Source organism: Myxocyprinus asiaticus, chromosome 21 (assembly GCF_019703515.2).
Source record: "Myxocyprinus asiaticus isolate MX2 ecotype Aquarium Trade chromosome 21, UBuf_Myxa_2, whole genome shotgun sequence".
NCBI classification, from domain to species: Eukaryota; Metazoa; Chordata; class Actinopteri; order Cypriniformes; family Catostomidae; genus Myxocyprinus; species Myxocyprinus asiaticus.
The window spans coordinates 44,779,337-45,067,694 of record NC_059364.1 but is presented as its reverse complement, the minus strand read 5'-3'; the positions used below and the strand labels follow the sequence as shown (position 1 = coordinate 45,067,694).

The window sequence follows — 288,358 nt, the reverse complement described above, 5'->3', positions numbered from 1 at the left end:
GAGCGGGGTATAAATGAAGTCCTTGATTAGTCACTGATGATGTGCAGGTGCATGTGATCAACTCAGGGGAGAGTGAGCGGAGTGTGAAGTGTGTCCGGTGGATCCGAAGGCAAGTGGAGCCAAGAGAGGTTCGATGAAGGCAGGTGGAGCCAGGAGAGGCTCTACAGGCAGAACCATGGAAGGCGGAGCCACGGGAGGTTTGAGGAGTGGAGCCAGGGAAGGCGGAGTCATGGAAGGCTCGAGGTACGAGGTTGTGGAAGGCTTGGAGCAAGGAGCCGTGGAAGGCTTGGAGCAAGGAGCCATGGAAGGCTTAGACAAAGGGACCGTGGAAGGCTTGGACAAAGGGGCCGTGGAAGGCTTGGACAAAGGGGCCGTGGAAGGCTTGAATGAAGGGGCTGTGGAAGGCTTGGACAGGGAGCTGCCTCCATGGATGTAAGTGCTAGCATCAACTGGGGAATGGGAGTCCTTTTCCTTCTCCTCTTCCTCCGGACAGCTGGGAGCACTGTTGCGGGAACAGTCGAGGCTACAGGCGTTGGCTCTGGGATGGTTGAGGCTACAGGCATGGGCTCTGGCTCATTTACCATGGCAGGTATGGGCTCTGGCTCGTTTACCATGGCAGGCATGGGCTCTGGCTCTTTTACCGTGGCAGGTGTGGGTGCTGGCTCGTTTACCGTGGCAGGCGTGGGCGCTGGCTTGTTTACCATGGCAGACATGGGCGCTGGCTTGTTTACTGTGGCAGGCATGGGTGCTGGCAGTGGCCCAGGGTTCCCACCATAACCCACAGTATAAGGGGAGAATGTGACCTCCGTGGTCATTGCTGCTGACTGCGGTGGGGAATCGACCACCGGAGCTTGGAGAGGGTTAGCCCCTCCCCAAAATGTATTTAGGGGGAATGTTGGGAGAGGAGTTACCTTGGGGGTCGTGGTGATCAGAGTGACCTCCTCTGTCCAGCGTGTCAATAATGGCGAGGGGTAATGGATGGCCAGCGTGGCTCAGATATATTCCACAAAGGAAAGATTTTCCACCTCCGGAAGAGCTGTACGTCAGTGAAAGTTCAGTCCCATTCCATAAATGGATCTGAGGTAGGAGTCCGATATTGTGGTTGGGGTGACGAGTTGACAGAACTTAGTTGTATATCCCAGGAGAGGAAGATCTTGTTTGAACAGCTCCATAAACGCACCTGTCAGCTCTATGCTCTTGGTGATTGTGCTCGTCGGTGTTGGTGGAATATTGGAAGCCCTGCTATTCCTATTATGTGGTCTGTTCTTCTGTCATGGAGAAACTCACAGATGCAGGGATATGGACTCAATCATGGGGTTTCTTGCACAGGTGAATGAAGCAGAGAAGAAAATAGCAGGTGAGTTATTCCAAATACAGTAGTGATGCAAACAGCAGGTGGGTAATATCCAGGCAGGGAAATAGTGTGATGAACAGATGAATGGTTAACTCACAATAGTCTTATGATCTTTACAGGAAATGTGAATAGCACAGAAGAGTCCAAGTGCTGGGGAATTAACGGAGGATGAACCAACACAAAACTCTGACAAGGGGAACAATAACAAGGTAAGTATAAACACAGGAAGGTCTAGACAAACTAGGGAGTCCGTAGTCTCCGAGAAACACTGGCAAGAACAGACAATGAACGTGTGTGAGAGTGGGGTATAAATAAAGTCCTTAATTAGTCACTGATGATGTGCAGGTGCGTGTGATCAACTCAGGGGAGAGTGAGCGGAATGTGGAGTGAGAGAAGGGTGTCCGGTGGATCCGTGGCAGTTATGTGACCTGCAAGAGCCAATACTAGAAAAGGTAGTGTCCTCCCAACTATGTTCATTTCAACAGAGAAATGGTAAATATAACCAATTTCAGTCAGGATTTAGGCCCCATCATAGTACTGAGATTGCACTTATCATCTGATCATGGCAGCATTTCTCTTCTAGTGCTTTTAGATCTTAGTGCTGCCTTCAACACCATAGATCATGACGGTCTCATGAATAGGCTGGAGAATTATGTTGGCATTAGTGGACTTGCATTAGCATGGTTTAGGTCCTATTTAGCAGACTGCTACCACTTTGTCTGTGTAAACGAGGAATTGTCTAATCAAACAAAAGTTAAGTATGGAGTGCCTTAAGTTAAAAGTTGTAGGGGCTCTGGGAGATATTATCAGGAACCGTGGAATAAGTTTCCACTGTTATGCCGATGACACACAACTTTATTTTTCTTCGAAACCCAACGAATTTCACAAATCTCCAAATTAGCAGAGTGTATCAATAAAATATTGGAAATTAGAAAGATTGAATTGCCAGACATTTCCTTCTACTCAATTCCGACAAAACAAAGGTACTAATTATTGGACCAAAAACCTCAAAAAATAAGCCGCTAAAATATAATTTGACACTCGAAGGATGTACCTGTTACGTTGTCTTCTACAGCGAAGAACTTGGGTGTTATATTTTATACCAAATTTCCAATGTTTGTAGAACAGCATTCTTCCACTCAACAATGCCCTGTGGGACCTACTTAATGGCAATTGCCTAATTAGAACCAGGTGAAGTAGTGTATATAGGGAATTTTTCCGGCGTCTTTTGGAAGCATGTTGACTGGTGGCTGTTTGATGCCAATTTGGATGCTGGCGGATTTCCCCTGCAGTAAAGAGAATTAGAACTGAGCCATCCGGGGCTTGTGTTTGGCTGTTGTTGCATCTGGGTATGTTACCATGGAGGAGTAATCACGCTTCGTTGAGGGTGAGCTGTTGGCTGTACGCTTTTTTTTTTCTGTCATTGTTTATTTTAGTGTGCATCCAGCGCTGTGCTTATCAGCGGAGTAGTTGATGAAGAAATGGCCAATGTGCTAACGATCAGGTGGGTAAGTTATTGATTTTTAATGCACAAACATCGGTAAAGAAGCTGCTGTTTATATCGAGTTTCCCTCTTTATTCTAGCTGAAGCGGCACTGTTTGTATGACGTCCGTGTGTGCTCATGGATAGATGATTGGGAACGTGGCTTCCCCTTCTTCCTTTATTTTCCTTTTATATATTTTTTTGTTTGTTGCCGTGGAGCTTCTGTTTCACCCTGTTGCTCTCGTCCGCCGGACTGATCACACACCAAGTGAGCTCGGCATTAGGAGACTGTGGAACCGGATTATCAACAGTGCGTCTTTGCAACCATATAATCTTGTTTCAACGGAGTTGTGACTGTTTATACGCCTTGTAAGGCTGCAGTCGGAACGTCTGGACTAAGGGACGACTACTCCCTGGGAGAACAAATGACTTTCCTGAGAATTAACATTTGAACATTCTCTTGCAAAAGTGGCAAAACCATCCGAGACGCACCACACCGAGCAGTTTACACCTCACACTTGCACTCTCCCTATCACTCTCTGTTCCCCCTCTTCTCTCCCTCACCTAAAACTCACTCAAGATCTATGCAATGTTAAGTGTGTGCAATAAGTCACTATACATATTTAGTATCATTTCAAATGTCTCAGTGCATCTGGTAAAATTGTCTCATTCTCCCAGCCATAGTACAAACCTCCAAGAAGTTCAAGAAGATGAGAAATATTGTGTGCCACTTAAGGTGTGCCCTCCCCCAGATCCTTCATTCAAACTACCTCCTGTATGTAAATAAGTGCTCTCTTCTACAGGTATCAAGAAGCCATTCAATCACAAATTCTGATTGCCCATTTGTGACCCCCTGAATAGGGGACCAAAACCTAATTATAATTGCAGACACCACCATTTGGTAAGCCTATTGAATTATCTGGGTATTTAAGGAGAGATGGCAAAAGGTTCAGGGAATCTGTAGACAGATCTCCCGCATGATCGCTGTGTGTCGTTTTCATTGCCAGGTAAATATTCTTAAATTTCTTGATCTCTGAATTGTTGATATTGTATGAGATTGGCTAATGATTTTATTCTTTGAATTGGATTTTGAATTATTGTTTTGTTACCTGGTTAATAAATTGTTATGTTTAAAATTATTCTAATTGACCTTGTGTTATTAACTCTAGTAGATTATGTTAAGTCCATAACACCACAAATCTACACTCAGGTTAGTAACAGACTAAAATACAGCTTCAGTGGAGCAGAGGGGCACACCGACTGATGTTTTAGAGCTCTGACTAACACACTGGCATTAGTCATGTATACTTAGACTGTAGAGACTAATAATGAGTTTTTCCGTTTAGAACAACAAGGTGTTGTCAGACCAATCTAAATAGGGGTGAGCCTCAACCTCTGATTATTGTAATATTATTGTGATAATAAGTGTATGTGGGAAACCATGGCAAGATTATACAAAGTTACCATTAGAAGAAGTTAAGTTGGTCAGCTTAGTTCTATGGTAATGGTCATGATATAGACATGATATAGACCACTCTGGTTAGATATAGTCTTACCTTAATTAAGTGTGTTCAGATCTATGGGGACTAGATAATATATTCTAGAATGAGCAAAGTGGAGTACGGCCGTCTAGGATATTAGTCACTTGCCTCTGTCTAATGACCAAGACTGACGAATTTGTGATTATGAGATCGTATACCCGGCCGGTGCAAGACTCAAAGTGTTGTAGGAATCCGGATGAACGAGTGTAGAATGTAAAGCAAAGTGTTAAATAGAATAATCAAACATTCACCTAAATTTAGTGATTAACAAACATCATTTAAACCTTTTTTCATTATTGGAGTCAGATGAAATAAAGAGGTAATACATATAAGGAAATATATTTAATTTAATCTTGTTGTGTTGCGTAAAAGGAAAAACAGTAACACGCAGATACCCTTCTACTGCGCCATTGGCTGCCGTCCTTGGACCAGTGGGCGGACCTTACAGCCTCCTTGTGAATTGAGGCACCGTTTTTTTTATTCTGTTTGGAGCCGGGGACCCGGCTAGGAGGGAGTGCTAACCGCTCTAGGGTAACGGGTACTCTTGTTCACTGAGTGTCATGATTATTCTATTTTTCTGTCACATGAATGCATGTGTGTGGTGAAGTGAGTGCACTAGTGCATGTGTGAAGTGTATAGTGAAGTGGAAATTGAGTGGGTTGTTATTCCTCCCTGCCTTTGTATGTGCACTCCTGATGTGAATTATATTTGTTAATTTGTGTTTTCTTTTTCTTGCCTTTAATTGGTAACCAGACCCATTTTTATGTTGATGATCTGTGTTGGGTTGGAATGATTTAGATTATTTAAAAATTTAACAATAAGTATTTTTTTGTTTTTTTTTGTTGTTGTTTTATATTCAAGTCTCTGCTCTATCATTGTGGGAACAGACCGGTGTGCCCTTATTGGGCTGTTATTTCCTTGGGTGAAATTCCCAAGGTGGCATAGTCGGTGTTGCGAGGGTTTCAGGTGTCCATTGATTGCTGGGAAATTTTTGTTGGGCCTGCTTTCATTGGACCTGATGATAATGATGATAATAATAATAATATGTTTAATTTATATAGTGCCTTTCCAGAGCTCAAAGACGCTTCACAATAAAGAACAGTAACAAAAAAATCATATAGACAATCATATGGACAGTGGACAGTTGCCCAGTCTGGAACAAAAACAAATGCAGTTGCATATAGCAGATCAGATCGTGCAGTCAATTAGACATATCAATCCAGTACAAAAGAACACATAACATCGTGTAGACAGTAGTGAAAGTGTAAGCAGTGTAGGCAGTGGCCCAATCAGAATACAGATAATCATACAAATACAGTGAGCAGTACATTAAGCATATACACATTATGACTGATAATATTGGGAGAACAAATAGGTTTTGAGCTGAGATTTGAATTCAGAGATAGAGGTAGTAGTTTGGAGAGCCAGGGGGACTGAGTTCCATAGCTTAGGTGCCACAACAGAAAAAGACCTGCCACCCATTGACGAAAGGCGGAATCTAGGAACAAGAAGAAGTTCACACCCAGAAGATCGGAGTGAGCGAATAGGAATATAGGGAGAAAGTAAATCAGAAATGTAAGGAGGAGCTAGACCGTGGAGTGACTTAAATGTAAGCAGGATAATTTTGTATGCAATACGGGATGTAACAGGTAGCCAGTGAAGGTTAAATAGGATGGGAGTAATATGTGCAGATCGTTTGGTGTAAGTAAGTACTCTTGCAGCAGAATTCTGAATATATTGCAAGCGGGAGATAGAGTGTGCCGGTAGTCCAGAAAAAAGGGCCTTACAGTAGTCAAGGCGAGATGTAATAAATGCATGGACTAATGATTCAGCATCTTTCGGGCTAATATAGAGACGAAGTTGGGCGATACGACGAAGTTGGAAAAATGCTGTTAATATAGGCATATAGGGTCAATGAAGGGTCTAGAATGATACCCAAGTTTATGACTGTGACAGATGGGAAAATTAGAGTAGCATCAAGTTCACAGCTAGGGACATTAGTTAGATCTTTTGTTAGAGTTGATTGACCAGTAATTATGATCTCTGTTTATGATCACGATGCTTGGAGACTTTTGTCCTCCATCTTTGTAGTTTTTAACCCTCTTCTTCATCATTTAATAATAACCGGGTTCTTCACATCATCATCGTCTTCGTCTGCCTGTCATTGCCTGCCAGTCAACATTACAGAATACTTGACCTAACTATGAACCCAGCAGTCCAGCTCCTGTGCCTACATCAGGGGAATCGTCCCCTTGAGGATTATGTTGAGGAGTTTTGTGGAGTTTGCTGTCAGGAGGACTTTAATGATATTGCCCTCAAGGACTTTTTCCATTTTGGGCTGAATGACCTGATCTCCTCCCTGATGCCTGATGGTCGAATTACCCTCAATCTGGCTCAGTTCATTGATTTAGCCCTACAATTGAGTGGTTCATCTTTAACTGCAGGAGTGGCTGAGGAGGAACTATACACTCCTACAGTGACTGCCATGTCAGAGCCATCCACCGTCAAGGCCGCCGAGCCAGAGTCCCCCGTCATGGTCGCCGAGCAAGAGTTCCCCATCATGGCCGCCGAGCCAGGGTCCCACATCATGGTCGCAGAGCTTGCGCCACTTTCTGCCCCGGATCCTGAGTCTATTTCATGCCATGTCACAGCCATGCCTGAGTCTGCTCCATGCCATATCACAGCCACGCCTCAGCCTGCTCCATGCCATGTCACAGCCACAACTCAGCCTGTTCCATGCCATGTCATAGCTACGCCTGAGTCTGCTCCATGCCATGTCACAGCCACGCCTCAGCCTGCTCCATGCCATGTCACAGCCACACCTCAGCCTACTCCATGCCATGTCACAGCCAAGCTTCAGTCTGCTCCATGCCATGGTCCAGGCCTGCCTCTGCTCCACGGTCCAGGTCCGCCTCTGCTCCACAAGCCAGGCCCACCTCTGCTGCACGAGCCAGGCCCATGCCTGCCTTTGCTGCACAAGCCAGCACCCACGTCTGTCTCTGCTGCATGAGCCAGTTCCCACGCCTGCCTCTGCTGCATGAGCCAGCACCAACACCTGCCACGGCCAACGAGCCAGCGGCCACGCCTGCCACGGTCTACAAGCCAATGCCCACGCCTGCCACGGCCAATGAGCCAGCGCCCACGCCTGCCACAGCCAACAAGCCAGTGTTGCAAGCCTCGTCCATTCCAGAGCCAGCATTGCAAGCCTCGTCAGTTCCAGAGCCAGTGTTGTTGCAAGCCTCGTCTGTCCCAGAGCCAGCGTTGCAAGCCTCAATGGCCACGTTATGCCATGCTGCCATTCCTACCTCATCATGCCATGTTACCACATCTGCCACGTCAAGTCTATTGAACTCCATGTGTTTTTGTGTGGGCGTTGGGAGCCGCCCCTTGTGGGGGGGGGGAATGTCACGTTTATGTGTTTTGTTCATGTTTTGTGTTCATGACATTTATTTTGAAAGTTTAATTCCTGTTTCATTGCCATGTCATGTGATCTGTTCCCACATGTGATCCTCTCTTGTTCCATATGTTTTGTTCTCATTGGTTTGTGTTCATGAGTCTTGTTAGTTTGTTATCAGTTCTGTTATGTCATTGGTTCATAGTTCATTGTCTTATTATTAGTTCAGTCTTGTGATTGGTTGTCTTGTTTACATGTTACCCATGTCTGTGTATTTAGCCCTGATGTTTGCCATTGTTCTGTGTCAGGTATTGTTTTGTGTAAAGTAGTTAGTCAAGTCAAGTCAAGTCTAGTCACGTTCATGTTCATGTTTATGTTTTGTTTGTTATGTTTTGCATTCACGTTTTTTGGATAGCATTTTGTAAATAAACTGCACTTGGGTTCTTCACATCATCATCGTCTTCGTCTGCCTGTCATTACAGAGTTATAGTGTAACATTGGCTGGCAGGCAAAAAATGGAATGATATCTACACTAATATTATTCTATTTGTTTCCCTGTCTCAACCTCGAGATTCATATCCAGCTCTGTTCCTGATTGGACTCCACTGCTACATGTCTCTGAGTGATGATGACTAAATGCAGCCGGTGCCAGTGTAGGTGCTACTGGTTGTTTAAATCAGTTTTACTATCAGAAATAATCAATAATTAATTGTTATTAATTATGGAATAATTAAATAACAATTAAATAATAATTAAATAGAATTTAACTCATTAAATTCTATTCTTGGGGCACCACTCTTTGAAAAGAGAAAAATGATAGCAAGTTACTGATTGAGTCTCACAAAAACAAAATCTACCCTGTAGGTTGAGTATCTTAATTGTTAATCAAAATAATCAAAAAGGGGAAAAACTAGTTAAATTAATGCTATACAAATCTAACAGTAATCTAGTTACAGTTAGTTTCTAACACCAATAAAATAACAGTACTCTGAGGTAACTTGGGAGTTCTTGATGTGGCAGAGGTTGGCTTCAACACAATATTCAAACAAAAACAAACAGGAGTACTTATTATAATATAACAAGATTTATTATAATCAAGCAGTAGTGAACACAGCCAATACTATCCGAATATAATCCAAAAATAAATCAATGAAATCCTAAACTAACAGTGGAGCTATATGCTAGTGTGTGTGTGTGTGTGTATATGAGTGTGTGTGTGTGTGTGTGTGTGTGTGTGTGTGTGTGTGTCCAGATGCGGTAACAAAGGAATCAAAATGGAGGATCAGGTTCAAAATGGAGGGTTAGATCGAAAATGGAGCTGATACCACGTGAGGGTGGAAATGAGTGGACACACAAAGGAACTGACAAAACAGACGGGAGAATTTGGTTCACCAGCCTGAGTCGAACATAAACCGCGGTGCCGCTCACTCAATGAATATCAGTGAGAGAGAGAGAGAGAATGAGAGTAAGAGAGAGAGGAAAAGTGCATGCAATTTAATTGAGGGTAACCGCTCGTAACAGCGGGACTGAATTACTAGTTCAGATCACTCAACATAACAAATGTAACCCCAAAAGAAAACGAAATACAAATCTCTCAACTTGAAACAGCAAACAGCGAGCAGAGTTTAACATACAAATATACTCAAAACATCAGCATTTAGAATCAAAAATACGATTTAGTTTCAAAAGAAAAATCACAGTTTCTAAACTAAATCTGCCCAGATATCAAGCCTTACTTGGGAAATCCTGTGTGATTTCAGTAGGGTTGTCCGTTGGAATTCCTGTTGCATTGAGCGGTCAGGAGAAATGTTCTGGATGGTCCCTTGTCTTATGCTCATCAGCGAAAAGACGCGTCTCTGCTTTATTCTTCGGATCCAGCGATGGAGAAGAATGCAGAAGGTAGTCAACGTTGAATGAAAAAGAGGGAGAAGGGAAACTGGTCGCCTTTCCGTTTTTCAAAATAAACTCACTGTTGCTTTACAATGAAACTGAACCGGTTTTTATAAGTATACTATAAGACTTGAACAAAGCTAAGTTAATCTTACACTACCGTGGCCAAATGGTGAGGTTAGAAAAACGTTGTCTCTTTGTTCTCAGTCCAAAACGGAGGGAAAACTCCTTCAGTACGTGCACAGTACAGATGTCAAATCAAATCAAATCAAAATCAAATCACTTTATTGTCACACAGCCATATACACAAGTGCAATGGTGTGTGAAATTCTTGGGTGCAGTTCCGATCAACATAGCAGTCGTGACAGTGATGAGACAAATACCAATTTACAATAACATCAAATTAACACAACGCAATTTAAACATCTGTTATACATAATTAAACTCAACTTAAAACATCAAATTAACACAACACAATTTAAGCATCTGTTATACACATAATTACACTCAACTTAAAACATCAAATTAACACAACACAATTTAAACATCTGTTATACATAATTACACAACTTAAAAACATCAAATTAACACAACACAATTTAAACATCTGTTATACACATAATTACACTCAACAATATACAAATAATAACATACACTGTACAGTATACAATATGCTGTTTTTGTTTTTTTGTTTTTTACTATATAGATACTATATAAATACACATTATTCAATAAAAATTAAAAATTAAAATATATATAAAAAAAGTGTATATATATATATATATATATATATATATATATATATAATGTACAGTATTGTACTGTATTGACATTCAGGCTGTCGGTTGATAGTCAGTTGTTAAGAGAGACATAATATAATAACAGTAATATAATTTATGACAGTCCGGTGTGAGATAAAAGAGTAATAAAGTGCAGGGCTGATGTATTTTGATCATGGGAGATCAAGAGTTCAGAAGTCTGATTGCTTGGGGGAAGAAGCTATCATGGAGTCGGCTGGTGCGGGTCCTGATGCTGCGATACCGCCTACCTGATGGTAGCAGTGAGAACAGCCCATGGCTCGGGTGGCTGGAGTCTCTGATGATCCTCCGAGCTTTTTTCACACACCGCCTTGTATATATTTCCTGGAGGGAGGGAAGCTCACCTCCGATGATGTGTTTGGCAGTTCGCACCACCCTTTGCAGTGCTTTGCGGTTGTGGGCGGTGCTATTGCCATACCAGGCGGAGATACAGCCAGTCAGGATGCTCTCCACAGTGCAGGTGTAGAACCGTGTGAGGATGTGGCGGTTCATTCCAAACTTCCTCAGCCGTCTCAGGAAGAAGAGGCGCTGATGAGCCTTCTTCACAACGACTTCAGTGTGGACGGACCATGTGAGTTCCTCAGTGATGTGGACACCCAGGAACTTGAAGCTGCTGACTCTCTCCACTGGTGCTCCATTGATGGTGATTGGACTGTGTTCTCTGTCTTTTCTTCTGAAGTCCACCACAAGCTCCTTTGTCTTACTGACGTTGAGGGAGAGGTTGTGCTCCTGACACCAGTGTGTCAGAGTGTGCACCTCCTCTCTGTAGGCTGTTTCATCATTGTCAGTGATCAGACCTACCACCGTCGTGTCATCAGCAAACTTAATGATGGCATTGGAGCTATGTGTTGCCACACAGTCATGTGTGTACAGGGAATACAGTAGTGGGCTGAGAACACAGCCCTGCGGGGCTCCAGTGTTGAGGGTCAGTGATGAGGAGATGTTGCTGCCTATTCTAACCACCTGGCGTCTGCTTGACAGGAAGTCCAGGATCCAGCTGCACAGCGAGCTGTTTAAGCCCAGAGCCCGGAGTTTCTCATCTAGCTTGGAGGGCACTATGGTGTTGAATGCTGAACTGTAGTCTACAAACAACATTCTCACATAAGTGTTCTTTTTTTCCAGGTGGGAGAGAGCAGTATGTATTGTAGATGCAATGGCATCATCAGTGGAGCGGTTGTTGCGGTATGCAAACTGCAGCGGGTCAAGATTGAGTGGTAATACAGAGCAGATATAATCTCTGATTAGTCTCTCAAAACATTTGCTGATGATGGGGGTCAGAGCAACAGGACGCCAGTCATTTAAACAAGTTATTTTTGATTGTTTTGGGACAGGCACAATGGTGGATGTTTTAAAGCATGTGGGGACTACAGACAAAGAGAGGGAAAGGTTGAAAATGTCCGTAAAAACACCAGCCAGCTGGTTCGCGCACGCTCTGATGACGCGGCCCGGAATGCCGTCTGGACCCGCGGCTTTGCGGATATTCACCCGTCGGAAGGATCGGGTTACATCCGCTACAGAGACGGAGAGTGAACTAACCTCTGTAGCTTCGGCCGTGAGAGCGCTCTCCGCGAGGGCGGTGTTATTTCCCTCGAAACGAGCATAAAAAGTATTTAGCTCATCCGGTAGAGAGGCAGCGGTGTTCATGGCGGAGTTTTTATTCCCTTTAAAGTCCGTGATGATGTTAATTCCCTGCCACATGCTTCTAGAGTTGGTGGTGTTAAACTGTCCTTCAATCTTGCTCCTGTACTGGCGTTTTGCTGTTTTGATAGTTTTTCGGAGGGCATAACTGGCTTGTTTATGCTCCTCCGCGTTCCCGGAATTAAAAGCGGAGGTCCGCACATTAAGTGCCGCGCGAATATCGCTATTGATCCACGGCTTCTGATTCGGATAGATTCGCACAGTTCTGGTCAGAATCACTTCCTCTACGCACGTTCTGATGAAACACATTACGCTATCAGCGTAAAGCTCGATGTCGTCATCAGACGCGGACCGGAACATCTCCCAGTCCGTGCGATCAAAACAGTCTTGTAGCGTAGAGTCTGATTGGTCCGACCAGCACTGGATCGTTCTGAGGGTGGGTGCTTCCTGTTTCAATTTCTGCCTGTAAGCGGGCAGAAGCAGAATGGAAGAGTGGTCCGATTTGCCAAATGGTGGGCGGGGGAGGGATTTGTAGCCATCCCGGAACGGAGAGTAGCAATGGTCCAAAACCCGGTCCCCTCGTGTGTTGAAACTAATGTGCTGGTGATATTTTGGTGCGACTGATTTTAAACTGGCTTTATTAAAGTCCCCGGTCACAATGAACGCGGCCTCAGGGTGCGCGGTTTCCTGCTCACTTATAATCCCATACAGTTCCTTGAGTGCCCGGTCTGTGTCGGCTTGTGGGGGGATGTACACAGCAGTGATAATGACCGCTGTGAATTCCCTCGGTAGCCAGAATGGTCGACACAGAAGCATAAGAAATTCCAGATCAGGAGAACAGAAAGACTTGATGGAATGTACGTTCCTCTGATCACACCAGGATTTGTTGATCATAAAACATACACCACCTCCTCTAGTTTTACCTGAGAGGTCTTTCGCTCTGTCCGCTCGGAGCATGGAGAACCCCGCGGGTTCAATGGCTGAGTCTGGAATCTCCGCAGACATCCAAGTTTCCGTAAGGCAGATAATGCAGCAGTCCCTCGTCTCTCGTTGGAAAGAGATCCGCGCTTTCAGCTCACAGAGCTTGTTATCCAGAGACTGAACATTTGCCAGTAGAATAGTGGGTAGCGGGGGTCGATTTGCGCGGCGTCTTACTCTGATGAGAACGCCGGCTCTGTTTCCCCTTTTCCTCCTGCGTTTCCGCGGCCGTGCTGCCCAGACAAAGGGCTCCGCTTGCGTGTTTGTAAACAGCGGGTCGGCATTGAGGAATGTGAAGTCCGGTTTTCGGTGTGAGATCGCTGAACCATTGTCCAAAAGTGTTTGTCTGTCATAGACAATAAGGCAGACAACATCCAAGACAAAAAACATAAGAATTGTAAACAAAACAAACAAACCATTGCTATGTTGTGTCGGAGCTCGCAACGCAGCAGCCATACTCGGCGCCATCTTGAGTCCGTGATGACTCTTAACAGCCAGCCAGAGCTTAGCACAGAGAGGCCGAACTACATCTGTCCGCTGGTTTTATTGACAAGATGACATCATCGGTCATAGGCCGCTTTCGACCAATGGCATTTGAGACTGGGTCCATGGGCGGGACTTCGCATCCAGTTGTGATTTTGTGAAGGATCCTGGGAAACTGAGTTCAATGTCTCTCCTTTGATAATAGAACAAAGGGCCATGCGGTCTCTGCTGCCATTTTGAGTGGGCCAAGGCCCTACACCAGCCAGACATCACTTCAGTCTATTACGATGGACTTCAGGGGATGAACTGGTATCAACTCCAACTGTAAGGCATCGGATACTTCATATGCCACTGCCCGAACCTTGGACTTAGGATAGATCTCACCGAAATGACCTGCCGGTTGAACTGCAATGCACCTCACTGATCTCTGCCTGCACCACCTAATGATGGACTACACTCTTAAAATGGAATACATATACTATCAATTCATTGCCAACGAAAGCCTTCATCAGCCAACTATCAAAGGACAATGCATCTATGTGAACTTCTGCAGTTAATCCAGGATGAACTTCAAAGACATTAGTCATTAATCTTACAGTTCATACAAATTCTTTGTTTAAACACTGGCCCTAAACACTTACTTAGTTTACTAATTTTAAAGCATGACTTGCAATGCACATAAATAACTAATATTGGCAATATATTCATGCTGTTTAGCCAGAAGGGAACTGGCCCCCACAGTGAGCCTGGTTTCCCGCAAGGTTATATTTCTCCATTCACCAACATCTTATGGAGATCTGTGTTCCTTGCCACAGTCTCCTTCGGCTTGCTCACTGGGGTTCTAAATACAATTATTATTTAATTATTTATTTTTATACACAATATACAATCATTTTTAATCAAACTACACAATGACCAATCTAAGACTTTATAGATATTAGTTTCATTTTCTGTTAATGCATGGTTTTCTGTAAAGCTGCTTTGAAACTATGTGTGTTGTGAAAAGTGCTATGCAAATAAAAATGACTTGACTTGACCTTTCTTGTCATGTGACCGATTGTAACAGTTTAATGTATCTTCACCGATATATTCTTTAATTCATCAGGCACTTATATACAAACTCACTGACCCACATTAATAAGGTGTGTGTTTGTACTCTCAACATTTTCCCATGTTTGAGGAATTGTTCATATGCATTGCAACCCCACCTTCTCGCTTCTCAGCCCCACCCATTTCCTCTCACGATACTGTGAACATTACCTTCAGTTACCTCACCAAAACATGTCTGGGTCACATTTCACCCCAAAATCAAAAGAGTAAAAAGTACTAGAACTAAATAAACTGTTTAAAATAATAATAAAAAAAACTGTTTATTTGTAGGACTTTTTGTATTGCAATATTATTTTCATGACAATTGACCCTTCACTATACTCTGCCCCCATTGGTTACCGTTGCTCGCTCTGACAAGCTTTGCAATATTCCCATAGAGATGAATTTGAGGTTGCCTTGAATGGCACACTTTTTTGGCAAAATATTCGTATAAACTGAATGGATATCATCAGTAATGTGATTAAAAACAACAGAGACTGTGAATCAGAATAGATGCAAATGATGATAGTGATTACACACCTAATAACATTGGTGTAAGTGAACAGAGCTGCTCACAACGTTTCATAACACAATCAGTATGGTGTTGCAAACTCTTTTATTTTATTTATACTATAACCTGAAGAAATACAAAAATAGATTAACATTAAGTTATAAGCTTAATTTACCTTCGAGAGAATGTAGGTGCCCTAACTGTCTGATGTTATAAATGTTCATTTGGGATTGAGGGTTGACAGTTTATGAATGAATGAATGAACATTACATTTATATAGGCTTTTCTGACACTACACTCAAAGCACTTTACACAGTGAACAGGGGACTCTCCTCAACAACCACCAGTGTGCAGCATCCACCTGGATGATGCGACGGCAGCCAGTGCACCAGTACACTCACCACACACCAGCTATTGGTGAAGAGGAGAGAGTGGAGTGATAGAGCCAATTAATGGATGGGATTATTAGGAATCCATGATTGATAAGGGCCAATGTGGGGACTTTGGCCAGATTTTTAATGACCACAGAGAGTCAGGACCTCAGTTTAACATCTCAACCCGAAGGATGGTGCCTTTTTACAGTATAGTGGCCCCATTACTATACTGGGGCATTAGGACCTACACAGTCCTCAGGGTGAGCAACCCCTGCTGGACTCCCTAATACCTCTTCGCTACCTACCTAAGAGTATGTTAGTCCATAACATACTCTTCTCAAGATTAATTGAAAGATTAAAAATAATAATAAAAAAAAAATAAAAAAAAAAAAATACTGCACGTACAGTATACTCTCTGGGTACACTGTCAATTTTTTTTTTTCTCCAATTTTTGGTATCATTTCTTAAAATTCCCCTTAAAACCACTTAAACACACATGCTCTCATAGACTCTCATTAGAGAAAAGCAAACACTTGTCAGATAAAACAACAAGTCATGAACAAGGTTATCCTGGAAGAAAACTTGCTTCCTTCTGCTCTGACAATGTTCCCCAACTCTGAATATTGTTTTTTTTCCCCAGCAGGACAATGCTCTATGCCACACAGCCAGGTCAATCAAGGTGTGGATGGAGGGCCACCGGATCAAGACCCTGTAATGGCCAGCCCAATCTCCAGACCTGAACCCCATTGAAAACCTCTGGAATGTGATCAAGAGGAAGATGGATGGCCACAAGCCATCAAACAAAGCCGAGCTGCTTGAATTTTTGCACCAGGAGTGGCATAAAGTCACCCAACAGCAGTGTGAATGACTGGTAGAGAGCATGCCAAGATGAAATCTGTAATTGAAAATCAAGGTTATTCCAGAAATATTGATTTCTGAACTCTTCCTAAGTTAAAACATTAGTAATATGTTGTTTAAAAATGAATATGAACGTGTTTTCATTGCATTATTCGAGGTCTGAAAACACTGCATCTTTTTAGTTATTTTGACCAGTTGTCATTTTCTGCAAATAAATGCTCTAAATGACAATATTTTTATTTGGAATTTAGGAGAAATTTTGTCAGTACTTTATAGAATAAAACAAACATTTTCATTTTACTCAAACACATACCTATACATATTAAATCCAAAGAAACTGATAATTTTGCAGTGGTCTCATATTTTATATATATATATAGATATACACACACAGTGGTGTGAAAAAGTGTTTGCCCCCTTCCTGATTTCTTATTTTTTTGCATGTTTGTCACACTTAAATGTTTCAGATCATCAAACAAGTTTAAATATTAGTCAAAAGGTAACACAAGTAAACACAAAATGCAGTTTTTAAATGAAGGTTGTTATTATTAAGGGAAAACAAAATCCAAACCTACATGGCCCTGTGTGAAAAAGTGATTGCCCCCTAAACCTAATAACTGGTTGGGCCACCCTTAGCAGCAACAACTGCAATCAAGCATTTGCGATAACTTGCAATGAGTCTTTTACAGCGCTGTGGAGGAAGTTTGGCCCACTCATCTTTGCAGAATTGTTGTAATTCAGCCACATTGGAGGGTTTTCGAGCATGAACTGCCTTTTTAAGGTCATGCCACAGCATCTCAATAGGATTCAGGTCAGGACTTTGACTAGGCCACTCCAAAGTCTTCATTTTGTTTTTCTTCAGCCATTCAGAGGTGGACTTGCTGGTGTGTTTTGGATCATTGTCCTGCTGCAGAACCCAAGTTCGCTTCAGCTTGAGGTCACGAACAGATGGCCGGACATTCTCCTTCAGGATTTTTTGGTAGACAGCAGAATTCATGGTTCCATTTATCACAGCAAGTCTTCCAGGTCCTGAAGCAGCAAAACAGCCCCAGACCATCACACTACCACCACCATATTTTACTGTTGGTATGATGTTCTTTTTCTGAAATGCGGTGTTACTTTTATGCCAGATGCAATGGGACACACACCTTCCAAAAAGTTCAACTTTTGTCTCGTCAGTCCACAGAGTATTTTCCCAGAAGTCTTGGGGATCATCAAGATGTTTTCTGGCAAAAATGAGACAAGCCTTAATGTTCTTTTTGCTCAGCAGTGGTTTTCGTCTTGGAACTCTGCCATGCAGGCCATTTTTGCCCAGTCTCTTTCTTATGGTGGAGTCATGAACACTGACCTTAACTGAGGCAAGTGAGGCCTGCAATTCTTTGGATGTTGTTGTGGGGTCTTTTGTGCCCTCTAAGATGAGTCGTCGCTGCGTTCTTGGGGTAATTTTGGTCGGCCGGCCACTCCTGTGAAGGTTCACCATTGTTCTATGTTTTCGCCATTTGTGGATAATGGCTCTCACTGTGGTTCTCTGGAGTCCCAAAGCTTTAGAAATGGCTTTATAACCTTTTCCAGACTGATAGATCTCAATTACTTTCTTTCTCATTTGTTCCTGAATTTCTTTGGATCTTGGCATGATGTCTAGCTTTTGAAGATCTTTTGGTCTACTTCACTTTGTCAGGCAGGTCCTATTTGAGTGATTTCTTGATTGAGAACAGGTGTGGCAGTAATCAGGCCTGGGTGTGGCTAGAGAAATTGAACTCAGGTGTGATAAACCACAGTTAAGTTATGTTTTAACAGGTGGGGCAAACACTTTTTCACACAGGGCCATGTAGGTTTGGATTTTGTTTTCCCTTAATAATAACAACCTTCATTTAAAAACTGCATTTTGTGTTTACTTGTGTTATCTTTGACTAATATTTAAACTTGTTTGATGATCTGAAACATTTAAGTGTGACAAACATGCAAAAAAATAAGAAATGAGGACACTTTTTCACACCACTATATATATATATATAAAACATTGGGTTAGGAAGAGGGGAGATGCAGGAGTAAATACTTTAAATCCTTTAATAACAATCGCTGGAGTAGAACAAACACTGGAGTGGAACAAACAATTAAGCTCAACATGCAAACTTAACACAACGTAACACTTCAAGGACTGACAATGGATGAACAAAACTAGAAGGTATTTATACACAAGGAGCTAACTGAGGGAATGGAATACAGGTGAGGATGATGAGGAACAGATGAAAGTGATGAGGGAAGTGAACTATGGGAGATGTAGTCCAAGGAAAACTTCAAAATAAGAGTCCTTGAAGAACATGAGGGAGACAGACTGTGACAATATCTATCTATCTATCTATCTATATATATATATATATATATATTAAAAATAGCATAGATATAATAATTTCCCACCCTGTCTCTGGCCCTCTGTCTGAAACGCTTGGTTTTAAGCTGCCTGGCCCTTTAAGATTTCAATGTAAACGCCCACTGTTGTGATTGGCTAACATCATGCAGCCCTTCCAATACAGGCATATCTGAAAAGCAATCAGAAGAAAATGAACAAACTCCACACAACATTAAAACTATATTTCAGGGTTAACACATAATGTACACCCAACACATTTCATCTGAATGCATCAAACTGTTCACTCAAGCAGCACCATAAACTATCAAACAGTCATGACATATGAAATATTAAGGAATGAAATTTGTTACTTACAGTTTTTTGTCCAATAGTCCAATTTTAACTGCCCCATCTATCAATAACAGTTCCTTTGCAAAGCTTGAATCATATTGTGACTGTTTCACAAGCAATTCACACTGAAATCTTCTGAATTTTTCTGAATTTGTATTCCCTTTAAAGGGAATAAAAACTCTGCCGTGAACACCGCTGCCTCTCTCCCGGATGAGCTGAATACTTTTTATGCACGGTTCGAGGGAAATAACACAGCCCTCACAGAGAGAGCTCTTGCGGCCGAACCTAGTTAGTTCACTCTCCGTCTCTGTAGCGGATGTAACCCGATCCTTCCAACGGGTGAATATCCGTAAAGCCGCGGGTCCAGACGGCATTCCGGGCAGCGTCATCAGAGTGTGCGTGAACCAACTGGCTGGTGTTTTTACGGACATTTTCAACCTTTCCCTCTCTTTGTCTGTAGTCCCCACATGCTTCCACCATTGTGCCTGTACCAAAGCAATCCAAAATCACTTGCTTAAATGACTGGCGTCCTGTTGCTCTGACCCCCATCATCAGCAAATGCTTTGAGAGACTAATCAGAGATTACATCTGCTCTGTGCTGCCTCCATCACTGGACCCATTGCAGTTTGCTTACCGCAACAACCGCTCCACTGATGATGCCATTGCATCTACAATACACACTGCTCACTCCCACCTGGAAAAAAGGAACACTTTTGTGAGAATGTTGTTTGTAGACTACAGCTCAGCATTCAACACCATAGTGCCCTCCAAGCTTGATGAGAAACTCCGGGCTCTGGGCTTAAACAGCTCGCTGTGCAGCTGGATCCTGGACTTCCTGTCAAACAGATGCCAGGTGGTTAGAATGGGCAGCAACATCTCCTCATCACTGACCCTCAACACTGGAGCCCCACAGGGCTGTGTTCTTAGCCCACTCCTGTATTCCCTGTACACACATGACTGTGTGGCAACACATAGCTCCAATGCCATCCTTAAGTTTGCTGATGATACAACGGTGGTAGGTCTGATCACTGACAATGATGAAACAGCCTACATAGAGGAGGTGCACACTCTGACACGCTGGTGTCAGGAGCACAACCTCTCCCTCAACGTCAGTAAGACAAAGGAGCTTTTGGTGGACTTCAGGAGAAGAGAAAGAAAACACAGCCCCATCACCATCAATGGAGCACCAGTGGAAATAGTCAGTAGCTTTAAGTTCCTGGGTGTTCACATCACTGAGGAACTCACATGGTCCATCCACACTGAGGCCGTTGTGAAGAAGGCTCATCAGCGCCTCTTCTTCCTGAGATGGCTGAGGAAGTTTGGAATGAACCGCCACATCCTCACATGGTTCTACACCAGCACTGTAGAGAGCATCCTGACTGGCTGCATCTCTGCCTGGTACAGCAATAGCACTGCCCACAACCGCAAAGCCCTGCAAAGGGTGGTGCGAACTGCCAGACACATCATCGGAGGTGAGCTTCCCTGCCTCCAGGACATATACACCAGGCGGTGTGTGAAAAAAGCTCGGAGGATCATCAGAGACTCCAGCCACCTGAGCCATGTGCTGCTCTCATTGCTACCATCAGGCTGGCGGTATCGCAGCATCAAGACCCGCACCAACCGACTTCATGACAGCTTCTTCCCCCAAGCAATCAGACTTTTGAGCTCTTGATCTCTCACGATCAATGTACATCAGCACTGCACCTTATTAATCTTATTATCTCACACTGGACTGTCATAAATTATATTCTCTTAACAACACACTGGCAACTGACTATCAACCGACAGCCTGAATGTCAATACAGTACAATACAACCTACTGTACATTTTATATATACTATATATACTATTTTTTTTTTTTATTGTATAATGTGTATTCTATATTGTGTGTATTGTATAATGTACATTGTATGTTATTATTTGTATATTGTGTTGTGTGTAATTATGTGTATATTAGATTTTAAATTTTGTTGTGTAAATTTTATGTTTATTGTAGATTGGCATATGTCTCATCACTGTCACGACCGCTATGTTGCTCGGAACTGCACCCAAGAATTTCACACACTATTGCACTTGTGTATATGGTTGTGTGACAATAAAAGTGATTTGATTCAATTTGATTTTAATACACAAATATAACACAACCCACGGTGATGTTGGGTGCTTTAGCCGGCTACAACAGGCAAAAGCAGAGATGCTGGTCTTCACATCTCACATTTTCCTTGTTTGTTTTACACAAAACTGCATGTGTTTCTCCAGTGGCAGCAGCAGAATGAGATGCATTTTTTGCCGCTTTTAAAATGTGTCGCACATCACCAGAAATGTGTCAAACCGTTCAAAGACTTCCATCAAGTTCATGTTTACAAAAGGCCAACTATTAAAAATAGCACAGATGGGTGAAAACGGTTCAGGACGCATTCAAAATAGCACAACAACAAGACAGCGCAGCTGAATGAAACACAATGGGGGATACTTTTCAGAGTTATAACTTGATATTGCGTCTTTTAAAAGTGGCACGAGATGTATGATAAAGGTCAAAGCCATTCATCTAGTGCATGTTTATGTAGAAAAACATTTAATTCCAGACAGGCACATGAAAGTTTCCTGTGTAAGTCGACTTTGGATGAATCTCCCATGACAGGCCCATCTCTCTTTCCTCTTCACTTGTGTGACTGACTGAGCACCAGTGGGCGGGGCCAAGGGTGCAATGATGGAAAAATAGGTGTTGCATATGCAAATGTATTTGGTCCTTGTGACGTCACAAGTTCCAAGAATTCCAAACGAGATGTTTTTTTCAGCTTGGTTTAAATAAGTGCTCTTTTTCTATTAAGGAGGAAGTTTTCAGTTCTGTACATACAGTATATTTTCATAGTACAATGACCTCTTATATGATCAAGGAAAAATTTGATTCCTCATCTCATTACCAATTTAATGGTGATTTTAATTGTAATTTTGGAGCTTGACAGCCCTGGTCCCCATTCATGTTCACTATGTGGAAAAGAGTAGCCAGGATATTCTTTGAAAATACTCGTTTTATGTTACATAAATATAAAAAATAAAGTAATAGAAATAATGGTATGGATTGACACGATGCTGAGTAATGATGGCAAAATGTACATTTTTGGGTCAGCAATTCCTTTTATTATTGAAATTCTAGATTATCCTTTAGGACCATGGGAACCTAGTGTAAACACCCCACAAACAGTGAAATAATCACATGTAGGCAGATGCCTAAGATTTTTCCATGTCATCTACACTATTGAAGAGATATGTGCTGTAACAAGCCCATATGAAACACGATACACTATAGGTGACGTATATTACGATGTAAGCTGCTTGCATTAAGATGTTCTCTTGCAGATAGCATTACTCACATGTAAGACAACTACCTTTAGGGACAGAAACCTGTGTGAATGTGCTAATGTAGCCCTGAAAGACTCAACAATGCACCCAAATTCTTTACCCTCTCAAATGATATGCTTTTGTCCTTACCACTTAAAACACCTCTGGCATGTTTGTGACACAGAACAGACTTTCCTGTACGAATTGAGAATGCATGTGTTTAGGAGCAGTGGGTAATAATAGGGTGTTTTTAGGGGCATGTCAAAGAAAAACAGCTGGTGTTTGCTGCCAAATTCTTGTTTTTGCAGTGCAGTCAGTAAAGCATACACTCACCAAACAGTTGCGGCACTCTAGCGAACAGTATTTCAGCACAAAAACATGCATCCTAGTCACAAACCACCCCGAATCCAATTTAACCAGGTGCTAAATGTGCTTAACTGTGCTGTATTTACTTACAGTACTTACTGTATTTTAGACTTATTATAGATTTTGTTGTTACAGAGTTATTTACAAAACTTTGCACTTTTTGCCTGGCTCGATTAACATTGCTCTTTTAAAAAAAAAAATTATATACAGTATATATATATATATACACACACACACAGTGTCGTAAGTAATCACAGCAGTGCTGATTTAGGGCCATATAGCAAGATTGTGAGTATGATATTGCTTATATACAACAGTTCAATAAACAAGTAAATTTAAACAAATTTGGAAAAACTGAGTATGGTCATAAAAACGCATTTGTGCATGGAACTACTTTCTTACACGACAGATCAGAATTTGCCATTGCTAGTTCAAACCAAATGATGCATACTAGCCTCCATTAGTGTAATGATGAGTCAACAGAGTTGAGATCCAAGTGCAGCTTTTAATAACAATAAACATAGTAATTCAGACAGGCAGGGGTAAATCACCAACAGCAGTAATATCAAAGGCAGTCCAGAGGGGTATTCAATAAACAAGCGAGAGATCGGGGCAGGCGGCAGACAATCACGGGTTATGTCCATGTAAAACAAGGCAGTAATAGTAGGCAGGCAGCAACAGATCAAAGACAGGGTAAACAGTCCAGGATAATACACAGGTAATTCAACAAACTAAGAAAACGCTCAGAAATGCCAGCCTGGGCAAAACAAGACTTCACAATGATAGAGAGTGAGACTGAGACTTAAATAGCTGTGAATTGGAAACAGGTGAACAGGTAATCATTGACTGGTACGGGGATTATGGGAAATGGATTCTAGAGAATTAAAGTCAAACCCCAGGTAATGGAGCCCTCTGGTGGTGAGCGGGAGCAACAACAAAGGTTGGATTCCTGACAGAGCCCCCCCTCCACGAACGGTTCCTGAAGCGAGGAGGCAGGCGATGCCAGGATCCAAAGAAACCAGAGCAGATCAGGTAGACGACCAGGGAACCAAGGGAGCAAAAGCAGACTAGGCAGATGGCCATGAGACCAGGGATACCAGAGCAAGTCAAGTGGACGACCAGGAGACCAAGAGAGCCAGAGCAGATCCGGAAGATGGCCAGGAGATCCAGAAGACCAGAGCAGACGGACGGCCAGGAGACCCAGAAGACCAGAGCAGATCAGGTGGATGACCAGGAGACCCAGAAGACCAGAGCGGATCAGGCAGACGGCCATGAGACCAAGGGGATCAGAGCAGATCCGGCAGAAGGCCAGGAGATCCAGATGACTAGAGCAGATCAGATGGACAACCAGGAGATCAAAAAGACCAGAGAATTGGAAACGACCTCCGTGGTCGTGTACATGGACAGAGACTCGGAGGTGACCTCTGTGGTCGTGAACATGGGCAGAGACTTTGAAAACGACCTCTGTGGTCGTGAACATAGGCTGAGACTCGGAGACTACCTCTGTGGTCGTAAACATGGGCAGAGACTTGGAAAAGACCTCTGTGGTCGTGAAAATAAGCTGAGACTCGGAAACGACCTCTGTGGTCGTGAACATGGGCAGAGACTTGGAAATGACGACTGTAGTCATGAACATAGGCTGAGACTCGGAGACGACCTCTGTGGTTGTGAACATAGGCAGTGACTTTGAAACAAAAGCCTTTCTCCTCCTCCTCCTCTGGGAGGCCGAAGTTTGCGGTGCAGGCTCTGGGACACACGAGGCTGGCAATGTAGGCTCTGGGATGGATGAAGTTTCCAGCTCATTGGCCGTGGCAGGTGTGGCCGTTGGCTCATTGGCCATGGCAGGTGTGGGTGTTGGCTCGTTGGCCGTGGCAGGCAAGGGCACTGACAATTTGTGGGAAAGAGTCTTCGTGGCCCTACGCATATAATTCATATCTGACAATTCATATCAGTGGTGGATAATTCAACTTGGAGACAAGGGCCATGAAGGCCTTCGAGCAATGAGTTGTGGAAGGCTGGACTGTGGCATGGCATTGAGCAGACTCAGACATGGCTGTGACATGACATGGAGCAGGCTGAGGATTGACTGTGACATGGCATGGAGCAGGCTGAGGTTTGAGTGTGACATGGCATGGAGCAGGCTGAGGTTTGACTGTGACATGGCATGTAGCGGGCTGAGGTGTGGCTGTGACATGGCATGGAGCAGACTCAGACGTGGCTGTGACATGGCATGGTGCAGGCTGAGGATTTACTGTCACATGGTATGGAGCAAGCTGAGGTTTGGCTGTGACATGGCATGGAGCAGGCTGAGGCGTGGCTGTGACAATGCATGGAGCAGACTCAGACGTGGCTGTGACATAGCATGGTGCAGGCTGAGGCATGGCTGTGACATGGAATGGAGCAGGCTGAAGGGTGGCTGTGATATGGCATGAAGCAGACTCAGGCTTGGCTGTGACATGGCGTGGAGCAAACTCAGATCTGACTGTGACATGGCATGGAGCAGACTCAGACGTGGCTGTGACACAGCATGGTGCAGGCTGAGGCGTGGCTGTGACATGGAATGGAGCGGCATCATCAAAACCAGTGTGGACAGCAACGGTGGAAAAGAAATGAGAGTACTCCCTTATTGATAAGTCTGCCTGGCTTAATTGAATGAAGAATGCTTCTATATCCATGGTGTGGTGAATTGTTTTAGCTGAGGCTGGGTGTGCCGCTGGGTTTGATGAAGGAGCTTAGACCTCAGTGGTTAGCTGAAAAAAGCCGCTGGATTGGTTTTTGGTGAAGTCTTCTGTAATGATGAATCAACAGAGTTGAGATTCAAGTGCAGCTTTTAATAACAATAAACGTAGTAATTCAGACAGGCAGGGGTAAATCACCAGCAGCAGTAGTATCAAAGGCAGTCCAGAGGGGTATTCAATAAACAGGCAAGAGATCGGAGTAGGCGGCAGACAATCACAGGTTATGTCCAGGTAAAACAAGGCAGTAATAGTAGGCAGGCAGCAACAGATCAAAGACAGGGTAAACAGTCCAGGATAATACACAGATAATTCAACAAACTAAGAAAACGCTCAGAAATGTCAACCTGGGCAAAACAAGACTTCACAATGATAGAGAGTGAGACTGAGACTTAAATAGCTGTGAATTGGAAACAGGTGAACAGGTAATCATTGACAGGTACGGGGATTATGGGAAATGGAGTCCAGAGAGTTAAAGCCAAACCCCAGGTGATGGAGCCCTCTGGTGGTGAGCTGGAGGGACAACAAATGCAGGATTCATGACAGTTAGTAATCAAAAATGTCGTTGTCAATGCCAACTTTATTTATATAGCACTAATAAAACAACATTTGTTGACCAAATTGCTTTACAGTCCAATACAAAAATTAAAATTAAAAGACATAGGGCAAATCAACCCCTCTTTTTTTCTTCTTCAAATAATACAAAGTAAAAAAAAAAAAAACACAACACATGTTTTATCAAATAGATGATTTAGGCATTATTTTAAGGCTGAAGAGAGATAGTGGGTTTTGAACATGAATTCAAGAACATATGTTTTAAACAAGAAGAGAGTTTAGATACCAGTGTAAACCTGAGTGGGTTAAAAGCATATGTTTTAAGCAGAAAAAGAATTCAGACGACATACAGAAGCAACCGCTCCACTGATGATGCAATTGCAGTCACAATACTCACTGCTCTTTCCAACTTGTTAAAAAAGTAACACATATGTGAGAATGCTGTTTGTAGACTACAGCTCAGCATTCAACACCATAGTGCCCTCCAAACTTGACATGAAACTCCAGGCTCTGGGCTTAAACAGCTTGCTGTGCAGCTGGATCCTGGACTTCCTGTCAGGCAGATGCCAGGTGGTTAGAATGGGTAGCAATATCTCCTCATCACTGACCCTCTACACTGGAGCCCCGCAGGGCTGTGTTCTCAGCCCACTTCTGTATTCCCTGTACACACATGACTGTGTGGCAACACATAGCTCCAATGCCATCATCAAGTTCACTGATGATACGATGGTGGTAGGTCTGATCACTGACAATGGTGAAACAGCCTACAGAGAGGAGGTGCATACTCTGACACGCTGGTGCCAGGAGCACAACCTCTCCCTCAACATCAGTAAGACCAAGGAGCTTGTGGTGGACAGAACACAGCCCCATCACCATCAATGGAGCACCGGTGGAGAGAGTCAGCAGCTTCAAGTTCCTCGGTGTCCACATCACTCATCGAGACTGAGTCTAACTCCATGCTGAGAAAAGAGATGCTCTGAACCGGGGAGAGGCCCGGGCAAGCATGGCGGTCAGCTCTGCGTCGGACTCAGGTGGCAGCCCAGTCGAGTCCTCTGCGTCCGACATCGCCAGCATGCTCTCTGATGCCCCGAAATAGACGTTAAGCTGGCCGTGAGGCGAGCTTGTCTCATCTCGGAACTCAACGGGGGCAAATGAGCATGCTGAGGAACGGGAGGTCCGCGGGGATTTACCCGGCGAGACCGTGCCCATTGGAATCACCAAATCGCCTCCAGCGCCAGCCGGGCTGGCCTCGTACCCATAGGTAGAAGGCCCAGCGCAGGGGGTGGCTGGAGTGGCTTTCCCCCGGAGGAAGGAAGGCCGTGAATGCAAGGTTGCTATGGTCATGTTCTCGCAATGACAACATGAACCATCCACGAACGCTGCCTCAGTGTGATCGCGGCCCAGACACATGAGGCAGTGCCCATGGCCATCAGAGGCAGAGAGATAAAGACCGCATCCAGGAATCACACAAAGGCGGAAAGGCATCTTTAAAAAGACGTTCACGTCAATGCTGCCGTGCAAAGGCAAAAGGCTGTAACTTCGGTATTTTTGAGACATTCAAGACCTCCTTTATCATGTGGATAAGTATCTTGAGTCAATTTCGTTGTTTTTTCGAGAAAATAATGGGTTGTCTTAACAGTAACTTCCAAAAGCTCAGGAGAAACCAAGGCAGAACTCCGTAACTCCAATTACCGCTCTTTGACTTTGTTTTGGAACGCTTAAATTGAGTTAGGGTACTCTTTGTACCAAAGGGTAGCCTTTGTTTAGCCATGCGTCAAAATGAAGTTACTGTGCCGGCATGGAGTTATTGTACTCTGCCTTTGTTTTTACATTAAAGTTTGCCATGTTTAAGTTACGGTGTAGCCTGTGTACTCTCATACATGGGACATTTTTATACCTGAATAAAAGTGTAGTAACAAATATTGTTGAGTATTTTTACTATAGCGTTTAAGGATGGCCTCTCGAGGGAAAATTATGGTTGAGATGGCTTTGAAACGCAGACATCAAAGTCAAGGTAAGAAATTGTGTAACACAAAAGATGCATTAGACAAACGAATTAGATAGATAGATCGCAATCTACTTCATTTAGCTAGCTAGCAGCTAATAGCATAAATAGGCTACTTGGCTATCCAATGAATAGGCTACCAAACTGCTCCATATAACAAAGCACTGTAAACAAGCAAAGACTAGATAAATTGGCAGCAATAAGTAATCGTAAATATTCTCAAAGTTTTGTTTTTTTCCATAATGCAGCTTATTCAGTCAGTGTCAGCTTGTCAGTGACAGCTGTCAACATCAGTGTCAGTGACAGTCTGGGGCTGCCCACTAGTTGCACGAGTGTGGACTCGAATGCCATGACAGCGTAGCATGTAGCATGATCACACATAAAATCAGTAGTAACAGTTCGCAATTATTTCTATACTACATTTTCTAGTAACCCGATAAAATCCATGGCAATGAATGTCATTGCAGATGTTTAATCCACAACAATCCACAAGCTTTCTGATTTCTGAGCATTATTCCTACTTGCTGGCGTTCACATCAATCCACAAGTCGATCTTTTAGGCTAGGCTACTTTCATTCAATTCGATGTAATAAGCACTTGGGCTAACTTATGTCTTGTATCCTTTTACGTTAGTGAACACTAACGTAACCAATAAATAAATTGGTTTCAAAATGGTATCCAACATGTATAACTTTTTGTCTGGATGTCAGTCAGTCAGATTCAGAAAAAAAAAAAAAAATTAATATAGTCACATTACTCTATATTATAGCCTTTGAGATTGGCCAATCCAATCCACCAGTCAAAGAGCTGTGCATTGGAGCATGGTAGCTAAACTTAACCCTTGATTAACCAGCTGTGGCACTACCTTGTAGGCCTGTGGCTGTCCCCAATTTGTTAAAATAGACATTGATTAATCAAATAGCCTATTGGTAAAAATTTTTTTTGATGGACCTTACAATATTATTTCCTATTCCTATTTCCTTCTGTGCCTTATTATTAATCTCCTACCTTTAACCAAGTTTCCAACATGAGCAAAAGGTTCAAGTCATTCGTTGTAATAAAGTCATTCAAAATGAAGGTTTTGTTGACTAGCAAATGGGCATTTATCAACGACATCTTAGCCGGTGTTGTGTCACCAATAGACTCCGGCTCTTGGTGCAGGTAGCGAAGGTTTCAGGAATCCATGCCACCCCATCGGACTCATGGGGAAATGGGCTTTGATGGGACACAGAAGGACTATGGAACAATCGGACGAACCCAGCCATTGGATTCTTCCAGAATGCACTAGGAAACAAACCTGTTGTAATCCTGGGAGACAGCATGGGCTTGCCGACAGTTTGGATCTGCTCTTTGGGCCGCCAGGTAAAGTTTTATCCTAAGCACAACACCTCCGCATTTCCCCTGTCTTTTTCGCCACTTTTTCCTTAGGACATCGCAGAAGGGACGATGTAGATCGGAGGGTATATTTGCAAGAGGTGGAGGAGGATAAAAGCCAGAGTGTCCAAGATTTCTGTGCTGTGTAAGTTTTCCAGGGTTGTTTGAATATTTAAAAGCTGCGTGCGGTCATAAATCAGCAGCTTAGAAATGTGGCGAACTAAGCAGGCTATCGGGAACAAAGAAAATAAATTGGCAAATGGAGCCAAACGGCTTGCCTCACACACCAGCACCATCTTGACTCCGGTGTGTGAGGCAAGTTCACTTTTAGTAGTAACTGAGGGATGTTACCACATACAATGTCTTGAAACAGACCTACATAATTCTCAGCAGTTCCAATTATTTTTCGCTTTAATTGAGTTTCAATTTATATCTCTCGCCTCCCTTGACAGGCATCCACAGGTTGAAAACTCATGTACTAATGCACAGCTGATTCATTAACAGAAAGCCTGCAAAAACTTCCCACAAATTCAGCTCATTGCATAGCAAAGTTATCTCCCTGGTTAGTGATGTTGTATGTAAAGATCCAGATGCTCCATTTTGCTGTTGTCCACCACATGACTTTGATGTTACTTTCCTTTCTATTTAATCTCAAAATATTACAACTTTAATCTCACAGTGCTTTAATTAAAACTTTAATCTCATAATTTTTACTTTATTCTCAAGATATTATGATAAATGACAATTGCAAATGTAAGTTGTTAAAAGACTTTGATTTTATTGTTCCCTATCTGTCACTCACTTGATGTTGTGTCGATGTAGTGACACTAGGGGTCACTCTTGGGAGCCCGAGACACCTCTGGTCTTTGATAAAAGGCCAATGAACATTGGCGAGTGGTATTTGCATGCCACTCCCCTGGACATACGGGTATAAAAGGAGCTGGTATGCAACCACTCATTCAGATTTTCTCTTCGGAGCCGAACGGTCATGCTCACTGAGCTGAATTCTACTGTTCATTCACCTCTGCTGGATCTGACGGCGCATTTCAGCGGCTTCTCCCCCCTCTGCACTGGTGCACTGCAGAGAATGCCCCTGGGTGCTTCAGCAGAAATAAAAGAGTATATTTCTCTAAAAGAGTATATTTCTCTAAAAGAGCGGCACACACGGAACATCTTTTTAAAGACGCGTCTTTCTAAAGATGCTTTTCCTATTGTGTGTTAATCCTGGTTGCGCTCATTATCTCTCGCCTTCTGACGGTCACGATCACTGTCTTTCGTGTCTGGGCACTGCTCACGCGGTGACAGCGTTCGTGGATGGTCATGTTCTCATTGCGAGAATACGTCCATGGCAACGTTGCGGTCGCGGCTCGCCTTCGTAAGAAAGTAAGCCACCCCAGAGGCTCCCCACCTCGGTCCTTTTACCCACGGGTATGAGGCCAGCGCGGCTAGCACTGGGGGCGATTTGGGGACCCCAATGGGACCGCCTCCGCCGGATATCCCCCGCGGACCTCCCATTCCCCAGCATGCTCGTCTGCCCCGATCGGGCTTCCGGATGAGTCCGCCGGCTCATCTCACGGCGAGTTCGACCTCTTATTCGGAGCCTGCGAAAGTGATGAGCTCTTGAGCGCAGCATCGGAGAGCGGGCTCGTCCAGTTGGAAGCCTCAGCTGGGCGCCTCCCTTCGGGAATGATTGCCCAGTCACAGGCTGATGCGGAGATGACGACATGCTTTCCCGGGCAGCCGCTCAAAGCCACGCCCCGACCCCGTTCCTTTCTTCCCGGAAGTGCATGAAGAGCTGATAAGGTCGCGGGAGGCACTTTTTACTGCCTGGTCCCTATCTTTTCAGCTTCCCCGCCCTCACTACCCTCGATGGTGGGGCGGCCAAGGGCTATTCGGCAATCCTCCAGTGGATAAAGGCCCTCGCGGTGCAACTATGCCCACAGAGCGCCGCCACCTGGCGCGGGTGCCCAAAGCCCCCATCCAAGGCCTGTAGGTTTACGTCGTCTCTGACGGCCAAGACCTACAGTGCCGCTGGACAAGCCGCCTCAGCCCTGCACGCCATGGCTCTCCTGCAAGTCCGCCAAGGCGCTAAAGGAACTGCACAAGGGTAGTTCCGCCCCGGGATTGATGCAGGAACTGTGCTCGGTGACCGACCTCGCTCTCTGAGCGACGGAGGTCATGGCGCGGTCTCTCGGGCGGACGATGGCCACACTAGTGGTCCAGGAGCGCCACCTTTGGCTCAACCTGGTCGAGATGGGCAAGGCTGACAAGACACAATTCCCAGGCGGGCCTATTCGGCGACACCGTCGAGGACTTCGCCCAGCAGTTTTCGATGGTGGAGCAGTAGATGGATGCCAGCTGGCATATCCTGCCCCGGTGCGGCTCAAGATCCCGCACCTATTCTACTCATTGCCAAGGGCGTCCCCCTGCGGTGACTGCACCGGCTCCGTTACCTTTTGCATTTAATTGCGCTGCATGCCCAAGTGGCTGCAGTACTCAAGAGCTTAGCAAGAGCGGTTTCCTTGTTCCCTGGGTCACGTATCCAGTGTGCACAGCTATCATCACGACCACCGTCCACCACTCTATTTGGCAGATTTGGCGCTCCAGCGGCGGTCTCCTGCCCCGTGCGCCCAGCTGTGGAACAAATCCGCCCCCGATGTGACAGTCTCCACGGGTCATGAGGACAGGCCTCTTCCTCCCCCGTCCCAGGCTGTTCTGGGGGTGGTCACAAGGAGCCAGGTAAGTGCTTCGATGTCCTTAGACTCACCACGGCCATGACGTGGTGTGGCACCTCGAGCTCCGCCCCGCCGCGAGGCCCCACCACATCCGATGACATGGTCCCTTTGGTCCCCCTTGTGTGGAACTTGGACACATGGCTTGCACTTTCCAATCCGTCGCGAGAGCTGGTCTGGACCGTCCGACTCGGCTGCGTGGTTCACTTCGCCGGGCGTCCGCCCAGGTTCAGCGGTGTCCACTTCACCTTGGTGGAGGACGAAAACGCTGCTACCTTGCGCGGAGATTGCTACCCTCCTACGGAAGGGCGCGATAGAACCTGTCCCTCCAGCTGAGATGAAGAAGGGGTTTTTCAGCCCCTACTGCATCTTACCGAAAAAAGGCGGTGGATTGCGGCCAATCTTGGACCTGTGAGTTCTGAACTAGGCTTTACACAGACTCCCGTTCAAGATGCTGATGCAAAAACGCATTCTGGCGAGCGTCCGGCATCAAGATTGGTTCGCGGCGGTAGACCTGAATGATGCGTACTGTGATCTCGCCTGATGTTTGCTCATATAAAGTTCTGAACCGGTGTCAGTGTTGCGCTTAATATTATTATTATTTGACAGTTAGGGTGGTAATTTTTTAAATTCATGAATGCAAGGATTCTTCTTATTTTTATATTATAATATGGCCTGTGGGCTAAGCCCCAGATGACACTGAAGTCTAGCAATGCCCCTGCTCTAAACTACATTGAAGCTATTTAAAGAAGAAAATATTTTTAGATATGTAACTATCTGCTGATATAATTTAACTGTTCAATCAGTTCTAATTGTATAATTCAATAATATCACCTGATAGTTTTATATTTAATTAGTGTGATATTCCTTTATGAAGATTAACCATGGTTTTACTACTGTAACCACAGTTTAACCTCAGTATTACTAACCACAACATTAACCGTGATTACTACAGTCATGATTGCTACAATAGTACTTAAGTAAAACAATGGTTATTTTTTTGTAAAGGTTAAACAAATAAATAGTAAATGGTTTCAGAATTTTCAATTTTGGGGAACTTTGCTTTTAAGTTAATTGAGTGCTAAAACAATGCAGACAGTGTGTGCAACTAAACAATGCTGTCAGCGGCACTAAGGATTCTTGTTGAATACCCCCACAATCTCATTCATTCAAATACACAGTCAAGCTCTGTCCGAAATCGATCCCTGTTCCCTATAAAGTGCATTATATTGGGCTTTGGCCACTTTGTAGTGTTGTCTGAATTCTTGGTGGACAATTTAATTCACTATATAATTCACTCGCCAATGCTATAATGCAAAGCAGAGAGGACTGCTGAGCTTAAAGGGATAGTTCACCCAAAAATGAAAATTAATTCATTGTTTATTCACTCCTGTGTTGTTATAACCCTATATGACTTTCTTTCTTTTTCTTAACACTAAGGGAGACATTGTGAAAAAAATTTGTGCTCAGTGATGTCATCAGCCACTGTGGCTAGTGGTGTTTCAAAGTCACTAGCCACTCAGTATTTTCACTGGCCAAAATCCCCTGTCCCACAAAAAGTGATGAAAATAACTGGTGACTGTAACTGCATGCATTTGTTTTGGACATTTTATTTGAACAAGAATGATATGTGTTCAGCAGGACACAAGCTAATGATTTAAGTCATCTCTTAAAATATCTAAAGGCAAACATGACCAGTTTATTGGAGTAGGACAGAACAAGAGGAAAACTTGGTCAATAATTTGTCCATTGGTCTATGGAAGTCCAGATTTTAACCCCTTCATTCTACAATGTACATTTACGAAAGTTTACCATTGTTCTTCCATTTATTAACAGTGGCATTTGTATTGATAAAGCCATTGCCACAGGCAAGACCATGGATGGCTCCGCATTACTGTGGTTAGGCGAATACAGATAGTTTTCCTAAAAAATCAACAATAGTATTTGTTATGAAAAATTAAGAGCCTAAACATGTTTAGAAACCTTTAACTATAACTTTCCATGAATGGAAAAACAGCCTTCCATTCATGGAGGAAAGTCCTAAGGGTTTGGATCAAGATAAAGGTGACCGAATGATGACAGAATAATTACTACTAATAAAAATGAAGTCTAATAGATTTGCTCTAATCGTTTTAATATGCATCTATACCAATTATCAGTTAGTGTTACTGCAGTAAAAACATTTTAGTTTGGCTGATGAGGTGTATTTTAAAAAAACTTGTAATCGATGGTGATGCAGTGCACATTGCTATATCTTTACATGGTCAGTGCTGTTTATAATGTCAGGGCAATCTAACAGTTTGAGAGGTTCGACTTCCTCCATATAGAGCTTTTTACAAGAAATTCTTTGTAAAATTTTAAATGGGTCACATAAGTTTTGTGGTCTCCTCCGGCTGCCGCGACATCGAAGCCTGACTGAATCACACAAGTTTCGGTATGTGCTGTCCCAGAGCTCTAGTTCTATCTGGAGCAAGCTGATGTGCACTGCGGAGGTTTGCGCGAAACCACGCCTCATTCTCCCTGCTAAGATGTGCGTGTCAGATATGAGAAGCATATTTACTGCTTATAAAACATTGGACGCTAGATGAATACAATTAACTTTGCTTCGGCTGTGGACACCCGCCACAAGTAGCTAATAAGTGTGACAGAGTTACCTGCCACTGCCGATTTCTACCCGCATTTGGCAGGTTGGTGGGTGTTAATGTCAAGCCCTGGATGTCATACAATGGCAGTTTAAGGTGACTACTTCTTCAAGTTAAAAAATAAATTCAGAAGTCTAATAAATTATTGTATGAGTCTCATGATTGTTATGAAAGCATGCGATAAGGTTTGGTGAAAAACAAACTGAAATCTAATGTATAATTTAATGAAAATTTTCTCTGACCGTTGATCTCCTGTGCATGTGTATGACAGGGCACGAGAGCAACAGTTCACACAGAACCCCTCACGACATTAGGCATTCAAGCGAAAACTTGTTTTGTTTATCTAAAAACAGGTCCTCCACAGTGATAGTGACAACAGAACATAACACAGCTGCGCACAAAACAGAGAACAGAACTTACTAAACATGTCTGAAGAGTTTGCAGTTGAAGAATTTATGCATTTCTATGCCCAGCCTTATTTTTTGGAAACATAGGGGAGGCTACAGGCAGCCACAGTCACACCGTGTCCTAAACTGACGGCAAACGACACAAGATAAAAGGCATATTTTCTATGGTAATCAGAGTTTTTGTCCTAACCAGCAGTGACAGGTGAAGGTACATTCTATCAATCGCTTGTTTTCTATTTTCAGCATCGCGCAGGTAACTCCTTCCGCTGTGAACTGGCACCAGTCCAAAAACAAAACAAAAAATAAGGCTCTTAACATGAATGCGCACAGGAGATCAACGGTCAGTGAACATTTTCACTAAATAATACATTAGATTTCGGTTTGTTTCTCACCAAACCTTATCGTATGCTTTTATAACAATCATGAGTCTCATGGAATAATTTATTAGACTTCTGAATTAAACTTCTGCATTATTTTGAAGCTTGAAGGGGTGGTCACTATAAATTGCCATTGTATATGACATCACTGAGCACACAATGTTTTTTACAATTTCTCCCTTTGTGTTAAGAAAAACAAAGAAAGTCATACAGGGTTATAACAACACATGGGTAAGAAAACAATGACAGAATCTTCATTTTTGGGTGAACTAATCCTTTAACAAAAGAGCTTTGTTAATTCTAGTAATTTTTTTCAGGCCATTTTCCCTCAAAATGTTTGTTTTGAATATAGACAGCCAAAATTAAAAAGATAAGAAATTGAATAATAATAAAAAAAGTATTATTTATATGGTAATTAGTCGTTTAATTTTAGCCATTAACTTAATGCAAACTGTTCTATTTTTCTTGACTAACTAATTTACTGAGGGAACATTATTGCTAACTCAGATGATACTACACAGAGGAAATTATAATTCGGTGGATGATTCAAATAAACATTAGGGATGCATGAAAAGGCTATGAATAGTGCATGTAGCATTCACTATACTGTAGGGAATAATGAATGAGTGAACAAGTGAGTGATTTTGGATATAGCATCAGACACTAATTAATTCCCTCACTCACATCTAGTCACTCATTTATACCCTACACTCCAACGCTCACACAATCACATGCTATCTTGCGCCCCACCCACTCACTGCCCTGTTCACCCTTAATTTACTGCAGTAAATCTATTCAGGTCAAATGCCAATGAATTACATATCACCATAATCAACAGGACCAGCACATTTTCAGTTTCAACAAGCAGTATGGGGGAACAATGACAAAAAAGCCCCATGAACCCTGAATATGTTCATATTCCTTGTACACAAAGAACGGTAAGTTAATGTAGTACATATGCAAAACATCTCTGTTTAATAGTCTTCTTTATCTTAAGAGGCCTTTGTATAAACATTGTTAATCCAAAGACAGACAGCACACGTACATCTCCGAGATGTCTGTTGAAGAGTGTTTCATCTGGAAAGCATCGTATTCTAATTAACATCTGCTAAACATCATAAAAAGATCAGATTTACATACTTTCTAAATCATAAACATCTCAAAGACATCTGCTGAATGTCTTGTTGACATCCAAGAGGAAATGTCAGGTGAGCAAACAACCTAAAAAATATGTCTTCTAGAAGTAAACATTAGAGATGATATGGCTGGTGGACTTCAGGGCACCCACGTTTTTGTGTGCCCCCCGGCAAGATGCTGCCACAGGTGGCTGTCCATGTCGCCCATGCCTAAATCCGCCCCTGGTCTCAGATGTCAAGACATTCAGCATATGTCTTTGAGACATTTATGATTTAGAATATTTGAAAATCTGATCTTTTTAAGATGTTTAGCTGATGTTAATTCAATTGTGATGCTTTTTAGATGAAAAGATCTAAAACAGACATCTCGGTGATGTGAGTGTGCTATCCGGGAAATAAAACATATTAATTCATGATAGAAGACACTGATAATAGAATGACTTCCTACACATTTTGAAGGACTTGTTGTACAAGTACTAAGAAAGCCTTGTCAGGATGTCACTGAAACATTGTATAGTACGTGTCACAATTACAAAATGTTCTCTTTAACAGAAAGGAGCAGATACTGTAGAATCTGTTAGAAACAGAAACTGTCACCTTTATCTGAGTGAAGTATGAACTTTCTCAAAGGATAGAGTGAGAGAGACATAGGGGAAGAGGTGTGTCCTTACGATGTCAGACAGGTTTAGTACCTGTAGCCAGTGAGACGCAGTTATTATTTGCATGTGAGAACTCAAATCTCCGCCCTCCATCAGCTTCTCAACACTTCTTGTGTTCAGAAACATTCAGGTCTGTTCAGTGAATAACAAATTCCCCTTGGCTCATGACAAACTTTAGCTGTACTTATTAAACAAGGGATAACAATGCTAAGAGACGCGACATGATGATTTCAACCTAAGTAAGTCCTGAAACTATTGACATACACAAATGGCCTATACTTTAATGTTATACTTTACATTTAAAAAGTAGTGATTTTGTTTTTGTTTTTTGTTTTTTTGAAGTAGCAAAATGATATTGTAGATTGAGACAGGTTACTTATTTTGCCATACTTCAACAGTATCTGTCTTTATTTAGTTCATATACTGAAAGGTAAGTTTCAGTATGTGCAGTGTCAGAGCTATAACACATTTTACACCTTTTCCTTCAACTATTTTAAAAGACTAAGTCTGAGAAGGTATACAATGATGTACAAGTACTTCAAGGTATACAATGAACTAACACTTAACATAAAAAAGTACTGAATTGTTTGGACATAGTCAAAGGAAATGGTACAAATAGTTCAATAAAGATGTGTTATTTGCCATATGCTTACTTGTCTGCATTGTTTTGTATACTGAAAGACAAGTTTCAGTTCTTAAGCTCCATGTCAGAATGTATGGCACTACATCGCATGTACAGACACATTCTTAGAAGGGATACATTGATCTCGCAGTCTCTTTATCTTGTTCTACACATGGATTTTAGTTGTAGTTTTATCTTTGGAATGTGCTGATGTTGTATGGTGTCTTAGAAAAGTTAAGCTTACAGACGAAACAAGCCTTATGTTTATGTACACCTGACTGACTATAAACAGAAAAAAGGTTTGTGTTTTCTGCTAAACACATTGAAATAATCATTACAGAATGGGTGTAAATATTATTATTTTTATCTCACTCTTTCTGAATGAAGTGTCTTTTGAAAAATGTAAATCAGAATTGCTGATGTAAATTCACAAACTATTCCAAAATGGATATTTCAAATACATCTTTACAAAACCTAAACAAACTAAAAGGTGTAAGGTGGGCTATTGAAAATAATGTCAAGGTACATTGTAAGAAATATTAGTAATTTAAAAAGTAATGTAAAACTTTGTATGTTAGTAATGTAATGTTAATGGATAAAAAATGATGTTATTTAAAAATAATATATTTAAAAAGACAATGTGAGTTAAGTTTTAAATAAGTAAAATTTATTACAAATATAAAATCACCAAAGTGCCATCACAAATTGACTGAAGCATTGTTAATATTTTTACCGACGCTGCTTCTTCTTCTTCTTCTTCTTCTTCTTCTTCTTCTTATTATTATTATTATTATTATTTACAGGATAGTAACACCTCAAATTATACTTATTTTTTCTGTAGTTCACAATTTTTTAATGATGGAAACATTGCTAATTTAATATATTTACTGTAGCTGCTGTTTGTTTTTTTTACAGCCTAGTGGTAGCACCTCAAATTATACTTCCTTATATTTCTGTAGTTGTCAATTGCTCACACAAAGCCACAAAACTAGCTTTTTAAAACTCTTGTTAAGTTTTGGATAACTGCCATTGTTTTGCAGTCACCCAGTGAGCATGTCAGAGCAGGCGGGGCTCAATGCTTTAAGCCTGTGGAGATCTCAACACCTGCTGATCAAGTCAAGTCAAGTTTAATGAATCAAGTGACGAGAATTAATTATGCCGGATGGGTTACACAGATGAATTCCTGGAAATAAGCTTTTGATTGGAATTAACCATTTTAATGTCATTCATTGGGGGTTTTAGTGTATGATTCCATCTGAATGTGCATGTTGCAGATATATTTACCAATGGATATTTCAAACATAAAATATTTTTTAAAGGATATGTCATAATTTACTCACCTGGATGTCATTCCAATCCCACAGAACACAAAAGATGTTTTAATGAAGATACCCCTGCATCTTTGTAAAACAATGGAAGTGGATAGTGTCTCACTTAAAGACCTAGAAGTATTATAAAAGTAGTTTCAAGTTTTCTGAAAGCACATGAAAGGTTTGGTTAATAAACTACTCAGAATATAAGTCATTATTCAGTAAAAAATCTTGATGTCTGTTTCAAGTTTATGAGTGCTCTAAGAGAAGTTTTGTTCACAGTAGCATGTGTGTTCATGCGATAACTTGTGTTCCATGTCTGTCACTCACTCGATGTTGTGTCGATGTAGTGACACTAGGGGTTCGATCTTGAGAGCCCCAATCACCTTTGATTAAAATAGAAAAGGCCAATGAGAACTGGCGAGTGGAATTTGCATGTCACTCTCTGTCCCTTGACATACGGGTATAAAAGGAGTTGGCGTGCACCACTCATTCAGATTTTTTCTTCGGAGCCGAATGCATGCTTGTGTTCATCCTCTCACCTTTTGCTTACGCTGCTGGATTTTAATGCCGCATATCAGTGGTCACCCTTGCACAGTCGAGTGTTGTGCTTCCCCTGGGCGCTTTGGCGGCTGAGTCCGCGGGTGTTAAAAGAGTATATTCAAAAGAGTATATTTCCTACTAAAAGAGCTCGCGCAAACGCTTGGCATCTTTTTAAATATATCCTTCCGCGTTTGCGCTACTGGATGTGGCCGTATCTCTCCCCTCCAGACAGCCATGAAATCTGTCTCGAGTAATTGGGGTGCCAACACGCCGAGGCAGCTTTCGTGGAAGGGTTATGTTTTCATTGCGAGAACATGCCCATCAGAACGTTGTGGTCATGGCTCACTTCCTTCTTCATGAAGCAAGGATCCACTGCGGCTTCTCCCCAACCCGCTCCATCCTTGGCTGATGCTCAGCCGGCCAGGTCGACAAGCACCGCAGGCGATCTGGATGTGGATATGGGAGAGTTTTCGCCAGCTCAACCCCCGTGGACCTCCCATCCCCCAGCATGCTCATTCTATCCAGAAGAGCTGTCGAGCGATACAGACGGTCCACCTCAGGGCGGATTTAATGTGTCGTTTGTGGCTTGCGACGAGGATGAGCTTTTGGTAGCAACATTGGAGGGTGGGCTTCTGCTATTGAAAGCGGACGAATCTTCTGAGCTCCTGCCCACAGGCGGTAGAGCACAGGATGAGGCGGACGCTGAGATGGCAGCCGTGCTTGCCCGGGCGGCTGTGTACATCGGGCTGAAGTGGAATCCTTCACCCTGCCCTGAGCGTTCACGGCTGGATGATTGGTTTCTGGGATTGGAGCGCGACTCACGGCCGCACCCTGCCCTGGTGCCTTTCTTCCCGGAAGTGCACGAGGAGCTAAGTCGTGGAAGGCATCTTTTTCTGCCCGTACATGCTTCGCGGGCTCATCCATCCTAACTACCCTTGACGGCGGAGCGGCTAAATGATATGTCAAGCTCCCCCAGGTAGAGAGCTCCGTAGCGGTGCATTTATGCCCGCAGGGCACAGCCACCTGGTGTGACCGACCAAGGCTCCCTTCCAAGACCTGTAAGTTCTCTTCCTTATTAATGACGAAGGCTTACAAGGCTGCGGGTCAAGCCACTTCCACCCTGCACTGAAAGATCTGCACAGGGGTAGAACCGACCCAGGACTGATGCAGGAACTGCGTAATGCGACCGGCCTTGCCTTACGGGTGACAAACGTCATGGCGCGCGCCTTGGGCTGGACGATGTCCACTCTTGTGGTCCAAGAGTGGCACCTGTGGCTCAACCTTGTGGAAATGCGTGACGCCGAGAAAGTCAGTATTCTCGATGCGCCCATCTCTCAAGGGGGGCTTTTTGGTGACACCTTCGAGGATTTTGCCCATCAGTTCTTGACGGTGAGGAAGCAGACCAAGGTGATTAAGCACATCTTGCTGTGGCGCGACCTCAGGCCTCCGAAGTCCCGCACCCCGTCTGCTTCTCGCCAGAGCTGTTCCCCTGTGGTGCCAGCCCTGGCGCCCGTACCATCGGAGCCCATATGCCGCCTCAGAGATCCTCCCATGGGAATTCGGCTCCACCGCCCGTCAGCTGGCCCCCAATTACCCCGGATGGGCTTCGAGGCGGCCCTGGCATGGGCAACCCAGGGATGAGTCGACTGACTCTGACCACTCTGGCCCGGGTGAACCCCTGGACCAGCGCATGGTAAGTATCATATCGCTCGGTGCCCTCTGGGCCTCGGAGCCCACATGGTCGGTAAAACAGCAGTTTCCTCATTCCCTGGGTCAGCGCACTTGCGACGGCCAGGTGCTGGAAGTTTTCCAGTCAATCAGGCGAAAGCGAGTACCTTCCATTCCCTCGTTCTCCATCGAGATACAGCTGGCGAACAGGTAAGTGTGCTGGTCTCTGAGGTTGCTCGCCCGCCCCAGTCACCGTTCACCGTTGCAGGCTTGCGGAGCAGCACATACCCCCTGGACTGTCTTCCAGGTGGGGTGCCTGCTCTGCCTTGCTGCGAACCAATTTGCCCGGGCACGGTAAGTCCAGTCGTCCCCCAGGTGCCACTGGCACGGAGTGTGGAGGCCTGGTTTGTGCTCTCCAGCCCCTCACTGTGGCTCATCAGGACAATTCGCCTCAGCTACACGATCCAGTTTGCCAGACACCCGCCCAGGTTCAGTGGCATTCGCATTCTCAATTATCTCAATGACTGGCTAATCCTAGCTCACTCGCGAGATCTATTGTGTGTGCACAGGGACCTTGTGCTTCAGCACTTCGACCGACTCGGGCTTCAGGTCAACTGGGAGAAGAGCATGCTCTCCTCTGTGCAGAGCATCTCTTTTCTCTATATGGAGTTGGACTCGGTCACTCTCAAGGCACGTCTTATGACCGAACGTGCTCAGTTAGTGCTGACCTTCCAGAAGACCTTCAGGCAGAAGCTAGCGGTCCCAGTGAAGCAATTTTAGAGGCTCTCATGGCAGCTAACGCTCCATGGGGAGTGGGGACTCCACCCCCACATAGTCCAGCTAATTTGGGAGAGATTTGGGGAGGCACAGGTAGACCTGTTTGCCTCCCAAAAGTTCTCTCACTGCCCCCTTTGGTACTCCCTGTACGGGATGCGGAAGATCTAGCGGGTCGTCAGTGGTGGTAAGCACGATCACCTCTGTAAGGCTGCTGTATGCCTTGAAGTGGCGTCTCTTCGCGAACTGGTGTTCTTCCCATGGAGAAGACCCACAGAGATGCGCCGTCGGGTCTGTGCTGTCTGTCCTTCAGGAAGGGCTGGAGAGACGGCTGTCTCCCTCTACCCTGAAAGTGTACGTGGCTGCCATAACAGCTTACCATGACACACTGAACGGGAGGCCCTCTCGACAGCGCGACCTGATCAACAGGTTAACGGGTTCCTCAAGGGTGTGAGGAGGTTGAATCCTCCTAGACCGTGCCTGATTCCCTCTTGGGATCTCTCTGTGGTCCTACCTGCACTACAGAGAGCCCCCTTTGAGCCCCTGGAGCAGGCTGAGCTCAGCACTTTGTCTCTGAAGATGTCCCTCCTGGTGGCGCTCACTTCCATCAAGAGGGTAGGGGACCTGGAGGTGCTCTCTGTTACCAGCGAATGCCTGGAGTTTGGGCCGGTACACTCTCATGTGATTTTGAGACCCCAGCCCGGTTACGTGTCCAAAGTTCCCACCACTCTTTTTCGGGACCAGGTGGTGAACCTGCAAGCGCTCCCTTCAGAGGAGGAAGACCCGGCCTTGTTGTTGCTGTGTCCAGTTCGTGCCCTGCGCATCTATCTGGACCGCACACAGAGCTTTAGATGCTCGGAGCAGCTCTTTGTCTGTTTTGGAGGACAGCAGAAGGGGAAACCTGTCTCCAAGCAGAAGCTAGCCCATTGGATTGGATAGCCCATTTCTCTTGCATACCAATCTCAGGACTTGCCATGCCCCTTGGGAGTCCGGGCACACTCCACTAGAGGTGTTGCGTCCTCCTGGACACTGGCAAGGGGGGCCTCTCTAGCAGACATATGCAGAGCTGCGGGTTGGGCTACACCCAATACCTTTGTGAGGTTTTATAACCTATGCAGAGACCTGGTTTGGACCTGAGTGTTACACAGTAACCGGCCACTCGGTCTACCGAGTGGCCGGTTGGGTGTTCTGCTTGCATTACGCCTTTCCCCTTTTTTCAAAGGTGATAATATGTGCCTTTTTGTCCACAACAGTTCCCCGTATCCGGTGAACCCCGGACACCTCTTTAATTCTTAAGCACTGTTCTGTGATGAACTCGGCGGAGGAGTAACGACACCAGGCCCAGTACTCGTGGTATGCCCCTTTTCAGGTGAGCCCATGTGCTCAGGCTCAGTGCTCCATGCATGGTGACTCCCCCTTGGTAATCCCGTCTGATGAGTTTCCACTGTTCGGTTTCCCTTTAGGTGAACCCTGTGTTTCCCCTCGCCAGAGCTTTCTATGCCTCAGCCATTTTGGCTGTGTACCCTGTCTGTAGATAGGGTCCTCCGGTGGTATCATTCCATATGTGAACTTCCCCGTTGGTAAGTCCATGTGAGATATTCTCCACATGTTAACCTCCCTCCGGTAGGATGTGGTCTCTGTAGTGCTCTCCTTCCTGGAGAGGGAAGAGCACTTCCCAGTGCTATTCTAGATAGTGCTCAGCGGGAAATTGCTTAACAGCAAATCAGAAAAGGCACTGCCGGTAGCCTACTTGGGTAAGTGTATACCCCCCTGGGACTAGGGAGACACCTTATCTAACTCGCTGGAAGGTCACGACGTGGTTGAGCGCTCGCTGCGAGGTACACAGCAGCTTGCCCGTGTCCACTCCTCCGTACCTCGTGACACAATTCAGCACCTGCGGCATTTCCTATAGGAACCCCTAGTGTCAATACATCGACACAACTTCGAGTGAGTGACAGACAGGGAACGTCTTGGTTACTGATGTAACCTCTGTTCCCTGATGGAGGGAACGAGACGTTGTGTCCCTCCTGCCGCGGCGTTGAACCGGCTGCTGACATGGCTGAGACTCTCTATCGGCTCTTCAGCATAAATCTGAATGAGTGGTGTATGCCATCTCCTTTTATACTCGTATGTCTGGGGGGAAGAGAGTGGCATGCAAATTCCACTCACCAATTCTCAATGGCCTTTTCTATTTTAAGCAAAGGTGATTGGGACTCTCAAGATCGAACCCCTAGTGTCACTACATCGACACAACGTCTCGTTCCCTCCATCAGGGAACAGAGGTTACATCAGTAACCAAGACGTTATTTTTTTGTGTTAAGTTCTTGCATGATAATACAGTACAAAGCACTGTGAACAAGTCTCTCTCATAGTGCTTATGAATGCGCAGCGGACATCAAGATCTTAATACTAGAATAATGATGTTAAAAATGCTTTACAAAATATAAACATAAAAGTACAGCTTAAGAAAACAAGTAAAGCAAGAAATATAACAATAAACACATTATACATATTAAAGACACATAGCATCATCTGAGTTAACAGTATTTTCCAGAGATGTTGTGGTTCAGCATGTGTGCGATTTACCAGTCCAAGGAGAATGGTAAGTTAATGTAAAAAAAAATATAGCAGCAAGCCTCAATTATCAGGGTCAAAGCAATTTGGAAAAGGAAAGAAAATTACCAAGATTGCCAAATTTGAAATAACAGATCTGTCAGGAACAAAGTAACTCCATTACAAAGTACTCTAGTTACTTTGTATGTATTCTGTCCGACATTTTGACATTTCAGAAAAACAGCTTGTTTTAAACTTACGATTCACACGAAATTTAACATTTGTCATCTAGATACCCTCATGACAAAAAGCTATCAAAAGAATTTTGATGAATAAAAGTGTTTAGAAAATATTCACGTCAACTTATCTGAATCAAAATCTTATCTGAATTTGACGAATCAAAATTATTTTGATTTTATAGATGGAAATGAAATCAGAGAGATATTTTTTCTCCGCTTTACTCAATGGATCAGATGAAAAAAATATTTTCTATCCCATTCTAGCCATATACCCATATACAGTTGGGAAGATATTAGCGAAGACGTAAAAGTGCATTTAATAGCACCACCTTAAACAGCAAAAAAGAGTTGGGGGATCTGCCCATACTTGTTTATCTTATCAGAAAACACGCCAATCAGAAAATCTCTCTGTCAGTCAATCATTTCGCGTGTTTGCTGACATCAGGTTTTGTGCAGTCTTTGGAGGTCGGGGTCTTGGATAGAGGGTTGTGTGGGAGTAAAATGTTTTAAATTAGAATTTAAAAAAATGTCAAAACAAAAAGGAAAATAAAAACTGTATGCTTACAAAAGTAAAGCCTAGAAAGAATGCTACTATAAATTTACCTAGATTAAAGCAAAAAAAAAAAAAAAGCAACTCTAGGCTGTGTTAAAATTTTTATACCACAGGTCTTTAGAACCCCCTCAAAACTCCTTACACATGGTAAAATCACTCTAAAGCACAGCTTTAATTGGCTTATAGCTTTCATAAAAACGCAAAAAACGAAATATGATAAAAGATAGCAATGTTCACTAAATACTTGTCATTACTGAAAAAAATCAAGTTGTCTTAATTAAACATTACTTGAAATATCAAGTCTGGTCACACAACTCAAATATACACTCACCGACCACTTTATTAGATACACCTGTATACCTACATATTCATGCGATTATCTAATCAGCCAATTGTGTGGCAGCAGTGTAATGCATAAAATTATGCAGATATGGGTCAGGAACTTTAGTTAATGTTCACATCAACCATTAGAATGGGGAAAAGTGATTTGGACAGTGGCATGATTGATGGTGCCAGATGGGCTGGTTTGAGTATTTCTGTAACTGCTGATCTCCTGGAATTTTCACATACAACAGTCTCTAGAATTTACTCCGAATGGTGCCAAAAACAAAAAACATCCAGTGAGCGGCGGTTCTGCAGATGGAAATGCCTTGTTGATGAGATCGGTCAATGGAGAATGGTCAGACTGATTCGAGCTGACAGAAAGGCTACTCAGATAACCACTCTGTACAATTGTAGTGAGCAGAATAACATCTCAGAATGCACGTCGAACCTTGAGGCAGATGGGCTACAACAGCGGAAGACTGCATTGGGCTCCACTTTTAGCTTTTTTTGAAAGCTAAAATGTAATATTAGTTACATAACTGTCCTTGTTAAAGGAGTAGTTCACCCAAATATTACAATTCTGTCATCATTAACTCACCCTAATGTTGTTCCAAACCTTCATGTCTTTTTTACTTATACAAAACACAAAAAGATGAATTCTAATGAATAACCTTGTTGGTCTTCTCAATATAATGACAGGTGAAAGTGACATACTTTAAAGCTTACAAAGGACACAAAAGTACCATAAAAGTAGTCCATGCAGCTTGTGCGTCATATTCCAAGTCTTCTGAGGACATACGAAAGGTTTTAGCGAGAAACAACCCAGAATTTCTTAATTCCTTAAGTCTTAATTCAGTGAAAATTTGGGTTAGTTTTAGCACCTTCAAGAGACTTCGAATGTGCCACACAAGTCACACAGACTACTTTTATGATACTTGAAATTGATCAGTCACTATGAACTGCCATTGTTTTGACAAGACGGACCAGGATATTCATTAACATTTCTCCTTTTCTTTTCTGCATAAGAATAAAAGTCAAATATGTTTGGAATGAAATGAGGGTGACTAAATAATTTCAGAACTGCATAAACTACCCCTCTAAACACTGTGTGTTGTTATTTAGGTGGCTGAGGCTGTACAGTGTTTTGCTGAATAGGGATGGACATCACAATGGAATCAGACTTGTCCTTGCGATCTTCTTCCAGGGAAGAATTCAAGGTGGAGAATTATGTACAACCACATTACAAGGAGGCATATCGGTTAGCCATCGACTGTCTTGTAAGTGGGGGAGAAGATTCTTATCAGAATTTCATCAAAAAGGAGGGCATATGGGGATTCCTATCAGAGGAAGAAATCCACCACATTACAGAGAGTGCTGTACAGCCACTCACCAGCAACCACTCTGAGGAAGTGGACTGTCCTCAGGATGACACCTCCTCCACGGGTACATACTGGCCTACTAACTCTGACACAGACCCTCCAAACCTGGACTTAGGCTGGCCAGAACCCTCGCACAGCAGACTCCAGACCAGCATAGAACTGCTCTTCCATCCACCACGGCAAAATAGCCCCACCATCAAGGAAGTGATCCGGAAAAACATGCAGGATGCCAGGCAGGTAATGTTGATAAAACAGAAGGGTGAAAATAAACACCTCTTTGAAACCAGCCTTTCTGTAGATCATGTGTATGAGAGTTTAGAAACACATAGCTGCATAACTAGCAGGTGCAACCTTGTCTTTAAAAGGCACATATCAACAGGCATTGTTCAAAGGAACAGTTCACCCAAATTATGCCATTATTTACTTACCTTCATGTTGAATTTTTAAACAAATGTAGCTTTTTTCCTGGTCACTATGTTGATAATCTTGTTCTCTGCCAAAAGTCTGAAAAAAGTTTTTAAAAATTAAAAAAAAAAAAAAAAAAAAAAAAATATATATATATATATATATATATATATATATACATACTGTGTATATATATATATATGTATGTATGTATATATATATATATATATATATATATATATATATATATATATATATATATATATTAATATAGTGGCTCATCAAAAAAACCACATGAATTTGCCTCAGCGATCCATGTGAATACAGTAATGTTGGGTTCGAGTCCACCTTAGTCAAGTCAAAGTAGAGTCCGAATCCAAAAGGGACCAAGCTGGACTCGAGACTGAGTCCATAACAGGCCGAGTCCGAGTCCGAATGAATCTGTTCAAGAATTTGAATTAAAATTGTAACTGTAAACTCGATATCAATATTTTAAGCTTATTTTAACCTTCACAACTAAGAAAACATAATTGTCAATATAAATGCAAAAACAAATGATGAGTATCCTGCTGAACAAATTTCAAAGTGGTTTCAGAATGAAAGCATATGCTTTAGGTGTATGAAGACAAAACTTTCCTTCAACACACTTCTTATTGCATTCTGTTGACATTTCAGTTATTTGTTGCTTTTCCCCTCCACTCAAACATACACCAAAGAAAGTGAAAAGCTGCGCTAGTCATTAAAACCAGAGTTATTATTATTTCAAAATTTGTATTTGAAATTTCTACTTCATTTTCAATTTGTCCATTCAATTTAGTTTCGTTTTTATTTAAAATTAAGGGTGAAATACATTTATTGTAATTAATTAAATACATTTAATATGTTTAATACATTTAATAAATGGTAATATTAAAACCCATAAAATACAACAACATAATATAAAAACAGAAAAGATCAGATTCCATTAAAAAATATTTATATACTACAGTTCTACACTTCACACTTTTCAGTCCTCCTGCGTTGTCCAGGTGTAGCCTAGTTCCCTAAAGTCAAGATCAAACTCACCTTGGGCTGACGTTTTGTTCTTTTCACATTAGATTTAATATGGCTAATAGGTGAATAGAGACTTCTCTCCTCACTTGTGTTCTTCATTGTATTTTCTGACTTTTTTTGCCATTGAAACGCAAGTGCCATCTTAACAGCTAACACATAGATGTTGCGCTACAAATATGTGATGGACTGAGTTGTACAATTTCCATCATGGTCTTTTTCATCCGTCATATTAGTTTAAATGTCCCTGATACGTAGTATATTTTATTTTGTCTCGATACGGTCAACATTTTCAGTTAGAAATTACTTTGCGTAGTAAGCGTGAGTCTGATAAAACATATGTTCTATTTAATAATTTGCAGTTTGTGTTTGGTAACGTACTTTTTAAAGTGTACTTACGTTATTGAAATTTCTATATGAGAGTGGCAGAGCATGTCTTCCGAATGGCGATCTCTTTCACGCGCAGTCCAAAAGGCTAGAGTCCGAGTCAAGTCCAAGTCCATTACAATTGGTCTCTGACTCGAGTCCGAACTCGAGTACTCCAACTATAAAATACAGGGTATCCGCGGGTCATTAAAAAATATTAACAGGTAATAAATCAATTTGGTGAAAATTAAGGCCAAAAGTATTAAAAAGTCTTAAATTACATTTCCCGAGATATTAAGTTTTTTTGTTTGAACATTTCCCTCCTTGGGTCGTAAGGTTGAATAAAAACCTTATGAATAAACACCTTCCACGCCTCGCAGATATCAGAGAATAGAGTTGGCGTGCCGTTTTCACTTGGTGTTTGTTTATGCGTTCAGTGTACATAGAAACCTGGGCTCAAGATTTTCCACATTCATTTTCTCCATTGACATTTCAACATTAACAGACTGGGCGATTTCATGAGAGAAGACACATTTCAGTAAGTTGTAGCGTATCATTCAACATATCCTTATAGATGTCCATTCATGTTTATTTTGTGCTATAAGTTGGAGAGCGAGAGTGTAGTGCCCTGCTCTGCTTGAATGGCCAGCTACCGTAGTCTGTCATACGCACCATTAAAGAGTATAAATACAACATTTACTGTTTGAATTTCAAGATAAAGTGATATCATTTGAAAGCTTAAATTAAAATTGTGTTTCTCCAAAAAACTACATCTGACTCAAATGATGGTGCATATCACAATTTGTGCATATGTAGCTGTAACTGTTGCTGACCTGTGCTTTCACTCTGCATTGTGTAGATTAGGGATGGGCGGATTGATACTAAAGTATCCATACTTCCGATACTTCTGATACTATTTTTTCTTCTGCTCATCTTGACACTCCAGAAATGCTAAAATACACTAGCAGTCACAGACAGTGTTCACCCTTTCAGTCACAGCGCTCGTTCAAATAGGGAGCAGTGCTTTCCTGAGGTAATGACATAAAAACAGCATCTGGAGTTATTCACACTAAGTAATGACAAACCTAGACGTGACGTATTATAATGGGCTTGTTTGACCATTTTTACAGGTTTATTTAAAATCAGAGTTGTTAAAACATTGATAATGATCTTTAATCCTCGTTAATAAATGATACCCTTATGAAAACTTACCATGGATTTACTGTAGTAATATTGTACTAACCATGACTGTAGTAACCATGTTTTTTTTCTCTCTCTCTCTTTTTGGCAGAAAGCAAGGTTTTGATACAATTGACCATGGTTTTACTACATCATTACTGTAGTATCCATATGGTAACTTGGTTTTAGTAATAGTAAAAATATAATAATATCTATGGTTAATTTTGAGGTTTTATATGTGGCTTATACTTACTAATTTTTAAAGGGTAAACAAAGCAGCCTAATAATTTTCTGTTTAGGCTTATAAATATATTTTAAAAAACAATTCAGTAATAATTTAAGTTATTAATTTTATCTAAAGAATTAGTAAAAATTCAGTTTAATAGAGATATTGGTATTGGTATCAATATCGGCGATATTGGCCTAAAAGTACATGGTGTCGGATCAAAAAGAAAATAAGTGGTATCACCCATCCCTAGTGTAGATAATGAGATGAGATACCTGTGACAATTTTTCAAAATAAAAGTCCCACTTTGAATTAAATAATTTTGAATTGAATACAAACATTAATTACAGTGTAAAAATAAAATATTTTACAACACAGATTGTTATAGAATATCCCACAATATGGTTCAATTAACCATAAGTTTTTTTTTTTTTTTTATGTTTTTTTTAAATTTTTTTTTTTACCAAAAAATTATTTTAAAATCTGCTATTTTTTTAATGGTAAAACTATACATATTAAACACAGTATATATGCAATTTAGAACAAAAGGCAACTATATTTGTGATATCTGGAGAATATACGGTATATCTGATATCTGTTGGATATTCCACCACTAAGGAACAGAGAATATGAATGATCTGGAGTGCGACTTTGTGCCTTATTGCAATGGAAACACCAGGCATTGTTCATTCTTAGATCACAGGGGGCGAGAGTGGACATGGACCTGGAGGAGTGAGTTGAAGTAAGAGGGTGCTGTTCCATCAGCTGTCTTGAAGGCCAGAGTCAAAGCCAAGTTATTATACAAATCTAAAAATGAGACACAGTATAACAGAAAAGGAGATGACAGTGTTTAACCAGATTTAAAATGAGGAACAATGTAAACAATTAAATAAACACTACATTTTCCACCAAAATAATGGCTCCAGGTCTGCCAAAATAAAAGCTCCAAGTGAAGGTGAAGTAAATACTACTACAGACATATATTACTTTTATTTAAACCAAATCTTATCCTCAAAATTATAATAATTCAATTTTATATTATAATTATAAACTCAACTGGGACCCACAATGATAATATTATTAATAGGTTTAAAAAAAAAAAAAAAAATTTCGAGGTACCTTGGGCATAGTATGAATATAAGAATAAATAATGAACTAATGAACTTCTTTAGATGTCAGCATAAAAATACACACAGTAGGCATACAGCACCAAACCAGCCCTTTACTCTCTAGTTATGTGTCATTTTAATATGTGACCATGTTTCATCTAGTGGTGGGTAAGTATATGCATTAAACTCGATAGTGATTGAAGTGACGTGCAGGTCTGAAATATGATAAATATTGAAAAGGTCTTGAAAATGGTTTTAAAAAGTATTAAATTGGATGTGCTGATACCTGCAGATACCCTGGAATACACAATTTGCTCACATCGCTTACATAATTATTGTGAGTCCCACAGACACCCTAAACCTAACTCTAACCTTCCCTTTCAAAAATTACCCATGGTTTTACTAGCCTAGCTTAACCATAGTATCACAATGGTATTTTGTAGTAAAACCATAGTAACCACAAAATTAAACATGGTTACTATTAATACCATATTGCTGTAGAAAAAAACTATGGTTAATTTTACCCGATCAAATGTTTCTCTCAACACTCTGATCTTCACCGTGACCAAATCACTGCAAGGAAATCAACCTTTATATTCATTAGTATTTATAATTATAAGCAGTAATAAAGGAAATATTAAGAGTGGAGACAGGAAACAGGATGGGAAAAAGTGGGACGGAAAAACACATCCACTCCGTCGTTGCATCCCATGCCACTGCAGCTACATTAGTGGCAAAGTTTGTCTTCAATTTCTCTGTTTCCACCAGACTGTTGGGCCCCGATTTACTAAGATCTCAAATAACTGGTGCTAATTTGCTAGTGCAATCTTTGAAATTGCATGTGCATGTCATTGGTGTTTTGCGGGTGATTTACTAAGAAAAATTGTGCAAATAACTACATGTGAAAATTTGTTTCACACACCCTCCAAAAGCAGGCTTTTGCATGTGATACTTGCACCAAATGCCATTACTGTACAGCTCTCGCTAAATACCATTTTATTTTTATTCGATATGGCATTTATATGTTTATTATCATAAAATCATCATAAAATCCCTGCTATTTAACAAGTGAAAGAGTAGTTGATGAGAATGCACATGACACTCTTCACTTGAAATGTTCATAATTCACAAAGAAAGTACAATATTATGGACATGTTAAGCCATCGCACCACTGATGTATACTTAAATGAAATCTGAATTTCAAACCACTATTATCTTTACCATGGCAAAGTTAGCCTCACACGAGAGAGACACGGGAAGCTGCATGGTACAGAACTTGCGCTCCCTGTTCATTTCACGGAATCAAGATGAAACCTGTTCGGCATACAGGTGCATATCGGCCTGCCAGCATGAAAGAACCGCTACTTAAAATATTTAGCAATATTTCGGCAGTTAAAAACAATGTTTAAAACATTAAATTACTACATAATTTGGGCTTAAATTGTTAGTAGGTTTATAATGTTATCTGTTATGATATCACATTTGAAAATAATAGAATAAAACAGTTTTTTCATCAGAATCAGAATGAGCTTTATTGCCAAGTATGCTTACTCATACAAGAAATTTGTCTTGGTGACAGAAGCTTCCAGGGCACAAACAATACAACAAAACAACTACAAGACAGAGATAATAAAAAATAAATAAAAAGTGAATAGAAAATATAAGTATATATTGAAATACACAATAAGACAAAATAATATATATATATATATATATATATATATATATATATATATATATGTACAAATACAAATCTGTTATATACAGATATAATTATTATATATTATTATGCATATAATTATTGCTCAATTGGGCAGTTTTAACTGTTCATGAGATAGATAGCCTGAAGAAAAAAACTGTTCTTCTGCTTGACGGTTCTGGTGCTCAGTGCTCTGTAGCACCGGCCAGAAGGCAAGTGGAAGTGTACAGTTCTTGAAGGGAGGGCAGGAGGCAACAATAAACTGCTCAGCAGTCCGAACTGTCCTTTGTAGTCTTCTGATATTCATAGCTGAATCAAACCAGACAGTTACTGAAGTGCAGAGGACAGACTCAATGACTGCTGAGTAGAACTGTATCAGCAGTGCCTGTGGCAGGTTGAACTTCCTCAGCTGGCGAAGGAAGTACAACCTCTGCTGGGCCTTTTTCACAATGGAGTCAATGTGGGTCTCCCACTTCAGGTCCTGTGAGATTGTAGAGCCCAGGAATCTGATTGACTCCACTGCTGCCACAGTGCTGTTCAGAATGGTGAGGGGGGTCAATGTTGGGGTGTTCCTCCGAAAGTTCACTATCATCTCCACTGTTTTGAGCATGTTCAGCTCCAGGTTGTTTTTACTGCACCAGACAGCCAGCTGTTCAACCTCTCTTCTGTATGCAGACTCATCCTGGATGACGATGACAATAGTGTTGTCTGCAAACTTCAGGAGCTTGACAGTGGGGTGCTTCGCAGTGCAGTTGTTGGTATACAGGGAGAAGAGTAGTGGGGAGAGCACACATCCCTTTGGGGAACCAGTGCTGATTGTACAGGTGCTGGAAGTGAATTTCCCCAGTCTCACTAATTGCTACCTATCTGTCAGAAAGCTAGTGATCCACTGACAGATTGAGGTGGGAAAAGAGTGTTGGTTTAATTTAGTCTGGAGAATAGCTGGGATGTTGGTGTTGAAGTCCACAAAAAGGGAACCTTGCATATGTCCCTGGTCTGTGCAGATATTGCAGGATATGATGCAATCCCATGTTGACTGCATCATCTACAGACATCTTTGCTTGATAAGCAAATTGAAGGGGATCCAGAAAGGGTCCAGTGATGTCCTTCAGGTGGGCCAACACCAGTCTCTCAAATGACTTCATGACCACAGACATCAGAGCGACAGGTCTGTAGTCATTAAGTCCTGTGATTTTGGGTTGCTTTGGAATAGGGATGATGGTGGAGCATTTAAAGTACCAGGGAACTTCACACTGCTCCAGTGATCTGTTGAAGATCTGTGTGAAGATGAGGACCTGCTGGTCAGCACAGGATTTTAGACAAGTGAGTGAAACACCATCTGGGCCCTGTGCTTTCCTTGTCTTTTGTTTCTGGAAGACCAGGCACACATCCTCTTCAGAGATCTTAAGTGCAGGTTGAGTAGCAGGAGGGGGGTTGCAGGAGGTGTTGATGTTTGTGTGAGGTGAAGGTCAGAGTGGGTGTGGGGTGTGAGACTGTGCTTTTCAAATCTACAGTAAAGCACATTCAGGTCTCAGCCAGTTGTTTATTCCCTACAGAGTTGGAGGGTTGTGTCCTGTAGTTAGTAATGCCTTTCAGGCCTCTCCACACTGATGCAGGGTTGTTACCTGAAAACTTGTTTTTCAGCTTCTAAGAGTAGCTTCTTTTAGCCACTCTAATCTCTTTTGTCATTGTATTTCTGGCCCGATTATACAAGTTTTATCCCCACTTCTGTAAGCATCCTCTTTGGCCTGATGAAGCTGCCTGAGTTTTGCTGTAAACCATGGTTTGTCATTGTGGAATGTTAAATAAGTCCTAGTAGGAATGCACATATCCTCACAGAAACTGATATATGATGTCACAGTATCTGTGAGCTTATCCAGATTGATGTCTGCAGCTTCAAAAACACTCCAATCAGTGCAGTCAAAGAAGGCTTGTAGTTCCAGCCCTGCTTCATTGGTCCATCTCTTTACAGTCCTTACAACAGGTTTAGCTGATTTTAGTTTCTGCCTGCAGGTCAGAAGAAGATGAACCAGACAGTGATCAGAGAGTCCCAAAGCTGCTCTAGGCACAGCGATATGCATCCTTTAATGTTGTGTAGAAGTGATCCAGTATATTTCTGTCTCTGGTGTGGCATGTAATGTGCTGTCTGTATTTTGGCAGTTCATGGGTGAGGCTGGCTTTGTTGAAATCGGCGAGAATAATAATAAGTGAGTCCGGGTATTGTTGTTCCGTGTCTGTGATCTGATCAGCCAGCTGTTGCAGCTCTGTGCTCACACACGCTTGTGGAGGAATATAAAAACTCACAAGAATAAATGAGGAAGTGAGTATTAATTCAATTTCACATTAATGTGTCACTAAAGGGTGTTCTGTGTATTATCTATTCTCAAAGTCGCCTTTTTGTCACAATGACAGCATGATACACAGTGCAAATCAGATTAATACCTACCTTTCATTCATATTAATATTAAGTTTCCGATTCTGAAATGACTTTCAGGCTTGATAAATCACTTTGTGGGTGCAATTTGATTCATTTGCATCTAAACCGCCCTTTGTTATGCACATTTGGAGGCCTGCCTCTAAATTACATATTCATTTTGGGGAAACGCAAAAATTGCCAAGACATGCTATTTTGCACATCTGAAAGATGCAATCTTTAAAAGACTACATTAGTAGATCAGCTCGGACCTTTTGTTAGTGTGCTATCAAGTGTGCACATGTTTTTATACACGCAAAGCTTTAGTAAATCGAGGCCTTGGAGTGCAAATACCCACGCTGTGTGGGCATTTTCTATTTACACCTAGTGCAAATATTAATTCTGTACATTGTATAATTATATTTTTTACGCACAAATGAGATTTGCAATTTGAATGTAAACCTGGCTAATGATGCCAAACTGCAATGCATTTATGTCCGTCTCATAACCGAACACAGTGTGCTAGTTTGCAAATGCAGGATGGAGAATGAGATTTAAGAGCTACGGTGGAGGGGAAGATGTTCAGTGAATAACTACCAACATTTCTGCCTGTTCCTCACACAAAGCTATGCATGATTTTAGAAGATAGTCAGTATGAACTTCTGTTGTATGGAAAAAGAGCTGCGTGAAAATCTCGTAATTACGAGATTCCAAATGCTAAAAAGCATTCATAGAACTCAAAATTACAAGTAAACACAGAATTTTACGAAAGCTCCAACTTGACAGTCATGCTTCCAGGGGTGGAAAGAGTTCTGAAAAAGTGTGTGAGTAGAGTAAAAGTACCTGTCCTAAAAACTACTCAAGTAAGAGTAAAAGAGTAGCTCATTTAAAAGTACTCATGAGTAGTGAGTATTGGGTTGTGAAAGATAAATGCCCCCTTATAATGAACACTGTATGCTGCAATTGAAAAATTTAGCATACAACCTGTAATTCACATTCTTTTTTATTGTTGTTTGTCAGAAAGAATGAAAAATATAGGTATCCTCCAACAATTTTATTTTTGACTGCCAACTTTTAAAATACATCAATTATCGCTATGATAAACACTACATGTATCTGATTCCAAAAGATATTAGGGAAACATGATTACAAATATGAAAATATGAAAAAGTTATTTTCAGTACAGTAATCACCATTTTAAATTGTAATGTATGAAACAATTACAGTAAAATCAGTTTATGTGTAAGGTCTAAATTGCCCTTAATGGCGACAGAGAGAGTTATTGTTGCACGTAAAACATTAAGCTAAAAACAATGCAAAGAATGCAAAAAAAAAAAAAAAAAACTATGATAAGAAAAAACTATTGTGTCCCGCACAATAGAGGGGGTATAGAGCAGGGCTGTGCAAAGTTTTTTGGTACAGGGCAGGAGCCACATGGGGCTTCAAGTAGTACATGGGGGGGGCGCTGTTTGTTTAAGTTGATTTATATCATTAAAGTTATGTTGACTGTTCTGCGGGTTCCCGCCTCCTCCTTGCCCATCTTGTGAATCCCGCTACACTGGTGCCGAAACCTGGGAAGGAGAAGAGATGCGTTGTCATGGAGTCCTCGCCGCTGCTGTCCGCCATGAAGCGGAGGAACCGTTAACGTCTGCCAGGGGTCGGAGGACTTGCTGCTGTCCACCAGGGGAGGAGTGGCTGTAGTCCATCAGGGGGCGGAGGAGTGGCTGAGGACCAGCTGGCTTCCGGATGGTTAGGACATCTCAACGATGCATCTCACACCTTCAAATACTTTTTTGATTCTAATCAAAATGTGTATGTTGTGATCAATCTCAGAGCTGGTTGGTTTGGTTCATGGTTAAGATCTTTTTACTGAAGAATTCTATTCATGTGGATATATATACTATGCATGAGTTGTTTCTCTCAAATAGAAGTACAACCAGTATTTTTGCCTCTATTTTCGGAGAGTATTTCCAAGCTAGCTTTCAGAGTGAGTTGTATTGTAACTTGCAGTTTTTTCCCTGAGGCCAAAACAGTAATGGATCAAGGCTATGTGAGTGAAGATCTTTTAAATTCTGAGATACAAAGTATGACTTTGATCTAAGTTAACACCACCTATCATATAAAATTAGGTGAGCTGCTCACCAGGGTTCAGCCTAGCAGACAACTTCTACCTTGACAAAAGAGTGGGGTCTCCAAATTTTCCCCTAAAGATCTGTCTTTCTAAATAAATTATTTTGGCAAAGTATGTGAAAACATTATCCAGTGCCTTAGAGTACTCCGAGACTGAAATAAAATCTGTTTTTTAGTTGTGTTGGGTTTTTTTTAGCTTTCCAAAGGGACTTTTCTAGCTGACATTTGACATGCTTGACACTGAAGAATTATATAAAATGTTTTCTTGCAAACTATAACCTTTAAGATAGTCTTCTCTTAAGGCACAGCACTGCTATGTAATTGTTTTTTAGTGAATCTCTGAATTTCTGGGTAAAAATGACATAGCACATTTGTTTTACTATGTAAATCAGCATAATTTAAAGTAAGCACAGGAAGTACTGACCTTATGGATGTACGTTAGAACATTAGGGCTGTTCATCTTTGCCAACAAGTGGGCTGACTGGAACTTAATGGTATTTGGGGCATGCGGGCCGTGCCAGACTATTTGGTCAATGAAAAGCTACTATCTTCAGTTAACAGTTCTACAGTATATTATCTCTAATATTTCTTAACTGCATCATTGCTTATAGTTTTTATTTATAAATTTTTTCATGAGAAACTTTCCACCAAGCAGGAAATTCAGACATACAGTTAAACTTGAGGCAAAAACATGACACAACATTTAAATAATTATCCAAAATGTTCTTTTTTTTTCAAAATTGGTCCATGCCAGAAAAAGTAATTCAGACTAATGGCACAACACAATCACACCTAAATTTGTTATTCCACCAGCTTTGTGTGAGTAAATTTGTACCCAATGTGCCTAATTGCTCATGCATCAAATATAGCCTGTGTTGTACCCAATGTTGGGTAAATTGCTTAAAAATAATAATCCACTACAAATTACAAATTATTTATTTAAAATTGTTATCAGAATACTTTACTAATTACTTAAAGGTGCTATATGTAAGATTGACAACAAGCGTTTGAAATGGTACTGTGGTACAAATTCAAAATATTGGAGAGTTGTCTGCCCCACCCCAGACTCGAAGCTCATGCGGGTTGCCAGAATTTTGACAAGCAAATTAGCCAATTCAGCCTCCGTTTTAAAGAATTTCTGGGTTTAACCATCTTCCAAAGGCATCTCCAATATTTATCCTTGTTTTACTACGCCTCTGGTCATGGTGGTTCCCTGTCTGTCACTCACTCGACATTGTGTCGATGTAGTGACACTAGGGGTTCGATCTTGAGAGTCCCAATCACCTTTGCTTAAAATAGAAAAAGCCAATGAGAATTGGCAAGTGGAATTTGCATGCCACTCTCCGCACCGGACATAGGGGTATAAAAGGAGATGGCGTGCACCACTCATTCAGATTTTTTCTTCGGAGCCGAATGCATGTTGTGTTACGCTGCTGGATTCTTACGGTGCATATTAGTGGTCACCCTCGCACAGTCGAGTGTTGTGCTTCCCCTGGGTGCTTCAGCAGCTGAGTCTGCGGGTGCTAAAACAGTATATTCATAAGAGTATATTTTCATCTAAAACAGCTCGCGCAAACGCTTGGCATCTTTTTTAAGATGTCCTTGCGCTGCTGGACGTGGCCGTTATCTCTCCCCTCCAGATACCCATGAAATCTGTCTCAAGTGCTTGGGGCGCCAGCACACCGAGGCGGCTTTCGTGGAAGGGTCGTGTTCTCATTGCGAGAACATGCCCACGAGAACGTTGCTCGCTTCCTTTTTCATGAAGCAGGGAGCCACCGCAGCTTTGGAGGGTGGGCTTCTGCTATCGGATGCAGACGAATCTTCTGGGCTCCTGCCCACGGGCGGTAGAGCACAGAATGAGGCGGACGCTGAGATGGCAGCTGTGCTTGCGAAGTGAAAATCGGGCTGAAGTGAAAACCTCCACCCTGCCCTGAGCGTTCGTGGCTGGATGATTGGTTTCTGGGCTCGGAGCGCGACTCACGGCCGTGCCCCGCCCCAGTGCCTTTCTTCCCGGAAGTGCATGAGGAGCTAACGAAGTCGTGGAAGCCACCTTTTTCTGCCCATACACGCTTCACAGGCTCATCCACTAAGGGATATGTCGAGCTCCCCCAGGTAGAGCGCGCCGTAGCGGTGCATTTATGCCCGCAGGGTGCAGCCACCTGGTGCGACTGACCAAGGCTCCCTTCCAGTTTGCTTTCGAGGGACGAGCATACCAGTACAAGGTTCTCCCCTTCGGTTTGTCCCTGCCTCCTCGTGTCTTTACCAAGGTCGCAGAGGCTGCCCTGGCCCCGCTGATGGAGAAAGGCATATGCATTCTCAGTTATCTCGATGACTGGCTAATCCTAGCTTACTCGCAACATTTATTGTGTGCACACAGGGACCTTGTGCTTCAGCACCTCGACCGACTCGGGCTTCAGGTCAACTGGAAGAAGAGCATGCTCTCCCCTGTGCAGAGCATCTCTTTTCTCGGTATGGAGTTGGACTCGGTCACTCTCAAGGCACGTTTTACAACCAAACGTGCTCAGTCAGTGCTGACCTGCCTGAAGACCTTCAGACAGAAGGTAGCGGTCCCAGTGAAACAACTTCAGAGGCTCCTGGGGCATATGGCATCCTCGGCGGCGGTTCGCCCCCTCGGGTTGATGCATATGAGACCGCTTCAGCACTGGCTACAGACTCGAGTCCCGAGGTGGGCATGGCATTACGGCACCTGGCATGTGACCATCACGCCACAGTGCCTTCAGACTTTCAGCCCTTGGTCGGACCTGGCATTTCTATGGGCAGGTGTTCCCCTAGAGCAGGTCTCAAGGGGCGTTGTGGTTATGACAGATGCCTCGAACTCGGGCTCTGGCGCCATGTGCAAAGGGCAGACAGTGTCTGGATGGGGCCCCGACTCCAATGGCACATCAACTGCTTAGAGTTGCTGGCAGTATTGCTGGCCCTGAGGAGGCTGCGACCGTTGATTCAGGGCAAGCATGTGTTGGTCCGGACCGACAACACAGCGACCATAGCATACATAAACCGCCATGGTGGCCTACGCTCACGTCGCATGTCGCAACTCACCCACCACCGCCTCCTTTGGAGTCAGCAGACGTTGAAGTCTCTGCGAGCCACTCACCTTCCGGGTGTCCTCAACTGTGTAGTGGATGCGATCTCATGGCAGGCAACGCTCTGCGGGGAGTGGAGACTCCACCCCCACACTGTCCAGCTGATTTGGGAGAGATTCGGGGAGGTGCAGGTAGACCTGTTCACCTCCCAAGGGTCCTCTCACTGCCCCCTTTGGTACTCCCTGTCTGAGGCCCCCCTCGGCATGGATGCCTAGGTGCACAGCTGGCCTCGGGGGCTATGCAAGTATGCGTTTCCTCCTGTGAGCCTCATTGCACAGACTCTGTGCAAAGTCAGGGATGACGAGCAGCAAGTCCTTTTCATTGCACCGTACTGGCCCAACCGGACTTGGTTCTCAGATTTGATGCTCCTGGCAGTAGCACCTCCCTGGCGCATTCCCCTGAGGCAGGGCCTTCTCACTCAGGGGCAGGGCACGCTCTAGCACCCGCGGCCGGACCTCTGGAATCTCCACATCTGGCTCCTGGACGGGACGCGGAAGACCTAGCAGGTCTTCCACCAGCGGTGGTAAACACAATCACTCAGGCCAGGGTCCCCTCTACGAGGCATCTCTATGCCTTGAAGTGGCGTCTCTTCACGAACTGGTGTTCTTCCTGTGGGGAAGACCCACAGAGATGCGCCGTCGGGTCTGTGCTGTCTTTCCTTCAGGAAGGGCTGGAGAGACAGCTGTCTCCCTCTACCCTGAAAGTGTACGTGGCTGCCATAGCAGCTTACCATGATACACTGGACGGGAGACCCTCACGACAGCGCAACCTGATTAACAGGTTCCTCAAGGGTGCGAGGAGGTTGAATCCTCCTAGACTGCACCTGATTCCCTCCTGGGATCTCTCTGTGGTCCTACCTGCCCTACAGAGAGCCCCCTTTGAGCCCTTGGAGCAGGCTGAGCTCAGCACTTTGTCTCTGAAGATGGCCCTCGTGGTGGCGCTCACTTCCATCAAGAGAGTAGGGTACCTGAAGGCGCTCTCTGTTACCACTGAATGCCTGGAGTTCGGGCCGGCACACTCTCACATGATCTTGAGACCCCGGCCCGGTTACGTGCCCAAAGTTCCCACCACTCCTTTTCGGGACCAGGTGGTGAAACTGCAAGTGCTCCCTTCAGAGAAGGAAGACCCGGCCTTGTTGTTGCTGTGTCCAGTTCACACCCTGCAAATCTATCTGGACCGCATGCAGAGCTTTAGATGCTCTTTATCTGTTTTGGAGGACAGCAGAAGGGGAAACCTGTCTCCAAGCAAAGGCTAGCCCATTGGATTGTGGATGCCATTTCTCTCGCATACCAATCTCAGGACTTGCCGTGCCCCTTGGGAGTCCGGGTTCACTCCACTAGAGGTGTTGCATCCTCCTGGGCACTGGCAAGGGGGGCCTCTCTAACAGACATATGCAGAGCTGCAGGTTGGGTTACACCCAATACCTTTTCAAGGTTTTATAACCTACGCATAGACCTGGTTTCGACCCGAGTGTTACGCGGTAACAGTAAGTAGACCAGGCTGCCGTTTGGGTGTACCACTTGCAATGCGCCCTTCCCATTTTCAAAGGTAATTATGTGCACCTTTTTGTCCACAACAGTTCCCCATATCCGGTGAACCCCGGACGCCTCTCTATTTCTTAAGCACTGTTTGGTGACGAACTCGGCAGAGGAGTAACAGCACCAGGCCTGGTACTTGTGGTATGCCCCTTTTCAGGTGAGCCCGTATGCTCGGGCTCAGTGCTCCATGCATGGTGATTCCCCATTCGTAATCCTGTATGATGAGTTTCCACTGTTCGGTTTCCCCTTAGGTAAACCCTGTGTTTCCCCTCGCCAGAGCTTTCTCTGCCTCGGCCACTGTGGCTGCGTACCCTCTCTGTGGATATGGTCCTCCGGTGGTTTCATTCCATATGTGAACTTCCTCGTTGGTAAGTCCATGTGAGGTATTCTCCACATGTTAACCTCCCTCCGGCAGGATATGGTCTCCGTAGTGCCCTCCCTCCTGGAGAGGGAAGAGCACTTCCCAGCACTATTCTAGAAAGTGTTAGCCTCCTTTGGTAAGTGCCTCCTCCCCCCCTTAACGGGACTAGGGAGACGCCTTACCTCTGGAAAGTCACTACGTTGTTGAGCGCTCGCTGTGAGGCATGCAGCAGCTTGGTTCAGCGCCTGCGGCATTTCCTATAGGAACCCCTAGTGCCACTACATCGACACAACGTCATGTGAGTGACAGACAGGGAATGTCTTTGTTACTGATGTAACCTCTGTTCCCTCTTGCCGTGGTGCTGAACCGGCCGCTGACATGGCCGGGACTCTCTATCGGCTCCTCAGCATAAATCTGAATGAGTGGTGCACGCCATCTCCTTTTATACCTGTATGTCCAGGGTGGAGAGTGGCATGCAAATACCACTCACCAATTCTCATTGGCCTTTTTGATTTTAAGCAAAGGTGATTGGGGCTCTCAAGATTGAACCCCTAGTCAACACAACATCTCATTCCCTCCATCCGGGAGCAGAGGTTACATCAGTAACCAAGACGTTTTTAGATGGATGGCGCGGCTTTTTAGGTCAGGTGGAATCTGTTATCTCTGATCCAGTTCGTTTGCTGGCTTCCATGGCTGCAGCACGCAGTGTTGTTTGCCTGCAAACCTGTTCAAATCTGGCAACCCGGCAGTGTCGGGTTGGTGAGTGGGCAGTGGCGGGATCACACAGGCCAAAACATAAACAGAAATTCCGGCCCGGAATGAAAACTTCAAAGTAGAATATACTGGCTGTAGCATTGTTATCGGAGAAGCCAGTATTTCAACTTGGCATGTTTCCTAATTCTCTAATGACATGTTATGATCATTTTATGATTTAGTACAGTAAAAATATTACATATAGCACCTTCAATTGAAAAAGTAATCACATTACTAATTACTTTACTTTTAAGTTACTTTCTAAAACACTTTTCCGCTCAACAAATTAAAAATAATGTCTCTATTTCTTTCTTGTTCATTGTTACACATAAGTCATTCACTCAGCATCTCACATTTTTTGTTCACAGTAGTCGCTTTTCTCGGACTTGTGCGAGCCAGGGCTATAAGGGCCCAAGGGTAATTGGCAGGCCAAAGGCCATTGGCCGTTGTCCCCGAGGCGGCATGATGAAGACCTGAATGTGAAAGTGGAAATGCAACTGACCCTGCCACGCACTAGCACGCTCTTATTTGGCCTGATAGTGGAAACGCGGCTAATGACTCGTTACAGGGCCATAATTCATGTATTCTACATAAACAATATATTAGAAATAAGCATAACCCTATAATGTACTTAAAAGTAATTAAATTAATTGAAAGTCAGTAACTGTATTCTGATAACAAGACTTATCAGATACTTTCTAACTGGATTACACCCAGCACTGGCTGTACCTTTGACATCACATCCCTTTTGATCTCCGGCTTGCGAGATTAAGTGAAAGAATGCTGTTCTGTTAGATTAGAGTAAGGGTGAAGTTTACAGTAGGTCATTGTTAATTTTTTATTTTACACAGTTTTTTGTTTTAGTCAGTTTTAGTCTGACAAAAATGACATAATTTTAGTCAACGAAAATAAAATCTTTTAGTTGACGACGGTGTGTAAAATGGACAAAAAACTGTGTCAAACTGTAACAGACCAAATTTTAATCAAATATTTAAACATTTAGGGAAAAAATGTACAAACATTTTCTAATTAAAAAATGTATCAAACATATAACTATACATAGCCAACTGCTCCTAAAATAATAACGAATAAACTGAAGTATCAGCTACTTTTTTAGAAGTTAGCCTACTGTACTTCATGCTTTCTTCATGCTTTAGAGATGTATTAATTTTACGTGAAAGGATATTACATTGAATGTAGCGTGTTTCTTACGGAAACAGTGTATTCACAACGCAAGTTATGCAACGCAGTTTACGCATGTTTTGACTAGTGCTTAATTTAGTTTAAGTTCACCTGTTCATTCGCTTCACTGTGCAGATGTAAGTTGTTATATTACATATATGTTGTGGATATAGACTACTATAGTGATTAAAATCATGTAGAAATAGGATGCGTTTGAATGAGGTATTTACCCTATTTTGAAGAGTTTCATTTTGCTGGTGTTCAACTCCCCAATTATTAATGGCTTAGATGAATCTATACAGTGCATCCGGAAAATATTCACAGCGCTTCACTTTTTCCACATTTTGTTGTTACAGCCTTATTCCAAAATGGATTAAATTCATTATTTTCCTCAAAATTCTACAAACAATACCCCATAATGACAACGTGAAAGAAGTTTGTTTGAAATCTTTGCAAATTTATTAAAAATAAAAAACAAAATAATCACATGTACATAAGTATTCACAGCCTTTGCCATGACACTCAAAATTGAGCTCAGGTGCATCCTGTTTCCACTGATCATCCCTGAGATGTTTCTATAACTTGGAGTCCACCTGTGGTAAATTCAGTTGATTGGACATGATTTGGGAAGGCCCACACCTGTCTATATAAGGTCCCACAGTTAACAGTGCATGTCAGAGCACAAACCAAGCCATGAAGTCCAAGGAATTGTCTGTAGACCTCCGAGACAGGATTGTATTGAGGCACAGATCTGGGGAAGGGTACAGAAAAATTTCTGCAGCATTGAAAGTCCCAATGACCACAGTGGCCTCTATTATCCATAAATGGAAGATGTTTGGAACCACCAGGACTCTTCCTAGATCCATCCATACTGGAATAAGGCTGTAACATAACAAAATGTGGAAAAAGTGAAGCGCTGTGAATACTTTCCAGATGTACTGTATCTAATATATTCTTCTGTGTATAGATTCTATAGATGTTTCTTCTCCTTTTCTTGTCTTGTATTGTTTATATCCTGCAGTATAATTTTTATCTCATCATATTTTCATCGTCTTCATTATCGCTGACGAAATAAAAAAAAAAAAAAAACTTCATCAACGAACGTTTTCGTCAGTGATTTCGTTGAACAAGATTAACACTGCAGTAGGTTTGGGTTAAAAGTATATTAATTACATTTCTGCTGAAATGGTTCCGAAAGTGTAATCCATTGTGCCTTTTACATCACGTAATGTTACACAATGTTTGGTCATATCTTGCGCAGTGCGTCACGTGAAGGTGCATATGCGCACGACTGTAGTTTCAGCTTCGGCCACTGGGGGCAGTTCAGAAATTCGGAAAGCATAGACCGATTTTAGTAGACAAAAAAGTTGACCTTCTGTCACAGATTTTCACATGACATCGGTTTAGATGACAAGTGTGCTATTGGATACAAAACACAGTTGCAAGTAGGTTTTAAAACTGATTATTCTGTAAAACTATTGACAGTTGATACCTCACATGGGCCATTGAAAATGTCACACATTTCCGGATTGAGCCTGCAGGCTGCCAGTTTAATAGGGCTGCTTTACAATTGAGTTAGTATACAAATTATTTGTTTGTTTGTTTGTTTTTTTTTTTGTTTTTTTATTGCATTACAGTAATGATAATGAGATTTATCTCCATTAGGTTAATGCAAAGGGGGGTGTAATTGTTATGAAAATAATGTCACAATACAAAAATAGGTATCCATTTCTTTAAGCAAAATATAACTTTGATTTGATTTAGAGGTGAGATATGATTTGGACATGTTCATGACAGGTTTGGTGAGATTAACTAGCTTTGGAATATCATTTGCCGATTCTGTATACCATTTTTAATGGGCTTCACAGACCACTGATGAGGCCAACGTCACTGTATGTCACCACTCAACCTATGCAGTGTCAGATGTGCAGACTAAAAGTGGCAGCTATTTCCACTGCCCTGCCTGGCCACCATGTAAATCCCTCATAATCTCACTGGAGGCTCCACATTGATTTCCTTTAAATCTAGGCTTTTTAAAACAGCCCACAGTCCTGACGTCTTGAACCCTTGCTAAAGATGTGATAAGCACATACATCACCCTCTCCTCAAGGCATCAGACATGTCTGAAATTACGTCTCTCCACGGCAACAGCGACAGCTTAAATGTACCGAACAAACAGAGGGTAAACAAAGAAAGATGTTGTGAAATGTGCACCACTCAAATGATCACTCCCTTTCCAGTTGATCAGACAGGAGTGGCAGAATATTTGGGTGTGCCCATGAGAAAACATTTTGTCGTGCAAAGAAAGCCCTGCTGCTGGGGTGTGGAATGAATCCTCATTAGTAAGAAGTGAGAATGCACTGGTTTCATTCTGAGCAATGCAATTTTAATTTGACTTTAATGATGGGAGATGATTAAATCAATGGCTGTAATAATGCTAATGAGACAGCACTTCTATTGAACACTGTAAACTGATAGACCAGCATGACTGTGATGTTGCAAAACATTTAGCCAACATGGAGTCTCATCAATGCAGATTTGAGCTATCATTAGGTCTTGACCATTAACAGCAAAATAAGAAGTGATCATATTATTTGAATTATCATTAGATAATGGAATTCACAATAGAATTAAGACATTAGCTCTTATCTCTAATGTCTGATCTGAAGGCAGAATCCTAACTATAAACCTCATAGGTGACTGATTTTGAACACTTTATTGGCACAGCACAAATAACGCTCCACACAGAAGGCTCGGCTCAAAGTTCATTTCAATAGAGTCTGACATTACCATGTTGTTAAGATAACACTGTGATACTCTAATAAACATAATAAATACATAGCGCACAGACATATGTGGGTAAAATAATACATTTCTAATTACACTTTTTTATCAACACTGTTCTTTATTGAATAAAATTAGGGCTGGGCAATGTAAGCAATATATATCCTCCTGAGACCCAAGCATGACTGCTGTGTGCATTTTCCATTTCCTTTTTTGATTTGTAACTAGTAGCACCTAATAAACAAGCAAAAAAAAAATAAAATAAAATAAATAAAATAAAAAAAAACTTCTAGAGCAAGCACTTTTCCTAAAAATAATATCCACAAATGAGGAGAGCAGGACTACATTGTGAAATTTTAAATAACACTAAGCTATAGAGAGTCAGATTTTTTCATCAGAGTGTTTATTATGTTTCCAGGAGTGTTGGTTATTCATGTTTTTGAGAGGTTACAGACATTACAGCTGATTTTCTGTAAAGCTGAATAAATAATTCTTATTCATTGCCAACCATGTTAAAATAAAATGATGCATAATAAAACTCTGAATCTATGTACTGATTACCATTGTCCCATGTTTGACAAACATGTTAAGTGGTCCAAACATCATCTGCAGCCTGAAACTGAACTTTTGATCGGATTTTAGGAGTGGATGCACTTAGCTGCATAGGAAGCTATAGGATGCTCCCTTTCTCCCTGTTTAGTGAATGACTTAACCTCCAGTGTGCTGTCTGTCATCACTGGTCTCAGAACAGTTTGAAGTGCACCTTATTGTCATCCTAACTCCATATAAAGCCTCGTAAAGCAACATTTTTCAGTTTATGGATGAACCCATTTATTCTCAATGTGAAAATGAACAGTAAATATATAGGAATGCATTTTCTAATGTTATGAATAGAATCGTATTGCACAGTGATAATAACAAAATAAAATATAACAAAATGTATATTAAAATGAAGCAAAATGACCCACAGATGTGTTAATGTTGAAAGTTATTCAAAATAACTAACATGTTTTTTTCTACTTTTGAGGGAATAATGTACCAAAATCCTCATATGTGGACATCATGTTTGAAATGAACAGATTTTTTAAAGCAGCATATCAAACGAAACTAGAAACTATCCTCTTTACAACCTAACAGGCTTCAATGAAAAACCTTAAAGAGATTTTCTTACCAGAGGCACTTATGTTGGCGCTACGTCTGTAGCAGCGCTTCAAGGAAATCAGCAGCATGTTGTTGTGTCATGTTACTCGATGCAGCAGAATTGAACCCTTTAAATGACAGTCTAGAGTCTTGTGAACATTATACAGTCAGTTTTTATTCATTTAAATTATGCGCTGTGTATAGTGAAGCCAATATATAACATCCACGCATGTGGACACGGGTTTATACCATATACCATATAACAGAACGAGCAGTATGGCTGGTGGCATTGTCATGCTGGAGGGTCATGTCAGGATGAGCCTGCAGGAAGGGCACCACATGAGGGAGGAGGATGTCTTCCCTGTAATGCACAGCGTTAAGATTGTCTGCAATGACAACAAGCTCAGTCCGATGATGCTGTGACACACTGCCCCAGACCATGACGGACCCTCCACTCCAAATCGATCCCGCTCCAGAGTACAGGCCTCGATGTAACGCTCATTCCTTCGACGATAAACGCTAGTCCGACCATCACCCCTGGTGAGACAAAACCACGACTTGTCAGTGAAGAGCACTTTTTGCCAGTCCTGTCTGGTCCAGCGATGGTGGGTTTGTGCCCATGTGCATTGTTGCCGGTGATGTCTGGTAAGGACCTGCCTTACAACAGGCCTGCAAGCCCTCAGTCCAGCCTCTCTCAGCCTATTGTAGACAGTCTGAGCTCTGATGGAGAGACTGTGCATTCCTGGTGTAACTCGGGCAATTGTTGTTGCCATCCTGTACCTGTCCTGCAGGTGTGATATTTGGATGTACCTATCCTGTGCAGGTGTTGTTACACGTGGTCTGCCACTGCGAGGATGATCAGCTGTCCTTCCTATCTCCCTGTAGTGCTGTCTTAGGTGTCTAACAGTACAGACATTGCAATTTATTGCTCTGGTCACATCTGCAATCCTCATGCCTCCATGCAGCATGCCTGAGGCACGTTCACGCAGATGAGCAGGGACCCTGGGCATCTTTCTGTTGGTGTTTTTCAGAGTCAGTAGAAAGGTCTCTTTAGTTTCCGAAGTTTTTATAACTGTGACCTTATTTGCTTACCGTCTGTAAGCTGTTAGTGTCTTAACGACCATTCTACAGGTGCATGTTCATTAATTGTTTATGGTTCATTAAACAAGCTGGGAAAACATTGTTTAAACCCTTTACAATAAAGAGCTGTAAAGTTATTTGGATTTTTACAAAATTATCTTTAAAATACAGTGTCCTGAAAAAGGGACGTTTCTTTTTTTGCTGAGTTTTTTATATATATATATATATATATATATATAAATGAGTGTCCACGGAGGAATAGCTTAAAACAGGGGTGTCAAACTCAATTTTAGCCTGGGCCACATAAGGGTTTATTTGTGCCCTCAAAGGTTGAAAATGTGGCACCAGCACCTGCTTTGGTTGCACCCATGCAATTACCAATAATATTGTATATTTTGGGCATTGATGCACATTTGACAGTAAAGAACTGATTTTGAGGTTGGGATGCAGATGTAAATTATGACATTAACAACAGTAGCTGTATCTGTGGAAAAAAAAAATTCTGATAGTGTGACTAAGTTGGGTCTTCTTAACAAATGAATTTAATCAGGCTCCTGCTGATTAGACTACAGTCATCTCTGGAATTTCTGAAGGCAAACAAAACAACTGACATTTTCCTACAATCAGAGAGCATTACAAGAGAACAGATTTTATACAGATTGAAAACTGACATCTTTGTCCATTATCATTATGAAAATATACCAAGGTTCTTCTATAATATTCATAGTTTTAACAATTATATTTGTAATAAGTCCATGGTAACCATTGGTAAAACCACGCATGGCTCCTCACTACCATGGTTTCTATATAAAGAACTATGACATTTTTATATGAAAAACAGCAGTCTAAATACATTTATTTATTTATTTATTTATTTATTTATTTATTTTTTATGCCACAGATACCATAGTTAATACAGTTAGTGTAACTACAGTAAATCCATGGTACATTTTTGTAGATGTTGTGATCTGAGAAATTAAAAGCCTTCTAGTTTATGTTTTCTTCTCTTTTCTTTGTCAGTGCCATTTAGAATGTGGGGTCTGTTTGTTTTAAACTAGTTTCATCTCTCTTTCCATACTGCTGTACTGATAATTGATTTGATTAGCATCTAGCATGGTCTGTGAGTTAAAGCACCTGTTCTGCGCTCACGTTGCTTTATCAATTATGCCATGTTGATAATTGATCCATGTAGCGCTGTTTCATCCCGCTTCTGAAGCCAGCAAAATGCACTCCAAAACATGCGGTTATGATGACAGGGGAAGGCTCATTAATATTCATGAGGAAAGAGCTAACTGATTGGTCATTGAGATGTTCTGATCCCCTGCAATCCTTCATTTGGTGGGGTCTCTTTTGCAGTATAAAAAGTGCACAGCTGACGGAGGCTTGAAAGTGTTATGTTGCATCAAGAATATTAAACGAACCTTGTGCGCCGCTGCTGAATGCATATAGCGGAAACACTGGGATATGTCAACAGCACATCTGCAATTTATTGTGTGAAGTCCCAAGGAGTTCTTCTTTGCTAAATGAGTCTATAACGTCTTTGGTTAGTGAGTCAATATGTTTTTGCATAATATAGTGGCAACAGGTGTGTGAAATGTAAATGCCCACGCAAGCTTTTGAAATCACTGTAATTGCCATTATTTTGACAATTGTGCAGATGCCCATCATGCATTAGTTTTTAAGGCATATTTTCAGAACAAAGGAATTTTAAAACCTTTAAAAATATATCATTATTTTGGATTGTGCCCAATGTTAATGATGCTCTTTCAGTCTCTTACAATGACACATAAAGAAGTGCATTAGAAAGGCTGAAATGGCCTTTTAAAGTACAGGAAGAGAGGAGAGGAGACACTTTGAATAGGAATGTCGTTGTTTGAGTCATACATTAAAGATAAAACACAAAGCACATAGATTGTACTGATGGTAAATGTGTAAGTAAACCAGATTAAAAGTGTAAGAGTGAGCTATATAAGCACATGGTTCAAATGGGCCTTTTTTATGTTCAGCCTGTATTTTACAGTCAAATTGATTGTTCCAGTTCTAAAATCTGATTGGATAAACCTGCACATTGGAAACTACACATCCATTTAATTCTATTTTAAAGGTGCACTCAGTAACTTTGGTCTTTGTGTCATCTTGGACTTACACTGACACCTAGGCTTGGATGCAGCATCATTTAAAATCAATTAAATTTAGTATTTACAGTCAGTCATGATTACTTTAATCAATGAGTGAAAGTGTTCAATAACAGGACGGTTACTGAGATTAAGCGAGTAGTATTCAGTATTCGGCTGGTCATGTGATTCTAACATGGAAGCCCCCATGTGTGGACCCTCACCATGTAGAATAAAACAGCTTTTATAAGGTTATTGATATGACTGGAGTCTTCATTTTAACGTAAGTGGTCATGATTTCCTACATATATTGCAAAATTACAATTCATGTCTTTAGAAGTTAAACTTTTTTAATGAGGAAAATATTACTGAGTGCACTTTTATGTACCAGGTAAATATTACAAGTTACAAATTATTAGTTGTTTCACCACTGTAAATGGGCGAATCTCTTAAACCCTGTTCACACATGCAACCAGGTAAATTACAGGAAAATCGTTGGGTTGCCTTTACTGATAAATGTACCAAATGTGCTGTTCACACATACCATCAATAAGGAAATAATTTTAGAGATGATACAACTTCACATTTAGGAAAATTGCCAGAGAAAAATTTACCAGAATTTTCAAAAGGGATGTGTTGAAACATGACCTCTAATCTGGAAATTGTAGGTAATTTTCTGGAAAAGTCTGTATGTGAACACGACTATAGTTACCTCAAAATCATAAGAAAAAAATGTTAAATTATATTTTGCTTAAAAAAATGAAGCCTGTTAAAAGGAAAATTAATATATTTTTTGCATTGTGACATAATTTTCATGACAATTAAGCACCCCTCAGATCATTACTCATCTCTGTAATGAAAATAAATAAATAAATAAAAATCTTATTCTCATTCCCACTATGCAAAACATGTTCTTATTACCGTAATGCAAATAAATAAATAAATAAATAGATAAATAAATAAATAAATAAATAAATAAATAAATAATAATTCTCAGTACTGGAATGCAAAAAAACAATCTCATTCCATTACCATAATGCAAAAATAAATAAATATAATAATAATAATAATTCTCATTACTGTAATGCAATAAATGAATAAATAAATCACATTTTCATTATCATAATGCCAAAAAAACGAATTCAAATTACAGTAATGTATAAAGCTTTCTCATTACTATAATGCAAAAATCTCATTCTCATTACAATAATGCAAAAAAATAAAAAAATATATATATATATATATATATATATATATATATATATATATATATATATATATATATATATATTCTCAGTACTGTGATGTAAAAAAATAAAAATAAATAAATCTCATTCTCAATATAATAATGCAAAAAGCCATTGTGATGTCAGCAAAGGAGCACACAAAATGATTGACAGATAGGGTGTTTCTGATTGTTTAGATAAAAAAGCATGGGCCACTTTCCTGATTATTTTTTTGTTATTTTCAGGGTCTACTTCTGTCACAGAGACAGGTTTGATTTCTCAGGACACCTATTTCAGTGATATTTGTCGGGTAGTGGATACATTTTATTAATGGTACTCCAAAATAAATAAAAATAAAATCGCTTACAGCACTTTCAAATCCAAACGTTTTTAAGATCATGATAAACATAAATTCAGTACACTGTGTCCAAACTTTTGACTTGTAGTGTTTAAGCTGAATAACATACATGTTGACAATAGAACTGGATCCAATGACTATTAGTAAAACATGCTCATATCATGCTGTAGAAAGAAACACATACATCTTTTTATTTTCTTTCTTTCTTTCTTTCTTTCTTTCTTTCTTTGTCTTTATTTATATATTTAATTTTTTGTATTGTTCTGTGGGGTGTGGTGGAGGTTGTGTTAAGACTCAGGCACACTCTTATTCAGCATCAACTGAACATCAAAAGCCTGCCCTAACTTGAATCGTGGAATGCTGGTTTTCTAGAAACACTAAATAATCTGGCTAAATCTTTTAATACACACAGCATAATCTTCTTCCCTGGCTCCTCACTATTTAATATTGGGCACATTGCCTGAGCAAATGCATATCATCACTTGCCGGTTTCCTGATAGCCACCTTTCGAGTTATTGAACTCTTGTGGTTTGTGCAGCAGGTAAATGTAGAGTGTTGTTCCAATAAAATGAGCTTCTGTGCTGACTCATGGGTTTCCACCTTGGGTATGTTCAACTCAGTGTAATTCTTTGCGATGTCATGGATTTAAGGCGTTTACAATCTTTGTTAAAATAAAATAGATTTTCACTGTAACATTTTATGACAACTTTGTGCTTCGAATATGAGAAGTCCTAATATAACTTTTTTGTTGTTTTTAAATAAACCAAGATTGCATTTGTACATCAGTGTGTGTATATTATGAGCAGGGACACATTTGTTTACATTTTGCTATGCGATTTGACTGGAACAGAGAGTGAGCTGCAGGAAAGTAGAGTATACTATATAATTGAGTGTTTGTCTGTACACATTGTAAATGTTACTGATAACAGTTGCAAAGAGCACTCATCATAACATTAAAAATATCAAATTTCATCACCACTCATTATAACACACAATCTAAATGGAAACTCCTGCTCAAGAAGTGGAGAAGTGGATGTGTCCTCTATCTTAGACAAAAAGTGGTGTTTCAAAAAGTAGTGAGGACAAAATCGGCCCTGGTAAAAAGTGGCCCACCCAGCCCTCCCATCAATGACACCCAAAATGGTCCAAAATATTTTCTGGGGCCACTATAGGATTCTAAAAACTATGGTTTAGGAGAAAATCATAGAGATTGTTCAGTGAATGCCCAAAAGATAATATGAGACTGATGTTTCTATTATGTTTTTATTTTTATGTCAATACAGGTCATTGCAATCGCAATGGATGTTTTCACTGATGTGGACATCTTTAAAGAGCTGGTTGACGCCTCCATCAGGGGGGTTCCTGTTTACATTCTACTCGACCATGACTACTTCAAAAGTTTTCTCACCATGGTAGAAAAACAAGACGTCCAAATCCAGAAACTCAGGGTAAATGTCTTTACACCATATTAATGCAAGTCACAGTATATTTGGGTTGATTCAAGTCAAATGAAGGTGTCAGGGGGACACAAAACAAATTAAATATTGTTTGTTATTATATATATGGGACGTTGACACAGAATTTTACTGTCCTCTAAGAAAAAGGTAGTTCATTTTTTTCTCTCTCTCTCTTATATGTTCATCATTTGTCAGGGCAGCAAGGCCAGAGATTTTGCCTATAATCATGAAATTATCTTTTCAAATTGTGCTTTAATTTTTGGAAATTTGGACATTATTATGCATTGTGACAGTCCTCAATAAATGTTGAAATATGAACATGGATAGTAATACTATTAAAATTTATTGGCATTATATTAAAAAATGAATGGTTTAATTAATTTATTTATACAATAAAAAGTGGTAACCTGCAATTAAACATTTATTTTAGCTTTGTTAGTGTAAATTCAAGCTGATTTAGTCATGTTGAAAACCACTGAAAGCCCTTTTTTTTTGTCTCCCCTTTTCTCCCCATTTTGGCATGCCCAATTCTCAATGTGCTCTAAGTCCTCATGGTGGCATAGTGACTCGCCTCAATCCGGATGGCGGAGGACGAATCTCAGTTGCCTCCGCATCTGAGACCGTCAATCTGCGCATCTTATCATGTGGCTTGTTGAGCATGTTACTGCAGAGACATAGTGCATGTGGAGGCCCACGCTATTCTCCGCGGTGTCCACGCACAACTCACCACGCACCCTACAGAGAGCGAGAACCACACATTATAGCGACCACGAGGAGGTTACCCCATGTGACTCTACCCTCCCTAGCAACCGGGCCAATTTAGTTGCTTAGGAGACCTGGCTGGAGTCTCTCAGCATGCCCTGGATTCGAACTTGCGACTCAGGCCCCCGATATCTTAATACCATGAAATGTTCTGCAGTGTGACATGCTAAACTCTTTCTAAAACTAATTAAAAAAATTTTTTCATGACCTCATATTAATAGAGAGACTACATGGAATATTAGCACTTTAATAATACCATTGTTTTTTAACAATGTAAGAAAATTAAAACTAACTAGTAAAAGTGAATAGCTTTTTGACAGTGGTGAAAAATGTAAAATGATGACTAGTCATAACCAACATCTAAAAGTATAATGAATAAAGATAAAGATTAACCTAAAATCTTTAACTTGAAAAAATTAATAAATAAACAAATAAATATATTTGTCCATTTCCATATGCCAACTGTTATTTTCTTATTCCTGCATAGGAACAAATTTACTCATTTATGTTCACTGAATTATTTTGGCTTATGGGGATGTCAGTGTAAACAAATGACTGACAGAAAGAATAACCCGAAAAACAAAATATCAGCAACAATCTGAAAATCTGTCATGCTTTTACTTGTGTTATTTGCCAAAGAAAAATGCCTTATTTCTCTGTCCCGAGGGATAAATAATAGGAAGTTGTGGATTCCAACAACATGATCACATGGGAAGTCGACATGTTACTACAAATTTGCCAGTACCCTAAAATCGACCCCATCCTGTCGAGTTACTGACTAGCGCTATCTCCCATCAGACATTTTTGCATCAGTTCAATCGTGTTTCCCTTCTCCTGTGGGGAGACCAATAGTGTGTTGCGTTAAACAGAGTGTTGTCCCGCATTAAAACCAGGAAGTAATCAGATCCACATAATTAATGATGAGCATGATTCTGAGGTTGCATTTTCCCTCTAAGATTACATTTTTACTCCACTGACAATTAGGTTCATGGTTGGGGTTAGGGGGTAAAGTTGCTAAAAAATATGTAGTTCTCTTCACTGTATTACATCATTTACATCTAAAAACAACTCGCTTTACAACTCACTTGTGGCACCCTTCTGTGAACAATTCATCCACAAACTGGAACACGTGCCCTTAAGTTCAACAACACTTTCTGCTTTTGCTAATTGAGGCAGTGCTTTGAATTTCAGACTGAATTTAGCTAGAGACCATTAAGCATTTGAAATAAAATAAATGAATTGGAACACTCAATATGGCAGATGTAGAAAAGGAAGTTCCACCTTACAGGTAAAAGAGCCATTCACCTTTCAGATATAGACATCCCCTGTTTGTCAACTCGAGAATTTATATGCACATTAGCTGGACCAGCTTAATTTGTTTTCTTAGTGTGATCTGAAATATATGACACCACATATTTTACTGCTGATTTGAAATATGTTATTTGATCGTAACATTGAGCAACCATTTTGGAGATTTTGGTCTTTCCCCATTCAAGTAGAGCCGAACTTTCATGCCACTTGTATCCATAGAAAATAGCTGCCCGTGTGTGTTCTCAAAATGGCTGCCGAGTGGACTGACTTACCTCGAAAGGGACTTTGGTTTAACTCATGAACTATCGACCTACTGACGCCAATTCAAAGTGTGATCCAGTGAGTCATTCTTGAAGATATTTTAACAGGAAACATCTTAAAACATAAACATAGGGAGATTTTAGTCCAAAAGTAGTACTGTTAGCAGAAGGTTGTTGGTTCAGTCCCCACAGTCACCACCACTGTGTCCTTGAGCAAGGCACTTAACTCCAGGTTGCTCCAGGGGGATTGTCCCTGTAATAAGGGCACTGTAAGTCGCTTTGGATAAAAGCGTCTGCCAAATGCATAAATGCAAATGTAAATGTAAATGTAGTAGGTTTGAACTACATCCTCAGGGTATATTTACCTTTTACAGTATGCTGTTTTATGACTTGTTTTATGTTTCTTTTTTGTCTGTTTAAATTTGGCTGAAAAGCCTATAAAACACTGTTCAATGGCAGGTTCCATTGCAACAACATACCCCATATGTGACAACTAGTGATGTCCGGTTCGTGAAAGATTCTTGTGTTTTTTTTTTTTTTTTTTTTTTTTTTTTTAAGTGAGCTAGTTGACCCAGTTCACCAAATTGGACTGAATCGTTTGGAACAGTTGGTGTCTCGAGTCAACACTGATCCACAAGTTACTCAATCTTAACCTGTCTCTGGGATGTGCCTGACGCCGGGTTCACACGTCCTCTGTGAGCGATGTGTGAGCAAGGCGTGAGCGGCACATTTTCGTTTCGGTGCCCATATTAACAGATGACTCCATTTACACTGCAAGCATGAGTCAAGAGATGAAGCATCCCAGAAGCATCCCAGACGTGGCAGTGAACGGGTAGTTTTGCCACGCGGCTCACGCTGAGCTCAGCGGCAGTGGGTGCAGTACAAGATTTAAATAATCAGGAGATTATTGAAAAGTAAATAAAAAATTATTCAAACCAAACCTATAGTTCACTACAGTTTATATGTCTGCATGCATGTAAACTCAATAAAATAAATAAAGAATTAATAAACTGCCAGACCTTTTGCCATTCTGTGTATATAGGTGTACAGTTTAGACACAACATTAACCAATCTCAACCAAGTGTGCTGATAAAGATGAAGTGCACGTGACTGCCCGCTGTTGTCCTAGAAGCAGCAATAACCTCATCTTCTTATGACCTTATTAAAGACAAAATTTGGCGTAGGATCCCATAGATAACTTCATTTTCTGCTCAGAGGTGCTGCTGTTTCTCGCGGAAGAGACGCGGCCAATGTGAATGTCCAACGCGACCGCCATGCTCACGGAGGATGTGTGCACCCAGCGTGACACTCCGGCTGGAAATAAGCCAATAAACAGGAGTAATATGATCCTAGAACTAGTGAGGTCTGATTTTGCCAACTCTTCTTTGCAATGAACCACTCTGACTGGCTCGCAAATCAGACTGAACTCTGCCTCTCTCGCATTTGCCGAGAACCGAGAATGAGTGAGCTGCTGAAATGATGAGCATGCATGTACCGAGGACTTGAATGAGATGGCAAAATGTAAATTTCTTTAATAAAAAATAAAGTGTACTGAAAATATGCATACAACCAGTTTCATTAAATAACATTTTATTAAAGTGCTAATACCTTTCAGTTGAGGGATGTAAATGAATTTTACTATTGAGTATTGTGCATGCAGAATATATTTGAAGTTGTTAAGAGCTGGGTCATGGTTTCTGTAAAAAGGGTTAGTTGATTAAGACTAGTTTATTCACTTTATATGCTTAGACATGTAGAATATCCGCATTTGTATATCAGTGTCTGTACTGGATGTTTTAGGTGAAAAACTTTATTGTAAGAAAAATATCCAAGATGTAATTCGATGTGCAGGATCTCTAAATGAAACAATGATGCCAATAAACACCCTTATTATTATAACTTCATTGAATAAAATGTAATAATCCACAATATATGCTTACATATGACTTTATTTGAATGTGTTTGAGCGCATATACCACGATGTTAGAATTATGTACTTGTGACGTCATTATGTGATGACCTAAAAGAACTACAGCATCTGTTTGTTTTTGTGTTTTTTTTTTTTTGTTTTTTTTGTGTGTGTGTTTCTTTTTTTTAGCTGGTTAATTGAAACAAACCATCCGAAAGAACCGGTTCGCAGAAAAGAATTAGACTTCCATCTCTAGTGACAACATGCCTCGCTGCATAAGGTCAACGTGTGTTCAATGAACTGTAATTTTTTTCCCCTGGGCAATAATGGTGAAAATTTTTAAAAGCTGTTTTGTAGCCAAGACTGTACGATATTTGTCTATACAGAAATATTTACTGGAGTAAAAAGTGACATCTAGACCCATCTAGTCTTTCTTCCACATAAAGAGCTGCTAAGTTTTTAAAAGTTTTTTTTTCCTTAATCATGTCTTAGCTCGCCTAGAGCAACAGGTGAGTAAGAACTGCCACTGGTGCACCTTAAAAAAAAAAAAAAAAAAAAAAAAAAAAAAAAAGGGTACATGACACCTCTGATACCCATTATTCATGTTGACTTTCTTGCAACAAAGTGATGAAACATGTCTTTTCAAGTATGACGATCCCCGGAAATATGTATGCATTGATGTCAAACCAACTGTGAGCTGAAAACACTGTCCCGTCCCTCCTACCTAGCCCAGAGGATATTATCATAAAAAAAACTAAAAAAAAAACTGCAATCATGATTTTTCTCACCACACCACACTAAATGCCGTCATCAGGGTATTTATGTGACTGATGCTTTTTTGTATGCCGAATAACAAATATTCAAAGGCAGATAGGCAGCATAGCAACAGCTATTGAAGGACATCTTGCAATCACCCATACAAAACTGAGAGTTCACTGCAAATTTGTTCCAAATTCACCGCAGATAATTTTCACATGCAAATTAGCTTTGCGGCAAACTTGCGGCAAATTGTCCATTATTGCCAAAGGTTTGCCGGAGGTTTACCACTACCGGTGAAGAGCTGCAAACTTCTGGCAAACATTTGCAGCGAATCACAAGCTCGTTTGCATGTGAAAATAACGAGCTGCACATTTGCCACATATTTGTATAGTATAGTATAGATTTTTTTGTAAGACAATTGGTATCGTGGATTTCATTCAGTTTTACATTTATATATCTCTAGGCAGGTGGCATGTTGAAACAGCTGCACAAAAAGGTAGAAACAGACATCATTCTAAACCCAAGAACCTTTGATTTTACAGTCACATACTACAGTACATGCACATTATCATTAGTGCTGTCTGGGTGCGAACTACGGAAGTTACACAGATGGTTCTTTGTAGCTGCACAGCGGTGATAAGTCCTGACCCTTGAATTTAACACAGACAGAATTACTGTTATTATCTTTCTGTGTTTGCAAAGCAGCAATGATGTTTGTTAACCATTAACCATGCACACTTTTCATCATGTTGTTAAACAGGATTAACATGTCTTGATGGTATTTGTCTTAAGGATAGTTATATTTGCATGTTTTCTTGCTGAAAAGCTATATATATATATATATATATATATATATATATATATATATATATATATATATATATATATATATATATATTATTATTATTATTATTATTATTATTTATTTTATTTTTTTGTCCTGATTGCAGAACATGAGGGTACGTACAGTGAAAGGCCATGAATATTGTTGCAGATCTGGGGCAAAGTTCCATGGAAGAATGGGCCAGAAATTTATCCTTGTTGACTGCCAAACAGTATTTTTTGGATCATACAGGTGAGGCTGTTTTTTTTTTTTCTTTTTTTTTTTCTTGTTATTAACTCTATAAAGTGAAAATGTGCAGTTGTAATAAACTATTTCTACCCTTATAAATTTTTGTTTGTGTAACCTACTGCAGTCAGGTTGATATGGTCATATTAAATAATATTTTTTACTTAAAACCAGTTCGTTTTGATGTTACGAGATGAACATTTTAGGTTACCTTAAAAAATTGTTTTGAAAGTGTAGAAGTATAAAAAACAAACAAAAACAAAACAAGATTGCTTAAACTCACAGGTTAAGCTATACAGACACTACACGACTGAAGTTTGTCACCTTGCATTCATTTAAAGACTCACAGTTTATGGTTTTCTGTTGTTTTGATGCACACATTGCACATCTAATCGCAGATCGGGTGCATCACTTACAAGATCATTTTCCTCCCCGATTGTAGGTACCGTACAATCCTGACACGCATGCACAGTGCAACGTGACAGTTCATTCTTCACAACATGTCGACAAACCAGTGTTGGGGATGCTACTTTGAAACTACTCATAAGCTACTCATAACTTATAGAAGTTAAACTACAGTTAAACTACTCTTTTAAAAAAATGAGTATACAAGCTATTAACAAAAAGTAGCTAACTATATTGAAGCTATTTTAGGAAAACAATATTTTTAATTATGTAACACTCAGATGATATTTAATTCTGCATTCAGTTCTAATTACCTTATAGTTTTATATTTATTTACGGTGACATTTCCTTATGAGAATTAACCATGTTTTTACTACAGTAACTGTAATTTAACCATGGTATTTTGTAGTTAAACCATGGTAACCACAAAAAAATAACCATGGTTACCACAGTCATGGTTACTACAATATTACTATAGTAAAAACAGTTTCTGCCAAAAAAAACAAACAAAACAAAAAAAAAAAAACATGGTTACTAGAATGTTACTATAGAAAATCCATGGTTAATTTTCATAAGGGTTAAACAAATAGGGTGACAACATTAAATTGAACATAAATGTACACGTATTATCCACTAATAAACTAGAAAGCATCCTATTTTATAGAACTGAATATAGGGAAAAACACTAGCCATACATTAAAAATTTGCTTAAAAAAAAAAAAAAAAAAAAAAAAAAGATGGTGAAGTTTAAGGCTGCACAGTGCTGAAGTGAATTAGTGCATCATTTATGTCAGGGGTTCTCAACGCCCCCTGGTGTTCAAAGGATGCCAGGGGGTGCTGAGCGCAAATTAGTAGAGAAGGTGGCATTAGATTACAAGGGGGGGGGGGGGGTTATCAGTCATAATAATCAAATCTATCGTCAAGTTCCTCTTTGCATTAAAAAGTTTATTTAGACTTGGAGTATATCAGTTGGGTCTCAATTATATGGGTTGGTATGCATTTGTACCGCGGTTCATCCGATTTTGAAGTCTAGCAACGCATCTGAAGTATCTGGTTTGGCAGCATCAAATACACAGGCAAAGGCACAACCTCGGCTAATGCACCTGTATGGCTCAATGGACAGAGCAGCGCGAGGGCAAAGAAGGTGCTTTTTTACTCACAGACTGGTCTCGAGCCCTTAAACACGCAGCTCTGAGAGAATCAATGAGTAGCAAGGCACGAGGCACAGAATTCTACATCACTACCCTTCAATTTACTATAGTAACACTAACTGTACTTCAGGCAGAAAAAGATTGATAATAAATATTATCATATCACTACTTCAGCTCTATTAAATTTGTTATAGGCAACATTAGGGGAGTGAGGGAATATAATTATTTTTTTATTTTTTATAAATATATATATTTTGTATTTATTGTTTTTACGTGTGTTTAGAGTAGGCCTACTGTTTATAATTTCAAAAATGCCATAGTTTGTTTTATAGAAATCATGTTACATCTAACCATGGTAGTGAAGATTCATGCTTCCATGTGCTTGCTTGCTATAGTCTTTTTACATATACCACTGTTAGAACTATAAACATAAATAATTAATTAATAAATAACAATTTTTAAAAGGGCAAATGCAAAATACACTATTTTTTTAAAGATGAAATAGAAATGTGTAAATACTAAAAAATAGGCTTAAATGGTTTACTTTTTATAGATGTTATAGATAACCTTACTGTTGTTGATATGAGTAAATTTACATCTGCATCCAAGTCAAAATCAGTGCTGTTATGTAGAATGAGCATGTCAGTGGGACAAAATATGCAATATTATTGGTCTTTTTACTTATTTTTGAAATATATGAACAATATAACTTTTATTATTAGTTTCTGTCTCTGCATTTGCATATTATAGGGCCCAGATATAGCCCTCCATCTGTTTGAATTCAAGAAACGCAAGGTTTGTTCTCACATTCATGATGCGTAAACCTGCTGAATTTATTAACAAAACTTTAAAATTATGCAATGCATTGAAGTTGCATCAAGCAAATTAAGCAAATAAGTTTGTTCATCAAAAAAAGGTTGAGAACCACTGATTTATGTGAACTAGTTCATTGACCTGAACCGTCCAAAAGAACCAATGCGCTAAAATGAATCCCAGTTGAGTTCCCAATGGTACATAAAAGTGTAGCTTTAAATTAAAAGCATTATATTAAAAGCTACTCTTGTGAAACTAGCTTAACTACTATCACATTACTGAAAAATGTAATTAAGTTATTAGCGTCACTACTTTTAATAAACTACTCCCCAACATTGCAACAAACAACATATGTACATTTGCACTCTTTCACCCTCTTACACTAGAAGAGTGTCACATGTCATGAAAAGCACGCACTTTGGGGGGGGGGTAGTAGTTTTTTTGTCACAGACTACTCACAGACTTTAAAACATGAAAGAGCTATGAGCTTGAGTATTGTTGTGTGCTTGTAGTTAATTGGTGGTTAAAAACCCCAACAACAAACTTTTACAAGCAGAGGCAGTGTTCCTATAGGGCTTCACAAACATGTTAACAAGCACTGCAATTATTGCAGAAATGACGTAACTTGACAATCATTTGAACCTTACCAACAAAAGCATTTGCATATGTTGCTAAGATTTAATTTAAGAGCTATGTTCATTTCATTTTCTTGTTTTTCAGCTTCATGTGGTCATATGAAAAGATCAACCTCAGCATTATGCAGGTTATTACAGGCCAACTAGTGGAGACTTACGACGAGGAGTTCCGGACGTTGTACGCTCGATCGACAATCCCAACTCCATTTCAGACTCCAGACAGGCAGTGTGACATGAGACCAAATGGCAAAATGGATGGATACCTCATTCATTCCAACAACCCCTTTGAAAGAAAAGACCATTTAAGGCATACGCTCGATGCAGTTTACCGACAAACTTGTGAAAGGCGATCAGGGTTTTCACCAGTGAGAGAGCTTGAAGAAAGGCCGGTTGTAGCCTCACACATTCGATTACTTCAAGAAACATCCGATTATTACAAAAGACACAGCTATGCAGGTGAGCGTCAGGAGCCTGCATGTATTCCACAATTGTCCAAGTATGGCTCAAGTAATTGGAACGTAGCAGCAGATAGCTGCCGTTATGGAGGTTTCTCCAATAACATGGACAACCAGTATGAAAGTTACGTTGTCCACCCAATGTACAGAGGTTCACACATGCGGCAGTCTTACCATGGCCATGACAAACAAGTTCTCAACATGAGGCAAAAGCTACCCAGCTTAGCAAGTACCTCCAAGTCTTTCCTTCGTACCTGGAGGATAGAGTCTTACCTCAACAACAATAACGACGCACCCTTTGGGGAGAACTATGATTATCTGGACCAATATGAGAAGGAGAATAAAATGGCACCTCCTCAGCACTCTCGCCTTAGGTCATCAATGGTTTTCACATCTACCATTCCGGAGCAACCAGAGACAAACAGCTACTCCAATAATTCAGCATCCTTCAACAATGATCAAGCAGGATTTCAGCCAAATGCCCAGATCTATTCCTCAACGCAGTGGAATCAGCCTCATACAGGGACCACACAGCATGACGACTACATGATAAAGAGGCGCAGTATACAGATTTTAGAAAACTCAGGGACTAACACAAGCTTCAACTCCGGAAGAGATGCTATATATGCCAGTCTAAACAGAACTAAAAATCAATTTATAAACAATGAACCTGACATCCAACAAGACAACTGGTACAAGAGGCACAGTGTGGCAGATCCCAGGAGCAATACATATAACAATGACAAGACCGAACCCTCTAGTTATATGTATGCCTCTTTGCCTAGAAGACCAAGAGACAAGGTTTCCACAAACGAGCTTCCCAGAAATGGAGGGTACACTCCAAATCTCAAAGAATCTCAAATCTCAAAGGACCAGAGATCCGTCTCGCATTTTGATGTCAAAAAGGCAGATGAGAGTACGACTACTTCAGGTAGCATATGGCAAGAACCTCCCTCAAGAACTGTGTCAGCAACACTTCTAGACACAGACGACAGTCTGCCTTCAAAACCCACTGGGGTAACATCGCCACGCTTCTTAAAAAAGAGCACCAAGAAAATAAGATCTCTTTTAAACATCCCACAGAAAGGCGACGGCTCTCCAAAAAGGAAGAATGGCTCAAGTCTTAAAAGCAGCACCGATACAATTCTCTCAGATGATGACACAGTACGAGATAAGAAATGCCACGGTAGCACTACCAATTCCATCAAATCCATTAATAGTTGTAGATTTAGGAAAGCAGGTGAGAATAATTCTGCTGGCCTGGTGGGTGAGACATCTGCGCCACGATTTAGCACTGATGAGCTTCATCAAGGCCAAACCACAAGTGCTGCAGAGACTACCAAAACACAGGAACAATTCCCGGTCATTACTCAGAACGAGAGGTCAGACGCTACATTATCCACATCAGATCTGTTGCCAAAACAACAAGTATCTGCAAACAGGCTGTACAGCAGATTTGAGCCACTTTGCTCATTTGAAACAAAGAGTCCCTCAGCAGGTCAGACTGCCTATGTATCGACAAACAGCCATGCAACCCTGAAAACAAGGAATTCTGTGTTTTTAAGAGGAGAGCCAATGAGTGACCATAACAGATACACAAACCAACAGACACATGGACATGACAACAGATTTGGTCGTTTCATTCAAAGGGTTGGAAATTTGATAAACAAGAATAAGTACTGATTATCTGCTGCATAGTGAATTAATACCATGTTAAAGCTGAAGTTTATGATTTCTGCGTCACCAAATAGAATTCCAAAAATAATGTTTGTTTTCAAACAGGTTTCTAGAATACTTTATTCATCTTCCTTGGCAGACAAACAAATAGCCCTGCCCCAAACTCACACCATTGGTTGAGCCAGTGTCATTGTGTATGGACAGAGTAGCATTTCCCAAAGGCATCATTAGCCAACTATGGTCACAAGTTCCATCTTTAGCAACATACAGTAGTTCAATGATTTGGTGTTTCCCAAAACCATAGCTCCAACAAACATTTGCAAACAGCATCGCAAATTTGTGGGGTTTGAACTACACTTGTGGTTAGAAACACACCCCTTGTGTGACGTCATTATTGATAGCTCTATATTGTCGAACCAACGTGGTCTAAACGTCAGATGTGGGACATAGTTACTGTTGTTTCAGGAAACAGTCATGACTAGCAAGTTAATTTTTCTAATGGTGCATCCTACCATGGTGGTTCAGCAGTGTTATGTTGTTGTTCGATAAACACCCTTGGTCAGGATTCTCAAACAAACAGAACAATGTTTCAAAAATGAAGAGGAAATCAGCCTACAAATTGCTAACTTATAGTTGTCTTTGCATATTATACTATGCTAGGAGGAATTATTTTAATATCTAAACAATTACACACTTCAGCTTTATAAATGTAGAATGATGTATTTTAATTGAATGCATTATAGCTAATGCTAGTGTTGAAGGTTTGCATTAGTGGTGAAACTGGTGAAAATGCTGCAAGCACTATTGTATTGTTATTTAATTGTCTGACTCAAAATTCTTTACTAATAATATTTGTGAATTCATTTAAAAGTGTGAGGATGTCTTGCGAGGGGCTATGGGCAGATGTAATAATATGTTCATAATTTTTCTTGAGTAATTGCTATTTTGAAAGTTAACTGAGGGCGAACCACTAATTTATATCTGATTAGCTCTAGTCAACCATTCATACAACCCTCAATTGCACTTTAGCCTGGACAACAGTTTGCTCAGAATAACCCAGAGTGTCAGGTTGTCAGTGTGAAGTTTACATTGAAACGCCGGAACAAATGCAAGATAAATAAATGTTGGTTGGTGGGTAACTGGTGCTTTGCTAATCTTTAAGAGTGATGAATACTGGCATACACTGAACTGGCTTTTGCGCTATATTTAGGTCACAATTTAGTTTGTCATCAGATTATGCTATGATCCAAACCAGAAGAGGTACATATTACAAAATATTTTAATTGTTGGGAATATACACTCACCGACCACTTTATTAGGTACACCTGACCACCTACTTATTCATGCGATTATCTTATCAGCCAATTATGTGGCAGCAATGCATAAATTCATGCAAATAAGGGCCAGAAGCTTCAGTTAATGTTCACATCAACCATCAGAATGGGAAAACTATTTGATCTCAGTGATTTCAACTGTGGCATAATTGTTGGTGCCAGAGAGGCTGGTTTGAGAATGACCATGTCGGGTTCCACTTCTGACAGCCAAGAACAGGAAGCTGAGGCTGCAATGGGCCTACCATCTGTGTACCTCAGCAGAAATCGAGATTCATCAGACCAGGCTATGTTTTTCCAGTCTTTAACTCTCCAGTTTTTGTAAGCCTGTGCCCACTGCAGCCTCAGCTTTCTGTTCTTGGCTGACAGAAGTGGAACCCAACGTGGTCTTCTGCTGTTGTAGCCCATTCTATTCTGCTCACTACAATTGTACAGACCTTACCTTAGCATTTCTGTCAGCTCGAACCAGTCTGACCATTCTCCATTGGCCTCTCTCATCAACAAGGTGTTTCTGTGCCACACGATTGGCTGATTAGATAATCGTATGAATATGTAAGTGTACAGTTGTTACTAATAAAGTGGTCTGTGAGTGTATATGCCATATATATTCCCAGCAATATATTAGAACTAATATACAGTGGTGTGTATATATATATATGTATATACTGTAAATTAGAGCTGTCAGAATTAACACATTAATGCATGTGATTATTTAAAAAATATTTAATATAACAGCTTTCTGTCCATGTAATTGAGCTCATTAACATTTTATTCAGCTCCGTGTGAGTTCTGAACACTAGCTGGAATTGGGCGGAACCTTCGCATTTCACTGACGCACACACCACAACAGCGATTCCATGTCAATAATCAAGTGATGGGGAAAGGACCTCTTACAAAACAAACAAATGGGACTTGTGACAAAAATCAAATACGTTGGTGCCTTTGTAGGGTGGAAATTACTGTTCGCTGTTCTTTTATTTGGTGAACTTCTCACTTAGACTTTGGGAAACATTTAGTGTTACTTGAATTGGTGCTTTTTTTAGTGCATTTCTATCTTTGTACAATAGAAGGCTTTGTTTAGAGAATGTTATTAAACATTACTGTTGCAAATTGTTTTCTTTTATTCTCTAAGATGTAAAAATTGCATCTTAATAGTAATATATAGTGAGTACATTTTCAGCACTTTTAAAATCTGCGATTAATCGTGATTAACTATGAAAACTCAATGCAATAAATCGTGATTTAATATTTTAATAAACTGACAGCACTAATATATATAGGCACACAAGAGTGGTATAAGAGACATAAAACTAGCAGAGCTATGTATTAAATAGTTTTGTGCAACAGTCAATTATACAGTTTAGCGATCATTAAACACAAATATTTGACTGTAGGAGCCAGCACAACCAATCACAAACAAGTATTCCAGAGAGCTATGCAATAAATAACTTTAAGGGCAGAACTGCCAATTCAGTGCTGGAAAAAACATATATTAAACATATTTGAGTTGACAGGCTACAAGTTGGATATGGATATAACAGTTTTAATCTGCAGTCATCCTCTGAAAAGTAAACAATTATAATTTTTATCACAACTGCAATTGCTACTTTTTCTTGCAACTTTATTTCTTGCATTGACAACTTTTTTTGCAATTTAATTTTATATCTCACAATTTAAACTTTTTCTCACAATTACGACTTTATATCTCGCAATTGCAACTTTCTCACAATTTCGTGTGGCCGTATCAAGGCAACATAATTCACTATATAAACTTGCAAGATATAAAATTGCAATTGTGACAAATAAAGTTGCAATTGCGAGTTCTTATGCGATTGTGACTTTATATCTTGCAATATCAACTTTATTACTTGCAATTGCAACTATTTTTCCAATTTTGGTTTTATATTTCGCAATTTTTACTGTTTCTTACAATTACAACTTTATATATTGCAATTGCAACTTTTTCTCACACTTTTTCTCACACTGGCAACTAATTTTTTTCTTACAATTATGACTTTTTATCTTGCAATTTCAACTATAATTCTCGCAATTATGACTACGTCTTGGAATTGACTTTATTTCTGCAATTGCGGCTTTCTCGCAATTGTGACTTTATATCTCAAATGTTCAACTTTATTTCTCGCAATTGTGACTTCATAGCTTGTACTTTCAACTTTAGTTCTTGCAGTTGTGACTTTACATCATTGCATTATATACACTCACAATTCTGACTTTATTTCTCGCAATTGCAATTTTATATCACGCAATTGTGTGCACCGTAATTCACTGTTGTATTGTTATAGTAATGTTATGAAACATTATTGTTACACTGTTACTGTTTACTGTACTAAGGAAAAAATTGCATCTCATCCTATTATATTGTCCAGGGATAAGTGTTCTTTTTGATGATATATATATATATATGTATATATAAAAAATAAATTTAAAAAAATGCTAATTCAATCTATAAGCATAAAGTACTGTAGGTCACACTTTATATAAGGTGGCCTTAACTACTATATACTAACATTAAATACATACAGGACTATGTATTTACTGTATAACGTCCTGGTTACTTGCATAACCTCCGTTCCCTGATGGAGGGAATGAGATGTTGTGTTGATGTAGTGACACTAGGGGTCACTCTTGGGAGCCCGAGACACCCCTGGTCTTTGATAAAAGGCCAGTGAAAATTGGCGAGTGGTATTTGCATACCACTCCCCCGGACATACGGGTATACAAGGAGCTGTTATGCAACCACTCATTCAGGTTTTATGCTGAGGAGCTGAGATGAGGTCCCGGCCATCTCAGCGGGTAGTTCAGCATTGTGGCAGGAGGGACACAACGTCACATTCCCTCCATCAGGGACCGGAGGATACGCAAGTAACCAGGACGTTCCCTATCTGTCACTCACTCGACGTTGTGTCGATGTAGTGACACCAGGGGTCCCCTGAACTGTGTTACGTGAACTGGCGGTGTGTGACGGGCAGACCACTCTGTGCCTCATGGCCAGCGCACCAGGCTGACACGTAACCTCCCCCAACACTGTTATGAGTGTCGAACGGCCCTTTGGGACAAGTCGACTACCCAAAAGATAGAGATGGGCTAGCCCAGTCGTGGCCACTTATCTCCTTTTTTTCCCACTCCCTAAAAAAAGGGGGATTATCCGACTGGGCTGACCAGGTCTAGTCGGGGGGGTGTCCCTCCCAAGGGGAGGACACCGAGGAGACCACACCTCGCCCAGAGAGGGGGGGGGGGATATTTAAGTGGAAATACTTCACATGGTTTTGCCGAGCTATGTCGGGAATATGCCATGTGGAGAAGTCCCACGATAGGTCCTACCCTACGGGGAGGAGTTACTACAAGCATGGAGACTGGGGCAGAGGGGCCTCTGCCCGAGGAAGACGCCATTTGCCAACAGGGAAACTAATTAGCGGCAGATATACGTCGCATGGGGTTACCTACGGGGAAACGCCACATGCGGAGCACCTACCCTAGTAGGGGGCTTTAGTTAGCACATGTACTGGGCCAACAGCGAGTCTCTCCGAAAACTCATCTGCCACAGGGCTCGGAGGAAATCAACCAGGGAACACAGTTTGTGAACACTACTGGGAGTTAACGGCACACGTCTTCAGCTCAGGGGAGTTGAAAGGCACTATGCGCAAGCGATACACCCGGCCGGCTGTCCTGGACTTACCTGCTTGTGCATGCCACTACACAGGACAAAACTGATTCCACCCGGAGGTTGTAGAACCTCGTAAAGGTGTTGGCTGTTGCCCAGCCCGCTGCTCTGCAAATGTCTGTTAGAGAGGCACCCCTGCTCAAGGCCCATGATATGCCATAGTTATGGCGTCAATGAGCTAGTGGGCAATCCTCTGCTTGGAGACAGCGCTTCCTTTCTGCTGTCCACCAAAGCAGACAAAGAGCTGCTCAGAGACTCTAAAGCTCTGCATGTGATCCAAATAGATGCGTAAAGCATGCACCGGACACAGCGACGTCAGGGCCGGGTCTGCCTCCTCCTGGGGCAGTGCTTGCAGGTTCACCACCTGGTTCCTAAAAGGGGTCGTGGGAACCTTGGGCACATAGCCCAATCGGGTCTCAGGATCACGTGAGAGTAGCCCGGACCGAACTCCAGGCACGTTTCGCTGACAGAGAACGCTTGCAGGTCTCCTATCCTCTTGATGGAAGTAAGCGCAGTCAGGAGGGCAGTCTTCAAGGAGAGTGCGTTAAGCTCAGCTGACTGCAAAGGCTCAAAGGGGGCTCTCTGTAGACCCTGAAGAACTACAGAGAGGTCCCATGAGGGAACGAGGTGTGGTCTGAAAGGATTCAACCTCCTGGCGCCTCTCAGGAACCTGATGATCAGGTCGTGCTTCCCTAAGGACTTACCGTCCACTGTGTTGTGGTGTGCTGCTATAGCGGCTACATACACCTTCAAGGTGGAAGGGGACAGCCGCCCTTCAAACCTCTCCTGCAGGAAGGAAAGCCAACTGCACATCTCTGGGGGTCTTCGCGTCGGGAAGAACACCACTTAGCAAACAGACGCCACTTAAAGGCATACAGGCGCCTCATAGAGGGGGCCCTAGCCTGAGTGATCATGACTACCACCGTTGGTGGTAGACCGCTTAGGTCTTCTGCGTCCTGTCCAGGGGCCAGACATGGAGATTCCAGAGGTCGCGGGTGCCAGATGGTGCCAAGTCCCTGAGAAAGAAGGTCCTTCCTCAGGGGAATTTGCCGGGGGGGGGCTGTCGCGAGGAGCATGAGGTCTGAGAACCACGTCTGGGTGGGCCAGTAGGGTGCTACCAGGACGACCTGCTCCTCATTTTCCCTGACCTTGCACAGGGTCTGTGCAAGTAAGCTCACTGGGGGAAACACATATTTGCGAAGTCCAGGGGGCCAGTTGTGTGCCAGCGCGTCTATACCGAGAGGTGCCTCGGTCAGGGCGTACCAGAGCGGGCAGTGGGAGGATTATTGGGAGGCGAACAGGTCTACCTGTGCCTGTCTGAATCAACTCCAAATCAGCTGGACCACCTGAGGGTGGAGTCTCCACTCTCCCTTGAGGATAACCTGCCGTAACAGCGTGTCTGCTGCAGTGTTGAGGTTGCCTGGGATACGAGTGGCTCTCAACAATTTGAGGTGCCACTGACTCCAGAGGAGGAGATGGCGGGCGAGTTGTGACATACAACGGGAGCGCAGACCGCCTTGATGGTTGACATATGCTACCGTTTCCGTGTTGTCTGTCCGAACTAACACGTGCTCGCCCTGGATCAATGGCCGGAACCTCGGCAGGGCGAGCAGAATTGCCAGCAACTCGAGGCAGTTGATGTGCCAACGCAGCCGTGGGCCCGTCCAAAAGCAAGTGCCTGTTGCATACAGCACCCCAGCCCGTTTTGGAAGCGTCTGTCATAACCACGATGCACCTGGAGACCTGCTCTAGGAGAACACTTGCCCATAGAAACGTGAGGTCGGTCAAGGGCTGAAGAGGTGGTGACAGATCGGCGTGATGGCCACGTGATGTGTCCCATGGCACCATGCCCATCTCGGGACTCGAGTCTGAAGCCAGTGCTGAAGTGGTCTCATATGCATCAACCCAAGCGGAGTGGCCACCGCTGAGGATGCCATATGCCCCAGGAGCCTCTGAAAGAGTTTCAGTGGAACCGCTGTTTTCTGTTTGAATGCCTTCAAACAGGTCAGCACCGACTGTGCGTGCTCATTCGTGAGGCGCGCCGTCATGAGACTGAGTCCAACTCCAAAATGAGAAAAGAGATGCTCTGAACCGGGAGGAGCTTGCTCTTTTCCCAGTTGACCCGAAGCCCTAGTCGGCTGAGGTGTGTGAGCACTAGGTCCCTGTGTGCACACAGCATATCCCAAGAGTGGGCTAGGATTAGCCAATCGTCGAGATAGTTGAGAATGCGAATGCCAACTTCCCTTAACGGGGCAAGAGCTGCCTCTGCGACCTTCGTGAAGACGCGAGGGGACAAGGACAGACCGAAAGGGAGGACCTTGTATTGATACGCCCGACCCTCAAATGCAAACCGCAGGAAGGGTCTGTGTCGAGGTAGAATCGAGACGTGGAAGTATGCGTCCTTCAGGTCTACCGCCGCGAACCAATCTTGATGCCGGACACTCGCCAGAATGTGTTTTTGCATCAGATTCTTGAACGGGAGTCTGTGTAAAGCCCAGTTCAGTACTCGTAGGTCCAAGATTGGCTGCAACCCACTGCCTTTTTTCGGTACAATGAAGTAGGGGCTGTAAAACCCCTTCTTCATCTCGGCCGGAGGGACAGACTCTATCGCATCCTTCCGTAGGAGGGTAGCGATCTCCGCGCGCAAGGTAGCAGCGTTCTCGCCCTTCACGCAGGGGCGGGGAGCCACTTGGGCAACCACATCCGAGGGGGGGAGCCCAGCTGAGGCTTCTGCATCCAACTGGATGAGCCCGCTCTCCGATGCTGCGCTCGAGAGCTAATCACCTTTGCGGGCTCCGAACAAGAGGTTGAACTCGCCATGAGATGAGCCGGCGGACTCATCCGGAAGCCCGATTGGGGCAGATGAGTGTGCTGGGGTATGGGAGGTCCGTGGGGGGATACCCGACGGAGGTGGTCCCATTGGGGTCCCCAAATCACCCCCAGTGCTAGCTGCGCTGGCCTCATACCTGTAGGTAGAAGGACCAAGGCGGGGAGCCACTGGGGTGGCTTGCTTTCTTACAAACTGCAACATTGCCATGGTTATGTTCGCAGTGAGAACATGATCCATCCACGAATGCTGTCTCCTCGTGGGTCGCGCCCAGACACGAAAGACAGCGATCGTGACCATCAGAAGTTGAGAGGAAACGACCACAACCAGGAATAACACACAATCGGAAAGGCATCTTTAAAAAGATGCATCTTTAAAAAGACGTTCTGTGTGTGCCGCTCTTTTAGAGAATTATACTCTTTTAGAAAAATATACTCTCTTTTTTCTGCCGAAGCACCCAGGGGCGTTCTCTGCAGTGCACCAGTGCAGAGGAGGGAGAAGCCGCTGAAATGCGCCGTCAGATCCAGCAGAGGTGAATGAACAGTCAGCTCAGTAAACATCGACTGTTCGGCTCTGAAGAGAAAATCTGAATGAGTGGTTGCATACCAGCTCCTTGTATACCCGTATGTCCGGGGGAGTGGCATGCAAATACCACTCGCCAATTTTCATTGGCCATTTATCAATGACCAGAGGTGTCTCGGGCTCCCAAGAGTGACCCCTAGTGTCACTACATCAACACAACATCGAGTGAGTGACAGATAGGGAATTACATGTTGCTCTGCAAAATTCCCAAAGTTGCTGCTACTGAGGTTGATGTATGGGTAGGTTTAGGAGTAAGGGTAGGGTTAGGGTTAAGATTAGGGGTTAGAGTTTGGTTTTGGGGTAAGGGTTGGATTAGGGGTAAAGTTAACAGTGTAACTACAAATGTAATTAAATGCAAGTACTTTAAATGTAATTACAATGCAACAACATGTATATACATAATAAGTACATTGTATCAAATGGTTAAGCACATAGTAGTTAAGGCCACCTAATATAAAGTGGGACCATACTGTATGTTGCCAATGCTGGATTGTATTAGAAGGTGTTAACAGAAGTCCTGTAGTTATCATGCAACCACATTATGCTCCAACTCAGCATATTATCCATGGAGAGTTTGTGAAATGAAAATATTTTCATTCACACGATTTGTCAGACCTTAACCTGATGGGGACCATCAGACAGGTGTTGTGTACAAATCTGTTCACCTTTCTCCAAGCAAGATGAAACAGCCTAATCATACAGTACCCGAGTGAGACACAAAAAGTTAGTTTCTGGTGGTGTAATTCTAAGTCAAAAGATAAAGGTACGGGATGTATAATAACTGCCTGGTGCTTAGCAGGAACAACCTTCAGGATATGTTTGTTTCTACTTGAAAACCGCACCTCTATCTTAATGTGCTAACCTTTTGTGCATCTGCAATCTAAGGGCAGATTTTACAGCAAGCAGGAACTCTTGCACGATTCTTTAATTTAACATTCTCATTTGAAACTGATAACCTCTGTCTTTTCAACCTTGCACTAAAATAAATTTATTCATCTTTAAATCTCTTGGGAGAAGAGAGCATTTATTTGTACCTAATAAGGCAATGCCAATCATGTTGTTGTACAGCTGTACATATGAAACCATATCACATAATTCTACCAGGATTACACTAGGAACATTAATCCTTACATAAAGTACACAATTCACCTTGAAAGCTTGGGGTGTCACAGAGGTCATAAATATATTCCCTGATTATCTTCCTCCCAGATATCATGAACTCTATCATGTTATCTGGAAATCTCCTGCATCTTTCCCATTTCAGGTTGTGCATTAATGCACTCCAGCATTCTAAACAACAAATAAGAGAAACTGCCATTAAACCATATCAAGAATGGCAAGTTCTACATAACTCTAAGTATGACTGCTGTAACATGCTGGCCCTGGTATTATTAAAAAAGGGATATAAAGAAGATAACTAGAAAACAAGCATATTGAATGTTTTTTAATGTGACTTCTATTCATTTCCAATGTGCTTTGACCAACATAGTCTTTTGACAACTTGTGATAATTCATACGGCATGGTGAAACCTTGTTGGACTTGGCTTGTATGAAAAGGTACAACATTTATTCCCAGACAGACCAATCAACAGACAAAATTTCAAATTGATACAATGCAGGCATTACATTTTAGCTAGCCTCCTATCCAACTCTTTATTTTAATAAAGGAAATGTATGTGAACTCATTTGGTTACTCGTTGATTAATTATTTATGCAATACAAATTTCAATTACCTGTAATACACTAACCTCGTCTTGTTCCAAACCCTGATGGTTTCTTACTGCTTTAGTAAATTTAATTTCTTATTAAAATCATGGTTGGCTTTAGGTTTGGGCTCGAGGTTAAACTTCATCAGAGTGCTCATTCAAAACCCCATTGTTCCTCTTTCTTCCATGATACATAATAGTGTTTTTCCTAATAAAATCATGGTTTGGTTTAGTTTTTGGGTAAGGGGTTAGACTTTATGGTTAGGTTTAGGTTTGGATTAGGGGTTCCCTATCTGTCACTCACTCGATGTTGGTGTCGATGTAGTGACACTAGGGGTCACTCTTGGGAGCCCGAGACACCTCTGGTCTTTGATAAAAGGCCAATGAAAATTGGCGAGTGGTATTTGCATGCCACTCCCCCGAACATACGGGTATAAAAGGAGCTGGTATGCAACCACTCATTCAGATTTTCTCTTCGGAGCCGAACGGTCATGCTCATTGAGCTGAATAGCACTGTTCATTCACCTCTGCTGGATCTGACGGCGCATTTCAGCGGCTTCTCCCTCCTCTGCACTGGTGCACTGCAGAGAACGCCCCTGGGCGCTTCGGCAGAAAAACTAGAGAGTATATTTTCTGAAAGAGCATTTTTCCCCTCTAAAAGAGTATATATTTCTCAAAAAGAGCGCACACACGGAACGTCTTTTTAAAGACGCGTCTTTTTAAAGATGCCTTTCCGTTCGTGTGTTATTCCTGGTTGCGGTCGTTTTCTCTCAACTTCGGATGGTCATGATCGCTGTCATTCGTGTCTGGGCGCGACCCACACGGAGGCAGCGTTTATGAATGGCTCATGTTCTCACTGCGAGAACATGACCATGGCAACGTTGCGGTCGCGGCTTGCTTTCGTAAGAAAGCAAGCCACCCCAGCGGCTCCCCGCCTTGGTCCTCCTACCTACGGGTTTGAAGTCAGCGCGGCTGGCGCTGGGGGCGATTTGGGGACCTCAATGGGATCGCCTCCGCCGGGTATCCCCCCGCGGACCTCCCATTCCCCAGCACGCTCGTCTGCCCCAATCGGGCTTCCGGATGAGTTCGCCGGCTCGTCGCACGGCGAGTCTGGCTTCTCGTTCGAGGCCCGCGAAGATGATGAGCTTTCGAGCACAGCATCGGAAAGCGGGCTTGTCCAGTCGGACGCAGAAGCCTCAGCTGGGCTTCCCCCTTCGGGGACGGTCGCCCAGTTACAGGCCGACGCCGAAATGACGGACATGCTTTCCCGGGCGGCCGCGAGCGTCGGGCTAGAGTGGAACCCTCCGCTCTCCCCTGAACCCTCGCGGCTTGATGATTGGTTTCTGGGCTCGCGGCGCCGCTCAGACCGGCCGCGCCCCGCTCCAGTGCCATTCTTCCCGGAGGTGCATGAGGAGCTGACGAAGTCGTGGGAGGCACCTTTTACTGCCCGAACCCGACTACGCAGTTCCCCCGCTCTCACTACCCTCGATGGCGGGGCGGCCAGGGGATATACGGCGATTCCCCCGGTGGATAAGGCGCTCGCAGTGCACTTATGCCCGCAGAGCGCCGCCACCTGGCGTGGACGCCCTAAGCTCCCCTCCAAGCCCTGTAGGCTCACGTCGTCCCTGACGGCCAAGGCCTACATCGCTGCTGGACAAGCTGCCTCTGCCCTGCACGCCATGGCTCTCCTGCAGGTCCACCAAGCCAAGGCACTGAAAGAACTGCACGAGGGTAGTTCCGCCCCAGATTTGATGCAGGAACTGCGCTCGGCGACCGACCTCGCCCTCCGGGCGACGAAGGTCACAGCGCGGTCTCTTGGGCGGACGATGGCCACACTAGTGGTCCAGGAGCGCCACCTGTGGCTCAACCTGGTCGAGATGGGCGAGGCCAACAAGACACAGTTCCTTGCTGCCCCCATTTCCCAGGCGGGCCTATTTGGCGACACCGTTGAGGACTTTGCCCAGCAGTTCTCGACGGTAAAGCAGCAGACGGAGGCAATCCGGCACATCCTGCCCCGGCGCGGCTCAAGACCCCGCACCCCGTCTGCTCGTCGCCAAGGGCGTCCCCCTGCGGTGACTGCACCGGCTCCGCCGCAGCCCGCCCCTCCGGCCCGGCCCCAGTGTGGAGCCCACCGCAGGAAGCCGACGCCACCCGTCTCTCAGCTGGCACCGAAGAACCCACAGAGGTCTTCGAGGCGCCCCTGAGACGGGCAACCCAGAGACGAGGGAACCCACTCACCTGGAGCTGGTAGAAAGACCACTCCATCCCCCGGTGGAGGGCCGGGTGGAAAATCTTTTGTTGCCTTTTCGTTTGATTTCGCCGCACGCCCAAGTGGCTGCGGTACCCAACAGTTCAACAAAAGAGCGGCTTCCTTCCTCCCTGGGTCACATACCCGCTGTGTACGGTCGTCACCACGACTACCGTCCACAGGTTTTATCTTGCAGGATTGGCGCTCCAGCGGTGCCCTTTTCGCCCCTGAGCGCCCAGCTGTGGCACAAATCCACCCCCGATGTGACAGCCTCCAAGGGTCGCGAGGACAGGCCTCTTCCTCCCCCATCCCAGGCTGTTCCGGGGGTGGTCACAAGGAGCCAGGTAAGTGCTTCGTTGTCCCTAGACTCAGCACGGCCACGACGTGCTGTGGCACCTCGCGCTCCGCCCCGCCGCTAGGCCCCACCTGCCGGTACGTCCGACGACGTTGTCCCCTTGGTCCCCCTCGCACGGAATTTGGACGCATGGCTTGCACTTCCCAATCCGTCGCGGTGGTTGATCCGGACCGTCCGACTCGGCTACGCGATTCAGTTCGCTTCAGCAACATGTAATTCAGTTTGGGGTTGGGTGTGGTCTCCGCGGTGTCCTCCCTTGGGAGGGACACCCCCCGACTAGACCTGGCGGCCCAGTCAGATAATCCCCCTTCCTTTTTTTAGGGAGTGGAAAAAGAGAAGGGGAAAAGAGGCCACGACTGGGTTAAGCCCATCTCTATCTTTGGGTAGTCGACTTGTCCCCAAAAAGGGCCGTTCGACACTCATAACTGTGTTGGGGGAGGTTACGTGTCGACCTGGTGCGCTGGCTATGAGGCACACAGCAAGTCTGCCCACCACACACCGCCAGTTCACGTAACACAGTTCAGCCTTGTGGCGTTTTGTATAGGGACCCCTAGTGTCACTACATCGACACCAACGTCGAGTGAGTGACAGATAGGGAACGTCATGGTTACTGGTGTAACCTCCGTTCCCTGATGGAGGGAACGAGACGTTGGTCCCTCCTGCCACAACGCTGAACTACCCGCTGAAATGGCCGGACCCTATATCGGCTCCTCAGCGTAAAACCTGAATGAGTGGTTGCATACCAGCTCCTTTTATACCCATATGTTCAGGGGAGTGGCATGCAAATACCACTTGCCAATTTTCATTGGCCTTTTATCAAAGACCAGAGGTGTCTCGGGCTCCCAAGAGTGACCCCTAGTGTCACTACATCGACACCAACGTCTCGTTCCCTCCATCAGGGAACGGAGGTTACACCAGTAACCATGACGTTTAACTTTGTTGGTTTGTTTATTTTTCTCTATGGGAGTAAAGTTCATACGTACAAGCCAACTCTTAAGATTTCTTATGATTTTGCCATATCGTACTAATTATTATGACTTGTCTTGAGACCAGGTTGGTTTGAAAGTTACACAAGGGATAAAAAAATAATAAACCATAAGATGACATGCATGACATTGATTTTATCACAGGAATGGGCTGTTCTTAGGCATGACGCAAAGCCCTTTTACCCATGGTAAAATTGCTGTATTGTGCATCACAGACATCAAGTGGCTTACTGTATTATAAAAGGGTAACGGCAATATGATGAAAGACACCATGGGAACCAAAGCTTTGGGAAATTCTTTTTTAAAAAAATTTTAAATAAAGAATGTTCGCAAAATTACTCTCTTAACAACTAAGATCAATCATTATTGGTAAACAGGGCCCTATTGTAAGTGAAAGACTTATGCAGTCACCTGCAGGATAATTGCGGAATTGAATGAGTTTAATTTTATGATGATTACAATTTATGAAGCATAAAATAAAAATTTAAAATCAGCTACTTTTAAGGTGTATTTATTTGTATATTAATCAACAATTAACAATGCATAAAATAGTAAATAAATAAATTACATTGAATTTTTGTGGACAGCTATGTAGTTGGTTGTCTCAGCCTCAGACCGCCCATAGTCCATGCACTCACCGTCTGATGCACATAGCACAAAACAATTGGAAAAAGCTTTCTCGAACCACTCAGCACAAATCTGATTGGCTGGTTTGATGGAACTTCTGTGAGTAGAAGCACACAGGAATTTTCATCAGTCCACCTTGAAACAGAATTGTGTTCACAAGGTTCCACGTTAATACAATGAGCACTTTTGAGGGTGAAATAATCACCGTATTTGACCAAGTTCACCAGGTTAGTGACATCAAATTATTTAAAGATATAAAGTTTCGTCTGGGGCACGTAGCAGAAATTAAACCATATTTCCATGAGCAGAGCTGCATATTCTGCTATGTTTACTTAGTTATATCTGTGAAATACTCAGTGATGAGATTTTCTATGCTTTTTCTCTGTACACATTTTCGCAGAGACTCACGTGCCATTATATAAATTATATCTATCCCCACGACGGTCTTTTATTATGAAATGATATATCTCGAATAACCCCGCCCCTAAACGGCACGTGATGACTAAACCAACTGTGATTCATCGCTTTACATGTCAGTTAGAGGGCTTTTCCTGTCTAACTGGGCAGTTCTTGGTCAGTGTAACTGCTATAGATCCCAGACCTTTGCCGTTTTAGTCGAAGGTCTGGCAACACGAGAATACGTAGTTGGTAACAACAAAGGTAACAACAAACCGGCCATAGGCTATATTGCACATGTCTTAGCTCGTCATCCTCATCTCCTCTTCCTCCCTGACACCCAATGGCACTCTCTCTCACACCAGAATGTTGTGCAAAATTGACCTTTATCACCTTGAGGTGTAAAGAACAGACCTCCACTTGATTTGTGAATGTACCCAAAGAGCAGCTTCCAGCTTTCTACTTTGCACTTGTGACACACACAAAATATGTTCACACATTTGTAATGTTTTATGTTCTTGTATTTTCACTCTTCAGAACAGAAAAGTGATGGTTTTTATTTGTCTAATTTTATGTGTGATTGACTGCATTGGAAAATGCATTTTCCTGTTGTCTGAACAAGGGACTCTTATTTTGAAGTGATCTGTCATTCCCAAAGGAAATACTGGGAGATCAGGTAAAGCAGATACTGGGCATGTTCCCCTCATAACCACTGGGGATTTTGTGAAGTGCAGACATGTTTCTCCCGTCTCTTTATTCTGTCCTGTGTTAACAGTATGACTGCGAAAAATAACACACAACATACATAAAGTTTGAAGGACACACTATGTACAGTATACTGCTGTATTGAATGTACAGACTATTAGACTGATGAAACAAGTGAAATATGTCAACTTTATTTTATGTATATGCTGACCTATGTGCACTCCAAATGTGGTTAAAATAATTTAAAAAGGCTCCAGTTACCATTGTGTTATGTTATTAACCCAGTATTCATTTGTTTTGAAGTTGCATCTGTGTACATGCTTAAAGTTAAATTATATATATATATATATTTTTCAGTTTGATGCGCTCCTCCAGTCACATGATACAGTTAACGTTATGTCACAGCTTACTAAAATGTATATAAGTTAATAGTAATAAAATTTTTGAACATGAAGTTAGTCAAGCCTGCATTTTGAAATGTGGATGGTCAACAGATGTTTGTCAGGTGAAAAACTGCCTTGTGTATGTAGTCGTGTATGACATTTCATTGTGCAAAATTAATGATTCAATATATTTTTTATATATGGAAATGTTAGGTTTTCTGAGATATATATAAAGTTTGTGCCTATATGTGGAAGAGAGAAAATGAAAAATGTGAATATGTGTATTATTGTTGATAATTGTGAAAGTATAATGAATAGGAAAACAAAGAAGGACATGGCACATGGTTATTGAGAAAGAAAACACTTTATTGTTTGAAAGCAGTTCAAAAATACCAGTTTAATAAATATAACCACTGGGGATTTTGAGAAGCGCTGACACGTTTACCCGTCTCCTTATTCTCTCCTGTGTTAACAGGAACATTATCATCTGTCTGCTTGGCCTCCTGAGTGAGGTCTGCAACAGATTTGTGGGGGCTCGTCCGGGACTGGCTCCTGATGCCAACAGGAAGCCGATCCAGAAATGTATGATCCTTGGGACCAACGGAAAGAGACTGCTGTATCCCGTAACACCAGTGACTGCCAGGTGGATGCTGCTGCGGTGACCCAGGACATGTGAGGGCATCTGTGAAGAGAGAGATCCTGCTGACTGGTGGCTGTGATGGTGACGTGAGGGATTGTGATAAAGGGTCGTCATATCAGACAATGTCAGGAAGAGCCTGGTGTGGAACATCAGGAAAAGCCTACTCAACTTGTCCACTGATGAAATGTTTCAAATCGCAAAAAGCATCGGACCAGTACCAGAAAGGGACCTGTCGGAACTAGACACAGGAGATCAAGAGGGTTGCTTTGAGTACATTAATGCCTTCATGTACAGTGGACACTTACTAGAGTCAACTCAACTCACTTTTATTGTCAGTACGCCATTACACAAGTGAACTGATGTGTGAAAATCTTATGTATGTGGTCCAGACATTGCAGCGATACATGCAAATACAATAAGTATAAGCACACTCAACAGAATAACATTGTACAGAATAACAATATGACAATGTACAGAATAACAATATAACAATGTTCAGAATAACAATATAACAGTGTACAGAATAACAATATACAGAAACGACAATTAGCAATATACAGAATAACAATATAACATTATACAGAATAACAATATAACACTATACAGAATAACAATACACAGATGTTTACAAAGTTTGCATGTTACACAATACATATTACACTATATACAAACTGAACAGTTAGTGGCAATTGCACTGAATGAAATTAATCACAGTATACAAGCACAGTATACATAGTATACATAACATGCAGTGATGTGTGGCATATACTATTGTGTTGCCATTACTTCTCAGATGTGCATGAGTCATAGGATAGAGGTATGACTGAACTGTTGGTTTTGCAAAACACTGTTGATTCTACTGAACAAATCCATACTATTACTGTACCTGTTTATAGCCGTAATGATGTTGAGGGTAATGTTGATGTTGATGCACACTCTGCACCTACAGCACCTACAACGCTTGCTACTACCCACACCACCACTACCGAAACTGTTCATATAGCATCACCTGCCGCTTCAGCTGACACAGGGGTATGTAGTGTAACAAATACTAAACCAAACACTGACTTGCACATAATTCCTGAAGAACTGAGCAAGAGGCTTCTTCATTACCTCACAACGTCTGCACAACACCCTATACTGACTCAATCTGTGACACACAACAATGACACTACATAGCATAGCAACCACCCTGAACATCCTATACAACCAACACTCGAATTGGTAGTAGTCTCCTTAAGAGAACTTTCCTACCTGCAGCACCGTGAATTCAAAATAAAAGGGGGACAAATTGTTGATTACGTGTCAGACATCACATACACCAGTGTATGCAGACAAATTGAAGATGGGATCAAAGAGAATTTTAGTGATGCTGAATTAGTCAGAGGTACTCTACGGATAATTAAGCTGGGTAGCTTTAAAGACATGCTGATGAATAAGGAAGACATGATGGTTGAGGAACTCAAAGGGTTTCTTCAGTCCCACTTGGGAGACAAAAACTGCACAGAGTTATTCCAAGAGTTAATATGTGCAAAACAGAGTGAGCATGAAACACCTCAGCAGTTCCTGTACAGAGTAATTAGCCTCAAACAGAAAATCCTCTTTGTTGCAAAGCAGACCAACACTGATGTTAGATACAGCTCAGCAACCATTCAGGATGTGTTCCTTCATACCGTGTACCAAGGTCTGGGGCATAAACTCTGCTGGCCAACCACGATATTACTGATGTAGTGATACTGAGGCATGTAATGAAGTTCACCAGCGATGAGAATGAAAGGGTGCGAAGTCTGGACAAATTCAACAACTGACTGCTCAAATTGATGTACTTACCAGTATGGCACAACCTGAAAATACCTGTCAGTGCCCCGGGAGTAGGCCACCTTTACAGAGAGGGGTAAAAACCTGTGGCTGCCGAAAGTGTATTGAAGCTGGACTCCCAAACTGTACTCACTGCTTTCTCTGTTGTGAAGAAGGGCAACTGGCTAGAGAAAGTCTCCAGAAGAACAGACTTCAGGGAAACGGTCAAAAGGACAACCAGTAACCATCATCCCAAAACCCGATTGATGACATACCGGAAGTTGAACCCGATTCTGTGAAACACAAAATCAAAAGAACATGTCCATGTGCTAAAGTCGAAACATACAATGGCAATAGAAATCACAGACAGACTCCAATTTCAATACCACCTAGGGCCAAGAATGAGTCCATTGTCAGTCTAATAGGAAAACTCTGACTTAGTGTCACCTCAATGGCCTTGCAGTAAGCGCTTTGCTTGACACTGGAGCTCAGGTTAGCATGATTGATCATGCCTGGAAAGACAAGTTCTTACCAGCTATGGACATAAGACCCCTTGTTGAGCTCATGGGAACTGCAGACAGGCTGGAAGTGTATGCAGTGAATGGAGACCTCATCCCATTTGACTGTTGGGCTGTCATCACTGTTAACCTGCAAGAAAATGATGACCCTAACCTCTCTATCTATGTTCCTTTCATAGTGAGGAACTTGCCAATAGAGAGACCGTTGCTTGGGTTTAATGTAGTGGAAGAACTAATTCAGGGGCAACCATAGCACCTTGTGCCAACTCTAATCTCTTTGTTGTCTGGGGCCATAGCTGTGTCAAATGAGACAGCCCATACTCTGGTGAACGTGCAAACCCCTGAGCCCAACGGACAGTGGGGATGGTTGAAAGTGAGCCGAAGTGGCATTGTCATCCCAGCAGGCCAAGTAGCATGGGTGAAGTGCAAAATATCCATCAACATAGATCAGCCTGACCTAGTAGCACAGTTTGAGCCAGAGGAGAACAATGTGCAGTTGGAGCAGCTGGATATCCAGAGTCAGAGAAGTCCTTATGTCTCTGTCCCCATTGGCAACAATTCAACACATGATATTACCTTGGCCATTAACATCATTCTTGGTTATTTTCAGCCAATTGAAAAGGTACTGGAGGCTGAGCTGTCAAGGGAAACAAAATTTGGTGTTAGGGACCACAGTGCAATTACTCCAGCTTTTGAAGAAATCACTGTGGTGTCCACCTGTAGACCTCAGCCATTTGAGTGAAGAACAGCAAGAAAATGCTGTACGATGAGTCTGCACCCTTTGCCTGAGACAGAAGTGACATTGGCTGCATTCCAAGCCTATAAATGTCAATAAATCTCAGAGACAACATGACGGTGCAACGAGCATACTCGTCAGAACCAAAGCCCTTGTTCAAAGAAGTCAAAGATTACATCCAAGATCTCCTGGCAAAAGGTTGGATAGTGAAGTCCAAGTCCCCTTATTTTGCCCCTGTAGTCTGTGTCAGAAAGAAGGATGACTCGCTGTGCCTGTATATAGATTATCGTCTCCTCAGCAAAAAGACTGTGCCAGAGAGTCACCCGCTGCCAAGAATTCAAGACCTGATCGACACTCTGGAGGAATATTCATGGTTCAGCATTCTTGACCAGGGTAAAGCTTACCATCAGGGCTTTATAGCCAAAGGGTCCAAGCATATGACAGCTTTTATAACCCTCTGGGGGCTTTATGAATTTGTAAGAATATAATTTAGCCTGTCCAATGCACCTGCTACATTCCAGCGCAGCATGGATGAAATGCTGGACTCCCTCAGGGATGAATGTTGCATACCATACCTCAATGATGTGCTGTGTTACGCCAAGTCTTTTTAGGAGCACGCGGAGGAAATTTGCAAAGTCCTTAAAGCCCTCCAATGTCATGGGGTCAAGCTTAGGCCTGAGAAGTGTGAACTCTTCCACTGCAAGTTCCAGTATGTAGGTCACCTTGTGTCTGCTGAAGGTGTGTGGATAGATCCAAAAGATCTTGAAGCAGTCTTGTCACTCAAAAGGCAGTTGGGGATGTGAGGAGACTCCTTGGGTTCTTATAGTTACTTATAGTGCTTTCATCCAGGATTTCTCATGTGTGGCCAAGCCAATCTATTAACTACTCCAAGCAAAGCCAGGGGTGACGCCAGTTCAGTCCAACTGAAGAAAGACCAAAGGCCTACAAATGTGTGGAGTAGACAAGTGAGCAACAGAGGACACTTGAAACGCTGATCGACATGTTGGTAAACCCAACAGTGCTGGCTTACCCAGACTTCAACCTACCATTTACGCTGCACACCCTACGCAAAGGGGCCTATGGGCTATCCTCTACCAGCATCAGGATGGGAAGTTGAGGGTCATCGGGTATGGCTCCAGGACACTTGAAAGAAACTACAGACTACACAGTGGTAAACTCAAGTTTCTTGCATTAAAATGTGCTGTGTGTGAGAAATTTAGGGACTACCTGTTCTATGCCCCCTTGACAATTATCCCTTGACCTTGTCATGAGCACTGCAAAGCTGAAAGTGGTTGGCCACCACTGGGTGGGGGAATTGTCTGACTTCTGCTTCGATATCAAATATTGGCCTGGCAAAGCAAAAATTGACACTGACACACTATCACGCATTCCCCTGGACATGGAGAAGTATGTCACTGAGTGCACTGAGGACTTGTCATTGGAAGTGGTGCAAGCAGTTTGGGATGGTAGTCATACAGATAAAAGGAAGGATTTAGCTTTTCCTCCATCAACATTGACCAATCAACCTACTGCTTGTTGTTGCCAACAATAAGTAAAGCTGAACTCTCCAGGGCTCAAAGGGAAGACCTAGTGATCTCCAAGATAATCAAGATGAAAGAGGATGTCAAGGTACTGGATTAGGGCATGAAGAAAGTAGTGACTGGAGCTGCCAGGAAACTCCTACATGAATGGAACAAACTACTTCTGGAGGATGGGCATCTCTGTAGACAAACTACTGAGAGAAAACAGCTTGTTCTCAAAGTCCAGTACAAGCCATTTGCTCTGGAGTACGTGCATGATAAAATGGGACATGTGGGCTCAGAACGAGTGCTTCATCTGTTGAGAGAAAGATTCTACTGGCTGTTTATGAAAAGGGAAGTAGAGGAGTACATCACAAGGAAATGCCCATGAATCAAACAAAAACAAAAAAACAGTGACCCATGCCCGAGCACCCTTGGGGAGTATAACATCCAACTCATCCCTCAAACTCATTTGTATAAACTACCTACACTTTGAGCCGAAGTGTAGGTGGACTTCTGGTAGTTGTGGACCACTTCATGAGATTTGCCCAAGCTTACCTGATGAAAAACAAGACTGGCTGAACTGCAGCTAAGCATCTTTTCAATGACTACATCCCTTGCTTTGGTTACCCTGGAAAGAGTTCGAGAATGAGCTTTTCCATAATCTTCGAAAACTTGCTGGGGTACGCCACTCGGACTCTCCTCCAAATGCTCCGGACACTGGCCTACAAGGAGAAGGCAAGGTGGAAAGATCATCTTCCACAGACTGTACATGCACACAATTGCACATGCCATGAGCCACTGTGTATTCCCCATTCTACCTGCTGTATGGACGCCACCCTCACCTACCTGTTGACCTGATATTTGGTTTAGTTAAAGAGAGTGAAATAGTGACCCCCAAAGGATTTGCCGACCAGTGGGCTGGAAGAATGGCCGAGGCCTTCCAAATAGCAAGTGAGAACAGCAGTCAAGCAAGTGCACAAGGCAAAGCTCAGTATGACCTAAAGATCAAAGGTGTGGTCTTGAAACCAAAGGACAGATTTCTTGTCAGAAACTTCAGTGAGCATGGAAGTCCAGGAAAACTCAGAACATACAGGAAGAAAACCATTTATGTGGTCAAAGAGCAGGTGGCAGTCAACCCTGTATACGTAGTTAGTCCTGAAAGTGGGAACAAGAAATGAACAAGAACCCTACATCGTAACCTACTGTTACTGATTAATGACTTATCTGTGGAGACAACGCCACATCCAAGGGAACCTGTAAAACAGAAACAAAGCAGACAGAACAACAGGGAGACAACAGACACAGAACCTACTTATCACAGTGATGCCACCGATTCTGATGAGGAAAGCTCTGGGGGGTACTGGCTGTGCATCCCGTGAGTTGGAGAGCAAAGGAGAGCACCTGAAAGGGAAGGAAAATGTCAAGCACAAGTACCACTGAGAAGAAGAAATAGTCATTGGAATCAACCACCAAATAACAGTCCAGTGGAGTGTCAGCCACCAGATTAAATCATCCCGATCCAGTACCACCCTCAGGGAGTGATGGAAATGGTGAAGACAGATGTGCCCAGTCTGATGAGGAGAGAAGTCATCCGGCAGCGGAAAGCCATGCTGAACTGAGACGATCTGCAAGAGAGAGAAAGCCAAGACAGATGTTTACATATGAAACACTTGGTCAGACCTCACTGCAAACACAGACCCCACTAAAGAGTGAAGCCGCTTATCCATTACCTTACCTACATGTATGGGCCACACCCTATTACCTGCCACAACCCTTCTATCAAATATCTCACAACCCATACAATTTTACACCTTACACACCCACAGTGCCGGTATATTGAGTAAAGAATGTGGTAGTTTGGGAGATTAATACTGGAGTTTCGAGTTTATGTAAGAGTTAGTAGCTGGAGCCTATTTCATTTTGTCAGAGATGATGTGACACACACAAAGTATGTTCACACATGTGTAATGCTTTATGTTCTTGTCTTTTCACTGAAAACAGAAAAGTGATGGTTGTTATTTGTCTAATTTTATGTTTGATCAACTACATTGGAAAATGCATTTTCCCATTGTCTGAGCATGGGACTCTTATTTTGAAGTGAACTGTCATTCCCGAAGGAAATACTGGGAGATCATGGGTAAGGTAAGGTAATTTATTTATAAAGCACTATTAAAAACAACAGGTAGTTGAGCAATGTGCTGTACAATTTGTAAACATATGCAAAGAGCAAATACACAAAACACAAATATTATACAACACATACATCTAACTACTCACATAAAAACAACAAGCTACTAACATATCAGTAAGTAGAGTTAGACAAAAAAGCCAGAGAAAAAAGATGAGTTTTTTTTAAAGAGATTTAAAAGATACCACTGTGGAGGCAGTTCTAATATGCTAAGGCTGACTGTTCCAGAGCTTCGGAGCCAACACTGAAAAAGAACCCCAAAGTTTACGTCTAGACCTCGGGACAATCATGAATTTCTGGTCAGAGTACCTAAGTGATCTTGACGGTGAGTATAACTCTAACAAATCTGAGATAGGATGGTGCCATACCATTTAAAGATTTAAAAACAAACAACAAAATCTTAAAATCAATCCTATAACGGATTGGCAACCAATGTAAAGAAAACAAAATCGGAGTGATGTGGTCCTGCTTTCGAGAACCTGTCAACAATCTTGCTGCAGCATTCTGAACAATTTGCAATCGTGTCAACGTTGACTGACTAATCCCTACATACAGGGAATTACAGTAGTCCAAACGTGAAGACACAAATGTGTGCATCACTCTCTCTAAATCATAAAATGACAAAAATGGCTTGACTTTTGCCAATGTTCTTAATTGGAAAAAGCCTGATCGGACAACAGCGTTAATTTGTTTGTCAAATTTTAGGGAGTCATCAAAAATTTCCCCTAAGTTTTTTACCATGGGTTTACCATAAATAGATAAAGGGCCGAAATCAATACAGGGGGACCCAGATACATTAGGGGGTGCAATCACAATAATCTCAGTTTTGCATTCATTTAAATGCAGGAAATTGACAGCCAACCAAGTTTTTAAATCATTCAGACATGCTAGAAGAGGCCCTAACTAATTTATTTCCCTTTTTACATATATATTTGTGTGTCATCCACGTAACAATGGAATGATACTGTGTGTTTTTTAAAAATAGCGCCAACTGGAAGCATATATAACGAAAACAGGATGGGTCCCAAAATGGATCCTTGAGGAATCCCACATGTAAGTGGTGCTGACGATGATGTAAATTCACCCATGGCAACTGAAAAACTTCTGTTAGTTAGGTAGGACTTAAACCAATTTAAAACTGCACCTCGCATCCTAACAACCACTCAAGCCATGCAATAAGAATTTCGTGATCTATGGTGTCAAATGCCGCACTTAGATCAAGTAATACCAAAACTTCAGCATTTCCAGAATCCACAATTAAAAGAACATCGTTAAGAACCTTTAAAAGTGCAGATTCTGTACTGCGATGTTCCCTAAAGCCAGACTGAAATACTTCAAAAAGGGAATTCTTATTAAAAAAGACTGCAGCTGATTGAGAACTGCTTTCTCCAATATCTTTGAGAAAAAGGACAATTTTAAAATAGGTCTGTAATTAGAAAGCTCATTTGGGATCAAATTAGTGTTTTAATTTAAAGGCTGCACTGCAGCGTGTTTAAAAATGGCTGGCACAGACCCTGATACAATGCAACTATTTATTATATTTAAGACACTAGGCCCAACTGTATCAAAAGCCTGTTTGATTAGCTTTGATGAGACAATATCAAGTGGGGAGTCTGATGGCCTCAACTGATCTACTATTGTCACCAAACTAGAAAGATGAAGAACCTCAAAGTGTTCAAACACCACAGGACAACATGGTGGAACTGATACATCACAAACAGCAGGAGGAATTTGAGACTTAATTTTTTCAATCTTTGAGGCAAAAAATGTCCTAAAAGTTTTGCAAGTATCCACTGAAATATTCGGCCCAATTACATTAGATAGATTTATAACGGAGTTTATAGTACTAAATAGTACTCTAGCTCTGTGACAGTTTCTCTCAATAATATCAGAGAAATACTGTGCCTTTGCTGCTTTAACAGCACTTTGATATGTGTGCAAAGTGTCCCTTAAAATATCATATGACACTTGGAGCCTGTCCTTCCGCCATTTACGCGCTGCTCTTCTGCAGATTTGTCTAAGTGTGCGTGTAGTGTCATTAATCCAAGGCTCTACCTCAGTTTTTATATGCCTCAGCTTCAAGGGTGCAACCTCATCTAAAATAGTTGTGCATACAAAATTAAAAGAACAAAGTAAAGACTCAGGGTCTGAATTGCAATCATTCGCAAATATCGTAGCGAACTCATTAATAACACTAGCATTCATCCTACGACACAGACGTACACATGGACGAGGTTTAGCAATCTGGCATGGAAAAGCAGCCCCAAAAATGACTGGTTTATGATCAGAAAAAACAGCAGCACAAACATCTACATAACACACAGAAATGCCATATGACAAAACTAAATCCAATGTATGTCCATGTTCATGTGTAGGTCCATTTACAGATTGCACAAGATTAAAAGATCCAATAAGATTAAAAAAAATCTTTCACCAGGGGGTCCGCTGGACAGCAGACATGAATATTAAATCCCCCACTATTAAAAACTTAACAAATTTCAATAAAATTCCCCCTAAAAATTCAGAAAAATCCTGAATAAAATTTTTATTAAATTTGGGTGGTTGATATATCAGCCCACACAACACTGGCTCAGCTAAATCGAGCTGAAAGGCTTGCAGTTCAAAACTTGGAAAGAATTCAGTCTCCACAAGACGACAGTGGAAGCTGTTTTTAAAAACAGTTGCTAGACCTCCAGCCCTGCCTGTAGATCGAGGGGAATTAACAAATTTACAATCCAAGCGAACAAGGTCAGCAAAAGGACTTAAGTCACCAGTAGATAACTACGTCTCAGTCACAAATAGAACATCCAATAGTTTTGATGTAAATAAATCTCTCAGGATAAATGTCTTATTACAAAGCGATCTCGCATTAACCAGTGCCATTTTGATTAATATAGAGTCGCCTACTGACTGTGATGCACAACACAGTGGTCGAAGATTTCGGAGATTTACACCCCCACCTTTACGGAGATATGGCATCTGATGTATGGGATGTTCTGTGAAGATTTCCGGAGCAATCTGCCGAATCGATGCATATGCTGGCTCCAAAGAGTGCACATAAATTAATCGATGATCGTCCCACGCGTCATTTAAACCATGAAGGTCAAAATTGGTCCCAGACTCCAGCAACAGTTTGGCCTTGAGTTTGACAGAAAGCCCGCCTCGTTTCCCACGTCTTCTTCTACGCTTTTTCAGCGGAAGGGCGCAGGGGAGCCGACGCAGCGCCAGTGGCACAACGGACAGATCTGGAGGAAATTATGAACACGATCCTCCCCGTCCTTTCCCAGCCAGTATATCCACAGTGTTTCTGATGTCAATGAGCACAAGACGATCATAAACCAAAGTAGCGGTAACATCCCGGACCAGGAGTGAGACGAACAAAACAAAGACAAACAGACCAGTTAGCAGACGGCCAGCCACACACACCAGCGCCATCTTGCCTTCTCAGGTAAAGCAGATACTGCGCTTGCACCCCTCATAACCACTGGGGATTTTGTGAAGCGCAGACACATTCCTCACGTCTCTTTATTCTGTCCTGTGTTAACAGTATGACTGTGAAAAATAACACACTAAACACATAAGGACACACTATGTATACTGCTGTATTGAATGTACAGACTATTAGACTGATGAAACAAGTGAAATATGCTGACTTTATTTTATGTATGTGCTGATCTGTGTGCACTCCAAATGTAGTTAAAATCATTTAAAAAGGCTTCAGTTACCATTGTGTGATGGTATTAACCCAGTATTCATTTGTATTCATTTAATCATTGTACATGATTAAAGTTAAATTATATATATATATATTTTTTTTTTCCTTATTATTATTATTTTTTTTTTTTTTCAGTTTGATGCACTCCTCCTGTCACGTGATACAATTAACCATTACAGTCTGAACAATCCAATACTGTGTTATTTTATGTCACAGCTTACTAAAATGTATATTAGGTCATAGTAATAACAATTTTGAAAATAAAGTTAGTCAAGCCTGCATTTTGAAATGTGGATGGTCAACAGATGTTTCTCAGGTGAAAAATTGCCTTGTGTATGTAGTCGTGTATGACATTTCCTTGTGTGAAATTAATTATTCATAATTATTTTTATAGATGGAAATGTTAAGTTTTCTGAGATATATCTAAAATTTGTGCCTATATGTGGAAGAGAGAAAATGTAAAATGTGAATATGTCTATTATTGTTGATAATTGTTAAAGTATAATGAAAACCAAGAAGGACATGACACATGGTTATTGAAAAACAAAACACTTTATTGTTCGAAAGCAATTAAAAAAATACCTGTCTAATAAATATAACCACTGGGGATTTTGTGAAGTGCAAACACATTACTTCCGTCTCCTTATTCCCTCCTGTGTTACCAGGAACATTCTCATCTGTCTGCTTGGCCTCCTGAGTGAGGTCTGCCACACGAAGCATTGCTAATGCACATCTAATGTACGAAGCATTGATTGTCTAAAGGTAATAGATCATTCTGCTCAAAATTATCACAATTTATTTAGCTTTTTAATTAATAAGTAGTTAATTAGGTTGAGTATTTAAGAAAAAAAAATGTAAACATTCTCCCAGTGAGGTTAATAATAAGTATTTCTAAAGTATCTATAGCAACACTACACTGTCACATTTCAGCACTTCCCATATACAGACAGCTACTGTTTTACATAGCACTTATAGTGCATCCTTGCGTGTTGGCTTTAGAGCAGCTTTTAAAAAATACAGGTAAAAAATAAACAACATTCATAAAATCGTTCTTAGAAAACGGTATGGTTATGACTGTAACCCTGGTTTCCTGAAAGGAGGGAACAAGACCCTGCATCATTTGCTGACTGTAACACTTCTCAGTGGAAGGAGGAGGCGAGAAGCAGATTTCCTGGTTCAGGTAAGCGTTTTTATTTTCCTCTCTGCAGTACATACACACTCTCAAGGCTTTTACGTTGTTCAATAACTCAGTCTAAAAAGATCCACAAACTAGTTCACAAAATAAACTCTCAACTTTGTAATAATAACTCTTGGCTTCACAATCCGTGCCCAGGCTCTCTCTCCCGTCTACCTGCGGTGTGGCTCTATTTATGCTGCTCTCCCCGTGCTCACTGTAATTAGAGACAGGTGTTAGACATAATTTAACTCAGGTGTAAGCGCCCTTACCGCTTTCCCTCTCTCCGGAGAGATGCTTGACCACGCCCCCACTGCCGCATATCCCCACCGCCCGACTCAGGCCAGGGCAGCATCCGGCCTGCCTACCACTCCCCCCCATTCCTGGAAAGGAAGTCGGCGACAGCCATCTGCACCCCCGGTCTGTGGACCACCTTGAACTTAAATGGCTGAAGAGCCAGGTACCAACGGGTGATCCGGGCATTGGTATCTTTCATGCGGTGGAGCCACTGGAGTGGGGCGTGATCGGAACAGAGGGTGAAGGCCCGCCCCAACAGGTAGTATCGGAGAGTGAGGACCGCCCACTTGATGGCGAGACACTCCTTTTCCACGGTGCTGTACTTAGTTTCCCTCAACGAGAGCTTACGGCTAATGTACAGCACCGGGCGCTCCTCCCCCTCCACCACCTGCAAGAGTACGGCCCCCAGCCCTCTGTCTGAAGCATCTGTCTGTAAAACAAAAGGGAGAGAGAAGTCAGGTGAATGTAAATGCGGCCTCCCGCAAAGAGGGCTTTAACTTGCGTGAACGCCCGCTGACACTGCTCTGTCCACTGGACCGGGTCTGGAGCTCCCTTTTTAGTGAGATCAGTCAGCGGGCTGGTGATGTCCGAATAATTAGGTACGAACCTTCTATAATAGCCAGCCAGCCCCAGGAACTGTCTCACCCCCTTTTTGGTCTTGGGTCTCGGGCAGGTCGCAATCGCCGCTGTCTTGTCAATTTGGGGACGCACCTGCCTGTGGCCCAAGTGGAACCCCAGATACCGTACCTACACCCACCCAATCACGCACTTCTTTGGGTTCGCTGTGAGTCCCGCTCGTCGCAGCGATCTCAGAACCGCCCTCAGATGTTGCATGTGCCGCTGCCAATCATTGCTATAAATGATGATGTCATCTAAATAGGCAGCGGCGTAAGCTGAACGCGGTCTGAGGATTCGGTCCATGAGATGCTGAAACGTAGCCGGGGCTCCAAACAAACTGAACGGAAGTGTCACAAACTGGTGTAATCCAAACGGTGTGGAGAAGGCAGTTTTCTCACAGGAAATTGGTGTCAAGGGGATCTGCCAATAACCCTTCGTCAAATCCAATGTCGAATAAAATCAAGCAGTGCCCAACCGATCGAGCAACTCATCAACGCGAGGCATTGGATATGCATCAAATTTAGACACCGCATTGACTTTTCTATAATCCACACAGAATCGCACAGACCCATCACTCTTAGGCACTAGAACAACAGGGCTGGACCAATCGCTGTGGGATTCTTCTATTACCCCCATATCGAGTATTGCATCCAATTCTTCCTGAACGATTTTCTTCTTGTGTTTGGGTAATCGATAGGGGCAGCTACATACCACGACCCCTGGCTTGGTCTCGATGTGGTGGTGGATGAGGTTTGTACGTCCCGGTAGAGGGGAGAACACATCCGCAAACTCCTGTTGCAACCTAGCAACCTCCGCAAGTTGACTCGGTGAGAGGTGGTCTCCGCAAGTGAACTGTTTATGTTTAGAACTCACCTCCGGTCCGAGCTCCGCCTTCTCGGGAACTACCATAGCCAACGTCACGGGAACCGCTTCCCTCCACAATTTCAGGAGATTGAGGTGGTATATTTGACGTGCGCCCCCTCTATTGGTTCGTTTAACCTCATAATCGAGATCTCCCACTCGTCGTATGACCTCAAAGGGTCCTTGCCACTTGGCGAGTAATTTAGAGCTTGATGTGGGAAGCAATACAAGCACTTTATCTCCCGGTGCAAATTCCCTTAGCTGAGTTCCCCTGTCATACAGTCGGCGCTGTCGTTCTTGAGCTTGGAGCAAATTCTCCTGTGTTAGCTGTCCCAAAGTGTGGAGTTTTGCTCTAAGATCAAGAACGTATTGAATTTCATTTTTACTGTTTGATGGTCCCTCCTCCCAGGCCTCTCGCAATTCATCGAGCACACCGCATGGGCGTCGCCCATACAGCAGCTCGAACGGGGAGAAGCCAGTGGAGGCTTGCGGGACCTCTCATACTGCAAATAACAGGGGGTCGAGCCATTTATCCCAATTTCTAGCATCGTCGTGCACGAACTTACGAATCATGTTTTTGAGGGTTTTATTAAATCGTTCCACCAGGCCATCCGTTTGAGGATGGTACATGCTGGTGCAAATCGATTTAATATTTAACAACTTGTACAGTTTGCGTAGTGTCCGTGACATAAACGTTGTGCTCTGATCGGTGAGGATTTCTTTCGGAATCCCCACCCAGGAGATTATTTTGAAGAGTGCCTCCGCAACACTGCGTGCTGAGATGTTGTGAAGAGGCACTGCTTCCGGATATTGCGTTGCATAGTCCACCAGGACCAATACAAAGCGATGTCCGTGTGCTGACCGTTCTAATGGCCCGACGAGGTCCATTCCAATTCTCTCAAAGGGGACCTCGATCAAAGGGAGGTGGAGAGAGAGCAGAACGAGAGGAGAGAGGGGAGGGAAATGAGACCGGGGGAAGAGAGAGAGAGTGAGAGGGCTCTTCCGCCCTCAGGATTGCCGCATGTGGTCCTCCGCAAGCCGGATGGCTTCCTCCAGCGACGCCAGGCGGTGGCACTGGACCCACTCCGCCGTCCCTTTTGGCAGTTGCTGTATTAATTGCTCCAGTACCACCTGGTCGATGATCCCGTCAACGCCGCGGTCCCCCGCTTGCAACCATCATCGGCAGGCGTCGCGGAGCCGTTGGGCGAAGGCAAACGGGCGGTTGGAGCTCTCCAGCTTCAGGCTCCGGAAGAGTTGACGACTTTCTTCCGGACTTTGACCAACTGTTGCAGGATGGCTTTCCTTAAGTCTCCGTAAGCCAGGAGGCTCGTTGCTGGCAGTTGTTGAGCCGCGAGTTGGGCTTCCCCGGACAGTAGCAGTATGAGTCGGGCCGCCCACTGGCCGAGCGGCCAGCCCCAGATCTCGGCGGTGCGCTTGAAAAGATCCAGGAACGCCTCTGGGTCGTCCGCCACCCCCATCTTTTGTAACGCAGGTGGGGGTAATGGTGTGTGGGTGTCCGGGGTCATGGCTGGGGATGCCTCCTGGCTGAGAAGGCTCCCGATCGCCTGTTGGTCCTCTGCTTGAGTGCGCATGAGCTCCACAAACCAGCGGTCTTGATCTTGCTGGAGCTCAAGCAGGGATTGCTGGTGGCTCCGATGTAAGCCAGCGAGGGCTTGGAGGATCTCAGCCAACTGGGAGGACTCTACAGGGCGACTTCCGTCCATCTTCAAACCTTTTCCCGGGTTTCGGCACCAGTGTAACCCTTCTCAGTGGAAGGAGGAGGCAAGAAGCAGATTTCCTGGTTCAGGTAAGCATTTTTATTTTCTTCTCTGCAGTACATACACACTCTCAAGGCTTTTACGTTGTTCAATAACTCAGTCTAAAAAGATCCACAAACTAGTTCACAAAATAAACTCTCAACTTTGTAATAATAACTCTTGGCTTCACAATCCGTGCCCAGGCTCTCTCTCCCGTCTACCTGCGGTGTGGCTCTATTTATGCCGCTCTCCCTGTGCTCACTGAAATTTGAGACAGGTGTTAGACATAATTTAAGCGCCATTACCGCTTGCCTCCCTCCGGAGAGGTGCTTGACCATGCCCCCACTGCCACACTGACCTAATGGAAAGCTCCGCCCCAGAGTGACGATCTTGGTAGCCCTTTAAAATCACGGCAAATTATTGGCAGATGATGCTTTATGCTCCACCCTCGATGAGTGCATCACCACGAGAATATAAGGTGGAACACAACGCCAAAGTGAGAGGGCTAAAAACATATTCCTAACAAATTTAGCCAGGGGCATCACTTCACAGACACCGGGCCACCCATAGACCAGCCAATCACCTGGGCAGAGACCTTGGTGGCTGGAGTGTCAATTCATGGCGTGGCGTGTTTAACAAACACTACAAAGGTGGCCTCGCCAGAGACATGGAATAGTTTCACTGACTAGGGAGAATGTAAAGTCATTATAAGCTGCTCATGCTGCTCTGGAAAGAATGGCACTGGTGGTGAAACTCGGAAGTGTGCCAACACGGTGAACACCATTCATCCTATTTAAAAAAAAATTTAGGCTCAAGTGAGAAATTTAAGCAAATGAGTCCACTTGGACCGTTTTCCTGCCTGCAGGGGTATGTCTCATGTTAAGTGTCTCACCTGAGCACGTACATGTCTCAATAATGTGACAAAAATACCTGACATCATCACCACCGCCGAACATGAATGTAAGCGGCGTGCTGGAATGAGCTGCAAATTGCCGCGGGTGCAATAAACAGGCCAAGCCATTTGAGTTGGAGAAGAGGAGAGATGTCAAGGCTCAAGCCAGTGACAAATCATCCTCAAATTCTCTGTGATGCTTATCCTTTTCTTGCTAGATACTGTATTGGGTGGAGGGGGACCACCGTCAGCTTTCCCAGCAAGCAATTCGAAAGCGAAATGTTTTGAGTGTTATGCTAGCAATAAACACAATCAATCTCAACAAGCTCAACAGACCCAGGTGATAAACAGTGCTCGGCAGTAATATACAACATCCCCCTCATCATAATCTCGAACATGATTGTATCATGCACACCAAGATTGAGAAGGGAGAAGCAAGGCTCAAGCAGGATAAAAATCTTCCTCAAATCTCAGTGCTTTATATCCTGTCCTTGTGCACCTCCTTCGTGTGGTTCCTTTGGGATCCGCTGAAGGAGTATGGCAGGAGGAGAGGGGAGCAGCTTTGGCTTTCAGAACGAGAGTAAGCCGAGAGAAAAGCGTTTCGAGTTTCATGCTCTCACAATAAACGCAATCAGTCTTGGCAAATGCTGTATCAGCGTGGGTTCAGCCCAGGCAATAACAGCACTCGTAGTGAATGGGTGAAGCCACTTGATATGGAGAAGAGGAGGCACACAAGGCAGGGCCAGTGATAAATCCTTCTAAAATTTCTGTGCTCTATGTCCCGTCCTCATGCACCTCCTTCATGCGGTTCCTCCGAAGATGGAGTATAGCGGGCAGAGAGGGGAGCAGCTTTCAGAACAAAAGCGAGCTGAAAGCAAAGCCTCTTGAGTTTCATGCATTTACAGTGAACACAGTCAGTCTCAATAAGTGTCGCTTATATAAAACAGCACTCATGCCCATCAGACAGAGGGATATTTTGTTTTTGTTTTTAATGCTAGTGGAAACATTTGCAAAATGCCATTTCGAAAAAGACGTTGTTAAACAAACGGTTGTTTCATACTTTTTGTTCGGCAAGACACACAACACAATTGCAAAAGCAATTGCATTTTCAAATGCATAGTGATAAAGGATAAACTTTCCATTGGAGCACACAGGGAAGAAGAAAATAATTTACTAGCTGAAGCTGTGCAGTATCAATGGTGATGCAAGGTTCATCTGTCCATGGAAGCATGGTGGTGAAGCAGAAACTAATCCACTCACTGACGAAGTGCAGTATCAACAGCATAGCAGAGACTCTTCAGTTCGTCGGAGCATGACATGGAAGTAGAAAACAATCAACTCACTGTGAAGGCATGCAGTATCAACAAAGCAAAAATTCAGGAATTCAGAGCACAAGAGATTAAATCTCAACCCTGAAGGAGAAAATTCTGATGAAATAGTGCCATGCTCCATCTTATATGCTTGTGGTGATGGAGCTTAAAGCGCTATTTGCCAATAAATTGTCGAGATTTTAAAGGGCTTCAGAGATAGTGACTCCTGGGTGGAGCTTCCCATAGCATCAGCAACTGACGCAGCGTGGAAGTGACATTTTCACAACGCTGGTATTTCTTTCAGGAAATGCAACACAATAACTGCATTGTAATATAGCACTAAAAAGATAAAATCTAATTATTCCACTGTGTCCGAGTATGATTTATTAAGTGGAATTTTGAGTACCTGACACCTAAACTTGAAAAAAATAAATAAATACATAAATAAATAAGTTGCCTTGTGAGATATAAACACATGGCATGCACCATTAAAAAGGGATATGCAAAGTCCATTGTATCAGTTATTATTTATAAATAACTATAACAATTATACATGCTGCTCCAGTCACAATGAAATGCTGTTCATGTAACAGGCCTACTGTTTTTGTCTGTTTCACAGAGTTAAGTAAAATTGCATTTTCACAATAAAAATAAAATAAAATAAAATAAAATAAAATAAAATAAAATAAAAAAGATGTTATTCATAGCATAAAAAATAAGGACCAGTGTCAAACATAACAGCAACAGAACTGAATAATTACATTGTAAGAACAGTAGATCAAATTGTTTCCCTGTAAGGCATAATTTCCAACGCGTGACACCAACACTTGAATAAAACTGAGTTTACACATAGAAATAAAGTAGCATGCAACATGCACTTGATGGATTCTGTAGGTTCATCTTCGACTTCAAGACGCCCTTCTGTCTTGGTAACAAATAGGCTAATAGGTCTACGATGCGTCACGGCGCCATCCAACTCTCAGTTTTATCCCCGCTCCTCTCGCTCATGTGGTGTCAGTCAAACGCGATGCTGGAGAGCAGAAACGGGAGCGCGCACAAGATGTCCGGGATCACCGTTAATTACGCTTGTAATGACTGTTTAACATCAACGCAGCAGCTCAACTCGACGGAAATGTACACGCATTCGCACATTGATGAAGACGATGAACTTCTTAAGTACATTTGGAGAGAATATTTGCATCCCAAACAATATGAATGGGTGCTCATTGCTGGATATATCATAGTTTTCCTCGTATCTTTGATCGGAAACACATTGGGTAAGTTTGCAGCGCATGTGTAACTTAGAAATTTTACAGTGCTTTAAAATGTTTTATTGTCAGATGAATACAGAGGTTTGTCCGTTGTGTTTGTGGCTGGAATCTTTGTTTTGTTGTTGGAATCATGTTTTGGCACTATTATTTAATAGGCTATTATGTAAAAAAATAAAAATAAATAAATCTGTTTTCTGGCAGTAGCCTAATAATTAATTCTGTATTAAACTATAGCGGTGTCAGCGTTTAAAATCATTAATGCTAGTATAAGAGATACAAATTAAATGGCTTTTAATTGGCTCTTTAATTGGCAATTGGCTATTTGAAGGAAATGCAGTTCAAACATCGAGTATTCTGTTAAATTAATAATTTTACAGTGTTCCCATCCTCCTCATATATAAAAATGTATTGTTCTGCAACCTTAACAAAATGTAATGAAGCTTTCTGATTTGGAGGATTTTGGATGAAAGAGAAAACACTGTAATGTGACACTGTGCTTTTTAATTTTTTCGTACTGTATGTCACTGACGATGTCACAGGATCTTGACTTTTCACACTTTTCTCAATGTAAGTTTAGACATTTGATGCATCTTTCCAGGAATTCAAAAATAAGTTCAAACCCCTCAGTGATTTAAATATTATATAACAATTTTTTGCATATTAATCGTGGGTCGTGAAATTACTAACTTAGAATTCTTTAGTCACATCTTTCATGTGCTATTCTCTTTAAAGGGAAAGTGCGTAATTTCAGCATCTGTCACCAAATGGAATTGCATTCTGATTATAGAGCACAACAGTCAGATGCGGCAGTAGAAATCCTTTTTAACGATAACTTATAAACATTTGAAGACAGACCAACTGTGAGCTCCATGGTTATTAATCAATGGTAGCAATATGCTTCTGTTGAAGCCATCAATCCGTGCTAATTCAACTTTATTGTTTAAAAATCATGTTAAATAGCAGAATTCCTGGTGAAGATGCTACACATGATCCTGAAGAGCAAAGATCAACGTTTTTAATGTTATGATTCACCTCTGAGCTGGTTGGTTTGAATCATGGTTGACTACTCTTTTATGAAGGATTTTATGAAAAGTCTATGGGAAAAATTAATGAGAAAAATACTTCCAGAACTAAGACGGCTGAAAAATTGTCAAGGATATAGCTGCAGGCAGTCCTCCAAAAAGGGGCGAGAGCTCCAAACCGCCATTAAATATATAGTGAGTGCCAGAGGTGGGTAGTAATGCGCTACATTTACTCTGTTACATTTACCTGAGTAACTTTTTTGAGGAAAATATACTTTTAGAGTAGGTTTAAAAGTGGATAATTTTTACTCTCAAATTTTTTTTACTTTTACTTATTTACAATGGGCGGCGTTCCTGCCGTTACATTACTGGGTTAAATTTTAGTTAATGTGTAATTTATTGAGAGATTATTGAATGGAACTTTTACAACAGCAGAAGTTCACACAGCTGCACGCGCTGTCACAGACTGTCACAGAAGTCGAATCCAGCCTGCAGCATCATGTTCTTCAAAGTGAAACACTTTCTTCACTCCGCACAGTGAAAAAAGAATAGTTTTTTCATGCAATGCCTATATTTAACACCAAGACAAGCTGATATTTCAAGATTAAAATTGAAGCTTCAATTTATGGCAGCACTCTGGGGTAAGTTGTTGCTCTAATGCTACCGTGGGCTTTTCTATCTGAATGTGATGGTCATTTTCAGGGTGATTCTGTAACTGGGCTCTTATGACATCAGTTTTTAAGTGTACATTTTTAAATCTGCAGCAATATATCAGTGCACTTTGTCCTGCATCCCGCATGTCATGAGCAGTATTTATGCATATACTCTGCGAAGCTATCACAGCTATTTCGGGCTGATTAACTGTATAAATCCATGTAAACATCTACGTTAAGTGTAAATGCCTTTTGCTCTGCCTTTTGCGTGATTGACAACTGGAGCGCGAACAGAGACAGCATTTCTGCGCGTGCACAGCGAGGTGCGTGGGGCGTGCGCGTGAGAGATGTGCAGGCGCGAGGCAATCGTATGGCGAAGAGAGTGGCTATGTCCGAAATCATTCATTCATTCACACATTCACTATTTCCTATATAGTGAGTGGCAGTGAGTGCACTTTATCTCAGCAATGAGTGAACGAAATGAGTGAGTGAATTCAGATGCTGACGTATACACTGAGCATTGGAGCTCTGCGGCTGTCGCAGAAACAGCGTCACATATGAACTTTTAAAATACTTGGGCCTTACTTGTTATTCTTATTAAATAATATATTAACACAATAAATCTTCATTCTGTATGTCATTTTTAATATATATGTTAATATAAAGAGTAAACACATTTCATCAAATGTACATTATTGCATTTATTTGTTATACTTTAGTATCTTTAAACTCCAGTACAAGCTGGGTAGCATTTCATCCGACCATAAACAGCACCAAAGTTATCATAACCTACATGTTATAACCGAATATTTAAATGATCCACAGAATTATAATTTCCACTGTGTGCAGTCTTCCTGAGTTAAAATAATATTTAGTAAATAAATAATTCTTCAGCTTAATGGCAAAATTCTGTATAAATATAAATAAAGAGTACATTTTAAAATGTATCTGTATGTTTTGCCTCTCTATATGTTGTTATTTTAATCAAGTAATGATTTGTCAAAAAGTAATTTAATACATTCAGCATGAAATAAAACATTGCAGGAGTGAAGGAAGAAATGGCAGACACCTGAAATAGTGCACTATATAGTGGATGGGGGGAGTTTCAGACACAGCAAGTGTTCCGCGACCGGGGTTGGTGACCTACCTTGGCTGCGTATTCTGCGTTTAGAGAGAGGCGGTACTGCTGTACAGAACTAATGATCTAAATTCTTTCGACACTGAAATTGTAACTACACTGAAATAAGAATCCATGCAGGACTTTAAAAGCTATGAAATAGCTAAAGTAGGCATTAATAAAACATGATCTTGCTTTTGTTTATATTTCAGCATTATGTATAAAATCCTTGTGGGACATTTTCAAGTTTTCACTGTAATAATTACTAGAAAGGTTTCCAAACCTCTCTTCTTATTGACAAATTCATCCAGATCTGACAAGTGTCCTAAAAGTGATAGTTCACCCAAAAATTCTCTCATTTACTGACCCTCATGCCATCCCAGATGTGTATGACTTTCTTTCATCTGCTGAGCACAAATGAAGATTTTTAGAGGAATATTTCAGCTCTGTAGGTCCATAAAATGCAAGTGAATGGGTGCCAACATTTTAAAGCTAAAAAGAAAAAATCAAATAAGTCAGCATAAATATAATCAATAAGACTCTTCAGAAGTGATGTGATATGAGAATGTGTGGATGAGAAACAGAGAATTTCACATTCTTCTTCTTTTGTTTTAAATGATTCACATTTTTCTCTGCATATCGCCCCCTGCTGGGCAGGGAGAAGAATGTCTACCAAAAAATGCCAAATATTGATTTGTTTCTCACCCACACCTATCATATCACTTCTGAAGATATAGATTTAAACACTGGAGTCTTATGGATTACTTTTATGCTGCCTTTATGTGCTTTTTGGAGCATCAAAATGTTGGTACCCATTCACTTGCATTGTACTGACCTACAGAGCTGAAATATTCTTCTAAAAACCATAAATTGTGTTCTGCAGAAGAAAGGAAGTCATACATATCTGCGATGGCATGAGGTTGAGTAAATGATGAGAGAATTTTAATTTTTAGGTGAACTATCCCTTTAAAGTGATAGCTCAGCCATAATTTAATATTGTCATCATTTCCCTACCCTCATGTTGTTCCAAACCCGTGTGACCTTCTGTATTCTGTGGAACACAAAATAAGTTAGACAGAATGTTAGAGACTGACAGACTCAGTCACCATTCACTTTCAAAATATGGAGAGAAAAAAAAAACACATTCACTTAAAGTAAATAGAGACTGAAACATTCTGTCTAATATCTACTTAGTGTTGCATGGAAGAAAGAAAGTCATATGGGTTTGAAACAACATGATGGTGAATGATGACAGAATTTCCATTAATAATAATAATAATTCTGTAATACATGTTAAATGTGTATGTAATGGGATATAGGGTAGATAATGTCTATTATGTAATTTGTGAAAGTAATGAGTTACTCACAACTTGAGTACTCTTTTAATTGGATATTTTCTTACTCTTACTCTAGTGATTATTTATGTTAGTACTTTTACTTCTACTTGAGTAATTTTTTTTTTTTTAAAGTAATTGTACTTTTACTTGAGTACAGTTTTTGTCTACTCTACCCACCTCTGGTGAGCCCCTTACCTAACCCTTTCTCTAACCTTAACTGTGAGTGGAAGTGACACCCCCTTTTCGAATTGGCACAACCCTCTTTTGGAGTAACCTCGCCCCTTCTGGAATAACCACGCCCTCTTTTGGAGATTCCGCTCCAATTTGGAGGTCTCCGGCCTGCAGCTATACCTTTTGGAAAAATTGGGCACGTACTGTTGTGCACTATTTATATGCAACCAATGGTGTGAGTTTGGAGGTGGAGCTACATATTTGTCGACCAAAGGCAGACAGGGGGAGTGTTTGAGATTTCTTTCTTGCCGCTAGTGGTGGAGAAAAGACACACTTCGTGTTTCACTTGCTCTCTGTGGAAGATGGCTTCAAATTATCTGACTTCAAACAACTTATAATTTTTTTATTTTTTTTTTTTTATAATTATAATGTTTTTATCACACATTTGCACATATACAGTGAAATTCTTTTTTTTTTTCACATATCCCAGCTAAGCTGGGGTCAGAGTGCAGGGTCAGCCATGATACAGTGCTCCTGGAGCAGATAGGGTCAAGGGCCTTGCTCAAGGGCCCAACAGTGGCATCTTGGCAGTGCTGGGGCCTGAACCCCCGACCTTCTGATCAGTAACCCAGAGCCTTAACCGCTGAGCTACCACTGCCCACCAACTTGATTTTTGCCAAGGGTGTCACAGTTACTGACTGTTTGTGGAGATCCCACATTCTTCAGTCGGAGGTATGACACACTTGTCCATTCGGAATGGTGGAGGGGTGAGTGCTATTGCTGATGAAAACGTTCAGATCAGCATGACGCCTTGTCAGTTTTCAGTAAAAGAAGAAGCTCATTGGTCACTTGACGAGACTGCAAGAGTCAGCCCCAGAACAATTTTTAATTTGCTTTACAGAGCCATTACTGGCAGATGCTAATAGGTGCTCTGTCTCTCACCTGCTGCCCGGTGATGATGTAAATGAAGGTTTCGCCTGAAAATCGCTGGAAAATTCGGCTAGTGTGACGTCAGCTTTATGTGCGTATCTGTATGGATTGCAGTATGGATACACTTTATACATAATTACAATATTTTGTGATCAAAGATATTACAATGTCATTGATCCATCCACATGTTATGACACTTACTGCATCACTCTCGTTTATCAGTACATGATGGAGAAACTTTGTCCAAGAAATACTTTTTTAATGGCAAATGTATTTCTAAATGAAATAAAGATGGGACTAAAGAAAGTGGTCATTGGCAAAATTTGTATTGCTAAATTTAATAGAGTGCAACAGTGCCCATCCACTATTTCAGCCATCTTAGTTCGGGAATTATATTTTCCATTCAATTCTTCCATAGGGATTTAATAAAATCCTTCATAAAAGAGTTCTAAGCCATGGACCAAACCAGCCAACTCCAAGGTATATCACAGCATTACAAACTTCAAAAAGACAAAGTTACAAGACAGGGTTTAATGTCTTTCATGAGGGAATTAATTAAAATCCAATGATTTTAGCAATGTGAATGATGTAATCAAATTACAAACAATGGAAAAATATTAAAATATTGATTTAAAGTTGTTTATTATAAGTATAAAAAATATTCAGACACACAGATAAATAAGTAGTTTGCGAGTGTAGGGAGACCTACTCGATTGTGTCATTCACAGTGTGTCATGGGAGTGGGCGGTCTCTGCAGAGCTTGTTTGGTGTGCTTTGTTGGCAGCGATTCTCTGATTAGTGGATCTTTTCTCTTTAGGATTCACATGCAGGTAGATCTTCATCAGGAATTCCACTATTTAATATAATAAAAATTTAAAAAAATAAGTTGAAATAATGCAGACTGATGACTTCAACAGAGGCACACATTATACCATCAATTAGCAACCTCACCACTTATGGTAGGTTTGGTAGATCTGCTTTTGTAAGGTTTTAAAGTTGTAGTTAAAAATAAACTCGCCTTTGGGGAAAATCTATAAGATTTTTCCTTCCAGAACCCAACTGTTGTGCTTTAATATCAAAGCTCAGCAAGGATTGCCAGGTCTAAAGGGGGGCTAAGGGTGGCATTGCCCCTCTAGACTTGCCTCAAGCCCCCCCCAGAAACTTCTGATTCCCCTGCCCCAACCGACAGTGAAAGGATCAAGGGGCACTCTGCCCCCAGGTCTGACAGTGAAATGATCAACGCTGTACCCCCTAAACATACAAGATTGCATCCTAGTACCGGCTCTGTCAACAAGTAAAATATATAAATGAAACACTGTTGATGTTACGGTGTAACATTAATGTGTATTTTTGTCATGAGGAAACATGAAATTACTAGAGCTTTTGTTAAAGAGTAAAATCTGAGAAGCTGGAACAAAAATCTCCATTTGCTTTTCTTGCATTGTTCTCTTGGAGAAACAAAAGAGTTCTCATTTGTGATTTCTCTTTCCTATGAAAAACTATTTTCCTTTTCCTGTCCTATTAAGGGGCACTTATATCATCTTAGTGATCTTGCAATTATTCAATGGTCTGCCAGGTGAGAATTCTGTCACAGAGCTACTGTAGAGCTTTGATAAGTGTCAGAAGGTTTTCTTTTTTGTTTCTTTTTTAACCCTGGAATAGCACAGATGTATTTTGGGGGTTTCATCAAACAAGTGGAGCAGGGGATACTTTAACATCACAAGGTGGTCATGTGATGAGGACATGGAAAAAAAAAAAAAAGAAGAAAGAGACAGAAATAGTATGAAAATCCAATCTACCAGCACTGCGAGGATGCTTTGAAAATGCGCTATGCATCTCATGGTGCTTCTACTTGCCTGGTGAATCAAGTGTCTTTATGTGCTAACCGACTTTTTGCGCTAAGCTCTGCCCTCTTTGTTACTCACTCACACAAACCTAACAGAACATTCCTTTTTAATGCATTTAGGGGATTTTCAGTAAAATGTTAACATGGGCTGAAATTAACATGGGCTGAAATGAAGTGTGACATTGCAAAGCATTTTTATTGCCATTTTTTAAATGACGCAGTTGTGTGATTAAAAACATTGGCGACTTTGAATTTAGAATGAATTAGCCAATATACTTCAATTCAAACAAAATCTGGCCAAAAATCTGGATTTTAATTAAAAATAAATCAATCAATTTGGGGGTTTATACTAAATGGTTAAAGGTCCACAGGTCAGTAATGGAGCAGGGTGGGTCACTTATTACATGTGCCTAATGGACACACAAAACACAAGTGGAAGAAAGATGACCAAACAGAAAATTAGAGAGCAGGTAGTTATCCAAGTAGCAGTTAATTCAATGTTTATTTTATTTATTTATTTATTTATTAGAAAAATCTGAAATAGACTTACATATTTTCAATGTAAGACTAATTACTTATCATAAGCATAATTAATATATTCTTGTGGATGTCTACCTGAAAACACTAGGAATGTGTGAGGACAAACACTTATTTGTTAAGGAAAAAATTGTTGACATACAGTACTTAAAAAGGCACCAACATATCTTGGTAGTGTGAATGAAGTGAAGTATTGAACGATTCCATTGATATAACTTAATTGTCATGGCAAAGGCAGAGACAGACTCTCAGAGATAAAGACAGAAAATGAGAGGGCATTTATTTATACAGGGGAAAATGGATTTTATCTGGCAAAATATTTACAATCAGAAATAAATCTATTCTTTGCTAAAGCAATACTTTTAATTACAATCATAATGTTTATAATACATCAATCATTATGATTGATGTATTATAAACATTGAATGCTTAGGTTGAAATTAAAGGTTTAAAAGAATAAGACATATAAGTTATCTGATGGTCATTTTGATGATAGCACACACAAACTGTTATTGGTAAGAGAAAAAAGTTAATGACATAACTACAGAAAAAGGCATCAACATATCTTGGTAGTGTGGATGACCAGAAAGGGATAGTTCACCCCAAAATGAAAATTCTCTCATTATTTACTCACCCTCATGCCATTCCAGATGTGTATGACTTTCTTTCTTCTGCTGAACACAAACAAAGATATTTAGAAGAATATCTCACCTCTGTAGTTCCATACAATGCAAGTGAATGGTGACCAGAACTCCAAAAGCTTCAAAAAGGAGATACAGTCAGCATAAAAGTAATCCATAAGACTCCAGTGGTTTAATCAATGTCTTCTGAAGTGATCCAGTTGGTCTTGGGTGAGAACATACCAAAATATACTATAACTATAAAAGTGTGCATTTGGGACAGACTTAAAGACTTCAATCAGATGACACATTATTTTACATTGTGTTTTTATTTGCATGCAGTTTTACAAATTATTATTTGAAAAAGTCATGGCATTGATAGATATGGTGAAGGAACACACTTTAAACTCACTATTGACTATTTGTATTTATTAAATAATTTCAAGCAACACACTGACAATAAAGCATTAGATAATTTAATCAAGAACCTCTGAAATACAAAGCTCACATACTGTACAACTACAAAAAAAAAAAAAAAAAAAGCATTGTTTTAAATCTTTAGAGAACAAATAAACATGATTCAGACACATGGATGGTTACAAGAAGGTGTGTAGAACACAGTAAAATGTATAGAAAGATCAAACCACTATATATTTGCAATTGTTTTTATAAAATACACACAGACACTCTTCTGCAGGTATACAGTAAATATCACTGTTAGACCGAATGTTGCTAAATCAATACATATAAAAAATAATTTAAAGCTACAGCCATGTGCATTAAATTATTCTCACCTGTTTTGATATTTTAGAGACTCACAATAATTCTAAAATCCTCTTTGAAACAACAGTAGCAAAGGTTTAATGTTATGTCACTTACTTTTATGAATGTAAAATGTCATAAAAAAATAAAATTTAATAGGAGGTATTCCATATCTCTGTAAAATTAAATTAAAAAAAAGTTTTGAACCAGTGGGCACCATGTGGGAGTCGGACGTGTGTGACAACGAGCTCTGCGCACTTTGCTAGTTTTTAATAATTTTTATGTCATAAACCAGTGAGATTGGATACACCCTGCTATATAACTTTTCTATGAAGTCAACATGTCAAAGAATTCAAAATCCTCGGGCTCTGGAGATATTAAAAGACACTTACGTGCTCGGGGCCTGGGTAGCTCAGTGGTAAAAGACGCTGGCTACCACCCCTGGAGTTCGCTAGTTCGAATCCCAGGGCGTGCTGAGTGACTGAGTGGTCTCCTAAGCAACCAAATTGGCCCGATTGCTAGGGAGGGTAGAGTCACATGGGGTAACCTCCTCGTGGTCGCTATAATGTAATTTGTTGTCGGTGGGGCGCGTGGTGAGTTGAGCACCGATGCCGCGGTGGATGGCGTGAAGCCTCCACACGCATTATGTCTCCGTGGCAATGCGCTCAACAAGCCACGCGATAAGATGCGCGGGTTGATGGTCTCAGATGCGGAGGCAACTGGGATTCATCCTCTGCCACCCGGATTGAGGCAAATCACTACGTGACCATGAGGACTTAAAAGCGCACTGGGAATTGGGCATTCCAAATTGGGTGAAAAAAAAAAGACACTTACATGCTCAAGCTGAAACCCCAGAGAGGGCCGCAGACCAGAGACTCAGTTTGGATGGTGCGGTGGGAGAAATTCAGTGTCAGATGTCCAGTATGTCTGTAATGCTGGCGAAGGTCGTGGCGGACTTGGAGGATCTTGCTGTAATACGTTGATCGATTACTGCGATGGAAACTAAATTCACTGTGTTGGTTACAAGAATCAGGGACGTTGAGAAATGGATAGATTATCTGGAGTCATCAGAGAGGGAATTAGCTGCTAATCCACTAGCATCCAAAGCAGATATGGAACGCATTTGGGAAAAGTTGGAAGACCTTGAGAATCGTAATCGGTGAAACAGCGTCCGAATTGTTGGGATTCCTGAGAACGAAGAAGGCCAAAATATGGTGAAATTCCTAGAAGAGCTCTTCCCGAGTCTGCTCGACATAACAGGCCATAAGCTGGAAATCGAGCGAGCTCACAGGGTCCCAGCTCGCAGATCCGCTGAGGGAGACAGGCCCCAATCAATTCTGGCCAAATTTATGAGATCATCCGATAAAGATCTTTTGTCTCTGCCCATGCCCACGACCACAGAGGTCGCTCCCAAGTCTCTTCCTGTGTACACGACCACAGAGGTCGTTCCCGAGTCTCTTCCAGTGTCCACGACCACAGAGGTCGTTCCCAAGTATATGCCCATGTTCACGAACACAGAGGTCGTTCCCGAGTCTCTGCCAGTGTTCACGAGCATGGAGGACGTTCCCAAGTCTCTGCCCATGTTCACGACCACGGAGGTCGTTCCCAAGTCCCTGCCCATGCTCACAACCATGGAGGTCATTTTCCAGTCATCCAGGACTCTTAGCTTTGAGCCTCCCACGGCTCCGCCATCCACGACTTCGCCCCTTGAGCCTCCCATGGCTCCGCCATCCACAGCTTCACCCCTAGAGCCTCCCACGGCTCCGCCTTCCATGGCTTCGCCCCTAGAGCCTTCCACGGCTTCGCCCCGCGAGCCTCCCACGGCTTCGCCACTTGAGCCTCCCACGGCTCCACCTTCCATGGCTTCACCCCTCGAGCCTCCCACGGCTCTGCCTTCCACAGCTTCGCCCCTCGGGCCTCCCACTGCTCCGCCTTCCACGGCTTCGCCCCTCAAGCCTCCCACGTCTCCGCCTTCCACGGCTTTGCCCCTCGAGCCTCCCACGGCTCCGCCTTTCACAGCTTCACCCCTCGAACCTCTCACAGCTCCACCTTCCACGGCTTCGCCACTTGAGCCTCCCACAACTCCACCTTCCACGGCTTCGCCCCTCGAGCCTCTCACGGCTCTACCTTCCATGACTTTGCCCCTCGTCATGGCTTCCAAGCCAGAGTTCCACGTCATGGCTGCCAAGCCAGAGTTCCACGTCATGGTCGCTGAGCTTGCGCCACATTCTGCCCCAAATCCTTAGTGTGCTCCAGGCCATGTCACAGCAATGCCAGAGTTAGCTCCAGGCCATGTCACAGCCACGCCAGAGTCAGCTCCAGGCCATGTCACAGCCACGCCAGAGTCAGCTCCAGCCCATGTCACAGCCACGCCAGAGTCAGCTCCAACCCATGTCACAGCCACGCCAGAGTCAGCTCCAGGCCATGTCACAGCCATGCCAGAGTCAGCTCCAAGCAATGTCACAGCCACGCCTCAGCCTGCTCCATGCCATGTCACAGCAGCACCTCAGCCTGCTCCATGCCATGTCACAGCAGCACTTCTGCTCCACGGTCCAGGCCCGCCTCTGCTCCACGGTCCAGGCCTGCCTCCACTCTATGAGCCAGCATCCATGCCATGTTTCCAAGTCATGCCATGTAGCCACGTCCCCCCCCCACACACACGTCAAGTCGCCCCACCCCCCCACTGTGAACTTTGTGTTTATGTTTTGGGGGCGTTGGGAGCCGCCCCTAGTGGGGGGGATATGTCACGTTTATGTGTTTTGTTCTTGTTTTCATGTCTTTTATTTTTAAGTTTAGTTCCTGTTCCTGTTCAGGTCATGTGGTGTCATGTGATTTCCTGTTCTCTCATGTGATCTTGCCATGTGTTTCCCCTGTTCATGTGTCTTGTTTTCATTGGTTCATTGTTTGATTACCTTGTTATCAGTCTTGTCTTTTCATTGGTTAAAGTTCATTTAGTCTTGTTATCTTGTTTATAGTTTAGTCTTGTGATTGGTTGTCTTGTTTACCTGTTACCCATGTCCTTGTATTTAAGCCCTCATGTTTGCCATTTGTCGATTGTCAGGTATTGTTAATGTAACATTGTTTTCATGTCTAGTCAAGTCAAATCAAGTCAAGTCTAGTCAAGTTGTTCATGTTTATGTTTTGTTTTGTTCATGTTTATAGTTAGGGCTTCTAGTGATCACGACTGGAAATAAACTGCACTTGGGTTTCTCACTTCATCATTGTCTTCGTCTGCCTGTCATTGCCTGCTGAGCTTCGTTACACTAAGGATGGCCGCAAAATATTTACATGCCCACAGCAAGCATTGTCTTTCATAGAGACAATGGGGTGAGTAAGCCATTTGGTGTGAGCTTGACTCGCTGAACATACAGTTGACTGTCTGAGGAAGCTGGGTGTCTTTTTGTTTCTTTTTGTGTTGATTCTGCCTAGCAGCTGGAGTTTGTTTTGTGTAGTAACACTTTTTCAAGAAAATCTTGCATCGACGGAGGATCGCATTTGCACTGATTTTCCCAGCCAAATTGGGAATAGATACTAAGGATGGCCACAAAATATTTACATGCCCACAACAAGCGTTGTCTTTCATAAAATCAATGGACTGAGGAAGTCATTGTGTGTTTATAACGTTGCTCCCAAGTGAGCTTGGCTTGCTGAACATACATTTGACTGTCTGAGGAAACTGGGCGACTTTTTTGTTTCTTTTTGTGCTGGTTCCGTCTAGCGGCTGGAGTTTGTTTGTGGAATAACACTCCATCAGGACAGTTGTGGATGATTCTGCATGTTCCTTGTGTTTATGCCTCCTATTGGCTGGAGTTTGTTTTGTGGATTATTTTTTGCAGGACATTGGAAGGATTAGGTCATCTGCTGCACTTATGTAACAGCCAGCTCACTAAACATTAGTTTAACTGTCCAAGGAAACTGAACGGCTTTTTTTTGTGTGTATGTGTGTGCTGGTTCCGCTAGCGGCTGGAGTTTGTTTTGGGGAGGAACACCTTCAAGACAGTTTTGTGAATTAATCTACAAGTTCTTTGTGTTTATTCTGCTTATTGGCTGGAGTTTGTATTACAGTTTTTCTTCTGTTTTGTAATTCTGTCTCACAAAATTTGTACAGAAGCACCGGACTCGAGCAAACCGACGGCAAATTTGTCATAGGCGTACATGGACTGTTTGAGTTTAGAGGGATGGACGCCGGTTGGCGCTGTCGTGTGCGAGGGTAATGTGCACGTTTTTCTTTTTTCTGTTTGTTTGGTTCGGGGGGAAGTTCAGGGTTTGATGTTGCACTAATGCGGTCTTTATAATTTTATTTTTGACACACAATCTATTTTTTCTGTGATATGTCAAAATTTCAGATGTTAATATGAGTGGATTATCTCTCTCCACGTGGAATGTGAATGGGTTGGGGCACCCCATAAAAAGAAGGAAGGTTATTTCTTTTCTTAAACTTAAAAAAATATGATATAGTGTTTCTTCAAGAAACACATCTTTCTCCGCAGGAAGCTGAAAAATTTGGGAAGATATGGGGTGGACATGTTTTCTTTAGTGCTGGCTCAAGTAAGAGCAGGGGAGTCATTACATTGATAAGTAAACATCTACAATTCAAATGTCTCAAACTGAGCAAAGATAAATTAGGAAGAGTCATTATTGTTTTAGTAGAAATTCAGGGGCAAAGGTTGATTTTGGCTAATATTTACGCACCTAACGCTGATGATCAGGGCTTTTTTATAGATCTTGAAGGGATGTTGCAAGCCATTGGCACCCCTCATGATATAATATTGGGAGGAGACTTTAATCTTTTGATGGACTCAGTTCTTGATCATAGTGAAGCAAAAGTGTGTAAGCCCCCTAGAGCAACATTGACGCTTCACAGGATGTGTAAAAATGTTGGTCTTACAGATATTTGGAGACTGTTAAACCCATCTGGGAGGGACTATACATTTTTTTCATCAGTCGATAAGATTTCTTCTAGAATATATATATATATATATATATATATATATATATATATCTTTTTTATCTTAGTCCCTCATTTCATCTGTTGTTGATTGTTCAGTTGGAAACATCTTAGTCTCATGCCCTGGTGAGTTTAGAGGAGTTGCCACATATGGAGAAAAAGAAATCATAAAGTTGGCGCTTTAATGTATCCCTTTTGCAAAATTCTGATTTCCAAAAAATTTTATAGGCTGAAATCAGTGTTTATATGGAGACCAACTGGTCCTCAGTATGTCTGTGGGCGTGGCTTGGGAGGCACTTAAGGCGGTTCTTAGGGGTCAGATCATACATTATGCCTCGTTCATCAAAAAATCCAAAGCACGAGAACTCGTGGAGTTGGAAGGGAATATTAAAAGTGCGGAGGCAGAGCTGAATAACTGAATGTTGTCTGATGGCCTCAGAGAATTGACCCGATTGAAATACAGATATAATATTATTATGTCGTGGAAGGTGGTGTTTTGGTTATTCAGGGCAAGATAGTCATACTTTAAGTCGGGGGACAAGGCAGGGAAGCTTTTGGCTAGATATATAAAGCAGAGAGAGTCTTTTTCTACCATTCCCTCAATTAAATCTACTGGTGGTGAAATTTTTACCTCGGCCATTGATAGTAATAATGCTTATAAAGAATTCTAACTTGATTTCTATAGTTCTATGTCTTCGTCTACTGATAAGGATATTAGAAATTTTGTGGAACCATTAGAACTCCCTAAACTGACGACTGAGCAAAAAAAATTATCTTGATTCTGAGATAACCTTGGAGGAGCTTGGTGAGGTAATTAAGGCCTTGCCTACAGACAAGGCTCCGGGGCCAGATGGTTTTGCCGCTGAGTTTTTTTAGATCTTATGCTTCAGAACTGGCTCCACTTTTGTTAGAAGTTTATACAGAATCATTAAAGAATGGAAAGCTCAAGCCCGGATCAGTCTGATTCTTAAAAAAGACAAAGATCCAAGCAAGTGTAAGAGTTATCGTTATCATCAAGAGTTATTCCCTGATCTAGCTAGACATTAAAATATTGTCAAAAATTTTGGCTAACCAATTAATTAAAGTTATGACATCTCTTATACATATAGATCAGGTGGGGTTTATTTGGGGCCGCAGCTCTTCTGACAACATTAGATGTCTCATCAATATTATGTGGTAAGTGGCGAATGATCAGACTCGAGTTGTGGTCATCTCACTTGATGCTGAAAAGGCATTTGATATGGTTGAATGGGATTATCTTTTTAAGATTTTGGAAATATATGGGTTCAGGAATACTTTTATTGTATGGATTAAGTTACTTATAGACACCCGGTAGCAGCGGTACAAACAAATGGATTAATTTCAGATTATTTTACTCTGGATAGGGGCACCCGGCAGGGTTGCCCTCTTTCCCCATTATTGTTCTGTCTTGCCCTGGAACCATTAGCAGCTGCAATAAGAAGGGAAGATAATTTTCCAGGGGTGTTGGCGGGAGGCGTGGTGCATAATCTTTTGCTTTACGCAGATTATATTTTATTATTCGTCTCCGACCCCACTAGATCTATGTCTTGCCTCCACAGATTTATTAATTCCTTTTCTAAGTTCTCAGGATACAGAGTTAATTGGTCTAAATCCGAAGCTTTGGCTCTGACAGCGTACTGCCCAGTAACGGCTTTCCAGCTGGGTGCTTTCCAGTGGCCCAAACAGGGCATTAAAGAGCATCTATTATGGTTTTTCAAATATTACCTTTCATGTAGTGTGTTATATAGCTGTTTGTGAATGTAAAAAATTCTGCAAAGTTTCAAAAATCAAAGTGCACAAAATATGGAGTTATTGACACCCAAAAGAAAGAACCGATTCTGGACACCTGAAACGAGTCGTTAGTAATTCCAGACTTACTTCCTGTACTAACCTCGTAATTTGGTAACAAAAAACCCGCCTCTGGTCTGTTTGCATGTACAGCCAGTGCAGGCTGTTAGCCTGTTAGCTGTTAGCCTCTGCTAACCGGCTAACTCACGTTATTGTCAAACTACATATAAACTTACCACTGAGAAACATCCTGTTCTCGTCGTGCTTGCGATGGTGGTTCGGGTTCATCTTCCAATGTATCACTATTGGACTCGGGCTCCAATTGGTAAGGTAAAACAGACATTTTTTCAGACGAAGCTGAAACTCGGATATGGTAGTGGCCGTTTCCTTTCTGACACGCGCTGTAAGCGGTAGACCAATCACAACAGACTGGGACATCTGACCAATCAGAACAGAGTAGGGTGTCTGAAAGGAGGAGTTTAGACTGAATCCTTTTAGAACAGATCATTGAAGGAGTCATTTTTGACACCTAATGCTGCAATTTAAACTATGAGCATGATATGTAGGGTGATGTAGAGTTTGTCAAAGAATATCTGAAAATGGTTGAGTCCACTGACCTCTTTGCCAGTTCTAAACTGTGATTAGAACAGTGCCACACAAACAATTCAGGGAATTTAGCACAATGCTGTGTAGCATCCCCTGCATTTCTACCAAGCATAACCGATGCTCAGTCACATGCAAAGGACACCAAACACTGACCTAGAAAGTGTACATCCAAGCCATTTATGTCCAGATGTTCCAACAATGTTATTGAGATATTATTTGTTGTGGTCAATTCCTGCATCAGAAAAAGCTGCTTGCAAACAGACCACAAACACAGACTATCCACTGATATTGATAGACTCGTCAATCAACACACATAACTTCCTTTGGTTTGTAATAATGTTCTCAACCATTTTTTTAAAATTTATCTCAGTTGTGATATGGTCGATAAAATCAGCACGTCTTGTTGGAGTGCAAAACACAACCCACGTTAATTCCATTTAACTCTTGCAAACTCACATCAACTGGCATGTCTGTAAATGGTGTCCCATGTTTACCCATTTAATAGGCTGTTCAGAACACTTTAATGGTTGCATTTTGTTCAGCCCTCCATATCTCTTACATATTCTTCTGAATTTTGTCATAGGCTGCTAACTTCTCAATTTCACCTGCCTTTGTGTGTGCTGAAGTGTCCTTGTGTGCCTTAATTTTTCTCCACAACAATGTTTGCTGTTTCGCTTTGTCGCCGCCAAAGGGGAAAATTGCTCATTCACTCCACTCAGTCGACAGCCTAATCCCCTGCTCTTTACAAATGGAAAATTATTTCACTTTACTGCACAATGGGCACCAAAGCTTTTTGTTTCTGACTATAAGCCAGTTGTTTCCTTTGTAGAAGTACTGCATCTGGTCTTTGGATCAGCAATCAGGACATCCATTCACATCTTGACAAACGTTGTTATTTTTGTCAGAAAGGCCTATTATCTGAGGTGGAAAAGTTAGTAACGACCAGAGGCTGTTCAGCCAATAATTGATTCACTGGGGTGTTAGAGGTGCTGTGGTTACCTTGATGTTGAGGAAGGTGGAGAGTGCTTCGAGTTTGCTCTGTTTTTGTTGTGTGCAATTTACAAGATTCAGAGCGAGCTCTTTTACCCTGCCTCAGCTAGGTTAACATTCCTGTATGCAGCGGCAATGAAACCAAATTAATATGTTCCAGTCTTAATCAGTGAATTGAATAAAAACTTAATCTCAATCGCACAGAGAAAAAGGAGTGGGTAAACTTAACGATTTAGTGTACTGTGAGTAATGAAGTCTAAAGCCACTCAATAAAATGCATCACCTCCTACACTTCATTTCTTGGTGAAACTACATTACCCAGAGTCCAAATCGTAATGGATGGGAGGGAGCTGTGCATATTTTTTTTTAAAGGTGCACAACTATAAGAAATTTCCTTGTAGAGCTCTGTGAATCATGAGATTAGACTGTGGAGAAAACACGAAGAGACAGACAAACGTTATGTCTTTTTCCATTCATGTTCAGCTTATTACTTTAATAAAATATATAAATGTGAATATATATAATATACAGTACATATTTATATAGATCTTGTTTCATATTTATACTGCTACTAATAATAATACTCAATGATATCCTTCTTTTGATGTACACACAATTATATTTCACTCACGCATGCACACGCTCACATACATGTGTGCTGAACACTAAAAATGGCGATTGAACAGAGAATATAAGATACGATGCGAACTGTGACTTCAAAACACTCTTAACCAAATAATAAAATATTTCTGATATAGATTCACATCTCCAATCTGTTAATACATTACTTTCAAACATATACACATATAAAGCATGCTTTAAATGCATTAATTAAACACATTGCTTAATTGCTTGTATAACCCTCTGCAAATTAAACACTTTAAAACATAACTCACAAAACACTTTATTAAACTACTTATTCATGTGATTATCTAATCAGCCAATCATGTGGCAGCAGTGCAGTGCATAAAATCATGCAGATATGGGTCAGGAACGACACTTAATGTTCACATTAATGTTAACATTCACAACAATCAGAATGGGGAAAAAAAATGTGATCTCAGTGATATTGACCGTGGCATGATTTTTGGTGCCAGATGGGCTGGTTTTTGTATTTTTGTAACTGCTGATCTCCTGGGATTTTCACACACAACAGTCTCTAGAGTTTACTCAGAATGGTGCCAAAAACAAAAAACATCCAGTGAGTGGCCATTCTGCAGATGGAAACGCCTTGTTGATGAGAGAGGTCAACGGAGAATGGCCAGACTGGTTCGAGCTGACAGAAAGGCTACGGTAACTTAGATAAACCCTCTGTACAATTGTAGTGAGCAGAACTGCATCTCAGATAGCACAGCATGTCAAACATTGAGGTGGATGGGCTACAACAGCAGAAGACTACATTGGGTTCCACTTCTGTCAGCTAAGAACAGAAAGCTGAGGCTGCAGTGGGCCTGCCATCTGTGTACCTCAGCAGAAATCGAGATTTATCAGACCAGGCTTGGTGAGCCTGTGCCCACTCATATTTCCCATCATATTTCAATGCTACTCTAAAAACCACCTAACTGACATGTAAAGCAATCAGTTACAGTTGTTTTTTTCATTACATGCCATTTAGGGGTGGGTTTATCTTAAATACATCACACCATTATAAAAGACATGGGGAAATAAAGAATGTATATAATGGTGCGGCAGTCTCTGTGAGTGATTGCTCATTACAGAGTATTTCACAGACATACTGTAGTTCAGTAAACAAAGATGAATATGCAGTTATGCTCTTGGAATTTCTGCTACGTTCCTCAAACAAAACTCTGAATATCTTTTAAAAGATTTGACATCACTAACCTGGCAAACTTGGGCAAAGCTGGCAATTATTTAGTCCTCAAAGGGCTCATTGTATGAACGCAGAACCTTGTGAATATGACTCGGTTTCCAGGCGGATGATGAAAAGTTCGATGTGCTTCCACTCACAGAATTTCAATCAGACCAGCCAATAAGATTTGTACCGAGTGGTTTGAGAAAGCGTTTTCCAATTGTCTGTGCTATGTACATCAGACAGTTAAAGCATGGACTGGGGGTAAGACTAGACTTCCCTCATTATTGTGGTGCAGATCACATGCAACTCATTCAAAATGTTACACTGATTGCTTTACATTACAGTGCATTGAAGGAAGTCAAATATTTCAAACAGCTGCTTTATATAGATAGCCTCAACATTATAAACAGCACTGATGAGGAAAAGGGGGAAAAACACAGTGGCATGTACCATTATAAATTACAAGACTTTTCAGTCTACATATTATTGCCCATAAGCGTATAAGTATTTGAACAGTGATCGGTTTGTTGTCCGTACAGCTGCGTGTAGTCTGTACAGTTAGAGTTGGGCTTACTGTCACCTACCAATCGCTCCGTTGGTAGGCAAATTACTTATTATAGTGGCACTTTTCTATGCATTATTTTTTAAATAATAAATCACATTGCATCATGACATTGAGTTGACAGCCTTAATATATACATTTATACATACACACATACATGGAAATGGGAATTGACATATAGTTTAATCCACAGCATGAAAAGCATGCATTTATTTAAAGATTGTTTATTATGTTATTGTTATTTATGTGTATTATTGGTTAATTTTTGTAAAATTCTGTTTAAAACTACCCACACAGAAGTTCCAAAAACTTCCATATGAACATACAGTATGAAAGCAAAGCCTTGTCTCATAATATGGTGGTTGGCAACACAGATGGGCATAGAAAAGGATCAATAGGGAATTCCTTTAACCTCAAGGGAAAATTCAGTTTATCCTGGCAAGAGCGTGCCATTATCCACATTCCCATACTTGCACTGTATCACTGTTGTTTAAGACACCTGCTGCCTGCAATTGGGAATGGATCATTGGAAATTTCCCTCTGGGTAAAAGGGAAGTTGGCAGCCAAACCAGGACATGTGGCAACATTGATCGGTTATCGGGGTCCAAGCAGTTTTGAAAAGTGTAGAAAATGACCAAAATTGCTAAATTTGAAAGAACAGATCTGTCAAGGGTAAAGTCATTTCTATAATATGTACTCCAGTTACTTTGTAGGTATTCCATCCAACATTTCTACTCTAACTCCTTCTAGGCCATTGGTCCGATTCACACAAAATGTTCATGTATCATCTAGATGCCCTCGTGGTAAAATGGTAGCAAAAGAATATTTATTCACCCAACTGATTTTTTGGCTGTGACCCAACCTATATCCTTTGAATAATTTGACGAATCAAAGTTGTTTTGACAATTTTCTTTAAATAATTTACATGCAACATTTTGTGCAAAATGGACCAACAGTCTAGAAAGAGTTGGAAAGAGTAGGTTTTCCGGAAAACTGAAAATGGTGGAAAATGAAATTGGTTGCTAAGATATTAGCGAAAATGTAAAACTGCATATTATAGCACCAGCTATATCTGAATGGGAGGGCCCTCCATGTGAACAGATGAGGCTGTTTGGAGCAACCCCACAAGCAAAAGTAGAGAAAATTGTCTGTAAAATTAAATTGATGGATTGATTTCATCTGCTGAAACATTTGTTCTGATTGGGAGGAGAGAAAGTTTCAGTGCAAAAACAACGGTTAAATTGGCAGCCAGCGTTGCCACAAAATATGAATAGTGGCTGTTGCGGCAGCTTGGTGAATAGCGTAACATTTGCGATGGAAGAGCTTATCTGATGAGAGCAAATGCTTTGCGCAGAGTAGTATGTCATCCAAAACTGTCGCATGGATCTGTCGTGGGTAAGTGGGCGGAGCCAAATGCTGGAGGAATCATAGCAGCATGGATGTAAGCAGCTGTTTATATACGCTTACGCTGGCAATTTGATTGGTCAGATTAAATGAACATGCTCCTCCCGAACTTTGTTATGAAACGTCTTGGTTACTGATGTAACCTCTGTTCCCTGATAGAGGGAACGAGATGTTGTGTCGATGTAGTGACACTAGGGGTTCGATCTTGAGAGGCCCAATCACCTTTGCTTAAAATAGAAAAGGCCAATGAAAATTGCCGAGTGGAATGTGCATGCCACTCTCCGCCCCGGATATATAGGTATAAAAGGAGATGGCGTGCATCACTCATTCAGATTTAATCTGAGGAGCTGATAGAGAGTCCCGGCCATGTCAGTGCCGGTTCAACCGCTACCTTCTGCCTGTGCGCACACAATAGCGCGCAATCTCACAAGTGAGCTAGGATTAGCTTGTCGTCGAGATAATTGAGAATGCGTATGCCCTTCTCCCTCAGCGGGGCCAGGGCAGCCTCTGCGACCTTGGTAAAGATGTGAGGAGACAGGGACAGACCGAAGGGGAGAACTTTGTACTGGTATGCTCGTCCCTCGAAGGCGAACCGAAGAAAGGGTCTGTGTCAGGAAGGATCGATACATGAATGTACGCGTCCTTCAGGTCGATGGCCACAAACCAATCCTGATGTCGTACTGACGCCAGGATGCGCTTCTGCATTAACATCCTGAATGGAAGCCTGTGTAAGGCCTTGTTCAGGGTACGAAGGTCCAAGATTGGACCAGCACACTTACCTGTTCGCTGGCTGTCTCTCAATGGAGAATGAGGGAACGGGAGGTACTCGTGTTCGCCTGATTGACCGGAAAGAATTCCAGCGCCTGGCCATCACGAGTGCGCTGGCCCAGGGAATGAGGAGACTGCTGTTTTACCGATCATGTGGGCGCCGCGGCCCAGAGGGCACCCGGCGATATAATACTTACCATGCACTGGCCCAGGGCGATGGTGGGGCTGGAGAGTTCACCCGGGCCAGACCGGCCGGAGTCAGTTGCCTCATCCCCGGGTCGCCCGTGCCAGGGCCACCTCGAAGCCCATCTGGGGTTCTTGGGGGCCAGCTGACGGGCAGGGGGGCTGACTTCCCATGGGAGGATCTTCTTCTCTGAGGCCGGCATACGGGCTCCGATTGTATGGGAGCCGGAGCCGGCACCGCAGGGGAACGGCTCTGGCGAGAAGCAGACAGGGCACTGGACTTCGGAGGCCTAAAGACGGCCGAGTCGCACCACGGCAAGACGTGCTTAATCGCCTCGGTCTGCTTCCTCACCGTCGAGAACTGATGGCAAAATCCTCGGTGTCGCCAAAAAGCCCCCCTTGGGAGATGGGCGTATCGAGAAAGTGGACATTCACGGCGTCATGCATCTCCACAAGGTTGAGCCACAGGTGCCGCTCTTGGACCACAAGAGTGGACATCGTCCGGCCCAGGGCACGCACCGTGACTTTCATCGCCCATATGGCGAGGTCGGTCGCAGTATGCAGTTTCTACATCAGCCCTGGGTCGGTAATACCCTCGTGCAGATCTTTCAGCGCCTTGGCCTGGTGGACCTGCAGGATGGCCATGATGTGCAGGGTGGAAGCAGCTTGACCCGCAGCCTTGTAAGCCTTCGTCATTAATGAGGAAAATAACTTACAGGCCTTGGAAGGGAGCCTTGGTCGGTTGCACCAGGTGGCTGCGCCCTGCGGGCATAAACGCACCGCTACGGTGCGCTCCACATGGGGGAGCTCAACATATCCCTTAGCGGCTCCGCTGTCGAGGGTAGTTAGGATGGACGAGCCCGCGAAGCGTGTACAGGCAGAAAAAGGTGCCTTCCACAACTTTGTTAGCTCCTCGTGCACTTCCGGGAAGAAAGGCACCGGGGCGCGGCGCGGCCGTGAGTCGTGCTCCAAGCCCAGAAACCAATCATCCAGCCACAAATGCTCAGGGTAGGGTGGAGGGTTCCACTTCAGCCCGATGTTCGCAGCCGCCCGGGCAGGCACGTCTGCCATTTTAGTGTCTGCCTCATCCTGTGTTCTACCGCCCTTGGGTGGGAGCTCAGAAGATTCATCTGCTTCCGATAGCAGAAGCCCACCCTCCGATGCTGCGACCGAAAGCTCATCCTCATCGCGAGCCGCGAATGACACATTAAATCTTCCCTGAGGCGGACCGTGTGTATCGATCAACAGTTCTTCCGGATAGAATGAGCGTGCTGGGGGATGGGAGGTCCGCGGGGGTTGAGCCGGTGAAAACACTCCCATATCTGCATCCAGATCGCCCACAGTGCTTGCCGACCCGGCCAGCTGAGCATCAGCCCAGAACGGAGCGGGTCAGGGAGCAGCCGCGGTGTCTCCTTGCTTCATGAAGAAGGAAGTGAGCCATACCGCAACGTTCTGACGGGCATGTTCTCGCAATGAGAACATAACCCTTCCACGAAAGCTGCCTCGGCATGCTGGCGCCCCAAGCACTCAAGACAAATTTCATGGCTGTCCGGAGGGGAGAGATAATGGCCACATCCAGTAGCGCAAACGCGGAAGGACATCTTTAAAAAACGGCAAGTGTTTGCGCAAGCTCTTTTAGAAGGAAATATACTCTTTTGAATATACTCTTTTAGCACCCACAGACTCAGCTGCCGAAGCACCCAGGGGAAGCACAACACTCAACCATGCGAGGGTGACCGCTGATATGCAGCGTAAGCGAAAGGTGAGTGGATGAACACAAACATGCATTCGGCTCTGAAGATAAAATCTGAATGAGTGATGCACGCCATCTCCTTTATACCCGTATGTCCGGGGCGGAGAGTGGCATGCAAATTCCACTCGCCAATTTTCACTGGCCTTTTCTATTTTAAGCAAATGTGATTGGGGCTCTCAAGATCGAACCCCTAGTGTTACTACATCGACACAATGTCGAGTGAGTGACAGACAGGAAGCTCCATATCACAGATGCAATAAGCAATTTTAAGAGTCAGTGGTAAAACCATTATAATGCAGAGCCTCATCAGGGTTTGTTTTGTGATGATGACTAGCTGGCTGTACACTATGCCTCAATGTGATAAAAGGTATCTCTTTTATGTAAATCAGAGTTTTTGTCCTAGTCACAAGTGATAGGACATTCAGTCAATCACTTGGTTTCCATTTTTAAACCAGACGCCTAAACCAGACGCGACGCAATAAAATGACATTCTATAAATGGAATTTATTTTATATTAATCTGAGTTTTTGTCCTAGTCTCAACAAGCGACACAACATTCAGTCAATGTTAATATTGGTTCATATTTTTGCAGTGTCGTGCAACATTTTACATTCAGTGTGGACAGCAATCGTTAGAATGTTTTTGCACTGTATCATGTCATGACAGTGTAAGCCTAACATTAGGTTTTTGCAACTGCCAAGTAGCATAGCACCTTGCTGCAATAATATAGAATGTGCAGTCACAGGTGTGTGTTTAAAAGCATTCTACAAAGACTTCGAACTAATATGAACTAAGAACTCAAATCAAATCACTTTTATTGTCACACAACCATATACACAAGTGCAATAGTGTGTGAAATTCTTGGGTGCAATTCTGAGCAACATAGCAGTCATGACAGTGATGAGACATATTCCAATTTACAATAAACATCAGATTTACACAACACAGTTTAAAATCTAATATACACATAATTACACGCAACACAATATGCAAATAATAACATACAATGTACAGTATACAATACACAATTTAGAATACACATTATACAATAAAAAATAGTATATATAATATATATAAAATGTACAGTAGGTTGCATTGTACTGTATTGACCTTCAGGCTGTCGGTTGATAGTCAGTTGCCAGTGTGTTGTTAAGAGAGAATATAATTTATGACAGTCCAGTGTGAGATAATAAGATTAAAAATTAAGTCAGAACTGTGACTGAATATTCATTACATGTGTCTGTTCCAAAACCTAGTGAGCTTCCTTGATGTCTGTTGCATAGAGTTAAGTTTAGACATTTTTATTTGTATAGCGCTTTTTACAACACACATTGTTTCAAAGCAGCTTTACAAAAATATCATGCTGTAACAGAAAATAAAGCTGTAATGTCTGTTATGTCTTAAAGTTCTCATTGTGTGGTTTAAATGAATAATGTGACTGTAGATAATGCCTTAATAAATTATTTGTCTTTAGGCCCCCAGTGAGAAAGCCAAATGCGACTGTGGAAAGGAACACAAACCTCTGTAAGATGTTAGTTAATGGAGAAAAATAACCTTGGGATAAACCAGGCTCAATTTTTGTGCCAGTGTAAAAAGCAAGTGGGCATGGGTGGAAGTGTTTGCATTATCTGTGGGTGTATGTGCGCTAACTGTAGATAGGGGTGGGCAATATGACCAAAATATATATCAGGATATTACTAATTTTATATCATGATAACAGTATATATCATGATATAGTAATTCATTTGGAGGGAAATCATATTGTACTGCCTATTTTTGGACAATCCAGTCAGTGAATTAATTACTTCCAAATACTTCCTTTTATATAATTTTCTCTTTATTTGGAACTTGAATATAGTCCAAGTAAAAAAACTAAACAAAAAACAAAAACAAACAATTACTCAACTTGGTTTTAAATAATTTACCATAGTGCTAAATTTCACATTATGCCACATTTCAGTCTAATGTATTGTTGACCAGTATTATTATTATAAACTTTTCTCAAGAAAGACCTTCCTAAAGCAATGCAACAAAGAAAATAATGCATAAGTTATTTTTTTAAAAATCCAACAAAAATAAACACATATTGCAGAAAATATCCAAAATTATGTAAACACTTCTTGCAAATAAAAACTATGACCGGAATTAATGTGGAGCGCATCTTTTGGCTTTCGTAATATTATTTTGTGTGCTTTATTTGAGGAGATAAAACAAATTGCTGTATTACAAGTGATTATTTTTGTAGAAAACAAATTGCAGATTACATTTTTCTGCTCTGTGTTGGCTTTTGTGAACCTACACCACTGATGTCGCACCTGTTTTAATAACAAGCTCCTCTTCGTTTTCTTGACTTGTTTGGGAGTCGTCCCGTTCTGTGCTGATGTTTTTTCTGGGTTTTTCCTGGTTCAAAAATTATTGGGTTGCGCAAGATCCCCCTCAACGCTCTCCTGTATATATCAGGCAGCCTGCTGGACCCACTTCCGTACTCTACAGATAGCGCATGCAACACGCACATGAAAAACAGATGAGCGTGTCAGATGAGAAGCATAATCGTGAGTTCATGGCAAATTTGTGGCAAACTTGCAGCATTTGAGCTTGAGTAGCCCAAATTCTCCTTTTAAAAGGTCCTCTAATTCCCCAAATCTACCACCTCGCCTTCTCAGATGACCATCTCACCAATGGACTCAACAAGGCATTTCATCCCTACGATTGCTAAATGGACTGTAAGTGGTTTCCAGCCCTTTATCTCAGGTTGCCATTTCCTCCCATTCAAATCTCCCTCTCTTGTTCCCCGCTGCTTCCCAAATTCCATCAACTCTGATCCCCCTGACCGAATCCGGCTTCATGGTCAGTCCCTTCGATGCGCCTCAATTTAAACTATTTTGCATCAGCCCCATCGGAGTAGCTACCATACAATTTCTTGGAAAAAAGATCTAATCATAATAAAAGATCATAATAGATCTACAATCCCCATATAACAACCCATTTCCATTGACAAATTTTCCCTGCACTATCACAACATGGAGCAAATGATCAAACTAATCAAATCAGTTGGAAGGGGAGCTTGGTTAGCTAAGGTCGACATCACTTCAGCCTTCAAAGTCATGCCAATCAACCTAAACTTCTGGCATCTTTTCGGAGTAAGATGGAGAGAAAATATTTACTTCGCAGTACGTCTGACTTTCGGCTGTAAAAGCAGCCCTAAAATCTTTGACATGCTATCTGGAGACCTTTGTTGGATACTGACAAATAATCATGTAGTCCCCTACCTCATTAATTTGCTCGATGATTTCCTCTTCATCTTTCCGAAACATCAAGACCAGCGACAAACATCAAATTTCTGAGTATTAACCTTGATTCCAAGCCTCCCATCCTAAAGAAAATATAGACATCTTTGCAATCACATGCAACCTGCTTGCTACTCCCTAATGCTATAAAAAGGACTTTCTCTTCTTGCTTGGCCATCTTAATTTTGCCATGCACATCTATGGGGGTCTTCCCATCGGGAAGAACACCACTTAGCGAACAGACGCCACTTAAGGCATACAGATGCCTCGTAGAGGGGGCCCTAGCCTGAGTGATCATGTCTACCACCGCTTAGGTCTTCCGCATCCCGTCCAGGGGCCAGACATGGAGATTCCAGAGGTCTGGTCGTGGGTGCCAGAGGGTGCCCCGTCCCTGAGAAAGAAGGTCCTTCCTGAGGGGAATTCGCCAGGGGGGGCTGTCGCGTGGAGCGTGAGGTCCGAGAACCACGTCTGGGTGGACCAGTAGGGTGCTACCAGGACGACCTGCTCCTCGTCCTCCCTGACCTTGCACTGGGTCTGTGCAAGTAGGCTCACTGGGGGAAACACATATTTGCGCATGCCAGGGGGCCAGCTGTGTGCCAGCGCATTTATGCCGAGGGGGGCCTCGGTCAGGGCGTACCAGAGCGGGCAGTGGGGAGGATTCTTGGGAGGCAAACAGGTGCACCTTGATGTAAAATCACTTTCATTATTCCACAGGACTGTCGTTTCATTTCCCACCTGCTGTCTCTCACGTCCTCAGTACCCGCTCTAAATGACTTAGTGGCTCTAAACTCATCCTGCAGGGCAGATATAAAGATATATTATGGATTACATTCCTCAAGCAATGGAATGGTCTCACCTTTTTCTACGACAGTTTGCTCTCCCATCCCAGTGATTTGTGTCTCCACACCAATACGGCTCCCTCTGTCGGTTGCTGAGTTTTTTTTCCAAGGCCACTGGTTTGCTTCTACTTGGCCACCAGAGTTCTTGACCCTGTCTCAGTCCTCAGCCTCTTCTGCTCTCTACGAGCTCTACCCTATCACAGTAGCAGCTAAACTTTGGAGGAAACAATGGACATCAAAAAAGATTATTTTCTCTGCAATGATTCAGCAACAGCTCAGTGCATAAATAAAGGCCGATCAAACTCTCTAAAATTAATGCAGTTATTAAGATGTTTCATCTGGACAGTGGCATACAAAAAAATTATTTTTAAAGCAGAACATATTCCCAGCCATAAAAATCAAATTGCTGACGCTCTGTCCCATTTTGCCTTGCAGAAATTCAGAACCTTGGCTCCGTAGGTGGACATTTCTCATACACTAGTTCCTCTCTTTTCAGATCTGATATTCCAATAAAGAATCCCCTCAAATATCACCACAGTTTGTCTCCGAAAACTCGACTGCCACAGAGTTCGGAGGAAGTCAACCAGGGAACAAAGTTTGCGAACACTACTGGGAATTAATGGTGCACGTCTTCAGCTCAAAAGGAGGTGGAAGACGCTATGTGCAAGTGATACACCTGGCCGGCTATCCTGGGCTTATCCGCTTGTATTGCGTACCACTACCTGGGACGAAAACGGTTCCACCCGGAGGTTGTAGAACCTTGCAAAGGTGTTGGGTGTTGCCCAGCCTTCTGCTCTGCAAATGTCTGTTAGAGAGGCACCCCTGGCCAGGGCCCAGGAGGCCGCTACACCCCTGGTAGAATGGGCTTGTAGCCCTACAAGGGGCGGCATGTCCTGGGCATGACATGCCATAGTTATGGCGTCAATGAGCCAGTGGGCGATCCTCTGCTTGGAGACAGTGCTTCCTTTCCGCTGTGCACCAAAGCAGACAAAGAGCTGCTCAGAGATCCTAAAGCTCTACGTGCGATCCAAATAGATGCCTAAAGCGCGCACCGGACACAGCAACGACAGGGCTGGGTCTGCCTCCTCCTGGGGCAGCGCTTGCAGGTTCACCACCCGGTCCCTAAAAGGGGTCGTGGGAACCTTGGGCATATAGCCCGGTCAGGGTCTCAGGATCACATGAGAGTAGACCGGACCGAACTCCAGGCACATTTCGCTGACAGAGAACACTTGCAGGTCTCCACCCTCTTGATGGAAGTGAGTGCAGTCAGGAGGGCAGTCTTTAAGGAGAGTGCCTTAAGCTCGGCTGACTGCAAAGGCTCAAAGGGGTCTCTCTGTAGACCCTGAAGAACTACAGAGAGGTCCCATGAGGGAACAAGGCGCGGTTTGGAGGGATTCAGCTTCCTGGCGCCTCTTAGGAACCTGATGATCAGGTTGTGCTTCCCTAAGGACTTACCGTCAACTGCGTCGTGGTGTGCTGCTATGGTGGCAACTTACACCTTCAAGGTGGAAGGGGACAGCCTCCCTTCCAACCTCTCCTGCAGGAAGGAAAGCACTGATCTGAGTGTGCATCTCTGGGGGTCTTCCCATTGGGAAGAACACAACTTAGCGAATAGACGCCACTTAAGGCATACAGATGCCTCGTAGAGGGGGCCCTAGCCTGAGTGATCATGTCTACCACCACTTAGGCCTTCCACGTCCCGTCCAGGGGCCAGACATGGAGATTCCAGAGGTCTGGTCACGGGTGCCAGATGGTGCCCTGTCCCTGAGAAAGAAGGTCCTTCCTCGGGAATTCGCCAGGGGGGGGCTGTTGCGAGGAGCGTGAGGTCTGAGAACCACGTCTGGGTGGGCCAGTAGGGTGCTACCAGAACGACCTGCTCCTTGTCCTCCCTGACCTTGCACAGGGTCTGTGCAAGTAGGCTCACTGGGGGAAACGCATATTTGCACATGCCAGGGGGCCAGCTGTGTGCCAGCACGTTTATGCTGAGGGGGGCCTCGGTCAGGGCGTACCAGAGTGGGCAGTGGGGAGGATTCTTAGGAGGCGAACAGGTGCATCTGTGCCTGTCCAAATCGACTCCAAATCAGCTGGACCACCTGAGGGTGGAGTCTCCACTCTCCCCTGAGAATAACCTGTCGTGACAGCGTGTCTGCTGTAGTGTTGAGTTTGCCCGGGATGTGAGTGGCTCGCAGCGACTTGAAGTTCTGCTGAATCCAGAGGAGGAGACGGGATTCAGCAGCTCGAGGAGGTGAGTTGTGACATACAACAAGAGCGCAGACCGCCTTGGTGGTTGACATATGCTACTGTTGCCGTGTTGTCTGTCTGAACTAACATGTGCATGCCCTGGATCAATGACCGAAACCTACGCATGGCGAGCAGAATTACCAAAAACTCGAGGCAGTTTATGTGCCAATGCAGTCGCGGGCCCGTCCACAAGCCGGCGGCTGCGTGCCCGTTGCAAACAGCGGCGCAGCCCGTTCTGGAGGCGTCAGTCGTGACCACGATGCACCTGGAGACCAGTTCGAAACGAGAGGTCGGTCCAAGGGCTGAAAAGACAGTGACAGACTGGTGTGATGACCATGCGATGTGTCCCGCGACGCCATGCCCATCTCGGGACTCGAGTCTGAAGCCAGTGCTGAAGTGGTCTCATATGCATCAACCCGAGCATTGCCACCGCTGAGGATGCCATATGCCCCAGGAGCCTCTGAAAAAGTTTCAGTGGAACCACTGTTTTCTGTTTGAACGCCTTCAAACAGGCCAACACCGACTGGGCGCACTCGTTCGTGAGGCGCACTGTCAATGTGACTGAGTCCAACTCCAAACTGAGAAAAGAGATGCTCTGAACTGGGAGGAGCTTGCTCTTTTCCCTGTTGACCCGAAGCTCTAGTCGGCTGAGATGTGAGAGCACCAAGTCCCTGTGTGTGCACAACATGTCCCGAGAGTGAGCTAAGATTAGCCAGTCGTCGAGATAGTTGAGAATGCGAATGCCTACCTCCCTTAGCGGGGCAAGGGCTGCCTCTGCGACCTTCGTGAAGACACGAGGAGACAGGGACAGGCCGAAAGGGAGGACCTTGTACTGATATGCCTGACCCTTGAATGCAATCTGCAGGAAGGGTCTGTGTCGAGGAAGGATCTAGTTGTAGAAGTACGCATCCTTCAGGTCTACCGCTGCGAACCAATCTTGATGCCGGATGCTCGCCAGAATGTGTTTTTGCGTCAGCATCTTGAACGGGAGTCTGTGTAAAGCCCGGTTCAGCACTCGCAGGTCCAAGGTTAGCCGCAACCCACCGCCTTTTTTCGGTACAATGAAGTAGGGGCTGTAAAACCCCTTCTTCATCTCGGCCGGAGGGACAGGTTCTATCACGCCCTTCCGTAGGAGAGTAGCGATCACCACGCGCAAGATAGCAGCGTTTTCGTCCTTCACCAAGGTGAAGTGGATACCGCTGGACATGGGCGGACGCCTGGCGAACTGAATCGCGTAGCCGAGTCGGACGGTCCAGACCAGCCATCGCGACGTATTGGAAAGCGCAAGCCACGTGTCCTAGTTCCGTGCAAGGGGGACCAAAGGGACAATGTTGTCAGACATACCGGCAGGTGGCACCTCGCGGCGGGGCGGAGCTTGAGGTGCCACACCATGTCGTGGCCGTGCTGAGTCTAGGGACATAGAAGCACTTACCTGGCTCCTTGTGACCACGCCCGGAACAGCCTGGGACGGGGCGGAAGAGGCCTGTCCTCGTGACCCGTAGAGACTGTCACATCGGGGGTGGATTTGTGCCACAGCTAGGCGCTTAGGGGCGGGAGACAAAACCTGCCAAATAGAGTGGTGGACGGTGGTTGTGATGACGGCCGTGCACACCGGATACATGACCCAGGGAACAAGGAAACTTCTCTTGCTGAACTCTTGAGTACTGCAGCCACTTGGGCATGCAGCGCAATTAAATGCAAAGGTAACAAAAAGATTCTCCTCCCGGCCTTCGACCGGGGGATGGAGAGGTCTGCTTACCAGCTCCAGAGCAGCGGATTTCGTTGTCCCTGGGTCGCCCGTCTCAATGGCGCTTTGAAGCCTTTCACGGGTTCTTGGCGGCCGCGAGACGGGTGGCGTCTGCTTCCTGCGGTAGGCTCCATGCCGGGGCCGGGCTGAAGGGGCGGGCTGTGGCGGAGCCGGTGCAGTCACCACAGGGGGACACCCTTTGCAACGAGCAGAAGGGGTGCGGGATCTTGTGCCGCGCCGGTGCAGGATATTCCGGATAGCCTCCGTCTACTGCTCCACTGTCGAGAACTGCTGGGCAAAGTCCTTAACGGTGTCGCCAAATAGGCCAGCCTGGAAGATGGGGGCAGCAAGGAACCATGTCCTGTCTGCCTCACCCATCTCGACCAGGTTGAGCCAAACGTGGCGCTTTTGGACCACTAATGTGGACATCGTCTGCCCGAGAGACCGCGCCGTGACCTCCGTCGCTCGGAGAGCGACGTCGGTCGTCAAGCGCAGTTTCTGCATCAATCCCGGGGTGGAACTACCATCGTGCAGTTCCTTCAGCGCCTTGGCGGGCTTTCAGGAGAGCCATTGCATGCAGGGCAGAGGCGGCTTATCCAGCGGCACCGTAGGCCTTGGCCGTCAGAGACAACATAAACCTACAGGCCTTGGATGGGGGCTTCGGGCACCCGCGCCAGGTGGTCGTGCTCTGCGGGCATAGGTGCACCACGAGTGCCTTTATCCACCAGGGATTGCCGAATAGCCCTTGGCCACCCCACCATCGAGGGTAGTGAGGGTGGGGAAGCTGAAAAGATCGGGACCAGGCAGTAAAAAAGTGCCTCCCACGACCTTGTCAGCGTGCTCCACTGTCCCGCTCTCCGTTGCTGTGCTCGAGAGCTCATCACATTCGCGGGCTCCAAATAAGAGGTTGAACTCTCCATGAGATGATCCGGCAGACTCATCCGGAAGCCCGATCGGGGCAGATGAGCATGCTGGGGAATGGGAGGTCTGCGGGGGGATACCCGGTAGAGGCGGCCCCATTGGGGTCCCCAAATCGCCCCCAGTGCTAGCCGCACTGGCCTCATACCCGTGGGTAAAAGGACCGAGGCGGGAAGCCTCTGGGGTGGCTTGCTTTCTTACGAAGGCGAGCCGCGACCACATCATTGCCATGGACATGCCCTCGCAATGAGTACATGACCATTCACGAATGCTGTCTCCGTGTGAGCAGTGCCCAGACACGAAAGACAGTGATCGTGACCGAGAGATAACGAGCGCAACCAGGAATAACACACAATCAGAAAGGCATCTTTAAAAAGACGCGTCTTTAAACAGACATTCCGTGTGTGCTGCTCTTTCAGAGAAATATACTCTTTTAGAGAAATATACTCTTATTTCTGCCGAAGCGCCCAGGGGCATTCTCTGCAGTGCACCAGTGCAGAGGAGGGAGAAGCCGCTGAAATGCGCCGTCAGATCCAGCAGAGGTGAATGAACAGTCGTGGGAATTGAGCTCTGAGAGCATGACCGTTCGGCTCCGAAGTGAAAATCTGAATGAGTGGTTGCATACCAGCTCCTTTTTTACCCGTATGTCCAGGGGAGTGGCATACAAATTCCACTCGCCAATTTTCATTGCCATTTTATCAAAGACCAGAGGTGTCTCGGGCTCCCAAGAGTGACCCCTAATGTCACTACATCGACACAACGTCAAGTGAGTGACAGATAGGGAACTTACATTTGTGATAGGACAAGTTTACGTTATGCCAGAGTGCCTTAGTGTTTTTTTCTTAATAAATTTAGCTTCATTAAGCAGCATGTTACCAGCATTTCATAATAAACAACCTGAAAGAATACTACAATTTTGTAAAATTAATTTAGAGATAGCATCATCTCTTTCGTATGCCCTAGCATTTTGGGTGCCCTAAGCAGATTTTCAAAATGGGACCCCCCTACCTACAAGTACGCCTATTCCAACACACCCAACATCAATATCTAAACAAGCTTAAAATTATGCAAATAAACAAGTCTATTTGTTCAAACACATAAAGTTTAAAAATGCAAAACTATCAACTAGTTTATCAGAACAGGTATAACTATTTGAGAAGTAGAAAAAAAGAAAGAACATATTTTAAAAAAAACAAAACAAAAAAACACACATCACATGCACAAATGAGTAAATATGTTTAATGAATAAGAAAGAATTAAATTACCAATTGAAGTAGATGAACCAAAAGAACACATGTTCTTTGCACCCTGGTTTATTATAAAACAGTATATAATCTAACAGCATACTCAGTGTATGTAGTATAAGTACTGTGACGGAACTTAAATACATCACTGGCAGTGGGATGAAACACATCTGATGTGTCACGTAATAGTTCCTCGCCACTGCTGTCTTTAAATGTTGAGCGTGGCTTTAGAGAGAGCGGTCTCCTCAGGCCCAGGGATCGGGTAACCGCGTTGCCGTAATGACCCTTACTCTCTGCCGACCTGTGAGATGCCGAGCCACTGAAAAGACAAAGCTGCCACACATGCGCACAGGAACAAGAAAAGCCCACGTTCACCTACCTAAACCAAACCATTCTTTGCACTGCCCAGCCTTCAGTGAGCCCCAGATTATGACGAGAACACCATGTTTCCTTTCCATGATATCACACTGCCCTTAGACACTTTATTTGCACCTTTTGTTTTTATTTAAAATTAATGACTTTTTGATGGTGTTCACTGTCTTCGCTTACATTGATCGATAAAGGGAGAATAGTGAAATTGGCAAAAGGCCAATACCAACTGTCATACCAATGTCACCACACTAATTTGGCTGAAGAATGTCAAATTTACAAATAAACTCTCCATGTCTTTTCTTCAAAGCTTGTGTAATATTTGTAATAGTTTTAACAGGTTCCATCGGACTACTGACGTGCATACAACTGTGCTGTAAGGGCAGTACTAGTTACATTTATTGCAAATAATTATTTGGTTACACTGAACCCATGGTAGGGGGCCCCCTGGTGGCCGCAGGGGCCCTATACAGCTGCTTATGTCGCCTAATAATTAAGGATGGCACTGTATGGACGGCATGCAAAGACAACCAAAAGACATCCTAATTATACTTAACTATAGCAAGCAGTATTTTTTTAAGCACTGTTCAAGTCATAATTTTTATTTGTATAGTGCTTTTCACAACACACATTGTTTCAAAGCAGCTTTACAGAAAATCATGCATTAACAAAAAATGAAACTGTATTATCTATAAAGTCTTAGAGTGATCATTGTGTAGTTTGATTAAATATGATTTTAAGTTGTGTATAAAAATGTAATAATTAAATAATAATTGAATTTAGAACCCCTGTGAGCAAGCTGAAGGTGACTGTGGCAAGGAACACAAAACTCCATTAGATGTTGGTTAATGGAGAAAAATAACCTTGGGAGAAACCAGGCTCACTGTGGGGGCCAGTTCACCTCTGGCTAACCAGCATGAATATAATGCCAATATTAGTTATTTATGTGCTGTGCAGGTCATTGTTTAAGATTATTAAACTAAGTAAGTGTTAAGGTCCAGTGTTTAAAAATAAATAAATAAATAAATTATGAACTGTAAGATTAATGACTAATGCCTTTGAAGTCCATCCTGGATTAACTGTAGAAGTTCACATAGATGCATTGTCCTTTGGTAGTTGGCTGATTAAGGCTTTTGTTGGCAATTAAATGATAGTCTATGTATTCCATTTCAAGAGTGTAGTCCAGCAGAGATGCAGGCAGAGATCAATGAGGTGCATCGCAGTTCAACCAGCAGGTAATTTCAGTGAGGTTCGGTGGGGTCCATCCTAAATCCAAGGTTCAGGCAGTGGCATATGAAGTATTCGATGTCTTACAGTTGGAGTTGGCATCAGTTCATCCTCTGAAGTCCATTGTAAAAGACTGATGTGATGTCTGGCTAGCATTTAGTGCTGGTAGTGCTGCATTTAGTCTTCATCACTCACATAGCAGTGGAGTATGGCTCCAAGCAGGAATGGAGCTGGATCTGGCCGGCTCTGTTAACCTCGGGATATGAATCCAGAGGTTAAGACATGGAAACAAATAGAGTAATATTAGCATAGATGCCATTCAATTTTATGCAGAGTTATAGATCATGATAGATGTTTCTGTTTCCGGCAGACCTAACTAAAGCAGCCTAATTGTGAGCTGATGAATAAATTAGGTGTATGCCTGGCTAGACTTAAACTGAGTGAGTGTGTCTGCATCCCGAACAGTATTAGGGAGACTATTCCATAGTTTAGGAGCCAAATAGGAAAAGGATCTACCTCCTTTTGTTGGATTTTGATATTCTAGGATATTCTAAAAAGCCAGAATTTTGGGGCCTGGGTAACTCAGCGAGTATTGACACTGACTACCACCCCTGGAGTTGGGAGTTCGAATCCAGGGCATGCTGAATGACTCCAGCCAGGTCTCCTAAGCAACCAAATTGGCCCGTTTGCTAGGGAGGGCAGACTCACATGGAGTAACCTCCTTGTGGTCGCTATAATGTGGTTCTCGCTCTCGGTGGGCGCGTGGTGAGTTGTGCGTGGATGCCGAATCTGCGCATCTTATCATGTGGCTTGTTGAGCGCGTCACCATGGAAAGGTGGCACGCATGGAGGCCCACGCTCAACAAGCCACGTGATAAGATGTGTGGATTGACGGTCTCAGATGCAGAGGAAACAGAGATTCGTTGAGGTGAGTCACTACGCCACCATGAGGACTTAGAGCGCATTGGGAATTGTGCATTCCAAATTGGGGAGAAAAATGTATGATATATGATATCTAGGTGATACAGTCTCTATATGTTGTAGTTTATGTGACCTGTGTGACATCTCAAGGCAGATAGCAGATGTTTGGATTAACCAGTTTGTCTGCTTCCTGTCCTGGGCCCCAATTAGTCAAATACTATCACTATTAAGACTATGAGCCAAATTACTAGAGAGGAGAGCGGTGCCTTCCCTTGAGGGATGGAGTCCGTCTCTCTTTAGCAGGTCAGGACTACCTCAAAAACTCTTCCAATTCTCCATAAATCCTATGCTATTCTCCAGACACCACTCAGACTTCCAGCCATTCAGTGACACTAATCTACTATAAACCTCATCACCACGATGAGCAGGGAGGGGCCAAAGCATATTACAGTGTCTGACATCATTTTTGCAAGTTTACACATCTCTTTAACATTATCTTTAGTGATCTCAGGCTGGCAAAGTCAGACAACGTTAGTGCCGACATGAATAACATTTTTAGAAAAACTATGTTTAGCATTAGCCAGCACTTGTAAATTTGATCCGATGTCAGACACTCGAGCCCCGGAAATGCATTTAACAATGGTGGCTGGAGTCTCTATTTCCACGTTCCTTACAATAGAATCACCAGTTATCAAGGTTGTTGTAATATAAATTGTGGTTTGTTTCTTGTTAGTCAATCCTCACATGAAGGAAAATGGTCCATTTCTTTTAAGAGCTTCGTTGGTATTGGATCTAACATACATGTTGTGGCTTTTGATTTTTTTATACATTCTGTTAGCTTTTCATGAACTATAACAGCGAAGGATTGAAGTTGCTCATGAGGAAAATTATGATACACTGTTTTTTGAGGTGCTGTGACATTAAATTGCATAGTTCCAATTTTAATTCTGATTATTTCAATTTTATCAGTAAAGAAATTCATGAAGTCATTACTATTGTGCTGCGACAGAATATCTGGTTCAGTCGATGCTTTATTCCTAACCAATTTAGCCACAGTACTGAATAAACATGTAGGATATTTGTGGTTTCCTATCTGTCACTCACTCGATGTTGGTGTCGATGTAGTGACACTAGGGGTCGCCAATGAAAATTGGCGAGTGGTATTTGCATGCCAATCCCCCGGACATACGGATATAAAAGGAGCTGGTATGCAACCACTCAGATTTTCTCTTTGGAGCCAAACGGTCATGCTCCTTGAGCTGAATATCACTGTTCATTCACCTCGGCGCATTTCAGTGGCTTCTCCCTCCTCTGCACTGGTGCACTGCAGAGAACGCCCCTGGGCGCTTCGGCAGAAAAACTAGAGAGTATATTTTCTGAAAGAGCATTTTTCCCCTCTAAAAGAGTACATTTCTCTAAAAGAGCGCACACACGGAACGTCTTTTTAAAGACCCGTCTTTCTAAAGATGCCTTTCCGATTGTGTGTTATTCCTGGTTGCGGTTGTTATCTCTCAACTTCGGATGGTCATGATCGCTGTCATTCGTGTCTGGGCGCGACCCACACTGCGAGAACATGACCATGGCAACGTTGCGGTCGCTTCGATGTCCCTAGACTCAGCATGGGCACGACGTGCTGTGGCACCTCGCACTCCGCCCCACCACGAGGCCCCACCTACCGGTACGTCCGAAGACGTTGTCCCCTTGGTCCCCCTCGCGCGGAATTTGGACGCGTGGCTTGTGCTTTCCAATCCGTCGCGGTGGCTGATCCGGACTGTACGACTTGGCTACGCGATTCAGTTCGCCAGGCGCCCGCCCAGGTTCAGCGGTATTCACTTCACCTTGGTCAAGGGTGAAAACGCCACCACCCTGCGCGCGGAGATCGCTACCCTCCTACGGAAGGACGCGATAGAACCTGTCCCTCCAGCCGAGATGAAGAAAGGGTTTTACAGCCCCTACTTCATCGTGCTGAAAAAAGGCGGTGGGTTGCGGCCAATCTTGGACCTGCGAGTACTGAACCGGGCTTTACACAGACTCCCGTTCAAGATGCTGACGCAAAGACGCATTCTGGTGAGCGTCCTGCATCAAGATTGGTTCGCGGCGGTAGACCTGAAGGATGCGTACTTTCATGTCTCGATCCTTCCTCGACACAAACCCTTCCTTCAGTTCGCGTTTGAGGGTCAGGCGTATCAGTACAAAGTCCTCCCTTTCGGCGTGTCCCTGTCTCCTCGCGTCTTTACGAAGATCGCAGAGGCTGCCCTTGCCCCGTTAAGGGAGGTGGGCATTCGCATTCTCAACTATCTCGACGACTGGCTAATCCTAGCTCACTCTCGAGACGTGTTGTGCGCACACAGGGACCTGGTGCTCTCACACCTCAGCCGACTAGGGCTTTGGGTCAACTGGGAAAAGAGCAAGCTCCTCCCGGTTCAGAGCATCTCTTTTCTCGGTTTGTAGTTGGACTCAGTCTCCTTGACGGCGCGCCTTACAAACGAGCGCACCCAGTCGGTGCTGGCCTGTTTGAAGGCATTCAAGCAGGGAACAGCAGTTCCACTGAAACTTTTTCAGAGGCTCCTGGGGCATATGGCATCCTCGGCGGTGGCCAGCCTGCTCGGGTTGATGCATATGAGGCCACTTCAGCACTGGCTCCAGGCTCGAGTCCCGAGACGGGTATGGCACCATGGGACACACCGCGTGGCCGTTATGTTGGTCTGTCACCGTCTTTTCAGCCCTTGGACCGACCTCTCATTTCTACGAGCAGGTGTTCCTCTAGAACTGGTCTCCAGGCGTGTCGTGGTCACGACAGACGCCTCCAAAATGGGCTGGGGTGCTGTTTGCAATGGGCACGCAGCCGCTGGCCTCTGGACGGGCCCGCAACTGCATTGGCACATCAACTGCCTCGAGTTACTGGCAATTCTGCTCGCCCTGCGGAGGTTCCGGACATTGATCCAGGGCAAGCACGTGTTAGTTCGGACAGACAGCATGGCAGCGGTAGCATATGTCAACCGCCAAGGCGGTATGCGCTCTCGCTGTATGTCACAACTCGCCCGCCGTCTCCTCCTCCGGAGTCAGCAGCACTTCAAGTCGCTGCGAGCCACTCACATCCCGGGCAACCTCAACACTACAGCGGACATGCTGTCACGGCAGGTTTCCCTCGGGAGAGTGGAGACTCCACCCTCAGGTGGTCCAGCTGATTTGGAGTCGATTCGGACGGGCACAGGTGGACCTGTTCGAATCCCAAGAATCCTCCCACTGCCTGCTCTGGTACGCCCTCACCGAGGCTCCCCTCGACCTGGTGTGCTGGCCATGAGGCACACAGCAAGTCTGCCCACCACACACCGCCAGTTCACGTAACACAGTTCAGCCTTGTGGCGTTTCGTATTGGGACCCCTAGTGTCACTACATCGACACCAACGTCGAGTGAGTGACAGATAGGGAACGTCGTGGTTACTGGTGTAACCTCTGTTCCCTGATGGAGGGAATGAGTCGTTGTGTTCCACCTGCCACAACGCTGAACTACCCACTGAAATGGCCGGACCTTATATCGGCTCCTTTAGCATAAAACCTGAATGAGTGGTTGCGTACCAGCTCCTTTTATACCCGTATGTCCAGGGGAGTGGAATGCAAATACCACTCGCCAATTTTCATTGGCCTTTTAGCTCCCAAGAGTGACCCCTAGTGTCACTACATCGACACCAACATCTCGTTCCCTCCATCAGGGAACGGAGGTTACACCAGTAACCACGACATTATTTTCTATGAGTTTACTAAAATATGCTGACCTGGCAGTATTTAGTGCCTGTCTGTAGCTACAGACACTATCCTTCCATGCACCGCAAAATACCTCTAATTTTGTATTCTTCAACTTGCACTCCATTTTCCAAGCTGCTCTCTTGAGAGCATGAGTGTGATTATTGTACCATGGTGCGTGAGCTTTTTTCTTGAATTTTCTTTCATCGAAGGGGTGCGACACTGTCAACAGTGCTAGAGAAAACTTTATTTATATTTTCTGTTATTACATCAAGTTCTTCTAGACTTTTTTGCTTATGGAGTATGTGAGACAATTCTGGAGGATTATTAGTGAAGCTATCTTTAGTGGTCGAAAGAATAGTTCTACCTGAACGAAAGCGTGGTGTATATTGAGTGACATTAGCTGATTGCATCAAACAAGAGATGAGGTAATGATCTGATATGTCATCGCTCTGTGGTAGAATTTCTATAGTATCAACATCAACTTCATATGACAGAATTAAATCTAGGGTATGATTATGGCGATGAGTTGGTCCTGTCACATTTTGTCTGACTCCAAGAGAGTTGAGAATATTGATAAATGCTAATCCCAATGTGTAATTTTCCTTATCTATGTGAATGTTGAAGTCACCAAAAATTAAAGCTCTATCTACATTAACTACTAGATCTGATAGAAAATTAGCAAATTCACCAAGGAAATCTGAGTATGGCCCAGGTGATCTATATACTGTAGCAAGGGCAAAAGATGACAGAGATTTTTTATTTATATCTGATGGTGTCATATTAAGCATTATTAGTTCAAAAGACTTAAACTTATATCCTGTCCTCTGTGTAACACCAAAAATGTCATTGTAAATTGTAACAACACCTTCTCCTCGACCCTTCAGATGACGCTCATGTTTATAACAATAACCTGAAGGAGTAGATTCATTTAAACTAATATATTAATACTTTTTAAGCCAGGTTTCAGTAAAACAGTGTGCATTCAAACTATGATCTGTAATCATTTCATTTACAATTAGTGTTTTGGTAGAAAGAGATCTAATGTTTATATGTGTCATGATTCACTGTTGTGTTGCCTTGTGTTTATCCACTGTCTTCTGTTTTCCCTGGACTAAACTTCCCAAAATGCACTGCCCTCATCTCTGTCAGCTGTTCCCAATTGTTCTCACCTGTGTTCCACTCCCTCGTTAGTCCTTGTGTATATAATGCCCTGATTTCTGTTCAGTCTTTGTCAGTTGTTGTGTTTTCTCCATTTCATGTACCGGTTCCTATCGTAGATGAAACGTTTGTTTTATTTCCTAGTTCCTAGTTTTGCCTTGTTCCTGTGTTTTCCTTGTTTTTGTACTTTGATTTATTTCTTATTATACAGGTGCATCTCAATAAATTAGAATGTCGTGGAAAAGTTCATTTATTTCAGTAATTCAACTCAAATTGTGAAACTCGTGTATTAAATAAATTCAGTGCACACAGATTGAAGTAGTTTAAGTATTTGGTTCTTTTAATTGTGATGATTTTGGCTCACATTTAACAAAAACCCACCAATTCACTATCTCAAAAAATTAGAATACATCATAAGACCAATAAAAAAACATTTTTAGTGAATTGTTGGCCTTCTGGAAAGTATGTTAATTTACTGTATATGTACTCAATACTTGGTAGGGGCTCCTTTTGCTTTAATTACTGCCTCAGTTCGGCGTGGCATGGAGGTGATCAGTTTGTGGCACTGCTGAGGTGGTATGGAAGCCCAGGTTTCTTTGACAGTGGCCTTCAGCTTATCTGCATTTTTTGGTCTCTTGTTTCTCATTTTCCTCTTGACAATACCCCATAGATTCTCTACGGGGTTCAGGTCTGGTGAGTTTGCTGGCCAGTCAAGCACACCAATACCATGGTCATTTAACCAACTTTTGGTGCTTTTGGCAGTGTGGGCAGGTGCCAAATCCTGCTGGAAAATGAAATCAGCATCTTTAAAAAGCAGGTCAGCAGAAGGAAGCATGAAGTGCTCCAAAATTCCTTGGTAAACGGGTGCAGTGACTTTGGTTTTCAAAAAACACAATGGACCAACACCAGCAGATGACATTGCACCTCAGATCATCACAGACTGTGGAAACTTAACACTGAACTTCAAGCAACTTGGGCTATGAGCTTCTCCACCCTTCCTCCAGACTCTAGGACCTTGGTTTCCAAATGAACTTGCTCTCATCTGAAAAGAGGACTTTGGAACACTGGGCAACAGTCCAGTTCTTCTTCTCCTTAGCCCAGGTAAGACGCCTCTGACGTTGTCTGTGGATCAGGAGTGGCTTAACAAGAGGAATACGACAACTGTAGCCAAATTCCTTGACATGTCTGTGTGTGGTGGCTCTTGATGCCTTGACCCCAGCCTCAGTCCATTCCTTGTGAAGTTCACCCAAATTCTTGAATCGATTTTGCTTGACAATCATAAGGCTGCGGTTCTCTTGCTTGGTTGCATCTTTTTCTTCCACACTTTTTCCTTCCACTCAACTTTCTGTTAACATGCTTGGATACAGCACTCTGTGAACAGCCAGCTTCTTTGGCAATGAATGTTTGTGGCTTACCCTCCTTGTGAAGGGTGTCAATGATTGTCTTCTGGACAACTGTCAGATCAGCAGTCTTCCCCATGATTGTGTAGCCTAGTGAACCAAACTGAGAGACCATTTTGAAGGCTCAGGAAACCTTTGCAGGTGTTTTGAGTTGATTAGCTGATTGGCATGTCACCATATTCTAATTTTTTGAGATAGTGAATTGGTGGGTTTTTGTTAAATGTGAGCCAAAATCATCACAATTAAAAGAACCAAAGACTTAAACTACTTCAGTCTGTGTGCATTGAATTTATTTAATACACGAGTTTCACAATTTGAGTTGAATTACCGAAATAAATGAACTTTTCCACGACATTCTAATTTATTGAGATGCACCTGTACATCACACTGCACCTAGATCCTGCTTTCTTACTTCCTTCAAACATTACAGAACAACTGACCAAATGGATCTAGTGGCTATGTTCGTCCAGTTGAGCCGGGAGGATTTACCCATAAGGGAATACTCTCATCGTTTCAGCGCCATTGCCAGCTTCACTAGATTTGCTGATTCCCACCTTAAGTCAGTTTACCGGATCGGACTAACAGCTCACCGGTGGAGGGAATTGCCAGAGACGGGAGACTACACATGGGAGGAATATGTGAAATTGACACTAGAAACTCTGGCTTCAGAGGATCCTCCTCTCCCTACCCTGATCCTGGCTTCCAAGCCTTTCACACCTGAGTCTGCTCCACGCCATCACAGCTACGCCTGAGTCTGCTCCACGCCATGTCACAGCTATGCCTGAGTGTGCTCCACGCCATGTCACAGCTACGCCTGAGTCTGCTCCACGCCATGTCACATCTACGCCTGAGTCTGCTCCATGCCAGGTCACAGCCAAGTCTGAGTCTGCTCCACGCCAGGTCACAGCCAAGTCTGAGTCTGTTCCACACCCAGTCACAGCCAAGTCTGAGTCTGCTCCACACCAAATCACAGCCCAGCCTTCCATGGCTCCTTGCTCCATGCCTCCTGTGACCCCTGTCTCCAAGCCTCCCGCGGCCCCTGTCTCCAAGCCTCCCGCGGCCCCTGTCTCCAAGCCTCCCACGGCCCTTGTCTCCAAGCCTCCCGCGGCCTCTGTCTCCAAGCCTCCTGCGGCCCCTGTCTCCAAGCCTCCCACGGCCTCTGTCTCCAAGCCTCCTGCGGCCCCTGTCTCCAAGCCTTCCATGACCCCTGTCTCCAAGTTGAATGATCCCCCACTGAGGTCGGTGTGTAGGGCCATGACGACCCTTCTGTACAAATTATCAGTTCCCATGCCTGCCATGGCCAACGAGCCAACACCCATGCCTGCCACGGCCAACGAGCCAACACCCACGCTTGCCATGGCCAACGAGCCAGTGCCCACACCTGCCACAGCCAACGAGCCAACACCCACGCCTGCCATGGCCAATGAGCCAGCACCCACACCTGCCAGGGCCAACGAGCCCACGCCTGCCACGGCCAACGAGCCAACGCCCACGCCTGCAACGGCCAACGAGCCAACGCCAAGGCCTTTCACGGCCAACGAGCCAATGCCCCGTCTGTCACGGCCAACAATTTTGAAGCCTCGTCTGTCCCAGAGTCAGCGTTACCAGCCTCGTCCGTCCCAGAGCCAGTGTTGCCAACTCATCCATCCTAGAGCCAGCGTTGCCATCCTCGTCTGTCCCAGAGTTCTGTCATGATTCACTGTTGTGTTGCCTTGTGTTTATCCTCTGTCTTCTGTTTTCCCTGGACTACACTTCCCAAAATGCACTGCCCTCATCTCTGTCAGCTGTTCCCAAATGTTCTCATCTGTGTTCCATTCCCTTGTTAGTCCTTGTGTATATAATGCCCTGATTTCTGTTCAGCCTTTGTCAGTTGTTGTGTTTTCTCCGTTTCATGTACGGGTTCCTATCGTGGATGTAATGTTTATTTTATTTCCTAGTTCCTAGTTTTGCCTTGTTCCTGTGTTTTCCTTGTTTTTGTACTTTGATTTATTTCTTGTTAAACATCATGCTGCACCTAGATCCTGCTTTCTTAATTCCTTCAGATGTTACAATATGATGTTTATCTTCAATTTATTGTTATTTCTTTCAAGTTTGACCGTAATGTTTTTCTAAATGATTTAGTGAGGGGTTTGTGTTTGGTAGTCCGGGGAACAGACAGTCTCTATATGATATCTAGGTGATACGGTCTCTTTGTGTTGTAGTTTATGTGACCTGTGTGGCATCTCAAGGCAGCTAGCAGTTTGTCTGCTTCCTGACCTGGGCCCCAATTAGTCAAATACTATCACTATTAAGACTATGAGCCAAATTACTAGAGAGGAGAGCGGCACCTTCCCTGGAGGGATGGAGTCCGTCTTTCATAAATCCTGTGCTATTCTCCGGACACCACTCAGACCTCCAGCCATTCAGTGACACTAATCTACTATTAACCTCATCACCACGATGAGCAGGGAGGGGCCAGAGCATATTACAGTGTCTGACATCATTTTTGCAAGTTCACACACCTCTTTAACATTATCTTTAGTGATCTCTGACTGGCAAAGTCGGACATTGTTAGTACCGACATGAATAACATTTTTAGAAAAACTGTGTTTAGCATTAGCCAGCACTTGTAAATTTGATCTGATGTCAGACACTCGAGCCCTGGAAATGCATTTAACAATGGTGTCTGGAGTCTCTATTTCCATGTTCCTTACAGTAGAATCACCAGTTATCAAGGCTGTTGTAATGTAAATTGTGGTTTGTTTCTTGTAAGTAGATCCTCACATGAAAGAAAATATGAAAATGGTCTATTCAGACTGCAGAATCATGGTATTCCTCTGAAACCCCATACAGTATCTTTCCTCAGTAACAAAGGCTCTGAAGCTCTATATATAAGGTATCTGAATATAAAATGCCTGAACAATATCTTTAAATGCACTCAAACACAAATACTGGATTGCTCATTCCGCTTCAAAACCTGCAGTTGATCCTATCTTTTAATATTCTTATCCATTTGAATCTATTTTAAACTTTTGGTAGAAGTTAGGCCCCACAACTTTGGCTGTGTTTTTGGGCCCCCAGTGTCCTCATCCTTGCTCCTTGTATACTGTGTACTGGAAAAAGCAACACTTTTGAAGAGACTATTTTGTATTATTTCATAGCCATTCAAGTTATTAGTGTCCAGACCTTTCTGGGGAGGAAATGTAGAGACCGGACATATAGAAACTTTAATTGAATACCCCTGCTATACTTTGTACACAATATAGTTACTTCACACTATTTGTCATTTATAAGTATGTGTACCTTTAGTTATCAAATTAAAACAACATTTAATGTATTCTTTAAATTTAGGATTATAAGTGTCTTTGGCTCATGTATATAAATATAAAAATAAATATATAACATATATGATTATTATTATAAATAGTATGTGTTAGTAGATACTGTATATTAGTAGTAATGTATGATAATGATAATACTAATAATATTAATAATAATAAATGCATAATTATTTCAATTTGGTGTATTTCGTAAGTAATTTCAGAATAGATTTAGATTTTTTTTTTTAAAGTACTGCTGTAAAAGAATATTTTTTTTTTTGGCTTAAAAAAGAATAGTATTGTTTTGTTTTAAAAATTATTAAAACAGGACAACATTTTTTAATAAAAATGTTTTTGGTGAGTTTATAATGTAATACATTTCTCATAATGTAAAAACCTATTACATTATGCAAATAAACGTTTTTACATTATATGCTTACAATTTTATTATATTTTCAGAAAATGATTACATTATGAACATTTATTACATTTAACTTATTACATTATGCTTAATTATTAAATTATTAGTTGCTGCAAACCCTTTATAAACTCTTAACACGGGTATGGTTAATGTAAAGTGTTACACTTTTAGTATTACAGTTCTGTAGCCTGTTTTATCCCAGTACTCATCTATCAGAGCTTTAAGTATTTCATCAGTTTTCTGTAGTGTGTGGAACAAAGCAGACATTTTGCTGTGCTGTTTTTTTACGATGACCTTTGGATTATTGATTGCATTCAGCATGCTAAACATGCTGAACAACTGATCTCACGCAGATGCTTAACTGTGACGGCGACTGATAGTGCTATTTCATGTCTTATTAATGAGATGCTCAGATGTACATTTACATTCATGTGCTGCTCTTTCCAACCAAAATCATTTACAGGAATGTGTATACTGTGTTTCATAACAATTACTCTTCATCGGGTAGTATACAGATCCAGACAGCAAGGCCAGATGTAGTCTTTGATGATATGGAGATGAGAATGTTCAGTCACATCCCATTGGAGTGTAAAAGTGTCCTTTGAAGTTCCGTAAATTTTGTCTAGCAGTATTAATATGTTTTCAATTGTTAGGCTGAATATTGCTCATTCAAAATGAACACAATGCACAAACTTCTTTTGCCATGTTGCATGTTTCATGGTTTTACATTATATGCAGTAATTTGTGCAGACAGAGATTCTTGGACACGCAGTGTTCTTCAAAGGCTAATTTTCTTGTTAGTTTGTTTTGCAGTTTGGAAAAATCATCACATGCGTACAGTGACCAACTACTTTATTGTAAACCTGTCCTTCGCTGACATCCTGGTCACGATCACATGTCTTCCTGCAAGTCTTGTGGTGGACATCACAGAAACCTGGTTCTTTGGACAGACCCTGTGTAAGATACTACCTTACTTACAGGTAATGCAACTGACTTTTATTCACTGATTTGGAACTATATTTTTATCCTGATCTCATTACTATATGTAGCTATTCGTAGATAACATTTAAATATACATTTTTGTATGTTTGGATAGACGCTGAAATGTACAATATGGACTTACTGACAGCATCGAAAATGTAAACATTTTCACACATTTACAGCTTTAGAGATGTTCAGTATATACAAATATTTCATATCATAAACATATTTCTATAGTTAAATTTTTAGTATTTCATAGATATTTTAAATCCCCTAACCCAACCACTACCTTTAAATATAACCACTTTTCAACAATAGAAAATACTTAACATTTCAGAGATGAAGATAATTGAAAAAAGGCTTAAACTTTTCTCACAAAAGTTAAAGGAATTTTTCAACCAAAAATGAAAATTCTCTCATTATTCACTTACCCTGATGACATCCCAGATGTGTATGACTGTCTTTCTTCAGCAGAACACAAATGAAGATTTTTAGAAGAAGATAGAGCTTTGTCAGGTCCTTATAATGTATGTACACGGGTGCCAGCACTTTGACGGTCCAAAAGTCACATTTAGGCAGCATAAAAGTACTCCAGTCGATCAGTGAATGGTTTCTGAAGTGAACTGATAGGTTTATGTAAGAAACAAGTTGATAAATTAAAACATTTTAATTTTAAATTGGTGCTTCCATCCAGGTCTCTGATGCGGTTTGAAATGGCCGAACTCTCGCGTGACGTTCGTTCTTCTGTTGTAAATATGCGCCGCTTCTGAATTCTCGCGTGAACTCGGCAATGCACTTACGTCAAGCTTTGCGTCAGCTGCTGGCAGGAAGTGCTTTTTAAAAGTTAATAACGTTATAATTATCAATTTATTTTTTACATAAACATATCGACTTGCATCAGAAGACATTCATTGATCGACTGGAGTCATGTGGATTACTTTATTGCTGCCTAAATATGACTTTTGGTCCGTCAAAGTGCTGGCACCCATGTTCTTCTAATGCAAGCACCAGACAGAGCTCTATCGTCTTCTAAAAATCTTTATTTGTGTTCTGCTGAAGACAGACAGTCATACACATCTGGGATGGCATCAGAGTAAGTAAATAATGAGAGAGTTTCATTTTTGGGTGAACTATTCCTTTAACATACAGTTGTGCTCAAAAGTTTGCATACCCTTGGAGAATTGGTAATATATGTACCATTTTTAAAGAAAACATGAGTGAGCAGGCAAAACACATTTCTTTTATTTCTCATGGGATTTATATTCAACTATAGGTTATAACAGAATGGCACAATCATAAAGCTCTATTTTGATCTCGTCACTCCAAATTACAGTGTGCCAGAAGCTGTGAGGCGTGTCAAGGTGTTGTCGGGCATATTGTAACCGGGCTTTTTTGTGGCATTGGCGCAGTAAAGGCTTCTTTCTGGCAACTCGAACATGCAGCTCATTTTTGTTCAAGTATCGTCATATTGTGCTCCTTGAAACAACCACACTGTCTTTTTCCAGAGCAGCCTGTATTTCTCCTGAGGTTACCTGTGGGTTTTTCTTTGTATCCGGAACAATTCTTCTGGCAGTTGTGGCTGAAATCTTTCTTGGTCTACCTGACCTTGGCTTGGTATCAAGAGATCCCCGAATTTTCCACTTCTTAATAAGTGATTGAACAGTACTGACTGGCATTTTCAAGGCTTTGGATATCTTTTTATATCCTTTTCCATCTTTATAAAGTTCCAATACCTTGTTATGCAGGTCTTTTGACAGTTCTTTTCTGCTCCCCACGGCTCAGTATCTAGCCTGCTCAATGCATCCACGTGAGAGCTGCTTCTTCTTCTTCTCTTCGTTTTTTGGCGGGTTGCAAACAACTTTTAAAGGTGCATACCGCCAGCTACTGTACAAGAGTGTGTATCACCATGTCACTTAGCTCATATTCTATTATGCAATCTTGTGCTTTTTAAAAAGGTAAAAAGTGCCCTCCTGATCTCTCTTATCCCTTCTTCCTCCCCTTCTGTTCCCAATACCCCTTTTAGATCCCACGCCCGTCCTGTTTCTCTTACTTTGTCATGTAAGTTCCTTCTATCAGATTCATATACGGTACAATGCATAATGACATGTCCTACATTTTCTTTATCTCCACAGTTAGCACACTTATTACTATTTCTTTTCCTTAGAACAGCCAACGTACTATTTATTCCTGTGTGATCTAATCTGAGTCTTGTTATTAATATTTCCTTTCTTCTGTTCTTTTCTTTATAGATCTTTATTTTAACTGATTTTTGAATTTTATAATATCTCCTTCCTTTCAGATCTTCATCCCACTTATTCTGCCAAATCTCCATTCCTTTATTTTTAATCAGGGCTTTCCCTTCTCCTTTTCCTTATGTAATTGAAATTGAGATTTCCTTTTGTAAAGCTTTTTTTGCAAGCAAGTTAGCTCCCTCATTTCCTGTCAGTCCCTCATGAGCTGGCACCCAACAAAACTCCACATCAATACCATATCTATGGATCCTAATTTTTTTTTTTTTAAGTAGTTCTATGATAAGATCTTCTCTATCACTTTTCCTCGATTGGATGCTTCCCAAAACAGCGATTGAATCAGTGCATATAACCACCCTATCCGGTTTAACCTCTTAAACCCATTGTAACCCTATTATGACTGCCACTAATTCTGCTGTATACACTGATAAATAATCGGAAAGTCTTTTAGCTATGGTTATTTTAAATTCAGGGATGTATACACCAATTCCCACACTCCCTTGCTTATTCTTTGACCCATCTGTGTAAATTTTAAGGTAGTTGAAATACTTATTTCTTACATATAAACTTGCTTTGTTACCCACTTCATTCGTTTGCCATTCTCTTTTCTTCTCTAATATATTAATATCTATTTCTGTTACTGGATAAAGCCATGGTGGAATATTATTAATTGGTGTAGTCCTAGTGAATTCTATAGCCTCCAAGCCATATTCACTAGCTCTTCCTTTCGATGTCCATCCAAATCCACTTCTCTTAAATTTGTCATATTCCCAGCAGTTCTGAATTGTTATTTTTGTGGGGTTTTCCTCTCACATCCTTTTAAACTAATCCAGTATGTAAGTGATAATTTTTCTCTTCTGAGATCCAATGGTATTTCACCTGCTTCTATTAGGACAGCATTAATGGGGGTTGAATTTATGGCTCCTGTACATAGCCATAGAGCTTTATACTGTAATCTGTCTATATTTAGTAGTACTGTCTTAGCTGCTGCTCCATAGACTATACATCCATAATCAATTGTTGATCTCATAATAGCTCTGTATATATCAATTAGTGACTGCTTATAAGCCCCCCCAATCAAATCCAGCCACTGCTTTTAGTAAATGTATTACTTTCTTGCATTTTGATTCTATATGTTTAATATGCACTTTCCATGTGTATTTATCATCTAGCCATAGTCCTAAGTACTTAAACTCAGACACCCTCTCCATTAGCTTCCCATATAGTGTCAGCTTCTGAACATCAATCGTTTGCTTATTTGTAAATATCATATAGCAGGACTTACTCATTGAGAGCATAAACCCCCATTTATATGAACATTTTCACATGAGAGCTAACAAACTCATTGACTATTTATACACAGACACTAATTGCAATTGAAAAAGCCACAGGTGTGGGAAATTAACCTTTAATTGCCATTTAAACCTGCCGCTACCGGTTGATGCACGTATCAAATTCAAGGCTCTGATGCTGGCATACAGAACAGTTACTGGGTCTGCTCCAGCATACCTAAAATCATTTATGAAGAGCTACGCGCACACTAGAAGTCTGCGGTCGGCTAAGGAACGTCGCCTTGTTGTACCAACACAAAGAGGCACCAAAACACTTTCCCGGACTTTCAGCTTCATCATACCACGTTGGTGGAACGACCTTCCCAACTCCATCCGTGAAGCTGACTCACTCTCTGTCTTCAAAAAACGACTAAAAACACATCTTTTCATGAGCACTTAACCAGTCATTAAAAAAAAAAAAAAATTCTGTTGCACTTTATTCTATTTTGAATACTATTATGATGCTAGTGATACTTTGTAATACAGCACTTTTCATTATGTTTTCCTCTCTTGTAAGTTGCTTTGGATAAAAGCATCTGCCAAATGAATAAATGTAAATGTAAATGTAAATGTAATGTGTGTGTCAACTTGTGTGTCTGTAACAAGGCCAAACATTCAAGGGTATGTAAACTTCTGATCAGGGCCATTTGGGTGATTTCTGTTATCATTATGATTTAAAAAGGAGTCAAACAACTATGTGATCATAAATGGCTTCATATGACTATCCTTAAATAAAATAATTTTTTTTTGCATGATCAGTCATATTTTCAAAATCAATGCCAAAATTTCACAATTTCTGACAGGGTATGCTAACTTTTGAGCTGTTAGCATAGAACTGTATGTCTTCTGAAGATTTGGATTATAGCGGCCAAATAGAATTGGTTACTTTTATAATTGTTTTATGCTGCTTTTTTAAAATATTTTATGAGTTGTTATTTTTTTTTATTTTATTTTTTTTTTATTTTATTTTTTTGTGTGTGTCTCTTGGCAAACAAATAACAATTAAATACTTAAGTAATGATTAAACGATTACAGAATTTTTATTCATTTTAACATTTTAAAGTTTAGTCTTGGTTAAATTTCTATAATCCTCAGAAACAAGTTGAAAATGGTACCAGAAATCAAACAGAACAGAATGAAACCATTATAATTTTAAATTAGGTAAATGCTTGAACTGAGTTTAAAAAAAAAAAAAAAAAAATGTCATGGCAGTGAACATTTAATCATTTTATTTCATTGATTATAAATCTAATAAAAATAAACAGATTAATTGCAAACAAATTAAAAATGAATAGATTCAAGAAGTCATTTTTATTTGTATAGCACTTTTCACAACACATCATTTCAAACAGCTTTACAGAAAATTATGCTGTAACAGAAAATTATGCCTTAATATGCCTTTCTAAACTTTATGTAGCATAAATATAAAATACAAATAAATGTAGCCTATTTTTCCTTTTTGATTATTTGCTTAGTTGAACACCTTTGTGTTGTGAATGTGTATGCTGTCTAAAGGTTTTATGCTAATCTTGCAGCCTGTTTGTAATGTAAAGATAGATTACGGAGAGAAGTTTAGAAGCCAATTGCAGTTGTACAACAGTACATACATACACCGAATAGCCACAACATTAAAACCACTTGCCTTATATTGTTTAAGTCCCCCTCATGCCGCCAAAACAGCGCCAACCCGCGTCTCAGAATACCATTCTGAGATACAGTTCTTCTCACCACAATTGTACAGAGCAGTTATCTGAATTACTGTAGACTTTGTCAGTTCAAACCAGTCTGGCCATTCTCCGTTAACCTCTCTCATCAACAAGGCATTTCCATTCCTCAGAACTGCCACTCACTGGATGTTTTTTGTTTTTGGCACCATTCTAGTAAATTCTAGAGACTTTTGTGTGTGAAAATCCCAGGAGATCAGCAGTTACAGAAATACTCAAACCAGCCGTCTGGCACCAATAATCATCCATGTGATTATCTAATCAGCCAATCGTGTGGCAGCAGTGCAGTGCATAAAATCATGCTGATACAGGTCAGGAGCTTTAGTTAATGTTCACATCAACCATCAGAATGGGGAAAAATGTAATCTCAGTGATTTGGACCATGGCATGATTCTGAGATGCGGGTTGGCGCTGTTTGGTGGCACGAGGGGGACCTACACAATATTATGCAGGTGATTTTAATGTTGTGGCTGATCGGTGTATATCCAAAACAAAGAGAGCAAGGAATCCAAAAGCACTGTACATGAAAAACACAGAACACAACAGGAACCAACATATGACTCTAACATCCTACAAAGACTGAACAAAACACAGGGCTATAAACAGGGTTGAGAAGGTTACTTTAAAACAGTATTCCACTACAGATTACAGAATACATGCTGAAAAATTTAATTTGTAATGTATTCTGTTAGATTACTCAAAGTCAGTAACATAATATTAATACTTTGGATTACTTCTTCAGCACCAAGTAAATAACGTAAGAAAATTAATATATATATATATATACATTCTCTGATAAAGCCAATATATCTTATGCAGATTTGCTACTCAAGTAAATTTATCTTGTTTTAATGATTTTTAGATATTTTTTTACAGAAAAAACAATATTTAATTTCTCACCAAGAATAAGAATTTTGCAGCATATCTTTGCTCTAACATCAAAGGTCTTACTAGAGAAAAAAAGGTTCTGCTCCAATGTGCATTTACATCATAGAATTCATTATAAAATATAATCGTGCCTGGTAACAGATGCATGTAAAAGTAATAAATAGTATTTTAGCTTAGCATAAAGCTAAATGTTCACATGATAATTTACACAAGGTTAACTATTTTTGCTGCTCCAAACTTCAAAACCCCACAGAGTGTACTGTATACAACCACATCCTTTTTTGATCGCATGTGGATTATATTCATAGGCAGAAAATTTATTATTTGTAGCTTTCTCTACGGTGTTAAAGGCTACACTGGTTAGCATTTCTTGTAAAAATACCCTAACCTACCCTAGATTTGTGTTAAGCTGTAGAAACACGATGTAGCTCCTCTATTAAGCTTCCAAGGGAAAGTTCCTCAATGATGTTATATCCACCTTTTCACTCACATCAGTGTGAAAGCGCTCATATGAATGTAACACATCATAAGAAAGTGTTTCACTGCTGTTCAAATGCTCCTCGGATTGCATCATTTATATAGATGCATGTTTTCCAACTGAATACACTAAATATTAAATTAAACAATTGACAATTAAATGCAAAGTAATCTCTTCAGTAATCAAAATACTTTTTGAATGTAACTGTATTCTAATTACCAAAGATTAAAATTGTAACTGTAGTGGAATACAGTTACTTATATTTTTTATTTTAAATATGTAATCCTTTTACATGTATTCCGGTTCTCCCCAACCCTGGCTATAAATACACAAACAAGAGGTAACAAGATAAGACAAAACCAAACCACAAACAACAAAACTACTAATTTAGAGTAATAAAGACTGAAAGACTAAGCGAGACAATGAAAAAATAACCAATAGATAAACTAGAGTTTTTACACATATGAATATACAGTTTTGCACACACACAAAAAAAAAAAAAAGAATATAAAAAGGTTCTAACTTCAAAGATTTGGCTAATAAATAAGTTTTTATTAAAAAGTCAGTCCAAAACACTACAATATACAATTCCAAAACAGGTCAAGTGTTTCTGTATAGTGATGCCAAAAGGAAAAATCGGGTGAAATGGATAATCAACCAGATTGAGCCTTACTACCACGGGGCGTACCACCATGTGAAAACTTTAAATTTTCACACATGAGGCACGTTCGTAAAATCACCACCAGGAGGCACAAAGGGACACTTTTGTCACAATCGTTTAGTAGTGTGAAGATAGTGAGAGTTATTATGATTAAATTGTTAATATTATTATTTGTATTGCATTTTTTTTTTTTTTTTACATTTTGATGTGTAGAAGGCGATCTAACAATGCAAAATGAATGGCAGCATTAAAGAGCACCTATTATGGTTTTTCAAATAATACCTTTTATGTAGCGTGTAATATAGCTGTTTGTGAATGTAAAAAAGTCTGCAAAGTTTCAAAAATCAAAGTGCACGTCAAATGGAGTTATTGACTCCCAAAAGAAAGAACCGATTCTGAACACCTGAAACGAGTCGTTAGTAATTCCAGACTTACTTCCTGTACTAACCTACGTAATTTGGTAACAAAAAACCCGCCTCTGGTCTTCATTGGCTGCTCGCGATCAGCTTTGACCCGCCCTCAAACACTACACTAAACGGTAGACCAATCACAACAGACTGGGACATCTGACCAATCAGAGCAGAGTAGGCTCTCTGAAAGGAGGAGTTTAGAATGAATCCTTTAGAACGGATCATTGAACGAGTCGTTTCTGACACTGGGAAAAAAAGGTAATGCTGCAATTTAAATTATGAGCAAATTAAAGTGTTTTTTGACCTTGGATGCATGTAAATCTATTGTATGAGACCTTTAAAACAAAATTAGGCACATTTAAAAACCATAATAGGTGCTCTTTAAAGTTATAGTTTAGTTAGCTCATGGAATGATATACAGAAAAACAAAATGCTCGAATGTCAGCCTTTTTCAATAAATTAAAACTGTTTCTTCATAGATATTAGCTATTTAATTATCTTCCTGGAAATCAAAATGAAAATACATTGTGAACATTCATAATTTCATTTGTTAGCTCTAATGAAAAAACAACAACAATGCATTTAATTAATGACGTTAACCAGTGTTATAATTGACCTGGCTAGTCGGCAGTGTTACCCGCTCAAGGTGTTAGACCTGCTCAAATATTTTCTTTAAATAATGCTCTTTAAAGTTACACCGGTTGGTCTGGAGTAGTTAAAAACCGAAGCTGGGTTGATGGATGTGGATTGATAGCTCAGGGACTATGTGCTCGCATCATTTGATACCATCTTTTTCTGCAAATCGCGGGTTCGAGACCAGCTTTGCTTATCTTAATGTCTGTTTGGATACATGTAGAAAGTAAACTACATCCAGCAGATTCACAAAAAACTTTTTGTGCTGTGTCCTGTAAGATCATTGTTACTACATAATTTTGGCATCCTTGTACAGATGAAAATAAGTGGTATAATTAGCTCGAACTGCAGAATAAAAAATAAATAAATAAATAAATAAAAAACTTACCAAGGCAGGAGATTCGATCTGGTTCAAAAACAACATGATCAGCGCAACTTCACACAGCGTTATCAGTTTGAGATATTAAGCAGCGATAACAGTAGCCAGCGTCTTTATGTTCAAATGAGGTTTCTTTACTCGGTGTGAAATGGTGCACATTATCAAGCAATGTGTCCATGTTAACTTGTGCACCATGTTCACAATATGATGGTCTTGTCAGATTATGATATTGAATCTTTTTCTCGTCTACACGCTGCTCCCAAATATTATGCAACATTATAAAATCTATCAGTAATTGAATGAACAACAAACTGCCAGAATTAATAAAGCCCTACTGAGTTTGTTTGTTATTAGTGTAAATATATTTATTCAATGTATTTTGCTAATGTAATCGATCATGTTCTTGCCTGGCAAGGGCTTAGATTTGGCTTGAACATTGTGTGAAGCATTTACATGTTTCCATTGATCATGGTATAAATATTGGGGGGGTTGTACTTGCTTACTTTGATTGCTCCCCCCGTTGAGTTAAGATGTGAATCACTGAAGCTCTTGGTGTTTAAAGCGTATGTCTGTTGAGAAAGTTTCTAGAAAAAATGTCTCTATAAAATGTGTTAAAAGGGTTCTAATGTCCTAAATAATGCACTAAACCAACTGGAACACGAATCAGCCCTGATGTCCTCTACAGATACAATAACCATTGTATCACCATGGTATTTTAAAGTAAAATAATTGTAACCACAAAATTAAACATGGTTACTATATTAATATCATATTATAGTAGTAACACCATTGTTAATATCATCAAGTTTTCCGCCAAAAAAATCATGGTTACTACAACATTACTATAGTACAACTACCTTTATATTATTTTTTATTTATTTTAAATTGTAATAAAGAAAATATTAAGAGCAGGGTCAAGAAACAGAATGTGACTAATAATACGCCAAACGCAGAATCGAATCCTGGTCGTACAGACACACCAACATTATGCTCCATATAATTGGAGCAACACTCTCAACGCACTTTGTTGTGTATTTCTATGTTGCCAATAGACTATTGGGGTTATATCTGAATGCAAATAATCACTCCGGGGCAACATTGGTTAATAGGAAATATTAACTACTAATAAAATACTACGACAGATAATGAATAACAAAGCTCGTAACCTACAGGTTTGATCTGCATAGCGTTTCTGGTTATTACGTGTGTTGAGTAAAACTCAAACACATGCATTGAGACAAATATTATTCAAATAATGTGGTTACTGTATTAACTTCCACCTTAATTCATGTAATGTAAAATATTTTCAAATATTTTATATTTCATTTGATTAGTATTCTGCTCCCATAAATAACGATTCTGTTCACTTTTTCTTTAGTTTTTATTGCCAGGAGAATATAACATAATATGACACAATGGTATTCATATAAATTAATTACTTCACATTTGATAATCCTCTTTAAAAATAGAAAATATGGGCTAGCCTATGGGCACATTAAAAGAAAGCACAGGTCTTAACAGTTTTGTGAAGTCACAATTGTTTGAATATGCGGTCTACTGATGATTGCTCATAATGTCTGTGCATATGTATAAGAATACTCACAAATGATAATTGATCTTATGAAATGTGAATGAATAAATGCAAACAAATAACTCTCCAATGCGTTGGTGTCCTCGTGAATGCTGAATGCTGCAGTAAAGTCTTTATCAAGCGTCTCCATTGCAACGTTTAGCCAGAACATAAATGTTGTGGTGTTTTTAAGTTTGTTGTTGTTCTTCTTTCTTCTCTTTTCTTCTATTTTATGGCGGTTGGCGAAACAAGTTTAACTTGACCTTACTGCCTCCAACTGAATGGTTGTAACTTTGGGAGAAACAGCTTTGAGGCATTTTTGAGGCGTTCAGCTCAAACCTGTTGAAATTCTATGGTTATAGCGCCCCTTAGCGGGATAGAGCTGCTAATGACCCATTCACGTGAAGATCGCGGCGGTAGAAAGCCTATTCTGAATAAATACCCACTGTACTGTCATTAACTTTGCTGATTTGTCATTTAATGGGTAACAATTATGAATAATCCTAAGAGAGACTTCAACTACTTTGTTGTGCAGAAGAAGCCAGAATTACTTCCATTCAATATAATTGAATCTGTTATTCCAAAAGCTTATACAAGCAGGTAAAGACATCTACTGTATTATCTTTTGAGAACTGTTTCTATTTAACCTATTGAGAAGTAGTAATTTGACACAATCAGAAATTGCACAAATATTATGGCATATTCTCTTGGGGGGATATGGAAAAAAAATCGGTAATACTTTCTATGAAGCCCATATTTAGAATGCATTGTAAAGGCATTATGATGCATTAGTAATGTCTCATTACACCTTATAATATGTTATAACTTCCCATAACTAATTGTAACCGCAATTAATACTTACCTATTCATAGTTATACCTTACAGTAAAATGCATTATAACACAAGCAACATCCAATTTTATCTCCAAAGGTTCTATATATACTGGCAGTGTGTGACGGGCAGACTGCTGTGTGCCTCGTAGCCAGCATACCAGGCCGCCATGTAACCTCCCCCAACGCTCTTATGAGCGTCGAACGGTCCATCAGGAACAAGTCGACTGCCCAGCTATAGGGACAGGCTAGCCCAGCCGAGGCCTCTTCTCCCTCTCTTTTCTCCCCAAAAAGAGTGGAATTTGTTAAATGACTGGGAGCCATAATTGTCTGCGTGGGGGGGTGTCCCTCCCAAGGGGAAGACACCGCGGAGACCACACCCCGCCCAAAAAGAGGGGGGGTATTTTGAGTGGAATACGTCACATGGTCTTACCTAGTCTTGTCGGAAGTATATCATGTGGAGAGGTCCCATTGTAGGTCCTACCCGAAGGGGGAGGAGTTTCTATAGAGCATGGCGACCGGGGGCAGAGGGGCCTCTGCCCAAGGAAGATGCAGTTTGCTGCCAGGGAAACGATTTTGCAGAAGATATCACATGGATTCGCCTTCGGGGAACCAGCACATTTGGATCACCTACCTCAGTACAGGGTCTCATTAGTGCCAGTACTGGGCCGGTCAGCAAGTTTCTCCGCAAACTCAACTGCCAGAGGGCTATGGAGGAAAGTCATCTAGGGATCACAGTCTGTGAACACGACTGGGAGTCAAGAGCGCACGTCTTCACCTCAAGGGAGGGGAAAGGCGCTATGCGCAAGTGGTACACCCGGCCAGTTGTTGCAGGAACTTACCTGCTCATGTCTGCCAATAAACAGGACAAGACCGGCTCAACCCAGAGATTGTAGAACCTCGCAAAGGTGTTGGGTGATGCCCAGCCCGCTGCTCTGCAGATGTCTGCCAAAAAGGCGCCACTGGCCACGGCCCAGGTGGCTGACAGAGAACGCTTGCAGGTCTCCTACCCTTTTGATGAAGTGAGTGTAGTCAGGAGGGCAGTCTTCAAAAAGAGTGCCTTAAGCTCAGCTGACTCCAAGGGCTCAAAGGGAGCTCCCTGTAGACCCCAAAGGACTACAGAGAGGTCCCATGAGGGGACGAGGCGTGGTCTGGAGGGATTCAACCTCCTAGTGCCTCTCAGGAACCTGATGATCAAGTTGTGCTTCCCAAAATACTTACCATCTACTGCATCGTGATGAGCTGAACTAGCGGCTACATACACCTTCAGGGTGGAGGGGGACAGCCACCCCTCCAGCCTCTCCTGCAGGAAGGAAAGCACTGATCTGACTGCACATCTCTGGGGGTCTTCACGTCGGGAAGAACACCACTTAGCGAACAGACGCCACTTCAAGGCATACAGTCGCCTCATAGAGGGAGAGGCCACTTAGGTCTTCTGCGTCCCGTCCAGGGGCCAGACATGGAGATTCCAGAGGTCTGGTCATGGGCGCCAGATGGTGCCCCGTCCCTAAGAAAAAAGGTCCTTCCTCAGGGGAATTCGCCGGGGGGGGGGTCTATCATGAGAGGCGTGAGAGCCGAGAACCACGTCTGGGTGTGCCAGTAGAGTGCTACTAGGATGATCTGCTCCTCATCCTCCCTGACCTTCAGACATACCGGTGGGTGGGGCCTCGCGGCAGGGCGGAGCTCGAGGTGCCACGTCGAGGGGATTCGAGCCCCGTGGTCATGCTGAGCCCAGGGACATCGAAGCACTTACCTGGCCCCTGCTGCCCACCATAAGATTGGCCGAGGAGGGGGGAGGAGGAGTCTTGTCCCCATAGTCCACCGGACCCAATCCCGTGTGGGCATGTTTGTGCCACAGCTGGGTGCACAGTGGAGGGGGGGCCGCCGCTGGAGCGCCATACCTGCAAAGATGGGACGGTGGACGGTGGTCATTACGACGGCCGTGCGCACCGAACATGTGACCCAGGGAACAAGAAAACCACTCTTTTGTTAAATTATTGGGTACCGCAGCCTCTTGGACATTCTGCGAAATTAAGTGAAAATGAAACAAAAGATTCTCCTCCTGGCCCTCCACTGGGGGATGGAGTGGTCTGCTCACCAGCTCCGGAGAAGTGGGTCTCATTGCCCTTGGGTCGCCCGTCTCAGGGGTGCTTTGAAGCCTTACTCGGGTTCTTGGCAGCCGGCCATGAGACGGGTGGCATCTGCTTCCTGCGCTGGGCTCCACACTGGGGGCGGGCTGCGGCGAAGCCAGTGTTGTAGTTGCAGGAGGACGCCCTTGGCAATGAGTAGACGGGGTGCGGGGTCTTGAGTCCTCGACGGTGTCGCCGAATAGGCCAACCTGGGAGATGGGGGCGTCAAGGAACCGTGCCTTGTCAGCCTCGTGCATCTCAACCAAGTTGAGCCAAAGGTGGCGCTCCTGGACCACCAGGGTGGACATTGCCTGCCCGAGAGACCACGCCGTGACCTTCATCGCCTGGAGAGTGAGGTCAGTCGCTGAGCGCAGTTCCTCCATCAATCCCGGGTCAGAACTACCCTTGTGCGGTTCTTTTAGCGCCTTGGCTTGGTGTACTTGCTTGTCCAGCGGCACCGCAGGCTCTAGCCATCAGGGATGACGTAAACCTACAGGCCCTGGACGGGAGTTTCAGGCACCCGTGCCAGGTGGCGGCGCTCTGCGGACACAAGTGCACCGCGAGCACCTTATCCACCTGGGGGATCACCGAATACCCCCTGGCCGCTCCACCATCGAGGGTAGCGAGAGCGGGGAAATGAAATACTGGGACTGGGCAGTAAAAGGTGCCTCCCACGATCTTGTCAGCTCCTCATGCACCTCCGGGAAGAAAGGAACGGGGGCTGGCCATGGCCGTGGGCGGCGCCCCGAGCCTAGGAACCAATTGTCGAGCCACGAGGGTTCAGGGGAGAGCGGAGGGTTCCACTCTAGCCTGACGCTCGAGGCCGTCCGGAAAAGCATGTCCGTCATTTCTGCGTCGGCCTGGGACTGGGCAACCATTCCCAAAGGAGGAAGCCCAGTCGAAGCCTCTGCATCCGTCTGGACGAGCCCGCTCTCCAATGCTGCACTTGATAACTCATCTTCTTCCCGGGCTCCGAACGAGATGTCAAACTCGCCCTGAGACGAGCCGGCAATCTCGTCCAAGCGCCTGACTGGGGCAAGCGAGCGTGCTGGGGAATGGGAGGTCCGTGGGGGGATACCCGGTGGAGGTGGTCCCATTGAGGTCCCCAAATCCGTTGCTAACCGGCACGGCCTCATACCCATAGGTAGAAGGACTGAGGCGGGGAGCCGCTGGGGTGGCTTGCTTTCTTATGAATGCAAGCCGTGACCAGAACGTTGCCATGGTCATGTTCTCGCAATGAGGACAAGACCCATCCACGAACGATGTCTCTGCGTGGGCAGTGCCCAGACACATAAGACAGCGATCATAGCTGTTAGAAGCGGCAAGATAATGACCGCAATCAGGAATAACACACAAACAGAAAGGCATCTTTAAAAAGACATTCCATGCGTGCTGCTCTTTTAGAAAGAAAATATAGTCTTTTTAGAATATACTCTTTTAGTTGTTTCTGCCGAAGCGCCCAGGGGCGTTCTCTGCACTCCACGGGTGCAGAGGGGGAGAATCCATTCTACGGCGCATCCAGAAATGCAGCAGATGAGGTGAATGAACTTTGCGGATGAAAACCACTTCAATGAATAGAACCGCTCGGCTCCGAAGAGAAAATCTGAATGAGTGGTTGCATACCAGCTCCTTTTATACCCGTATGTCCGGGGGAGTGGCATGCAAATTCCACTTGCCAATTCTCATTGGCCTTTTTTAAAAAAAGCAGAGGTGTTTAGGGCTCCCAAGAGTGACCCCTAGTGTCACTACATCGACACAACGTCGAGTGAGTGACAGATAGGGAACTGTCGTTATAATTATATATGAGAAGTTATTACTTATTATGAGGTGTATTATGAGACATTGTGAATGCAGTATAATGCATGTATAATGCCTACAGTACATTATAAGTGTGTACCAAAAAATATTGCATGAACCATTCTTAGGAAAACAGGACACCCCTTTCATAAAACAGTTGGCTTAATAAAATAATATTCTTATCAAACCAGTTGCAAAAGAAAGGAACTTGTTTTTACATCTTATATTCTTATTGTTTCAGATTAAACATTTATGTGGAGAGAATGTATGGTTATATATGAGGGACCAACATTATAAAGCTTGTTTATGAAAACTGGCTAAAGTTAAGGCCAGTTTTGAGATTACAATGTAACAAAAACCGTAGGCCCCCAACAGAACTGAAAATGTGATTTTGTATGATGTTGCAAAGAGATGTAGGATTATATAAGAACAGATTTATCCATTTGATTTAAAATTAGTTAAGTGTGAAAAAATCTACTAAATCAAAATCCCCTACAGTGTGCTAGGCCGTCATAACACTTTTTTAAATTAAGAATTCCAAATAAAGTCTGCTATAATTATGTCCAATTTTCTACAAATCTCCACAGGAACATCTAATTCCATTGTGGGGTAGATTACACAGGACATTGCATCCGCTTTAGAAAGGAACACTTTAACTGATATAGAGAGATCTCACTGTAACCAGTTATTTAATTTGCTTTGAATAAGGATAAGTGGTTAGAAGTTTAACCTTGCTCTCTTTTCCTGATCTTTACAGACAGTTATACCATTTGACTTCGGATTTAATAGGATATTGCTTATTTTAAGATCTATGGAGTATTTTATAGGTGACAGTTCACATTTATGAACATTTATGGCAAAACCAGAAGGAATTTGCTGTTTATTTTTAAAAAAAACAATGTTAAATCATCTGCCAATTGGCTTATTAAAATTGACAGACTTGCAACATAAATACCTTTCAAATGACTTTTGTGAATATGGATGGCTAACAGCTGCATAGGCAGGAGAAAAAGATATGGTGAGATTGGGCAGCCTTGACGTATACCTCTATCTATACTAAACCTACGGGCAGGGTTGGGGAGTAACAAAATACATGTAATAGGAATACGTATTTAAAAAACAAAATTTAAGTAACTGTATTCCACTACAGTTACAATTTAAATCATTGGTATTTAGAATACAGTTACATTCAAAAAGCATTTTTATTAATGAAGAGATTACTTTGCATTTAATTGTAATTTGTTTCAGTTAATATTTAGTCCTTTCAGATGGAAAACATTTATACATATATATGATGCGATCCAAAGTGCATTTGAACAACGGTGAAACACTTTCTTATGATGTGTTACATTCATACGAGCAGACAGAGAAGTACGTTTGAAGTAAGTTTGGAGCAGAAGAAATAGAAATAAACCTTGTATAAATTGTCAGCTTTACACTAAGCTAAAATGCTATTTCTAGCCATTTTACATGCACGTCACCAGGCATGATCATATTTTTTGTCAAGAAAATTCATGTTGGATTATAATTTATTTTTTTTTAGTAACCTTTGAGATTAGAAGAAAAAAAATATTTTTGATAATGATATTTGTATTGTTTTCCTGTAAAAATATCTAAAAATCATTAAAACAAGATCAATTTGATTAATCTTGTTTTAGAAACAACACTGCATAAGATATTTAGATTTTTCAGAGAATGTATTTTTAACATGTGTATTTTGTCTTACTGTACTGGCAGAGTTTTTAAAGTCAAAACAAGTGAAAAAATCTACCAGTGCTGAAGAAGTAATCCAAAGTATTTAGAATACGTTACTGACCTTGAGTAATCAAACAGAATACATTACAAATTAAATTTTACAGCGTGTATTCTGTAATTTGTAGTGGAATACATTTCAAAAGTATCCCTGCCAACTGGTAGTACTGAGTAGGATGTAGTTTAATTAAGGCAAAACTGTTTGAACTGCATTGATAAAATTGGAATTAAGACCAAATATATTTAAAGATTTTAAAATAAAAGGAAACTAAACAGAATCAAAAGCTTTGTAGAACTAGTTTAATATGGTTTGGTATAAGCCTGCCTTTCATAAAGCCTGACTGAAACTCTTTAATTATATTACCCAAAACATTTTTAATCCTTTTTGAAAAAATCATGGCCAGAATTTTATAACTGCTATTTAAAAGGCTTAAAGGGCACCAGTTCCCTACCTGTCACTCACTTGACGTTGTGTCGATGTAGTGACACTAGGGGTCACCCTTGGGAGCTCGAGACACCTCTGGTCTTTGATAAAAGGCCAATGAAAATTGGCGAGTGGTATTTGCATGCCACTCCCCTGGACATACTGGGTATAAAAGGAGCTGGTATGCAACCACTCATTCAGATTTTCTCTTCAGAGCCGAACGGTCATGCTCTCTGAGCTGAATTCCCACGACTGTTCATTCACCTCTGCTGGATCTGACGGCGCATTTCAGCGGCTTCTCCCTCCTCTGCACTGGTGCACTGCAGAGAATGCCCCTGGGCGCTTCGGCAGAAATAAGAGTATATTTATCTAAAAGAGTATATTTCTCTAAAAGAGCGGCACACACGGAATGTCTTTTTAAAGACGCGTCTTTTTAAAGATGCCTTTCCTTGTATGTTATTCCTGGTTGTGCTCGTTTTCTCTCACCTTCTGACGGACATGATCACTGTCTTTCGTGTCTGGGCACTGCTCACGTGGAGACAGCGTTCGTGGATGGCTCATGTACTCATTGCGAGGACATGTCCATGGCAACGGTGCGGTCGCGGCTTGCTTTCGTAAGAAAAGGCTCCCCGCCTCGGTCCTTTTACCCACGGGTATGAGGCCAGTGCGGCTAGCACTGGGGGCGATTTGGGGACCCCAATGGGACCGCCTCCTCCAGGTATCCCTCCGCAGACCTCTCATTCCCCAGCACGCTCATCTGCCCCGATCGGGCTTCCGGATGAGTCCGCCGGCTTGTCTCAGGGCAAGTTCGACTTCTTATTCAGAGCCTGTGATGAGTTCTCGAGCGCAGCATTGGAGAGCGGGCTCCTCCCTTCGGGTGTGGTCGCCCGGTCACAGGCTGATGCGGAGATAACGACATGCTTTCCCGGGCAGCCGTCACTCAAAGCCATGCCCCGTCCCCGTTACTATCCTCCCAGAAGTGCATGAAGAGCTGACAAGGTCGTGGGAGGCACTTTTTACTGTCCGGTCCCGATCTTTTCAGGTTCCCTGCCCTCACTACCCTCGATGGTGGGGCGGCCGAGGGCTATTCAGCAATCCCCCGGTGGATAAAGGCCTCGCGGTGCACCTATGCCCGCAGAGCGCCGCCACCTGGCGCGGGTGCTCAAAGCCCCCATCCAAGGCCTGTAGGTTTATGTCGTCTCTGATGGCCAAGGCCTAAGGTGATGCTGGACAAGCCGCCTCCGCCCTGCATGCCATGGCTCTCCTGCAAGTCCGCCAAGGTGCTAAAGGAACTGCACGAGGGTAGTTCCGCCGGATTGATGCAGGAACTGCGCTCGGTGACCAATCTCTCTCTCCGAGTGACGGAGGTCACGGCGCGGTCTCTCGGGCGGACGATGTCCACATTAGTGGCCCAGGAGCGCCACCTTTGGCTCAACCTGGTCGAGATGGTGAGGCCAACAGGACACGGTTCCTTGCTGCCCCCATCTCCCAGGCTGGCCTATTCGGTGACACCGTCAAGGACTTTGCCCAGCAGCAGACAGAGGCTATCCGGCATATCCTGCCCCGGCACGACTCGGCTACGCGATTCAGTTCGCCAGGCGTCCGACCAGGTTCAGCAGTATCCAATTCACCTTGGTGAAGGACGAAAATGCTGCTATCTTGCGCGCGGAGATCGCTACCCTCCTACGGAAGGGTGCGATAGAACCTGTCCCTCCAGCCGAGATGAAGAAGGGGTTTTACAGCCCCTGCTTCATCGTACCGAAAAAAGGCGGTGGTTTGCGGCCAATCTTGGACCTGCGAGTACTGAACCGGGCTTTACACAGAATCCCATTCAAGATGCTGATGCAAAAACGCATTCTGGCAAGCGTCCGGCATCAAGATTGGTTCGCAAGATTGGTGTACTTCCACGTCTCGATTCTACCTCTACACAGACCCTTCCTGCAGTTTGCATTCGAGGGTCAGGCGTATCAGTACAAGGTCCTCCCATTCGGCCTGTCCTTGTCTCCTCGCGTTGTCACGAAATTCGCAGAGGCACCTTACCTTACCCTGTTAAGGGCATTGGACATTCACATTCTCAACTATCTCAACAATTGGCTAATCCTAGCTCACTCTCAGGACATGTTGGGTGCACACAGGTGCTCTCACATGTCAGCCGGCTTCGGGTCAACTGGGAAAAGAGCAAGCTCCTCCCGGTTCAGAGCATCTCTTTCCTCGGTTTGGAGTTGGACTCAGTCTCTGTGACAGCGCACCTCACGAATGAGTGTGCCCAGTCAGTGCTGGCCTGTTTGAAGGCGTTCAAACAGAAAACAGCTGTTCCACTGAAACTCTTTCAGAGGCTCCTGGGGCATATGGCATCCTCAGCGGTGGCCACCCCACTTGGGTTGATGCATATGAGACCGCTTCAGCACTGGCTTCAGACTCGAGTCCCGAGATGGACATGGTGCCATGGGACACATCGCGTGGTCATCACGCCGGTCTGTCACCGTCTTTTCAGCCCTTGGACCAACCTCTCGTTTCTACGGGCAGGTGTTCCCCTAGAACAAGTCTCCAGGCGCGTCGTGGTCACGACAGACACCTCCAAAACGGGCTGGGGTGCTGTTTGCAGCGGGCACGCAGCCGCCCGCTTGACTGCATTGGCGCATCAACTACCTCGAGTTGTTGACAATTCTGCTCGCCCTGCGGAGGTTTCGGCCATTGATCAAGGGCAAGCACGTGTTAGTTCGGACAGACAACACGGCAATGGTAGCATATGTCAACCGCCAAGGCGGTCTGCGCTCTCATTGTATGTCACAATACGCCCGCCATCTCCTCCTCTGGAGTCAGCAGCACTTCAGGTCGCTGCGAGCCACTCACATCCCCGGCGACCTCAACACTACAGCAGATGCACTGTCACGGCAGGTTACCCTCAGGGGAGAGTGGAGACTCCACCCTCAGGTGGTCCAGCTGATTTGAAGTCGATTCGGACAGGCACAGGTGGACTTGTTCACCTCCCAAGAATCCTCCCACTGCCTGCTCTGGTACGCCCTGACTGAGGCCCCCCTCGGCATAGACGCGCTGGCACACAGCTGGCCCCCTGGCCTGCGCAAATATGTGTTTCCCCCAGTGAGCCTACTTGCACAGACTCTGTGCAAGGTCAAGGAGGACGAGGAGCAGGTCATCCTGGTAGCATCCTACTGGCCCACCCAGACATGGTTCTCGGACCTCACGTTCCTCGCGACAGCCCCCCCTGGCGAATTCCCCTGAGGAAGGACCTTCTTTCTCAGGGACAGGGCACCATCTAGCACCCGTGACCAGACCTCTGGAATCTCCATGTCTGGCCCCTGGATGGGACACTGAAGACCTAAGCGGTCTACCACCCACGGTGGTAAGTCCTTAGGGAAGCACGACCTGATCATCAGGTTCCTGAGAGGTGCCAGGAGGCTGAATCCCTCTAGACCGCACCTTGTTCCCTCATGGGACCTCTCTGTAGTTCTTCAGGGTCTACAGAGAGCCGCCTTTGAGCCTTTGCAGTCAGCTGAGTTTAAGGCACTCTCTTTGAAGACTGCCCTCCTGACTGCGCTCATTTCCATCAAGAGGGTAGGAGACCTGCAAGCGTTCTCTGTCAGCGAAATGTGCCTGGAGTTCGATCCGGGCTACTCTCACGTGATCCTGAGACCCTGACTGGGCTATGTGCCCAAGGTTCCCACGACCCCTTTTAGGGACCAGGTGTTGAATCTGCGAGCACTGCCCCAGGAGGAGGCAGACCCAGCCCTGTTGTTGCTGTGTCTGGTGCACGCTTTACACATCTATTTGGATCGCACCCAGAGCTTTAGGATCTCTGAGCAGCTCTTTGTCTGCTTTGGTGCACAGCAGAAAGGAAGCGCTGTCTCCAAGCAGAGGATCGCCCACTGGCTCATTGACACCATAGCTATGGCATATCACGGCCAGGATGTGCCGCCCTGGTAGGGCTATGAGCCCATTCTGCCAGGGGTATATCGGCCTCCTGGGCCCTGGCCAGGGGTGCCTCTCTAACAGACATTTGCAGAGCAGCAGGCTGGGCAACACCCAACACCTTTGCAAGGTTCTACAACCTCTGGGTGGAACCGGTTTCATCCCAGATAGTGGCACGCAATACAAGCGGATTAGCCCTGGATAGCTGGCCGGGTGTATCGCTTGCACATAGTGCCTTTCACCTCCTCTGAGCTGAAGACGTGCGCCATTAATTCCCAGTAGTGTTCACAAACTATGTTCCCTGGTTGACTTCCTCCGAGCCCTGTGGCAGTCAAGTGTTCAGAGAGACTCGCTGCCGGCTCAGTACACGTGCTAACTAAGAGCCCTGTTCTGAGGTAGGTGCTCCGCATGTGGCGGTTCCCTGTAAAGTAACCCCATGCGATGTATATCTTCCGCTAATTAGTTTCCCTGTTGGCAAACTGCGTCTTCCTTCGGCAGAGCCCCCTCTGCCACAGTCTCCATGTTTGTAGTAACTCCTCCCCCGTTGGGTAGGATCTACCATGAGACTCTCCACATGGTCGGCAAGACCATGTGATGTATTTTCCACTTAAATATCCCCCCCTTTGGGCGAGGTGTGGTCTCTGCGGTGTCCATCTTTTGGGTAGTCAACTTGTCCCCAAAGGGCCATTCGACACTCATAACTATGTTGGGGGAGGTTACGTGTCGGCCTGGTTTGCTGGCTACGAGGCACACAGTGGTCTGCCCGTCACACACCGCCAGTTCACGTAACACAGTTCAGCCAGTTGTGGCATTTCGTATAGGGACCCCTAGTGTCACTACATCAACACAACGTCGAGTGAGTGACAGATAGGGAACGTCCTGGTTACTTGCGTAACCTCCGTTCCCTGATGGAGGGAACGAGATGTTGTGTTTCTCCTGCCACAATGCTGAACTACCCGCTGAAATTGCCGGACCTTGTCTCGGCTCCTCAGCATAAAACCTGAATGAGTGGTTGCATACCAGCTCCTTTTATACCCGTATGTCCGGGGGAGTGGCATGCAAATACCACTCGCCAATTTTCATTGGCCTTTTATCAAAAACCAGAGGTGTCTCGGGCTCCCAAGGGTGACCCCTAGTGTCACTACATTGACACAATGTCTCGTTCACTCCATCAGGGAATGGAGGTTACGCAAGTAACCAGGACGTTTTCTACTAGAGAATGGTCAGATTTATAACACCCTGTGTCATTTAAGGTGGGAGAGATACTTTTTTGTAAGACTTTCTAAATAAACCTTGAGAAGAAAGACAGAAATTTCATTTTTATACACTTTTGTAGTCAAACTGTTATCCCCAGGAGATTTGTTTAGTTTAACATTTTCAATCACATCATTAATATTATTAATTTGAATTGAAGATTCACACAGAAGTCTTCCATTTAAATCTATTTTAGAAATATATTTTACACAAAGAGTAAAAAATAACTCCAAGTTATGCTGAGAGGGTCAAAAGCAATAGAGGTCTTGATAAAACGTCTCACTATAAATAGAAATTTCTTTATGGTTCTGTAAAACCACTTCATTTGCAACAAATCTATTTATAGAATTGTGTTGATTTCGCTGTTTGTCTTTAAAAAGATAATTTGAATTTCGCTTACCTCTTCAAGCCATCTCCTTGAGTGAACAAAAGCGACCTTAACCTTACCAGATTTACACCAGATACAAATTATTTAAATACAATTCTGGAAATTGGCCAATTCAGTTTTCTGGTCATTTGAAAGATTTTCAAACAGAGTGCATGAGAGGCAGTCTATACTTTTAACAATATTATACTCCTATGTTCTACTTTGCTTAACTTCTTGAGCTCCAGCTTTCATTATCATTGACCTAATATCAAATTTAAATAGTTCCCAGTGAGTATCAAATGTATTTTCACACTGTGCTTCATTAAAGAAATGCTGGATCATAGATTGAAAAATGTCCTCATCCTCTAAAAAAGTAGGAATAGGAATTAAAGGTTCTTAAATGATAGTTAAGGTTGTGTAATATTAGAAATATGCAATTATGGTTAAACAGAAAGTGTAGTATCTCAGCCTTGGTGGCACACTGAGAAAGTGTATCAGATATAACCAGAAATCAGTCCTACATTTCATCAACCCAGGACTGTTAGACCAGGTAAATTGTAAAGACTAAGGATTTGTATCCCTCCAAATGTCAATTAGACCCAAACAAGTAATCAAATCATATAAGACTGATGATCTGCAAGTTAGCCTTGGAGGTGACCGGTCCTGAGAATCACGTAAGGTTTGATTAAAGTCTCCACCCAAGAGGATTAAAATATTTAGATTTAATGTAGTCCAAATGTGTTTCCACTATATTCAGGGACGGATTAACCACTGGGCCGATTGGGGGCCTCTAAACTCAAAGGGCCCGAGGTCTAAATCAATTATTTATTTATTTTAAGATATCTATTATAAATCCACGTAAATGTCAGCCTTATGTGAAATCCCATTTGTTCGGTCGAACGCGTGCTGGACGTCAGCAGCAGGAGCACAGGCACTCCAGTGCGCACTCAGGGAATCTACATCTGATAGGTGCAGAACTTTTATGGTCACACTTTAGGTGGCCTTAACTACTGTGTACCAACATTAAATACATACAAGACTGTGTATTTACTGTGTAACTACATGTTATTCTGTAAAATGCCCACATTTTCTGCTACTGAGGTTGAGTACGGGTAGGTTTAGGAGTAAGGGTAGGGTTAGGGTTAGGATTAGGGGTTAGAGTTAGGTTTTGGGGTAAGGGTTGGGTTGGGGTTAGGGGTAAAGTTAACAGTGTAACTAAAAATGTAATAAAATGCAAGTACTTTAAATGTAATTAAATGCAACAACATATATGTACATAAGTACTTTGTATCAAATGGTTAAGTACATAGACATTAAGGCCACCTAATATAAAGTGGGTCCCTTTTATTTGAAGGACGACAGAGAACAGCCTTTGATCTACAAAACACTTTCAAACACAAAGATAAGGTGCAGTTTACAAAGTGTACAAAGCTGATGGTTTAAATTCATATAAACGACAGAATTCATGCGACAGTATGAAGGACTTTAAAATGTTGTAAAAAGTCCTGCATGCATTTAATGTTTAATGATAAAGCGAAAGATGCCTTAATACCCTATTTATGTGCATGGTAACCTTTGTAATATTTGGTTAACCGTGAGAGTTCACAAACGGTTATTCTGTTATTTGTTGGGAGTCAGGACTCAGGAATAAAAAACTTTTATTGCCATGGATGCATCAAACACAATCTCAGATTAGCAGGGAATAAAGCGCACAGTGAGCTATGAGCCTAAATAGCCCAATACAAAGATCTTCAAATGATAAAATCACATTAAAGTCAAACAAAAAAAATCTCTCTCTCTCTGCCTGCAACATAGTAGGCCTATTCTTAATCAATGGAAAATGCATAATTCTGCCCGGCAGGTTCACTTTCCATAAGACAGCACATGCTACGGTTTATAAACCTCTTCGGGATGCTTTGATTTTTTAATGATTTAGCATTTAACTTGTGTAATTATTGTCTGCACACCAGAGCAAAAGGGGGAAAAAACATTGGCTCACCATTTATCAAGCGCTGAAACCTTGCCAGGTGAAAAACAATCTGAAATCATGTGTAACAATCACATTAAGTCCTCTTTCCAACCTGAATTTCATCAGAATGTCAATTTGTGACACCTGAGCTGAAAAAGCTGCAAATGGTGAAACAGAACACAGGTGTCTCGAAATGTGTTAATAAATATTGAAATAATTTTTAAGTTAACAGTATCTAAAAAAATGCGATAGTCCCGCGCGGTACACTGAAAAAAGTGAGTTGTGGCGCAACGATCAAAGACGTCTGTCCAATGCGTGTTTACATGGCCTCAACGCACGTGTGAGCAGCCCGTAACTAGCTCTATAGCCTTTTTTTTTTTTTTTCAGTCAGAAAACATACAAACACAACATAAAATATGGAATCAATTATTCACATTAAACCCCTCCCCCCGAACATTAACCCCCCTACACCACACCTGATGCAAACATGCACTACTGTGGTCACCAACAACTAGAACATAAAAAATAAAACATAAAAACATAAAAAAAGATATACTTTCAAACATCAATTATACACATACCCAACTAAACTGCAAATCCCTCTCCACAGCGAGAACCCTCCAAAAAATCCAATTACCCCCCCGACAAACAAATCCCATTTCCCCAGGCTTCTAAAAATCACCTCCTCAAACACTGCCACCCCGCCCATCTCCCCGCACCACTCCCTAAACGAGGGTGCCCCAGCCGACTTCCATCCCATGAGGATGACTCTTTTGCCAATCATGACTCCGGATAGGACCCAACTTTTGAAATATCTATCCCCAATGTTAATACCCATCACCCAGGATACAGAGTCTGGGGCAAAATGAAAATTGAGTGTCCAGACCCTCACACATAAAGCTCTGAACCCTCAACCAAAATTCTTGGATCTTAACACATCCCCAAAAAACATGTGTTGTGTCCCCGCACTGCCAGCAGGTGGGTGTGTCTTTAAGACCCAGCCCCTACAATCTAGAGGGGGTCCAATAGAATCGATACAATAAGAAATAGATAAGATAATCGATGCAAGACCAGTGCACCTCTAGATGTAGACTTGATGCTTTTAGAATACTAGCCCACACTCCCTCCTCCAATACCAAATTTAAATCTTTCTCCCATAATCTCTTGAGAGAAGATGAAACTCCATCCCCCAGACTCTGAATTAACAGGGAGTAATACACCAATGCCTCATGACTTTTTCCAAAAGAAGTAATCACCACTTTCAGAGTATCCGCCGGTTTAGGGGGGTGTATACTACTTGCAAAAATAGTACAGAACAGGTGGCACAGCTGTAAATACTTAAAGTACTGAGATGTAGGAATCTTAAAATGTTGAGCCAAATTTTCAAAAGATCTCAACACTCCACTCTCATATAGGTCACCGAGTGTAGTAACCCCCCTCACAATCCACTCTGACCAACAGAAAGGGGACTTATTAATACGTAATTTTGGGTTCAGCCATATGCTCGAGGCTACATTTAAATAAATGTCCAAATTACACTCTGGACACTTTTGTCCAAACTGCGTGCAAATGCGAGATAACGGGGTGTGACTTAACTTCTCCAGTTGGTTTAATAGAAAGGCTTTGCAATGGCGAAATAGGGGCAAGGATTTCCTTTATTTAATCATTCCAAATAAATGTCTTCGCTATGCGATCAAATTGCTTGAAATAAGAGAGGGGGACATCTACAGGGAGAGACTGTAGCAGGTAGTTGAATTTTGGAATACAATTCATTTTAATAACATTAACCGTCCCAATCATAGATAAATGTAATGAAGCCCACCTACTCACATCACTCTAAAAACTTTTTATTAAAGGGTCAAAATCACACAAATTTGCTGGGAATAAAATGCCCAAATACTTAATGCCCTGTTTGGGCCACTGGAAGGTGCCCAGTTGAAAAGTTGTTACTGGGCAGTATGCTGTCAGAGCCAAAGCTTCAGATTTAGACCAATTGACCATGTATCCTGAGAATTTAGAGAAGGAATTAATAATTCTGTGGAGGCAAGGCATAGATCTAGTGGGGTCGGAGACACCTCCCGCCATCACCCCTTCAAAATTATCCTCTTTTCTTATCGCGACTGCTAATGGTTCCAGGAAAGACAGAACAATAATGGGGAAAGAGGGCAACCCTGCCGGGTGCCCCTATCAAGAGTAAAATAATCTGAAATTAATCCATTTGTTTGTACCGCTGCTACCGGGTGCCTGTAAAGTAACTTAATCCATTCAATACAAGTATTTCCTAACCCGCATATTTCCAAAAAAAGATAGTCCCATTCTACCATATTAAACGCCTTTTCGGTGAGATGGCATTCGCCACTGACCACATGATATTGATGAAACGCCTAATGTTATCAGAAGAGCTATGACCCCAAATAAACCCCACCTGATCTATATGTATAAGAGATGTCATAACTTTACTTAATCGGTTAGCCAAAATGTTTGACTGAATTAGGGAAATTGGACAGCATCTCTTACACTCACTTGGATCTTTGTCCTTTTTAAGAACCAGACTGATCCGGGCTTGTGTCATGGTTGGTGGAAGCTTTCCATTCTTTAATGATTCCATATAAACTTCTAACAAAAGTAGAGCCAGTTCTGTAGCATAAGATCTAAAACATTCAGCGGCAAAGCCATCTGGCCCCCGTGCTTGCTTGTAGGTAAGGCCATAATTACCTCGCCAAGCTCCTCCAAGGTTATCTCAGAATCAAGGTACTTTTTTTGTTTAGTAGTCAGTTTAGGGAGATCTAATGGTTCCACAAAGTTTCTAATATCTTCATCAGTAGATGAAGACGTGGAACTATAGTCCAGACTAAATTCTTTAAAAGCATTATTAATATCAATGGCCGTGGTAAATATTTCACCTCTAGCAGTTTTCACTGAGGAAATGGTAGAAAAAGACTCTCTCTGCTTTATATATCTAGCCAAAAGCTTCCCTGCTTTATTCCCCCAACCCAAAGTACGACTGTCTTGCCCTGAACAGCCAAAACTCCACCTTCCGCGGCAAAATAGTATTATATCTGTATTTCAATCGGGTCAATTCTCTGAGGCCATCAGACGACATTCGGCACTTCAGCTCTGCCTCAACATTTTTAATATTCCTAATATAAAGTTCTCGTGCTTTGGATTTTTTGATGAATGAGGCATACTGTATGATCCGACCCCTAAGAACTGCCTTAAGTGCCTCCCAAGCCATTCCCACAGAGGATTCTGAGGACCAGTTAGTCTTCCATATAAACATTGATTTCAGCTTTTAACATTTACTGGAATTCAGGATTTTGCAAAAGGAATACATTAAAGCTCCAATTATATGATTTATTTTTCTCCATATGTGGCAACACCTCTAAACTCACCAGGGTGTGATCTGAGACTAAGATGTTTCCAATTGAGCAATCAAAAACAGATGAAATGGGGGACTTAGATATATATATATATATATATATATATATATATATATATATATATATATATATATATATATATCTATCTATTCTAGAATAAATCTTATGGACTGATGAAAAAAATGTATAGTCCCTAATAGATGGGTTCAAAAGTCTCCAAATATCTGTAAGACCAAGATTTTTACACACACTGTGAAGCGCCAATGTTGCTCTAGGGGGCATACACACATTTGCTTAACTATGATCAAGGATTGAGTCCATCAAAAGATTAATGTCTCCTCCCAATATTATATCATGAGGGGTGCCAGCGGCTTGCAACGTCCCTTCAAGATCTATAAAAAAGCCCTGATCATCAACGTTAGGTGCAAAATCAACCTTTGCCCCTGAATTTCTGCTAAAACAATAATGACTCTTCCTAATTTATCATTAATCTGTTTGAGACATTTGAATTGTAGATGTTTACTTATCAATGCAATGACTCCTCTGCTCTTACCTGAGCCAGCACTAAAGAAAATATGTCCACCCCATATCTTCCCAAAAGCTTCCTGCGGTGAAAGATGCATTTCTTGAAGAAACACAATATCATATTTCTTACGTTTAAGAAAAGAAATAACCTTCCTTCTTTTTATGGGGTGCCCCAACCCATTCACATTCCATGTGGAGAGAGACAATCCACTCATATTAACATTTGACATTTTGACATATAAGAAAAAATAGATTGTGTCAAAAATAATATTATAAAGACTACATTCCAACATTAGTGCAACAATCAAACCCCAAACTTCCCCCCGAACCAAACAGAAAAAACAGAAAATGTGTGCATTAACCCCGCGCACGACAGCACCAACTGGCGTCCATCCCTCCAAACTCAAACAGTCCATGTACGCCTACGAGAGCCCCCGCGACAATTTTGCCATCGGATTGCTCAAATCCGGTGCTTCTGTACAAATTTTATGAGACAGAATTACACAACAGAATATAATCTATAAACAAACTCCAGCCAATAGGCGGGATAAACACAAAGACGTGTAGATTCATCCACATAACTGTTCTGAAGGTGTGTTCTTCTACAAAACAAACAACAGCCACTAGGCGGAACCAGCACAAAAAGACACCCAGTTTTCATGGACAGTCAAGTGAATGTTCAGTGAGTCATGTCCACTCGGCTGTTACATGAGTGCAAAAAAAAGGCCTAATCACTCCAATGCTTTGCAAGAAGTATTCCATAGAACAAACTACAACCGATAGGTGGCATAAGCACAAAGATGTTTGTGGATGCAGATTCATCCACAAACTGTCCTGAAGGAGTGTTACTCCACAAAACGTACTCCAGCCGCTAGACGGAACCAGCGAAAAAAACAAAAACAAAGAAGGCACTCTGTTCCTCAGACAAACAAGTGAATGTTCAGTGAGTCAGGTCCACTCGGCTGCATAGACAGTGTCACAAAATAACGTACTGATTCCATTGACTTTATGAAGGACACTGCTTGCTGTGGGCACATAAATATTTTGCGGCCATCCTTAGTATCTATTCTCAATTTGGCCGGGAACATCAGTGCAAAAGTGTCCTTCCATTGATGTAAGAGTTTCTTGCATTCCTTGAATTGATCACGTTTCTCTCTTGTCAAATTCGCAAAATCTGGAAACAAGAAAATGCTGTGGTTCTCTCAAGAAAGCCTTGCTTTACTCCTTGCCTCGTGTAACACGAGATCTTTATCGGATGATCTCAGAAATTTGGCCAGAATTGATCGAGGCCTGTCTCCCTCAGCGGATCTCCGAGCCGGAACTCTGTGAGCTCGCTCGATTTCCAGCTTATGGCCTGTTATGTCGAGCAGACTCGGGAAGAGCTCATCAAGGAATTTCACCATATCTTGGCCTTCTTTTTTCTCAGGAATTTCAACAATATGGACTATGATTCTCTAAGTCTTCCAACTTTTCCCAAATGTGTTCCAAGTCTATTTGGTCGCTAGCGGATTAGCAGATAATTCCCTCTCCGATGACTCCAGATAATCGATCTGTTTCTCAACGTCCATTTTTGGCATACAAAAAGATAATTTTATGTTTAACATTAATTCATAACAGAATGCCTGATATCACACCAAAACTTAAGCAATAGATGAATAAGCTTATAATATAAACAAAATTGTTTTGCATTTGAATAAAAAAAAAGTCATAAAAAAAGACACAAAAAAAAATCTAACATTTTGGGTTTGAAACATCAGTACCAAGGAGGCCGACCAGGCGGGTTCCTGCCTAGCACGCTGAGGGTACGGTGACTTCACTTTACGGAGGACGTACGGGTGACCTCACTTTATGGAGGATGAACCGTGGTTCACCTCAGGCAGGGGGACGCCACCACCCCCGCCTCGGCCTAAGCATTATTTCAGCCACTCTGGGCCTCTCGCCACCGGAGCCTTCGTTAATTATCCTTCCACAGGTTCACCTACGGAAACCTTGTTACAACTTTTACTTCCTCTAAATAGTCAAGTTTTATCATCTTCTTGACACTCGGGCAAGGCCCACGAGGAGCCCTGGTGGGGCCGATCCGAGGACCTCACTAAACCATCCAATCAGTAGTAGCGACGGGCGGTGTGTACAAAGGGCAGGGACTTAATCAACATGAGCTTATGACCCGCGCTTTCTGGGAATTCCTCATTGTTGGGAAATAGTTGCAATCCCCAGTCCCGATCACGAGTGGGGTTCAGCGAATTACCCGCGCCTCTCGGCACAGGGTAGACACGCACTGATCCACCCATTGTGGCACACGTGCAGCCCCGGACATCTAAGGGCATCACAGACCTGTTATTTCTCCATCTCGCGTGGCTGAACGGCACTTGTCCCTCTAAGAAGTTGGACACCGACCGCATGGGGCCGCATAACTATTTAGCATGCCGGAGTCTTGTTCGTTATCAGAATTAACCAGACAAATTGCTCCACCAACTAAGAATGGCCATACACCACCACCCACAGAATCAAGAAAGAGCTATCAATCTGTCAATTCTTTACATGTCCGGGCGGGGTGAGGTTTCCAGTGGTGAGTCAAATTAAGCCACAGGCTACACTCTTGGTGGTGCCCTTCCGTCTATTCCAAGTTTCAGCTTTGCAACCATACTCCCCCGGAACCCAAAGACTCGTGGTTTCCCGCACACTGCCCGGCGGGTCATGGGTATCTGATCGTCTTCGAAACTCCAACTTTCAATCTTGATTAATGAAAACATTATTGGCAAATGCTTTCGTTTTCATCCATCTTACATGAAACACAATTTCCAGAAACACTTTACACGTTACACTTCCGGTAGAGAGAACGCTGTCGTGTTTGCAGCTGCTCTCTGGGTTCTTTCAATGTTTTTAGTTGATTTTGTTTTAGTGGCCTTTTGTATGAGAGACCTTAGGAAAACGAGTTCCCTATCTGTCACTCACTCGACGTTGGTGTCGATGTAGTGACACCTAGGGGTCACTCTTGGGAGCCCGAGACAGCTCTGGTCTTTGATAAAAGGCCAATGAAAATTGGCGAGTGGTATTTGCATGCCACTCCCCCGGACATACGGGTATAAAAGGAGATGGTATTCAACCACTCATTCAGATTTTCTCTTCGGAGCCGAACGGTCATGCTCACTGAGCTGAATACTACTGTTCATTCACCTCTGCTGGATCTGACGGCGCATTTCAGCAGCTTCTCCCTCCTCTGCACTGGTGCACTGCAGAGAACGCCCCTGAGCACTTCGGCAGAAAAACTAGAGAGTATATTTTCTGAAAGAGCATTTTTCCCCTCTAAAAGAGAATATATTTCTCTAAAACACACGGAACGTCTTTTTAAAGACGCGTCTTTTTAAAGATGCTTTTCCGATTGTGTGTTATTCCTGGTTGCGCTCGTTATCTCTCGCCTTCTGACAGTTACGATCACTGTCTTTCGTGTCTGGTCACTGCTCACGCAGAGACAGCATTCATGGATGGTCATGTTCTCATTGCGAGAATATGTACATGGCAACGTTGCGGTCGCGGCTCGCCTTCGTAAGCGAGCCACCCCAGAGGCTCCCCGCCTCGGTCCTTCTACCTACGGGTATGAGGCCAGCGCGGCTAGCACTGGGGGCGATTTAGGGACCCCAATGGGACCGCCTCCGCCGGGTATCCCCCCGCGGACCTCCCATCCCCCTGCATGCTCGTCTGCCCCGATCGGGCTTCCGGGTGAGTCCGCCGGCTCGTCTCACGGCGAGTTCGACCTCTTATTCGGAACCCGCGAAAGTGATGAGCTCTCGAGCGCAGCATCGGAGAGCGGGCTCATCCAGTCGGAAGCCTCAGCTGGGCTCCTCCCTTTGGGGTCGACTGCCCAGTCACAGGCTGATGCGGAGATGACAACATGCTTTCCCGGGCAGCCGTGAGCGTCGGCTAGAGTGGAACTCACTGCTCTTCCCTGAAGCCGCTCAAAGCCACGCCCCACCCCCGTTCCTTTCTTCCCGAAAGTGCATGAAGAGCTGACAAGGTCGCGGGAGGCACTTTTTACTGCCCTGTCTCGATCTTTTCAGCTTCCCCGCCCTCACTACCCTCGATGGTGGGGCGGCCAAGGGCTATTCGGCAATCCCCCGGTGGATAAAGGTGCTCGCGGTGCACCTATGCCCGCAGAGCGCCGCAACCTAGCGTGGGTGCCCAAAGCCCCCATCCAAGGCCTGTAGGTTTATGTCGTCTCTGACGGCCAAGGCCTACGGTGCCGCTGGACAAGCCGCCTCCGCCCTGCATGCCATGGCTCTCCTGCAAGTCCGCCAAGGCGCTAAAGGAACTGCACAAATGTAGTTCCACCCCGGGATTGATGCAGGAACTGCACTCGGCGACCGACCTCGCTCTTCGAGTGACGGAGGTCACGGCACGGTCTCTCGGGCAGACGATGGCCACACTAGTGGTCCAGGAGCACCACCTTTGGCTCAACCTGGTCGAGATGGGTGAGGCCGACAGGACACGATTCCTTGCTGCCCCCATTTCCCAGGCGGGCCTATTTGGCGACACCGTTGAGGACTTTGCCCAGCAGTTTTCGATGGTAGAGAAGTAGATTGATGCTAGCCGTCATATCCTGCCCGGGCGCGGCTCAAGATCCCGCACCCCGTCTACTCATCACCAAGGGCGTCCCCCTGCGGTGACTGCACTGGCTCCGCTGCAGCCCGCCCCTTCGGCCCGGCCCCGGCGTGGAGCCCACCGCAGGAAGCAGACGCCACCCATCTCGCGGCCGCCCAGAACCCGTGAAAGGCTACAAAGAGCCCTTGAGACGGGTGACCCAGGGACAACGAAACCTGCTGCTCTGGAGCTGGTAAGCAGATCTCCATCTTTTTGTTACCTTTTGCATTTAATTGCACTGCATGCCCAAGTGGCTGCAGTACTTAAGAGCTCAGCAAGAGCGGTTTCCTTGTTCCCTGGGTCACGTATCCGGTGTGTACGGCCATCATCACGACCACCGTCCACCAATCTATTTGGCAGGTTTGGCGCTCCAGCGGCGGTCTCCTGCCCCTGAGTGCCCAGCTGTGGCACAAATCCACCCCCAATGTGACAGTCTCCACGGGTCATGAGGACAGGCCTCTTCCTCCCCCGTCCCAGGCTGTTCTGGGGGTGGTCACAAGGAGCCAGGTAAGTGCTTCGATGTCCTTAGACTCAGCACGGCCACGACGTGGTGTGGCACCTCGATCTCTGCCCCGCCGTGAGGCCCCACCTGCCGGTACGTCCGATGACGTTGTCCCTTTGGTCCCCCTTGCGCAGAACTTCCAATCCGTCGCGAGGGCTGGTCCGGACCGTCCGACTCGGCTGTGCGATTCACTTCGCCGGGCATCCGCCCAAGTTCAGCGGTGTCCACTTCACCTTGGTGAAAGACGAAAACGCTGCTACCTTGTGCGGAGATCACTACCCTCCTACGGGAGGCCGCGATAGAAACTGTCCCTCCAGCCGAGATGAAGAAGGGGTTTTTCAGCCCTTGGACCGACCACTCGTTCCTACGGGCAGGTGTTTCTCTAGAACTGGTCCCCAGGCGCGTCATGGTCACGACAGACACCTCCAAAATGGGCTGGGGCGCTGTTTGCAACGGGCTCGCAGCCGCCGGCCTCTGGACGGGTCCGCGACTGCATTGGCACATCAACTACCTCGAGTTGTTGGCAATTCTGCTCACCCTGCGGAGGCTTCGGCTGTTGATCCAGGGCAAGCACGTGTTAGTTCGGACAGACAACACGACAACGGTAGCATATGTCAACCGCCAAGGTGGTTTGCGCTCTCGTTGTATGTCACAACTCGCCCGCGGTCTCCTCCTCAGGAGTCAGCAGCACTTCAAGTTGCTGCAAGCCACTCACATCCCGGGCAACCTCAACACTACAGCGGATGCACTGTTACAACAGGATACCCTCAGGGGAGAGTGGAGACTCCACCTTCAGGTGGTCCAGCTGATTTGGAGTCGATTCGATAGGCACAGGTGCACCTGTTCGCCTCCCAAGAATCCTCCCCACTGCCAGCTCTGGTATGCCCTGACCGAGGCCCCCCTGGCACACAGCTGGCCCCCTGGCATTCGCAAATATGCGTTTCCCTCAGTGAGCCTGCTTGCACAGACCCTGTGCAAGGTCAGGGAAGACAAGGAGCAGGTCATCCTGGTAGCACCCTACTGGCCCGCCCAGACGTGGTGCTCGGACCTCACGGTCCTCGCGACAGCTCCCCCCTGGCGAATTCCCCTGAGAAAGGACCTTCTTTCTCAGGGAAGGGGCACCATCTGGCACCCGCGCCCAGACCTCTTGAATCTCCATGTCTGGCCCCTGGACGGGACGTGGAAGATCTAAGCTGTCTCCCACCTGCGGTGGTAGACACGATCACTCAGGGTAGGGCCACCTCTACGAGGCGCCTGTATGCCTTTAAGTAGCGTCTGTTCGCTAAGTGGTGTTTTTCCCGTCGGGAAGACCCCCAGAGATGCGCAGTCGGATCAGTGCTCTCCTTCCTGCAAGAGAGGTTGGAAGGGAGGCTGTCCCCTTCCAGCTTGAAGGTGTACGTTGCTGCCATAGCAGCACACCACGACGCAGTCGACGGTAAGTCCTTAGGGAAGCACGACCTGATCATCAGGTTCCTAAGAGGCGCCAGGAGGCTGAATCCCTTCAGACCGCGCCTCGTTCCCTCATCGGACCTCTGTTGTTCTTCAGGGTCTACAGAGAGCCCCCTTTGAGCCTTTGGAGTCAGCTGAGCTTAAGGCACTCTCCTTGAGGACTGCCCTCCTGACTGCGCTCACTTCCATCAAAAGGGTAGGTGACCTGCAAGCATTCTCTGTCAGCGAAAAGTGCCTGGAGTTCGATCCAGGTTACTCTCACGTGATCCTGAGATCCTGTCCAGGCTATGTGCCCAAGGTTCCCACCACCCCTTTAGGGACTAGGTGGTGAACATGCAAGCGCTGCCCCAGGAGGAGGCAGACCCAGCCCTGTCGTCGCTGTGTCCGGTGCGTGCTTTACGCATCTATTTGGATCGCACGCAGAGCTTTAGAATCTCTGAGCAGCTCTTTGTCTGCTTTGGTGCACAGCGGAAAGGAAGCCCTGTCTCCAAGCAGAGGATCGCCCACTGGCTCATTGACACCATAACTATGGCATATGTCACCTAGGACATGCCACCCCCGGTAGGGCTACCAGCCCATTCTACCAGGGGTGTAACGGCTCCCTGGGCCCTGGCCAGGGGTGCCTCTCTAACAGTCATTTGCAGAGCAGCGGGCTGGGCAACACCCAACACCTGTGCAAGGTTCTACAACCTCTGGGTGGAACCGGTGTCGTCCCAGGTAGTGGGACGCAACACAAGAGGATAAGCCCGGGATAGCTGGCCGGGTGTATCGCTTGCACATAGCACCTTCCACCTCCCTTGGATCTGAAGACGTGCGCCATTAATTCCCAGTAGTATTCACAAACTTTGTTCCCTGGTTGACTTCCTCCGAACCCTGTGACAGTCGAGTTTTCGGAGAGACTCGCTGCCGGCCCAGTACACGCTCTAACTAAGAGCCATGTTCTGGGGTAGGTCCTCCCTTGCATGTGGCGTTTCCCTGTAAGGCTAACCCCATGCGATCTATATCTTCCGCTAGTTCGTTTCCCTGCTGGCAAACTGTGTCTTCCTTGGGCAGAGCCCCTCTGCCCCAGCCTCCATGTTTGTAGTAACTCCTCCCCCATTGGGCAGGATCTACCTTGAAGGCTCTCCACATGGTTGGAAAGACCATGTGACATATTTTTCCACTTAAATATCCCCCCCTCTCTTTGGGCGAGGTGTGGTCTCTGCGGTGTCTTCCCCTTGGGAGGGACACCCCCTGACTTGACCTGGCGGCCCAGTCGGATAATCCTCCTTCTTTTTTAGGGAGTGGAAAAAGAGAAGGGAAAAAGAGGCCACGACTGGGTTAAGCCTGTCTCTATCTTTGGGTAGTCGACTTGTCCCCAAAAAGGGCCGTTCGACCCTCATAACTGTGTCGGGGAAGGTTACGTGTCGACCTGGTGTGCTGGCTATGAGGCACACAGCAAGTCTGCCCACCACACACCGCCAGTTCACGTAACACAGTTCAGCCTTGTGGCGTTTTGAATAGTGTAGGGCTTTACTTGTTGTTTAGATCAGTGTTACTATCAGAAATAATTAATAATTATTTCTGTAGTTATTAATTAATATTTAAATTAATCAATTGAATCTAACTCATTAAAACCTCATATGGGGCTCCAGTAAATGTAGTGTGCTACATTTAGGAGCAAGTTTGGTTATTAGCAATAATTAATAATTATCAAAGATAATTATTAATTATTAAAATCAATAGAACATTGATGAGAATCAATGTTAGCTTTTTAAAATCCTTTAAATCAACAATTATCAAAGATAATCGTTAATTGTTAACATCGATGAAACATTAATTAAAATTAACACTAGCTTATTGATCATTCAAATTCAATCATCAAAGATAATTATCAATTATCAAAAATCAATAGAATATTAATAAGGATTAACATTGACGGGGCACCACCCTGAAATCAGGGACTAATAACCAAATAGTAAAACAGTCTCAATATTAGATTGTTTTCTTAGGAAAATCGACATCCGAAGAATATCGATTTTCGGGAAAAAAAACAATGAATGAAGGTTTGAATCCGAGCACTGACATCCCTTCAGCATGACACAGGCGTGTGCAAAACAAACCAAAACACTTCTCTTTGTAATATAAACAAAGTTTATTTATGCAGTAATATCAATTAATAATTAATACAATGCAGTCAATAAACTTCCGACTTACAACTACAAACTAAACAGTGATATGATTAGATATGGAAATAAAATAATCCTATAACACATAAGGTGTGTGTGTGACAGTGTGTGTGTGTGTGTCAGTGTGATTAGTATGAGAGAGAGAGAAGTGACAGCCCTAAAGCTGATTTCGCGATAGTGGGAGAGAAAGCAGCTCTCAGTTTATCACTCAGAGACGCGGTTTTACGAGCGGGGCTCGTAAAAGTCCCGCGTTATTTGACTCTTTAATGGATGAACTCAGTTGCTGTCTCACCCGCGATGGCAAAATTTCACAACAATCCAATTTGGTTGGACCACAATACAGCAAAACAAATTTGTGATAATTAATACCCTGAGTATTAATAATGAGCGGACATGGTGGTCCGTAAACTGTACAAGCAAAAACCTTGAAACACAAGAATAACACACTATAATTTTCTATCTCTGCCCAGACGTAAACCTCTTATTTGAATCGCATAAGGACACAGGTAGAATGTGTTTTCCTCCGTCCTTAACTCTGACCTGGTTCCTTGAGGCTCGGGTGATGACGGGAGGCCGTTTCCTCACTCTGTCGGTGGGCACGGCTGTTGATTCTCGGCGGGCTGGCGGAGAACTCAGAAATGTCGACTTGATTGAAGATGGAAGAGAAATCTTTAATCTCTTCACTTCTGTAGGCAAACAGATGAAGATGTGAATTGCTCGGCGGTCTCCTTCGGATCCGTTAGAGTGTTCGGTTGAACACAGAGTAATTTCAACTCGTCCAGCGAGATGGAGATTGTATGGCCACAGTTTCAAGTCGGACGTTACTTCCTTGTGCCACGAGGTTGCACCTGAGAGCAGCAAAGAGCTATGTCTATATTCGGTGAACAAAGTCATTGGAAGTGAATTCTGGAAGCATTTCAGAGGTATTTCAACTCCTGATGATGTCATGTTTGAGGGACATTCTGTTGTGTGCCTCATCCAATAGGAGTTGAGAGTTCGATCCTTTAGTGAGCAAGGCTTCATGGATTTGTAGTCTGTTTTGGACTCCCTTTGTTTGATTTTGGTGCGATTTTTATCAGTAAGATTTACGACTTGGAAGGTGGGGGCTTGAGTTAGGTTTTTACGACTGTATTAGGCCTGCCTTTGTCCTCTATCTGAATACATGAGGCCCAATAATAGGGACCCCTAGTGTCACTACATCGACACCAACGTCGAGTGAGTGACAGATAGGGAACGTCATGGTTACTGGTGTAACCTCCGTTCCCTGATGGAGGGAACGAGACGTTGTGTCCCTCCTGCCACAACGCTGAACTACCCACTGAAATGGCCGGACCTTATATCGGCTCCTCAGCATAAAACCTGAATGAGTGGTAGCATACCAGCTCCTTTTATACCCGTATGTCTGGGGAAGTGGCATGCAAATACCACTCGCCAATTTTCATTGGCCTTTTATCAAAGACCAGAGGTGTCTCGGGCTCCCAAGAGTGACCCCTAGTGTCACTACATCGACACCAACGTCTCGTTCCCTCCATCAGGGAATGGAGGTTACACCAGTAACCATGACATTTTATGCTTCTTTTTTAAGGACAATCGTATGTATTATTGACTTTTTAGTTTGTTCGAAATCTATGCTACACCACACGTTAAATTAACACCACTGCACTCACCGATGGTCTTTGCCGGGACTGCTACGTGCAATCTTAAATAGGCTGCTTGATTCCCTGTCCATCATCGACGTCCAGTGGGGCTGGAGCGAGTGGACTTTGAATTTGGGTTGTGTTGATGGATTCAATGAGGATGTTCTGCCTTCTGTTGCCTGTTGGAGTTTTGCTGTTGTCCCTCACCAGTTTCAGCGGAGAGCTCCCTGCTTGTTTGCAAGTTCATTCAATCATCTTTCTTCCGATATGGTTTTATTCTACTCATCTTTGGATTTACTGCATTTTAATTCCTCGGCCTGCCTGTCAGCACAATAGACTTATAACTATTGTGCTGCTCTTGGAATTGCACGTCACCCCTGCTATGTCCATCGAGGGCCATGCCGACATCCCTGCAGATTACCGACTGATTCCCCTGACAACTGCCACATACCAGCCATATGGTCTTCACGCCATCACCGTGCAACTGGTGAAATTGATGTGAAGCGGTGTGTCAATTTCGATAATCTCAGCTTGCTGAAACGCACATCTTTAATTTCACCGCAAAACACAGATGTCCCCACTATTAAGATGGCCCTCGTTAATGCATGTTCAATAACGAACAAGTCTTTTATTCTGAATGACTTTTTTATATCACAGTCGTTGGACTTTTTATTCATCACTGAGACCTGACTGAATCCTGGCGTACAAATGGCCCTGTGGGATCTAACCCCGCCAGGCTGTGACTTTTTGAATTCTCCACGGACTTCAGGGCGAGGAGGTGGTGTTTCACTGTTTCTAGAAACTCTTTTAAATGCAGAATACTACCTATGGACATGTATTCCAGTTTTGAGGTCCAACTATTAAATATGGAATTCATCCAACAATTTTCGGAATTTCTCTCTCGACGGGTGTCTCGTGGTGATAGACTCCTGATTCTTGGGGATTTTATTATTCACGTATGCCATCCATCAAAACCTCTGGTAAATTAATTTATCTCCCTCACTGAGTCTTTAAATTTTGTATGACATGTCACTGGTCTTACAATATGGGTCATACATTAGATCTTGTGTTATCTTATGGTCTTTCTGTATCCAACTTAGAGGTCTTAGATATTGGAATTTCTGACCATTATTCAATAATATTTGAGTCTGTATTTACTTGTCCTCTGCCTACATTTTGTCAGCCCTTAGGTCACTCCCGGTCCATTCACTCATCTACTGCCAATTGTTTTCAGAATTGTATTTATCGCATTTCACAGATGATGTCTTAGCTGGACTCGACACTGAATCATTGGTTGAAGCTTTTAATAAATCTTGTACTTTTACACTTGATAATGTTGCTCCGCTTAAGCCAAGGAGAATTAAGTGTGTTTTACAGCCTTGGCTAAATGCTCTCAAGACAAGTGTACAGAAAAGCTGAGCACAATTGGAAAAGATACAAGCTTCAGGTCTATTATAAAGACATTATAAAGGAGTGTTTAACTGACTTTCAGAGAGCTGTAAAGGAAGCAAAAGCTACGTTTTTCTCTACATTAATCTCTGATAACGCAAATCGACCAAAGTATTGTTCAGAACAGTTGATTCTGTTTTAACCCAACTAAAAATGCCTTTCTGGATGCCACCCAAGAGACCTGTGAAACATTTTTAAACTTCTTTACTCACAAAATTGAACAGATTAAAGGTGCGATTGTACCTGCACAATTTGATCAACCACTAATTCCTTCCCCATCCAACTCCCTGACTCACTTTGAACCAGTTACGTCAGCACAGTTAGCAGATGTAGTCTCCAAGTTGAAGTGTTCCTGTTACAAGCTGGATATTCTTTCTCCACACCTTCTTAAAGAAGTTTTCATGACTATCAGTTCCAGTGTGACAGCTATAGTTAATAGCTCATTAGCAAGTGAAAATGTTCCAAGGTAGTTTTAAACATGCAATTCTACATCCTTTGTTAAAAAATAACTTTTTGGAATCCGGCAATACACAACAATTACAGAGCAATCTCCAAACTGCCTTTTATTTCCAAGATTTTGGAGAGAGTTGTTTATTCGCAGCTCTACTCTTATCTAAGTACATTTAACATTTTAGACACATTTCAGTCTGGTTTCAGACCCTTGCACAGCACTGAATCTACATTGTTGAACATCACTAATGATATTTTACTCTCCATGGATTCAGGTTCACCTGTCATCTTAGTTTTATTAGATCTCATTGCCGCGTTCGACACTATCGACCATAATATTTTTCTCAATCGTCTAGAATGTATGTTTGGCATCCAGGGTATGGCCCTCCAGTTGTTTTCCTCCTATCTAAAAGAAAGGATGTTCTCTGTAATTTTAGGTAATTTTTCTTCTATGTTGGCTTACAGTGTGATGTCTCTCAAGGGTAGATTTTAGGACCGTTGTTATTTTCCCTGTATATGCTTCCTCTGAGCTGTATTTTTCAGAAGTACAGCATATCTTATCACTGTTATGCTGACGATTCCCAGTTTTATTTCTCAGTGTGTGTAGACAAGAATTGTTCATCTAAGAACACCCTAAATTGCCTCAAAGATATTAGACATTGGCTGGCAAACAATTTTTTACAATTAAATAAAAGCAAAACCGAAGTTCTAATTTTAGGTTCCTCCATGTCTTCCTTACCTGGCCTGGTTGCCCAGTTAGGTCATCTGTCATCGAATGTACAAGATCATGTGAAGAGTCTTGGAGTAATTTTAGACTCCTCATTACTTTTCAATAAGCAGATCAGTGCTGTTGTCAAGGGTAGCTTTTTCCACCTGAGATCTATCGCTAAAATAAAACATTTTCTTTCACATAAAGACTTGGAAATTGTGATCCACTCACTTATTACATCAAGGTTAGACTATTGTAACTCATTGTACATTGGTCTGCCCCAAACTGCTTTATCCCACCTACAGATAGTTCAAAATGCGGCAGCTAGGCTTTTAACAGGGTCAAGAAAGAGGGATCACATTTCCCCAGTTTTAGCATCTCTGCACTGGCTTCCTGTGAAATTCAGGGGCGATTTTTATATTCTGATTTTTGTCTACAAGGCACTATCTGGTCTCACGCCCCAATATATCAGTGACATTCTACACCCTTACTCTCCCACCAGAGCGCTCAGGTCTTCTGATCAACTTCTATTGAGGGTTCCTCGTTGCCGCTGTAGATCTAAGGGTGACCGTGCCTTTTCAGTGATAGGTCCTAATCTAAGGAATAGTTTCCCTTTCCATGTGAGGTCAGCTCCATCATTAGCCATCTTCATCATCATTTTTAAATCTTCTTTAAAAACATATTTTTATTCTGTAGCTTTTGAATAGATCATTGAATAGTTTGAAATGGATAAATACATGATGTTGTTTTTAAATGTTTTAATTTATTTTATTATGTTTATATTTAAGTTTAAATCAGTCTGTTTTTTATATCACTCTGTCATTTTGTTTGTTTGATCGGTAAAGCACTTCGGGTCAACTTCTGTTGTTTTTAAATGTGCTCTATAAATAAAGGTTGACTCGACTAATCCCAGTACACAGACATTTGGGCAATGGGGAAAAAGCATCATAAGGTGCTTTCACACTAGCACTTTTGGTGCACACCTGGGTTCGAATGACATCAAAGTTCGGTTCGTTTGGATGATGTGAACGTTGTTTTCCGAACTCAGGTGAGTATCCATAAACCCTTCCTGGATCCGCTTGAAAAGGTGTTCTGGGGTATGGTTCAATGAACTCTGGTACGGTTCGCTGCTGATTTGAATGCAATCATACCATATCCAGATGTAAACCGCTTATGATGACACACAGTAATTTGTGTCTTTGCAGGCTCGTGATCACAATTGGGTATAATGGATTTCTCATACCTGCTTGTGTCCAAATAAATCACCTTCAGAGAGCAGCTCTCATTCTTCACATTTCTTGCAATGCATCTGTGTGCTTGTGTCAGGCAAATGCTAACATTCATCACAACATTGCACATTCAATGGATCCACGGGAGATAAACACAAGTGTCATTCTGTGCATGGCAAGTTTTCGTGGTAAATCCAAAGAGACAAACTTTAATACTTCACTTAACACAGAGACATCTTCTCGAGTTGTTACTTAGGTAAACAGCTGCTGCTTGTACTCATGTTGATGACTGTGGTTTGGACCCAAATAATATGATGTGAACGGTGGATATGAGCGAATATGAATATGAGCGGTGGCAGTGGGAGGGGGAGGAATCGAACCAAGTGTGAAAGTAACCATAAAAGCTTCCATACCAATAAGAATATCTGAAGCAATTGCAACTCACTCAGTGTTCACCTTGAGCTGCATTACGAGTACTTTGCCATCAACATAAGCCTTTGGACTCACTTAATATTCATGATAGCCTTGCTGGTGAGCTTTTTCAACAAGTGGCCGAAGTTATAGGTACAATTCACTTTCCCTTTGACATCTTTAATTTCTTCCATCAGACATTCAACTGACACTTTCATATCTGTGATACCTATTTCGAGGATGCCAGCTCTTTTGTAAATTACTTTAGAGATGTTATTATTATGTTAGGTAGAGGTGACTGCAAGTCATCAACATCTTCGCTTTTGCCTTTTTTAGACGCTGGTTCTTTCATAAGAGTTTCGTGCTGTGGAATAATGTCAGATAAATCAGAGTTTTCAAATTCCACTGTGACTCAAGCACCCAGGTTTAAAGATTAATCCATCGACTTGGATTCATGTGACTTATCCTTAGTCATGAACAAAGAGGCCCACAAAGGTATTCAACCACACAGCTGACTACCTATGATGGTTAGAAAACTTATTATGCAAAGTAGTGATGTTTAGTTCATGAACGAATCTGTCTTTTTGAACAAATCTTTTAAGTGAATGAATTGTTCCATTCACCTCAATACACTGCATCATATTTCTCGTTCACTGACATCTCTCCCTTTTCAAAGCCAACAAGCTTAAGTTTGAAGCACGAGACTGCTTTGGTGGCTTTTAATGCCTGTAAAGACTGATTAGAGCATGAGCCAATAGCATTCGAGTGCGGACTGTGAAGGAGCATATCATTGGTTTCACCCACTAAACGAATACACCCCTTCACTGAACCAGTTGAGTGGGTCGTTTGAGTCTGAACGAGATGAGATGTTTCATTCATGAATGAACTGAATGCACTGGTACACTCGTTCGCAAACGAAATGAATGACTTTGTCATCTCGTTTATAAATGAGGATGTGCTGACTGACTAAACGAGAGGAGGCAAGTCATTCGTTCAGTTTGGCATGTGAGTCAATTGCAGTCAACAAGGAGAAAAAGGGGTGAAATGCACAAAGACAAGTTTATAGGTATGCACAAAACATAACCCCCAATTTATGAATGTGTAAAAATTACTGAAAACCATACAGTTAAAATAACATGAACTACAAATGGAAATGCTGTGCTTTGGTGCACAATATAGGATATGTAGGCTTTTCTTGAATGTTTTCTGTGTCTTCGCATTTGACAAAATATAGGAAAAATAAGACTGCCAATTGGGGTGAAAACAGTTATAGTGTTTAAATTAATACTTCTTCATACATTTGTAGATGTGCAAATTCCATTTGTGTTGTTTTGTCCTGCTTTTAAAGACTGACAAAAGCACGAGGCAGTAGCATTTGAGTGCTGGCTGTGAGGAGCGTATCAATGGTTTGATTCACTGAAAGAATGCATCCTTCACTGGTCAGTTGAGTCTGAATGAGAACAAACTGAATGTACTGGCACACTCGTTTGTGAGCAAAATGAATGAATCAGTCATCTTGTTCTTGAACGATCTGCTGACTGACTGAACGAGAGGAGGAGGAAAGTTATTCATTGAGTTTGGCAATTTCGTTCAACACGAAAGGGGCTGGATGATTTATGAATAAAAGTGAGTGATGTCCACACATTACAATGACCTACTCATAACTATTCTTTAGACTAGTATTGTTCTCTTTTGTATGGCTTGATAAAAAGTCATGCTCAGCAGTTCACAATATGATAGATATGCTTTGTTGTCATTAAGCATGTCATGATGCTTAAAGACCCTGCAGTGCTTACATTTCTTAGTAGAATTGTGGACAAGCAAACTTTACAAAAAAATAATTAGACTTGTTCCAGTCATAAATAGCTCTGTGCTTTTGTTTCAATGCAATTTACTCATTTAAAACGTAAAAGACGGTCATTTGGTGCTTTGTCATTTGCAGTAATGTTCAATGAACGAATCAATGATCAAATCTGAATGAATCTTTTTGCTGAATGGATTCAAACTGAGATTAATCAAAATCCCCACCACTAATGCAAAGTGAAATTGGTTAGCCGATAGCAAGTTAGCCCAGAAAATTAGTTCACACAAACTATTTACACAAAAGCGGACATTAAAAATGAAAACAGGTAAAGAAAAAAACATCCCATTGCTGATTATAGTTCCCTTTCCATTAGAAACTCCACCTTTACATCTTGGGAACACAACAGTGTGACCATGGTCTGAAGCCCTATACAATTATGACAATTAATTGGTTGATGGTGTTTAAGCCCTGAGGAGCTACGGAGGCCAATGAGATGGGGACTGAACAGCAGACTGACCTTCAGCTCTCTCTGTCGCTATCCCCAGATCCAGCTTGCCATTCACTGGTGGAATTTACAAATGGGCACTTATGTCCCAGCCCTGAGGCCCACACTGTGGTTTCCTTTGGTGCTGTGGATGAGGATGCTATCTCTACTCCTGTCCCAAGTATGGAGGAGACACTGGAAGTCCATTTCTCTCCTTCTTCGGCAACCACGTGGAAATGGAGACCTACTCTTCCCTCGAAGCCATGAAGGACAACCTTCCTGGCTTTGGGCCAAGCTGTTTTAGCCTTGCACATTTTAGCGGCCATGCAAGCCTACTTGGCTCATTTTATGAGGGATTTGGACTGGATGCAGAGGCGGTCACAGAATTACACAGAGCTTCTGATTTGGGGCTGAGAGCTACCAAGCACATCGCTTGAGCTGTTGGTAGTAACATGGCGGGCCTCATGGTGGCAGGGCGTCACTTGTGGCTTACGCTCACAGACATTTGTGACAATGATAAGGCCTTTTTATTGAATGCCCCTGTGTTTCAATCAGGACTGTTTGGTGACACCATTCAGTAGGTGGTCAAGAAGTTCTGAGCTGTAAAGCAGCAGACTGTCACATTCCAACAAATGCTCCCCCAGCGGGTAAGGGAAAAAAAACTCTGAAGCTCGTGTTCAATGTCTTCACAAAGTTCTAAAAAGAAGCTGCACAAGATGAAGGATATGGGTTTTGTGCCCCCACCGAAGGACTGGGGTCCTCGTACGTTCCCACCAGCCTGGTTGCATTGGCGTAGGTGCTTGGAGACTGGTCAGACCCCATTCAAACAGTCGTTCAGACGCCGAAGCAAACCTTATGTGCTCGCTACAAAGCGGAGGGTGAGCCCCCATTCAGCAGACGAAACCGAACCGTGCAAACGCTTCAGTTTATCCCCTTTTTACCATTGTTCACACCTCGAACACCTAGCAATCAAGATGTAGCTCAGTTTCCCCCTGTAATTCACACTGGGGAGCGAGCATTGAGATGTCTCAATTCGAGTTCTGCCTCTGTCCCCACGACCAAAGGTCTCGGGGCATGCGTAACGAAACTTGATGCAAAACAAACACAAGTGTACAAAAGTCACAATATCATAAATACCACACACTGTCCCCCCTTAATAAATGCTGGGGCCATGGTGGCAGACCAGCTTGTACCCACTCCCCTTATTATTCACAAATTCTTACCTGCTCAACATGCCAGGGAAGAAGTTTTATCAATGAGCGTCCCTGCTGTAGAAACACTTCAGGGCGACTTTTATACATGCCTAAATGTAATAAAGGCAAAAACATTATTTACTCCCATTCAATTAGCCACATTAACAAAGACACAAGGGTCCCCCTCTGCTGTGGCACTGATTGCAAGACAGCCGCCAAAAGTAAGCCAATGGCGCCATCTAGTGGTTGCTCAGCACCATTCCACAACAGAGAATCATGCATTAATTCCACTGTCTGGCCGTCTACCAGCCTGGCAGCAGTTGCAGGCTGTATCAAATTGGTTAATTTGTACAACAAATTAAGGATGTGCGCCTTTACTGTTTTTAACATTCGGTTAACCGTGAGGTTTCATGACCAGTTAATCTGTTTTTGTTGGGAGTTGGTACGCAAGAATAAAGAATGTTTATTGCAATGGAATTTCCTAAAACACCACTCAAAATAGCAGAAAGTAAGGTGCACAGTGAGCTATGAGGCTAAATAGCACAATACATATAGTAGATCCTCAATTGATACAATCTCAGATTAAAGTCAAACAAAAACAATCAAACTGTCACTGCCTGTATATGTGCTCTGTCCTGGCAGGTTCTCATTTCCGTGAGGCAGCGAATGCAAGTATTATCATGTGTGTGGAGTTACACGGCTGCGGTTAAATAGCCTCTTTGGGGTGCTTTGACTTTTAAATGGTTTAAAATCAAATGGCTTTGAACTTTTCCAATTATTGTATGTAAATATGCACACCAGAGCAAAAGAGAAAACAAAAACACTGTCTTTCTGTTTATCAAGCACTAAACTTTACTCTGTGAAAAACAACCTGGAATCATGATTAATGGTGTAATAGACCTCTTTGCAACCTGAACTCATTCAGAATGCAGCACATCGAAAGAAACAGTACAGATGCGTTGATAAAATTAAAGTCCTTTTTAACTTTCCTTGGTGTCTAAAAATGTGGCGATCCTGTGCGAGACCAGCGGTAAAAGTGGCACATAAACTGCCTGGAAATGTGCTGTTGACATTGACATATTTCCTTCTGGAGATTGGAGGCAGTCATGTCCTCATCAGGTCAGACAACATAATGGTTATATCTTACATCAACTGTCAGGGAGGAGTGCCCTCTTAAGCCATTCTGAGGCTGGTACGTCACATTCTTCTATGGGCACAGGACAATGTACTGTCTCTCTGAGCCGTACATGTCCCTGGTCACTTGAATTTGGGGGTGGATCTCTTGTCCAGACAGGGTCTGAGACACGGGGAATGGACATCACATCCTCAAATTGTGGAACAGATCTGGAGGAAGTTTGGCAGAGTGTATGTGGACCTGTTTTACTTTCAAGTTTGGCTCCTGTTAGTGACACTGTATTGGCCCTCTCACATATGGGTTTCAAATCTGGTCTCTCTATTAGAGGAGGCTACTTGGGAGATTCCGGTCAGGACGGATATGTTGTCACAGGTACGGGGGCAGCATTTGGCCCCCCATGCTAGACTTGAGGAAATTATGGGTTTGAAATATTTGGCAGCTACTGCTCGTATGGCGTTATTGGATATCGTTCCCAAGGCATCAAGGATGCAGCTTGAAGTTCCTAATGAAAGGTAATGTCTCAGTTACGTATGTAATCCTGGTTCCCTAAGTTAGAATGAGATACTGCTTAGCTGGCCATACTCACTAGTTGCTGCATAGGCTCTTTTCTCTTTCAGAAAATCTGGAGTAATGGCACCAGGCGAGTGCTTATAAGGAGCCCATGATGTAGTTCCTTAGAGGCGTTGCTTAAGCACCAGAAGCTAATTAATTGGTGTGATTGTATAGAGCTTCAGACCATGGTCACACTGACATATTCCCAAGGCATCAAGGCGTCTCATTCCCAATCAGGGTACCAGTGTTACATACGTAACCGAGACGTTCCTAATTAATAACGGAATTATTTTTCAATAAGCACAATAGCGGCCATTTTACGTTGCAAGCATGATCATCACGTGAACAGAACATATTTTTCGACGCCCATGTTAACAGGTTAGAGCATTCACATCGGAAGCGTCGGCAGCGCGTCAGAGCATAGCGTGAGCATCGCTTGAGCTGCAGTGCAGCAGAGGTTTCGGCTCCAAGTCTATTTTTGCAGCACCGTTCATGCTCAATTAAAGTGACCGTGCACTGTTGGTGGATAAAATGAATGTGATTTGACACAAAAAAATACACAATGCACAGAATAAGCATATACTGTATTAGTAGTCTAGTGTGTCTTTATATGAATTAGAGCACATCTGAAAAACAAATGAAAATATTTTTTTTTACAATTTAAACCAATTGAAAATATTTTAATTATATATCTTAATCAGAAGTACGGTTTATCATTTAAAAGTACAGTAAACTACCTATGAGACTGAAAATATGAGACATAAAACTGTCTTTTATGTACTATTAAACATAGAAAATGTCTACAGGCTTCAGCAATATCCAGTCACAGCTGAGTTTGCTTTCTCTTGTAAACACATGCACGTGCGAGACCGTGACATCAGTAAATTCAGAACTTACCTCATGATCAACAATGGATGATAGATGACTGATTGTGGAGGCGGAGAGCAACAGAGTGCTCTATTGTTTAAATAATAGATGCAAATGTGGTCCTCCTCCTCCTGTAAATAAGATTTCACGATGATCAAGTTTGTAATACTTATCAATGACCCACTCCTGATAACTATTTTATTAGATATGGTCTTTATTAAAATAAATACTCACCATAGTAACATAGAAATCACAGTATTTTTCTGTATAGAAAAATACTGTGATGCTATAAAAACACTTCCAGTGTGAAAGCCCTGTCGAGTCTGCAGCTGCAGTTACACCGTAGTTAAGATGACACTATGCTCACATTTCACTCAAACTTGCGATGTGAAACGGGCGTAAGAATTACAGTTAGGTCAAGATTGTCAAGGGACCTCACGCCACCATTTCTGCATGGCATGCTACGGCATACACTGTTAAAAAAAATTAAAAAAACATTAATATATATATATATATATATATATATATATATATATATATATATATATATATTCAAATGTGAACTGTTTTCATCTTTTGCAGAGATAACAATAATATTTACACTAATATTTAAAAATAGTTCATTTTAATGGAAGCTTTAAGGAGAATTAACTTGAATTTTGTACTTGAACAATGGATATTTTAATCAATACACTGTAAAAAGTACAGATGTGATATCTGTACGGTAACAAATGGCTATTGTAACATCTGAGCGGTCTCCCGTCCACCAGAGGGAGCCCTTATCTGAATTCTGAACTGTCACTTCCTGTTTCCTGCCACATCACTTCCTGTTTGCCTTGTATATAAGCCATGCATTCACACTCCCGTATTGTGAAGTATTGCCAGTTCACCTGCTTTACCAAGTGTTTATTAAGTGTATTCTCGTTCTGCCTCATGTTATGATCTTCTGCCTGTTTATTGGATTCATGTTTCTGGATTACCCTTTCTGTCTTGTTGACCTTATTGGATTGTTTGCCTGTTACCTACCTCTGCCTGTTGTACTGACCACGTTTGAGCCTTCTGATTAGGATTTGTTCATTAATCTCTTCTGCATAATGGATTCTAACCCGACCTCCAGTCTGAGTTCGTTACAGAATACTTTGCCTGATCTGAATCCAGCAGAAATGTCACAGATTCAAGCAGCCTTTAACTACCAGAGTGAAGTGTTACAAGGATTCCAAACACAACTCGCCAGTCTGCGTGCCGCTAACGAACATATGGCTCATTATATTCAATCTCTTCCACAGACCAGAATGGAATCAGTAAGATTTGCCCTACCAGACAAATTTGATGGTTCAGCTGATAAATGCAAGGTGTTTTTGCACCAATGTCAGATATATTTCTCCAATCAGCCTGATGTTTTTTGTTTGGAAAAGACTAAGTGTTCGTTTACTATGACTCTACTCACTGGAAAAGCACTGGACTGGGCGTCAGCTGTCTGGGATATGGATAATCAGGTACAAACCTCGTTTAAGTTTCTCAAAAGAGATTAAAGAAGTGTTTGAATATCCTGTGGGGGGACAGGATGTTTCTGTACAACTATTACACTTACACCAGGGAAAACACTCGGCTGCTGAATACGCTGTTCAGTTCTGCACACTAGCCGCTCAAAGCAGATGGAATGATATTGCTTTAAAATCAGTCTTCCATGAGGGGCTTAATCACAATTTACAAGCAGAATTGGCATGCAGAGATTAAACCACTACACTATCTCAATATATTAACATGGCTGTCAAGATGGATAATTTAATTAGAAATAATTCTCGATTGAAAAAGTCTCAAGCCTCTTCACCACTGATCACATCATTCAATCCCTGAACCACCAGAATCCATGCAAATAGGGTATACAAAGTTGTCATCAGAAGAACGCCACCGACGTCGGTGCGAAAGTCTGTGTTTCTACCGTGGACATTCAGGTCACCAATGTACTGCATGCCCCAATAAAACCAAGACCTCCAACAAAGAAGTGAGTAAGGGAATTTTGCCATTTTCTTTTAGACAAAGCTTCAAACTACCACTAACAATAGATTTTATTGGTAATCCTCACTATGTTTCAGCGTTAGTGGATTCCGGGGCAGCTGTAAATCTGAGCCATCATGAACTCATCACTGAACTCAATATACAGTACCTACCTTACCATGCATACCACCCATCAACATAACAGCCATCAACAATGAACCCATAGGAACGGGCATTACACAACAAACTATACCTCTGACTATACGGATTGGTCTATTCCACACTGAAAGGATTTCATTATATGTAATATCCTCCCCAACAAACCAAATCATCCTGGGCCACCCATGGTTAACTGTACATAATCCCAACATATCCTGGGCACAAGGTGAACTCATTAAGTGGTCAAGTTATTGTCAGCAAAACCGCTTCCAGTCTGTAATCACTCTGCCATGTCTCTCCACCAGCACAGAAAGGCTCGATGTTCAAGTTCAAACCAAGATTCCAGAAGAATATGCAGAATTTGCTGAAGTTTAATAAAACCAAAACAACCCAACTTACCCCTCACCGTCCTTGGGATTGTGCCATCGAACTACTGCCCAATGCAGCTCCTCTTAAAAGCAAGGTATACCCACTATCACTTCCAGAGACTCAGGCTATGGAAAATTTTCGAGGAGGCATTAACTTCAGGCTTCATGCGCCCTTCCACTTCCCCTGCTGCAGCCAGATTCTTCTTTGTGGAGAAGGATGGTGGTCTCAGACCCTGCATTGACTACCGCGGCCTCAATTCAGTGACTGTCAAGTATAGATATCCACTGCCACTAGTTCCTTCTGCCCTAGAACAACTGCGTGAGGCTTGAATTTTCACCAAATTAGACCTCCGAAGCGCATACAACCTCATCCGAATCAGAGGAGATGAATGGAAATCGGCCTTTCTCACATCATCTCAAGTCATGCCATACGGCCTTGCCAACTCACCAGCTGTATTCAAGTCTATCATAAACTAAATTTTCCATGACCTTTTAAACCAGTGTGTCATTGCCTACATAGATGACATCCTTATTTACTCACAAACCAGAGCACAACACATTCAACATGTCAAGACAGTACTAACTCGGCTACAAGAGAACCGACTGTATGTTAAAGCTGAGAAATGTGAGTTTCATACCACCAGTACTATGTTCCTGGGATACAATATCAGTCACCAAGGGTTGGAGATGGATATGTCAAAGATCAAGGCAGTAACAGAATGGCCATGTCCCACAACTATCAAGGTATTACAAAAGGTTCCTAGGCTTTGCAAACTTCTACAGATGGTTCATTAGAAACTACAGTATCACCGCAGCCCCGTTGACTTCCCTTCTGAAAGGTAAACCCAAGAAGTTGCAATGGACTGACTCAGCACAAACAGCATTCAAAATGCTCAAAACCAAGTACACGACAGCCTCTATTCTCAAACACCTGGACCCTAATCTTCCATTCATTATAGAAGTTGATGCTTCTGACTGTGGAATAGGAGCTGTTCTCGCACAAAGACACAGCACACCAGGCAGAATGTATCCATGAGCTTTCTTTTCCAGGAAGCTGACCACTGCAGAGCAGAACTATGATGTGGCCAACAAGGAGCTTCTCTCCATCAAAGCTGCATTAGAAGCGTGGCGACACTGGCTAGAGGGGGAAGCCCACCCATTCCAGGTAATAACAGACCACAAGAATTTAGAATACATTAAGATTGCGAACGTCTGAACCCTAGACAAGCATGGTGGTCATTGTTTTTCACACGATTTCAGTTCACAGTCACGTATCGACCCGGCAGCAAAAACAGCAAAGCGGACGCCCTCTCCAGGAGGTTTGACCCTTCACACGACCCTAGTCACCAAGACTCCATTCTACCACCATCAGTTATTATTGCCTCCATCCGATGGGACATCATGGAAGAGATTCAGCGTGAACAACAAACAGACCCAACCCCAACAGCATGTCCTCCTACCAAACAATACATACCATGTACTCCCAGACAACACATCACCCAGTGGGTCCATACGTCTCTCAGCACCGGACACCCAGGTATCCAAAGAACTATAAGGCTAGAACGTAATTCATTCTGGTGGCCGAGTTTAATTCAAGATGTTACTAACTTTGTCAAGTCTTGCTCCATCTGTACACAGTCAAAAAACCCCAGAGAACTTCCCGCTGGACTACTTGAACCACTCCCCATTCCACAGAGACCCTGGTCCCATCTATCTGTGGATTTTGTCACGGATCTCCCTAGTTCTAACAGTTTCACTACTGTTTTGGTTATTATAGACAGATTTTCAAAGTCATGTCATCTGGTTCCCCTTAAAGGTCTCCCTACAGCTATGGAAACTGCTAACACCTTGTTTCATGTTTTCAGAGTTTCAGACCAGGATCCCCAGATTACTTCAAGTATGGCAGGTATTCTGCAAACAGCTAGACATTAATGTCAGTCTCACCTCAGGCTACCACCCACAGGCTAATGAACAGGTGGAGAGACTCAATCAGGAGATCAGTTGCTATCTCAGATCGTACTGCAGCTGTGAACAGGAAAAATGGAGTGATTTTCTTCCATGGGCCGAGTATGCCCAGAATTCCCTCACCCATTCCTCCACAGGACTCACTCCTTTCCAATGTGTTCTGGGCTACCAACCACCCATGTTCCCATGGTCAGGTGAACCGTCAACCATACCAGCCGTTGACGATTGGGTCAAGAGAAGTGAGAGGGTGTGGAACAGCGCTCATGTCAGGCTCTAACGTGCCATTCGGGCTCAAAGAATTCAAGCCGACCGTAGGAGATGTCCCCACCCCAACTACCAGCCAGCTCAGAGGGTCTGATTGTCTTCAAGGGATCTTCGATTGCGACTACCCTGCAGGAAGCTCAGCCCCAGGTACGTAGGTCCATTTTGTATCCTGTGACAAATTAATCCTGTGACTTACAAGCTAGAGCTTCCTGCTAACTACCGTGTCACTCCTTCCTTTCATGTGTCATTGTTAAAACCGGTCCACCCTGCATCTGGCCCTGAAACCACGGAAATGGAACCTCCACCGCCTTTGGAGATTGATGGAGCTCCAGCATACCTGGTCCGAGAAATCCTAGACTCAAGATGGAGAGGGGTCCAGATGCAATATTTCGTGGACTTGGAGGAATACGGACCAGAGGAGAGATCGTGGGTAGCCGCCAGAGACATCTTAGACCCCTCATTGACCCGTGAGTTCCATCTAACGCACCCCAATCACCCAGCACCTAGACCAAGGGGACGCCCTAGGAGAAGAGCACCAAGAGGTGTTTGGGGGGGGGGGGAATTCTGTAACATCTGAGCGGTCTCCTGTCCACCAGAGGGAGCCCTCACCTGAATTCTGAACTGTCACTTCCTGTTTCCTGCCACATCAGTTCCTGCCATGTCACTTCCTGTTTGCCTTGTGTATATAAGCCATGCATTCACACTCCTATATTGTGAAGTATTGCCAGTTCACCTGCCTTACCAAGCGTTTATCAATTGTATTCTCGTTTGACCTTATTGGATTGTTTGCCTGTTACCTACCTTTGCCTGTTGTACTGACCACGTTTGAGCCTTCTGATTTGGATTTGTTCATTAAACTCTTCTGCATAATGGATTTTGTAATGGGAGTTGTAACGTGGGGGTGTTCCTCCCTGAAGTTTTTAGCTCCAGGATGTTTTGACCACACCAGTCAGCCAGCTGTACAACTTCCCATCTGAATGCAGACTGATCGTCATTTTGGATGAGACCGATTACTGTAGTGTCGTCTGCAATCTTCAGGAGCTTGACAGAGGGGTGCTTGGCAGTGCTGTCATTTGTGTACAGGGAGAAGAGTAGTGGGGAGAGCACACATCCTTGGGGGGCACCGGTGCTGATTGTACAGGTGCTGGAAGTAAGTGTACCCATGTCTCACTAGCTGCTGCCTATCTGTCAGAAAGCTGGTGATACACTGACAGATAGAAGTAGGCACAGAGAGCTGGGTTAATTTAGTCCCAAGGAGAGTTGGGATGATTGTGTTGAAAGCCGAACTGAAGTCCACAAATAGGATCCCTGGTCTGCCCAGGTTTTGTAGGTTATAATGCAGTCCCTTGTTGACTGCATCACAGACCTGATAGGCAAACTGCTGGGGGCCAAGCAAGAGTCCAGAGATGTCCTATAGGTGGGCCAACACAAGGATCTTAAATTGCGACATGTCTGTAGTCATTAAACCCTGTAATTTTGGTTTTCTTTGGGACAGGATGATGGTGGAGGATTTGAAGTAGCAGGAAACTTCACACTGCTCCAGTGATCTGTTGTAGATCTGTGTGAAGATGGGGGGCCAGCTGGTCAGCACAGGCTTTTAGACAGATGGGTGAAACACCATCTGGGCCTTATGCTTTCCTTGTCGTCTTTTTCCAGAAGACCTGGCACAATGTGTCTGCCCGGAGGCATTACAACGACGGACACACCACAACATCACTGTCAGTGATAAAATTATGGAGAAAGTACCTGTTAGTGCTATTATTTGATGTACAAAACAAGACCAGATGGGACTTGTGATAGAAATCAACTATCTTCAGCATATGTAAGGAGCATTTTAATTACCACAGAAACATGTCAAATCTATCACTCTCTGCTTTTCCCTTGGAGTTCAAAGCGATGCTTGACACTGGCGTTGCCGCCCTGACACGAATCATGAGTGCAGCTTCTGGATTGCTGCAGGAAAGCGGATAGTCACTGTCTACCGGCAGATTAGTATTGTGGAGGATGAGAGTTTAAGATATTTAATGCCCATTGCAATGAATATTAAACCTATGGGGACTAAAGCCATCTTTACACAGAAAAGGTGGCACAGAATCTGAATCTGAAGTGGCAATAAGATGTATTCTCACAGAGCAGGAATAAATGCATTTACACAGCAGTTTTTTTTTTTTTTTTAATTATAAGAGATATATATATATATATATATATAGGATATAGAAATATGAAATTAATGAAAATATGAATGAATACTCAACCTATGGGGACTAATTCTTTCAATAAGTGCACCTCCCACTTAGACTTTGTGAAACGTTTAATGTTACTTGAATTGGTGATATTTTAGTGCATTTCTATCTTTATTTTGTGGATGGCTTTGTTTGGAAAATAGTAGTAAAGCATTATATTGTTACATATTGTTTTGTTTTCTTTCCTAAGTTGGAAGTAATTGCATTTTGACTGGAAAATAAATATAAATGGTGTCAAATGTCAGCATTTTTAAAATCTGTGATTAATCATATTTACAAATTTTATTTGACTGACGGTCCTAATTTAAATATGAAATATTGTATTCAACATTTTTCCGATAATGTTTTCTTCTACAGTATACTGTAGCTCCTAAAGTAAATGTACATTGTTTTAAAGTTTTAGATATTATTTTGGAAAATAAGCCAAAAAAGACTAATCAAAAACATATTTTGTTGCAGTGTATAGTGGGCTAAGACTACCCTCTCTCACCTTTTTGTTCACTTCGACACATCTTTAATTCACAAAAAAAAAAAAAAAAAAACCTCTCTCTTCTTAATAGAGCTGTGTATCGCCGCTTTTCTACACGTTAAGATACACACTGTGATGCATACAGTATGATTCAGTATACAACAGTTAGTTTCGTTCCTCGAATCTGATTGGATGAGAGATGTATCTTGAGTGCTGATGTCTCAGAACAGTAGCAGTCAGACGCTTCACTCTTTGTATCACTCCGCTTTTGTTCGTGGCATTCTAAATAAAAGTGTAAGAGCAGCGCAGATGTGTAAAAATAGAGATTTTAGCCAGTGGGTGGCGACAAAAGACCATTTTTGTGTGTTAATTTCAGTCAGCGCTGCCAGTCAGAGCGGTTTTTTTGAAGTCATCGGCAATTACCTCTCACTCCATGACTGCTCGGATTACTACTAGACTACAGCCAGGAAATACAGCTTCAGTATTAAGGCTTATCACAGCTGAGAGACACAACAGACTAAATCACACATACTCAAGGATACTTACCAGAGTTTCCTCATTGAGAGCAGAATTCAGAATGCTGTAAGATCACTTCAAACAGAATTTCCAATAAAAATGACTTCAAGGTAAGTTCTGAATAAACATTATGTTTGAGTCCCACACCTTTGAGCCCTCCAAAGCTCTCAAAGTGGATGGTAATTAAATGCACACATACTGTATGTTGTTGTTGTTGTTGCTCTTCCCTGATTGGCATGTATACATGCTAGACGGAACCAATCTACAATCACATTATCTAGGTCAGTTAGTCCGATTTAGCAAAAACCGTACTGGAATGATTTCGGTTGGACTAATACGTTGACATGACATTTTAAAAAGCTGAATTAATGCTTTATTCCAATTGAAATCAGACTTTTAACACTTTATTTTACAGTGTCCTTGTTATACATATTACATGTATTGACTATAGGAATAACAGTAAATGATGCATAATTACAAGCAACTAACCCTAAAGTCGCTGTCCTTTTCTGCATATCACAGCGCCGTTTTGTGACCCTCTTCAGCCTGTCGCAGCCTGTTTGGCATAACGTAGCAGCCAGTTTCAGCTTATCGCGGCCTGTTCGGCACCATTTTGTGGCCGGCCCACCGGTAAAAGTCCCGGTTCTCCCTATGGCCAGTCTGCCCCTGGCCACAGTCTGCCAGCTGATTAATATTGTGGTGGATAAAAGTTTAAGAGATTTAATGCCCATTGCAATAAATATGCAACCTAAGGAGGGGGCTAGTTCTTTTAATTAGTCATCCTCCCACTTAGACTTTGGGAAACGTTTAATGTTACTTGAATTTGTGCTATGTTAGTTCATTTCTATCTTTATAGTGTGGAAGGCTTTGTTGGGAAAATGTTAATAAAGCAATCTGTTGTTACATATTGTTTTGTTTTCTTTCCTAAAAAAGCAAATAATTGCATTTTGACAAGAAAATTATATATATGGTAAAATTTCACTACTTTCAAAATCTGCGATTAATCGTGATTAACTGTGAAAAATTATGCGGTTAATCACGATTTTAAAAAATTGCACTAAACACTAAATGTACTGACAGCACTAAACAATATTTTTTTCTAGGAAAACGGACCAAAAAACAAATTGAAGAGCCTGATCTTGTAAGCAGGGTCAGATTAAAATGTGTGTCCAATAAAATCACCTCTAGAATAAGAATGTCCCTCTCCCTAATCTACCACCAGGAAGTCAAGGTTTGACCAGTATTGCTCATGTAGCCTGCGCTGATAGATGCCATAACTTCACCATTCTGCAGCTAAAAAGCTTCTCTCTCCATTGATAATCATTCAAAAGTGGCCTTGTATTTTAACAAAGTAAAATCTTCTACAAGCCATAAATAGCAAATATTTATATAAATGTGGTGTATTTTGTTGATTCTTGTGTTTCATGTCATGTGGTTCTCTTGTCATGTTATTTCATGTTTTCCCTCCATGTTCATGTGTCTTGTTTTCATTGGTTGATTGTCTTATCTTGTTTTAAAGTTCTGTTTGTTCATTGGTTTGTTCTCCCATGTCCATGTATTTATACCCTCATGTTTTCCATTGTCGTTTCTCAAGTATTGTAGATGTGTTGTGTAACGTTGTGTTATTGTTCAAGTCAAGTTTGTTTTGTTTTATAGTCAAGTCATTTATGTTGGTTTTGTTTTGTACTCTCGTTTGGATAACTGCACTTTGTAAATAAACTGCACCTGAGTTCTCTCTACTTCATCGTCATTGCCAGCAGCCAACAACATTACAATAAAGTTTTGGTGGTAAATTCAAAGAGACAAATACTTAGTAACAGTACCACAATAACAGAAAGGAATCGAAATTGCGTTTGGATGCAGCAGTCGAACCAAGTCTGAAAACACCCTAAAGCCCAACGAGTATCTACACCTCACAAACAAGTAATCAGAACCGGACAGCTCAAATCTATATTAGCAACACATATACTTGGCCCCCTTTCTAGGAAGGACCTAATGGATAGACACTATATTGTGGATGGAATTATTATTAGCTGTTATTCCCTCTTCTTGAGTCAGATGGCTGAATATTAATGAGAGTTGTGAAGTTATCAAGACTGATGGAGCAGCTGTGTGCCAGCCAATTCGAGTGTTGATATATGTAAGAAGAAAATCCCTTGTTTCCAACCACATTCATGCTCTTTGACTCTCACTCTTGTGATTGATGTTTGCAACACAATGTAGGATGTCTGCATCCCGCACAGTTTATACAAGGCACTTAAACGCTCAACGTTTTTGAAGTTGTTGTGCAGGGTAAAATCAGAGCATCAAAAGTTGTTCCATTTGAGCAGAGCTCACATCTAGAAAAAATTCCCTGAGATAGATAGATAGATAGATAGATATAGATATACACTATATTGCCAAAAGTATTCGCTCATCTGCCTTTAGACGCATATGAACTTAAGTGACATCCCATTCTTAATCCATAGGGTTTAATATGACATCGGCCCACCCTTTGCAGCTAAAACAGCTTCAACTCTTCTGGGAAGGCTTTCCACAAGGTTTAGGAGTGTGTTTATGGGAATTTTTGACCATTCTTCCAGAAGCGCATTTGTGAGGTCAGACACTGATGTTGGACGAGAAGGCCTGGCTCGCAGTCTTCGCTCTAATTCATCCCAAAGGTGCTCTATTGGGTTGAGGTCAGGACTCTGTGCAGGCCAGTCAAGTTCTTCCACACCAAACTCGCTCATCCATGTCTTTATGGACCATGCTTTGTGCACTGGTGCGCAGTCATTTTGGAACAGGAAGGGGCCATCCCCAAACTGTTCCCACAAAGTTGGGAGCATGGAATTGTCCAAAATCTCTTGGTATGCTGAAGCATTCAGAGTTCCTTTCACTGGAACTAAGGGGCCAAGCCCAGCTCCTGAAAAACAACCCCACACCATAATCCCCCTCCACCAAACTTCACAGTTGGCACAATGCAGTCAGACAAGTACCGTTCTCCTGGCAACCGCCAAACCCAGACTCGTCCATCAGATTGCCAGATGGAGAAGCATGATTCGTTACTCCAGAGATTCGTCTCCACTGCTCTAGAGTCCAGTGGCGGCGTGCTTTACACCACTGCATCCAACGCTTTGCATTGCACTTGGTGATGTATGGCTTGGATGCAGCTGCTCGGCCATGGAAACCCATTCCATGAAGCTCTCTATGCACTGTTCTTGAGCTAATCTGAAGGCCACATGAACTTTGGAGGTCTGTAGCGATTGACTCTGCAGAAAGTTGGCGACCTCTGCGCGCTATGCGCCTCAGCATCCGCTGACCCCGCTCTGTCATTTTACATGGCCTACCACTTCGTGGCTGAGTTGCTGTCATTCCCAATCCCTTCCACTTTGTTATAATACCACTGACAGTTGACTGTGGAATATTTAGTAGCGAGGAAATTTCATGACTGGACTTGTTGCACAGGTGGCATCCTATCACAGTACCACGCTGGAATTCAATGAGCTCCTGAGAGCGGCCCATTCTTTCACAAATGTTTGTAGAAGCAGTCTGCATGCCTAGGTGCTTCATTTTATACACCTGTGGCCATGGAAGTGATTGAAACACCTGAATTCAATTATTTGGATAGGTGAGCGAATACTTTTGGCAATATAGTGTATATATATATATATATTTTTTTTTTTTTTGCTATGGATGCCTATTGTTTTCTTGAAACAAACATCAGCATATTGTGTAAACAATGTGTAAAAACAATCAGACAGCTGTTCAAAATCATATATGTTGGAAGTCAACCAATTTATGTCAAAGGCACGCATTGAAAATCAAGCCATAATCATATCTTTTGAAGTCTTGTTGTTTTTAAATAGGATAGTGTTCTTATAGAAATTAAATTTCAACAGTCAACATTTTCACATTTAAATGTTATACTGTTGGAGATACTGGAAAAAAAAAAAAAAAAAAAAATCCATATCTATGAGTGAATCAAACCAATCAGATCTGGAGTACTTCATAGCAACTGTATCTGTGAGTTACAAAGATGAATTATTTATAAAATAAATAAAAAAACTTAGGTTGCAACATCCTTTTTATTTTTGCACAGAGATAGATAGGTCTATTACTAAAATCAGTTGACTTCAGCACCCCTTGTTGCATTGTACTATATGCCAATAGAGTCCAAAAAATACATAATTGTAAAATAAATAAGCTGTAGTGTCTATAACTCCAAAGGATTAAATATATCTTAAAATCCTTTAAGAATATATTTGTATCTTAATTTTTAAATCTCAGAGATGGGACTCCCATTTCCGTATGTAAACTATAAAATTTTACCCAAATTAAATGTTGTTCACATTTGCAACAGGGGGTGCTGAAGTCAACTGATTTTAGTAACAGACCTACCCATCTAAAGTGTTAAAATAATATAATGCTACCTTTCATAGTTTTTGTTTTATTTTTTATTTTTATCCAATATTATAGGCAGAAATTTTCTCTCATTCAACACTTTGATGACACACGTCCACAGTGCCCCCCAATGTACTCAATTGTAACTGTGAGATTTGGTGAGAGATTCAGAGGGAAGCATAATTCAGCGCTGCTCACGGCAGGCAAATGCGCAAACAAAAATGAATTTGCGATATTCGAGTAATGTTTTTAATAGCCATCAAGCTGGTGCAGAACAAGAATTCGATTAGTCGTGCACATAATGTAGCATCCATAGAGTAACCATTATTTTACTATAGTAATATTGTAGTAACCATGACTGTAGTAACCATGGTTCATTTTGTGGTTACTATGGTTTTACTACAAATACCACATTTAAACTATGGTTACTCTCACTGATCTATAATATAGATAGAGTATAAAGATCAGTGGCTATTGTAGTAAAACCATGGTTAATTTTTGTAAGGTTAAACAAAACAGAAATCTAATAACTTTCCATTTTTATAAATGTACTAATATATATATATACACACACACACACACAGTACTGTGCAAAAGTTTTAGGCACTTGGGAAAAATGTTGCATAGTGAGGAAAAAAAATTGTCTTCAAAAATAGTGGCATAAATAGTTTTCACTTATCAATTGACATCATACAAAGTCCAGTAAACATAAAAAAAGCTGAATCAATATTTGGTGTGGCCACCTTTGCCTTCAAAACAGCACCAATTCTCCTAGGTACACCTGGACACAGTTTTTCTTGGTTGTTGGCAGATAGGATGTTCCAAGCTTCTTGGAGAATTTACCACAGTTCTTCTATCTATTTCGGCTGTCTCAATTGCTTCTGTCTCTTCTTGTAATCCCAGAATGACACGATATTCAGTGGGGGGCTCTGTGGGGACCATGCCATCTGTTGCAGGGCTCCCTGTTCTTCTATTCTATTCTATTTGCAAAATAAATATTTGGGAGTTTAAAATGTATATTTCCTATTGACACACTAAAGCTGAAAATATAAATAAACATCTTAAGACAAATGTTTTTGTGAAGCATCTTATGTGCCGAAGACTTTTGTACAGTACTATATATAATATATATATAAACTCACAAAAAAAGAAATGTCCCTTTTTCAGGACACTGTATTGTAGGGCTTTACTGGTTGTTTAGATCAGTGTTACTATCAGAAATAATTAATAATTATTTCTTTAGTTATTAATTAGTATTTAAATTAAATAATAGAATCTAACTCATTAAAACCTCATATGGGGCTCCAGTAAATGTAGTGCGCTACGTTTAGGAGCGGGTTTGGTTATTAGCAATCATGAATAATTATCAAAGATAATTATTAATTATTAAAATCAATAGAATATTGATTTGAATCAATGTTAGCTTTTTTAATCCTTTAAATCAACAAATATCAAATATAATCGTTAATTGTTAACATCAATAAAACACTGATTAAAATTAACACTAGCTTATTGATCCTTCAAATTCAACAATCATCAAAAATAATTATCAATTATCAAAAATCAATAGAATATTAACAAGGATTAATATCGCCAGGGCACCACCCTGGAATCAGGGACTAATAACCAGATAGTATAACAGTCTCAATATTAGATTGTTCTTAGGAAAATTGACATCCGAAGAATATCGATTTTCGGGAAAAAAAAAACAATTAAGGCTTGAATCCGAGCACTGACATCCCGTCAACATTTGACACAGGTGTATGCAAAACAAACCAAAACACTTCTCTTTGAAATAACAAAGTTTATTTATGCAGTAATATCAATTAATAATCAATACAATGCAGTCAATAAACTTCCGACTTACAACTACAAACTAAACAGTGATATGATTAGATATGGTAACCAAAATAATCCTATAACACATGAGGAAGGTGTGTGTGTGTGTGTGTGTGTAAGGAGGGACGTGCACAAAATGGCAGACGTGACACTCGTGGAGAGTATGTCATACGAGATTTCTAGCCAGAGAATATGGCCGCGAATGTGGGCAGAGAGAAACCAGTCCATGGCGGCTGCCAGTTTACCGCATGTATCCGCTTGTACGAAGCTGAGCTTTATCACGAAGCTATCTACTAGCCAAAAATGTGTGCAAGAATGTGTGACTGTATGACACAGGCACACAGACGCCGGCTCCTGGACTGGCCCGTGGCTGCTTTGGCACATCAACTGCCTAGAGTTGTTGGCAGTACTGCTCGCCCTGCGGAGGTTCTGGCCATTGATCCAGGGCAAGCACGTGTTGGTCCGGATGGACAACACAGCGATGGTAGTGTACATCAACCATCAAGGTGGTCTACGCTCCCGTTGCGTGTCACAACTCGCCCACCGTCTCCTCCTCTGGAGTCAGCAGCGCCTCAAGTCACTATGAGCCACTCACATCCCGGGCAACCTCAACACCGCAACGGACACGCTGTCACGTCAGGTTACCCTCAGTGGAGAGTGGAGACTCCACCCCCAGGTGGTCCAGCTGATTTGGAGTCGATTCGGTCGAGCACAGGTAGACCTGTTTGCTTCCTCGGAATCCTCCCACTGCCCACTTTGGTACGCCCTGACCGAGGCACCCCTCGGTATAGACGCGCTGGCACACAGCTGGCCCCCTGGACTACGCAAATACGCATTTCTCCCAGTGGGCCTACTTGCACAGACCCTGTGCAAGGTCAGGGAGAACGAGGAGCAGATCATCCTAGTAGCACCCTACTGGCCCACCTAGACGTGGTTCTCGGGTCTCACGCTCCCCACGACAGCTCCCCCCGGTGAATTCCACTGAGGAAGGACCTTCTTTCTCAGGGACAGGGCACCATCTGGCACCTGCAACCAGACCTCTGGAATCTCCACGTCTGGCCCTTGGACGGGACATGGAAGACCTAAGTGGCCTACCACCCGCAGTGGTAGACATGATCACTCAGGCTAGGGCTCCCTCTACGAGGCGCCTGTATGCTTTGAAGTGGTGTCTGTTCGCTAAATGGTGTTCGTCTTGATTCAAAGACCCCCAGAGATGCACAGTCGGATCGGTGCTTTCCTTCCTGCAGGAGAGGCTGGAGGGGTGGCTGTCCCCCTCCACCTTGAAGGTGTATGTGGCCGCTATTTCGGCTCATCACGATGCAGTAGATGGTAAGTATTTGGGGAAGCACAACTTGATCATCAGGTTCCTGAGAGGCGCTAGGAGGTTGAATCCCTCCAGACCACGCCTCGTCCCCTTGTGGGACCTCTCTGTAGTCATTCGCGGTCTATGGGGAGCTCCCTTTCAGCACTTGGAGTCAGCTGAGCTTAAGGCACTCTCTTTGAAGACTGCCCTCCTGACTGCGCTCACTTTCATCAAGAGGGTAGGGGACCAGCAGTTGTTCTCTGTCAGCAAATCGTGCCTGGAGTTCGGTCCGGGTTACTCTCACGTGATCCTGAGACCCCGACCGGGCTATGTGCCCAAGGTTCCCATGACCCCTTTTAGGGATCAGGTGGTGAACCTGCAAGTGCTGCCCCAGGAGGAGGCAGACCCAGCCTTGGCATTGCTGTGTCCGGTGCAAGCTTTACGCATCTATTTGGAGCTTTAGAAGCTCCAAGCAGCTCTTTGTTTTGCTCTTTGGTGGACAGCAGAAAGGAAGCGCTGTCTCCAAACAGAAGATCGCCCATTGGGTCATTGACGCCATCGCAATGGCATATCAGCCTCAGGATAAGCCACCCCCTGCGGAGTTACGAGCCCACTCTACCAGGAGTGTGGCGGCCTCCTGGGCCCTGGCCAGTGGTGCCTCTTTGGCAGACATCTGCAGAGCAGTGGGCTGGGCAGCACCCAACACCTTTGCGAGGTTCTACAATATCCGGGTTGAGCCGGTCTCGTCCTCTGTATTGACAGGCACGAGCAGGTAAGTTCTGGGATAGCTGGCCAGATAGCACCTTTCCCCTCCCTTGAGGTGAAGACGTGCGCTCTTGACTCCCAGTCATGTTCACAGATGACACAGAGTCCCTGGATGACTTTCCTCATTAGCCCTCTGGCAGTTGAGTTTGCGGAGAAACTTGCTGCCGGCCCAGTACGTGCGCTAATGAGGCCCTGTATTGAGGTAAGTGCTCCACATGTGCTGGTTCCCCGAAGGCGACCCCATGTGATATCTTCCACAAAATCGTTTCCCTGTCAGTAAACTGCGTCTTCCTTGGGCAGAGGCCCCTGTGCCACCGGTCGCCATGCTTTGTAGAAACTCCTCCCCCTTCGGGTAGGACCTACCATAGGACCTCTCCACATGACATACTTCCAACAAGACTCGGTAAGACCATGTGACGTATTCCACTCAAAATACCCCCCCCCTTTGGGCTGGGTATGGTCTCCGCAGTGTCTTTCCCTTGGGAGGGACACCCCCCGACGTAGACACTTATGGCTCCCAGTCGGTTAACAAATTCCACTCTTTTTGGGGAGAAAAAAAAGAGGAAAAGCAGCCTCGGCTGGGCTAGCCTGCCCCTATTGTTGGGCAGTCGACTTGTTCATGAAGGACCGTTCGATGCTCATAAGAGCATTGGGGGAGGTTACGTGAAGGCCTGGTGTGTTGGCTACGAGGCACACAGCGGTCTGCCCATCATGCACCGCTAGTTCACGTAACACAGTTCAGATAGTTGTGGCATTTTGTATAGGGACCCCTAGTGTCACTACATCGACACAACGTCGAGTGAGTGACAGATAGGGAATGTCAGGGTTACTTTCGCAACCTCCATTCCCTGATGGAGGGAACGAGACGTTGTGTCCCTCTTGCCACAATGCTGAACTACCCGCTGAAATGTCCGGGACCTGGTCTCAGCTCCTCAGCACAAAACCTGAATGAGTGGTAGCATACCAGCTCCTTTTATACCCGTATGTCCGGGGGAGTGTCATGCAAATTCCACTCGCCAATTCCCACTGGTCTTTTTTCAAAAAAAGCAGAGGTGTTTGGGGTTCCCAAGAGTGACCCCTAGTGTCACTACATCGACACAATGTCTCGTTCCCTCCATCAGGGAAAGGAGATTACGAAAGTAACCATGGCGTTTTCCATGCTTGTTCAATGAACCATAAACAATTAATGAACATGCACCTGTGGAACAGTCATTAAGACACTAACAGCTTGCAGACGGTAGGCAATTAAGGTCACAGTTATAAAAATTTAGGACGCTAAAGAGACCTTTCTACTGACTCTGAAAAACACCAAAAGAAAGATGCCTAGGGTCCCTGCTCATCTACGTGAATGTGCCTTAGGCATGCTGCATGGAGGCATGAGGACTGAAGATGTGGCCAGGGCAATAAATTGCAATGTCCATACTGTGAGATGCCTAAGACAGTGCTACAGGGAGACAGGAAGGACAGCTTATCGTCCTCACAATGGAAGACCACATGTAACAACACCTGCACAGGATCTGTACATCCGAATATCACACCTGCTGGACAGTTACAGGATGGCAACTACAACTGCCAGCATTCCATCAGTGCTCAGACTGTCCGCAATAGGCTGAGAGAGGCTGGACTGAGGGCTTGTAGGCCTGTTGTAAGGCAGGTCCTTACCAGAAATCACTGGCAACAATGTCGCCTATGGGCACAAACCCACCTTCGCTGGACCAGACAGGACTGGCAAAAAGTGCTCTTTACTGACGAGTCGTGGTTTTGTCTCACCAGGGGTGATGGTCAGACTTGCGTTTATCGTCGAAGGAATAAGTGTTACACCGAGGCCTGTAATCTGGGGCGGGATCGATTTGGAGGTGGAGGGTCCGTCATGGTCTGGGGCGGTGTGTCACAGCATCATCTGACTGACCTTGTTGTCATTGCAGGCAATCTCAACACTGTGCATTACAGGGAAGACATCCTCCTCCCTCATGTGGTACCCTTCCTACAGGCTCATCCTGACATGACCCTCCAGCATGACAATGCCACCAGCCATACTGCTTGTTCTGTGCATGATTTTCTGCAAGACAGGAATGTCAGTGTTCTGCCATGGCCAGCGAAGAGCCCGGATCTCAATCCCATTGAGCACGTCTGGGACTTGTTGGATGAGGGCTAGGGTCATTGCCCCCAGAAATGTCCGGGAACTTGCAAGTGCCTTGGTGGAAGAACATCTCACAGCAAGAATGGGCAAATCTGTTGCAGTCCATGAGGAGGAGATGCACTGCAGTACTTAATGCAGCTGGTGGCCACACTAGATACTAACTGTTACTTTAGATTTTGACCCCCCTTTTGTTCAGGGACACATTATTCCATTTCTGTTAGTCACATGCCTGTGAAACTTGTTCAGTTTAGTTGTTGAATCTTTTTATGTTCTTACAAATATTTACACGTTAAGTTTGCTGAAAATAAAAGCAGTTGAAAGTGAGAGGATATTTCTTTTTTTGCTGAGTTTATATATATATATACAGTTGTGCTCAAAAGTTTGCATACCCTGGCAGAAATTGTGAAATTTTGGCATTGATTTTGAAAATATGACTGATCATGCAAATGTAGGTTCTACTGGTTGTTTAGATCAGTGTTACTATCAGAAATAATTAATAATTATTTAGTTATTAATTAATATTTAAATTAAATAATAGAATCTAACTCATTAAAACCTCACACAGCGCACCATTAAATGTAGTGCACCACTTTCAGGAGCAGGTTTGGTTATTAGCAATAATTAATAATTATCAAAGATAATTATTAATTATCAAAATCAATAGAACATTGATGAGAATCAATGTTAGCTTTTTTAATCCTTTAAATCAACAATTATCAAAGTTAATCATTAATTATTAACATCGATGAAACATTAACATTAAAATTAACACTAGCTTATCGATCCTTCCAATTCAACAATCATCAAAGATAATTATCAATTATCAAAAATCAATAGAATATTAATAAGGATTAATATTGCTGGGGCACCACCCTGGAATCAGGGACTAATAACCAGATAGTATAACAGTCTCAATATTAGATTGTTCTCTTAGGAAAAGAAACAATGAAGGCTTGAATCCGAGCACTGACATCCCCTGTCAGCATTTGACACAGGTGTATGGAAAACAAACCAAAACACTTTTCTTTGAAATATAACAAAGTTTATTTATGCAGTAATATCAATTAATAATCAATACAATGCAGTCAATAAACTTCCGACTTACAACTACAAACTATACAGTGACATGATTAGATATGGTAACCAAAATAAGCCTATAACACATGAGAGGAAAGTGTGTGTGTGTGTGTGTGTGTGTGTGTGTGTGTGTGTGTGAATGAATGTGTGTGTAAGGAGTGACACGCACAAAATGGTGGATGTGACTCTCGTGGAGAGTACGTCACGCGAGATTTCCGGCCAGAGAATATGGCCACAAATGTGGGCGGAGAGAAGCTGGTTAATGGCATCTGCCAGTTTATTGCATGTCTCCGCTTGTACGATAACTTAGGGACAAAGCTGAGCTTTATCACAAAGTTATCCACTAGCCAAAAGTGTGTGCGAGAATGTTTGTGAGGGGTCATGTATGTGTGTGGTTAGTACGAGAGAGAGAGAATAAAGTGGCGGCACCAAAGCCGGTTTCGCGATCGTGGGAGAGAAAGCAGCTGTTAGTTTATCACTCAGAGACGCGGTGGGCGGCTTGTAAACCATCCCACGGTCTTTGGTTCTTTAATGGATAAATTCAGTGTGCTGGTCTCACCCGCGATGGCGGAAATACACAACAGCCAATGTGGTTTGACTACAACACAGTAGATCACATTCGTGATAACAGTACATTACAATAATACCTTGAGTATTATTAGCCGCAATGAGCGGACTCGGCGGTCCGTAGCTGTACAAGCAATAACCTTGATACACAAGAATAACACACTATAATATTCTATCTCTGCCCAGACATAAACCTCTTACTTGAATCGTATGAGGATGCAGGTAGAATGTGTGTTCATCCGTCCTTTAACTCTGACTTGGTTCCTCGAGGCTTGGTGATGACGGGAGGCCATTTCCTCACTCTGTCGGCGGGCGGTACGGCTGCTGATTCTCGGCGGGCTAGCGGAGAAATCAGCGACGTCGACTTAATTGAAGATGGAAGAGAAATCTTTTTCTCTTCACTTCTGCAGGCAAACAGATGAAGATGCGCATTGCTCGGCGGTCTCCTTCGGATCCGTTAGAGTGTTCGGTGGAACACAGAGTAATCTCAACTCATCCAGCGAGATGGAGATTGTATGGCCATAGTTTCAAGTCGGACGTTACTTCCTTTTGCCATGAGGCTACACCTCAGAGCAGCGATGAGCTGCATTTACACACGGCAAGCAAAGTTGCTGGAAGCAATGCCCGGAAGGGTTTCAGAGTTATTTCTACTCCCGATGACATCATGGTTGAGGGCTGTTCTGTTTTGTGCCTCATCCAATAGGAGTTGAGAGTTCGATCCTTTAGTGAGCAAGACTTCATGGGATTTGTAGTCTGTTTTGGACTCCCTTTGTTTGATTTTGATGTGGTTTTTATCAATAAGATTTATGACTGTTTGTGGGCCTCAGTCAGGTTTTACGACTGTGTTAGGCCTGCCTTTGTCTCCTATCTGAATACTTGAGGCCCAACACAAAAAAACTGTCTTTTATTTAAGGATAGTGATCATATGAAGCCATTTATTATCACATAGTTTTTTGGCTCCTTTTTAAATCATAATGGTAACAGAAATCACCCAAATGGCCCTGATCAAAAGTTTACATACCCTTGAATGTTTGGCCTTGTTACAGACACAAAAGGCGACACACATAGGTTTAAATAGCAATTAAAGGTTAATTGCCCACACCTGTGGCTTTTTAAATTGCAGTTAATGTCTGTGTATAAATAGTCAATGAGTTTGTTAGCTCTCACGTGGATGCACTGAGCAGGCTAGATACTGAGCCATGAGGAGCAGAAAAGAACTGTCAAAAGACCTGCATAACAAGGTAATGGAACTTTGTAAAGATGGAAAAGGATATAAAAAGATATCCAAAGCCTTGAATATGCCAGTCAGTACTGTTCAATCACTTATTTAAAAGTGGAAAATTCAGGGATCTCTTGATACCAAGCCAAGGTCAGGTAGACCAAGAAAGATTTCAGCCACAACTGCTAGAAGAATTGTTCAGGATACAAAGAAAAATCCACAGGTAAACTCAGGATAAATACAGGCTGCTCTCGAAAAAGATGATGTGGTTGTTTCAAGGAGCACAATACGACGATACTTGAACAAAAATGAGCTGCATGGTCGAGTTGCCAGAAAGAAGCCTTTACTGCGCCAATGCCACAAAAAAGCCCGGTTACAATATGCCTGACAACACCTTGACAGGCCTCACAGCTTCTGGCACACTGTAATTTGGAGTGACGAGACCAAAATAGAGCTTTATGGTCACAACCATAAGCACTATGTTTGGAGAGGGGTCAACAAGGCCTGTAGTGAAAAGAATACCATCCCCACTGTGAAGCATGGTGGTGGCTCATTGATGTTTTGGGGGTGTGTGAGCTTTAAAGGCACAGGGAAGCTTGTGAAAATTGATGGCAAGATGAATGCAGCTTGTTATCAGAAAATACTGCCAGACAATTTGCATTCTTCTGCACGAAAGCTGCGCATGGGATGCTCTTGGAATTTCCAGCACGACAATGACCCTAAGCTCAAGGCCAAGTTGACCCTCTTGTGGTTACAGCAGAAAAAGATGAAGGTTCTGGAGTGGCCATCACAGTCCCCTGACCTTAATATTATCGAGCCACTCTGGGGAGATCTCAAATGTGCGGTTCAAGCAAGACGACCAAAGACTTTGCATGACCTGGGGGCATTTTGCCTAGACGAATGGGCAGCTATATCACCTGCAATAATTTGGGGCCTCATAGACAACTATTACAAAAGACTACACGCTGTCATTGATGCTAAAGGGGGCAGTACACAGTATTAAGAACTAAGGGTATGCAGACTTTTGAACAGGGGTCATTTCATTTTTTTCTTTGTTGCCATTACCCTTTTTATCCCAACAATTACAAATAAATAAATAAAAATCCAGTTAATCCATTTAATAGATGTGTCGGTATTAGTATAGGCAGTATTGGCCTTGATACTGTAAAGGCAATAAAAATGTTAATTATGTCTTGTCAAGTCTTGTTAGACCTGGATTTTCTTTGTATTTTTGTTCACTGATTTTATTTAATAAATTAGTTTTATTATAATAACATTAACCCTTTTATTTATGAGGGTAAATATAAATAAAAAGCGTAAATGTGAAGGTTTTTGATCAATTACTGTCATAAAGAACCTTTTTATGATTGGTTCTTCAAAGAACCTTTAGGAAGAGTTCTTTGTAGTACCTGAGAAGGCTATTTGTGCCACTAAAAAAAAAAAAAAACTATTACTAAGCCCTTTTCCCACCTACTTTTCCCTTAGTAACTTTCTAGATGTGAACTCTTAAGAGGGATGGGACACCCGAGGAGACTTTTCCTCCTTTTCATTCGCACTCACAAAAGTAACCCCCATAGTGATGTCGTCTTGACCATTTTTCTTCTGACGTTGTTGGCATGCGCGATTCAATAGCAACAACAACAAAATCAAAAACACAGATAGAGGACGCCAGGATCAGAGCTACACTTTTGTTTTACACAAACTTTGACTGTAGCTGCCTAATCAGTTAATGGTGTAAATGACAACATTTTTGGATGAATGAAACTCTTAATTCTTAGCTCTAAACAGACTAAAAAGCACCTTACTTCATCCTACCTCATTATACAGCCTCTTAAGACAGCATTTTCCCATTTTTGGTCACAGCCACACAGGCTGTATGCTACAGTTTAAAGTGGGCCCATGAGTGGTGTGTGCATGCCGTGCTCCGTGCTGCAGCCGAAGTGAGAGATGAGACGAGTGATCAGACTATCATACAGCACATGCTGAACTCAGCGGACAGCATTTTGAAACGGCACTATAAACCTTTTTATCAACACAATTTTTAAGGCTTTTATGACTCAACATAAATTACTGTACTGAAATATTAGATTACATGATGGTTTAGTGTATAATAGAGTTCAATTACCCACTCTCGATAAACATCTGATTGTTTATATGTAATTCCAGGAAAAATTTGATGTAGTAATACAGAAATCACTTTATTTTCTGTATAGTCGCACAGTAGCCTACAAAAAGTACAGATGTGATGAAATCTCAAAGCATGTCTTCCGATGTCACACACACATACATGTGAAACGGGTGATCCTCTTTGGATACTTTGCTGGTTCATGTTATTTCTGTTAAGGTAATTGTAAAATTAGTGCAGTCCTCTGAGTAGCAGGCTAGCAGCTAAAAGTTTGTTTACAAATGGAGGCTGCAGAATCCTTGCATTTCTCAAATTGGGTTTTGACCAATCACAGGCTGCAGAACCTCCCACAGTCCCTCGAAGCCCCAATAGTACCTAGTCCGGAGTAGGAGCTAAAAATGTCCCTTAAAATGGCTATGACGAAAAGTACTAGTCCTGGGGGAGAAAAAAATTACCTTTCCCCATTATACCTGCAGTGGGAAAGGGCCTTATCACCTAGTCTTTAAAGAAGCTATCACTAAAAGGTTCTTTGGGGAACCAAAAATGGTTCTTCTATGGCATTGCAGCAAACACCCTTTTCTGGAACCTTTATTTTTAAGAAATGAAGAAACACCAGGAATATTTCTGTATGGTCCATGTACATTCTGGTCTTTCAATTTTCATTTTAGAAAGAGAAAATAATACATGAAAACCAAATGTTTTTATTGTTATTATTATTATTATTATTATCTTTCAATATTCAAAAAGTGAAGAACAGGAAAACAAAAACAGAAAATTTCAGACTCTGCATCCATTCCAATTAACACATTTCTCTGTTGTTGTTATTATTATTATTATTATTATTATTATTATTATTATTTACATTTTGTCTCGTTTGGTACCAGTCAAATCACAAATAATTGTTAGATTAGATGCTGCTAAGTCAAACTACATAGTTACTTTTTGAACCTAAAATCGTATATATAAAAAAAACAAAAAAACAAAAACAAAACAAAAACATTAAAAATGGCATATTTAATCGTATTGTAAATGGACATTGCGCAATAACTTAAACATGGATATAAACTGATTTTCTGATTAATTATCATCTATGGCTGCATTTAGAGTACACATAAATTGATATATTTTGGTGTCCCTTTGTGTAAAAATAAATTATGTGACTCTCAGCATAAGAAATTGCAGAATTTTTATTTATTTTTTTACTTTATTATTATTATTCTGATTTGACATTATACATCTCAGGGTGTAAATAAGGTAGCTTTGTAACTGCTTTTGTTTTGTTACCAATTATATCACCTGTAATTGGGTAAAAAAAAAAAAAAAATCTGAGATGACAAAGAAATCGTCATGGTTACTGGTGTAACCTCCGTTCCCTGATGGAGGGAACGAGACGTTGGTGTCGATGTAGTGACACTAGGGGTCACTCTTGGGAGCCCGAGACACCTCTGGTTTTTGATAAAAGGCCAATGAAAATTGGCGAGTGGTATTTGCATGCCACTCCCCCGAACATACGGGTATAAAAGGAGCTGGTATGCAACCACTCATTCAGGTTTTACGCTGAGGAGCCGATATAAGGTCCGGCCATTTCAGCGGGTAGTTCAGCGTTGTGGCAGGAGGGACCAACGTCTCGTTCCCTCCATCAGGGAACGGAGGTTACACCAGTAACCATGACGTTCCCTATCTGTCACTCACTCGACGTTGGTGTCGATGTAGTGACACTAGGGGTCCCTATACAAAATGCCACAAGGCTGAACTGTGTTAGGTGAACTGGCGATGTGTGGTGGGCAGACTTGCTGTGTGCCTCATAGCCAGCGCACCAGGTCGACACGTAACCTCCCCCAACACAGTTATGAGTGTCGAACGGCCCTTTTTGGGGACAAGTCGACTACCCAGAGATAGAGACAGGCTTAACCCAGTCGTGGCCTCTTTCCCCTTCTCTTTTTCCACTCCCTAAAAAAGAGTGGTATTTGCTCAGAGATTCTAAAAAAGAAGGGGGATTATCTGACTGGGCCGCCAGGTCTAGTCGGGGGGTGTCCCTCCCAAGGGGGGGACACCGCAGAGACCACACCTCGCCCCAAGAGAGGGGGGGATATTTAAGTGGAAGAATACATCACATGGTCTTTCCAACCATGTGGAGAGCCTTCAAGGTAGATCCTGCCCAATGGGGGAGGAGTTACTACAACATGGAGACTGAGGGGCTCTGCCCAAGGAAGACGCAGTTTGCCAGTAGGGAAACGAACTAGCGGAAGATATAGATCGCATGGGGTTAGCCTTACAGGGAACCGCCACATGCGGAGCACCTACCCCAGAACCGGGCTCTTAGTTAGCGTGTGTACTGGGCCGGCAGCGAGTCTCTCCGAAAACTCGACTGCCACAGGGCTTGGAGGAAGTCAACCAGGGAACAACTTTTGTGAACACTACTGGGAATTAACAGCGCACGTCTTCAGCTCAAAAGGAGGTGGAAAGCGCTATGTGCAAGCGATACACCCAGCCGGCTATCCCGGGCTTATCCGCTTGTGTTGCGTGCCACTACCTGGGACGAAACCGGTTCCACCCGGAGGTTGTAGAACCTTGCAAAGGTGTTGGGTGTTGCCCAGCCCGCTGCTCTGCAAATGTCTGTTAGAGAGGCACCTCTGGCCAGGGCCCAAGAAGCCACTACACCACGGGTAGAATGGGCTCGTAGCCCTACCGGGGGTGGCATGTTTTGGGCGAGACATGCCATAGTTATGGCGTCAATGAGCCAGTGGGCGATCCTCTGCTTGGAGACAGCGCTTCCTTTCCGCTGTGCACCAAAGCAGACAAAGAGCTGCTCAGAGATTCTAAAGCTCTGCGTGCGATCCAAATAGATGCGTAAAGCGCGCACCGGACACAGCAATGCCAGGGCTGGGTCTGCCTCCTCCTGGGGCAGCGCTTGCATGTTCACCACCTGGTCCCTAAAAGGAGTGGTGGGAACCTTGGGCACATAGCCCGGTCGGGGGTCTCAGGATCACGTGAGAATAGCCCGGACCGAACTCCAGGCACGTTTCGCTGACAGAGAACGCTTGCAGGTCACCTACCCTCTTGATGGAAGTGAGCGCAGTCAGGAGGGCAGTCTTCAAGGAGAGTGCCTTAAGCCCGGCTGACTGCAAAGCTCAAAGGGGGCTCTCTGTAGACCCTGAAAAACTACAGAGGTCCGATGAGGGAACAAGGCACGGCCTGGAGGGATTCAGCCTCCTGGCGCCTCTTAGGAACCTGATGGTCAGATCATGCTTCGCTAAGGACTTACCGTCGACTGCGTCATGGTGTGCTGCTATGGCAGCAACGTACACCTTCAAGGTGGAAGGGGACAGCCTCCCTTCCAACCTCTCTTGCAGGAAGGAAAGCACTGATCTGACTGCGCACCTCTGGGGGTCTTCCTGACGGGAAGAACACCACTTAGCGAACAGACACCACTTAAAAGGCATACAGGCGCCTCGTAGAGGGAGCCCTAGCCTGAGTGAACGTGTTTACCACCGCAGGTGGGAGACAGCTTAGGTCTTCCGTGTCCCGTCCAGGGGCCAGACATGGAGATTCCAGAGGTCAGGGCGCGGGTGCCGGATGGTGCCCCTTCCCTGAGAAAGAAGGGCCTTCCTCAGGGGAATTTGCCCGGGGGGAGCTGTCACGAGGAGCGTGAGGTCCGAGCACCACGTCTGGGCGGGCCAGTAGGGTGCTTACCAGGACGACCTTCTCCTCGTCCTCCCTGACCTTGCACAGGGTCTGTGCGAGCAGGCTCAATGGGGGAAAATGCATATTTGCGAATGCCAGGGGACCAGCTGTGTGCCAGCGCGTCTATGCTGAGGAAGGCCTCGGTGAGGGCGTACCAGAGCGGGCAGTGGGAGGATTCTTGGGAGGCGAACAGGTGCACCTGTGCCTAACCGAATTGACTCCAAATAAGCTGGATCACCTGAAGGTGGAGTCTCCACTCTCCCTTGAGGGTAACCTGTTGTTACGGCGCGTCCGCCGAAGTGTTGAGGTTGCCCGGGATGTGAGTGGCTTGCAGCGACTTGGTGCTGCTAACTCTGTTGGAGGAGACGGCGGGCGAGTTATGACATACAGCGGGAGCGCAGACCGCCTTGGCGGTTGACATATGCTACCGCTGCCGTGCTGTCTGTCCGAACTAGCACGTGCTTGCCTTGGATCAACGGCCGGAACCTCCACAGGGCGAGCAGAATTGCCAGTAACTCGAGGCAGTTGATGTGCCAACGCAGCCGCGGACCCGTCTAGAGGCCGGCGGCTGCGTGCCCGTTGCCAACAGCGCCCCAGCCCGTTTTGGAGGCGTCTGTCGTGACCACGACGCGCCTGGAGACCAGTTCTAGCGGAACACCTGCTTGTGGAAATGAGAGGTCAGTCCAAGGGCTGAAAAGACGGTGACAGACCGACGTAATGGCCCGCGGTGTGTCCCGTGGCGCCATGCCCATCTCGGGACTCGAGTCTGGAGCCAGTGCTGAAGCGGCCTCATATGCATCAACCCGAGCGGGGTGGCCACCGCCGAGGATGCCATATGCCCCAGGAGCCTCTGAAAAAGTTTCAGTGGAACCGCTGTTTTCTGTTTGAATGCCTTCAAACAGGCCAGCACCGACTGGGCGTGCTCGTTCATAAGGTGCGCCGTCAAGGAGACTGAGTCCAACTCCAAACCAAGAAAAGAGATGCTCTGAACCGGGAGGAGCTTGCTCTTTTCCCAGCTGACCCGAAGCCCTAGTCGGCTGAGGTGAGAGCACCAGGTCCCTGTGTGCGCATAACCCGTCTCGAGAGTGAGCTAAGATTAGCCAGTCGTCGAGATAGTTGAGAATGCGAATGCCCACCTCCCTTAACGGGGCATGGGCAGCCTCTGCGATCTTCGTAAAGACGCGAGGAGACAGGGACAGGCCGAAAGGGAGGACTTTGTACTGATACGCCTGACCCTCGAACGCGAACCGCAGGAAGGGTCTGTGTCGAGGAAGGATCGAGACGTGAAAGTACTCATCCTTCGGGTCTACCGCCGCGAACCAATCTTGATGCCGGATGCTCGCTAGAATGCGTCTTTGCGTCAGCATCTTGAACGGGAGTCTGTGTAAGGCCCGGTTCAGTACTCGCAGATCCAAGATTGGCCGCAACCCACCGCCTCTTTTCGGTACAATGAAGTAGGGGCTGTAAAACCCCTTCTTCATCTCGGCTGGAGGGACAGGTTCTATCGCGTCCTTCCGTAGGAGGGTAGCGATCTCCACGCAAGGTAGCAGCGTTTCCGACTTTCACCAAGGTGAAGTGGACACCGCTGGACCTGGGCGGATGCCCGGTGAAGTGAATCACGCAGCCGAGTCGGACGGTCCGGACCAGCCCTCGTGACGGACTGGAAAGCGCAAGCCATGCGTCCAAGTTCCGCGCAAGGGGGACCAAAGGGACAACGTCATCGGATGTACCGGCGAGTGGGGCCTCGTAGCGGGGTGGAGCTCGAGGTGCCACACCACATCGTGGCCGTGCTGAGTCCGAGGACATCGAAGCACTTACCTGGCTCCTTGTGACCACCCCCGGAACAGCCTGGGACGGGGGAGGAAGAGGCCTGTCCTCATGACCCGTGGAGACTGTCACATCAGGGGCGGATTTGTGCCACAGCTGGGCGCTCAGGGCGGGAGACCACCGCTGGAGCGCCAACCTGCCAAATGGAGTGGTGGACGGTGGTCGTGATGCCAGCCATACACACCGGATATGTGACCCAGGGAACAAGGAAACCACTCTTGCGGAGCTCTTGAGTACTGCAGCCACTTAGGCATGCAGCGCAATTAAATGCAAAAGGTAACAAAAAGATGAAGATCTGCTTACCAGCTCCAGAGCAGCGGGTTCCGTTGTCCCTGGGTTGCCCGTCTCAGGGGCGCTTCGAAGACCTCCGTGGGTTCTTCGGTGCCGGCTGTGAGACGGGTGGCGTCGGCTTCCTGCGGTGGGCTCCACCCACCGGTGCAGTCACCGCAGGGGGACGCCCTCGGCGATGAGTAGATGGGGTGCGGGATCTTGAGCCACGCCGGGGCAGGATAAGCCGGCTAGCATCCATCTACTGCTCTACCATCGAGAACTGCTGGGCAAAGTCCTCGACGGTGTCGCCGAATAGGCCCGCCTGGGAAATGGGGGCAGCAAGGAATCGTGTCCTGTCGGCCTCACCCATCTCGACCAGGTTGAGCCAAAGGTGGCGCTCCTGGACCACTAGTGTGGCCATCGTCCGCCCGAGAGACTGCGCCGTGACCTCCGTCGCTCGGAGAGCGAGGTCGGTCGGCGAACGCAGTTCCTGCATCAATCCCGGGGCGGAACTACCCTCGTGCAGTTCCTTTAGCGCCTTGGCGGACTTGCAGGAGAGCCATGGCGTGCAGGGCAGATGCAGCTTGTCCAGCAGCGCCGTAGGCTTTGACCGTCAGAGACGACGTAAACCTACAGGCCTTGGACGGGGGCTTTGGGCACCCACGTCAGGTGGCGGCGCTCTGCGGGCATAGGTGCACCGTGAGCGCCTTTATCCACCGGGGGATTGCCGAATAACCCTTGGCCGCCCCACCATCGAGGGTAGTGAGAGCGGGGAAGCTGAAATGATCGGGACCGGGCAGTAAAAGCTGCCTCCCACAACCTTGTCAGCTCTTCATGCACTTCCGGGAAGAAAGGAACGGGGCGGGGCGTGGCTTTGAGCGGCGTCGCGAGCCCAGGAACCAATCACAGAGCCGCGAGGGTTCAGGGAAGAGCGGTGAAATCCACTCTAACCGACGCTCGCGGCTGTCCGGGAAAGCATGTCGTCATCTCCGCGTCAGCCTGTGACTGGGCGATCGACCCTGAAGGGAGGAGCCCAGCTGAGGCTTCCGACTGGACGAGCCCGCTCTCCGATGCTGCGCTCGAGAGCTCATCACTTTCGCGGGCTCCGAATAAGAGGTCGAACTCGCCGTGAGACGAGCCGGCGGACTGACCCGGAAGCCCGATCGGGGCAGACTAGCGTGCTGGGGAATGGGAGGTCCGCGGGGGGATACCCGGCGGAGGCGGTCCCATTGGGGTCCCCAAATCGCCCCCAGTGCTAGCCGCGCTGGCCTCAAACCCGTGGGTAAAAGGACCGAGGCGGGAGCCTCTGGGATGGCTCGCTTACGAAGGCGAGCCGCGACCGCAACGTTGCCATGGACATATTCTCGCAATGAGAACGTGACCATCCACGAACGCTGTCTCCACGTGAGCAGTGCCCAGACACGAAAGACAGTGATCGTGACCATTAGAAGGCGAGAGATAACGACCACAACCAGGAATAACACACAATCGGAAAAGCATCTTTAAAAAGATGCGTCTTTAAAAAGACGTTCCGTGTGTGCGCTCTTTTAGAGAAATATATACCCTTTTAGAGGGGAAAAATGCTCTTTCAGAAAATATACTCTCTAGTTTTTCTGCCGAAGCGCCCAGGGGCGTTCTCTGCAGTGCACCAGTGCAGAGGAGGGAGAAGCCGCTGAAATGCGCCGTCAGATCCAGCAGGTGAATGAACAGTAGTATTCAGCTCAGCGAGCATGACCGTTCGGCTCCGAAGAGTAAATCTGAATGAGTGGTTGCATACCAGTTCCTTTTATACCCGTATGTTCGGGGGAGTGGCATGCAAATACCACTCGCCAATTTTCATTGGCCTTTTATCAAAGACCAGAGGTGTCTCGGGCTCCCAAGCGTGACCCCTAGTGTCACTACATCGACACCAACGTCGAGTGAGTGACAGATAGGGAACAAAAGTTATAGCATTACAAAAATAATTTATCCTAAAATCCAAAAATGTCTCCAAGTTTCCAAAAGCCTCTCCAAACAAATAAAACATAATGATTTTACAAAAGTACTAATTACACACGCAAATACAACAATTTCTATAGGAATGTTCTCTCTCCAGAGCATGCAGGCATGAGTTACGAGATCTCATCCATTTCCATTCTGTGTCATTTGAGCCGTCACTGAGTTTGTGACATGTACTTGCACCATCTCCTTGTAGCCATATGTATTTAGAGTGAACAATCCTCTCTGCCCATATTTGGATGACTTCCACCTCTGGTTTCAACGATCTGAATCCTAATAAGATTGGTTTAGCATTCTATTATGCTGGACAACGTACTACATCATTTCCGATTAAGTCGTGATCCACGAAAGCTGATGTGTTTTTAGCCAGATTGTGTTATTTGTGTGGATTATCTAATTATCTATACACATGTTGTGTGAGGGCTCATTTTAATGGGAATACCCTCCTCTAAAAAAATTTATGTGATATTTATGCTCAGTTTATTTGTTGTGTTATGAGCAAAAATGCAGCTAATAAGCAACACCTTTGTAACATGTCAAAGATATGTACTTAGCTATTACTTGCTATATTTTTTTGTGAGGAAAACAAATAGGCTTGTTGTATTCTACTCTTTGAGAGCTTTCCAATGACATATGACACATAGCTATTTGATCAACTGTATGTTTTTACTGATTACAACACAGTACAGTGAAAAATTATCAATAAATTAGCAAAATGGAACACTTCTGTTTTGTCTGTAAATTTCAAAGCACATGATTAGTTTTGGTCATAATGCCTACATGCATTGTTAAGTACAGCTTCTAAGCTTTTTTTATTCATGTTTAATGTGACAGAAGTGGCTGGACGGATTAAGGCAGCAGAGCTTGTTCATGAGAGATCAACCGCTTTATCTTGCACCCACCACGCAAGATAACAAAAAATAAATAAATAAAAAATCTGCTGCATGTCATTGACCAGTCAAAGATGATTAGCCGGCATTTAGCTTTTATGTAGTCAGTTAAGAATAGTCTGATTGTTCACTCCCTATTCCCAATTTCATGTTAATATTGAGTTCTATTTGTGGTTAAACTATTTGAAGAAAACACATTCACAGAAAAATACAGACCATTTTATTTAATTTTCTCTAGCCATCACCTACATCGAACACAGAATACAATATTTACAGTAATTGCCTCTTTCAGAGATAAGATATCTATGTTTTCACCCTCTATTGAGCTGAAGCAGTTGTTGGAATTGTTGCATGTGTGCTGGCACATTACGCACTGCCTCTCCTGTCATAAATAGAAAATGTTTTCACTAAAGAAATGTTAATGTCAGACACGCACTCCACCTCATAAAATGCAACCAAATGTGCAATACAAAATAAATGACTGTTTAAAACATGACGTAGTGATATACGTATACAGCGTGTCGTGATATATACCGCATGTTGCAGCATTAAAATAATTGCGCATCTGAAGCTTTTCAATTGTTTTTTTTTACGCTAGATGGACTTCTTTGACCTTTGTGTCGCATCATGCTTTTTTAAGCAACTCATGGAGAGTGCAGTGTTTTTAGACACCGTGTCAAGTTAAAAAGAACTCCAACTGTTAACGCATCTCAAGGTCTTCTTCCTGCTCTTTTTGTGGTGCTGCGTCTAGCTTTTTTTAATTTTATTTTTTTAACGTAAGGGCACATTCACGTTCAGCCGCTCTCGTTTTATTTGATCCAATGATGTCTTTAAGTGCTGAAAAAGCTGGCCATGTGTAAGACTTAGGAATTTAGCGTTATGGGGGCTGTTTTTTTTTAAATAATTTTTTTAATTTTTTTAAGTGAAATATATTGTACATTAAAAAATATTATCAAAATATTAATATCTACAGTCTTGACCAACACAAAATTGGTATCGTTTTAAAGCATACAATCTGTAATTTAAAATGCATGTAGGCATTATGACCAAAACTGAACAAGTGCTTTGAAATCAGAAGTCTGTTTTGATATTTTATTACAAATTTTTCATGGTACATATTATACAAATAGCCATTAGGCATGTAGCGATACACAAATTTCATGAAATGATACGATGCATAGCCTCATAATACGATACGATACAATATGATACGAGCACCCACAAATGTTTCGCTCAAACTTGTTCAAAGATTCAACATAAATGGCTTTTAAATCATAAATGCCACAAAAGTGTCTGACATTGGCAACAAAAAGCAGAGCTCTAAGTAACTTAAACAACAGCACTTCATTTATTTTGTTTGATCATTGAAAAAAAAAAAATAATATGAACTCACATATGAACATGAATTCACATGTTTTTCTTGAGAAAATAAGTTTGTCTACACTGTAGTCATTTATATTTGTATAGCACTTTTCACAATAAACATAGTTTCAAATCAGCTTTATAGAAAATCCCCCTGTGAACAAGCTGAAGTGACTGTAACAAGGAACAAACTACTTTAAATGTTATTTAGTGGTAAAAAAAAAAAACACTCGAGAGGAACCTGACCTCTGGTTTTATGACATATGTACATAATCCAATATTATTTAGCAGCTTGAGCCAAAACTGATCGGCACACATATTTTTTTATTTTTTTGCCCTCTTCCCCTTTTTACTTTGCATGTAAACTTTACCGCCGTTATTACCGGCTTATAACATGTGCGCAAGTGTTGTTCTCAAAGTTGTTTACATTTTGAAGTCAAAAGCAGATAATTGTAAGTCTCATGTAATCGGGTTTCTTACTTTGTTTTTTGAATAAGCTGTTTTTTGATATTTATGAGCATCTTGTTGTGAATGTCACGCTCAGTGTCGCTGGGAGAGGCGACTGTTAAAGGTGCAATATGTAACTTTTTTCATGTAATATTCGCCTTTTTTTGCCAATGTATGAACGGCTTGTAACGCAACTTAAAAAATTAGCCCCTCCCGGACTTCTTAGGTTGCCTATTAATGCCTGTAGACTGATTTTCATGTGAAGGGAGCGGGTCGTGGGAAAATCCAAAGGATGTGGCGTTTATGCGCGCTCCCGAGAGCCTTGCCTTAGTGCTTCCGCTATTCAACAGCGACAACAAACTGTAAAACTAGGTAACGTTATCTTAGAGATGGAATCCAGCAAACGTCCGGCTCCCAGCACAACACTGACTCCTACACAAACTCTGAGTAAGCAAAAAAAAAAAAAAAGAAAAAACATTCCCGTCTGGCTAAACGTGATCGTGGTCGAGCAAAAACTAGAGTGAACATCGGCAGGGTATTTGATTCCTGGAGGGACATTCATTCAGTTTTGGGGATCAAAACTGACCCTGAATTGGCATTCTTCTTATTGGACAGGTAAGCTTACATAACTGCAAAGCATGTGAAATATAGTGCCATAAGGATTGATCTGTGTAATTTTAGCTAACTTGACCTTGCCTGCTAACGCTGACGAATTGCAAGCTACCTTGCTTCGTAACTTTCAAATAATTTCAACGATCTTCTCTTTATACTAAAAGTCAGGTATGCTGATTCACAGTAACTGACATAATGTTAATCTGTAATTATTCAGCAAGGTAAACTACAATAATACATGAAATGAATGCTAGACAATGTTCACGACAATGCAAAAAGCTCCATTTATAAGTGTAACGTAACTTGGTTATACAGAAAATATATACAATCTATTATTATAAAAAAAAAAAAAAATAGTGCATCGATATATCAAAATGACAGTTGTGTTGGAATCACATCAATACTGAATTGTGTCAACATATTTATAATGTACAGTCTATTTTATAAACAGCTACTGTCATCATCCACCAAATTTAGCTAACAGCTATTGATAAAGCTGGCTAGCTAGCAAATGCCGACATAGGCTTTCGTATAAATGCAGTCAATGTATCATGCAAAGAAAAGTGATTACTTCAAACTACAGTCTCGCATAGTCAGACCTATATCCACACTTTGTTTTAGCCCTGTTCCAGTACTGGAGAGTCAAATATAATATGCAGTCTCAAAGTTTTTAGTAAAACAATCATAACTGTGTAATTTTAATTATGCTATCTCATCTGTCACCATGAAGCCGGTGAATCACGTTCAGTCTCTTTGTTTTGTTCCCTATGGAGTGCGCGTGATCACGAGCTACAGGCTGCAGTTCACTTAATGGCCACAGGAGTCATTAATAACAAGGGTTTCTGAATCTTACATACTGTACCTTTAAATTACTCCTGCTGTTTCTGCCTCACAAATCCACTGACTTGCACAGTGGTGTCAGCATAAATAACACGACATGTTTGCAAATTCAACAAGTTGTACTGCTACAGTAAAATCTACTTGCTGTTTGCCATTTATCTTCTCACCTATGTACAGTAAAAGTGTGTTGCTCAATTTTTCTGTGGGTGCTCAGTGCCGCCTCTCACAGGAGGAGACTGTTCCGCAGCTCCCAATATTGTGCTGCTTGGTTTTAATTACACTATAATGTGTTTATGTATCATGTGATACATATGGTATTGTTTAGTGAGCATGTACGATACAATACAATACAATAGTTTTTTACACCCCTTATAGCCATGGGTCATATGTCATTATAAAGCTCTCAAAGAGTAGAATACAACCAGCCTACTCACAGAAAAATATAGCGAGTAACAGCTAAGCATATGTCTATGGACATACATGTAAACAGGTGTTGCTTACAAGCCTTAACTTCACACAAGAAAAACAGAACATAAAATATCTCATACCATTACTTACAGGAGGGGATTCCCATTAAAACAAGCCTACACACAAAGTAAACTGATGCATAGGTCATTAGATAATCCACACGGAGCACAATGTGCACACAGCACATAATGTGCTATCTGGTCAAAAACACGTTCACTTTCCTGGATCAGATGACTTTATCAGAAATTATGTAGTACATTGTTCAGTGTCATGGAATGCTAAACCAATCATTTTAAGATCCAGATTGCTGCAACCAGAGGTGGCAGTCATCCAAATATGGGCAGAGAGGATCGTTTCACTCCATAATTCTTAAATGGAAGAAGTTTGGAACAACCAGGACTCTTCCTAGAGCTGGCCGCCCAGCCAAACCGAGCAATCAGGGGAGAAGGGCCTTGGTAAGAGAGGTGACCAAGAACCCGATGATCACTCTGGTTGAGCTCCAGACATCATGTGTGGAGATGGGAGAAACTTTCAGAAGGACAACCATCACTGCAACACTCCACCGATCTGGGCTTTATGGCACAGTGTCCAGACGGAAGCCTCTCCTCAGTGCAAGAAAGCAAAAAGCACCTAAAATACTCTCAGACTGTGAGAAACAAGAATCTCTGGTCTTATGAAATGAAGATTGAACTGTTTGACCTCAATTCCAAGCATCATGTCTGGAGGAAACCAGGCACCACTCATCACCTGCGCAATACCATCCCAACAGTGAAGCATGGTGGTGGTAGCATCATGCTGTGGGGGTGTTTTTCAGATACTGGGACTGAGGGACTGGTCAGAGTTAAAGAAAAGCTGAACACAGCAAAATACAGAGATATCCTTAATGAAAACCTGATCCAGAGTGCTCAGGACCTCAGACTGGACCGAAGGTTCACCTTCCAACAGGACAATGACACTAAGCACACAGCCAAGACAACCCAAGGGTGGCTTAGGGACAACTCTGTGAATGTCCTTGAGTGGCCCAGCCAGAGCCCGGACTTGAACCCAGTCGAACATCTCTGGAGATACCTGAAAATGGCTGTCCACTATCAGTCCCCATCCAACTGGACAGAGCTTGAGAGGATCTGCAAAGAAGAATGGCAGAAAATCACCAAGTCCAGATGTGCAAGCTTGTTCCATATACCCCAAAAGAATTGAGGCTGTAATCGCTGCCAAAGGTGCTTCAACAAAGTACTGAGTTAAGGGTTTGAATACTTATGTCAATGTGATATTTCAATTTTTTCTTAAGTTATCAAAAATCTGGGTTTTACTTTGTCATTATGGGGTATGAAGTGTAGATTGATGTGAAAAAATATATAATTTAAAGCATTTTAGCATAAGGCTGAATCCACTGTATATATATTTTTATACTATTGGCCTGCTGCCAATGGCCAATCCTACCCTGTCAGACAGCGAACATTGACTGATCTCGGAGATCTTGGAGATCTCGGCGCTCATCATGAGAGCAGAAAAAAATCTTTGTGTGGACCTACTGTGTGGAATTCCTTGTGGATATGCACAGTTTTTGACAGAGTGCTATCCAGTGTTAGAGAATTAGCTGATGATATGGAAAACAACAGCCTGCTTCCCTCTAAAAATCATGGTGCAACCATTAAAGGTGAAGAAGATAACCAGCCTATCATGGACCCCAAACAAAACTATAAGGTGGGCTATTTTAACCAAGTGCTTTTCCCTGCTCTGGGAGCATGAGGACATATTTGACTTTTGTATGACATTACATACAATGAACAGATGTCTCAAGAGCACGCTAAACATTATTAATGCAGGTTTTCATTAAAAAGGGCGAATGGGGATGGTACAAGCGTGTTTTCCCTATAGCAGTCTAATACACTGAACAATCAAGCAATTTTCTGTTTTTTTTTTCCTGCTATTTTTCTTGTCCTTGCAAATGGAGAAACGGAAAATGACTAATTTCCCAGTTTCTCAGTTTTGGAGCATTGAAAGATAATAATAAAAAAATACATTTATTTTTAATTTATTAGTTTCTCTTTCTGAAATGAAATTGAATCATCAGAAGGTACACATACCCTTTATAAACAACCAATTTGTTTTGTTTTTTAGAAGAAAAAAAAAATTCCATTAAAAATTAGTGCAATTATTTCAAAATCACCTTTGGTTTCACTCAATTGTGATATCATGATAAAAGAAAACTAAGTATGATTTCCATCTATAAAATGTTGAATTTGATATCCAGTATATTAACACATGCAGGTGTACTGCATATTTGGAATCAAGGACATAGCCAGGAAATTACTTTTGGGTGGGCCTCAATAAAAATGGATGGGCCAAGTGTTTTCCTTAACAACAAAGAAGTAGCACATTCAAACAGTTCTTTCACACTTTCAGAAATCAGAAATTATGCAGTTTTTAATCTATTTTATAAATGTATATTTGAAGTCAGAGATTAACCTCTAATATTCTGGGTGGGCCTGGGTCTAATTTAGGTGGGCCCTGGCCCAACCTTGGCTACGCCACTGGTTGGAATGACACATTTCACATTTGACAGACACTTCTCAAAGTGACTTACAGTGCAAGGTATACATTTTAGCTACTTGTTTGTTCCCTGGGAATCAAATCCACATTGTTCCAAGCACCATATTCTACCTGTTGAGTTAGAGGAAAATTAGGCTACAGAGAACCACCAGGTTTGTGAACTTTTTTGGTGCATTGACGTATTTCTGACTCTGTTTGACATTTTATGGAACTTAATGTATTATTTCGCATATGGGTAAATCTGTATTCTCTGTCTGGACATCATTCATATTCCAAACTTCACTTCTGAGTCTATATGCCCTATCTGTTGCCTTCCAGACTATCTCTGTGTCTGTATCAGTTCTGACTCTAAGCTGCATCGCTCAGGACCGCTGGTATGCAATCTGCCACCCCCTGAAGTTCAAGAGCACTGCCAAAAGAGCCCGTAAGAGTATCGTCCTAATCTGGCTGGTTTCCTGTGTGATCATGATTCCCCAAGCCATAGTGATGGAGTGCAGCAGTTTGCTGCCGGAGCTAACCAACAAAACCAGCCTCTTCACTGTGTGTGATGAACACTGGGCAGGTGAGAGATCTGTGTATCAGTGGGACTTTTTACCTCTTCAGACAGGCTTTATATTGTTGCTGTGGAGCGCAGATAGATAGTGAGGTTCAAGAGTGTATCAACTGCAGCCCACAGACAAGAGTGTGTCGTAATTGTGTGTGGCTGAATCAGTCTTCTCTCACATCAAGTCAGGCTGAGGTTTATTTATCAGTAAACAGCAGTCATTGCGGAATGAAATATAGTTTCTGCTGCTCTAGAGTTGAAGAAAATTGAGATATTACGGATCTAAGCTAAGTGTTGAGCTACTGAGTTAAAGTTAAAAGTAAGAATTAAGCTATGGAAAAGAGAAAAATACTTAATAGGGGAAACCGGGGCAAATTGTCACACTTTTTACTAGGGTTGGGGGTCGATACAAAAAATTATTTTGTTTTGTCAATTCCAAGGCGTTGGGAATCGAGAGTGGAGTAGACTCTGCTCAAGAGATGGCAGAGGAGGATTAAGTAAGTTATCTCCCTAGTTTAGACTTTATCAATAAATACATTAGGTTAAAGTTTCAGTGACAAATGGACCGTACTCATAAAGCGAGTCTAATGCTTCTCTACTCAGTCTAGCACTTGACATTTTTACAATAGGCCTACCTTTTAAAACCTTTTACTTTTACATTACATTTTACACAGCTTTTACATTAAAATCTTTCTACTAAAAATTTAATTTCAATTACTTTTAAATACACGTTAAAGGCATATTCCGAGTTTAATACAAGTTAAGCTGAATTAACAGCATTTGTGGCGTAATGTTGATTACAACAAACATTTATTTAGACTTGTCCCTAATTATCTTTAAAAAATCTAAAACGTCTCCGGTTACACATTTAACCTCAGTTCCATGAGATGAAGGGAATGAGACATTGTGAGAATCGCTATCGGGAATTCCTTCCAACGACTTAGTTGAAGCCCTTGTACAATAACGGCAATTCCTGAGATTGGCAATGGTGTTTGAGCCCCTTTAGGTGCGCAGTTGGCCTATATAAGCGGGTGCGCGAAAACCATTTCTTCAAAATTTTCTGACTGAGGTACCAAGAGTGCATCGCTAGAACCTTGAAACTCTGAAGTAGTAGTGTGGCTAGATTTCACAATGTCTCATTCCCTTCATCTCAGGGAACTGAGTTTGCATGTGAAACCGGAGACGTTCCCTTTCCCTATGCCACACAGGGCATAACAAACAAATTAATCCACTGCTCCTCATCCGAATTAAACGGTGGGGGAAAGAAGGCTTTTAGATGGACCACCTGAGCCCCAAAGGGCATGGATAGAACCTTAGGCCCATAGCATTTCTGGGTTGATGGTGGATTTTGAAAGACCCAGCCCAAATACCAGGCATAAGCTGTCAACCGATAGTGCCTGCATATCACCCACCTGTTCAACTGAGGCCAGAGCCAATAGGAGTGCGGTCTTAGAGAAAGCACACGCAACTCAACAAACTCCAATGGTTGGAACGGTGGGCTCGTGAGTGCCTTCAGCACCAAGCTTAAATCCCAAGCTGGGACTGTAGCAGGGCGATGGGGTTTAGGCGCCTCGCTCCACTGAGGAACTGAAAAATAGAACATGTCTGCCCAAGGAGGAGCCAAACTCCGGGGCGAGTTATGCCGACATAGATCATCAATGTGGTGAGATCCGCGACCAGCCGCTCTTGGAGGAATGCAAGGATCTTAGCTATGGAGCAGTTCACTAAGTCTTCACCACATGAAGAGCACCAGTTTGTAAACACACGCCACTTAGCATATAGAGGCGTCTCGCGGACAGTGCTGTAGCTTGAAAATAACATTTACCCCAGCACTGCATTTATGTAAGCTACCACTGTCATGTTGTCCGATCAAATCAAATTGTGGTGATCTGCTACCTTGGAATGCAAAGCCTTCAAGAATAAGAGACAGTTAGTATTTCCAGACAACTGAAGTGCTAGGTGCAGAAGGCTGGGTCCCCTCCACGTAGTGCGCCTCAGCCTGCACTGAACGCATCCATGATTACCACCTTTTGCCAGAAGACCTGACCCAGCATGATGCTGTTAAAAGGTTGGAGCTTTCAAAGGTGCTAGAGCAGTCAGACAGTGGCGATTTATGCCAATGTGCATGCACCCCTGGCACCAGGCGTGCCGGCAGCATTGGAGAGGTCTCATTTAAAAGACCAAACAGTGCGATGGCGGATGCTTTTCACCCAGTTTGACATTGCCATTTGTACAGTCTGGGCCTAATAATAGCCCATCATAGAAGTAGTTCAAAATGTGCACACCATTCAGTGTCAACGGAGCAAGCGCTGTATCGATACACTTCGAGAGTGTTGAGAGCCAAGGAAAGGACTCTAAATGAATAAGCTGTTCCCTCAAATGCGAATCTCAAAACAGCCTGAAACAAGGTGCAACTCGTACATGAAAGTACGTGTGCGTCCTTTAGATTTGTTGATGAAAATAAGACCGAGGGCGGATGTGCAGTAAGATCTGTTTTTGAGATACTGTTTTGAATCGCTGCTTTGTGAGTGCGCGATTCAATCGTCTCGGATCTAAAATGGGCCAAAGCCTGCCGTCTTACTTCGGGACAGAAGACATCATCTGTAGAACCTTTGTGTATGCCGCAGTTCATAAAAATCTCTACAAACTCTGCCGGGGAATGAGCAGCATGTGGATGTGTGTGTGTGCATCTCTAGCAAGTGCTTTCCCTTTTGTGTGAGAACATTTTGTGTAAGAACATTGGTTGGGTAAATGCAACACACAGAAACACATTTGTGTATCATCTCAGTGACTTACGGCAGGGAATGAACAGTGTATGAATGTGGGCGTCTCAATATTTGCAACAATTGCACATTTCAGATTTTTATGAAAATATAGTTTATGTGAACACAGTACATAGAAACAGCCTGCATAAAGCCTCCCGGCGAACACCAGCAAGGAGGGAAAGCGAACAGCGTGTAAATGTGCGTGTGTTTCGAGCATGTACAGCGCGAGCAGACGCAACAAGCACTTTCTGTGTGAGAAGATTGTTTATGTGAAAATCGCACAGAAATAACACAATCTCCTAGCGAACTCTGGCGACGAGGGGACGTGAATAGCATGTAAATGTGCATGGGTGTCGAGCACATGCAGTGCACGTAGATGCAACCAGCACTTTCTCTATTGTGTGATAACATTGTTTATGTGAACACAACACAAAGGAACACAATTGTCTACCATCACAGCTTACCCAGCGGGGATGAGCAGCGTATGAATGTGGCATCTTGCAGCGAGTGCATTTCTGTTTCTTGTGAGAATATTCCCTATTTGAACACAACACAGAATCTATTCAATGGCTCAGCTGTCTTTGGCGGAGCTGGAGCAGCGGGGGTGGGGTTCTCTGCCAGGCGCTGGTCTGAAATAGAGCAGTGAGTCATCAGACTGAGTCACCGATGACATTTTGTGACCCGCAGCGCCATCTGATTGAGGCAACCACGAACTCTGTCATGGCATGTATCAGCTTGAGTCGACAGCTGGTTTTGAACCGTGGTCCTCTGACTCTAAGGCCAAAACTTAATGAGGCGAGTTAACATGCAAACTGGATCTTCAGGAAGAATGGCGCTGCCCTTTGAGATGCAGACTTTCGACAGTGGCCAGACTGCATATTTCCAGCTTGACTGGAGGGGACCATGGTAAACCGAGCTCCTGAACCACCTGTGAGGGGACGCGAATCAGCTCTTATCAGAGGCGTGTACATGCTCCTCACCCTCACTGTGGGAAGGGACGGCGACATCCTCCATGGACCACTCGCTCATATTTGATGCTGTGAGGGACATGACATCATCCCCATCATCAGAACTGCCAACATGATTAGGATGTGAGCTCCAATAGAGGGCCGGAGCTCATCATTTGTATACTGTACTGGCGTGGACACTACATCGGAAGATCAAGGGGATTGCGGGGCTTCCTCGACATCATCCAACTCAACCTCATGGCCCCACCATGCCTCCCTGTGTGAACTCTCGGGATCTAACACAGAGGAGGCAGGCGGGAAGGCACAGGAGGCAGGATTGTCCTTCAGAACGAGGGCAATCCTTGAGCGGAGTGTCCGGAGACTCATGCTCTTGCAGTGAGGGCAGTCTGTCTCTATGAGAGCCGCTTCACATGGGCGCACATCTGACGGCGGGATGTGCGACTCGCATGCGGAACACTTGCGGAATGACATCTTAAAAAAGACGCGTTGCATGCAAGCGGCTCTTTATGTGATACATCAACATATTGATACATATATTTGAAAAGGATACAGTGTCTTCTCACTGCATGCGCTGAGTGGTACAGGCGATGAGTTGTCCTGTCCACATCTGCAGAGAAGATCCCGTCCGCTGAAGAAGTGTATCTCGATGGCAAAGCAAGGAGGGCTTTCAACATGAGAGATGATGTCGCTGTCTTGAAGGAAGAAAATTCTGAAGAAATGGTGTTCGGGCACCCACTTATATAGGCCAACTGTGCGCCTTAAAGGGCGGGGCTCAAACACCATTGCCAATCTCAGGATTACCGTTATTGTACAAGGGCTTCAACTAAGTCATCGGAAAGAATTCCCCATAGTGATTCTCGCAATGTGGAGTGAACTGAATTAAAAGGGAATCTGGATTACATTGAGGCACTTACAATGGAAGTGAATGGGGCCAATTCGTAAACGTTAAAATTCACACTGTTTCAAAAGTATAGCAACAAGATGTAAATAATATACAGTATGTGTTTTAACATGATTTTAGTGTGATATAATCGCTTCCTAATCTTTTCTGTGTAAAGTTATGTCCCATTTTACAACATTCCATAATGAGGTAATGCCAAAAACCCTAAAAACAACTGTAAAAAATTTGGATTTAAACAACTTTACAGCTCAAATAATACACATTTTTTAACAGAAGAATTAATTTAAGTACTTTAATAAAATTATAAGCTTCACATTTCTGCCTTTAAACCCTCCAAAAATTTACCTCACTTCAGTAAGTGCCTCACTGTAACCTAGATTATTATATATTTATTTATTTATTTTTTTAAGAAAAAGAGAGAGGAGTTGAAATAATGTTTTGGGGTTATTAACATTATACCTCAAATGCTGTCGATCAAGCTTAACTTGCTTTGAACCTGGAATATTTCTTTAAGAAAAATAATGTATTTTTAAATCGAATGAAATAAACCAGAGTTCTACAAGAAACTGGATTTTCAAATAAAATTATCAAAACATTAGTATATTGTTTCAACATTTTATTGAGTGTACAAAAGGTAGTGAACAATCACATACTATATAAAACCTCCTTATAAACAAGAATACCTGATAAGCAATAACAGGCTATTTGTATGCAGAATGGTGCTGGTAAAATTATTTGTGATAAATCTTTGAAATACAGGCCAACCTAGCCTCAAATCTATCCTATGTGATAAGCGTTAGGATATACTTTTAGACCCATATTTATCTTTAGAAAAGACTAGAACATTTCAAGATCTTTTGTTATTCATACTATCATAAAAATGATCATTGCCATGCTCATTATAAGATTTAACTTTGCCTTCCGTTTTTTGCCTATTATAGGCTACTTAAGGGGCTACCTCGTGCGACCTGAGTCCACATGTGTGAACATTATATTTTGCTTCGCTATGCAACGCATAATTAAAATTATTAAAAATCGACTGAATACTGTTTACAAGACTGCAGACTGTCATTTAAGGGTTAAACTTCTGCCGCACCAAGTCACATGACACAACAGCTTGCTGTCGATTTCTGTGAAGCCCTCCTATGGATGCAGTGCCAACAAAAGTGCCTCTGGTAAGAAATCTCTTTAAGTTTTTTCATTAAAATCTGTTTGGTTGTAAAATGGAGAGTCTCTAGTTTCGTTCAATATGCAGCTTTAAGAAATCCATAAATTTTACTTATGTGTTAATTGGCACTGCATTTCCTCAAAAGTAGAAAAAACATGTTATTTTGAATAACTTTCAACTCTAACATATCTGAGGGTCATTTTTCTTCATTTCCATTGTGATTTTATTTTGTTTTGATAAAACATGAATAACCAACACTCCTGGAAACATAAAGAATCTGATGAAAAAAATCGTCATGGTTACTGGTGTAACCTCCATTCCCTGATGGAGGGAACGAGATGTTGTGTCGATGTAGTGACACTAGGGGTCACTCTTGGGAGCCCAAGACACCTCTGGTCTTTGATAAATGGCCAATGAAAATTGGCGAGTGGTATTTGCATGCCACTTCCCCGGACATACGGGTATAAAAGGAGCTGGTATGCAACCACTCATTCAGGTTTTATGCTGAGGAGCTGATATAAGCCCCGGCCATTTCAGCAGGTAGTTCAGCGTTGTGGCAGGAGGGACACAACGTCTCGTTCCCTCCATCAGGGAACGGAGGTTACACCAGTAACCATGACGTTCCCTATTTGTCACTCACTCGACGTTGTGTCAATGTAGTGACACTAGGGGTCCCTATACGAAATGCCACAACTGGCTGAACTGTGCTACGTGAACTGGCGGTGTGTGGTGGACAGACTGCTGTGTGCCTCATAGCCAGTGCACCAGGTAGACACGTAACCTCCCCCAACATAGTTATGAGTGTCGAACGGCCCTTTTTGGGGACAAGTCGACTACCCAAAGATAGAGACGGGCTTAACCCAGTCATGGCCTCTTTTCCCCTTCCCTTTTTCCACTCCCTAAAAAATAAGGGGGATTATCCGACTGGGCCGCCAGGTCTAGTCGGGGGGTGTCCCTCTCAAGGGGAAGACACTGCGGAGACCACACCTCGCCCAAAGAGGGGGGGATATTTAAGTGGAAGAATAAATCATACGATCTTTCCAGCCATGTGGACAGCCTTCAAGGTAGATCCTGCCCAATGGGGGAGGAGTTACTACAAACATGGAGACAGGGGCAGAGGGGCTCTGCCCAAGGAAGACGCAGTTTGCCAGCAGGGAAACGAACTAGCAGAAGATATAGATCGCATGGGGTTAGCCTTACAGGGAACCGCCACATGTGGAGCACCTACCCCAGAACAGGGCTCTTAGTTAGCGCGTGTACTGGGCCGGCAGCAAGTCTCTCAGAAAACTCGACTGCCACAGGGCTCGGAGGAAGTCAACCAGGGAACAAAGTTTGTGAACACTACTGGGAATTAATGGCGCACGTCTTCAGCTCCAAGGGAGGTGGAAGGCGCTATGTGCAAGCGATACACCCGGCCAGCTATCCCGGGCTTATCCGCTTGTGTTGCATGCCACTACCTGGGACGAAACCGGTTCTACCCGGAGGTTGTAGAACCTCGCACAGGTGTTGGGTGTTGCCCAGCCTGCTGCTCTGTAAATGTCTGTAAGAGAGGCACCCCTGGCCAGGGCCCAGGGAGCCGCTACACCCCTGGTAGAATGGGCTGGTAGCCCTACCGGGGGCGGCATGTCCTAGGCGACATATGCCATAGTTATGGTGTCAATGAGCCAGTGGGCAATCCTCTGCTTGGAGACAGCGCTTCCTTTTCGCTGTACACCAAAGCAGACAAAGAGCTGCTCAGAGACTCTAAAGCTCTGCGTGTGATCCAAATAGATGTGTAAAGCGTGCACCGGACACAGCAATGACAGGGCTGGGTCTGCCTCCTCCTGGGGCAGCGCTTGCAGGTTCACCACCTGGTCCCTAAAGAGGTGGTGGGAACCTTGGGCACATAGGGTCTCAGGATCAGGTGAGAGTAACCTGGACTGAACTCCAGGCACGTTTCGCTGACAGAGAACGCTTGCAGGTCACCTACCCTCTTGATGGAAGTGAGCGCAGTCAGGAGGGCAATCTTCAAGGAGAATGCCTTAAGCTCGGCTGACTGCAAAGGCTCAAAGAGGGCTCTCTGTAGATCCTGAAGAACTACAGAGGTCCGATGAGGGAACGAGGCATGGTCTGGAGGGATTCAGCCTCCTGGCGCCTCTTAGGAACCTGATGATCAGATTGTGCTTTCCTAAGGACTTACCGTCGGCTGCGTCGTGGTGTGCTGCTATGGCGGCAATGTACACCTTCAAGGTGGAAGGGGACAGTCTTCCTTCCAACCTCTCCTGCAGGAAGGAAAGCACTGATCTGACTGCGCATCACTGGGGGTCTTCCCGATGGGATGCGCCGTCAGATCCAGCAGAGGTGAATGAACAGTAGTATTCAGCTCAGTGAGCATGACCGTTCGGCTCCGAAGAGAAAATCTGAATGAGTGGTTGCATACCAGCTCCTTTTATACCCGTATGTCTGGGGGAGTGGCATGCAAATACCACTCACTAATTTTCATTGGCCTTTTATCAAAGACCAGAGGTGTCTCGGGCTCCCAAGAGTGACCGCTAGTGTCACTACATCGACAAAACGTTGAGTGATTGACAGATAGGGAACTGACTTTCTATAGCTTAGTGTTATTTAAAATCTCACAACGTAGTCCCACTGTCCACATATGTGGACATACATTTTGAAGAAATCTATTTGCTATTTTTTTAATTTTTTATTAAGTGCTACTAGTTACTAATCAAAAAGGGAAATGGAAAATGCACATAGCAGTCAAGCAGGGGTCTCAGGAGGTTAATGGTTTTTCGGCAATAATAAACAGTAAAACAACCATGAAATATAAAACAGTTCATGAAACTGAAAATGTAAAAGGTGATTGTGGTGATGGGGGATGGCCGAGCTACGTCTGTGGAGAGCGAGGCCATGAGAGGAAGAACGGTAAGGATTGACACCTGTGGGGAAACAGCTGTTTGTGTTTGCAGTGAGAGCTGAGAGGGATATAAAAGAGCAGTCCAGTCTGCCGGAGGAGAGAGAGAGAGAAACACATGCAGCAGAGTGTTCTGTGTGTTTTGTGTTGTGCTGAAAAGCAAACCTTGTGGTGTTAGACGAGAAAGTGTGTAAAATAAAAGACTTGTGTTGAATGTTTACCCGGCCCTCGCTTCCTCCTTGAGAAGAAAGTTAGAGAACTTGACAACTTGACATTTATGAAAACTACCCTTGTCCTGAGAACACATTTCAATCTTTTGTAAAAATAAATAAATAAGTAATCTAATTTAAGACTCATAGATAAAGCAAGCATTTATGCAACTGGACCATTGACTGCATCTCTTCTGTTAGCACTTGACCCAGTCCTACTAATGCCTACTTTCTTCTTCTTCTTCTTAAAAAAAATAAAAATAAATTAATAATAATAATAATAATAATAATAATAATAATAATATATATATATATATATATATATATATATATATATATATATATATATATATATATATAATTAATATTGCCAGGGCACCACCCTGATCACCCTGAATCAGGGACTAATAACCAGACAGTATAGCAGTCTCAATATAGGATTGTTCTCTTAGGAAAGTCACGTCCGGAGAACACTGACATCCCCTGCCAGCCCTTGGCACAGGTGCATGCAGAACAATACCAAAACACTTCTCTTTAAAGTATAACAAAGTTTACTGATGCTAATCAATTAATAATCAATACAATCCATTCGATAAACTTCCAACTACAAACTAAGCAGTAACATGATTAGATATGGTAACAGATAAGCCTATAATACATGAGAGGAGTGTAGATGTGTGTGTGTGTGTGTGTAAGGAGAGAAGGATTATGGTTAATTGCGCCTGCCTGTTTAACACGTGTCTTCGCTGGTATGATAATTAGGGACAAAGCTGGGCTCTATCGCAAAGTTATCTGTTCGCCAAATGTATGTGCGGGTATGTTTGTGAGGGGTCGTGTGTGTGTGCGGTTAGTACGAGAGAGAGAGAACAGGGTGATGGCACCAAAGCCAGATTAGTGATCGTGGGAGAGATGTCAACCGTGAGTTTTATCACTCAGAGACGTGGTGATCGGCTCGTAATCCGTCCGCCACGGTCGTTGGTTCTTTAATGGATAAACTCAGTGGGTCTCACCTGCGATGGTGGAAATGCACAAACAGCCCAACGTTGTTGGATGACAACACCATAAATCTCATTCGTGGCAACAGTAAGCTACAGTAATACCTTGAGTACTATTAGCAGCAAGGAGCGGACTCAGCAGTCCATAAACTGTACAAGCAATAACCTTGATACACAAGAATAACACACTATAATAATCTATCTCTGCCCAGACGTAAACCTCATGAGTCGCGTGAGGACATGGGTAGAATGTGTGTTCGTCCATTGTTTGACCCCATCTCAGTTCCTCGAAGCCCGGGTGATGACAGGAGGCCATTTCCTCGCTCTGTCGGCGGGCAGTACGGCGGCTGATTTTCAGTGGGTTGGTGGAGAAATCAGTGAAGCCGACTCGGTTGAAGGAAGAGAAATCTTCTTCACTTCTGCAGGCAAAATGGTGAGACGCGGATTGCTCAGCAGTCTCTTTCGGATCCGTTAGTATGCTCGGTGGAACACAAAGAATCTCGGCTCATCCAGCGAGATGGAGATTGTATGGCTAAAGTTATGGTACGTATTTTACTTCCTTGGGCAGGGAGGCTACACCTGGGAGCAACAGGGCTGCAACTAGATGTGGCAAATACTGTCGCTGGAAGCAAGGATTAGGAGGAATATCCGGGGTTTTATACTCTTGATGACATCATGGTTGAGGGACACGTTCTGTCTTGCGTTTCATCCAATAGGAGTTGAGAGTTCGATCCTTCAGAATTTCACACCTAGGTGTAAACTGAGCAAGGCTTGATGGGACCTGTAGTCTGTTTGGACTCCCTTTGTTTGATTTTGGTGCCGTTTTCGCCTCAATCAGGCTTTATGACTGTGTGTAGGCCTGCCTTTGTCTCCTATCTATATATACAGTTGAAGTCAAAAGTTTGCATACACTTAGGTTAAAAAACTAGTTTTTTTAACCACTCCACAGATTTAATATTAGAAAACTATAGTTTTGGCAAGTCGTTTAGGACATCTACTTTGTGCATGACATGAGTAATTTTTCCAACAATTGTTTACAGACAGATTGTTTAACTTTTAATTGAATATATGACAATTCCACTGGGTCTGAAATGTACATACACTAAGTTAATTGTGCCTTTAAGCAGCTTGGAAAATTCCAGAAAATGATGTCAAGCATTTAGACAATTAGCCAGTTAGCGTCTGATAGGAGGTGTGCTGAATTAGAGGTGTACCTGTGGATGTATTTTAAGGCCTACCTTCAAACTCAGTGCCTCTTTGCTTGACATCATGGGAAAATCAAAAGAAATCATCCAAGACCTCAGAAAAAAAAATTGTGGACCTCCACAAGTCTGGTTCATCCTTGGGAGCAATTTCCAAACACCTGAAGGTACCACGTTCATCTGTACAAACAATGGTACGCAAGTATAAACACCATGGGACCATGCAGCCATCATACTGCTCAGGAAGGAGACACATTCTGTCTTCTAGAGATGAACGTAGTTTGGTACAAAAAGTGTAAATCAATCCCAGCACAACAGAAAAGGACCTTGTGAAAATGCTGGAGGAAAACCACCAAAAAAAAAGCCAGGCTACAGTTTGCAAGTGCACGTGGGGACAAAGATCTTACTTTTTGGAGAAATTTCCTGTGGTCTGATGAAACAAAAATTGAACTTTTTGGCCATAATGACCATCGTTATGTTTGGAGGAAAAAGGGTGAGGCTTGCAAGCTGAAAAACATCATCCCAACAGTGAAGCATGGGGGTGGCAGCACCCATCATGTTGTGGGGGTGGTTTGTTGCAGGAGGGATTGGTGCACTTCACAAAATAGATGGCATCATGAGGAAGGAAAATGATGTGGATATATTGAAGCAAAATCTCAAGACATCAGCTATGAAGTTAAAGCTCAGTTGCAAATGGGGCTTCCAAATGGACAATGACCCCAAGCATTTCTCCAAAGTTGTGGCTAAAATGGCTTAAGGACAACAAAATCAAGGTATTGGAGTGATCATCATAAATCCCTGACCTCAATCTGATAGAAAATTTGTGGGCAGAACTAAAAAAGCATGTGTGAGTAAGTCGGCCTACAAACCTGACTCAGTTAATCATAATCTTCTTTATTTATCACACATTAGCACATATACAGTGAAATTCTTCTTTTTTCACATATCCCAGCTAGGCTGGGGTCAGAGTGTAGGGTCAGCCATGATACAGCACCCCTGGAGCAGATACGGTCAAGGGCCTTGCTCAAGGGCCCAACAGTGGCATCTTGGCGGTGCTGGGGCTTGAACCCCCGACCTTCTGATCAGTAACCCAGAGCCTTAACCGCTGAGCCACCACTGCCCCCAGACAAAACAGTTACACCAGTTTTGTCTGGAGGAATGGGCCAAAATTCCAGCAACTTATTGTGAGAAGCTTGTAGAAGGCTACCCAAAACATTTGAGCCAAGTTAAACAATTTAAAGGCAATGCTACCAAATACTAACAAAATGTATGTAAACTTCTGACCCACTGGGAATGTGATGAAAGAAATAAAAGCTGAAATAAAAAATTCTCTCTACTATTATTCTGACATTTCACATTCTTAAAATAAAGTAATAATCCTTACTGACCTAAGACTGTTTTCTACAATTAAAAGTCAGGAATTGTGAAAAACTGAATTTAAATGTATTTGGCCAAGGTGTATGTAAACTTCTGACTTCAACTGAAGTTATATATATATATATATATATATATATATATATATATATATATATATATATATATATATATATATATATATATATATATATATATAAAACAATGGTTATACATTTAAACTGCATTTAAAATAATATATATATTATTTCACAACTGTCTCTCACCTTCCTCTCTACTTGTGCTTCTCTGAGCAATTTTAAATGTTGGATTGCAGCACTTCTCATATTATTGCCTCCTACAGATGAATCACTTTTGCTGTATTCCTCATTTGTAAGTCCCTTTGGATAAAACCAGCTGCTATATGAGTAAATGTTAATGTAAATGCAAACCTTATACTGTAGTTACAAATACATAGCACTTGTGACAACTATCCTGTGTGATAACTAGCCCCAAACTCTTCTATATAAATAAAAAGTTTCAGATATTACAACTGGGCAAAAATGTAGTGTGCAATAGAATATGATCAAATAATAATCAAATAAATTGTGTCGAGTTTTCAACATGCAATAAAATCATTATAACCTCTTTAATGTTTTATAATTAGCCACTTGACATCAATATATTATTGTGAATTACAAATGCCTCATGCTAGCAGTTGTTTGTGCAGATTTTTCAGTAAATTATGTCTTTAAATTTTATAAGCTGTGAATTTTATGAGAAGCTACACATCAAATAAATGAGGCCTGATATCATATCATCACGATCTGTGGCAGTGAATAGAATTAAGCTCTTATGCAGATTCAAACGTTTATAGTGCTGTGCAGCAAAAAAATTTCAATCTGTCTGTATTGATCATCACCTTGCTGAGCAAAAAGACACCATGACAAATGAAACGACTTCAAAGGCAGTGTCTTTTGCAGCCCCCTGCTGAGAAACGTGGGATGTCTCCCCTGACGAGTCCCAACAATGGGCCCTCAATGAGTCAGCTATTCAGCAATGATAGCAACCTGTATCGAAAGGAGCCAAAGACCCACATGATGATAATTGGGCCAAAGAGTAATCTCCTTTGTGACAGACAATTTGCTGGATGAAAAAAATCAATAAAAATAACATTTAATCACCTTTTTTCCAATATAAATACAGAATTTCACATCTCCAAATTTCAGGATGTTTTGCCTTGTGCCGCAAGTAATCACAGCATGTTAAAAAATGGACAATACAGCAAGATTGTGAGTGTGATACTGCTTTTATACAACAGTTCAATGAACAAGTAAATAAATAAGTAAGTAAAACTAAGGACTCCCATATCCCCCCCCCCCCAAAAAAAAGACAAAAAGAAAAATTATCTTGTGTGTGGAAGTACTTTCTTACGCCACAGATTCATGATCTGCCATCAAAGTTTGAAAGATGCGCCCAAGCCTCCGTTACTAATTCAAAAACCATATTTTAGAACTCGTAGCAACAGCTTAGGCTGTTTCTAACAAGTTATTGGAGTGTGTGTATAAGAGAGAGAGAGACTGAGTGTGTGATTATGTGTCATGTTAGTTTAACTCTATTCCTCAGCTGTAGTGTGATAGTAATTCGCTCAAATCATGGAGTGATGCTGCTATACATGCTATCTAAATTATCCTACAAGTGTTTTGTTGTCAGAGAGAAATCATGGAGGACACCAGTTTAATTCTTGGATATTTCTAGGGGAACTCTTTTTATTTTGACACCGACCTAAATGTGTGTTTGATAACTCAATGACTCTCAGCTTTGATCAGCAGTAATGCTGAAGCTGTTAGTTTAACTCTGATTCTTTGAGTGAGAGATAGTTCCGGATGACTTCAAAGAAATTTGCATACTGATTGACGACACTCAGTTTGTCAACCTCAGCTCAACTCGCTCAGAGCACACACAAGATGGCCTTTTGTTGCTACCTGCTGGCTCAAATCTTTAATGTCTGCATGGATGATTGAAAATTCACACATCTGGCTGCTCTTACATATGCAGTGCTCTTACACATTAGTTTGGACCGCCACAAACACAAGCTGAGTGATACAAACAGTAAAGAGTCCCAGTGCTGCCGGTGTGAGCTATCAGCACTCTTAGAACGCCACTCATCCAATCAGATTTGAGGACCAGAACTAACTGTTGTATAAAGATATGTATAATTCATTTTTTACTGGTTAAAATGCTAATTCTTGATATCAGCAATGGAATTACTACTAGTAAAAACGTTCATTCTTTATATCAAAAATACACATTCTTGATATAATTAAATTGAAATGTAATTAAAGATATCTTCATTTACTAGATACAATAACACTATAGGTATCTGAAATTGAAATTGACATTTGTAAAAACCAAATTACAGATATCATAAAACATCGTTCAGTATCAAACAACATTAACTAGATTTGTATGTCAAATCTTTGCATAAACTCTTTACAAATTAACAAATCTTGCCAGATCAAAGATTCTAAGCTTAATTTCAGTGCATTGTGCTTGCCTTAGCACTATTAATATGAGATTAAGATATAATAAGAGATAAAAATCAATTAAGCACATCAAAACGAGGGACACACACAAGGGTATGTGTTTTGAGCAGTTATGAGAAGTGGCAGCTAAAAGACATTTGTTGTTCATATCTTTGCCATTTCTTAAGAAAAGCAGCAAATGAGAAAAAAAAAACAAACAAACAAACAAAAAAAAAAACTCAACAACCAACAAACAGAAAGTTAATGCAGACAGAAGTGTTTTGAAAGTGCATTGTCACAGAGAGGCTTGTTTGACGCATGAGAGACTCTCAGAAAATGAGCTCCCTGTATTTTAAAATAAATCCATTGTGTCCTGCACATGACGGAACTGTTAAGTGCACATGGCAGTCTTATTATCAATATGGGTCTTTCAAATTACACTTCCCACTTCATCAAACACCCTACTGAGCGTTACAAATTTCTTTAAAAGCATCTCATGCTGTTTAGATTGACAGCTCAGATTTACAATATTTAGCAGAGCTTTGTTTCTATTGCAGCAATTTGCGAGAGCCCTAGAGAGAATGCATTATTTTCTAGCATGCAATGATAACAAGACCCTTTAGCAAATCTGCTCAAATTTATTGTGACTGACATCCTCTCCCAGTTTAATGATTTGATCAAACACCTTTGGCTAAATCCGCTCCGTGACCTGCAATGGCAACACCATGTCACAAAGCCCAAAATTGCATCAGTTGTTGTCATACTGTCAGCTATATGACACAATTCATTCATTGCAGCCTGTGGACAGCGTTCCAAATCAGTGACAAATACTCAAGATCCCCAGAGAGTTGGAGAAGTTTTGAGAAGACTCTTTCAGAGAGTACATGTGAACAGCGGACATGGTCGCTCAAAAGAGCTGAAATGTTAAGATCTACTTTCAATTTCACTTTAATCTCATATTAATAAAGCTATGGCATCAGCTGAAATTAAGCCTAAAATCTTTGATCTGAATAAATATGTTTATTTCAAATAGTTTATGCAAAGGTTTGGAATTAAAGTGTGGTTTATATGAAAACATATAGTTTGATATTGAAAATGACAGTATCTACACTTAAAAGCCAAAATGTTCAGGGCATATTTTAAATTATTATATTGAGACTCAGATATTAAATTCTTAAAGCAAGAGAACATAATAGTTGAGAAGAAATCTTTAGAATTTATATTAGCATAATCCATGTTAACTTAAATGTATTATCTTAAATATGTTTTAAAACTTTTAACATATTAAATATTAATATTCGGTTAAATTTAGTAAACTAAAGTGCCTTTATAAAGTGAAATAAGTGTACCTTTTACCATTTTTTTTTTTTTTTTTTTTTTTTGCAGTGTAGGTTTAATATCGGATTCCAATAACATGACATTGAGAATAATAATAAAAAGAGTTTGAAAGGTTTTAAAAGGTTGAACAATGTCCAAGACTGATGTATTCAATATTTCATAGAATGAAAAAAAAAAAAAAAAAAAAAAAAAAAGGGACGTCATCACAAAGCAATTACGTTTAGTTTCATTAACTTGTCACATTCCCTTAAAGGACTGTTCACAGTAAGATACTTATAATGGAAGTGAATGGGGCCAGTTTTAACATGATTTTAGTTAAAATTGCTAACTAACTTTATCTGTTTAAAGCTATATAGAATATTGGGATAACAGGGTTTCATTGTCATGGCAACAAAGTGGTAATATTGGATCTAATTTTACACAGGGAAGGTTAGTATGTGATTTTATCACACTAAAATCATGTTAATATTTATAATGTTTATGTCTTGTGGCTATACTTTTGAAACAGTGTGTATTTTAGCATTTATGGACTGACCCCATTCACTTTCACTGTTAGTGCCTTACTGTAACCACCATTTATATATATATATATCTATATATATCTATATATATATATATATATATATATATATATATATATATATATATATATATATATATATATATATATTTAAAAATCATCAATTAGTCTAAATGATTAAAAAACTATTGTTGTCCTTAATATTTGTATTGTTTAGTAACAGTTTTGTCTGTGCTACTGTATGTTTTGAATACAATCACTCATTGTGCTTAACAATACCCTTTCGCCGTGACTATATTAAGAGACTGTTTAGCCCATTATGGAGCACTTGTATTTACCATCCCATGGTATTGAAAAATGGCACCTGACTTTGGTATTACCATTAATTTGCATATACAAATAAGCAAATTGTATATTTATTTATTTATTTAAATTCAGAACCTAAATATGAGAATGTGACATAAATTGGAGGCAGACTGCAACCATCTGGTGAACAAAATATAAATACCATGACTTGAAAACCACGTCATGCCAGTAACAGCCAGTAGATGGCTGTAGTCACCTACTGTATAGTCTGATAGCTTGTAACTTAATTTTATATTTTTTCACAAGATATGCATTTGGATATATATTTAGACATTATCAAACTATTATTTGTCAAAGTTTAGCATTTTTTATTTTATTTGAAGTGTCAGTTTTTGTAGTTAATGTCATTATGCTTGCAATCAAACCTGAACATGGTGTTACAAAGAGAAGACACAGAATAAAAATAGTTCTACCAATAATTTATTTAAAACATAAAAATGTAATAACTCAAAGTAAATGCATAATAATGTCAAGAAAATGAACATTAAGAAACAGAAATTAACTGCAACATTCTGAAAATTCAATTAGAGTATAAAACAGAGTAAACATTTTGCAGTTTCAAACTTTCTATAGTAAAAAAAAAACTATTTTGCAAACGTGTGTGCGTGCGTGCGTGCATTTGTGTGTGTGTGTGTGTGAGAGAGAGAGTGTGTCAGATTGCTGTCATCAGCTGAAAATCAACAGATGACTTGCAATGCCAACAATGACCAAAATATGGCTGTAGAGCTCCACATATTGATGCCCTGGTTCTGTGTGTGTGTGTGTGTGTGTGTTTAGCATTGTGACTCATTTATTTTTTACAAATGTTGTGTTTATCCCTCTTGTTTAATGTGATTGATTTTATTGCTTTTTTGTCTACAGCATGTTATGTACTATTTATTATTTCAAGTATTATATTTAATTAATCCTATTTTACACTCTCTTTTGTAGATGAAATCTACCCCAAAATCTACCACACCTGCTTCTTTATAGTCACATATTTTGCTCCATTATGTTTGATGGTGCTGGCATACATTCAGATCTGCCATAAACTCTGGTGTCAACAGGTACGTAATCATTCCAGACATGTAAACACTAAATGCTTTGCACTAATGTCCATCAACTGCATTCTTAACTACATTCATAATACTGTGATTCAATTATGTGATTTTAAACATTCTATAATGCTATGAAATAAAAACAAATTAAGTAAAAATACAAAAATCTTAAAAGGGCATATCATACATGTGTTTTTTTTTTGTTGGGATTTTTCCCCTTTTTCTCCCAATTTGGAATGCCCAATTTCCAATCTGCTTTTAAGTCCTCGTGGTTGCGTAGTGATTCGCCTCAGTCCAGGTGGCGGAGGACGAATCCCAGTTGCCTCTGCGTCTTAGACCGTCAACTCACACATCTTATCACGTGGCTTGTTGAGCGTGTTGCCACAGAAACATAGCGCAGGTGGAGGCTTCATGCCATCCACCGTGGCAACCACACTCAACTCACCACGCGCCCCACCGAGAACGAACCACATTATAGTGACCATGAGGAGGTTACCCCATGTGACTCTACCCTCCCTAGTAACTGGGCCAATTTGGTTGCTTAGGAGACCTGGCTAGAGTCACTCAGCACACCCTGGGATTCGAACTAGCGAACTCTAGGGTTGGTAGCCAGCGTATTTTATCACTGAGCTACCCATTCCTTAACCCATGGCCCCTTAAAAGTGTTAGTTCACCCAAAAATGAACTTATCTCATCATTTACTCACCTTCATGCCATCCCAGATGTGTATGACTTTCTTTATTCTGCAGAACACAAAGATTTTTTTGACCCCCCCCCCCAAATACAGATTCCTGGGACGTCATCGGGGCTTCAGAGAAAATGGAAGTCGCTGCAGTGTTCTGCTCAGGCTACAAGCTCAGGAGAATCGGTTAAGGTCAGAACCAGCACCGTGTCAGCCGAAATCAAACAGGTGAAAGCCCGACGGAAGACAGCGCGCATGCTGATGGTGGTGCTGTTTGTCTTCGCCCTCTGTTACCTGCCCATTAGTGTGCTAAACATCATGAAGAGGTAAACACAATGCTGCTGCACAGGGGGTGTTGCATGTGCTTATGACACGTAAGAGAGGTTGTGCTAATGGAGACACAGGTTTGAATTCAATCTGTGCTTCAGTCTCACAATTGTCAATTTTTATTCCCAAATTCAAACAATAAGAAACTAGATAGATCACAGAGAGATATTAATAGTGGCACCAAAATAAAGCAAGCAACAATGAGCTTTTGTGCTGGAGATGCACATGGCTTGAAACAGTTCCACTGTTGCCTCAAGTTCTTTCTCAGCTTAATTCTCTACTAAAACTCGCTATCTTTGCTTCGAATTATGTTCATTAAATACAATACACCACTGACCATGTAACTGCATCATCAATCAGCAACTCTAATGAACTAATTGCATTAATGAAAAGAGTTCTAGGCTGCAGAAAAAGTGCTGCTGTTTCCTGTCTGTTACTCACTCGACGTCGTGTCGATGTAGTGACACTAGGGATTCGCTCTTTAGAGCCCCAATCACCTTTGCTTTATTCAGAAAAGGCCAATGAAAATTGGTGAGTGGAATTTGCATGCCGCTCTCCGCCCCGGACATACGGGTATAAAAGTTGATGGCGGTTATGTGCCCAAAGTTCCCACCACTCCGTTTCGGGATCAGGTGGTGAACCTGCAAGTGCTCCCTTCAGAGGAGGAAGACCCAGCCTTGTCATTGCTGTGTCCAGTTCGTGCCCTGCACATCTATCTGGACCACACGCAGAGCTTTAGATGCTTGGAGCAGCTCTTTGTCTGTTTTGGAGGACAGCAGAAGGGGAAAGTTGTCTCAAAACAGAGGCTGGCCCATTGGATTGTGGATGGCATTTCTTTGGCTTACCAATCACAAGACCTGCCGTGCCCCTTGGGAGTCTGGGCACACTCCACTAGAGGTGTTGCGTCCTCCTGGGCACTGGCGAGGGGTGCCTCTCTAACAGACATATGCAGAGCAGCGGGTTGAGCTACACCCAATACCTTTGTGATGTTCTGCAATCTGTTCATAGAACCGGTTTCAACCTGAGTGTTACGGGGTAACAACAGGTAGGCCGGGCAGCCGGTCAGGTGTATCGCTTGCATTAGCGCCTTTCCCCTTTCAAGGTGATAATGTGTGCTATCTTGTCCACAACAGTTCCCCGCAACTGGTGAACACTGGACGCCTTATTAATTTCTTAAGCACTGTTCATTGATGAACTCAGCAGAGGAGTAATGCCACCAGGCCCGGTACTCGTGGTATGCCCCTTTCCAGATGAGCCCGTGTACTTGGGCTCAGTGCTCCATATGTGGTGATTCCCCCCTCAGTAATCCGGTATGATGCATTTCCACTGTTCGGTTTCCCCTCTGTGAACCCTGTGTTTCCCCTCGACAGAGCTTCCCTCTGCCTCGGCCACTGTTGGTGTGTACCCTCTGTGTAGATAGGGTCCTCCCCAGTGACATCATTCCATATGTGAACTTCCTGGTCGGTAAGTCCATGTGAGGTATTCTCCACATGTTAACCTCCCTCCGGTAGGATGTGGTCTCTGTAGTGCTCTCCCTCCTGGAGAGGGAAGAGCACTTCCCCAGTGCTATTCTGTCAGGTGCTCGGCAGGAAATTTCTTAATACAAAAATCAGGAAAGGCCTGTAGCCACCTTGGGTAAATGCCTCCTCCCACCCTTAACAGGACTGAGACGCCTTACCTAACTCGCTGGAAGGTCACGACGTGGTCGAGCGCTCACTGCGAGGCACGCAGCAGCATGCCCATGTCCGCTCCTCTGTACCTCGTGAGATGGTTCAGCACCTGCGGCGTTTTGTATAGGAACCTCTAATGTCACTACATCGACACAACGTCGAGTGAGTGACAGACAGGGAACGTCTTGGTTTCTGATGTAACCTCTGTTCCCTGATGGAGGGAACGAGACGTTGTGTCCCTCCTGCCGCAGCGCTGAACCGACCGCTGACATGGCCGGGACTCTCTCTCGGCTCCTCAGCACAAATCTGAATGAGTGGCGCATGCCATCTCCTTTTATACCCGTATGTCCGGGGTGGAGAGCGGCATACAAATTCCACTCGCCAATTTTCATTGGCCTTTTCTGAATAAAGCAAAGGTGATTGGGGCTCTCAAGAGCGAACTAGTGTCACTACATCGACACAATGTCTCATTCCCTCCATCAGGGAACAGAGGTTACATCAGTAACCAAGACGTTAGCTGCGAAAGTACGGGACTGTCTACCCCGTTTGAATTGAATAATTATGTCAGATACATGCATGATTTCCCAAGAATCCCTATGGAATCCCTACCAAAAAATTCACAGAATATCTCGATATATTGATTACAAATATTTAGTTAGGGTACATTTAGGTAGGGTTAGCGCCATGATGATACAATTCAATTCAATGCTTTACTTGCACTTGGAGGGGCATAGGAATAATTTTTATGGTTTGGGTGTGGGGTGCAATCTTAGTCACCATCTGTAAATTCCTTCAGAAAACAGCACGTGGCGCATTGGCCGTGTTTTAAATTTTCAGATGGAAAAAATCTAATCTAAAAATGGGACAGATAATCATTTGAAAACAAAGAATCTAGTTATATGTAATCCGTATATAATTTGTTCTTTCCATATGCAATTCAAAATTGGAAAAATGAAATTTACTTAAACCTGGAGATTAACTCGATTCGATAATAGAGGTCACTGTTGCCCCAAACATTGCAAATATACAGTTCTATCCTTCTAATTGGTCATTTGTACTCATGACAGAAAAGATCTCGTGACCCAGTGGTTGAGAAACCCTGGGCTAAACATTTCTTTCAGTAACCGTTCAGAACAGATGCGTTCTCACACTAAAAAAGCAAAACTCACCACAACGAAAAGAGTAGAACGCAGGTGTCTCAAGACACATTTTATCAGTTAAAGAAGTTATTTTTACCTTGACACGGCTTCTAAAAATGCAGCGCTCTCATGAGAGATCCTAAAAACACAGCGAAATGTCTAGCGAATATTTACATGAAAAACGGCGCGAACAGTTTGAATAGCCCCTTGTTCACATGACAGCACTAGCTGAAGTTTCTCAAAGTTACCTCTCAGAAAGACAGCCTTTTGTTTCAGTTGACTGTAGGTAAATTTACATTGTATCCAGCGCTGTTTTTTCTCTGTGTTCATAAATATCCTGATATTGTTTTACTGTGTGAGAAACCTCTGGTAATAATGATTCAGTGAGAGAGTGGTCAGAACAAATTGTACCGAATCATGAATCGATTCAAGACAGTTTTGCAAGCCTGTTTTACCAATTCACTGAAAAGAACTGACTCCAAATAATTATTCATTAGCAAATTGGTCATCGCTATTTCTTTTAAACATCCAACAAAAATACACGGGACACACTTCATGAACGAAATATTCTGAGAGTAAATTTTCAGGTTAGTCGGAACGCTCATGGTACATACAGTGCATATGGCCGTACAGCTACAGGCATCACTGACACAAGGGCACCCCAAAAGTAATTTTTTTTTTCCTTTGGCCCCCCCCCCATTTTTTTATTGATTTAACTTTCCGCATAAATTAATGGAAGTACAACAAAACTACCATGATGTATAAAATAAAAGGCCTACTTTACATTTTAAATAATATATATATATATATATATATATTTGTTGTTGTTGTTGTTGAACAAATTGGAATAATTGTCATGTAAATGCCAACAAAAATGGCAAAAACTACTTAATGCTTTTAAAATTTATTTTTTATGTTAATATACATATTTCTTTTCATTAAAAAGTATATTTAATTTTGTATTGCTTTCTTTTGAGACCTGCATATGCTCCTGACAGTTTTCATAAGATTAACACCTCTACACTTTTTTATAAAGTATATGAACTATTTATATATATGTGTGTGTGTGTGTGTGTGTGTGTGTGTGTGTGTGTGTGTGTGTGTGAGCAGGTTTAAGTGGTTTACAAGGACTTTTTTTTAGGTTACAAACTGGTAATTACAAGGGTATTACACTATAAATGTGGTTTATGAGGACATTTCTTGTGTCCCCATAATTTAAATCATTTAAAAAATATACTAAATTATGTTTTATTGAAAATGTAAAAATGCAGAAAGTTTTTTGTGAGGGTTAGGTTTAAGGGTAGGGTTAGGGGATAGAATCTATAGTTTGTACAGTATAAAAATAATTATTTTTATGGAGAGTCCTCATAATGATAGCTGCACCAACATTGTGTGTGTGTGTGTGGGCAGGTTTAAATGGTTTACAAGGACTTTTTTTTTAGGTTATAAACTGGTGATTACAAGTGTATTATGCTAAAAATGTGGTTTATGAGGACATTTCTAGTGTCCCATAATTCAAATCACTTAAAAAACATACTAAACGATGTTTTATTGAAAATGTAAAAATGCGTTGTTGCATTGTACTTACATTTAAAGTACTTGCATGTAATTACATCTATAGTTACACTATTACCCTTACCCCTAAACCTACCCCAACCCTTACCCAGAACCCTAACCCTAATCTAAACCCTAAACCTACCCGTACCTCAACCTCAGTAGCAGCAAATGTGAATCTTGTACATTGTATTGTATGTATTTTAATGTTAGTACATAGTAGTTAAAGACACCTAATATAAAGTGTGGCCATAAATATAATATATATATATATATATATATATATATATATATATATATATATATATATATATATATATATATATATAGGATATATAGGACTCTGCATAAGTTTTAGGTTGCATAGTGAGGATTTCTTTAAAAATAATGGCATAAATAGTTTTCATTTATCAATTAACATCATACAAAGTCCAGTAAACATAAACAAAAGCTATATTAATATTTGGTGTGACAACCTTTGCCTTGAAAACAGACCCAATTCTCCTAAGTACACCTAGACACAGTTTTTCTTGGTTGTTGGCAGATAGGATGATTCAAGCTTCTTGGAAAATTCACCACAGTTCTTCAATCAATTTCAGTGGTCTAAGTTGCTTCTGTATCTTCATATAATCCCAAAATCCAAATGTTTTTGTTATATATATATATATATATATATATATATACTGTAAGAAAAAACTAATGTGTCTCCATGTGTCTTGCAATGTTCCATGCAGTGTACTCATGCGTTAGCTTAGGTTAACAGATGTGAAATTGTATTATCATTAAAAAAGAAGTGAACACTAATGTTAAAGTAAAAACTATGTGTCCTGATAGTACAATCTACCATGTGAAATTAGCCACAAAACACTTTTTTAAGGCATGAAACAGACTGTTGAGATAGAATCTGTTAATTATGTGGTCCTTTTGAGTAAAAAAAAAAAAAAAAAAAAAAAAATGTAATCAAGAAACTATAATTAATTCCTGTCTAGTTATCGTTTGCAATAACTCATCTTAATTATAAAAAAAAATAAAAAAATAATTCTGCCTTGATGCCTTTATTTTTTCTTTCAATAGTAATTTGTTACTAGATTAGATTTTTTGATTTTCTGAAGAAAATGTGAGTGGTACTACGATGTTAATGTTGTGGATGATTGCCAGGGCATCGCTATGCAGTTGCTAGGGTGTTCATGGGATCTTTTCATAGTAAGCCGTAAGCAACAACCACCCACAACGCACTAGTTACCATTTTGCATAAAAGTAGGTGGCACATGCTACACCTTAGCAACCAGATAGAAACATAAAAAAAATACACAGAACTCCTTAAAATCATGGCAGCAAATTTTGCACAGGCAAGCACCACTCACAATTTCTTTAGAAAATATAAAATATCTAGTTATTGTACATTTGAATATTTTTTCCTCCTTTTCATCTCCAGAGTATTTGGTGCATTTAAGAACACAGACAATCGAGAGACCGTATATGCCTGGTTCACCTTCTCACACTGGCTCATATATGCCAACAGTGCAGCCAACCCCATTATCTACAATTTCCTCAGTGGTAAGAGGCTGACACCTCACTGCTACATGCCATTTACTCCATCTGCTGTTACCACTGCAGCTTTACACCTTTAATTCCCAGAACTGCCAGCAAACACACAAGACTTCACTGCTTTGAAATGCCGGCAGAAACATCCTCCACCTTTCATCTCAAATAAGCACACCTTAATTAATTGTTCATTAGCATTGCTATATTCTCTTTGTGCGCTGCAGCACAGGCTTAATAACATCCAGTAACTCCGTCATTACCTGGTCATTTCAAGGATGCTTTAGAAATAATTCAGAGCAGATTGTAGGATTCAGGGCTCCAACTGAAGATGAATTCATGCATTTAATCCCACCCATAGCAATTGTGACCAAAAGTCAGACTTTGAAAGCTTAAAAGAAATAAAAATAAAAAATAAAAAATGAAAAAAGAGTTATTTAAAGGGATAGCTTACCCAAAAATTATAAATCATTTTACTCAACCTCATGTTTTCTCCGTAGGGCATGAAAGGAGATGTTAGGTAAATATCAGTCACTATTCACTTTCATTGTATAGAAAAACAAAGAAGCAATGAAAGTGAATGGTGACTGAGGCTGTAAATCCATACCATGCCTAACATCTCCATTCCATCTCCAACAACTCCAGTTTGTATTTTTGAATGAAACAATCTGGTTCCAGAAGTAGTTCATTTATTATAATCTTTTTTTCCATAGGGGAATTGATTATTAACGATAACTTATACATCAAAGTAAGACCTACCATGAGCTCTGAGTTTGTTAAAATCGATGGTAGATAATTCTTTTGAAGCCATCGGTCCATGTTATTCTTCTTAAAAAAAAATTTAAAAAATGCATTTGATAGTGTAATTCCTGGTTAAAAAAAATAAAAAATAAAAATACACTACCCTTAAGAGGAAACAATCCACCAATCAGAGAATCGCGCCAAACAAAGTGCGCCAAAAGAGCCCTGCAGTGACCGCCCACTCACATGACGTACTGTAACCGCAATTGAGTAGGTCTCCCTCACTCCTTATCACTGCTTATATATTTTTAGATATCTGAATATTATGCAATATATTTTAAATGTATGGCTTTTATACATATAATCAACCATTTTAAATAGTTTTTTATCTGATTACATAATTTCCAATGCTTCCTGTGATTGTAATTCATTCCCTCTTGAAAGATGTTAAGTACACAGTCTTCATTTTTTTAATGTAATTTTTCAGATAATTAAATACTTACAAATAATAATAATAATAATAATAATAATTCAGTGATTCACGCCTGAGCTGGTTGGTTTGGTTCATGGCTTAGAACACGTTTATGAAGAATTTGATTAAATCTCAATGTAAAAAATGAATGGGAAAAATACTTCCAGAACCAAGACGGCTGAAAAAGTGGGCGGGCACTGTTGCACTCTATTCCTTTAAGGTTTTATGTTTAAAGTAAAATCTTGAATATTTCTTCCTTGTAGGTAAATTTCGAGAGGAGTTCAAAGCAGCATTCATCTGTCATTGCTCCTGTAGGAATAAGCCGCACAAGGAGAGAGTTCGAGTGAGAACCAGCACGGATAGCCGCAAATCTCTGTCCACCCAAGTCAACAATTTTGACAACATCTCCAGGATATCTGACCAGGCAGTGTAGCTCCTTTGTGGGCAAAGTGTGCTGGGTTAAAACTACAGGGTGCCACTTCAGTGGTCACCGATTAGAAGACAGAACACGTGTCATGTGCTTCAACCTGGGGAACTAAAATGGATGGAAAGATTGAACAGACATATTAGCCTCAGTAAATTACACACACTTTTAGAAAATTACTTGGTGTCTAAAATAGACCTTATTTGCAGTAGCGCCATATTTGATTTTTGACGGGAATGTCATTGAATGTATAAAGCTATCAAAAAGCTCCTAAATTACATCTATTTTTACACAACTCATATTGTCTGTAGTTTTTTGTAAATAAGATATTTTTCAATGTTTCGTCACCGGAACGATCCAAAAACGCTTTAAACAACAGTACGAAACATTGAAGAGACTGTACATCTGTCCCTCACAGCCTCGTTGTCATTCCTGTCAAAAATAAAAGATGCTGCTACAGTGAATAAGGTCTATAAGATCACACAAGCCCTTGGTGGAACAGAAATTTTTATCCTCTGAGTCAAGGGTTATTTTTCTGCTCACCGCATGACTAGTGGAGCAGCAACAGGTGATGAACCCTGTAATCCCCACAGATGATGTGCATGAAAATGATGGTGTTTTTGAAACAAACTGTGATGTTGAGTAAACATTCTTCAAGAGGAAACATGAAGGAAACTGCAACAAATAGATTCCTGAACTGTGTGCTCTTCATCAAATTGCTACCAATATTTTCTTTTAAGTATACAAAAAAGATCTTTAAAGGTTATTTGTGTAATTGTTTTCGATGTTCCAAACCAGCCAGACACAATGCAGATGGTGGGAATGTTTGGAAAACATGAGAAACAATCATTATTTTTATTTTTTTTAACGTTGCCTCTAGTGGCACAGAAACTTATATAATGCATGCTTCATCTTACCAACAGAACCATGATATTGTATATAGATATTTGTATTCCTTCTTTAGACATATTATATAATTTGACTATTTGGCTAATGCCTAATTGTTTTAATGGCTAGTTCACGCTGCTCCAATTTGTTGGTGTTTGTTTTCACCAAGTGATTTTCCAACAAACTCAAACAAATCCTGAAATAATCTGACTTTATTGTGAACCTTTGCCATGACGATAAGGTAAATGCCCCTCTCCAACTCTATAGAGACAAAAGTGTGTGGCACAACACTTGAAGTAAAAAAAATAAATAAATACATACATACACAGTACATGGCTGTAAATCACAATAATCTCAGGTTTTATTTGGAATAAACATTTTAACAAATTCAGTCACTTTATGGAAAGAAAACAATAATTTGTTCAACTAATTGTGTGGATTTCACTTACACTACCGGTCAAAAGTTTTGAAACACTTACTCATTCTTTATTATACATTTTTTTCTTCACATTTTAGAATAATAGTAAAGTCATCAAAACTATGGAATAACATAAATGGAACTATGGGAATTATGTTGTGACTAAACAAAATTTAGCATCTTCAAAGTAGTCACCCTTTGCCTAGATTTTGCAGACATGTACTCTTGACATTTTCTCAACCAACTTCTTGAGGTATCACCCTGGGATGCTTTTTAAACAGTATTGAAGGAGTTCCCATCTATGTTGGGCACTTATTGGCTGCTTTTCTTTATTATTTGGTCCAAGTCATCAATTTCAAAAACTTTTTTTTCTTTTTATTAAATTTTAGTTTTGTAATTAAATAAATTAATATGGTGGCACAATTATATTTTTGTCTACAAGACAAATTTAAAACATTTAAGCATATGCCTTCAGATCAAAAGATTTTTAAGATCATGAGAAACATTTCAGTCAAGTGTTTCAAAACTTTTGACAGGTAGTGTATATCAGAATATACAGTATGTGCATATATACACTACTGATCCAAAACATTATAACCACCTGTCTAATATGCTGTTAGTCCTCCACGTGCCGCTAAAACAGCCCCGACCTGCTGAGGCATAGACTCTACAAGACCCCTGAAGGTGTCCTGTGGTATCTGGCACCAAGACATTAGCAGCAGATCCTTCAAGTCCTGTAAGTTGTGAGGTAGAGTGGCCGTGGATCAGACTTGTTGGTCCAGCACATCCCAAAGATGCTCAGTCGGATTGAGATCTAGGGAATTTGGAGGCCAAGGCAACACCTTGAATTCTTCATCACATTCCTCAAACCATTCCCGAACAATGTGCGCAGTGTGGCAGGGTGCATTATCCTGCTGAAAGAGGCCACTGCCATCAGGGAATACCATTGCCATGAAGGGGTGTACCTGGTCTGCAACAATGTTAAGGTTGGTGGCATGTGTCAAATTGATGTCCACATGAATGGCCGGACCCAGGGTTTCCCAGCAGAAAATTGCCCAGAGCATCACAGTCCCTTCACCGGCTTGTCATCTTCCCACAGTGCATCCAGGTGCTATCACTTCCCCAGGTAAATGGTGCACACGTACACGGCCGTCGAAGTGATGTAAAAGAAAATGGGACTCATTGGACTAGGCAACCTTCTTCCACTGCTCCACAGTCCACTTCCGACGCTCGCGTGCCCATTGTAGCGATTTCGACGGTGGACAGGGGTCATTATGGGAACTCTGACCGGTCTGCAGCTATGCAGCCCCATACGCAGCATGGTGCAATGCACTGTGTGTTGTGACACATTCCTCCCATAATCATCATTACAATTTTCTGTGACCTGTGCCATAGTAGACCTTCTGTCGGTTTGGACCAGACGGGATAGCCATTGTTGCCTCGCACATCGATGAGCCTTGGGCACCCAACACCATGTCATCGGTTTTGTAGTTTGTCCCTCCTTGGACCACTGTCGGTAGGTACTCACCACTGCTGACTGGGAGCACTCCAAAAGCCTTGCCGTTTCAGAGATGCTCTGACCCAGTCATCTGGCCAAAACAATTTGGCCCTTGTCAAAGTCGCTCAGGTTTACTCTTTACTCTTCTCTTTACTCTTGCCTATTTCTCCTGCATTCAACACATTGACTATGATAACTGATTGTTCGCTTACCATCTAATTTCCCCAGACCTTGACATGTGGCCTTGTTAGGAGATGATCAGTGTTATTCACTTCACCTGCATATACACTGATCAGCCACAACATTAAAACCATCTGCCTAATATTGTGTAGGTCCCCCTCGTGCACGACACGCATCTCAGAATAACATTCTGAGATGATATTCTTCTCACCACAGTTGTGCAGAGCGGTTATCTGAGTTACTGTAGACTTTGTCAGTTCGAACCAGTCTGACCATTCTCTGTTGACCTCTCATCAACAAGGCATTTCTGTCCACAGAAATGCGCTGACTGGATGTTTTTTGTTTTTTGGCACCATTCGGAGTAAATTATAGAGACTGTTGCACATGAAAATCCTAGGAGATAAGCAGTTACAGAAATACTCAAACCAGCCCATCTGACACCAACAATCATGCCACGGTCAAAATCACTGAGATCACATTTCACCCAATTCTGATGGTTGATGTGAACATTAACTGAAGCTCCTTACCTGTATCTGCATGATTGTATGCACTGCACTGCTGCCACATGATTGACTGATTAGATAATTGCATGAATAAGTAGATGTACAGGTGTACGCAATAAAGTGGCTAGTGAGTGTATATACATATATACATGTACACTGTATGCCTTTTTTTATGTTTGTTTTTTTTTCACCCAATTTGGAATGCCCAATTCCCAGTGCGCTTTTTAAGTCCTCGTGGTCGCGTAATGATTCGCCTCAATCCGGGTGGCGGAGGATGAATCCCAGTTGCCTCTGCGTCTGAGACCATCAACCCACACATCACGTGGCTTGTTGAGTGGCGCGTGTGGAGGCTTCACGGCATCCACCGCGGCATCCGCGCTCAACTCACCATGCACCCCACCGAGAACTAACCACATTATAGCGACCACAAGGAGGTTACCCCATGTGACTCTACCTTCCCTAGCAACCGGGCCAATTTGGTTGCTTAGGAGACCTGGCAGGAGTCACTCAGCATGCCCTGGGATTCGAATTAGCAAACTAGCGAACTCCAGGGGTGGTAGCCAGCGTCTTTTACCACTGAGCTACCCCCTAAACTTGACAGCCCGATTTCTCCTGCTGCAGCAAGCTATTTGCGATGGTGCATCTTCGTTTCTGTGGAGTTGGCAGGGATGCTTAACCTTATTGTCACGGCAACAGTTCGTCAATAAGTAAGATTATGTCAGGATTTTTGGAAAACCATACCAGACTGCACAAACATTCCAAGACCCAACAAACACTGATTAAACAT

At 42.5% G+C, this 288,358-nt stretch overlaps 2 protein-coding genes across 2 annotated transcripts; both read left to right on the top strand.

Annotated features, from left to right (window-relative positions):
* The first annotated feature begins 37,561 nt into the window (after positions 1–37,561).
* On the top strand, positions 37,562–88,277 carry LOC127411726 (protein FAM83B-like). Its single transcript, XM_051647436.1, has 5 exons — positions 37,562–37,681; positions 47,151–47,644; positions 74,908–75,072; positions 81,033–81,157; positions 84,241–88,277. Exons 2-5 carry the CDS (start codon positions 47,186–47,188, stop codon positions 86,291–86,293), a joined length of 2,802 nt encoding a protein of 933 aa, XP_051503396.1. The 5' UTR covers positions 37,562–37,681; positions 47,151–47,185; the 3' UTR covers positions 86,294–88,277.
* A 32,924-nt stretch (positions 88,278–121,201) lies between these two features.
* Positions 121,202–284,093, top strand: LOC127411746 (orexin receptor type 2-like). Its single transcript, XM_051647478.1, has 7 exons — positions 121,202–121,418; positions 168,862–169,040; positions 257,065–257,308; positions 275,427–275,542; positions 276,321–276,541; positions 282,341–282,462; positions 283,924–284,093. The coding sequence occupies exons 1-7, from the start codon at positions 121,202–121,204 to the stop codon at positions 284,091–284,093; spliced, it is 1,269 nt and encodes a 422-aa protein (XP_051503438.1).
* The last annotated feature ends 4,265 nt before the right edge of the window (positions 284,094–288,358 follow it).

Coding starts and splice junctions, on each gene's coding strand:
- LOC127411726 (XM_051647436.1), top strand. CDS start 47,186: ATGGACATCACAATGGAATCAGACTTGTCCTTGCGATCTTCTTCCAGG. Junction 47,645..74,907: donor ACATGCAGGATGCCAGGCAG/GTAATGTTGATA, acceptor ATGTCAATACAG/GTCATTGCAATCGCAATGGA. Junction 75,073..81,032: donor TCCAAATCCAGAAACTCAGG/GTAAATGTCTTT, acceptor TCCTGATTGCAG/AACATGAGGGTACGTACAGT.
- LOC127411746 (XM_051647478.1), top strand. CDS start 121,202: ATGTCCGGGATCACCGTTAATTACGCTTGTAATGACTGTTTAACATCA. Junction 275,543..276,320: donor ATAAACTCTGGTGTCAACAG/GTACGTAATCAT, acceptor CCCCAAATACAG/ATTCCTGGGACGTCATCGGG. Junction 282,463..283,923: donor TATCTACAATTTCCTCAGTG/GTAAGAGGCTGA, acceptor TCTTCCTTGTAG/GTAAATTTCGAGAGGAGTTC.